Source organism: Myxocyprinus asiaticus, chromosome 26 (assembly GCF_019703515.2).
Source record: "Myxocyprinus asiaticus isolate MX2 ecotype Aquarium Trade chromosome 26, UBuf_Myxa_2, whole genome shotgun sequence".
In the NCBI taxonomy this organism is placed as follows: domain Eukaryota; kingdom Metazoa; phylum Chordata; class Actinopteri; order Cypriniformes; family Catostomidae; genus Myxocyprinus; species Myxocyprinus asiaticus.
Window position 1 is genome coordinate 30,241,381 of NC_059369.1, and position 255,742 is coordinate 30,497,122.

The 255,742-nt window shown below is 39.5% G+C and overlaps 4 protein-coding genes across 6 annotated transcripts; 2 read left to right on the forward strand and 2 right to left on the reverse strand.

Annotated features, from left to right (window-relative positions):
- Nucleotides 1–18,764: 18,764 nt before the first annotated feature.
- Nucleotides 18,765–187,903, forward strand: LOC127417324 (galactosylgalactosylxylosylprotein 3-beta-glucuronosyltransferase 1-like). 3 transcript variants are annotated; one of them, XM_051657268.1, is made up of 8 exons: nucleotides 18,765–19,211; nucleotides 103,477–103,713; nucleotides 153,562–153,679; nucleotides 154,707–154,849; nucleotides 161,020–161,528; nucleotides 173,677–173,973; nucleotides 181,875–181,978; nucleotides 182,141–187,903. In XM_051657268.1, the coding sequence occupies exons 4-7, from the start codon at nucleotides 154,738–154,740 to the stop codon at nucleotides 181,959–181,961; spliced, it is 1,005 nt and encodes a 334-aa protein (XP_051513228.1). In that variant the 5' UTR covers nucleotides 18,765–19,211; nucleotides 103,477–103,713; nucleotides 153,562–153,679; nucleotides 154,707–154,737; the 3' UTR covers nucleotides 181,962–181,978; nucleotides 182,141–187,903. The 3 variants fall into 3 exon arrangements, with proteins under 3 accessions (XP_051513228.1, XP_051513227.1, XP_051513229.1); XM_051657267.1 differs by having other exon boundaries at nucleotides 103,499–103,713; XM_051657269.1 differs by lacking the exon at nucleotides 103,477–103,713.
- Nucleotides 187,904–190,850: 2,947 nt separating this feature from the next.
- LOC127417322 (2-oxoisovalerate dehydrogenase subunit alpha, mitochondrial-like) lies at nucleotides 190,851–198,145 on the reverse strand. The gene is made up of 8 exons (XM_051657263.1): nucleotides 198,011–198,145; nucleotides 194,051–194,227; nucleotides 193,822–193,908; nucleotides 193,626–193,734; nucleotides 192,927–193,088; nucleotides 192,624–192,830; nucleotides 192,408–192,549; nucleotides 190,851–191,942 (listed from the first exon to the last, which is right to left on the reverse strand). The coding sequence occupies exons 1-8, from the start codon at nucleotides 198,119–198,121 to the stop codon at nucleotides 191,600–191,602; spliced, it is 1,338 nt and encodes a 445-aa protein (XP_051513223.1). The 5' UTR covers nucleotides 198,122–198,145; the 3' UTR covers nucleotides 190,851–191,599.
- A 5,231-nt stretch (nucleotides 198,146–203,376) lies between these two features.
- exosc5 (exosome component 5) lies at nucleotides 203,377–206,860 on the forward strand. The gene is made up of 6 exons (XM_051656631.1): nucleotides 203,377–203,781; nucleotides 203,926–204,039; nucleotides 205,871–205,992; nucleotides 206,275–206,415; nucleotides 206,528–206,617; nucleotides 206,746–206,860. Exons 1-6 carry the CDS (start codon nucleotides 203,685–203,687, stop codon nucleotides 206,839–206,841), a joined length of 660 nt encoding a protein of 219 aa, XP_051512591.1. The 5' UTR covers nucleotides 203,377–203,684; the 3' UTR covers nucleotides 206,842–206,860.
- Nucleotides 206,861–208,294: 1,434 nt separating this feature from the next.
- Nucleotides 208,295–232,169, reverse strand: tmem91 (transmembrane protein 91). The gene is made up of 4 exons (XM_051657435.1): nucleotides 231,625–232,169; nucleotides 218,744–220,304; nucleotides 214,444–214,590; nucleotides 208,295–210,793 (listed from the first exon to the last, which is right to left on the reverse strand). Exons 2-4 carry the CDS (start codon nucleotides 219,158–219,160, stop codon nucleotides 210,638–210,640), a joined length of 720 nt encoding a protein of 239 aa, XP_051513395.1. The 5' UTR covers nucleotides 219,161–220,304; nucleotides 231,625–232,169; the 3' UTR covers nucleotides 208,295–210,637.
- Nucleotides 232,170–255,742: the final 23,573 nt, after the last annotated feature.

Sequence of the window (255,742 nt, forward strand, 5' to 3'; positions counted from 1 at the left end):
CATTAATACTGTTGAATACTTCAGGAATTAAATGATAACCCCCTCTGTCTGTCAAAAATTTATACAATTTGTTGTGCTCAATTATATTGATTGGCCTGGAACATATTCAAGGCCATTCTAAAGACATTTCTGAGAGACAGAATGGACTATAATTGTTGCTAGCACCATGATATTGTCAAGAACCAGGTTGTTTTATGGTTAGATTCTCATTTTATGCTTTCCACATGCTTTCAATACTGCCCAGAAACCTCTAACATTCTAAAGCTTCAAGAGTCTTTCACAAATCATCTACACAAAAATGAAATTCTTTTTAAACATTTTCTATTTTAATTTGTCATTTTTGTCAGTAAACTAAATGTACTTGCCACTTAGTATTACCCATAATCTCAAAATTGAGACTGTGGCTTAGCCAGCAACCATCAGGATTCAGCCATCAAAGATAAGAGAGTTATTATTCATCCTCTGGGAAGCTTTCCTCTATACAGCTGTTAATAAACTTCGGACTTAAGGCAAACAATAATAAACTAACAGATGAGCCACTTCTAATGAAGATTAAATCAAATTGAGCACATAATATATCTTTGTTGAATGGGAAAAATACAATAAAGGATTAAAGGCAATGACGCTCATGTTGCAGTAATGGCTACTTGTTCACCAGAGAGATACATTTGGCATCCCTTTTACAATAGTGTTAGTTTGTAACTGCTACTCCCTGTATTTGAAACATACAAGAAGGATCTAGTTGCTGAAAAAGCCAATCAATAAACCATATACTTCTATTCACAACATACAATATTCAGTTCAGATACTGAGCTATTGTTTCAATCCTCATAGAACAGGTTTACTGCAGCTATTCAATATCATGCTAAAGTTTTCCTCCCTCCAGACCCTCTAATGCTTACCTACTACAACAATACAAAACAGCAACTTAGGATTGTCAGAAAAGTCTCATTCCAACAATGTTTCAAGTCAAGTAGCCTCATAAGAGCTAAAAAAATAAGACAACAATTTAATCTCCATCTGTAAATGTCCTTACTGTTTTTCCAAAACGCTGAATGTGAATACAAATGAATGTGTCATACATTAAACTGTGAAATCATATGTCAGCTCTTTATTATGAAAGGGGCTCAGAATGCAACCTTGTATATTACCATTTCACAAACATAGTTTTTTTTCTTCTATTGTTTGTGAAATATTGAATACTAATATCAGTGGAAATCATTGCCCTTGTTAGCTGCCTAAATGCAATTCAGATACATAATTTAAGGAGAGGATGACCTATTGTGTGACATATTTTTGGTACTGAAGAGTTAACCAAGTACGTTTCATGAAATGAAAAAGTAAATAGTGATGATGCATGTTACTAAAGGTATCTAATGTTTCTAGCACCAAAGACCCCATGGTAAAAATTTAAGAGGCATTTTGGCAAATTTAATTGTTAATGAATTCAATAAAAGTAAACAATGTACAAGGTGTGGAAATTATTCCAGTATATATTTTCTACCATCTGGATGATCTTGACAGCTTTTGTACCATTGACTGAAGAGGCAAAAATCAACCTTAAACGAGAAGCCTCACTATAGCTGTAATGTCAGCCTGATCTCATTAATATACATAGCTATTTGTATGTTAATATTTCTAACATTTAAATGTACATGTTTGTACGTTTGGATAGACACTAAAATGATATGGACGTTTGAAAGCATCTAAAATGTAAACATTTTTACGTCTTTACAGCTTTAGAAATGTAAAATATTGACAAATCCATTACAAATATATTTGAGTACACGAATCGATTATAAATATATTTGTAAATTTTTACTGTTTTATAGATATTTTAGATCCCTTAACCCTACCCCAACCTCTAAACATAACCACATTTCAACAATATAAAAACATGTAACAAGTAGATTAATGTACAGTAGTAATATTTTTGTGTAAAATATATTCATTTCTATATATTTTACAGCTGCTAATCCCACACCTACTCCTAAACCTAACCATAACCATTTATTAAGCATATAAAACATGTAACAGGTAGATTAATGTACAGTAGCATATATCTATAAAACAGTAAAAATGTACAAATTTATTTATAATCGATTCATGTACTTAAATATATTTGTAATGGATTTGTCAATATTTTATGTTTCTAAAGCTGTAAATACGTAAAAATGTTTACATTTTAGATGCTTTCAAACATCCATATTGTACGTTTTAGTGTCTATCCAAACGTACAAATATGTACATTTAAATGTTACAAATAGCTACGTATAAATAGCTACGTAAATTAATGAGATCAGGCTGACATTACAGCTATAGTGAGGCTTCTCGTTTAAGGTTGATTTTTGCTTCTTCAGTCAATTTTTTTATTTTGATGAAACCAATGCATGTTGACAGTTACAACGGGCGTGACGGTGCTGCGGTGGATGGAGACGGACATTGCTGAATAAAAGGCTTGAATTTGGGTCTGTTCTTCACAGAAAGCAGTCTGCAGAATTGGAGTATAACTAACAAATGTATGGATTAATTTTATTATTATTTTATGGTTTTATGGTTATTTTATTATTATTTTGTGGTTTATTTAGTTTTTTGGCATATTCTGAAAACTCCTTTAGTGTCCCATGGCAAACAAAAATAAAATTAAATGCTTAATAAATGATTAAACGATTACAGAGTTTTTATTCATTTTAACATTTTAAAGTTTAGTCTTGGTTAAAGGGATATAATCCTTTAAAATGTTGTACAGGACAGCAGAAATCACACAGAACTGAATAAAACCAATAAAATGTCATAGTATAATATGAACTGCATTAAATAAATGTGATGGCATTTAACTAATCTCAGTGATTATACATTAAATGTAATTAAATGATTAAATCTATGAATTATTCGATATTAATCCATTCAAACAGTACACGTAAACATTTGTATGTTTCTATAAGTGTTAATACATAAAATGATGATGTTTAGATGCTGTCAGTACATCAGTATTGTACGTTTCGGTGTCTATGCAAATGTATGAGAATGTACGTTTGCTAGAACCAAACTTTACGTAAGAATACATACGAATTCTCATGAGATCACATTGGTGGGTGTATCATGATGTGGGTTTGCCTGGAAGTCTTGTAATTACTGTGGAACAAATAAATTCAGGATTATTCCATACATTTTGCAAGATAAATACTGAGAGTGCTTTAGTATATTAAAAAAAAAAATAATAATAATAATAATAATAATAAAATAATAATAATAATAATAATAATAATAATAATAATAATAATATTTTAGATTTATGCATTTTAATTTTATAACAAATTTCCATCAAAATATATTGAGTAATGTTTAATAATAATAAAACAATTACATTTTATTAATTAAATTTGATAAAACATTAGACAATTCAATTAGATGGAATTTTGTTATGAAAATAAAATGTGTAAATTTCAAAAATAGGTGTACTTGTAAGCTAAGTTTTAAAAGAATAAATGTTTTTGTTTAAGTTTTATGAATAGTTTTATTACTGTTCTGTTACCAGTCACTACACATAAAGGTTTATAAAAATTGATTTTTGGATCAGTGTGTTCAGAAAATATATGTATGAAATAGTACATTATGTGTAATAAAAAGGAATAGTTCACCAAACATGAAAATTCTCTCATCCTTTACTCACCCTCATGTTGTTACAAACCCATATGACTTTATTTCTTCCATGGAACACAAAAGGAGATGTTAGGTCGAATGATAGAACATTTCAGTATACAGAAAAAAGTGAATGGTAACAGACTTTCAGTCCCTAATATTCATGCCTAACATCTTTTGTGTTCCATCAAAGAGAGAATGTCAAATGGGTTTGAAACAGCGTAATGGGTGAATAAGTAATGACAGAATTGTAATTTTTGGGTGAACTATCTCTTGAAATAAGCATCTTTGTACTTCAGCTCAAAACATGCTTTTATTTATGCAGGGCTACAGCAGATTATTCTGAAGGATTCTCTCACCAAGTGTCTCTCATCATTGTGTTTCTGATCACTAAGTGAGCTGTGGATTAGATCCTAGTGGCTGCTCTGACATATTATTGTTTTTCCCTCTGGATTAAGATATTATTAATTGTTCCCCCACTAATGCTGTCCTTGCCATCCTGTTTTATACTTCTGGAGTGTGATTAAAGAAGTGTTATGTGTAAATCAGATGTTTATTGTAATTGTCATACTGCTATGTTGCTTGGAACCGCACCCAAGACTTTCACCCACCGTTGCACTTGTGTATATGGTTGAGTGGCAATAAAGGGATTTGATTTGATTTGAAGTTGTCGTGCTTTATGGTTACCTCTGCAATCACAGAGTCAGCCTCTATACTAGTGTTGTGCTACACAGTGAAGTCCTTTTGATGGTTCTTATTGTCTTGTTGAAGTTGTCTCAGCCTGAGATGGCATGCCCACAGACCTTCTACAGACTTCTTGATGCATTTTGTACTCAAAAATGGCAAAGAGTTGGCTGAAATCAATTGTTTGGCTGCAACACGTTTTCCTGAAGTCAGGATGTAGAGGTTTTTATCAAGCCACCAAATCAAAGTTATGTACAAGATACCATCTTGCTACAATGAGAGTTTCAAAGAAAGAACAAATGGTTGGAATTTCCAATATGTCATGGCTCATGACACCAACTATTGTGGCATCAAATATTTGAGAAATGTTCAAAAGTTTGAGTTAGTTATTAACAAGTTAACAAAATATCCTTAAGTAAAACGATATATTCTCCTGTTTTCAAAGATTGCACTGTGATCACACCATATATTTGGTGAGAGTAGGTCGAAAGTTCTGCTGCTAAAATTGGTCTGTGCTCAATGAAATTAGAACCTCTGCCCCCAGTGGCCAAAGCTGGAAGTGTTGTTTGTTAGTAGTTTGGCAGAATTGGGTTGATTTCAGGGAACATGAATATTTGGAAGCAGCATGTTGATTTTCCGTTTGATCATGTTGCAACCTTTTACTGAGTCTGCTCCATAATTATTTGAACGATCTACTACTTTGTTGTTGCACATTGGTCTGTTATTGTGGTAGCATCGATTTCCATTTCACCCACCTCACCTAATTCAACTAATTTAATAGCCAAATTCAAAGTGGACTCCCCACTGTCAGTATGCAGATCTTGTTGCAATTTGCAGCTGTGTACAGCCAGTAACTGCCTATAGTTTTTTTTGTTTAATATTTCCAATAAGCAGTAACACAGCAATTTCATACCATTTCACCGTTTACAAGTTATTTCACATGCTATTGATCGTCACGTATCTCCTTGAGCTGTGTTAGACAGTGAAGGTCCATTGAAAAGATATTGTCTCCTTAATAATGAAGAGCTTAAGCCCAAGGCCAAAGACACTGATTAACCATCACATGGGCCATTACTGGCTCTCGTACCTGTCCATGCATCAACCCAACAACTCATAATCATCACAAACTGGCTCCTTCATCAGTCACTCTTGACACAGGATCCATTCTAATGGGCCCTGAATCCCATCATACATTGACTGGGTTTTAACTCTATCAATGCTCACCTGTATGTGTTTACACATGCCTTCAGCAAATATATCATGTTTGGATTGCTGCAGTAATGGTGTGAATTATTTCATAGCTCACCTTTATGGTGCTTTTCTGAATTGGCATAAAACTGCAATTGTAATATTGTGTAAATTATCATATGTATTGCTCACATCTATGTGTATGGAATCACCTCTGTTTCACATAAATTAAAGATGAATTGCGTTATTTCTTCACTAGTAGCACCACAAAATGTAATTGGAAAAACAATGATTGTTTTCCAACAGGTTCTCTGAACACTCCCCTTGTCTGACATTGGTCAGACAAAAACAGATAGACCTGCCACAATCTCACGACATTGGTTAAGCAAAAGTTGTTAAAGGGAAATCAACCTATGAATGGCTTACTTATAGTTGTCACTGCATATTAAGCTGGGATAGGAGAACGTATTTAAAAATAAATAAATAAATAAATAAATGCTTCACTTTACATAATATAAAGCACTTTTTTAGTCAAAATCCTTCAAGGAGTTGTCTATGCCCATTGTGATAGAGAGATCAGACATGACCATGTCTTCCAGCATCCATACACAGCCAGAAAAGGTTTTGTGTATTGATGTTCTGGATGTGCCACAGTCCCGAGTTCCTAGTGAAATCAATGCACAGCTTCTATAAAAAGAATGACACAAGTCAAATGATAAACAGATCAGTACTCCTACTTGCAAGAAATGTTTTCTCACAAAACCTTCATAACCTTTTGAGGATGTCAAAACATCATTAAACTCTTTACATGTTCACAAATACAGTTGAATTCAGAAGTTACATACACTTAGGTTGAAGTCCTTAAAACTCATTTTTTTTAACCACTCCACAGATTTAATATTAGCAAACTATAGTTTTGGGAAGTCATTTAGGACATCTACTTTGTGCATGACGCAAGTAATTTTTCCAACAATTGTTTACAGACAGATTGTTTCACTTTTAATTGACTAAATCACAATTCCAGTGGGTCAGAAGTTTACATACATTAAGTTTACTGTGCCTTTAAGCAGCTTGATGTCAAGCCTTTAGACAATTAGCCAATTAGCTTCTGATAGGAGGGGTACTGAATTGGAGGTGTACCTGTGAATGTATTGTAAGGTCTACCTTCAAATTCAGTGCCTCTTTGCTTGACATCGTGCGAAAATCAAAAGAAATCATCCAAGACCTCAGAAAAAAAATTGTGGACCTCCACAAGTCTGGTTCATCCTTGGGAGAAATTTCCAAATGACTGAAGGTACCACATTCATCTGTACAAACTATAGTACAAAAATATAAACACTATGGGACCACGCAGCCATCATGCTGCTCAGGAAGGAGGTGCATTCTGTCTCCTAGAGATGAATGTAGTTCGGTGCGAAAAGTGCAACTCAATCCCAGAACAACAGCAAAAGACCTTGTGAAGATGCTGGAGGAAACAGGTAGACAAATATCTATATCCACAGTAAAATGAGTTCTATATCGACATAACCTGAAAGGCTGCTTAGCAAGGAAGATAACACTGCTCCAAAACCACCATAAAAAAGCCAGACTACAGTTTGCAAGTGCACATGGGGACAAAGATCTTACTTTTTGGAGAAATTTCCTCTGGTCTAATGAAACAAAAATTGAACTGTTTGGCCATAATGACCATCATTATATCTGGAGGAAAAAGAGTGAGGCTTGCAAGCTGAAGAACACCATCCCAACCGTGAAGCATGGGGTGGTAGCATCATGTTGTGGGGGTGGTTTGCTGCAGGAGGGACTGGTGCACTTCACAAAGATGGCATTTTGAAGCAACATCTCAAGACATCAGTCAGGAAGTTAAAGCTCAGTCACAAATGGGTCTTCCAAATGGACAATGACCCCAAGCATACCTCCAAAGTTGTGGCAAAATGGCTTAAGGACAACAAAGTCAAGGTATTGGAGTGGCCATCACAAAGCCCTGACCTCATTCCAATTGCAATTGTGGGCAGAACTGAAAAGTGTGTGCAAGCAAGGAGGCCTAAAACCTGACTCAGTTACACCAGTTCTGTATGGAAGAATGGGCCAAAATTCCAGCAACTTATTGTGAGAATCTTGTGGAAGGCTACCCAAAATGTTTGACCCAAGTTAAACAATTTAAAGGCAATGCTACCAAATACTAACAAAGTGTATTTAAACTTCTGACCCACTAGAAATGTGATGAAAGAAATAAAAGCTGAAATAAATCATTCTCTCTACTATTATTCTGACATTTCACATTCTTAAAATAATGATCCTAACTGACCTAAGACAGGGAATCTTTTCTACGATTAAATGTCAGGAATTGTGAAAAAGTTGAGTTTAAATGTATTTGGTTAAGGTTTATGTACATTTCTGACTTCAACTGTGCCTGTGTTATATACACTGGTGGCCAAAAGTTTGGAATAATGTACAGATTTTGCTCTTATGGAAAGAAATCAGTACTTTAATTCACCAAAGTGGCATTCAACTGATCACAATGTATAGTCAGGATATTAATAATGTGAAAAATGACAATTACAATTTGAAAAAAAATAAAAATAAAATTCAGAACTTCTTAATATGCTTCAAATAGATCTCATCAAAAAATCCTCCACATGCAGCAATGACAGCTTTGCAGATCCTTGGCATTCTAGCTGTCAGTTTGTCCAGATACTCAGGTGACATTTCACCCCACTCTTCCTGTAGCACTTGCCATAGATGTGGCTGTCATGTCGGGCACTTCTCACGCACCTCACAGTCTAGCTGATCCCACAAAAGCTCAATGGGGTTAAGATCCATAACACTCTTTTCTAATTATCTGTTGTCTAATGTTTGTGTTTCTTTGCCCACTCTAACCTTTTCATTTTGTTTTTCTGTTTCAAAAGTGGCTTTTTCTTTGCACTTCTCCCCATAATGCCTGCACCACTGAGTCTTCTTTTTATTGTTGCACATGAAACGTCATGGTTACTTTTGTAACCTCTGTTCCCTGATGGAGGGAACGAAACATTGTGTCAATGTAGTGACACTGGGGTCACTCTTGGGAGCCCCAAACACCTCTGCTTTTTTGAAAAAAGGCCAAAGAGAATTGGCGAGTGGAATTTGCATGCCGCTCCCCCGGACATATGGGTATAAAAGGAGCTGGTATGCAACCACTCATTCAGGTTTTGAGCTGAGGAGCCGAGACCAGGTCCCGGCCATTTCAGCGGGTAGTTCAGCATTGTGGCAAGAGGGACACAATGACTCATTCCCTCCATCAGGGAACGGAGGTTACGAAAGTAACCATGACATTCCCTATCTGTCACTCACTCGACGTTGTGTCAATGTAGTGACACTAGGGGTCCCTATACAAAACGCCACAACTATCTGAACTGCGTTACATGAACTGGCGGTGTGTGACGGGCAGACCACTGTGTGCCTCGTAGCCAGCGCACCAGGCCTTCACGTAAACTCCCCCAATGCTCTTATTAGCATCAAATGGTCCATTAGGAACAAGTCGGCTGCCCAACTATAGGGACAGGCTAGCCCAGCCGAGGGCTCTTTCCCTCTCTTTTCTCCCCAAAAAGAGTGGAATTTGTTAACTGACTGGGAGCCATAAGTGTCTGCATCAGGGGGTGTCCCTCCCAAGGGGAAGACACCGCGGAGACCACACCCCGCACAAAAAGTGTGTATTCTGAGTAGAATAGGTCCTACCCAAAGGGGGAGGAGTTTCTACAGAGCATGGTGACTGGGGGCAGAGGGGCCTCTGCCTAAGGAAGACAGCAGTTTGCCATCAGGGAAACAATTTTGCGGAAGATATCTCATGGGGTAGCCTTCGGGGAACCAGCACATGTAGAGCACCTTCCTCAGTACAGGGTCTCATTAGCGCACGTACTGGAAACTCAACTGCCAGAGGGCTAAGGAGGAAAGTCATCCAGGGATCACGTCTTCACCTCAAGGGAGGGGAAAGGCGCTATGCACAAGCATTACACCCGGCCAGTTTGTCCTGGAACTTACCTGCTTGTGCCTGCCAACACACGGGACGAGTCTGGCTCAACCCGGAGATTGTAGAACCTCGCAAAGGTGTTGGGTGTTGCCCAGCCCACTGCTCTGTAGATGTCTGCCAAAGAGGCACCACTGGCCAGGGCCCAGGAGGCCACCACACTCCTGGTGGAGTGGGCTTGTAACCCCGCAGGGGGTGGCACGTCCTGAGCCTGATATGCCAGTGGGCGATCCTCTGTTTGGAGACAGCACTTCCTTTCCACTGTCCACTAAAGTGGACAAAGAGCTGCTCGGAGCTTCTAAGGCTCTGCGTGCGATCCAAATAGATGCGTAAAGCTCGCACCAGACACAGCAATGCCAAGGCTGGGTCTGCCTTCTCCTGGGGAAGCGTTTGCAGGTTCACCACCTGATCCCTAAAAGGGGTCGTGGGAACCTTGGGCACATAGCCCGGTCGGGGTCTCAGGATCACGTGAGAGTAACCCGGACCGAACTCCAGGCACGATTCGCTGACAGAGAACGCCCGCAGGTCCCCTACCCTTTTGATGGAAGTGAGCGCAGTCAGGAGTGCAGTCTTCAAAGAGAGTGCCTTAAGCTCAGCTGACTCCAAGGGCTCAAAGGGAGATCCCTGTAGACCCCGAAGGACTACAGAGAGGTCCCACAAGGGGATGAGGGATTCAAGCTCCTAGCTCCTCTCAGGAACCCGATGATCAAGTCATGCTTTACCAAATACTTAACATTTACTGCATCGTGATGAGCCGAAATAGCGGCTACATACACCTTCAGGGTGGAAGGGGACAGCCGCAACTCCAGCCTCTCCTGCAGGAAGGAAAGCACTGATCCAACTGTGCATCTCTGGGGGTCTTCATGTCGGGAAGAACACCACTTAGCGAACAGATGCCACTTCAAGGCATACAGGCGCCTCATAGAGGGAGCTCTAGCCTGAGTGATCGTGGTCTTCCGCGTCCCATCCAGGGGCCAGACGTAGAGATTCCAGAGGTCTGGTCGCGGGTGCCAGATGGAGCCCTGTCCCTGAGAAAGAAGGTCCTTCCTCAGGGGAATTTGCCGGGGGGGGGGGGCTGTCGCGAGGAGCATGAAATCCGAGAACCACGTCTGGGTGGGCCAGCAGTGTGCTACTAGGATGATCTGCTCCTCATCCTCCCTGACCTTGCACAGGGTCTGTGCAAGTAGGCTCACTGGGGGAAACTATTTGCATAGTCCAGGGGGCCAGCTGTGTGCCAGCACATCTATACCAAGGGGTGCCTCGGTCAGGGCGTTCCAAAGTGGGCAGTGGGAGGATTCCCGGAAAGTAAACAGGTCTACCTGTGCTCGACCGAATCGACTCCAAATCAGCTGGACCACCTGAGGGTGGAGTCTCCACTCTCCCCTGAGGGTAACCTGACGTGACATTGTGTCCACTGCGGTGTTGAGGTCGCCCGGGATGTGAGTGGCTCGTAGTGACTTGAGGTGCTGCTGACTCCAGAGGAGGAGACGGTGGGCGAGTTGTGACATGCAATGGGAGCATAGACCGCCTTGGCGGATATCGACCGCAACCAGGAATAACACACAAATGGAAAGGCATCTTTAAAATGACGTTCCGTGTGTGTGCCGCTCTTTTTGTGAATGAAAATATACTCTTTTAGAATATACTCTCTTATTTTCGCTCTGCCGAAGCACCCAGGGGCGTTCTCTGCACTCCACGGGTGCAGAGGGGGAGAAGCCGCTGAAATGCGCCGTAAATCCAGTAGTTTTGAGGTGCGTCTTTTGGGGGAATTGAATTCAGCGCACTGAATACAACCGCTCGGCTCCGAAGAGAAAATCTGAATACCAGCTCCTTTTATACCTGTATGTCTGGGGAATGGCATGCAAATTCCACTCGCCAATTCTCATTGGCCTTTTTAAAAAAAGCAGAGGTGTTTGGGGCTCCCAAGAGTGAACCCCAGTGTCACTACATCGACACAATGTCGAGTGAGTGACAGATAAGGAACTGGGGTTGAGCGGGTAGGATTCAATGAAGCTGTCAGCTGAGGACATGTGAGGCGTCTATTTCTCAAACTAGATACTCTGATGTACTTATCCTCTTGTTTAGTTGAATATCTGGCCTGCCACGTCTCTTTCTGTCCTAGTTAGAGCCAGTTGTCCTTTGTCTTTGAAGACTGTAGTGTTCACCTTTGTATGAAATCTTCAGTTTTTTTGGCAATTTCAAGCATTGTATAGCCTTCATTCCTCAAAACAATGATTGACTGACGAGTTTCTAGGGAAAGCTGTTTCTTTTTTTGCCATTTTTGACCTAATATTGACCTTTAGACATGCCAGACTGTTGCATAATGTGGCAACTCAAAAACAAACACAAAGACAATGTTAAGCTTCATTTAACGAACCAAATAGCTTTCAATTGTGTTTGATATAATGGCAATTGATATTATAGTACCAAATTAGCAATTTAGCATGATTACTCAAAGATAAGTTGTTGGAGTAATGGCTGCTGGAAATGGGGCCTGTCTAGATTTGATCAAAAACTACTTTTTTCAAATAGTGATGGTGCTGTTTTTTACATCAGTAATGTCCTGACTATACTTTGTAATCAGTTGAATGCCACTTTGGTGAATTAAAGTACCAATTTCCTTCCAAAACAGCTAAATCTGTACATTATTCCAAACTTTTGGCTGCCAGTGTAAATTAAATTTATTTTTATACACATTATGTCTTTCAATCAACACATTTTTGTATTATTGTTATTCATTTTGACTAATGCTTCACTTTTATTTTTCAGAAATGATTTACAGTGATGTTTAAGGAAGTGTCTCAGCAGCCTTGATTCCCACATGTCCTGACTCACACTGGGATGGTCTAAAAGTCATTACAGTGTCATCCACAAAATACTACATAACACCCTTCAGATTAATGTAACATGCAACTGCTTTCTCTGAGCGCATGCTTCAGCAGGTTTTTCATCTTTTCCACTATCATCACCTTCTCTCTCTGTGGTTCTTAGTACTTCTGTCTGTTCTCAGAAACTTCTATATAGTCTATTCATGAAAGTTATTATTTTTGGATGCTTTTCAGCCACAATACAAGGAAGAAAGGGGTAAGCTTAAAGGAGCTGTTCACCCAAAAATGATTCTCTCATCATTATTTTTATGTCGTTTCAAACTCGTATGACTTTCATACAATTAAAGTGAATGGTGACCAGATTTTCAAGATCCAAAAAGGAGATAAAGGCAGCATAAAAGTAATCCATATGACTCCAGTGATTTAGTCCATGTCCTCTGAAACGATCAAATTTATTTGGGGTGAGAACAGACCAAAATACATCAGCGAGCTCCTTGCGAGCATGATTTCAAGCTCGATTACCAATTCTGGCACCATCTAGTGCTCTGCGCATGCATCAAGCACTAGGAAGTGTAATAGAGCTTGAAATCATGAGCGTGCCTGAAGAAACTGAAATGGCAAGATGTACAGTGAAAAGGAGTTACATTTTGGTCTGTTCTCACCCAGAACTCATTGTATTGCTTAAAAAGTAATGGATCAAACCACTGGAGTCATATGGATTACTTTTATGATGCTTTTATGTCCGTTTTGGAGCCTGAAAATTTGGTCACCATTCCATTGCATTGTATGGACAAAGGGACATCATATTTCCATCAAAATATCTTAATTTGTGTCTTGCAGAATAAAGAAAGTCGTACGACTTTGAGATGACATAAGGGTGAGTAAATGATGAGAGAATTATCTTTTTTGGGCAAACTATTACTTTAATATTGAGGAGACTGGGACAAGTTGTCACAAAATTGACTCTAGTGAATATTTCTCAGGGTTTATTTTTGACAGTCAATTTCTGTATATATTCATACTTTGAAGTCTTTGCTACAAAAAAAGGAGGCTATTAAACATTTCCACTGTTATTGCCCGGTAAAAGGATATTTTGGTGACAGCATGCCCTAAGAGCAATTAATGAAGTTTGGAACAATTATGAGACACAAAACAATTCATTAAACAGCAATAATATTAAGGTAACATATAAACATATAAAACCACAATTTTGGCCCACAACAAATATTGCAATTAATAAATTGTATAAAAATTATTATATATTAATTAATTAATTAATTCTAAATAATTATTATTATAACATTTAAAATATGAGACAACTTGCCCTAATAAAAATGTGACAGTTTGCCTCAATCTGACATATGGAAAATACCCTTGTCCTGAGAACACAGGTCAGCCTTTTGGTTAAATTAATTATATAGCTGACCTTTGTCTGAATCCAGTGTGGTTTTATTGTGTTCATTTGTTTACCCAACAGCTATAGCAAAATGATTATTTCAGAATTTTGATTTTGATAAAATGATTCACAAAGACTAGATTAGATTTAGAACTAGGTGGTTCAAATCAACACACAGAACCACTGCTAGAGAGAACACGCAATTGGTAATTGGACTTTTTACTCAAAATCTTATAGTTACTTAGATTCACCTTGAGACTACTTCCCAGTGTGACTATAGCCTTGTGTCATTAAATAATAGAGAAAGGTCATCAAGCATAAAAGGCGAAGGTCATACAAAATAAAATATAAAAAATGGAAAAATTGTCAGTGTCTAATTTGTAAACTTTTTTTGTATTTTGAATGATAACTGGTTCCCTCCCTACAGCTGACTGACTTCAGTGCCTGTTGACATTAATCCTCTGTGTCACACTTAAATAATTTATCTTCTTCTGGGTGAGGCTACACAAACACCGACTTGTCTTATGCTCTCATGCTGTCAGCAGGTGGTGCACCACAAACTAATGTTTATTTAAAATGTCTCACCATCATATTACACCAATAGCTCTGAATGTTCTCTCACCATCAGACTGGACCATCACTTTAGGTGGGGATTTATAACTCTTTCTGTCTCTTTCTCTTTCTCTCTGTGCATATTTATCGAGACAACATCAAGCAATCCTGCAAAGTCTGGACATTTGTGTCCCTTGGCTTAGCACACAGATTTTCTCTGCATTTGAAATGTGCGACGAAGTCAGTAATTGACGTTACTGCCTGTTAAAACACATTCTTATTTGAGGGAGGGGCTGTTAAATCATTCACTTAGTAGGATTAACTGGCACAAATGTATTGACATAAAATCAAATGTATTAATGACATACATTCCCATGCGTTCTGATACCATCAGCTATAAAACACTGGATGGTTGATGTGGCTTCAAAGCTAAGCAGTGGACAGATTAATTTATAAATGATTAATTACTTTGAGCTTGAATGACTTTGCCTATACATTATTCATCAGGAGCCCATATAAATCTGTTGTTTCCAACACAATACAAAGGACTCTGACAGGGCAGAGTTAGAGGTGACACAAGGATGCATATTTAATCATGTACTCCAGTCTCCAGATTGCAGAGAGATCCATCTGTTCAATATACATGTAGTGATTCCAATGGCCATATGTCCGAATGTTTAATATTCTCACACAATTCCAGAATATTGCTAGGCTTTTTGGAAATGAACCCAGATGGAAAATTTCTATGGAGAATTTTTTTCTGAAGGCTGATGGGTGGAAATACAACAGTCACACTAGAGCTATGTTCCAAAAACTAGTGAGCTGCCTCATTGTAAGAAAGGACCTCTTATAAAACAAATGGTGATGGGACTTGTGTCAAAAGTAAATTTCTTCACGTCTTTTGTAAGTCAGCATAAGCCACATAAGCATGTCAATTCTTACAAATTTCAAATGTATTAAAAATTTCCGCTCAGATTTAACATAATTTCAACTTTGTACCTATTGCCGCCGACCTTCTGAAGCATCAGCTAATGATTACCAGACAATTCAGATTAATTATATTTCCATCAGCAGTGCCAGTGCTAAAAGCAAAACAAGACGCGCTTTTCATATGGAGTTCAACGAGGTGCTAGATTCCCTGAAACAAACCATGTGCATTCCATATTCAAAGTGAAAAGACAGCCTGATGACAATAAATATTGTGGAGGATAAAGGTTTAAGAGATTTATTGCACACTGGAATGAATATTAGTTCTATCAATCAGTCAACATCCCACTTAGACTTTGGTAATTGTTTAATGTTACTTGAATTGGTGCTATTTTAGTGAATTTCTGTCTTTGCACTGTGGAGTTTGGGAAATTTTAATAAAGCATTATTGTTACATATTGTTTTGTTCTAACAAGAAGGAAATAAATGCATTTTACAGGAACTAAGTATATATAAAGTCTAATTTCAACACTTTACAAATCTGAGATTAATCGTGATTAACTATGAAAAATCATAAGATTAATCGTGATTAACTATGAAAAATCATGAGATTAATCATGATTAAAAATGTGAATCTGCTGACAGCACAATAAATAATACATTAGATTTCTCAACAAACCTAATCGTATGCTTTCATAACAATCATGAGCCTCATGGAATAATTTATTAGAGTTCTGAATTATATTTTGCATGCTTTTGAAGCTTGAAAAGGTAGTCACCATAAACTGCCATTGTATGACATCACTGAGCACAAAATTGTTTCACAAAAATGTTGAAAATGAAAGAAAGCTATATGGGGTTATAACAACACAGGGGTGAGTAAACGCTGACTGAATTTTCATTTTGGGGTGAACTATCCCTTTAAGTGACTGACCAACCTTTTTTTTGCCCCCTGAAGATTCTAAACAGAGACTATTTATTTAGGAGAGACAGGCCACTTCTATTCAAATGAAAGGGAGAAGTTGGAATGGCCAATCAAGAAGCTCTAGCGCCCAACGGTCAACGGGTGTATAAAGGAAGTCCCGCCTTACAGGCCAAAGAGCCAATCACCTTTTAGATGCAGACATCACCTGTCAGTCAACTCGAGAATGCGCATGCGCATTAGCTATACATGCGCATTAGCTAAACAAGGGAGAATTGCGCTTTTTAGCGTAATATGAGGTAAAGAAGCACAATTTATGATAGCAGTGTTGTCAGATTTTACTGCTGATTTGAAATATGTAATTTAAACGTAAGCTTGGCAAACAGTTTTTGAGATTTCAGTGTTCCCCCATTCAAGTAGATAGGAGCTGCACTGGCATGACTGGAAATAGCGTCCCAGGAGCGTTCCAAAGATGGCTGACAGTGGACTGACTTGCTAGAAAGACTTTGTTCTAAACCAATCATAAAAATTCCTTTTCGGTGTTTAAAACTATTGTAATACCATATAGGTGATATACTGTATTTAAATGAATGTTAAATAAATATATTAGAGAGAATTAATGATAATCATAATATAACAATTATAATTGGATAATCCAGTAGTAAAGACTTTCTTTGAAGAGCAAGGAGACCTGGGTTCAAATCCACACATAACATATGTTGTTTTATTGGTCAGCTAACATAAACCTAACTCATAAATATTGCAACAATAAAGTTGAAAAGAGAAAAAAAGAGAAACTGCAGAACCAGCAATAAAAATATTCATTGTAAATATTACTCGCTAGTTCAAGTGAGTAAACTTTCATCAATCAAGTCCTTTAATCCGGTACTTCCTGCTGGCTGTTCAGAATCAGATCTAGACTATGTTCACACAGTCAGTGTTTGGGATTGACAACCGCATTTACTTAGAGTCTTGAAACGTCCTGTTCATACAACAGCTTACAGTAGCAGTTTGAATAATGTCTGTATGAATGAACAACTAAGTCACAACCGTATTCTAACAGCTGTAACCATTTACAGTGACTGAAGTAAATATCAAAGATGGCGACATCCATAACACCGCGGAACGCCTTATCACAATTGGCGCCGGGTTATTAAATAAATAAATCCAACTGAGGTACGAGTTCATCCATCAGATCATAATTAACAGACAGGAGTTTTGAATGTTTTTAACCCGTGTGCAGAGCGCAGTTTTTGTGTCGCGCGGCTCATGTTCCTGAGCAGCCGGTGGAAAACAGTGGCTAAATCTTTGGATTGTACAGCTCAATTCTCTGTCTCCGTGAGTCAACAAAACCCCACATAAAACACACGAGATGCGCTCCTGTGCAGTGCAGTGTGGCTCTCACTGTACATGACTTAACTAACAACTAGCTGTCCAATACGGTTCCGTTCACACAGCACAGTGTTGCCGAGAATGCGGTTGTGAGACCTGAAAATTTGCGGGTGTCAGTTTGATTATAGAATGCGGTTGTCACTCTCATAAATAACCGTACTGTGTGTGAACGTAACCGTATTAAAACACTCAAAACAGGACTTAAAACCGCATTCTGCTGCTGTTTGAACGTGACCCGAGAGATGTCAGATTCATGAATGAATCACTCTTTTGAGTCAGTCCTTATAGTAAATTTGTCAAATGGATTAGCAAAACGATCTGAATCGGTTCACTTTTTGGTTCGGTTGAATCAGTTCAGTGTGAATTATTTGGACAGTTCACTCATGCACTGACATCGTTTGCAGTGGTTTCTCTTGTTTTATAATTAAATCAAATTGCAACAGACTGTTATAAGATTTTATTTTATATTTATAAATAATATGAAGTAGCTTAAATGGAGCAAGCTACTTGTGACATGAAGCTTGATGTTACTAGTTACATTTCAGTGTAGCTTTCAGCTAAGTTTTTTTTCTCTGTAGCTTAGCTAGCTACATTTATGAGTAGCTTGCACAATCTGATTATGTCCCATGTTTTTTAATCTGTTAAATCATTTAAAATGGAAAATGTGACTAGTTAGTGTGCAGTGAAAAAAAGACAACATATTTGGCCAAAATAAGGTGTCATAAGTTGCATAATTAAGATGTCTACCTTTTGAAATAGCCTTCGCTATGCTACCTAAATGTGCAACTCATTAGGTTTTTGAAAAAATCATTGGACTGTAAAATTCAGAAATACATTTGTGTGTACTTCATTATTGCTATGCATAGAATAACAGCAACAAACACTATCTCTTAATGAATAAATGTATACAGTAATACTGCAGATAGTCCTCTTTCTCAGTATAATGCACCACAATAAGAGGAAATGTTCAGAAAGAAAACACGAATACATGTGCACATACAGTACACACACACACACATGCCGGCATTAATATCCACTCATTCTCTCCTCCACACCTCTTTCTACCCCTCTTGCCCCCTCTCAATCTCATCTCTCCCTCTATTTCTCTCATAGCCCACCCTGCTCTGAGCCATAATGGTACATGCCATTAGTGAGCACATCTTAAGCTGGGGGGGGGGGGCAGGGGGGTCCTCTGCCTGTGCGAAGAGGCTACGCTGAAGCCACATAAACACATTCACAGATGTGTCTCCATGCGTACTGACAGCCTGACTGAGCCACGGCTGCCACACTGAACGGAGAGAGAGAAATCAAGGCAGAGACGGAGAGCAACCACCAAGCAAATTATCACACCATTACTGCTGAGTCTTGCCCACATCCCTCTCTCTCTTGGATTGTGGGCTTGAGTGAAAGGGAAGAGCATCTGATTGGGGAGAGAAGAAAACATGGTAAATCTACCGGCAGACTCGTCCCCAAGGCTTCTAATTACCCCCCATGTCTCCACTTTGATGCCAAGCCTGAATCTGGAAGCCACGGCATAAACAAACAGAGGGATGCACTCAATAATTTGACCATAAAACAAAAAAGAAAAAGAGACAAAAGAATAAGAGAAGGAGAGAGAGGATTTTTTTAATGAATGAAGCATCCAACAGCAGGAGGTGGAAATAGCTGTGTCTACATAAGGTAAGACAAATCTTCTTTGGCTCATATGTTACAGGCACATAATGCACAACACAGAGGCAAAAATTTGTGGAGACGACCAATCAGTCACTGTAGGCTGAGACTGCTGTTTCTACCCTGCGTGGAAGATTGAGTGATAGTTTGTGTGGATGAGCCCTGGAGAACAAGCCATGCATACGTTAAGATGTACATGGAGATGAGGTTTTGACAGAGACCTGAGGCTAGCCTGAAGAAAAGATCACTCATAATCCTGACTGAGCTCAAAGAGTGGTGTCGGCTCGGCAGACTCAGGCACCAGCTGGGAACCTTGGGTAACAGTCGTGTTTATATCTGAGTCAATGCACAGAGTGCATCTGTTGTGGTTCTATGTAATCTCTTGACAATAATGGAGCAGAGACTCAGAATGTAGCAAAAATGTCTAAACAGTATAACAGACACAGTAAAAGTGTTAGTTTAGTATGCATGCAATATCTGCACTGCAAGGATAAGGTGCATATCTCTCATAATAGAAGAATTAAGAATGCTTATGCCAGGACAGTTCACTGCTAAGGTTACGCTGCACTGCTAGTCATAATCTACACCTGGGTATTAGTGTTCAGTCATTAAAGGCTTAGTTTAGAGCCCCTCCCCCCACCTGACCCAGTGTCAACGCACACCGAAAACACGCCCGGGAACAAAGTGTGGGGTAAGCGTGAGTTAGACATGATGCTAATTAGAAAGAGAAAGATTTAACGAATCTCAGTAACACCAGCACTCTGTCCACTCTCTTTTATAGTGTAAAACACAAATCTGCCAGCTGTGGAGGCAATAACAGCCATAGCTAAATATTTAAATCATTACATAAGAGCAGAAACGGTGCCGCTCCAGGGTAAGACTATGAAGCTATTAGGAGAGATGTGTAGCAGCAATATCATCGGAAAATACATCTCTGAGGCTTCAATTACCCTGAATCTGGGATGTAGTCCCACATAAACAAATTGGCATTAGAACAGAATAGGAAAGTCTTACGGCAAAGTTTAGTTAAAATGTGACTTGTTATGACAGAGGATATGAATGAAGTTTTTACAGAAACAAGTAAACAACTGTGAGATGAGCCATTGATGGGAGTCGAAATTAATCTCATTATCTCATTTGTTTTCTCTTCCCAGTATAAAAATTTTGTACCCTGCAATTGTTACCGTAGGGATCTATTTCTACTTGATCTAACCATTAAAAATGACTTGATTTGACTGTTGATGTAACCTGATGTGGACAGGTTAATTTAGTCATGTTGAATAAAATTTTTGGCTTGAAATAGCCAGTTAATTTAGATATTACCACATGAAGCACATTTTTTAGGTTACCTGCTGAAACCTTTTTTTTTTTTTTTTTTCAAATAATGAAAGCATTCAGTATCATTACCTAGAGAAAACACCTTAATTCAAGATAAAATGGCATTTTCAACCCATTTTACTTTAATTTTTTCTAGTGAAACAGGATTTTCAACAAGATGTAATGTAGGGTTTTAAGGGGGCTTTTTAACTGAAATGTAAAGGATTAAGTTAAAGTTGACCCTTGACAGCATCTTGACATATCCAATTGGTAACACTTCTATTTTTAAATCTATTGTTATTTGATATTTTTGACATAATTAAATTTTATTACAGAACATTAACCAGCATTCAGTTACTGCTTCAACTATTGGCATGGTTTTAAAAAAGCCTGCAACAGTAGCCTTAAACAGTGCTTAAATAGGTATTTGGCTATTGGTTAACATAGCAAAACCAACAGCACATATAGCCTAGTTGACGTGAGTAGAAGAAAGCCATTTCAGAGGCGGAGCAAGTTATTAGAATTCGATGAAAGATTACGAAGACAAACATGTTTTTCCCCCTTTAGAATGACATGCACTGATAAATTGTGCACAATAAGACCAGTAATATATATTAAAAAAATAAAGAGGGTCTATTTTGTCATACTGACTTTAAAATATTGTCTCCTTATTTGCAGTTAGCTTGATTTATATTATATTATATTATATTATATTATATTATATTATATTATATTACCAGGTGCTGTTAAGCTCTCGTGGGAAACAGTGTGCGATATGGCTGCTCTCAACCCACTCATATATTTTTAGCCTCCACTCTGCTTTGTAGTGTCAGCGCATAGCACTGATAGCTTGTATTTTACCTTCAACAATATTTAAGAGTCACAAACAGAATATTCATACTGTATATGCAGTACAGTAAGCAATGAAATAACTGAATGACTTGCCATAACTTATGATAACTTAAAGGAATATTTCGGGTTCAGTATAAGTTAAGCTCAATCGGCAGCATTGTGGCATAGTGTTGATTGCCACAAAAATTTACTTTCACTTGCAGCTTGTTTTCTTAAAAAAAAGCAAAAATCTGGGCTACATTGAGGCACTTACAATGGAAGTGAATGGGGGCCAATTTTAACATTAAAATACTCACTGTTTCAAAAGTATAGCCTCAAGACATAAACAATATGTGTGTTAACATGATTTTACTAACCTTTTCTGTGTAAAGTTACAGCCACTTTTACAACTTTGTTGCCATAATGATGTAATGTCAACAAACCTTAAAACCCTAAAATGACTGTAAAAATTAAGATTTCAACAACTTTACAGTTCAAATAATACATGGGTTTTAATAGAATAATTAATGAATGTGCTTTTATAAAATTATAAGCTTCACATTTCTGCTTTTAAACCCTCCAAAAATTGGCCACATTCACTTCCATTGTAAGTGTCGCACTGGAACACAGATTTCTGCTTCAGCTGCTCAGACAAAGCAGTGAAGTTTCAGAGATTTTGGGTTAAGTAGGTTTCTGAGACATTTTGAAGTCCTCTGGGTAAAATGCACAGTGTTTTTGTAGTAAAAATGTCTGATGTTGGCATTTGAAAACACACAAAGAAAGGGATGCTAGCAGCACTCTTGCCCTCCATCACACACACTCATAGACACACACACTGATTCAAACTGCAACTACTGTGTCACATTTCTCTCCTTTTTTGCACGAAAAACCCACATTCACACTGTATGTGCCACATAGGCTATTAGTTTGCAGGTGGAGTCTTGGGCCTCTAAAGACTGTAAAGTGATTCACAAGGCCATCTGAATCTCCATGCCATGAATATTAACCAGCACAATTGTTCCCTGTGTGACGCTACTATGGATGCATTATTCATTCATTCCAGCGTTGCCACAGAGTTCCACACTGCTATGGTGAGATCAACTTTGTACCAGCTCACAGTGCCCAGAGTTGAGCGCTAACACCCATAGCTCTCTCTCAGTGGCCAACTAATGAACAGCTGAGAAACAGAATAAGAAAGAAGGAAGAAAGGAAAAGGCAGGAAAACAGATTGCCAGGCCTCAGGCTGGGCTATTATTCTGCCTTCTTGAATTCTGCACCGCAGGGCTTTGAGCTTGCGTTTGGCTGCTGTCTCTAGCCCACTTTAGTTGTGCAGTCATAGACACATGTACACACGCACGTACACAAACACACTCCCATTCCAGAACCATAACACCCCCAGGGACAGCAGCTGTTACCCCCGGAAGAGCTTGTCTCATAGCAGCAGAAGGGGTACGAAGCTAAAGTGAGGGTGCCAGGCCATATTTCCTCAGCGGGGTCTCACGTGGCCGCCCACCTTCCATTTGTCAAACAACTCCATTCATTCATGTATTGCTTACCTATTTCTTAATGATGTCTGGCAGCTGTACAATTACTGCATAATCCTACTATGCTGATTCCTTTTTCTCCTCTGTTTCTTATTCTAGTGAGGTGGCGGTAATTAACTTTATGTGTTTATAGTAATTAAAATAAAAAATGTGGCAAAACTGAGTATGGTCCCAAAAAAATGCATTTGTGCATGGAACTACTTTCTTACGTGACGATCAGAATCTGCAGTTGCTAGTTCAAACCAAATGATGCGTCCAAGCCTCTCAGAAACATAATTTCAGAACAAGTATCACTGATTGGGCTGTTTCTAACAAGTTATTGGAGAAACAAGGATGTGTGTGTGTGTGTGTTCATCTGTGTGTGTGTGTGTGTGTGTGTGTGAGTGAGAGAGAGAGAGAAAGAGAGAGAGAGAGAGAGCATGTGTGATTACCTGAGTTTGTTGTGACTCTCAAATAGAGATGCTGTAGTGTGTTAGTCAGTTTTCTGAAGATAATGTCATTTTGGTCATTTGCATCCTATTTTCTCTGTAGAAAAATAGCCATCTGAGCAGGGATATTCCTCCCTATTTCGCGGTGGCCGGTGCGCTATAGGAAACCGCAATCTCCACCGCCATTTTGAACAGTATGTCCTCTCTAATGTGGAAGCTCTGGTAAGAGATAAACATCTTGAGTTTGTGGAATTAATCAGTTTGTTGTGTCTTTTAGCTGTGATGAGCCTTAATGCTGAAGTTGTTAGTTTAAAGCTGTTTAAAGCTATTTCCCAGATTTAGTAGTGTAGTAGTTATCCAAGCGATCATGGAGTGCAGATGAATGAAAATACTGAAAGACTGACAGCGCTGACTAAATGCACGTCACCTCAACTGGCACTATTACACACAAAAATGGTCTTTTGTCACCTCCTGCTGGCTAAAATCTGCAATGTCACAAAAATAAATGTAAAGAGACACATCTAGCTCTTTACACATCTGCACTGCTCTTAAACTTTAGTTTAGAACAGTACGAACACAAGCGGAGTGATACAAACAGTGAAGCGTCTGAGTGCTGATGTTCTGTGACATCAGTACTTTTTGAACTTCTCTCGTCCAATCAGATTTCGAGGACTGGAACTAACTGTTGTATATTGTAATTTATGATGACACTGTAATTTATGATGACACAGTGTTAATGGGTAGAATGCAGACACAAGAATTATGGTAAGAGGCATATCTTACTTTGGGCAGATGCATGAATGGCTTTTGGCTGCAGATGGCAAACGAGTGAAGCAGCATATCAAACAACAGAGCGAATGGGCACTTCAGATCATTTGAGTAGATTTGATTCCTTTTGTAGACTAATTAAACTAAAATATTAGCATCCCCATTTATCTCAATGGCAGTTGCTCGGTTAGCACAGGACCTTTCAGAAGTACGCGATCTGAAAGCTGTCATGTTTGGACATGGCGCTGAGTTCCGACATCATGTGTCACGTGACTGATTATTCAAGTCATGCTGTTAAGAGACCTCCACAAACAATCTGTTACCAGTAAAGCATATGCTATAATATAATTTTTAAAAAACTTCTGATTTATATGTTGCTTGGAAATAAAATGTATTTAGTCAGAATACACAGTTATTTTGAATGGCTGTCAAAGGCAAAACATGGTGTAGTTTAGGGGCTATCAGGGTAATTCTAACCAGCCAATTCATGACTCCCTGTTGTGCACATGTATGAATGTGTATATTATTAATTTCCCGTTATCATAAAATGACTGACAAGCATTCTTGACTCCTCTCTGAAGCACATGGATTGCAGGACTCAACTAAGAACCACACTTTCATACAAACCTCACATGAGTTTGTTGAAAGATAAAGGGAAAAGCCATCATGGTGGTGAGAGCCATGTAACACAAGCAACATGACTTTTCTTTTCCCAGTCTGCCATCACTGTTGAATGCCACTTGCTACTGTTCCAATTAGTCTGCCTTATATTTCCACCATATAATGATTAAAAAATATTGAATTTTAAGGTGTGAAATTTTTGTTCCACTTGCGTCATTAAACATAATTGAAAGAAAAATACTTTTTAAAACATTTCACAAATACTTCCCACATCTGCCAATGGTTGGACAAGCAAATAGTCCCACCCCAAACTCACGCCATTGGTTGAGCAATGTCTTGATGCACAACAGAGCCAGAGTGTTTACACTTTGAGGAGCAATCAACTTACAAATGGCTTACTAATATTTGTCTCTGCATATTACATTGTCCATAATATTTTAACAATGAAATAAAACTCCCTTGAGCTTTTCCGAGGGCTAGTTATTTTACTGAATGAAGGAAAGGTTCAGGGGACAAATCATGTCCACTCTCACTCACAAACAGCTAAAAAGTCTGAACCATCTAAATGTTCATAAAGACATCCTTTGCTTTACAGAAGCCAAAACTGCCTTCTTGATAAAATGTAAAAAGAGAACCAAGGGGATAAAAAGTAAATGACCTTTAAAAACAATAAAGTCTCCCTTTAGTAAATCTAATTCTGCTAAGTAGCTGTCCACCATGCCTGTCCTCTGAAACAGAAGTGGTAATACATAATGACCCCTCCCCTCCTGTGCTGTTCTGTCTGGAAAAGTCCCACCACAGCTGCTGCTGCGCCCATGATTGGAGCAATGTGAAATATCTGAGACTAATCAGATTTTATAATCCTGTAGACTCACTATATAGTGACCAAGACTGTTTCATCTAGACAGCAAGTGCATTCATATTTAATTTTAGTCTTCAATCACATCCCTCTTACAGTATGAAACAGGATTGACACAGCAGAGTGTCTGGCCTTAATGATTTCTCTTGCTGTTTCACTTTGGGATGAGGGATGGGGAAACAGCATATTGGGTAAATGTAGTTATAGCTGACACACACTTAGTAAAGTGTTCTGTATGTAGACATAAAGTCACATAAAACACTTTTCAAGCAGAACATTTCACAGAGGTTTTCTGGGTTTCTTTGAAATAAATATTTGTTCAAAATGAAGACAAATTAAGTATTTTAGTGTTTGAGGAACATGTCCTTTGTTAATGGAAAAAAAATTACCCTTGTGGTTATTCTGCTAGGACACCTGCGTGTACTTGAGGGGAACAAAAAATGACATTGGGATCAGTTGGTTTAAAGTCGTTACAAAAATAGCTACGAAAAGTGAAGTTTTGGGTTCAGACAATTGTGACTTAAGTGTCCAAAAGTGTCCAAATATTTCTATGGCATTTGTATACACTGAAAAAATGTTAACCTACAAAATGTGCCTCGGTCTAGCAACATCTAAATTAACTAGTTTTATTCAAGTACAAATATTATTTAACATTTCTGAATAACCTGAATATATTTGGTTTCACCAACAAAACTGATTTTAAGGGTTAGATCAAGTATAAATAGCTCCTTAAGGTTACTAATTTTTACAGAATGATTTGTACTTTTGCATTTCATTGCATGTAAATACAATTGTATTTCACTGATAATAATAATAATAAAATCACTAAATATATCTAATGACTGATTAAAATGTATTCTGGAAATATTTTTGTCATTATAATTGCGAGATCTGTTCACCTAATTGACTTAATGCTCATTTTAAAATTTGCATTGATTTGATTAATCATGTTAGGTCTTTATGATAGGAGTGCCATCAGTAATGCTCTCTAGTCAACATTTGTTCTATTATCTATAATGTGACAAATTAGCCTTTAACAACAGTATTCATAACTGTGCAGCAGCATGGCTTGAACTCCAGAAAGAGGTTTTGTGTTTGTCATCAGGTTGCCTTTTGTAGTAATTCCTCTAATGAACTGCCAGTTAATGTAGTTACAGATTGCCTTTCTAAAGCTATTGTCTGCTGTCAACTTGTTGTAATGTTTTTCTAACTTGCCGTTAGGAACTATTGCTCACCTTTTGTGTAATTATCTGGTCAGGACATCACATAAGATCATATCAATGTCAACAAGCATGCTGGGTAGCATCTGATGCAAGACACTGGGCTGCTCTCAGCCTACCTCTGAGTTTTGTTTTTGCTGACCTGTGATGGACCTCACTTGCTTTGACCCTGTATGTATGTGACAGATAGACTGATGAAACCAGATAGGTTTTAGTATATTAATGGATTAACAAGATGTGGCAGAGTTCACTTTAATTATCAGTTTAAAAAAATTGATTTAGTCAACCTCAGCATACTTGGTCTTGAATTAAATCAGTCTGCTTTAGAACTTTGAGGTAGGGACTCAATTACCATATGAGCTACTCAAATGTGAATAGTAAAAAACAAAAACAAAAAATCAAAACAGGATATACCCTATCCATTAGCTTGAAATGAATAACTCATGGGCAAAGCTGCTGGCCCCTGAATGATCTGATTGTGGTCGCTCTGTTATTTTACTGCGGTAAAAAGCCAGTATGTAATTGAGCACAAAGATGCCTCTAATAATACCCATGACAAAGACATAAAAGATCAAAGTTTAATGCTCAAATAATGAAAATTTGAGCATTAAACTGAAATTTTAATTATGGGTAGTGTGACTTTTTGATGAGCCAGTTCAGACATAGAAAAATGGATATTGTGTAGACCTGCTGCGCTGTAGCTGTCTACCTCTCAGGTCAATCAAGGTGAAATTTACAACATTAGCGCTGTGTACAGACGTCCTGAAATATTATGCTCTGAGCTAGAGGGCTTGCTGTATGTAGCGTGGAGGAGGGCGGGGCCAGGCCGGAATGATGCACGCCCGGACCCCAATCACCTTGATGAGGTGAGCGAGGGATAAAGGTGACCGGAGACGACAGTTTGAGAGAGAAAGAGCTTCATGAAGCTGTCCTACATGTTTGGTTGTGTTTTGGCTTTTGCTTTAATTCACTATTAAATTATGAGTTGCACCTTCAAGCCGGTTTTCACCTCCTCCTTTCCCTTATAACTCCTTTACATTGTGGCTGAAACCCGGGAGGGCGGAGGGATGCCCGTCGTAGAGTCCTCGACACTGCCGTCCACCCAGGGGAGCACCGCTGCCATCCACCGGGGGACAGAGTACCCCAATCGCCTGGATGCGGGGAACGGCCGCCGTCCACGAGGCGAGGAGGGACCGGACTCCCCGACTGCCTGGAGCGATGGAGCCGCTGCCAGGGGTGGAGGAGTGCCCTGCCGGCCGCCAGAAACACAGAGGGGTTGAGGGAAGACTGCCGTCCGCGAGAGGAGGAGGGAATCAACTCCTGACCGCTTGGAGCAGTAGGGCCGCTGCCAGAGGCGGAGGAGTGTCCCCACATGCTGCCAGAAACTCGGAGGTGCGTTCTGTCCACTGGGGGTTGGAGGTTTGACTCCGGTCTGCCCGGGGAGGAGTGGCTGTCATCCGCCTGACAGGGTGGAGGAGTGATCAAGGACCACGCGACGGCGCATCAGAGAACTGATGAGTGAGTTTCTTTTTTCTCTCTCTCCTCTCTCTCTCATGCTGTCGCTCCATGTTGGCCTTTCCCTCGCCTGTTTTTTTTTTCTTTTTTTCTCCTGTCCCAATCACATTGATGAGGCGAGCGAGGGATAAAGGCGACCGGAAACGACAGTTCAAGAGAGACAGAGAGTTTCAGGCAGCTGTCCTGCATGTTTGGTTGTTATTTGGCTTTTGCTTTAATTCACTATTAAATTATAAGTTGCACCTTCAAGCCGGTTCTTGCCTCCTCCTTTCCCTTATAACCCCTTTACACTGTACCACATACATTCATTTTCAGATGAACTGAGACTCACTGTCATTGACTCTTAAAGTGCAGTCCATCTCTGAAACTGGGAGACATGCTGTTGGCCACTTTCATTTACCTTTCAAACAGCAATTTAATATGCTACTTAGATGTATTCACAGAGGACCACTTTCTGCCATGGCTTGGTATTTCACATTGCCCTGAGAGGCTATTTGAATTTACACTGGTCTGTATGAATTGGCAGGGAAAGGCCAAGAAAATACTGCAAATAAGCTAATTTCAAGAGCTACTTGCACTAACTATATGTTATTACATGTAATTAAATTAACTTATGTATGGTTGTATCACAGTGAAAACTGTGGCCTAACAGGTCTTATCTCAATAGTTTCTTAAAGTACTCTATCTATCTATCTATCTATCTATCTATCTATCTATCTATCTATCTATCTATCTAGCTGTCTGTCTGTCTATCTGTCTATCTATTTAATTTTTTTTCAGTTATTGGGTAGATTATACTCAGATGCAGAATACATAGCATGTTACCAATTTCAGAGCATGTTGAAAGCAATGCCATGTTGGAAGTTAGTATAGTACATAGCATTAAAGCTGACAACTTTCCACAGCTGGCTATTGATTTTTTACCCACAGTGAGATTTAATGTCAGCACTTCCTAATGCTGCTTTTCAGTTTTGATTTGTCCAACTCTGTTTGACCTCTTACCAGTGATGTCCAGTCTCAAGGTGCTGAGATGAGGGGGCACATGTGCCTTTTGAAATGGCTATTGCAGCTTAATGAGTGTCGGAGAAATCCCATTAAGGTCCATCAGTTGCACAAATTATGTTTACAAAGAAGCATTGAACAGCTGCTCGTAATTTTTCTCCAGAGAAGTGAGCCCTTATTGCTGGGAGAATGAAGGGGTTTGAAAAGCATGTCAATGACCATGCGTACCATAAGGATAAAATCATTTATGTACTGAATCATATAACAATATTCTGACCACATGCCAATATACAGCTTTCTGTGGGATATATAGTTTAAAGTCCCCATGCACCTGCTTGATGTGCACAGTTTTCTTACCTGTGTTGACATACTGTGTTTCCTATTGAAACAGGAAGTTGGGGTGGGACATATAAAAGATCTAGCCCCTTTTTAAAAAATAACCAATACCCTTTATTTTACATCTTGATTTAGAGAGCATTTGTTTTGGACAAAATGTGCAGTATGAATCATTAATATTTTTGCTTTGTATTCCCATAAGAAAGAGACTATAAAATGGAAATGTTTATATCTGCTAAAAGTGAGTTTTGTCAGTGTTTAGAGTAAACTTGCATACAGATGGCCATAAAGCTAATAGACTTGGAATAAAAGCCATTTAAAATTCCCAATTTAGATTTTTTATTTGTCTTTAAAAGTGTCAGTCATGTACAGACTTTGTCACGAGCAATTGCACGTCACTGGATGTTCTTATAAAAATATTTTACAAGACTTGTTTGCTGAAAGACTCCATGTGGATTAATGATGGAGGGGTGTGCAGGCTTTGACACTGTTCAATTGTTCCATAAATGTTAAATGAGATAAACAGAAAACGAATCGATTTGTCTGCAGTTAAAACATGTCAGTGGGAATTCGGAGGTAAAAGCGCCTGATGTATCGACAACCTTGTGCAGTAGCGAACTAATCCACTCATGTCTTCGGTAGCACACTGTGCTCTTATTGACATGCTAATGTTATGTATTAAAGACAGTGTGCATCTCAGTTAGTACGGGGATTCCCTCTCTACACCCCGAGCTGGTCCAATGCTTTTTACACCACTGCAGTTATTCTAAATGAGCTATAAAGCTAAACTCGGACAAGAGGGAATTTAAAAAACAGGGATCCAGCACTTCTTACACTAACAAAGAGAATAGCAGATTTTCTTTTTCTTGCACCATATTCTATCTAGAGTATTTGTATTTAGGGAGAAAAAGTTAGCAAAGCTTGAAAACTGCTATTTGTTTCTTAGTCATCCTCCAATTGTGAGCAAACTGTGATCCTCATAGGTAATGAGTCTGGTGTGCCAACTATTTGCATAGCCAATTAAACCTTCCTGCCTTCAATAGGGGCACTTTAAGAGGATAATCAGGGTTGGATGGTTGGTTGAGACAGCATGGTGACAGGATGCCTGACTAATTTTGGACTATTGGCTGAATGAGAGTCAAACAAGTAGCTTGTAGGAACAGTAGCATGGATTTTAGATTAAGACATTAGCTGTGATGTCTATGCATTACCAGAGGGGGTGAGCTATTAAAAATATTTTTTGTAACAATGTGAATGTTGCAAGACTATTTTATATGGAGCTAAATTCATGACTAAAGTCTTTGAAGCATAAAACCATGGTGAATTTCTCTAATCCAAAAAATAAATGCATTGTATGATCAGTGCTTGCATTTAAATGCGTTGAATTTACAGTGCTTGCATTTTGGGAGGCCGAAATTTAACATGGTTGTATTTTTAAGCATTGAGAAACATTTCACAACTAATTTCATTATTAAAAATTAAAAAATTGTAGGGCTTTACTGGTTGTTTAGATCAGTGTTACTATCAGAAATAATTAATAATTATTTCTATAGTTATTAATTAATATTTAAATTAAATAATATAATCTAACTCATTAAAACCTCATATGGGGCTCCAGTAAATGTAGTGCGCTACATTTAGGAGCGGGTTTGGTTATTAGCAATAATTAATAATTATCAAAGATAATTAATAATTATTAAAATCAATAGTACATTGATTTGAATCAATGTTAGCTTTTTATAATCCTTTAAATCAACAATTATCAAAGATAATCGTTAATTATTAACATCGATGAAACATTGATTAAAATTAACACTAGCTTATTGATCCTTCAAATTCAACAATCATCAAAGATAATTATCGATTATCAAAAATCAATAGAATATTAATAAGGATTAATATTGCTGGGGCACCACCCTGGAATCAGAGACTAATAACCAGATAGTATAACAGTCCCAATATTAGATTGTTCTCTTAGGAAAATCGACATCCAAAGAATATCGATTTTTGAAAAAACAAAAACAAATGAAGGCTTGAATCCGAGCACTGACATCCCGTCAGCATTTGACACAGGTGTATGCAAAACAAACCAAAACACTTCTCTTTGAAATATAACAACGTTTATTTATGCAGTAATATCAATTAATAATCAATACAATGCAGTCAATAAACTTCCAACATCCAACTACAAACTAAACAGTGACATGATTAGATATGGTAACCTAAATAATCCTATAACACATGAGGAAGGTGTGTGTGAGAGAGAGAGAGTGTGTGTGTGTGTAAGGAGGGACACGCACAAAATGGCGGACGTGACTCTCGTGGAGAGTATGTCACGCGAGATTTCTGGCCAGAGAATATGGCCGCGAATGTGGGTGGAGAGAAACCGGTCAATGGTGTCTGCCAGTTTACCACGCGTCTCCGCTTGTACGAAAACTTAGGGACAAAGCTGAGCTTTATCACGAAGTTATCTACTAGCCAAAAATGTGTGCGAGAATGTTTGTGAGGGGTCGCGCGTGTGTGTGTGTGTGTGTGTGTGTGTGTGTGGTTAGTACGAGAGAGAGTGAATTAAGGTGACGGCACCAAAGCCGGTTTTGCGATCGTGGGAGAGAAAGCAGCTGTTAGTTTATCACTCAGAGATGCGGTGAACGGCTCGTAAACTGTCCCATGGCCTTTGATTCAACACAGCAGATCTCATTCATGATACCAGTACATTACAGTAATACCTTGAGTATTTTTATTAGCAATGAGCAGACTCGGCGGTCCGTAAACTGTACAAACAATAACCTTGATACACAAGAATAACACACTATAATATTCTATCTCTGCCCAGACGTAAACCTCTTACTTGAATCGCATGAGGATGCAGCTAGAATGTGTGTTCATCCGTCATTTGACTCCGATTCAGTTCCTCGAGGCTCGGGTGATGCCGTTTCCTCGCTCTGTCGTTGGGTGGTACGGCTGCTGATTCTCGGCGGGCTGGCAGAGATATCAGCGACGTCGACTTGATTGAAGATGGAAGAGAAATCTTTTCTCTTCACTTCTCCAGGCAAACGGATGAAGATGCGGATTGCTCGGCGGTCTCCTTCAGATCCGTTAGTGTTCAGTGGAACACAGAGTAATCTCAACTCGTCCAGCGAGATGGAGATTGTATGGCCACAGTTTCAAGTTGGATGTTACTTCCTTGTGCCACGAGGCTACACCTGAGAGCAGCGATGAGCTATGTCTACGCATGGCGAGAAAAGTTGCTGTAAGCAAATCCAGGAAGCATCTCAGAAATATTTCTACTCCTGATGACGTCATGGTTGAGGGGCGTTCTGTTGTGTGCCTCATTCAATAGGAGTTGAGAGTTCGATCCTTTAGTGAGCAAGGCTTCATGGGATTTGTAGTCTGTTTTGGACTCCCTTTGTTTGATTTTGGCGCAATTTATATCAGTAAGATTTATGACTTTGTATGTGGGCCTCAGTTAGGTTTTACAACTGTGTTAGGCCTGCCTTTGTCTTCTATCTGGATACATGAGGCCCAACAAAATAAATATTTACCTTCCAAAGTTCGTTTCCAAACTATTCAGTTCATTTGAAAATAACATCTAGATTTTTTGACAGGTAAAATTCAGCCCCTTCTATTTCTCTTAACAAAATTCACTTCCTCAAATTCAGTGGTTCAAATTCAGTTGGAAATTCAACCTTCCACATCCGGGAACTGCAGGAAAAGCAGCAGAGTACCAATTCACAATCTCAACCTGGTGCTATTCATTCTCACCAGTAGGTGGTGCAACGCAATCAGGTGTTAACTGCTGAAGACCAAAGCTACAGGTAGAGAGAACAGCCATGTATGTTTTTATAGTTTGTTTGAAAAGAAATGAGCAGAAACAAGAAAACAAGAAAATAAAATCAAATAATATATTACAATAAAAATAATAAATGAATGAATGAAAAATTAATTAGGCCTAAAACAATAAACAATAGGCCTACCTTTGTGCACGAGTTGGTACAAAGTGGCCACATTATATAGTATTAAATTCAGAAGGAATGATGTCAATGTTATACTGTATCTACGGGGAACTGTCTATCTTGGGGCGTCTTCCCACATTCCTTCTCTTTACAAATGCTCATCTTCCTCTCTGACACTGAAGGGCATTGTCACAAGCACATTGTTATGCATTGATGATCAGTTTGTGCGCAAAGCGCAGATCTCTGCTTAATCAGTTAATGTTTGTATATTTACCCTATGTTAGTGCTTCCACCACCCTATTGTGCACATGAAATAGGCCTGCCAACACCTCTTAATAAATTTATATAGTCTTCTCAGACCCTAAAAGCTTGCACCCCGATGGTCAACCCACAGATGATAAATGAAACATTGCAAATGCACATTTGATGAACAAAACAGTGATTGAGTAAAAACAGTAGATCATAGCATCCAGCACAAAAATAATTACAAAACTATGTATTTAATTATGTAGTAAATTAGTTTGATTATTTAAGAAAATAAATCTGAACATTTCTCAGTGAGCTAAATTACAAGTATTCATAAAGTTATGCACAAATTTATGAATGAGCGACACTGTATGGTCAGATATCAGCACTTCACAAGGACAGCAAAGAAGCACTTAAAAGTGTGTCATGCATTCATGTTAAGTGCAGGTTTGGGAAACGTACATGAAAAAGGAAAGAACGCATGTAGAGAATGCTCTTAAGAGCTAAGACCCATAGTTATCGGAAAAGCACGCATGCCTGTTTCTCATAACCAAGCCACATTTTATGACTAAATATTAAGCCTAATATATGGATATATTAATAGGCCTACCAGCTCCATTGATAAAAGTGTCATTTGTTTAGGCTAATAAATTCATTATAATGTAATAAGGGGCTAAATAGAAAAGAAATTTAGTGCTAAAAAATTTTACATTTGTGAATAGCAGGGGGCCTGGGAAGCTCAGTGGTAAAGATGCTGTTGACCATCCCTGGAGTTCGCTAGTTTGCTAGTTCAAATCCCAGGGTGTGCTGAGTGACTCCAGCCAGGTCTCCTAAGCAACCAAATTGGCCCAGTTGCTAGCGAGGGTAGAGTCACATGGGGTAACCTCCTTGTGGTCACTATAATGTGGTTCGTTCTCGGTGGGGCGTGTGGTGAATTGAGCACGGATGCCGCAGTGGATGGTGTGAAGCCTCCACATGTGCTAGGTCTCCATGGCAATGCGCTCAAAATGCCACGTGATAAGATGCACAGGTTGATGTTCTCAGATGCAGAGGCAACTGGGATTCATCCCCCACCACCCGGATTGAGGCGAATCATTACACGACCACAAGGACTTAAAAAGCACACTGGGAATTGGGCATTCCAAATTGGGTGAAAAGAAAAACATTTGTGAATGGCAATTGTTGTTAAAGTTACAAAAAAAAAAACATCACTTTTTTGTGCTTCAGTTCTTGAACACAGTTTTCCCTTGGCACACCCAAAGTCTTGTTTCTGGCTATGACTTTCCAATGATCCAAATATATACAAGTTATTAAACGTTCCTTATTCTCTGATAAACTGTGAAAATGAAAGATAAATTTAAGTTGCACTTATGACTTTTGAGTGGTTAAAAGCCTTGTTTAATTTACGAAGTTTTTACTTTACTACTTTGATGCTTTTTGGGAAACGCGCCGTAAAGATTCAGTACTACTTTAGTGATACTAACAGTTTTACTTAGTGCCTCGGGAAACCTAGCCATGGAGAAATAAGTGAAATGAGACAAAAAAGTTTCCAATTCGGGACTGGTCACCCTACTACATTATACGTAATGCCTACCTACATAGCAATCAGCTCTTCAGTCATCTGAGTTATGTAATAACCTGGACAATGTATCGGCAATCTTTTTATAAAAAATTTAAAAAGCCAATGCATTCCACATACTGGTCTGTGCTTCACTACAATGTAAATGCATCCACTCTGCGCAGTCCAATGTATCGCACTGTGCGCAGCTTTGCCACACCTTTTGATAGAGATTTTGATAGCTGACAGCTAAATAAAACAGGCTGTGTGTCTAAAAAGTAGGCTAAGAAATTTTGTGTGCAGATGCAAGGGATATCAATAGGCTATTTCTAAAACAGACAACTAATATTTCTCTGGCACACGTACGTAGGTTGCAGAACCCATGCCTACGCAGAAGAATGTTGGCACGAAGTCCTGTCTATAGACCCTTCCCTAACTATTACGGTTTGCGTCACAGACATTCCTTAGTCTGGTTGCTTAATGAGAGAGAGATAATATGTTGTTGCATTAAAAGTTAAGTTGCGGTTGATAATTATTCTGTTGCACGGCACTGAGGAACTGATGATGATGCAGGTTGACCAATCAGTGGAAAGGTGCGTTTCATGCCCACCCACATGTGCAAATCAAATATGTATCTATTTTCTACCCATGAACAATTTTGAAAAACAAACTATCAAAATATACACGGCTGTTCTCTCTACCTGTAGCTTTGGTCTTCAGCAGTCAACACCCAACTGCATTGCACCACCTACTGGTAAGAACGAATAGCACAAAACTGGGATTGTACATTGGTACTCTACTGCTTTTCCTGCAGTTCCCAGATGTGGAAGTTTGAATTTCTAACCGCGAATTTTGTTAAGCGAAATAGAACGGGCTGAATTTTACCTGTTGAAAAATTTAGATGGTATTTTCAAATGAACTGAATATTTTGGAAATGAACTTTGGAAGGTGAATATATATTTTTTTATTTTTTAATAATGAAATTAGTTGTGAAATGTTTCCAAATGAAATATTCAATGTTTAAATTACAACCATGTTAAATTTCAGCCTCCCAAAATGCAAGCACTGTAATTGCAATGCATTTATATGCAAGCACTATTAATACAATGCATTTATTTTTTCTATTAGAGCAATTCACCATGCTTTTATGCTTCAAAGACTTTAGTCATGAATTTAGCTCCATAGTTTTAGCAGTCATATTCATATCAGTCAGTATTAAAGTCACCTAAAAAATTACAAGTAATCAGATTAAACAAGAGAAGCTAAAATGATCCAAATAAAAGGACTGCACTCAATTCTAATATTATTTTGTTCTGATTCAACACACAATGGTTTTCAAAAGATGTAAAAAGTATTAAGTAAGAATTTGCAGATCTCATCAGGGTAGAATCAATAACCGTACACAAAGGACTTTATATCAGCGTTACCTATTTGGGTTATTACACTCATTTAGAGTGATGTTGGTCACTGGATCCATAGCAGCATCAGAAAATTTTATAAGAAGCATCTCACTCTGGAGTGTTACTTGATTCTGAGAGTGATGTGCCATAAGGTATTGACCTGTTAGCTAAGTGTTTGATTTCCTATATTTCCGCCAAAGGGGGTCCAGCTTCAATGTTTGTCATCCAAGCACCTCCCTTTGGGGTTGATTCAGTGCCCTTTTTGTGTGCCTTGATGCATACCCCGTTTTTGCGCCACTGGTAGTGAGTGAATAAGATGCAGTTTATTTGTGCTGAAATACCATGCACAAAAGTGACACAGCTGTTTAGTGAATTCACCTGTAACAGTATAGAAATGGGCAAGGAGGAGGTGGGAACCGGATGAAGCATCAAAGTAATATTTTAATGAAAACTTAAACAAAAAACACAAACATAAACACTCACACGGCAGTTGCATGTGGCTCTCTCTCTCAAACTGCCGCATCCGGCTCAGCCTTAACCCTCGTCTCGACTGATTAGCCTGATTGGGGGCCGGCCGTGCGCACTCACGGCCCGGCCCCACCCTCCTTCTCGTCACATCACCACTGAGTGATTACAAAATGAATTTGGTCCTGATGAAAGTTGGTTCTGGTTGATCAAACTCGTTCTCATCAGCCACAGTGTCAGCTGTCAAAGAAAAGCTGCTTTATGCTTTATGCTACCTTTGAAATGTGACATTTTGTTGTGACATTGTGATATTTTGGATTTGCATTAAATCTTGAAAATCATGGCTAGTTTCTAATGACATTCACCTTATCGGACAGGGCAGTTTTATCCTTTAGATAAGCTTTAAGGGAATTGACATTAGGGGCTTATTTTGTGTGGAACTGGCAGCCATTAGAGAGTGTGTAATTGATCGGTGTGTGGCCATTTCTCTCTCACCCTCTCTGTACACAAGTGAAGTGGATCGTCACCTCTTAGGCAGGTGTTAGCTAGAGATGTGAAAGAAAAGAGTAATGGTGTAAGCAATACTTTCTCATTTACAATCATTTACACTACTCAATATTAGAGAGCTAAAGAAAACATTTATTTATTTATTTTTGGTAGGATTTGAACACCTATGAGCTGGCCAATGGTATATGTAGGGCCCTATGATTTCCGAGATGATGAAAACATGGACGGAATCGAAAAATCCAGTCATAAAAATGGAATTAATTATAAGATGCAGAATGTTACAGAAAATTGTCATATTTGGGATAAAATGAATCCATTAATGCACATTTAATCAAAGTAAAATGGTGATACGCCAAGTATAATGAATAAACCACAAAAGGCTGAGGTGTAAATAAAAAAATATACAGTCTGCATGTGGTGCGTGCTTCAAAATGTGTGAAGTCCTGTTGTACTGAAAAAAAAAAGTTCATCAATGCTTTCATTAAAATAGTGATTTCATTGTGCAGCAATGTATTTCATAGAAAAAAGTTGTGTTTTGGAATGTGCTGCGAGGATTTTAAAGCACTTCATTTGATAAAAATAATGCAATGGTTTGTTGAAAAGTAATTGTTGTTCCCTATCTGTCACTCACTCGACATTGTGTCGATGTAGTGACACAAGGGGTCACTCTTGGGAGCCCGAGACACCTCTGGTCTTTGATAAAAGGCCAATGAAAATTGGCGAGTGGTATTTGCATGCAACTCCCCTGGACATATGGGTATAAAAGTAGCTGGTATGCAACCACTCATTCAGATTTTCTCTTCGGAGCCGAACGGTCATGCTCATTGAGCTGAATTCTACTGTTCATTCACCTCTGCTGGATATGACGCCGCATTTCAGAGGCTTCTCCCTCCTCTGCACTGGTGCACTGCAGAGAATGCCCCTGGGCGCTTCGGCAGAAAACAAGAGAGTATATTTTCTGAAAGAGCTTTTTTCCTCTAAAAGAGTATATATTTCTCTAAAAGAGGGGCACACACGGAACGTCTTTTTAAATACGCGTCTTTTTAAAGATGCCTTTCCGATTGTGTGTTATGCCTGGTTGCGGTCGTTATCTCTCAACTTCGGATGGTCATGATCGCTGTCTTTCGTGTCTGGGCGCGACCCACACGGAGGCAGCGTTTGTGGATGGTTCATGTTCTCATTGCAAGAACATGACCATGGCAACGTTGCGGTCGCGGCTTGCTTTCGTAAGAAAGCAAGCCACCCCAGCGGCTCCCCGCCTCGGTCCTTCTACCTACAGGTATGAGGCCAGCGCGGCTAGCACTGGTGGCGATTTGGGGACCCCAATGGGATCGTCTCCGCCGGCGGACCTCCCATTCCCCAGCACGCTTGTCTGCCCCAGTTGGGCTTCCGGATGAGTTTGCCGGCTCGTCTCATGGCGAGTCTGGCTTCTTGTTCGGAACCCGCGAAGATGATGAGCTCTCAAGCGCAGCATCGGAGAGCGGGCTTGTCCAGTCGGACGCAGAAGCCTCAGCTGGGCTTCCCCCCTCGGGGACGACTGCCCAGTCACAGGCCGATGCCTAAATGATGGACATGCTTTCCCGGGCGGGAACCCTCCACTCTCCCCTGAATCCTCACGGCTTGATGATTGGTTCCTCGGCTTGCGGCGCCACTCAAAGCAGCCACGCCCCGCTCCAGTGCCATTCTTCCCAGAAGTGCACGAGGAGCTGACGAAATCGTGGGAGGCAACTTTTACTGCCTGGCCCCAATTCTGCAGTTCCCCCGCTCTCACTACCCTTGATGGTGGGGCGGCCAGGTGCTATACGGCAATTCCCCCAGTGGATAAGGCGCTCGCAGTGCACCTATGCCCACAGAGCGCCGCCACCTGGCGCGGATGCCCTAAGCTCCCGTCCAAGCCCTGTAGGCTCACGTCGTCCCTGACGGCTAAAGCCTACAGCGCTGCTGGACAAGCCGCCTCTGCCCTGCATGCCATGGCTCTCCTGCAGGTCCACCAAGCCAAGGCATTGAAAGAACTGCACAAGGGTAGTTCTGCCTCCAGATTTGATGCAGGAACTGTGCTCGGTGACCGACCTCGCTCTCCGAGTGACGAAGGTCATGGCGCGGTCTCTCGGGCGGACGATGGCCACACTAGTGGTCAAGGAGCGCCACTTTTGGCTCAACCTGGTCGAGATGGGCGAGGCCGACAAGACACGGTTCCTTGCTGCCCCCATTTCCCAGGCTGGCCTATTTGGTGACATCGTTGAGGACTTTGCCCAGCAGTTCTTGGTGGTGAAGCAGCAGACGGAGGCAATCCTGCACATCCTGCTCCGGCACGGCTCAAGATCCCGCACCCCATCTGCTCGTCGCCAAGGGCGTCCCCCTGCGGTGACTGCACCGGCTGCGCCGCAGCCCGCCCCTTCGACCCGGCCCCGGCATATGGAGCCCACCGCAGGAAGCAGACACCACCCGTCTCACAGATGGCCCCTGAGACGGGCGACCCAGAGATGAAGGAACCCACTCACCTGGAGCTGGTAAAAAGACCACTCCATCCCCCGGTGGAGGGCCAGGCAGAAAGTCTTTTGTTGCATTTTTGTTTGATTTTGCCGCAAACCCAAGTGGCTGCGGTACCCAACAGTACAGCAAAAGAGCGGCTTCCTTCCTCCCTGGGTCACATACCTGGTGTGCACGATCATCACCACGACTACCGTCCATGGGTTTTTTCATGCAGGATTGGCGCTCCAGCGGTGGACTTTCCTCCCCCATCCCAGGCTGTTCCGGGGATGGTCACAAGGAGCCAGGTAAGTGCTTGATGTCCCTAGACTCAGCACGGTCATGACATGGTGTGGCACCTCGAGCTCCGCCCCACCGCGAGGCCCCACCTGCCGGTACGTCCGATGATATTGTCCCCTTGGTCCCCCTTGTGCAGAACTTGGACGCATGGCTTGCGCTTTCCAATCTGTCACAATGGCTGATCCGGACCGTCAGACTCGACTACGTGATTCAGTTCGCCAGGCACCTGACCAGGTTCAGCAGTATTCACTTCACCTTGGTCAAGAGCGAAAACACTGCTACCTTGCGTGCGGAGATCGCTACCCTCCTATGGAAGGGTGCGATAGAACCTGTCCCTCCAGCCGAGATGAAGAAGGGGTTTTAAAGCCCCTACTCTATCATACCGAAAAAAGGCGGTGGGTTGCGGCCAATCTTGGACCTGCAAGTACTGAACATGGCCTTACACAGACTCCCATTCAAAATGCTGACGCAAAAACGCATTCTGGCGAGCGTCCAGCATCAAGATTGGTTCGCGGCGGTAGACCTGAAGGATGCGTACGTCCACGTCTCGATCCTTCCTTGACACAGACCCTTCCTGCAGTTTGCATTCGAGTGTCAGGCGTATCAGTACAAAGTCCTCCCTTTTGGCCTGTCCCTGTCTCCTCGCATCTTCACGAAGGTCGCAGAGGCTGCCCTTGCCCCGTTAAGGGAGGTGGGCATTCACATTCTCAACTATCTCGACGAATGGCTAATCCTAGCTCACTCTCGAGACATGTTGTGCGCACACAGGGACCTGGTGCTCTCACACCTCAGCCGACTAGGGCTTCGGGTCAACTGGGAAAAGAGCAAGCTCCTCCTGGTTCAGAGCATCTCTTTTCCCGGTTTGGAGTTGGACTCAGTCTCCTTGACGGCGCCCCTTACGAACGAGCTTGCCCAGTCAGTGCTGGCCTGTTTGAAGGCATTCAAACAGAAAACAGCTGTTCCACTGAAACTTTTTCAGAGGCTCTTGGGGAACATGATATCCTCAGGGGTGGCCACCCCGCTCGGGTTGATGCATATGAGGCTGCTTCAGTACTGGCTCCAGACTCGAGTCCTGAGATGAGCATGGCACCACGGGACACATTGCGTGGTCATCACGCCGGTCTGTCACCGTTTTTTCAGCCATTGGACCGACCTCTCGTTTCTACGGGCAGGTGTTCCTCTAAAACTGGTCTCCAGATGCGTCGTGGTCACGACAGATGCCTCCAAAACAGGCTGGGGTGCTGTTTGCAACAGGTACACAGCCGCCGGCCTGTGGATGGGCCCACAACTGCATTGGCACATCAACTGCCTCGAGTTGTTGGCAATTCTGCTCGCCCTGTGGAGGTTTTGGAAGGTAGCAGCGTTTTCGCTCTTGACCAAGGTGAAGTGAATACTGCTGAACCTGGGCGGGTGCCTGGCAAACTGAATCACGTAGTCAAGTCTGACGGTCCGGATCAGATCCAGGGCAAGCACGTGTTAGTTCGGACAGACAACACGGCAATGGTAGCATATGTCAGACCCTGTGCAAGGTCAGGGAGGATGAGGAGCAGGTCATCCTGGTAGCAATCTACTGGCCCACCCAGATGTGGTTCTCGGACCTCACACTCCTCGCGACAGCCCCCCCTGGCAAATTCCCCTGAGGAAGGACCTTCTTTCTCAGGGACGGGGCACCCTCTGGCACCCGCGACCAGACCTCTACCAGACCTGTGGTGGTTGACATGATCACTCAGGCTAGGGCCCCCTCTATGAGGTGTCTGTATGCCTTTAAGTGTCGTCTGTTCACTAAGTGGTGTTCTTCCCGATGGGAAGACCCCAGAGATGCGCAGTCGGATCAGTGCTTTCCCTCCTGCAGGAGAGGTTGGAAGGGAGGCTGTCCCCTTCCACCTTGAAGGTGTATGTTGCCGTCATAGCAGCACACCATGACGCAGTCGACGGTAAGTCCTTAGGGAAGCACAACCTGATAATCAGGTTCCTAAGAGGTGCCAGGAGGCTGAATCCCTCCAGACGTGCCTCGTTCCCTCATGGGACCTCTCTGTAGTTCTTCAGGGTCTATAGAGAGCCCACTTTGAGCCTTTGCAGTCAGCCGAGCTTAAGGCACTCTCCTTGAAGACTTCCCTCCTGACTGCGCTCACTTCCATCAAGAGGGTAGGAGACCTGCAAGCGTTCTCTGTCAGTGAAACGTGCCTGGTGTTTGATCCAGGTTACTCTCACATGATCCTGAGACCCCGACCAGGCTATGTGCCCAAGGTTCCCACCACCCCTTTTAGGGACCAGGTGGTGAACCTGCAAGCGCTGCCCCAGGAGGAGGCAGACCCAGCCCTGTCGTTGCTGTGTCCGGTGCACGCTTTACGCATCTATTTGGATCACACGCAGAGCTTTAGGATCTCAGAGCAGCTCTTTGTCTGCTTTGGTGGACAGCAGAAAGGAAGCGCTGTCTCCAAGCAGAGGATCGCCCACTGGCTCATTGATGCCATAACTATGGCATATCATGCCCAGGACATGCCACCCCGGGTAGGGCTACGAGCCCATTCTACCAGGGGTGTAGCAGCTTCCTGGGCCCTGGCCAGAGGTGCCTCTCTAACAGACATTTGCAGAGCAGCAGGCTGGGCAACACCCAACACCTTTGCAAGGTTCTACAACCTTCGGGTGGAACCGGTTTCGTCCCAGGTAGTGGCACGCAATACAAGCGGATAAGCCCGGGATAGCCAGCCGGGTGTTTCGCTTGCACATAGCACCTTCCACCTCCTTTTGAGCTGAAGACATGCACCATTAGTTCCCAGTAGTGTTCACAAGTTTTGTTCCCTGGTTGACTTCCTCCGAGCCCTGTGGCAGTCGAGTATTCGGAAAGACTCGCCGCCGGCCCAGTACACATGCTAACTAAGAGTCCTGTTCTGGGGTAGGTGCTTCGCATGTGGCGGTTCCCTGTAAGGCTAACCCCATGCGATATATATCTTCCGCTAATTCGTTTCCCTATTGGCAAACTGCATCTTCCTTGGGCAGAGCCCCTCTGCCCCAGTCTCCATGTTTGTAGCAACTCCTCCCCCATTGGGCAGGATCTACCTTGAAAACTCTCCACATGGTTGGAAAGACCATGTGACGTATCCTTCCACTTAAATATCCCCCCATCTCTTTGGGTGAGGTGTGGTCTCCGTGGTGTCTTCCCCTTGGGAGGGACACCCCCTGACTAGACCTGGTGGCCCAGTCGGATAAACCCCCTTCTTTTTTAGAGAGTGGAAAAAAGAGAAGGGGAAAAGAGGCCACGACTGGGTTAAGCCTGTCTCTATCTCTTGGGTAGTCGACTTGTCCCCAAAAGGGCCGTTCGACACTCATTACTATGTTGGGAGAGGTTACGTGTCAACCTGGTGTGCTGGCTATGAGGCACACAGTAGTCTGCCCACCACACACCACCAGTTCACGTAACACAGTTCAGCCAATTGTGGCGTTTCGTATAGGGACCCCTAGTGTCACTACATCGACACAACGTCGAGTGAGTGACAGATAGGGAACGTCATGGTTACTTGTGTAACCTCCATTCCCTGATGGAGGGAACGAGACGATGTGTCCCTCCTGCCACAATGCTGAACTACCCGCTGAAATGGCCGGACCTTATATCGGCTCCTCAGCATAAAACCTGAATGAGTGGTTGCATACCAGCTCCTTTTATACCCGTATGTCCGGGGGAGTGGCATGCAAATACCACTCGCCAATTTTCATTGGCCTTTTATCAAAGACCAGAGGTGTCTCGGGTTCCCAAGAGTGACCCCTAGTGTCACTACATCAACACAACCTCTCGGTCCCTCCATCAGGGAACGGAGGTTACACAAGTAACCATGATGTTTTCATTTTATTTAAGTTAATTTGATTAGACAGTTTTTTTATGATAAAATGTAATTTAAAAAACTTGAAGCATCTGAATAAAATAGAGAAAATTATGAGTTTACTTCTGTTCCAATAGAGCGAACCTGGGAAGCAGGAGTCAAACCCTCATCCAGATTATAAAATCTAACAAATGTATGTGGAGAAGACCACGCTGCCGCCTTACATATGTCCTACATGGATGCACCTCTAGCCAAATTCCATGAGGATGCCATGCTTCTTGTAGAATGGGCTCAAATACCCGAAGGCGAAGGTAAACCACGCGCTTCATAAGCACTTAAAAATACATCAGTAAGCCAATAAAACAGCCTTTGCTTGGACACCGAAACACCTCTGTCACGGCCACCAAAGCACACAAACAACTGTTCTGACTAACGCCACTGGCTAGTACGGTCAACATAAACTCGCAGCACCCGAATTGGGCAAAGTATATGCAATCTTTCATGCTCCTCCGACTCAAATGAGGGAGGATAGAAAGCCTGAAAATTAATAGTCTGCGAGCAAAATGATGTAGAAACAACCTTGGGCAAATAGCCCAAATGAGGTCTTAACACCAGTCTTAACACTTTAAAGCCTGAGCCCAAAATTCTGAAAATTCCATTCTGTGCCAGAATATGATATTCATATCAATTTTCATATTACATTCATATTCATATAACATCACACACCTGAACTGTATATACCATATTGAAGAGAAGAACTAGGGCTTTCAAATGATATAAATATATGTATGATTATTTAAGGCTAATCATCCTTTATCAATAAGATTTCATACAAAAATCTTCTTCGGTCAACATACTTCATCAGACAACTGCAATTTCAACCATTTTAATTACAAGATGAGTGTATGAAATATACATAATTTTGTGGGCAATGTAGAATAGTAGACAGATTAGAAATATAATCTATTGTTTAAAAGTTATGACCATTCTAGTGATAAGTGGGAAAACAGAATAAAACAAACATTTAGAATGTTAAGATACATTTCACATTACCACTCCTCAAATACTCCTTTTGAGCACCTGTAATAATAAATTGAGATTGCATCTGAAATTGACACAAACACTGAAATATACATTTTATGTGTTCAATAAAACACACACTTTATTTAATTTGAACATTAGAATTACACACGAATTACACAGCAAAACATACAAAATCAAACTTTCGAACTATCTACAGTAAATACATTTTTAACAAAGATTGCAGGAATAGAATATACATAAATTCATAAATATTCAACAACTGCAATACCTGTGGAGAGAAAAGAGGGAGAAAAGAGGGGAGGGGGAGGACAACAACACCAGTAAACACAGCCCAACCAAGGCCTCTTCGCGAAACTGGTCACACTCAGCTGAGTGCCAAGACTGAAAACGGTTCCTATCGCGAACCAAGCAAAGTCTTTTGCCATTACATTCCGGCGCGCAACAAGCTACTTTAGTTTTATTTTCCAATAGCATAGCCAACATCTCTTAGAGGACTCTTCAAATTTAGGGACATGGTCTGTGTAGAGTGATGACGAAGGAGGGACTAAAGGCTTTAGTGTATGCAAGGGAAACTTGCGTGAATATCGATACATCCCAGCTGACGAGGTTTTCTCTGAAATCTATCTGGGTTAAGTTCACCAGTCTACACTCATCCCCTGGTGCCGCATGAATGTGTTGCCATTCCTTAAACAATATGAAACTATTGATGACATGTCTGTGAAGTGGAAAAAAGAGTCTTCCACCACTTCTGAGTTTTTTGTAGGACGTCGTAAGATTTTATCATTTGGTCTGACCTATCAACACCACCCATGTTTTTGTTATAATCGTTGATGACAGTGGGCTGGAGGGCTACTTCTTTTGTCCAGTCGCCATCATTTTTTACAAACCCAGTAATTTCGGTTGAGCCATTCGCATTGTGGAAATTGGAGAGGCATGAACTGCACGTGTGTCCTTCCACTGAATTACAAGTATATTCCCCTCAATCCTACACCACCTCATATCCCCATGAGCTGTCTTGCGTTCCCATCTTTTGATGTCTTTAAATTCTGCAGGAAACAGTTTACGATTCACCCTGCATGTCCCACAGGCATTAGTTCCCATTTCTAACAACTTAACCATAAGAGCTGGGGATGAGTAAAAGTTGTCAATCCAAACATTGTGGCCCTGGTCTTTTAATGGCTGCAGTAATGATTCAACTACTTTGGTGGCCAAGTCAGTGACATGCCCATCATGACTACCTGTGTAAGCATTAAAGTCGAGAGTATACCCAGAGTCTGATGTTGCAATTACATAATTTAAAACCCCACGAGTAGGCTTGCCCTTCATGTATTGTTTAAATCCTGACCGAGCTCATCTATTGCGAGATTTTGGTTAGGCTGAAAGAGCTGCAGGCATTTTTGTTTGAGGTGGTCCATAAGATAATGCAACTTATTAAGGCGATCCTGATTATCCTCTGCGGTAGGGTCTACAGCATGCAGAGCTGCTAAAAGAGCCTTGTAGCGGTCACGCAACATAAATCCCCTCGCCCACAAGCCCTGAAGTGACTTGGTTCCCCAGTGATGATGAGAATCAGGGAGAATTGAAAAACCCATGTAAATGAGCTACCCAAGAAATGTGTAAAATTATTTGGGGGTCACCTCCATCCAAGCTCCTTGGTAGCTGGAATATGACGGACAGTTTAGGACGAGCTCCCACCCCTGACAGTTTGTAAAGCTGCATATCTCAGCAACTACAGCCTGAGTAAAAAACAGCATGAAAAAGTCAATTTCTCGCAACATCATATTGGAGGTTGACCACACGGCTTGATGCACACTACCTAAGTCAATACCGAATGGACGGCTAGGCTTAAATAGGAGAGGTTTGGTGCCTGTGAATCGATGTCAGAGTTCGAGGGATAAGAAACAGAGTCAGGGGAGTGTTTACACTTTCTAGCTTACTTGGGACCTCTGCGAGAATGGCTAGCCATACCCAAAATAATAAGAGTAACAGTGTTAGTGTTACTGTGAGTTTCAGTCATATGAGAAATGGAAACAAACAATACATACACATTCATATATACCCAGTTGATGGTCTTGGCTGGGGATCAGGTTCCATCTCATCCTCCATCTCCTCGTGGTCTGGGTCTTCCTGCAGTAGCTCCTGGTCCAGCAGATCTTCCTCTGTGTGCTCATGCCCTCAAAAGCAGGGAGCTATAGTCTTTCCATCTCTACAACAGAAAAAAGTACACAATTGGTAGCCAGCAGTGTGTTCTTCACAAATTCGATCACTGAATACTCACCAAAGGCTTGCAGACTAACCAGAATGTCCAAATGCAGACAGCCCTCTCACATTTTCCTTGCGAACAGGAAGCTACACATAATCTAAAATCATGTCTGTGTGATGGATTGGTAAGGCTATCTGCTAAATTATAGAAAGATATCTACCATTTTTTTTATTACATGGGAAAATCAACAAGCTAGATAACTTATGTAACTAGCAGGCCAGTTTCCAGGCAGGTCTGTACAGCGTCAAAAAAAAAAAACAAAAAAAAAAGGTCTGAACAGCGTCTGCTCTCTGCCTCACATTACTTCAGGTGGATTTTTCACAAGCAATAACACTGGCAAAAAAAGTTATTGATTTTTAGCTAAAAATGTACATAGTATTGCTAGCTAATGTTTATTTAGCAAGTTTCACAGAAATTTGCTTAAAAATAGAGGCTAGCTGCCTGTCCGATGAACGCCGACGGTCATGTCATTTTTTCCAGAAATAACTAGCGTTACTCCTACAAATAAATGCTTTGTAACTAAAATGTTTTGACTTTCAATATTGACAACACATGTTAAATAACTTGTCTTACCTCAAAAGATCGCCTCAGTTTTCAATTTGAAGCAGTAAGTCCAACACTGGAGGTAATCTCCCAGGATATCCTCTCTGGCTCCACTCAGGCAAATGGAGGATGACGATGATGACGATACATTTATTATTCATGCCCAGTAACCCCTTAACCAATCATATGTGCTTTTAGCTTATATTGTCATGAGTATCTGGCAGTTTTCAGAATAAAATCGGTGATTGGACAGAGAAGATATTGAGACAGGAACCATGGGAATAATTGTTCCCAAATTTGAACGCTCCAGCTGGAAATGGTTAAACACCCTGGCGCAAAATCCATACATAAGGGATTGATCGACAGGGCATGCAAATCACCAACCCTTTTAAATGATGCCAATGCTGCTAGCAGGGCCGTTTTAAAAGTCAGAAACTTATAGTGACTGTTGCCAAGGGCTGAAACGGAGCACCCGAGAGCGCCTTTAATGCAACAGATAAATCCCATAAAGGAACGCGGATGTGACGAAAAGATCTAAGCCTGCATACCATGTGCATAAAACGAGAGACAAGAGATTGTCTACCGACAGAGACTCCATTGATAAGCGCATGCTCAGCTGCTACAGCAGCAACATAGACTTTAAGCGTTGCCGGGGCAACCCTGGCCCCGAAAAAAAATAAATAAATCTGGCACTGTACTGACAGGGCAGTGAACTGGATTTTCACCTCATGCTGTACACCAAGAAGCAAAAATACACCACTTGAACGTATAAAGCTTCCTAGATGATGGAGCTCTAGCATTCAGAATGGTATCAACCACAGCAGGGGATAACTCATCATTCAAAAGTGCGACCCCTTGAAGGGCCATACCCATAACTTCCACAAGTCCGGCCAGGGGTGCCAAATGCTGCCCCGAGCCTTAGACAATATGTCTGTTCTGACTGGAAAATTTCAAGACATTTCCTCCAGAAGAGAGACCAGACTCGAAAAGCATATTTGAGATGGCCAAAATAACAGAAGCCAAACCAAATTCTCCCGAACTCTCTGCAGAACTGTGTGCAGCAGACTGATCTGTGGGGATGCGTAAATTCACGTTGTTGGCCACTGATGCGGCAACGCATTGATGCCCAGCGGTGCCGGGGGCAAACAGGTCCACTTCCGCTCTGCCGAACCTTCTCCAGATTTGTTCCATAATCTGAGGATGGAATGTCCACTCTCCAGGCATCAAGCCCTGTCTGCACAGGAGATCCACCCCCAAATTCAACCGGCCCAGGACATGCACGGCTCGTAGAGAAAGCACATTGTCCCGTGCCCACAGAAGAATGTGACGTGCCAGTCTCAGCATGGCATGAGAATGCACACTTTCCTGGCAATTGTAAGACACCACCGTCATGTTGTCTGACTGGATGAGGACATGGCTGCCCATGAACATCTCCAGACAGTTTATCTGCCAATATTGCCGCTGGCCCATCCAAACCCCATAGGCTGGATGACCCTTGTATAAAGTGCACCAACCAGTGGAGCAGTGGAGCTGTCATTATATCTTTGCAGGGACACACCTCTCCCAACAGAATGCCCGACATCAAAAGGCAGCTCTGTTTCCATGGTAACAGAGTTTGGTAGCACCCACGCATCACTTTGAAGAGGTGGAACGCATGCGTCAGTGGTTGAAGTCCCTTTGTGGAGTTCACTCAGCACTGAAAAGGTCTCGCATGCAACATGGGGTAATGACAGCGGAAGCCACGATCATGAGCCCCAAAAGCCTGTGAAATGTTCTCGCAGGGAGAACACGTCCCACTCTAAACATCACTAGACACTAGTGAAATGACAGAACATGAACTGGAGACAGACGTGCCTGCATTGCTCGTGAATCCAGCTCCACCTCTAGAAACAGAGTTGTGTACAGGACACTCTTATCTAGGTTACACACAGCCCTAGATCAAATGGCCGTGAATGGCATCTGAAAGTACGACATTCTGCCGGAGTTGTTGACCATCGATCACTCTCACTTGGTCGAAGTCATGCTTGAGGGTTTCGTCTCGTGACTGCTCCAAAGGGAAATCCTCTTCTGGAAACCCCCTGAGAATAGGAGGGTCTGCAGCCTCTACCCCCCTCACGTCATCCTGATGTGGAACTGACAAAGGCGGCCCCGGCTCCGCCTCCCTTGCCAGAGCATCGCACATTTCACATCTCTTTGCTTTTTTGCAGGACCCATCCACACATATTCACTTTAATACATTTCTGAATTCAGGCCAATTAGTCCCCAAAATCAGTGGATGGGTGAGGCGGGAACTAACCGTGGCCTCCACTCTATGTTTTGTTCCCCTGAAATTTGATCACAAGGGTCACTACGGGGTAATTGTGAATATCCCCATGCACACACTTCACCCTCACCCTTTTGGTTGTGCCCAAAGCCTTGTGTTGAACCAAGCATTGGTGGATAGTGGTCTGATTACAACCAGTGTCCACCAAGACTTGGTATGTACTCCCCTGGACTCTTACCCTCTAGCCTGATCGGGGGCAGCCTGTGGAGCGTCGGGGTTCCGGACTACAGTTCCCAGCTCCATCACAGGACACTGATCCCAGAAGTGTTCCGGATCCCCGCAATGCCAGAAGGCCAGCCCAGGCGCTACGCCTGCACTCGAGGGGGTGGGTGCATCCGCCTGATGGGGAGAGTGGGAAGGCACTGAAGTCACCGGGAAAGGAATAAACTGGCGCAAGTGAGGAACCGGCTTCGGCGGCAGGTTTCCACGCCCCCGGGGTGCAAGTACAGGACCTGGAGAGAGGACAGAGTGAGAGGGGAGGAGGGAGTGAGAAGAGATGGGAGGAAGCACAGGGGGAGTAGAGAGAGAGAGAGAGCTCTTTTCTTGTAATATTTGGAAAAAAACACATTAAAATTGCTCTAAATTACGCTGTATAAAACAATGTGAGTCGCTTTTTAAATTCCATCCTGTGTTGCAACTCAAAAGGGAGAATAATAATGATCTTCGCTTCGACGTGAGTCATTGACACAACATGGGCTAGACGAGATCATGCACTGAAGAACAGAAAATCTGACTCGATGGCGCCAAAGCGAGTGCTTTTATGGAGCCTGTGATGTAGCTCCCTAGGGGCGTCGATTAAGCGCCACCAGCCAATAAATTGCCATGATTGTACAAGGGCTTCAGACCAAGTGACAATCAGGGTGTGTCCCAATGCCATTATGCAGCTCGAGTTCCTACGAATGGGAACTAAAAACCCTGGCATGATGTAAATGTTCCAAAGTTTGTTTCTTCTCCCATTAGTGATCCTGCATCATGCAATGAAAAGGAAATTTTTTAGATTGCTTCAGTCTGCGACTCCTGCCTCGGCTGAGCTCACCATTCTCCAAAGTCTACATACACACACACATGCACAAATACAGTTTTCCTCATCACGCTAACTCACTGAGAGAGACTGTCAAAACAAAGGCCAATTAAAGTCCTCCATCTGCACTGTACACACTCATCAGGTGATAAGCTTGAGTAACGTGGCATCTAGAAAGCCATTCATATGAAACCTGAAGTGTTGAGTGCATGCAGTTTTAGTGCAGCCGAACAGACTTTATTTGTATCCTGTAGATTAAGACTGACATTATTCATGTCAGATAATAATAAATGAATTTACAGTGTGGTTTCCGCCAGCTTGAACTTTCTGTAATTCAGCACATGGCTGATCCATTTGGTACAAAATCTATTGCAGATTGAATACAAGGAAATGCATTTATTCTCATATTCATTCCACAGTGAAATATGTGTGAAACATCATGATTTAAAAACCACAGCTTATAGATTGATTATATATTATTGAAGCATTTGCAATGAATAGACACCATAGATGAAATGAGCTTCTGTTTCCTGCAAGTACAGAGTCAAAGCATCAGTTACAGTTTGCATGAGCCACAGGATACCACAAAAAAATAAAAATGTTTGTGCATTTCATATTATGTCATAGAGCTGCATGTACAATAATTTGCTTTACAAGTTTTGGTAAATGTAATTGTGCAAATTCAATTGAATTTATGCCATTGTCATTTTGAGTTTTTTTTACTGTATGTTTTGCCTGAGAAGCAGGAACATAATCTGTTTAACCCTCAGAGACTCAAGCATTGATAATACATTTTTAAAATATTAATTATAAGCATAATTTGTTTTGGTAAGAATTTTGTGTGACTTAAGCGAACTGTGTCATTCAATATCCAAAACCACTGTTGTGATACAGTTCAGAGTGTCAGCTACTGTAACGTATGCTGGAACTGCTGACAATGACGAAGACGATGATGAGATGAAGAACCCAAGTGCAGTTTTTTAAATATAACCAATAAACCCTAACTACAAACGTGAAACATAAACATGAACTTGACTATGACTTGACTATAAACATACACATTCACATTCAATACTTGACAACTAGACAATGCAAACATGAGGGCTTAAATACAAGACATGGGAGAACATAAACCAATGAACAAACAGAACTCATAACAAGCTAATTAAACAATAAACCAATGAAAACATGACACATGAACATGGAGGGAAAACAGAAATCACATGACAAGGGAAACAGGAACACATGACATGAAACAGGAACTAGAATTTCAAAATAAAAGACATGAATCAACAGAATACACATGACAGCTACTGATATGTATAGTTTTCACCCAATTGTAATAAAAAATATATATATATTTTTGTATTTGATTCTATAAGCAAAATTTACACTGTAAAAAATTTAGATTTTGGAAAAGTTGATAAATAAATTTTGGCTCAATAAAAGGCATGCAAATAATTGCCCCAAAACAGAAATATGTGTTCAGTTAATCAAACTGAAAATTTGTTTTGGCTGAGCAAATCACATAATGCATAAAACGGACTAAGCATGGGCCAGAGAAAACGGCATTTGTATGTTGGAAATGGCGCATGAGGTTGGTGGAGACCGGTGCTGGGTGGAGAGCATGAGCAGTTCCGAAGTCTGAAGACACAAACGAACATTGTTCCCAAGAGAAGAGAAAGACCACCATCCTGAGTTTCATAAAATGAGCGGTAAGTATTGAGTACCTTGTTTGAGTTAACTGCAGTTCTCATTCTGTAACTTTAACATAAGACAGGTAGACCAGAGAAATCCTCTGACGAAAACATACGCAGGCCCACTGAATTTTCATGTGGTTCGCTCTCCACATTTCATCCTCTCAATAGTTTAATGGTAGCATTTTCATCTCTGAATTAATCCCATTGTCTTCTGACAGGAGTCTGTTATGAAATGTTTTCATTGAATATAAAAATGTACCCTCCAATAAACATTTCTGTCCTAGTTTTTTCAATTTGACGCAACATTTGTGGTCCAGTTTAAACTGTCTTTTTTTGTCTTTGATCTTCCAGTTTAGTGTATTCATCATAGATTTCTATGATGTTGATATGTAAGTGTAATTAGCTAGCAAAGTGGATTTACAGGTTGTAGGAGCTGTCAAAAGCTGTCATGAGTATTTTAAAGTGTTCAGGGGATGTCTTAACAACTGGAAGCAGAGCAGGGAGATTTTAAAACAAGAGTACTTCATTCATAAATCCATAAGATCCTACCTTCATGCTGTGGATGTACTGATGTGCCTCTGTGCTCATGAAAGACCAAGTCAAGAGACAAAACAAAGTCATTAAAAATATCTTTGTAAGACATCACTGACCATCTTCTCGTGTCATTCACCCATCGTGTTATAGTTTAGGTGAGTAGATTTTTTGAGTGTTAAAGGGTGTGGGGTTAAAGCACGAGGGAAAGGGTGCTACTATATTTATACACATACATACATGTAAAAGTGTATGTTTTATTTTATTCCATTAACAGGAATTTATATTACATTTAAGACTCTTAAAAATGTAGGGTGACATTAATTTTAGTACAACTGTAATTTTCTTTAATGTTATGAACTTGCATTTGTAATAATACGAGCTGTCACTGTTTCATGTCAACTACACATTTTAACACAAATTATTAAGTTGAAACCTAAAAATGAAGCAGAATTACACATATAACAATAAAACACTTGTATCATGAAAATGTGATCTGCCAGGTCCAATTTACCTCCGCTGGTGTCATAAAAAACTAACATTTAGAGTGACAGAATAAAACACCTCACTAACATTTTCGCGTAGTAAAGGGGTGGTGTAGACTCTCACCATCAACTCTTGATGAAAAATACTTTCTGTGCTCCCACACCTAATCCATTTTGATCGACTCTTCTCAGTAGCTTAATTACAAACAGGAAGTTAGATGACAAAATTTGGAAAAGTGGAGCGCTGAAAAGGGGCGGGGCTGAATAAGGTGAATAGGGATGGTTGGATCGTTACTGAAGAGTCGAGAGGATAGATTTTTTTATTTTTTTTACTTAAGATTTTATCACTTAGCATGAAAATGAACTCATGTCATAAACTTTGTAGTGAGAAAAAACAATCTATGGTAAGCAAATAGCAGTGATGGGCAGTAGCTTCGCTACAAATATCGAAGCTATTAGCTTAACTACATTTCTGAGTAGCGAGATGGTAGCTTCCCTAGTTTTTAAATCAAGTAGCTTTTCAGTAGCTAAGCTATATTTTTGAAAGGTAGCGGCATAAAGTTGACAAATGCTACACCGCTACATAATGCCTTGTACCCTGTGTTTTCTAATGGCAGTTTTGAATCAGAACTAAAGATGTCCGATCACAAATGAATCGCTCATTTGAGTCAGTTCTTTACAATGACTTGGTCACACGTGATAGGAAAGCAGTCTGAATCGGTTCGCGATTCAATCTGAATGACTCAGAAAGCTTGCGCTTGTGCTACTGAATCATTTGGCGTGCGCTCTCACTTGTCATAAGCTCATAGAATATTTTATAACACAGCAAATAAAGATAATGCTGGTTTCAGTGGATCTACAATCAATCAATGGAAACCAAACCTACAAATATATGAGAGGCCATCAAGACATATTTCAAAATGTACTCTCACACGCAATATCAAACTCTCTCACACGCACTACCAAACACTCTTGCACGCGCTATCAAACTCTCTCTCACGCACTACCAAACTTTCTCGCGCATGAACTATCAAACTCTCTCTCACACGCTATCAAATGCTCTTGCGCATGAACTATCAAACTCTCTCTCACGCGCTATCAAACCTCTTTCGCCTGAGAAGCTTTGGGTGTGTGGTTTGAGAGATAAAAAAAGTATGATTTTCATGGCTTCTGATTGGTTGAAAGCCTTCGTTTTTCCCAGTTCAAATACAGTCAGGCAGTCACATTACTGGCTTCGCTAACATAATAATTTTGTATTATAACCATTGTTTTTATAATGTTTCACTTTATCGTCGTTCTTGTTTTGGTTGTGGGGGTGTGGGGAAACGATGATGTTGCAGATTTTTTTGGGTTTGCTTTAATTTGCGTGCGAAGCATACAGAATGAAATGGGATTGGGACCAGACAGTATGGCTTTGGATAGACTACACAGGGAACTGCAAGATCACAGTTTCTTTTATTCTTTCAGAATTGATCAGTTAGAGGCAGTTAGTGGAGAGTCTATAAGAGCATTGGAGGAACTTTATTCATGTTTCTGTGCCAGCCTTACCACCTTACAAAATCAGCACAGTGTTCGAGAATATAGTCAATCCATTACTGTTTCCTGTGGAAATTTCGGTCATCCTCACTTTGATTTATCTCGTCAGCAAATTGCCCATTGCATATCACTTGGCATGAGCTGGCAGAGTATTGCATCATGTTTGGGAGTCAACAAGTGAACACTCTACCGACACAGATTACAGCTTGAGATCCCACCACAAGAATACTCAACGATGATGGATTGAATATGGTGGTTGCCGATATTCTTCATACTACCACAAATGCATGAGAACGGTACGTTATAGGAAGACTACGGTCACACCAGGTCCGAATACAGCATTGGTGTGTCAGACGATGTCTGCAACAGCTTGACCCAATTGGACGCTGCTTCAGATGCTGTCACGCAATTCGTCGACGTTTTTACAGTGTTCAAACCCCCAACGAATTATGGTAAGTGAAGCTTCGTGACATTAAAGGTGTCAAGCCATACTTTCATATTATTACTTTCTCTGAAGTCTGCTTAGCATCTAAGTGACCCTTTCAATGATTTCCCCCCACAATACATGTAAACTCAGAATAGTACGGTGCAACCCATCAAATATGTGTTCAATAAAATAAACATTTCACTTATAGCATTGGGAAGTCCAGTTCACAGGTGAATTGGTTTGTTCGGACAGAGAATGTATTGTAAATGATTAACTAGCTCAAAAACAATTCACTGGTACACTACAGTCCCAGCGCAAAAGTCACGTCTTTAAGTGAATAATTTAGTTAATTGCTGACGTTTTGTCAGTGTTTTCAACAGTTTTCACATTTAGTACAAATTTATATTTACCCTATTTGAGATCTCCATTGTTTTTGTGCAACTCAATACTGTTCTGAATCAGTGTGAATCACTGTGATCTTAGTCTTTTTAAATGTATAACATGCATCAAATAAGATCATGTTATTTGCAATCAGATCTGTTTCAAAGTAGAGAAAATCTGTTCCCCATCACTGAGATAATTTGTTTATACTTGTATACAAACCTAATTTGCAATTTTTTGTAGTTTTGGCTTCACCTGGGACTTGCAGACTAATTTTTTGTATTTATTTTTTTACAGGCATATTGACGGAAACCACAAGCTCGTGATATGGAGGATGGTTTTTCACGGATGTGTGGATGGTTTTAGTCGATCCATCATTTACTTGCGCTGTCTAAACAATAACCAAGCATCAAGTGTTTTAGAACTTTTCGTGAGGGTGTAGCTAATTTTGGCTTACCATCAAGAGTTCGTTGCGATAATGGTATGGAAAACACAGGGGTCACTCGATACATGGAGAGAAGGGGGCTTAACAGACATAGTGCCATCACTGGTCGCAGTGTGTACACAGTCAGAGAACTGGTGAGACTGTGTACAGAACTTAATCGTGTTGTGACATTTCATTTTAGTAATCTATTTACATTAATGGAAAACCATGGTGTTCTAGATTCCACTAATGAGTTTCATATGTTTTGCTTACACTAAATTTACTTGCCAAGGATTCAGAGTCGTTGCTGAGTTTAGAGCTCAATGGAACCACCATGACTTATATACACAAAGAGGACAGACACCCCTGCAACTGAGGCAGACAGGTGTTCTCAGTATGGTAGAATTTCCTAAAACTGCTGTTGATGTTGTTTTCCAAGTCAATTGAGACTTTGGAACAGATGATGATGGCCCTCTTCCTGTGTTGGAAACTAACAACAATATTGTTATTCCAGATAACAATTTCCATATAAATGACACAACTTCAAATTGGACTCAACAAACATTGAACCCTCTTCATGATGATGGTAACCATGGGATAAACATATTTTTACAACTTGTTGGTTTTCAACAGTCCTAGTAGGCTAGTCTTGTTAACAAAGTTTGAATTATGGGTTGTTAATAATGAAGTGGACGATTGTTAATCAGATTTCACATTTAATATTTTATGAACTATTGATTTGCAAAAGCTGAAATTCTTAACAGATGTTTAGTATAAAAAAAAAATATATATATATATATATACATATAAAACAGAAGATTCTAGCAGTCAGGTCAACTAAGAGTGCTAACCTGCACAACTTTCAATCACCTAGTTAATAAACCTCTACCTTACTTTAAGGTAGTTCATCCCAAAATTACAATTCTGTCATCACTGACACACCCTCATGTTCTAAACCTGTATAACTTTCCTCTGTGGAAAGAGATGTTAGGAAGTATGTTAGTCTTAAATCACCATTTACTTTAATTGCATCTTTTAAACTCTCGATTTATAAAGCAGAGTCAGACACGCTATGACACCTTGTGGAATGTTCAATGGTTGGTTTATGAACCAATAGGTAATAAAGACTTCATGCTGTGATGTGAGACATTTTATGTTCCATACTGCTTAACATCTTCAAAACAAAACAAAAAAGCTAATAAATAAAATTGTGAGAGAGTTTGATTGTACGTGTGAGAGAAAGTTTGATAGTGCGTGTGAGAGAGTATGATAGTGTGCATGTGAGAGAGTTTGATAGTGCGTGTATGAAAAGGTGGTTAGTGCATGTGAGAGAGTTTGATAGTGCGTGTATGAAAAGGTGGTTAGTGCATGTGAGAGAGTTTGATAGTGCGTGTTGAGAGAGTTTGATAGTGCGTGTGAGAGAGTATGATAGTGTGCATGTGAGAGAGTTTGATAGTGCGTGTATGAAAAGGTGGTTAGTGCATGTGAGAGAGTTTGATAGTGCGTGTGAAAGTTTGATAGTGCGTGTTGAGAGAGTTTGATAGTGCGTGTGAGAGAGTATGATAGTGTGCGTGTGAATGCTTTGATAGTGCGTGTGAGAGTAAAGTTTGAAATATGTCTTGAATGGCCTCTCATATAAATACATCCTATTGTTTGCCAGTGATGAAGAAAGTCTTTATTAAGTTCAACACGTGCAGCTTGTGAACAACTTCTGCAGGTAAAGACATTTTCCAACCAAAAGAGTATCAAAACACTTATTAGCCTACAGGAAAGTACAATGGCATTACCATGTTTTTTGGACATGTACCATTAACTGGGAGCACCATGTTAATACGTATATGTTATGGTATATGAATGTGGTAATATAGCAAAGTACCATGGTATTTTTTTTATTACCTCGAAGCACCATTTAAATACAATAGTATATGAATATGAGAATCATATATCAAATTACCATGTTAGTAACATGGTATGCTTAGAAGTACTTTGAAGCACCATGCAACTACAGAATGGTGCATAAATAGTTGTATATAAAAGTACCATGGTATTACCATCTGATACCATCAGAAATCACATTGATATTGCCCAGATGTGCTCTCTCTCTCTCTCTCTCTCTCTCTCTCTCTCTCTCACACACACACACACACACACACACACGTTAGTACGGCTATCCTTATGAGGACTCTCCATAGACATAATGATTTTTATACTGTACGAACTATAGATTCTATCCCCTAACCCTACCCCTCAACCTAACCCTCACAAAAAACGTTCTGCATTTTTACATTTTCAAAAAACATCGCTTAGTATGATTTTTTAAGCAATTTGAATTATGCAGACACTAGAAATGTCCTCATAAACCACATTTATAGCATAATACCCTTGTAATTACCAGTTTGTAACCAAATTTTTTTTCCTCATAAACAGTTACAGATGGCAGACTTCACAGCACAGGGAAGGTCCACTGCTCTTCGGGGTATTACCTTGAATTTGAAAGAGCAGGACTCTATTTCAAAGACCATTCAGGTAATTTATTTAATTAAAGTGTACAGTGATAAAAGCTGAAACCACTGAAATGCGCATTAAGTATGTTCCAAGTATCAGCCACAACATTAAAACCACCTGCCTAATATTGTGTAGGTCCCCCTCATGCCACCAAAACAGCACCAATCCGCATCTCAGAATGCTTCTCACCACAACTGTACAGAGTGGTTATCTGAGTTACCAAAGACTTTGTCAGTTCAAACCAGTCTGGCCATTCTCTGTTGACTACTCTCACCAACAAGACGTTTCCATCCGCAGAACTGCCCCTCACTGGATGTTTTTTGTTTTTGGCACCATTCTGAGTAAATTCTAGAGACTGTTGTGCAGGAAAATCATAGGAGATCCAACATGATCACACGGGAAGTCGGCATGATGTTTCCAAAAGTTCCGATACCCTAGGATCGGCAACAGTATGCCGAATCACTGACATGCCCTATCTCCCATTGGACATATTTGGAACGGTTCAACAACAAGTACTTTCCCTCGTGGCACGACTGTTAGTGTGCTGCATCAGTTGCATGGGAGACCACAGTTCAATCCCTATTCAAACTAAGAAGTCATCACGTTTGTATAAACATTCATGAGCATGATAAGGAGGTTGCATTTTTATCCCTAAGATTTTGTCTCTACTAATGGTTATGGTTAGATTTGGGTATTGGTTGGGGGGGTAGTTTAAATAAAATAAACATTTCTCTTCACTGTTTTACACACTGTTCAGCTGAAAACAATTATTTTTACAACTGGCTTCTGGTGACCTCTCCTGGATATAAATGGATGTCACACTTGTTTATATGCTCTGAAACACTTACCGCTTTAGCCACTGGAGGCAGTGTTTTCAAATTCAGTCAACATATACCGATTTCGGCTAAAGACAAATCTGTACACACTTGCCAAATTTTATGTGAGACCAGGCTGGGAGATCAGCAGTTACAGAAATACTCAAACCAGCCAGCCCATCTGGCACCAACAATCATGCCACGGTCCAAATCACTGAGATCACATTGTTCCCCATTCTGATGTTTGATGTGAACATTAACTAAAACACCTGACCCGTATATGCGTTATTTTATGCACTGCACTGCTGCCACATGATTGGTTGATTAGATAATAACATGGATGATTGTTGGTGCCAGACGGGCTGGTTTGAGTATTTCTGTAACTGCTGATCTCCTGGGATTTTCATGCACAACAGTCTCTAGAATTTACTCAGAATGGTGCCAAAAACAAAAAACATCCAGTAAGCGGAAGTTCTGTGGACAGAAATGCCTTGTTGATGAGAGAGGTCAACAGAGAATGGCCAGACTGGTTTGAACTAACAGAGTCTACGGTAACTCAGATAACCACTCTCTACAATTGTGGTGAGAAGAATAGCATCTCAGAATGCTATTCTGAGATACGGGTTGGCGCTGTTTTGGCGGCACGATAATTAGGCAGGTGGTTTTAATATTAGGCAGGTGGTTTTAACGTTGTGGCTGATCGGTGTGTGTGTGTGTATATATATATATATGTATATGTGTGTGTGTGTGTGTGTGTGTGTGTGTGTGTGTGTGTGTACTGTATTACTGAAGACTGGCTTTTCTGGCTTTATTCATTATATAGACTCAGTGTTGACATTGATTTTTTTTATGCATTCTACAGAGTACTGAGGCATGGGAAAACCACACAAGCAGCGCAAAAATGGCAATACTTGAAGTGGTGAACAACAACATTTCCATCAACATTAAGATCATTCCCCAATGTGGTCAATGTTGCAGTTGGAATAGAAGGTGGTTAAGGACAATTTGTGAGACTTTACCAATGCACCAATTCATTATTTTCTTTGGATAGAGGATAACAAGGACTTTCTTTTTTTTTTTTTTTTGGTCGTGGTTATTTTAAGTTTCATAATTATGCTGCAATTTCTTTGGTAATATGCACTGCCAGTAGTATAGCAAATATTTTTCCAATGTGTTTTCAGACGTTTATAATGTTTAAAGTGTATGGAGCAATTTGATGGACCTACCTCTCATAAGCTGCTCGTATGAGCCATCTTGAATGTATACAACATAATTGCAATAATTGTACACATTTTTTAATTCAAGTGTTTTTTCTCTTTCTATAATCTAAGGTGAATTATTGTCTCCAAACATTATTCGGTTGTGCATGTGATATGTTAATAAAGCATATGTTAAAGAGAGATTTTGTTTTTCATGGATTGAATTTTTATCATTGGTACAGTGAGAAATAAACAATTTGATATAAATAATATAAATGTTATGATTAGGTGAACCAAAACACTACTACTTCAACTCAACAAGATGTTTTGATAAAGTGAAGTTTTTCTATTGGCTCAACAGATAATTTCTGATTGAGCCAATGTTAAAAGACTGTTGTCGCAATATATTCAATTCACAGAACTGTCATTGAGCCAATTGAAAATTGTAGATGCAACAAGTCACTAAACAATTATAAGTTGGAGAGGTCTAAAAATGTTTACATTGTATGTTCAATGGCTTTTTCTCTTTTTTGGTCTAGGAATACCTTTTAAACAGCTTTCTGTTCACTCTTTGGAGAAAAATTGAACAACAATTTGTGTTTCTTGTTAATAAGTTGTCTTACTCCTCTGGCCTGATGGGTTTAAATGTTTTGAAAAACAAAGAAATCTGACATCTTTGTGAGAAGGTCGGTAAGACCAAGGAGTATATGAAGCTAACACAGTGAAAAAAAAGGGACTGCACAAAAACAAACTTAAGTCAATACACAGTACCCACAGTACACTTCTGGGGCCTGGGTTCCTGTGAGATTTTGATTCGGGAGTGCTTTGCCTGCCAATCTGACAAGATCCTAGGCAAGGGCGTGTAGGACATACTGAGCTGAGTCGAGACCTTGGCACAGTGCTGCTGATTGGCAATACTGATTTGTTCCTTCTGTTTCCACAGCAACGGCCATGCGTGGTTTGTCGTGCTGAACACATGTAGGATGGAGGGAAATATACATCATTCTGTATTTGTGCCATTTCGCCATCCATGTTGAGCAGCTACACTGCACAATCTAAAATATTGATGTCCTTATTTTTATCAAATATAAATCAGTCATGAAATTCGTTTTTTTGCACGCATGCATATTTGCCTTTAAAAACTGAAAAAGAAATAAATAAAAAAATTCACAGCAGTCATATGTTTTTCTTTTTCCCTTCACCCACGTTTTATTTCCTCCTTTCTTTATGAAGATCTCTTTAATCTCAATGTAAAATGTGTCTAAACTGCTGTGTGATTCTCCTGCTGTGTGAGTGCTGGTGAGAATTGAGCCAACAGAGTCAGATAACGTATTCTGACTCTGAGTATCACTCCCTCTCCTGAGACTGTGAGTCTGCAGCGATGCTTTTAATCAGAAACCTGTATGTGTCAGTGAAAGGTGAGGAAACAGATCTTCATCTTCATCAACATGTCTCACTGAGTTTCATTAGACACCATCTTGACATGAAGTCTCCAACATGAAAAGTGTCAGTTTCAAAGACAGCAATTTTAATGGGGGAAGACAGTTGAGCAAGATAATCCATTGACAAAACAAACTTTAAATACAATAGCAAGCTAGCACAGAAAAAAACAACAACAACAAAAAAAAAAAAAAACCACTAATAAACAAGCAAACCACCACTTTGAGGAGTGAATCAAGAGTAAATCAAATTAATTTATGAAGTGCATTTTTGATTATTATTATTTGTAATTTTAGTGGCAAGTTCATGTGTGAGTGATATTGATTTGATCTGATAAAGCTCTACACTCACTGAAAATAATAATAATAATTAAAAAAAACTTCAAAGCTGATCTCTGTTAATGAAGACGTGATGGATGAATTCAGCCACCTAAAATCAATTAATAGACTAAATCTCTCCTGCATGCATGCACACACTGCGTGGGCATTTTGACTAAATGTCACCTTTTGAGGGCCAAATTATTTATTTATTTTAAAATTGTTTTTTAAACTGGTGTCCTTCAGAATCAAAGCACATGCTTATGTTCTACTAAAAAGAGGCAAGCCTTATTTTTTCGGGCAACAGGAAGTGGTGTAATTTCAAAAATTTACATCATTTAAAAAAATAAAAAATCACTCCGGAACTATTAAAAGGGATTTCAGTCCCGTTTTCGGTTATGTTCTGCAAAATAATAATAATAATAATAATAATTTCATTTTCATTCCTTGAACCATTTTTTGTCCCTGCTTTCTTGGATGTCATCTTCAATACTTACTTTCGTCACTGCCACTATGGCTACAGGAGTTATTTATGGCTTGTGCGAGAAAAAGGACTTGACTTTGATTATTAGTCCATAAAGACAGTATTCTGCCAGTTTGTATGAACAGGTAATTCGAGAGTCACACCTATTAGTAAATACTGATGTAAATCCCTAAAACTGACTGTGTGAACACCACAGAGTGGTAAAGGAAAATATATTTGGGTACTGAGAATCAAAAGCATAAATTAACCGCTAAAATTCAAAGGTATGAATTTAAGCAAACTAAAGATGGCTTTTCAGCATAACACTCATTAGGTCACAGTTTAGCACAGTCTCTTTCTGATTGGTAGCTCTCTCTCTCTCTTCGTCTCTGGCGTGGGCCCTTTTTATCGTTCTCCCCAGTGCTTACTGCAATCAGAAACAGGTGTTAGACATTATATCGCTCAGGTGTGTGCACCCTTACCGCTTTCTCTCTCCGGACGAACGCTCAACCACGCCACCACCGCCACAATAAGCAATCACCTCCTTTCTTAGTGCAGTTTCTCTCAATAACTTTTCAAGTGAAACCACACCAAGGAGCTGAAAAACTACATTAAACTGTATAAATCAGATTCCATATAAGTCATTCGAACCACTTTAGAAATGAACCATGCTGCTTCAGAAAGTTCAGGCATGAACATTCTCTTTTCTATCTGAAAAGCTTTAATTTATTTTAGTTACTTTCAAGATTTCTGCATATATACCAATACTGATGTTCTAATTATTTTCTAGCTTGTTCAGTAGGTTGCTACACTGAAGCTTCACATTTGTTTTAGAAAAAGAATACATCAGAATTTAGTCTTGTTTTAGAAAAGTAAACAGGAAAAAAAAAAAAAAATGTGGGCCACCTAACACTACAAATCTGGGAGAGACCACCAAGTACCTCACATAATGATCCAATGATTTCAAGTCTCATGTAAACTTTTGAATAAACTTATTTTTCAGTGTATTGTTGTGCATGTAAAATGAAATTGATTAGACAAATGCTCATAGCTTAATCTAAATTAGCGAATTGTTCTCTAGCTAAGACAACACGCTCATGGTGAAATTGTAAAGATTCGTATGACTTTTTTAAATTTGGCAAATTCATATTTTATCGTATGACTTAACTCATATTAATTTGTACAACTTCACTGCACTTGACGTCACTGCAGCCAATGACGTCGCTCAACATTGTTTCCATCTAATACATGAAAATACTTGCTTCTGTCACACACAGCAGCTTCCTATCATGTTTACACACTCTACTGTTAGGTTAGGTTTAGATAAGGGGTTTGGGTAAGGGCATAATATTAATAAGCATGTCATTGACGCCTCACACGCGGAACTCATGCTTACTTCCGCATTACACATCCGGGCATTTGCACGTGATTTAATCGTGCAAATTCATATGAACGAAATCGTACGACATCATACGAAATAGCCAACTTGTAAAATATGTACAACTTTTCATGAGATCAGGTTGGCTAAGAAGTTGGACCGAGTGCAGTGATGTACAAATGTCAGTTACATTATTGAATTGAGACAACAGAAACACCTTTGGCATATTAGGCTACTATTACAGTAATACAGTTAATTCATTGTTTTGAGTATTTAATTCAGTGTTGGTGTTTTTTTGTAAATTATAATTATTTTCTTTTGTTTCTAAATTATTTATCATTATTTTAAAAAGATTAACATTCTTTTTATACGTTTTTATAAAGGTTTTATTTATTTTTTGTTTTATTTATTATAGTTTTTTATATATATATATATATATATATATATATATATATATATATATATATATAAGCCCATAGACTCGCAGACCATTAAGAATTCTACATGGATCACCACTGGTCAGATGATCTATAGCAAAAGGGTTTCTTCTTGTCATCCAAGCCTATAGGAGCCTGAATTCTGAACAAAAATAAATAAATAAATATAAATAACTTTTAAAAAAAGGCATCACCATTAGTGTCATGTTTCCTGTGGATAAGCCAATGAAAATCAGTTTATCACTTTCTGTCTGTACTTGGCCTCACTAGTCATACTGTTCTGGCATGCAAGCTTTATCCTCATTTACCATGTAAGAAGATTCAGGCATTACCATGGACTAGATGTGGATATACAGCTTGTGAGACCTGCTAAATATAACCACTTGAGACAGTTTTGCAGGATTTTCTGTCTATGGTTGGTTGTCCTAGAGGAGGAGGCACTCAGAAAGAGGTTAGCTGTGTGTGTTATCCAGAAAGCAGGAGGTTAAGCTGAGAATTAAGAGGTATAAAGCTGTTAAAATGAACAAATCGAGATGATCCCAGTGAATGTTGCGAGAAAAAGACAAATCTGATAAGACTTCCTGTCTGGTTGTCATAAGCGCAGCCATTAGCTTGTTGTTTACCAATAGCAGCTATTAGAGAAAGTACTGGACTTGAGAGGTGCATTAAACTTAAGGAATACAGACAGAATTCTGTCCATGCTGTATACAAGAATTAATTTTGGTCTCATAATCTGATAAGCAAAGTCTTAAGAGTGACGATATTTAGTATAACAACACAAGTATGCTTCACTGTTTGTCTGTGTTCGCCAGTCTGTGCATTGCTCAGCAGCGGCACACAGCAGTTCATTCTGCTTTGGCTTCATTTGGAGCTATTTTGTTAGCAAAGTACGGTAGACAAAATAACTGGCTATAGTGTCCAAAATGTTAGGAAATATTAACTCCTTGCTTGCTGATATTAAGTACAACAGCACTTTGGCTCATGTTATATTTCTTTATTATTTCTACAGCTGCATTTGTGTTATAGTACTATAAAATCATTTAACTGTAGCATTACTCTGGTTATTTCCATTTAAGAACATTTGCTCACTGAAAAATCACTGCTCATTAAAAAAAAAAAAAAAAAAAAAAGGCTCTTGCTCACATTTATTGGTAACAAGATTGAAATAAAAAAAAATGTATCTTCCAAGATAAGGGAGTTTCTCACTTCGGGATAAATCAGCCTTTAAACCCTGAGCAAATAGCCTGGAAGAAACAGTGTTTTGGGGTGTTTGTACAGGAAAATACATCAGCCCATCCATCTGGTTTGACTTCGGAATGGGTGAATAATTTGGGTGACAAATTACATATTGGATTCTTGTTCTCTGAACAGATTTATTGGTCTGTAGTATGTGAATGGACTATCTAAGGGCAGATGTACAGTAGTTGTGGGACACTGACATCACATTTATCTAAAAAAAAGAACACATAAAACACTTTTGTCCTCCATCTTTACCATTAAAAAAATCCACAAATCCATTGCCAATGGTGTACAACAAAGATTGCTTCTCCTTCATTCTACTATGGTAAAGTTCTTTTCTTTTCACTTTGCAGAAAGAGGTTAATCGAGAAAAAGATTGAGAAAATGGGAATGACCTTGCAGTAAAATGCACCAGTGTTGGTGCTCAAGTTACAGACTAAGACAATGACAAGGGAGGGTGTGATGGGGGGCGAGAAAGCAAGGGAGACATTGCAATCATTGATGTGTTGGTTTTTGGCACCAATGAGTGCCAGTAATGGGGATGGAGAGTCTATATAGAACACCTCAGTCTTCTGCCTGTGGAGGAGGGTTGCTTGGCTAATGTTAGAGTGCATTGCAATGTCAAGGCTACAGATACAGATGCAGATGACAGTGTAGCCCCATTTTTGCAAAGGACAAGATTGTGTTATGTTCAGATGGCAAAAAATACACATAGGCTACACATAGTAATGTTATATATATACACAAACACACACACACATATACATTATATATATATATATATATATATATATATATATATATATATATATATATATATATATATATAAACAAAAACATTTATTTATAACCTTATAAACAAAAAAAATTTTTTTAGACCAAATAGTTTTCCTAAAAATATATGTCCTCATTATCAAATTGTTTTTAATGTTTCCAGGAGTGTTGGTTATACATGTTTTTAAAACGTTACAGACATTACAGCTGATTTTCTGTAAAGCTGCTTTGGAACAAAGTGTATTGGGAAAAGCACAAATAAAAAAAAATATACAAATACAAATTGTTTGACTTGATTTAACTTATGTTACAATGCTTTTTCTACTTTGGCAGCAAAATCTCAATGTTCTCTCTTTGCACTGTCAAACAAACAAATGATAGCCAGTGTTGAGGCATTTTACCAATCAGAAATTAGCATAATTAATTCTGATACAAGTAATGGCCAATTACTGTCAACCTTGTTAAATTAAAATGTAGAATTATAAATTCTGAATCTATGTTCTGATTACCATTATCCCATGTCTGTCAAACATCATCTGCAGCCTGAAACATAACTTTTTTTTACCAGATGTAGTTATTTTGGCATTTCTCCCAAAGACAAACTCCACTGTGATCAGCGCCATATTGTTTTGTCACGTGACTCAGCATATCAAATGTTTAACCCTTTACTGAGAGTCCAGAGTGTTCTGAACAGAAATCAGTCAGTTTAATTTAAATTATGCATAGCGTATAGTGAAGACAAAACACAATGTCCACGCAGGAGGACGCTGGTTAAATATGTTAAATTAACAGCAATTGAACTGCATATTTTTGGGACCAGTTTTTTATTTTTTAAAACTAGTATTTTCATAATGCAACAAGTCAGAAGGTTCCCTGTGTAATTTACAAATTAGCTGAGAATTTCTTTCAACTGTAAACAAAATGGATATTATAACTGAAATACTGTATACTCAAATGAAACAGAATCTAAAAATATCAGAATCGAATGGAGAGCTTGTGAATCAGAATAAAAAAAAATCTGAAAAATCGATACACAGCCCTAAAAGTAACTTAATATGATTACTTCTAATTACTTTTGGATACCCTTAAGGCCACATGCAAATAAAGACAAGAGAAAAGCAATATCAGCTTGACGACTTTTACCTATATGTCTTCTGCACACCAGCTAAACAATGTTACTAGTAAAATGGCTCTGTTTTTTTCTTTCTCAAGAATTGAATATGATGGCAAAGTTTGTTACATTTTTTTCTGCAGTGGCCCTTGTAATGAAATGGGTTGGCAACTCTATCAATGGTTTGATCATTTGACCACAAGTGCACTGATTGGATCAAACCATTTACATAAGCACTGCGGGGGTGTTCAAATTCACAACACAAAAAAAAAAAAAAAAAAATGCTAATAAAACAGCAAAACAAGAATATAAACTTCTAAACAACATAGAATGATTCTTCTAAATCATAAAAGCTAAATGATAACGTAATCACAGCACAAATGAGCAGCATAAATAAGTATGACTTTTAAGCAAATTAATCCTACTTCCAGGTAACACAGACAATGGGTGATACATTTAAGGTGCTCCCATAGTGAGACCAGCACACTCAAACACAGAACAAAGGCCACGGTAAGACAAATGCTAAATCGTCATCATTCTTAATTCAAAATAAACTGAACATTGAGACAAAGTGTGTGTTGTGGTTATTTTGGAGTGATTGATTTAGTAGATGAATGTAGTGGAAACGGAATGTATTTATGGAGATGTGTTTTGTAATGTTTTCACTCGCGGCAGCACTGTCTATTTAATTGGTGCATACAACTAAACAAATGCATGTATCTAGGTGAGTGTGTGGGTATGAATGCATGCATGTATGAAACGGTGAATGTACGTGGGATGTAATGATAAACAGAGAGTGCAGACATTTTAAACTGAGAATCAATACATTTACAAACACATACCCCACCCCCCCCATGGGAGTTCTTCTTCATAGCGGTGGGACAAAAAGTCTGTAATTACATTGTTCTTTCCAGCCCTGTGACTTACAATAAACGTATAAGTCTGGAGAGACAGGTGCCACCGAGTATTACTGTCCCTCATTCAGTGTAGCCACTGCAAGGCACGATAGTCCATCTTCAGAACACATTCCTTGCCAGAGAGATAGTACTTTAAGGTGTTTAGTGCCCACTTGATAGCCAGACACTCCTTCTCCACTGTGGAGTATCTGGCATCACGGGGAACAGTTTACGTACTGGACCGGCTTTCTGTCCTCACCCTCACCCTGCAGCAACACTGTCACCAAACCTACTGCTGAGGCATCCGTCTGGATGGTGAAAGGCAGTTCAAAGTCTGGGCTTTGTAGGACAGGGCCTTGACACATGCTGTCCTTTAAGTCCTGGAAAGCCTGATCACAGTCAATAGTCCATACAACCTTGTTGGGCTTGACTTCCTGGTTAAATCAGTTAGTGCAGTGGCTCGGCTAGAACAGTTGGGGATAAAACGCTGAAACCACCCCACTTGACCCAGAAAAGAACGCACCCCCTTTTTAGTAGAGGGTGGTTGACAGTTACGGATGGCATCCACTCTGCTGACCTGAGGTTTGATTGTGCCACCACCCAGAATATATTGGAAGACGTCACCCAGGTGTCACTGATGCTCCTCCCAGGAAGAGCTGTAGATGAAAATGTCATCGCACCCCTCAGCACCTGGTCCATAAGGCACTGAAAGGTCGCCGCAGCCCCATGAAGGCCAAAGGGCATGACCCTAAAATGAAGCGTCCCCAAACAGTGCTTAAGAATTAAAGAGGTGTCCGGGATTCACCAGATACGGGGAACTGTTGTGGACAAAAAGGTGCAAATTATCACCTTTGAAAAAAGGGGAAAGGCGCAAAGCAAGCGGTACACCCAACCGGCCGCCTGGTCTACCTGCTGTTACCGCGTAACACTCGGGTCAAAACCGGGTCTATGCGTAGGTTATAAAACCTCACAAAGGTATTGGGTGTAGCCCAACCCACAGCTCTGCATATGTCTGCTAGAGAGGCCCCCCTTTCCAGAGCCCAGGAGGACGCAACACCTCTATTGGAGTGTGCCCGGTTCTCCCAAGGGGCACGGCAACTCCTGAGATTGGTATGCAAGAGAAATGGCATCCACAATCCAATGGGCTAGCCTCTGCTTGGAGACAGCTTTCCCCTTCTGCTTACCTCCAAAACAGACAAAGAGCTGCTCTGAGCATCTAAGGCTCTGTGTGCGGTCCAGATAGATTCGCAGGGCACAAACTGGACACAGCAACGACAAGGCCGGGTCTTCTTCCTCTGAAGGGAGCACTTGCAGGTTCACCACTTGGTCCCAAAAAGGAGTGGTGGGAACTTTGGGCATGTAACAAGGCCAGGGTCTTAAGATCACGTGAGAATGTGCCGGCCCGAACTCCAGGCATTCGCTGGTAACAGAGAGCACCTGCAGGTCCCCCACCCTCTTGATGGAAGTGAGTGCCACCAGGAGGGCCATCTTCAGAGACAAAGTGCTGAGCTTGGCCTGCTCCAGGGACTCAAAGGGGGCTCTCTGTAGGGCAGGTAGGACCACAGAGAGATCCCAAAAGGGAATCAGGGACAGTTTAGGAGGATTCAACCTCTTCGCGCCCTTGAGGAACCTGTTGATCAAGCCGTGCTGTCATGAGGGCCTCCTGTCCAGTGTGATGTGGTAAGCTGCTATGGCAGCCACGTACACTTTCAGGGTAGAGGGAGACAGCCGTCTCTCCAGCTCTTCCTGAAGGAAAGACAGCACAGACCCGACGGTGCATCTCTGTGGGTCTTCCCCACTGGAAGAACACCAGTTCACGAAGAGATGACACTTCAAGGCATACAGCCGCCTTGTAGAGGGGGCTCTGGTCTGAGTGATCATGCTTACCACCACTGTCCCATCCAGGAGCCAGATGTGGAGAGTCCAGAGGTCCGGCCGCGGGTGCTGGAGTGTGCCCTTCCCCTGAGTGAGAAGGTCCTGCCTCAGGGGAATGCGCCAGGGAGGTGCTACTACCAGGAGCATCAGATCCGATAATCAAGTCTGGTTGGGCCAGTACGGCGACTTGCTGCTCATCCTCCCTGACTTTGCACAGAGTCTGTGCAATGAGGCTCACTGGAGGAGACATATACTTGCGCTGCCCCCAAGGCCAGCTGTGTGCCAAGGCACCCTTGCTGAGGGGAGCCTTAGACAGGGAGTACCAAAGGGGGCAGTGAGAGAACTTTTGGGAGGTGAACAGGTCTACCTGTGCCTCCCCGAATCTCTCCCAAATCAGCTGGACTACATGGGGGATGAGTCCCCACTCCCCACGGAGCGTTACCTGCCATGAGAGCGCACCCGCTGCACGGTTGAGGACGCCTGGAAGGTGAGTGGCTCGCAGCGACTTCAATGTCTGCTGACTCCAGAGGAGGAGGTGGCGGGCGAGTTGTGACATGCGACGCAAGCGTACACCACCTTGGCAATTTATATACGCTATGGTCGCTGTGTTGTCGGTCCGGACCAACACATGCTTGCCCTGAATCAACGGCCGAAGCCTCCGCAGGGCAAGCAATACTGTCAGCAACTCTAAGCAGTTGATGCTCTGCCAAAGGAGTCAGGGCCCTGTCCAGAGCCCCGAGACTGCCTGCCCATTGCACATGGTGCCCCAGCCTGAGTTCGAGGCATCTGTCATGACCATGACATGCCTTGAGACCTGCTCTAGGGGAACACCTGCATGTAGAAATGCCATGTCCAACCAAGGGCTGAAAGTCTGATGGCACTGTGGCGTGACGGTCACATGCAGGGTGCCATGGTGCCATGCCCACCTCAGGACTCGAGTCTGTAGCCAGTGCTGAAGCGGTCTCATATGCATCAATCCAAGGGGGAGAACCGCTGCCTAAGATGGCATATGTCCCAGGAGCCTCTGAAATTGTTTCACTGGCACTGCTACCTTCTGGCTGAAGGTCTTCAGGCAGGTCAGCACTGACTGAGCATGTTTGGTCATAAAAAGTGCCTTGAGAGTGACCGAGTCCAACTCCATACCGAGAAAAGCGATGTTCTGCACAGGGGAGAGCTTGCTCTTCTCCCAGTTGACCTGAAGCCCGAGTCAGTCGAGGTGCTGAAGCACAAGGTCCCTGTGCACACACAATAGATCTCGCGAGTGTGCTAGGATTAGCCAGTCGTCGAGATAATTGAGAATGCGAATGCCCTTCTCCCTCAGCGGGGCCAGGGCAGCCTCTGCGACCTTGGTAAAGATGCAAGGGGACAGGGACAGACCAAAGGGGAGGACCTTGTACTGGTATGCTCGTCCTTCGAAGGCAAACCACAGAAAGGGTCTGTGTCGAGGAAGGATCGATACGTGAAAGTCCTGATGTCGTACTGAGGCCAGGATGCACTTCTGTGTTAACATCTTGAATGGAAGCCTGTGTAAGGCTTTGTTCAAAGCATGCAGATCCAAGATTAGGCGCAACCCTCCCCCTCTCTTGGGCATGATAAAATAAGGGCTGTAAAAGCCCTTGTGCAACTCGGCTACAGGGATGGGCTCTATTGCTCCCTTTGCCAGAAGGGTGGCAACCTCCGCCCCGAGGACTGAGACACCCTCGCCCCACACCATAGTGGAGAGGATGCCACTGAACCTGGGCAGGCGTCTGGTGAACTGGATCGCATAGCCGAGGCGAATCTTCCTGATGAGTTAAAGCGAGGGGCTGGAGAGTGCTAACCAGGCCTCCAGACACCACGCCAGCGGCACCTATGGGATGACTGGACTTACCATGCCCGCAACGGTGGCCGGTGACTGGGGCGGGTGAGCGACCCCAGAGACAGCACACTTACCTGTTCGCCGGCTGTCTCTCGATGGAGAACGAGGGAATGGGAGGTACTCGCTTTCACCTGATTGACCGGAAAGACTTCCATCGCCTGGCCGTCGCAAGTGCGCTGACCCAGGGAATGAGGAAACTGTGGTTTTACCGACCATGTGGGCGCCATGGCCCAGAGGGCACCTGGCAATATAATACTTACCATGCGCTGGCCCAGGGGCGATGGTGGGGCTGGAGAGTTCACACAGGCCATACCGGTCAGAATCAGTTGCATCATCCCCGGGTTGCCCGTGCCAGGGCCTCCTCGAAGCCCATCTGGGGTTCTTGGGGGCCGGCTGACGGGCAGGTGGAGCCAACTTCCCGCGGGAGGATCTTCTTCTCTGAGGCCAGCATACGGGCTCCGATGGTACGGGAGCCGGGCCCGGCACTGCAGGGGAATGGTTCTGGCGAGCAGCAGACAGGGCACGGGACTTCGGAGGCCTGAAGGCGGACGAGTCCGTCGAGAACTGATGGGCGAAATCCTCGATGGTGTTGCCAAAAAGCCCCCCTTGGTAGATGGGCACACCGAGAAAGCAGACTTTCTCGGTGTCACGCATCTCCACAAGGTTGAGCCACAGGTGCCGTTCTTGGACCACAAGAGTGGACATCGTCCGGCCCAGGGCGTGTGCCGTGACTTTCGCCACCCTTAAGGCGAGGTTGGTCGCAATTTGCAATTTCTGCATTAGCCCTGGGTCGGTTCTACCCTCGAGCAGATCTCCTCGAGCAGAGCCTTGGCCTGGTGGACTTGCAGGATGTGAGTCGCGCTCCGAGCCCAGAAACCAATCATCCAGCCGCGAACGCTCAGGGCAGGGTGGAGGGTTCCACTTCAGCCTGATATTCGCAGCCGCCCAGGCAAGCACGGCTGCCATCTCAGCGTCCGCCTCATCCTGTGCTCTACCGCCCATGGGCGGGAGCTCAGAAGATTCGTCCGCTTCCGATAGCAGAAGCCCACCCTCTGATGCTGCGACCGAAAGCTCATCCTCGTCGCAAATGACACATTAAATCCACCCTGATAGAATGAGTGTGCAGGGGGATGGGAGGTCCACGGGGGTTGAGCCGGTGAAAACGCTCCCATATCCACATCCAGATCGCCCGCGGTTCTTGCCGACCCAGCTGGCTAAGCATCAGCCAAGGTTGGAGCGGGTTGGGGAGCAGCCGCGATGGCTCCTTGCTTCATGCAGAAGGAAGTGAACCGCGACCGCAACGTTCTGATGGGCATGTTCTCGCAATGAGAACATAACCCTTCCACGAAAGCTGCCTCAGCGTGCTGGCACCCCAAGCACTCGAGACAGATTTCATGGCTGTCCGGAGGGGAGAGATAACGGCCACATCCAGTAGCGCAAACGCAGAAGGACATCTTTAAAAAGATGGCAAGTGTTTGTGCGAGCTCTTTTAGAAGGAAATATACTCTTTTGAATATACTCTTTTAGCACCCGTGGACTCAGCCGCCGAAGCACCCAGGGGAAGCACAACACTCGACCGTGCGAGGGTGACCGTTGGTATGCGGCGTAAAATCCAGCAGCGTAAGCGAAAGGTGAGAGGACGAACACAATACATGCATTTGGCTCCGAAGATAAAAAAAAATCTGAATGAGTGGTGCACGCCATCCCCTTTTATACCCGTATGTCCGGGGGCAGAGAGTGGCATGCACATTCCACTCACCAATTCTCATTGGCCTTTTCTATTTTAAGCAAAGGTGATTGGGGCTCTCAAGATGGAACCCCTAGTGTCACTACATCGACACAACATTGAGTGAGTGACAGACAGGGAACACTTGTGTCACCTTAGTGTTAAGGTACACTGGACCAGTATCTGGGTTCAGAGGAGTAGTAATGAAACTTGGAAAAAACAATAGCACACACAGACCATCAAATGTTTTGAACTGCTGGCTTGTATTAACAAAAGTGAGAAACTTTAAATGTCACATTACACATCAAGTTTAAAAAAAAAAAAAAAGAATTGGCATCCAAAAAAATAAATAAAAATAAAATAAAATTAGATGACCTTTTGACCTTATTTGCATTTTTACCCCCCTTTTTTTTCCTATAGGTTTTCTTCTATGCATGCTAATTTAACTAGTTTATTTCGCCTAGTTGGTTTATATTGATTTAGTTCAGATCTAATAAAATTCTATTGTATTGTTTTTGCCCTTCCTTACTCTCAGTGCTTTTCACTAAACAGTAATATTCAGAATGTTCCAAAATACCTTTTCTGTTTTAACACAAAAAATACAGCACCAAACTCAACATTCAAGACAATAAGGAAATGCACAAAAGTTACAATATTCACATCAAAGCTGATTTCACATCACAAAAAATCAGTAGTACACAACTCTGGCTACTGTCAGTTTTTTGTAATCAACTCAGTCCAATTGCTGTCTGCAGGATACAAAGTGGAACAGTCTTTACAGTCCTATCAGGATGGAAAATATCCAAGTAAAGTTGCCTTTTTTGCTGATGGCTGATTTGAAACTGTTTCTGTCCTCATTAGTGGTTACTTGGGTGGATCGCCATCTCGTTGAAATGAATTATCAGATGTTCAAAAAGACCTGTCCTGTTTTATAAAGAGTGCCATACACACAAGAGCAAAAATACATTAAAAATACAACACAATTTACCACAATTGACAAGATGAAATATTTGCTTGTAACATAAACTACTCTCCCAGTCTCTAACAACCATAGGGTTTTCTTACAATGGTGGCTGCAAATGTTGATTATCACAGCATATGTGGCTCTGAATAAAATGGTGGCTGCACATGTTGATTAACACAGCACATGTGGCTCTGGATAAGCATTCACATATAATTCACATCTCATCCTCACATAAATTAACTAAAACACTCACTTTTCATCAATAACATTTACAAAAATACATATTTTAAAGAAAAAACTATTTTATGAACTCACCAAATCCGTTTCTTTTGAATTCACAAACATGAATAAACTCCAAGTCAATCCCACAGGTGTATATGGAACGATTTCAAAACTATAGCACTCCAGAACAGCTTTAAGTTACTTTTTCAAACATTTAATCAAAGTTTTCTTCTTCACTCAACCGATCAATTCCAGCTTCTCCTCTCCGCTCATCTAGCGCTTTCTCTTATCTAATCGCATGTGCCCGATTCTTAAGGGCCTGTGTTCCTTTTTACCGCTCACATGTTTTATACATTTTAATTGCTTAATTTAGTATCCTAGAATGTTATGTTAAGGTTTATTTTTTATTTTAGAAACTTGAAGGTGCATATTTATATTTCTGACTGTTAGAATTTTAACTGGGTTACACCTGTATGAAACGGTGAGTGTACGTGGGATGTAATAATAAATGGACAGTGTAGACATTTTAAACTGAGAACATTTACAAACACATAGTCCAATGGCAGCAATAGGCATTTATCACACTTCCACGTTCGCAGAGTGGAAGCTTCGCTTAGTAGCATAAAACAACTTCCGCTGCAATCTATTTCAATGGTAGTGCCCACAGTGTGGAATTATTATTGCCTATTTTATGTACAATTCATCTCAAATACTTAATCTAAACAGACCTACCTCACTGTACAATCATTACTCGGGTAATGAAGTATAGAAAAACTGTCATGTTGTTTTATTATTTTAAACAGGATGTATGTGAGCAGGGACCACTTCACAGAGTATAAGTACATTTTTTATTAGAGGAATGCAAGAATATAATGCAAACAAGTGTACATTTACACATTAAAGAGCATTAGAACAAGACAAGTGTATACAGTAAGTCAAATAATAAATGTATATTCTGAGTAAAGATTCTACAGAGCATTTGCGATGATAATGATCCCATTGCTTTCATGTACTTACTTTATATAATCTCCATGTATGATATAAGATCCATTTAAAAAATTTCAAATAAAGAAACGTTTCCATCCCAGAGTCCGATTTCAGAAATTAACTGGTTAAATCATTGTAAACGTGGGGTTATATCCTTATGGTTTGAGTACGATGATTGAAGCGTCCACTCGCGAGTTACGACCAAATGCAACGTAAATAAAACATAAAGATGAAACTGTTCCAGTGTCTACAACTGTATTATATTCACAAACGGAAGATAGGCATGCTGCAATAGTGAAAACAACGACATTAAAACACTTAAACGCTGTCTCTTCGGACTTGAGTTGAGCACAATAATCCTCTGAGAGTAAGCTGAACAGCGCACGCAGCTCCTCGTGAACTGGGAAATCTATGCTCTTATAATTGCCTCGCACAGATACTATTACACATTAAAGTGCTAGATAACACATGGTGAAGTGCTGAGTTAATCCAAAGAAACTATTAAACGGCTTATATTTACTGCCAAGTGCATCCAAGTTGGCTTAATTTATTTAGAAAAACTGCGATCGTCCATAGACAGATTTATGGGTGGATGTTTGCTTATGCTACTATTCGGACCCGGATGTGACGACACGCGGGCTGTGATAAAAGCCTATGGCTGCCGAGAAGGAGCCTAATCCGTCCCGTCACATGACACTACAAGTGTTATGTTTCTCCCCTACAGTAGCTTGCCCATAGTCTCAATTGTAAAATTCTGCATCTATCTCTGGAAAGCTCCAATTTATCGTCTGATTTAGAGCTATTGGTTAATATACAGAGAATGATGAGAAGATTTCTGTTGGTCTGTGTCATTTCAGTGTCTCAGAATAATAATCTTGAACCATGTTGTGTGCACCAGAGAGCCTGATACATTTATGCCCCCTGCTACTAGTTCATAAAACAACCACCCAATGCCCTAAATTGCTGTCTGGGGCTGCGTACTGCATGACAAATAGCTTACCCTGCTTTTAGCTCAGTTCAATAAGGCCCAAATTGCCACTTACACGATCTTGCTATGACTATGGCAGATGCGGTTGAGGCAGACTGTGCAGCCTTGTGTCATGACAATTTGGGTCTCACATTTCAAGCAGGGTTAAAGGTAGTGAAAGAGCTAATTTTATAGACAGCTACAAATAAAACAAGTTTTAGATGCCATTATTAAATTGGGGTGCTCACTGTTTGTTTCTCTGTCAGTAGATGCCATCAGTTAGAAATAAATACCTAAAAATATATATATTTTTTTTACAGAGATTGTAAAAAAATACATGCTGTTCTCTGAAGAAAATGTATTCGGGGACAAGAAGCTACAAAAAATGGACTGTGCCATTAAAAGTGTGACATGTAGCATGAAAAGATGCAAATTATGAGTCATTAACAGTGATTCTACTTGGATTTCACCCTTTCCTCAAACAAAAGTAGAGCTCAAATGTTGACTCTGAACCCGTGCAACTGCATGCTGCCGAAGCAAACCTTCTTGAGTTAATTTACAAGCTCACAGCAGCATTATTTCTTAATCCTGGTTCAGTCAGCATGAAGACCTGAATGCTGACTGCACTTCTATAAGCACCTTGTCTCTTTAGATGATTAAAAAAAGCATTAACTAATAGAAATAATCTGTTAACCCACCATCATTTACATTAAAAAGTACACTAAAACCTATAAATATTACAGGATAAAGTAATAGCAAGAACCCCTTGTGTCCTGTGTTGCACCAAAAGAGAGTCTGCTTAGAGATTACAATAGAGCTTCACTGCATGCAGGCATTAAACTTTATGTTCATGGACAAAAGTGAGTGATGGGGATGAAAATGTTTATTCTGTTGTTTGTTACAGACACAACAGCAAAAAGTGTGTGAAAATGTGTTATGATATGGTATAATGATAACACATTATTAAAAGCCTGTCTGTAATACTTGGTTCTGATTTGTCAATCTCAGTATTTTGGTGTTAAATATTTGTATATAATGACTGCTAAATTGTAGAATTGACCTTTGACCAACCTAGCTGTGTTAGTTTTTTTGTTTTTTTGTTTTTTCTTTTGTTTTCCCTTTTTTTAATCCCTGAATTCAAGTACTGTGTATTGTTAATATTTTGATCATCCTATCATCAGTAGCTTTTAAAAATGGACTATAAATGAAAGTTTTATATGTTGATGTAAGTTGAAGAGGCTCTGAAATTCCAATTTGAAAGAGAAGCATACAAAACAAACCAGAGGATATCTTTCAGCAGCCTGAGACACCTTGAACAATCAATATTCCAATTTATCCTTGCGTTTCACATGGCTGCATGATTTTTTGGAGCTGAAGGGCATTACTGTGTGAAACTGACCCACAGGCTCCTGTAACAGCTACATCTTTGACCAAACTCATTTCTTTGTTTGTCTTAGTGTTGTGTATATTTTACGGTGAGTGATTTGCAAGTGGTGTTTGGTCGGGTGTTTGCATGTTATTGATCTTCTAAGCACTCAGGGTGCTGAAAGGAATAAATAATCGGTGCAAAATGATTGCCTCCTTGGCAAGTTCAACTTTGTTTGCAGAGACTCCCTAGTGTGCTTTTTTAACCACAATGTGTTAACTGTAGCATCAATTCACCAAAGCCAGCAAGACTGTATGGATTACATAATCTTTGAGGCATGCACACACAGAGTGGAGGTCTGTTTCATTCGCTCCTGAAAAAGTAAACATGAATACACATACACTGAAAATCTGTCAGGTCCTCACCACCACCCCCACACACACATAAATCTTTGTCAATGCAGATAAAATTCAAGCTGCTGTCTGACTGCAGTCACCTATGGACTACTGTATCTCCACCATGTTCTCTTGAATCTAATAAGACTGCAGAGCATGTCAGTCGAACTGCCTATCTTGAATGTGAGTTTTCTGTCTTGCGCACTGAGGGTGAAGGCCTTGCCATGGAGGAGTTAGCAAATGTAAAATAGACACAAAAAAAGGGCAGTTTATTAAAATGAAATTACATAAATGTGTCAACTTGTGTTGATTAAACGTCATGGTTACTTGTATAACCTCTGTTCTCTGATGGAGGGAACGAGACGTTGTGTCGATGTAGTGACACTAGGGGTCACTCTTGGAAGCCTGAGAGACCTCTGGTCTTTGATAAAAGGCCAATGAAAATTGGCGAGTGGTATTTGCATGCCACTCCCCCGGACATACGGGTATAAAAGGAGCTGGTATGCAACCACTCATTCAGGTTTTATGCTGAGGAGCCGATATAAGGTCCGGCCATTTCAGCGGGTAGTTCAGCGTTGTGGCAGGAGGGACACAACGTCTTGTTCCCTCCATCAGGGAATGGAGGTTACACAAGTAACCATGACGTTCGACATATGCCACAGTTATGTTGTCAATGAGCCAGTGGGCGATCCTCTGCTTGGAGACAGCGCTTCCTTTCCGCTCTGCACCAAAGCAGACAAAGAGCTGCTCAGAGATTCTAAAGCTCTGCGTGCGATCCAAATAGATGCGTAAAGCGCGCACCAGACACAGCGACGACAGGGCTGGGTCTGCCTCCTCCTGGGGCAGCGCTTGCAGGTTCACCACCTGGTCCCTAAAGGGGTGGTGGGAACCTTGGCACATAGCCCGGTCAGGGTCTCAGGATCATGTGAGAGTAACCCGGACCGAACTCCAGGCACGTTTTGCTGACAAAGAATGCTTGCAGGTCACCTACCCTCTTGATGGAAGTGAGTGCAGTCAGGAGGGCAGTCTTCAAGGAGATTGCCTTAAGCTCGGCTGACTGCAAAGGCTCATAGGGGGCTCTCTGTAGACCATGAAGAACTACAGAGAGGTCTGATGAGGGAACGAGGCACGGTCTTGAGGGATTCAGCCTCCTGGCGCCTCTTAGGAACCTGATAAACAGGTCATGCTTCCCTAAGGACTTACCGTCGACTGCGTCGTGGTGTGCTGCTATAGCGGCAACTTACACCTTCAAGGGGACAGCCTCCCTTCCAACCTCTCCTGCAGGAAGGAAAGCACTGATCCGACTGCGCATCTCTGGGGGTCTTCCCGACGGGAAGAACACCACTTAGCGAACAGACACCACTTACAGGCATATAGGCGCCTCGTAGAGGGGGCCCTAGCCTGAGTGATCGTGTCTACCACCGTCCAGGGGCCAGACATGGAGATTCCAGAGGTCTGGGCGCGGGTGCCAGATGGTGCCCCGTCCCTGAGAAAGAAGGTCCTTCCTCAGGAGAATTCGCCAGGGGGGAGCTGTCGCGAGGAGTGTGAGGTCCGAGCACCACGTCTGGGTGGGCCAGTAGGGTGCTACCAGGGCGACCTGCTCCTCATCCTCCCTGACCTTGCACAGGGTCTGTGCAAGCAGGCTCACTGGGGGAAATGCATATTTGCGCATGTCAGGGGGCCAGCTGTGTGCCAGCGTGTCTATGCTGACGGGGGCCTCAGTCAGGGCATACCAGAGCGGGCAGTGGGGAGGATTCTTGGGAGGTGAACAGGTGCACCTGTGCCTGTCAAATCGACTCCAAATCAGCTGGACCACCTGAAGGTGGATTCTCCACTCTCCCCTGAGGGTAATCTGTCATGACAGTGCGTCCGCTGTAGTGTTGAGGTTGCCCGGGATGTGAGTGGCTTGCAGCGACTTGAAGTGCTGCTGACTCCAGAGGAGGAGACGGCTGGCGAGTTGTGACATACAACGAGAGCGCAGACCGCCTTGGTGGTTGACATATGCTACCATTGTCATGTTGTCTGTCTGAACTAACACGTGCTTGCCCTGGATCAACGGCCGAAACCTCTGCAGGGCGAGCAGAATTGCCAACAACTCGAGGCAGTTGATGTGCCAATGCAGTCACAGACCCATCCAGCGCTCCAGCCCCTTTTGGAGGCGTCTGTCATGACCATGACGCGCCTGGAGACCAGTTCTAGAGGAACACCTGCCCGTAGAAACGAAAGGTCGGTCCAAGGGCTGAAAAGACGGTGACCACGCGACGTGTCCCGTGGCACCATGCCCATCTTGGGTTTCGAGTCTGGAACCAGTGCTGAAGTGGCCTCATATGCATCAACCCGAGCGGGGTGGCCACCGCCGAGGATGCCATATGCCCCAGGAGTCTCTGAAAAAGTTTCAGTGGAACCACTGTTTTCTGTTTGAACGCCTTCAAACAGGCCAGCACCGACTGGGCGCGCTCGTTCGTAAGGCGCGCTGTCAAGGAGACTGAGTCCAACTCCAAACCGAGAAAAGAGATGCTCTGAACCGGGAGGAGCTTACTCTTTTCCCAGTTGACCCGAAGCCCTAGTCGGCTGAGGTGTGAGAGCACTAGGTCCCTGTGTGTGCACAACATGTCTCGAGAATGAGCTAGGATTAGCCACTCGTCGAGATAGTTGAGAATGTGAATGCCCACCTCCCTTAACGGGGCAAGGGCAGCCTCTGCAACCTTCGTAAAGACGCGAGGAGACAGGGACAGGCCGAAAGGGAGGAATTTGTACTGATATGCCTGACTCTCGGACGCAAACCGCAGGAAGGGTCTGTGTCGAGGAAGGATTGAGATGTGGAAGTATGCATCCTTTGGGTTTATCGGCGCAAACCAATCTTGATGCCAGACACTCGCCAGAATGCGTTTTTGCGTCAGCATCTTGAACGGGAGTCTGTGTAAAGCCTAGTCCAGAACTCACAGGTCCAAGATTGGCCGCAACCCACCGCCTTTTTTCGATACGATGAAGTAGGGGCTGATAAACCCCTTCTTCATCTCGGCTGGAGGGACAGGTTCTATCGCGCCCTTCCGTAGGAGGTTAGCGATCTCCGCGCAAGGTAGCAGCATTTTCGTCCTTCATCAAGGTGAAGTGGACACCGCTGAACCTGGGTGGACGCCCGCCGAAGTGAATCGCATAGCCGAGTCAGACGGTCTGGACCAGCCCTAGCGACAGATTGGAAAGCGCAAGCCATACGTTCAAGTTCCGTACTAGGGGGACCAAAGGGACAATGTCATCGGATGTACCGGCAGGTGGGGCCTCGCGGCGGGGCGGAGCTCGAGGTGCCACACCACGTCATGGCCATGCTGAGTCTAAGGACATCGAAGCACTTACCTGGCTCCTTGTGACCACCCCTGGAACAGCCTGGGACGGGGGAGGAAGAGGCCTGTCCTCGTGACCCATGGAGACTGTCAAATCGGGGGCGGATTTGTGCCACAGCTGGGCGCTCAGGGGCGGGTGACCACCTCTGGAGCGCCAAACCTGCCAAATAGAGTGGTGGATGGTGGTCGTGATGACGGCCGTGCACACTGGATACGTGACCCAGGGAACAAGGAAACCGCTCTTGCTGAGCCCTTGAGTACTGCAGCCACTTGGGCATGCAGCGCAATTAAATGCAAAAGGTAACAAAAAGATGGAGAGATCTACTTACCAGCTCCAGAGCAGCGGGTTTCGTTGTCCCTGGGTTGCCCGTCTCAAGGGCGCTTTGAAGCCTTTCACAGGTTCTGGGCGGCCACGAGACGGGTGGCGTCTGCTTCCTGCGGTGGGCTCCACGCCGGGGCTGGGCCGAAGGGGCGGGCTGCGGCGGAGCCGGTGCAGTCACCACAGGGGGACGCCCTTGACAATGGATGAGTAGACGGGGTGCGTGATCTTGAGCTGCACCGGGGCAGGATATGCCGGCTAGCATCCGTCTACTGCTCCACCATCAAAAACTGCTGGGCAAATCCTCGACGGTGTTGCCGAATAGGCCCGCCTGGGAAATGGGGGCAGCAAGGAATCGTGTCTTGTCGGCCTCGCCCATCTCGACCAGGTTGAGCCAAAGGTGGCGCTCCGTGACCTCCATCACTCGGAGAGCGAGGTCGGTCGCCGAGCGCAGTTCCTGCATCAATCCCGGGGCGGAACTACCCTCATGCAGTTCCTTTAGCGCCTTGGCGGACTTGCAGGAGAGCCATGGTGTGCAGGGCGGAGGCGGCTTGTCCAGCGGCACCATAGGCCTTGGCTGTCAGAGACTACGTAAACCTACAGGCCTTGGACGGGGGCTTTGGACACCCACACCAGGTGGCGGCGCTCTGCGGGCATAGGTGCACCGCGAGCGCCTTTATCCACCGGGGGATTGCCGAATATCCCTTGGCCGCTCCACCATCGAGGGTAGTGAGGGCGGGGAAGCTGAAAAGATCGGGACCGGGCAGTAAAAAGTGCCTCTCGCGACCTTGTCAGCTCTTCATACACTTCCAGAAAGAAAGGAACGGGGGCGGGGCGTGGCTTTGAGTGGCGCCGCGAGCCCAGGAACCAATCACCGAGCCGCGAGGGTTCAGGGAAGAGCAGAGGGTTCCACTTTAGCCAACGCTCGCAGCTGCCCGGGAAAGCATGTCATCATCTCCGCGTCAGCCTGTGACTGGGCAATCGTCCCCGAAGGGAGGAGCCCAGCTGAGGCTTCCGACTGGACAAGCTCGCTCTCCAATGCTGCGCTCGAGAGCTCATCACTTTCGCGGGCTCCGAATAAGAGGTCGAACTCGCCGTGAGACAAGCCGGCAGACTCATCCGGAAGCCCGATCGGGGCAGACAAGCATGCTGGGGAATGGGAGGTCTGTGGGGGGATACCCGGCGGAGGCGGTCCCATTGGGGTCCCCAAATCACCCCCAGCCGCGAGCCACGACCGTAACGTTGCCATGGACATATCCTCGCAATGACCATCCACGAACGCTGTCTCCACGTGAGCAGTGCCCAGACACGAAAGACAGTGATCATGACCGTCAGAAGGCAAGAGATAACGAGCGCAACCAGGAATAACACACAATCGGAAAAGCATCTTTAGAAAGACGCGTCTTTAAAAAGACATTCCGTGTGTGCCGCTCTTTTAGAGAAATATACTCTTTTAGAGAAATATACTCTTTTATTTCTGCCGAAGTGCCCAGGGGCATTCTCTGCAGCGCATCAGTGCAGAGGGGGGAGAAGCCACTGAAATGCGCCGTCAGATCCAGCAGAGGTGAATGAACAGTAGTATTCAGCTCAATGAGCATGACCGTTTGGCTCTGTAGAGAAAATCTGAATGAGTGGTTGCATACCAGCTCCTTTTATACCCGTATGTCTGGGGGAGTGGCATACAAATACCACTCGCCAATTTTCATTGGCCTTTTATCAAAGACCAGAGGTGTCTCGGGCTCCCAAGAGTGACCCCTAGTGTCACTACATCGACACAACGTCGAGTGAGTGACAGATAGGTAACTGGCTTTAACATATTTTAACATAATCTCAGTTAACATGTTAACTTTGACAGACCTGTTTTTAAACAGATTCCAGAAAATTCCCTCTGTCTGCTATTGGCTGTACAAACAGATAGTCCCGCTTAAAACTCACTCTTTTGTTTAAGCCAGTGTTGCAGTGTTGCCATGTTGGGCTTGACGGGCTGTTCCAACAAACAGAGGAATTTTTTGATAGCGTTACATAGCCACAGTGTTTTGGCACACTTTTTTGGCAAAATCAGCCTACAAATGGCTTACTTACAGTTGGCTATGCATATTACAGTGAAAAACAAAATAAAAAAAAAATACAGAAAAAAATTACATATATCAGTTTTAAAGTAAATATACCAGAAAAGCTAAAACTAACAATAACAGAGTGAAAACTACCGAAAGCTAAATGTAACAGACCTTAAACACAGAAGTGGCACATTTGAATTCGATGTGAATGAAAATGATGCTTTATTTATTTATTTATTTTGTTGTGATGCTTTATTTAAATCTGAATAAAGAAATGTAGGTGGTTGGTGAGAGTACATCTGTAGTATAAGAATATGCATGAATGTATGCACACAGACAGACATACTGAGGAGGCAAGACAAAGAGATGTAAAGATACAGTAGGGAGCAAAAAAAAAAAAAAAAAAATGCCTATAGCAGAAGTAAAACAACCTAGTTTACATGACTGAAACGTTTAACCAGAGAACTCTCTAACATCTCTCAGGAGAGAGAACTGCTGTAGTTTTAGACTACAGAACATGAGACATTCCTTGATGACTGTGTGTCTCTTGTAAAGATCAGAGCAACACACTCTGAGGTTGCTAGTATAATGCACTGAGCAGCATCTCCAATATATACTGGTTCCATTTCAAACATACATAATTAGTTGAAGTACCCAATGGCACAATACCGAAACCTTCTCAGCTGTCATAAGCTCCTCTCTGCTGACTGCAGAAGTGGAACATCACAGAGGCGAGAAGAAAAGAACAAAGTGACAGGGATGCTCTTATTTCCCAGGGTCCTTTAGGGAGCAGATGCAGGCAATCTCATTTAGTGTTAAACATGAGACATGCCTCTTCTCTCTCTCTCTCTCTCTCTCTCTCTCTCTCTCTCTCTCTCTCTCTCCATTTCATTCTCTCTTTATCTCTTGCTTACACACAAACTTGTTGCCTCTCTTTGTGGTGTTTGATTATATAGGCTGTGCATGAGTTGTACAGAGCTTCTACCACTCACCAAATATATGTGGACTGAGTGGTAATTTCAAGGACAATTTTGACAGCGTGGAGTGGGACTGTGGCAGAAATGTGATTGGACCCCAGATGCCTCTGTTTGGAGATGGCAGGATATGAAGCGTGCAAAATGCATGCACCTTTTGAGAGAGTTAGAGAAAAGGAAAGAGTGGGGTTGGAGGGAGAAAATTTCCACAGGTGCATTTCTGGAATTAGGTGTGGATCAAATTATGAGCTTTTGGATAAGTATTTTCATTCAAAAAATAGCATCTTGAATTGTCAGAACTAATATTTTTTCGTGATGTAATTAGCATCAATATGCAGATTTATTTTCCCATTTCTCTATATAAATGCAAAAATCTACATAAGAATTAAAATATGGTGAGAATGAAGTTGAGTATTGTACTCAAAGAGAATTCATTTTCAAATATACACCATCTACTGGCCAGAGGTGAGTAGAGTAGCCAAAAACTTTACTCAAGTAAAAGTACAATTACTTAAAAAAAAAAATACTCAAGTAGAAGTAAAAGTAAAAATGTTAAAAATTACTAGAAAGTATCCAATAAAAAGAATACTCAAGTAGTGAGTAACTAGTTACCAGGGTTGGGGAGTAACGGAATACATGTAATGAGATTACGTATTTAAAATACAAAATATAAGTAACTGTATTCCACTACAGTAACAATTTAAATCATTGGTATTTAGAATACAGTTACATTCAAAAAGTATTTTGATTACTGAAGAGATTACTTTGCATTTTATTGTCATTTGTTTCATTTCATATTTAGTCCTTTCAGATGGAAAACATTTATACATATAAATGATGCGATCCAAAGTGCATTTGAACAGTGGTGAAACACTTTCTTATGATGTGTTACATTCATACGAGCAGACAGAGAAGTAAGTCTGAAGTAAGTTTGGAGCAGAAGAAATAGAAATAAACCTTGTGAAAATTGTCAGATTTACACTAAGCTAAAATGCTATTTCTAGCCATTTTACATGCACGTTACCCAGCACGATCATATTTTTTTATCAAGAAAATTCACATTGGATCATAATTTCTTTTTTTCTTGTAAGACCTTTGATATCAGGGCAAAAATCGTATTCTTGATAATAATTTTTTTTATTGTTTCCTTTAAAAATATCTAAAAATCCTTAAAACAAGATCAATTTGATTGATCTTTTTTTTAGAAACAACACAGCAAAAGATATTTCGGTTTTTCAGAGAATGTATTTTTAACATGTACATTTTGTTTTACTGTACTGGCAGAGTTTTATAGTCAATACAAGTGAAAAAAATCTACCAGTGCTGAAGAAGTAATCCAAAGTATTTAGAATACGTTACTGACCTTGAGAAATCTAACAGAATATGTTACAAATTACATTTTACAGCATGTATTCTGTAATCTGTAGTGGAATATATTTCAAAAGTAACCCTCCCAACCCTACTAGTTACTTTCACATATAACGTAATGGATGTTTACTCTCCTATATTCCAGTACATGATACACATTAAACATGCATTACAGAATGATTATTATTATTATTATTATTATTATTATTAATAAAACTATTATTCATATTATTGTTAATAATTGAAATTGTCATAATTCACCACCATGCTGTTCCAAACCAACATGAATTATTTCTTCCATGCATCAAATTAAAGGGAAAGTTCACCAAAAAGAAATTTAATGCTTTCCTTTTCTCACCCTCATGTCATCCAAGATGTCTATGACTTTCTTTCTTCTGCAGAACACAAATGAAGATTTGTAGAAGAATATCTTAGCTCTGTTGGTCCATACAATGCAAGTGAATGGTGACCAGAACTTTGAAGCTCCAAAAAGCACATAGAGGCAGAATAAAGGTAATTCATATGACAGATTTTCAGAAGCAATATAATAGATGTAGGTGAGAAACAGATAAATATCTATAACTTTATAATATATAAAGTCCTTTTTTACAATAAATTATCCTCCCTTCCCAGTAGGTGGCGATATGCACAAAGAACTGAATCACCAGAAACACAAGAAGGAGAATGTGAAAGTGGATATTTATTAGTAAAAAAGGATTTAAATATTGATCTGTTTCTCACCCACACTTATCAGATCCTTTCTGAAGACATAGATTGAGCCAGTGTCATTTGAATTCCTTTAATGCTGCCTTTATGTGCTTTCAGAGCTTCAAAGTTTTGTTCACCATTCACTTGCATTCTATGAACCAACAGAGCTGAGATATTCTTCTAAAAACTTTTGTGTTCCACAGCAGAAGAAAAAAAAAAACACATCTGGGATGGAATTAGGGTGAGTAAATGATGCAAGAATTTTCAATTTTGGGGAAATTATTCCTTTAAGGATATGTTCGACAGAATGCTAACCTTAATCATCTTTTACTTTCACTGCATGTTTTTTTCCCCCTCCATAATTTGAAAGGGAATGGTGACTGAGACTGTCCATCCCTAACATTCTGTCTAACATCTTTTGGGTTTGGAAGAACATGAGGGCAGGGAAATGATGACAGAATATTAATTAAAGGTGAACTATCACTTTAAGGACACTTTGCAGATTTGGACGTATCTGTCAATTAGAAGAAAAGTTTGGAAACCTTTTTCTAGTAATTATTATGGTGAAAAATGTAAACAATGTCACACAGTCCCAAATTATATATAATGTTTAATTATACACTGAAGCAAGATCATGCTTTATTCATGCCTTCTGTCGTTATTTCACAGCTTTTTACATCCTGCGTGAATTTAGTTCAGTGTAGCTCCAGCATTGTCAGTGTTGAAAGAATCTATATAATTAGTTCTGTACACTAAGGGTAAATTGCGCCTTTTCTCTGTGTTTGGAAGCTTGTTGTCCATAAGACAAAGCCGCCCAAATCTGTTAAACGCAGATATGCTCACAATCGCAATAGGCAGGGCAAAACATTTGCACTTAACGCGGATGTTTACAAGGATTTATACTGTAGGCACTGATTTGTCGAAGCGCTGATATAAAAATGTAAACTTAGAAACTGAGCCCATAGTTACAGATTCACGCTGAAAAGAAATGAGTATCACCATGACACAGACAAGCCAACATTATTACAATCTCTAAAACCTAACCTCATTGTGTTTTCTTAAGTTGGAGCTGCAGTTTTAATCTTGAAATATGTCCTTGGCTTGGTGTAAAATTAAGGTATTGTGTGGAGTGAAGAAATGTTTGTTTTGCGCGCTTGCTGCTGTAGTGTTGAATCGAGTGACAGCATGCAGCTGTGAAGTTCTGCTGTCGTAAGAGTCCCATTAAAAAATCTCTTAAATAAATTACGCATTTATTAACAATTATTAATTTAAAACCAGTAATGTAACGACAGGAGTGCTACCCGTTGTAACGAAGTAAAAGTAAAAATAATAATCAGAAATTTACTTGAGTAAGAGTGAAAAGTATACCCGACCATAAAACATACACATAAAGTAAATTTTTTCCAAAAAGTTATCAAGTAAATGTAACAGAGTAAATGTAGCATGTTACTACCCACCTCTGCAACTGGCTATTGTAATGCTATCTTTCTGTGTTGAATTTTTATTTTTCCTTTTGCTACATTAAAATGCTTTCTCATATCTTAGCCTATTATGCAAAGCCATTTTTAGGTTGATTTCCACAGAAAAATGCAAACACTTTGGCTCTGTGGTGCTATTAAAACATTACTTGGTTTGTTTGAGCATCCTGAACAGCCTAACTCAGCAACACTGACTGATGTACTGGCTGCCAGTGGTTGCTCATGTTAAGTTCAAGGTATGTACACCCCCCTATCTACACTCACTACCTCAGGTCTACATGCCCTCCAGAACTTTGCATTCTCTCATGCCTCTTAGTGCCATCTCAAAGAAGCAAAAAAAAATCACTGTCCAGGACTTTCACTTCAACTGTTCCTCGCTGGTGGATTGACCTGCCAAACTCCACCCGAGCAGCTGGTTCTCTAACATCATTAAAAAGAAGTCTCTCGTCCTCCTTGCTATGGGTTGTTCTCTAAACAATTTTGAAACTTGTATTACAGCACAACATCAGTGTTACTAGTGCCTCCCTAAGATGATTCACTACTGTTGTTCTCCTCATTTGTAAGTCGCTTTGAAAAAAAGCATCTGCTAAATGAATAAATGTAAATGAAAACCAATGGTGTACAAATTGGGTGGGACTATCTGTTTGGCTGACCAAAAGCAGCTAGTGGAGTGTTTTGGAAACCTGTTGGAAAACAGTCTGTATATTTGCAATTCCATTTAGTGCTTTTAGAAATCTACACACTTCAGATTTAATAGATACGTTAATGCTATGGTATGATCAAAAGAGACTAAGTGAAACACTTATAATTTCCAGCATATTATTATGGCCATAATCAACTGAGTATCATGGTCCCCCCTTGTCCCCATGTGGGTGTAATTATGCTGACATGCAGACAGTGGCAGGCAAAATGATTTTCACTCCCTGCATAATGAACAGTAGCTCTTTAACCATCCAGTCAGGTCACTGAGGGAGCCACACACAATTTCGATCCGCATTCAATTCAATTGCTGGAGCATGCTAATGGGATTTCTCATTGTTTGGTTGACTGCACCACTAGTAGTTCTTATTTGCAAGAAGCCACCTTATAACCACAGTGTATAGTATGAAAATGTTATGCATGACACTTCCTATGTTGTGTTATGACCTATGTTATATTGACCTGAATAGATCAAATTGTCAGCATTATAAATTATTGGAATATAAGATTAATTCATGAGTGGCAATTATATGGAATTATTTCCCGTTCAGTGGTCTTAAAGTCTTGTTAGTCAGTACTACCTTGACATGAATCTGAATTCCTGAACTCTAATAGGCACCACCACCCCAAAACACCACCGTGCAATATATACAGTGCATGACAATTGAGTGTTTGTTCAGCTGTAACTTTATGGAGCGGGAGAGACAACTTTCATGATATTTTTGGAATATCTAGAGCACATTCAAGCGCAAGATATTAGTGAGTGTACAGTACTGTAGGTGTGCATGGGTAGGTGGAATAACTGCCCTTATCTATTTTTCAACTCTGAGTTTGTTTGAATGAGCAGAAACAGGCTATTTTAGGGATTTACATAAAATATAAAGAACTTCACAAGTGAGAGGGGTATTATAACACCATCATGTTTCATGCATTAACATCCTTGAACATATATGAAATAGAACATTGATATACTGTACATAGACCTATCCTACTGACTATGGGCGCCTACACACTCTGACAGAACATTTGGCCATTATTTGGTTAAATTCATTTTTATTTGTAAAGCGCTTTTTACAATACACATAGTTTCCTAGTCAGCTTTACACATAGAAAAATAAAAGAAAAAAAGGTCAAATTAATGTTGAGGTTGTGGAAAGTGCTTTTTTATCTTGAAATCTAGCAGGAACATGAAAACACGAAAACAAAAGTGACTTTCCGAAAGCAACTGGACCTTGCTTTCTGAAATTCTCATTGGGTGCCTACTTCAGAATATGTTGCAGCATAACTCATAATGGAGCATCACTTTCACAATCCCTTGCAGTCCATGTGACGTACCATTCCCATAGAAACCAATTGATTTGCAGTGTTTTCTGATGCAGCGTAAACATGTAGATGCCCTTAAACTGGACATCTTGGCTAGTGTAAATTAAACTGTAAGCCATAAACACCATAATTTCCCATCAGTCCCTTCTCAGTGGCACCTCATCAAAAATCAATCTAAGCAAGGCACCGTGGGTGTGTGGGTGCACTCTGGGAATGTTTGATGGTGATCCCTGGGTGATGAGGGTGATGACCGCTGCTATTGGTATTCGGGCAGTGTAGTGCCTGGGGCAGAACACAAGGAGAGAGGCAGGGTAAACAGAGCTGCTGTGAGTAGCTTGTCAAGGCTGAAAATGAACTGGTGCTCCCCTTTTGCTTGAATTAATTGAATCCTTGCTGCCATTAAAGGGACTGGGAGAGCTGAGTGACAGCTACCGCTATCCGCTGTGCTGACGGTGACAATATCTCACTTTGATGTCTGGTACTTATTGAGGAAGGGCTGGAGTTAAATATGAGGGCTATTTCTTTAGATAGCTCCTTAACAGCTACTATTCACTGCAAAATGAGTATCATCCTTCTAAGAATACAAAACTGCAAGATAGAATATAGCCCATATATGAAAGAAATATCACACATGAGATCACTTTAACATTTTAATTTTGTCTCCGAGACAGTAATGAGATTAAAGGATCAAATTAAAACTTTGGCTGAAGTCACCTGCTTATCTTGTGTTTCTCCTGAGAAAAAGCCCCTAGTAATCTCATGTGTCTCCTGTGGTTGCCAGAAATTCTAAGTAAAAATTACATTGACCATGTTTCAGGCATTACAGGATTTAATTTTGGTGCCTGTATATCATGCAGTAAAAAAATAAAATAAAAAAATAACAATTATATACAAACTTACAGGAAATTAACAAAGCCATTAACAGGTGGTAAAACAAAAGGCGACATGATGACTTAAATTTCATCATGAGTGGCCCTTTCAGAAGCAGTGGACAGAAAATATGTTTAAATATGAAATAAACAATAACTAAACCAGTGGTTCCTAACTGGTTTTGTTTCAGGACCCAGATTTTATATTGGACACCAAGAGGCGGACCAACATAATACTAAAATTGTTACAGTAATCATATAAAAGTAAACAAAAGTGTCCTTCAAATCAAACATTAAAATGTATTAATCTTCCCATAAACTGCATAGACCCAGAAATATGCAAAACTATTAACATTGCATAGGCTGAATATGAAAATTAACAATTTTGTAAATTGTCTGTAACCCTATCAGAAAAGATCCATCTAGTCTCATAGAATGAACGTTACATTTTTGCAAACTGAGTTTTACATGCCGAGTTTCGCTGCAGTTTTCTGGTGAAATTAACAATAGAGGAGCTACAACAACTGTGCTTTTTATTAACTTTCACAGTACAACGGCTGATAATTACTTTATAAACACTTATTTTTCACTCTATTAGTCACATTCTGCTAAGTTATGATATCGAAACACTTTTACTCTAACGCATTATTTGAAAAATTATAATTTTAACGCTTGCATTACAGATCCACCAACATTTATGCACTTATTTCAACATGATTAGCTTGCATGGCTTACCTGATAGAGTGTTGGACTCAGTGTTTTTATAGTAAACAAAAACTAACTAAAACCATTTTCGTTAACTAAAAAAAAGAAGAAAAAAGAAAGAAAAAACCCTGAAATTATTTGAGAAGAAATAACAACTAAAAAAAACTCAAACTAAACTAAAATACATTTTCTTAACTCCAAAACTAACTAAAATAAAAATACAAATAAAAATGATCTCGAATTCATTTCAGTTTTAGTTTAGTTTTAGTTTTGGGCAAAGTAGGACACTTTTGGAAATTGTAAATTTCTTGGCACTTTTAATCATGATCCAAACACACATAACCTGAAATTATACCTTTGAATCAAGCTTAGGATGTCTTCTACCTTAGACAAAAGCAAAAATGAAGAAATTCTTAATACTGAGAAGTAGAACTTTTGATGCCCCTATTTTGACCAAATCCCAGAGGAAAAATTATTTATGTATTTAGAATACATTTTTTATATTTTGTAACACTTTTACATAATAAATCATTATGTAACATTTACAAACATTACACCTCAAATTTCTGTTATTTTCTTTACCATTGCATTTCCCACCGGTGGCCATGAAATGAGCGCTGCCACACATCCACATGTAAAAATCATCAATTTAAAACTGAGATAAAAATAAAAATTTAAAATAAATAAATAAAAAGAGAGATTTTGCTAAAAAATGACAATTCTCTTATTATTTACTCACCTTCATGCCATCCCAGATGTGTTTGACTTTCTTTCTTCTGCTGAACACAAACAAAGATATTATAAGAATATCTCAGCTCTGTAGGTCCATACAATGGTCCAAAACTTTGAAGCTCTAAAAGGCAACAAAGTAATCCTTAAGTGGTTTAATTCATGTCTTCTGAAGAAATCTAGTCAGTTTTGGGTGAGAACAGACAAAAATGTAACTCCTTTTTCACTCTAAATCTAGCAATTGCAGTCTACAGGAAAGATCACAAATAAGAATGCTGATGTCAAGATTTACAGGGGCAGTGGTTAAGGCTCTGGGTTACTGATCAGAAGGTCGGGGGTTCAAGCCCCAGCACTGCCAAGATGCCACTGTTGGGCCCTTGAGCAAGGCCCTTGACCCTATCTGCTCCAGGGGTGCTGTATCATGGCTGACTCTGCACTCTGACCCCAGCTTAGCTGGGATATGTGAAAAAAAAGAATTTCACTGTATATGTGCAAATGAATAATGTGTGATAAATAAATAAAAATTATTAAAAAAAATAATTAATTATACAGTAAAAAAGGATGCTACCTTTATGTGCTTTTTGGAGCTTCAAAGTTTTGCACCATGATGACTTGCATTGTATAGAACTACAGAGCTGAGGTATTCTTCTAAAAATCTTACTTTGTGTTCTGCTGAAAAGAGAAAGTCAGGCACATCTGGGAAGGCATGAGGGTGAGTAAATGATGAGAGAATTTTCCTTTTTGGGTGAACTATCCCTTTAATTGTTTACTTCCCAAAGATTAGTTAAGAAATGATTTATAATCATCTAAGGAATATCACATGGATACAATGGGGATCAATGGGGATTCACCCTGTGTTATAAAATTTGCAACATTTACAATCCAAATTAAACACGATAATACAAATAGATAGAGGTATCAACAAGACTGCCCTGAGAAATGTAATGATGTTAGACATTTTTAAATGATACCAGTAAATGCTTCTGCTTTGGCAGCCATGAAAAATACTAAAACTAAAATAACTAAAACTAAAATAAAACGAAACTGAAACTGAGAAAATGAAAACTAAACTAAAACTAAGAGACAAACTGTGAAAACTAGTGAAAACTAAAACTAATTTGGAATGACAGATACATATAAAATAGAAATAAAAACTAAATTAAAAATCCAAAACTATAATAACACTGGTTGGACTCTGGACTCGGGAGACTGTGTTTTTAGTCCCAGCCAAGCAGACAAGTTGACACGTGAGACAAAGTACCATAGAATCGACATGAAATGATATGGATGCTTAAGAAAATTTTAGGACACTATCGGTTTGGTTTAGGTGTTGGTTTAGGGCAAGGATGTCTGTTTTGGTTACCTCTCATTTTCTTTCAGGACACTACTGGTTTCTTTTAGGTTAAAGTTTTAGATTAGGGAGGTATGTTGTACTTAATAAAACCTCCATCTAACATTCGCATTAAAAACCTTGTTTAAATACGACACAATTTGCTAACCTTTGGTGTCCCTCGCTGGACATTTCACTGGGAAACTGCAGCCAAACTTGTAATAAAGCATGTAATTTTGTTTTGCAAAAATGTTGCCATGGTCACGTAATTTTCATGAGACAAGGCTGAAAGATCTGCTACCCATTTTTGGGTCAGTACCCAACAGTTGAGAACCACGGAACTAAGCAACATAAAATGTAACATAAAACACCCCAGTGCACATAACTGACAAAAATAAGAAGAAACATGAATATTTCAGTAAAACATAATCAAAGGACACAAGGACTTCTGTGAATGCCCAATTATTGTTTTTCATTGCAATTTTAACAATAGTTTACATGCTTAATTTGGATTTATTTTTTGTTAATAATAGCACATTCAAACATTTGCTTGACCTTCATGAGCAAAAAGATCATCTTATTTCAGCAGTGTTGTATTACAGTAATTGATATACTTATGTCCTTCCAAATATCCTTGAGAAGTTTATGGTGAGAACCTGCCTTCCTGTCCACCTTTATTACTTGGCTGGTATCCCACATGGATCGGCATATCTGTTTACACAGGATGAGGGGGTGTGATTCAAACCCACTAGCTAAAAAAAAGTAATGCATTCTGAAACCCACGAACCAGGCGAGTGAGTGTTGTTAAACCTCACAGGTGTGCCAGAACTCAAAACCTAGACCAAGAGTTCTGCAAATACCCAGATATGGCTGTTATCAGCATGCTTGCAGCTGGCAGGTTTTAGTGGAACCCTCTCTCTTTCTCTGCGGAATGTTTCAAAGGGGCTTTTCCTTCAAGGGAAGCTTGATCTTTCAACTTTGCCTCAGCGATTCAACTGTGTCCAAAGTCCATAAATAGGCCCCCTTGCTGTGGGTTAGGTCATATGTAGGGGAAAGAACACAAGACAGCATGGCACACAGACATATCAGCATTTGTATTACTAGTCAGACCTATTGAATCCAGTGGTGAAGCTATCTTTGTATTCTTTCAAAGTTTGGACACCTGTGTCCTCAGGATTTCCACTGTTACTGCGTCAAGTATTGAAAATCTCCTCAGGTGGTGCTCACTGCTCTTCAAATATGTGTTTTCTATCACACGTCCCCATGTTTCAATTTCACAGTGCATAAGGTGAATGCTCCTCATCCTCTGAGCAATCAGATACCATCTCGAAATAAAATACATTTCTGTGCACAGTAGAAGTGGATGAGAGTCCTCTTGGGTAGGAGCCATTATTGTCCACTTCTTTCTATTGTTTCATGGCTTTGTGAAGAAGAGAAATTGGTATCATCATGACCAGCGGTTAAGATTATACTAAAATAGAAGCAGATTAACTGGGGGATGTAGCCGATTGCCTACTGGTAGGACGTGCCTCCCTTCTCCTCATAGATCTCCATCAAGCGTTCACTCTCTTGACACCTCTCCTCAGGTGGGTGGGCATAGGTTGGGAAGTAGGTAGCAGAGGTTAACTCATTGTCATGGCAACTAGACTGGTAAGCATTATTTTTCTCTTCATATTTGCTAAGGCAAGGAATGTGTTCAACATTCCTCAACAACAAAGGGGAGAATGAACAGACACTTAACAGGTAGAAGACTAACTAGAAAAGAATATTTGAAAATAGAGTTGTTAACTTCACACTGATGTCATGATATCTAGTTCTTGCCACACAAGTGACATATAATCATCCTGATGTTGTTCCAAACCCATATGTCTTTCTTTCTTGGAAAACAAAAGGAAATGTTAGGCAGTATGTTAGTCTCAGTCATCTTTATTCCATACAATGAAAGTCAATAGTGACTGAGACTGTCATTCTGCTTAATATCTCTTTTTGTGTTCCTATGAAAAAAGGTTTGGAATAACATAAGGGTAAGGGTAAACTATCACTTTAACTGCTTTGAATCACATTGTGATTAGCTTTTTTAAATCAGCTTGAGTATTATTAACAATTATTATTATTGCTATTATTATTTCAGACCAAGTGATCGAGTGATTATTACAGTATGTTGAAATGAGAGTGTAAGGCCTTTTTGGAAAGAGTTTTAAAACTTTATACAAAACAGTTGTGAACTTGGCCAGAATTGAACTATTGATGAATTACTAAAAAATAAAAAGAAGCATTTACCTTGTGTGGGTTTGCCTGAATTATTTATAACATGAGATTAAGATGGGTGATGCATTCTCTGGCATTACAAAACCTACCAATTTTCCTGTAAATGACAGATGCCTTCTTGCAAACCAGGACCCAGCCATTATCGAAAGCATCACTTTACCACACACATCAAACATTTAGCAGACAGTCTATTGTCATTGCACTGCATCTTTGCTTTTTCCACCCACTGTGTTAAAGCTCGCAACATGCAATTTTGACATCAGCATTCCGAATGTGTCTGACGACAGAAATGTTTGAAGGAGCCATTATCAGAGTTAATTGACACCCATGATTTGTAGATGCAATGAAACTTGATACCAGACTGAATCAATGCAATGTTTAACTGCAGCATTTCAAATATTTATTCAGAGCTCCATTATAAAAACATACACTGAAATATATAAAAATATGGTTTCTCCTCAGAGAGCAAGCAAGCACTACCTTAGAATTTAAGTTATACCTGTGAGATCCAAGGAAATATGGATTTTCTTTCCCTATAAAATATTCTGTTTCTCTCCAGTCACTCCTATCCCTCCTACCAGACTTCAGGCTTCCACTAAATATCCTCCATAAAGGAGTAGTTTCCATGGAGACAAACACCGACTGTAAAAGACATGTGCATTTCAGAGATGCAGATGTTTGCAGTGGTCCGACAGCAATAGAGTTTCATTGGGATATTAAAGATATAGTTCACCCAAAAAAGAAAATTGTACCCTCATTTACTCACCCTCATGTTGTTCCAAACCTGTATGACTTACTTTCTTCATACGGTCATATGGGTTTGAACATCATGAGAGTGAGTAAATTAGACTTTCTGTAAGGTTGACTTTTTTTTTTTTTTTTTAAGCTACTCTACCACTGGATTAATGGTGCAGTTGATGTGGTGAGGAACGTTGATTGTAGGGGGAAGTGGGGAGCTCACTGACAACATGGCAACAGATAGAAAGCAATGGACTGTTGATTCATCATCCCCTGTGTCTGTGGGCTGGCGCACTTGATCAATACTAATCCCCTCATCCGTCACAGGTCACATCCAGCTGTACATCCCTTACTGTCAGCACATGAGTGCACATGAAGTGACTCTCAGAGGACACTAGTTTAACAGTCCTCTGGGATATGATTACATAAAAACCATATAAGCATCAACAATTGCTAAAAAAAAAAAAAAAAAAAAGTACACAGCCCATACATTGATGGAGAAAGGAAGAGTATTTTGCTCATCTGCTATACAGTACATCTCTAAATTGTCAGGTCAGGTCGGATGTTCAGCAGATGCCATTGAGAGAGTTAGGATTTAGAAAATATGTGAATCTGCTCTTTGTAAGATGTTTATGCGTGTACAAAACTTTCTGGATAATTTGCTCAAGTTTTACATAGAATGGATGTGAATCTACTCTTTTTAAGTTTTTTATCAGATGTTACACATAAGTAGAATGCAACACTTTCCAGACAAGTGCATCTGATTCACATAGAATGTATGGAAAATCTGCTCCTTTTAAGATCTGTATCCAAAGTTTAACATGAGGACTACATTCATATAGATTGTACGTGAATCTGCTCTTTTTTTTTAGATGTTTATCAGTTGTTTGTGCACAATAAGAATGAGATGCTTTCCAGACTACAGGTGCATCTCAATAAATTAGAATGTCATGGAAAAGTTCATTTATTTCAGTAATTCAACACAAATTGTGAAACTCGTGTATTAAATAAATTCAGTGCACACAGACTGAAGTAGTTTAAGTCTTTGGTTCTTTTAATTGTGATGATTTTGCTCACATTTAACAAAAACCCACCAATTCACTATCTCAAAAAATTAGAATACATCATAAGACCAATAAAAAAAAACATTTTTAGTGAATTGTTGGCCTTCTGGAAAGTATGTTCATTTACTGTATATGTACTCAATACTTGGTAGGGGCTCCTTTTGCTTTAATTACTGCCTCAATTCGGTGTGGCATGGAGGTGATCAGTTTGTGGCACTGCTGAGGTGGTATGGAAGCCCAGGTTTCTTTGACAGTGGCCTTCAGCTCATCTGCATTTTTTGGTCTCTTGTTTCTCATTTTCCTCTTGACAATACCCCATAGATTCTCTATGGGGTTCAGGTCTGGGGAGTTTGCTGGCCAGTCAAGCACACCAACACCATGGTCATTTAACCAACTTTTGGTGCTTTTGGCAGTGTGGGCAGGTGCCAAATCCTGCTGGAAAATGAAATCAGCATCTTTAAAAAGCTGGTCAGCAGAAGGAAGCATGAAGTGCTCCAGAATTTCTTGGTAAACGGGTGCAGTGACTTTGGTTTTCAAAAAACACAATGGACCAACACCAGCAGATGACATTGCACCCCAAATCATCACAGACTGTGGAAACTTAACACTGGACTTCAAGCAACTTGGGCTATGAGCTTCTCCACCCTTCCTCCAGACTCTAGGACCTTGGTTTCCAAATGAAATACAAAACTTGCTCTCATCTGAAAAGAGGACTTTGGACCACTGGGCAACAGTCCAGTTTTTCTTCTCCTTAGCCCAGGTAAGACGCCTCTGATGTTGTCTGTGGTTCAGGAGTGGCTTAACAAGAGGAATACGACAACTGTAGCCAAATTTCTTGACATGTCTGTGTGTGGTTGATGCCTTGACCCCAGCCTCAGTCCATTCCTTGTGAAGTTCACCCAAAATCTTGAATCGATTTTGCTTGACAATCCTCATAAGGCTGCGGTTCTCTCGGTTGGTTGTGCATCTTTTTCTTCCACACTTTTTCCTTCCACTCAACTTTCTGTTTACATGCTTGGATACAGCACTCTGTGAACAGCCAGCTTCTTTGGCAATGAATGTTTGTGGCTTACCCTCCTTGTGAAAGGTGTCAATGATTGTCTTCTGGACAACTGTCAGATCAGCAGTCTTCCCCATGATTGTGTAGCCTAGTGAACCAAACTGAGAGACCATTTTGAAGGCTCAGGAAACCTTTGCAGGTGTTTTGAGTTGATTAGCTGATTGGCATGTCACCATATTCTAATTTTTTGAGATAGTGAATTGGTGGGTTTTTGTTAAATGTGAGCCAAAATCATCACAATTAAAAGAACCAAAGACTTAAACTACTTCAGTCTGTGTGCATTGAATTTATTTAATACACGAGTTTCACAATTTGAGTTGAATTACTGAAATAAATGAACTTTTCCACGACATTCTAATTTATTGAGATGCACCTGTATGTAGACCAGTTTCACAAAGAATGCACAGTATGTTAATCTGCTCTTTTTAAGATCATAATCAGATGATCCACACTATAATTAGAATGCAACACTTTCCTGATGATGTGCTCCTGATTCACTTAGAATGTTTGTGAATATGCTCTATTTAAGATGTTAATCAGATGTTAAAACACAATAGTTAGAATGCTATGCTTTCCTGATGATGCACTCAAATTTTTATAAAATGTATAGAAATCTGCTCTTTTTAAAACATTTATCAGATGTTTTTACACAATGCTATGCAACACTTTCCTGATGTGCTCCAGATGTTGTGCAAATTGTGAATCTGCTCTTATTTTTAAGATGTGTGTTTTTTTTTTTTTTAGATGTTTATGTATAATACATGGAACACTACACTTCCCAAACACAGTTATGTTCTCCAAATTCACATAGAATGTATCTGAATCTGAAAGTTTATCAGATGTTTGTACAATAATTAGGACACAGTTTTCCTGACAATGTGTTCCAAGTTCATATAGAATGCATGTAAATCTTCAACTGTCAATATGTTTATCAGATGTTTATACAAAATTATAAGGACAAAACACTTTCCAAATAATGTGCTCCAGATGATTCCAGACAAAGTGTTCCAGACGTTTTAGAGACGTATGAGTGCTTACTGGGAAATATATGTAAAATGATAGCTGTCACAAATGACATATATTTCAAATATATTTGGATGAATATACCAGCTTAAACTACTCATTTACTTTTTTAATTCGTTTTTAGTTCCATTATTAGAATGTGATTTTGCCTATTACACTGAATTAATATACAGCTCAAGGCCAGAAGCATATAACTTTCTTTACTGACACAGAAGACACTTTCTCCTTCATTAATAATGAATACAAATAGACAGCATTAAATAAGATGTCAGAATAGCAGGGACTCAGCCTCCAACAAAAAGTATAGGCGACAGAAGGTGGAAAAATCTAAATCAAAGTTGGTTCCCTTAAAGCTGGTTTAGAAGAAACTCTATCCATAATGCAGGTTTGTGTCAAAACTATTTAAGTGTAAAAACCATCTATAACAGTTTCTGCAGGTTCTAGCAAACTTCTGACCTAGGCATAACAATTTTGCAGAAACTGTGTGCCAGCACAATGAAAACCAGTTTACAAAGCACATGCACTGTACATTCTCACCTTCTCATGGTTATCTTGTGCAAGTGTTAAATTGCCATATTAATAATAAAATAAATATCTACCAATAACAGTTCATTTATAAGAACTGCAGTTGTATGATTTACTGTACATCTTAAATAGTGCATAGTCATTTATTTTTTAAAGCAAATGCTGTATCTGACTTAAATTCATTTAGCTCTTTGTAGTGTAACAGCAAAAGAAAAAGAAAAAAATACATATCTGATCCAAACCACATTTGTATATGGTTTGAATTCTAATTAAAATATTTGGGAATGGTTTTCAAGTATATTTTTTCTTGCCTTTTGTTTGGGGGGGCATATGTAATGTCATACACAATGCACATTAGTGTCTGCATATCTTTTCTAACCCTAACCACTTAAAGTGAACTGTAGGGCATTCATTATATAGTGTATGATGTGGTTTCAAACAGAACACATGCATGAATATATAAAATACAATAATGCATCAGACACTTATGTTGTCATTGTATGATATGACATGAGCAAAATTTCCAGCTTTCTGTCATTTCTTTCCACACTGACAGCTATTCTCAATTGTTGTAGAAGAAAGTCTCTTGGCATCATGCTGATGCTTAAGCCATTACTATGACAACCAATGTAGATATATGGGATACTGTGTAAATCTGAACAAACAGTTCTCATTTCATCACTTGCAAAATGCCAATGCGGTGTCAGTCCTAAAGATTATATTTGAAAAACAAATCGGAATCAGGTGCAGTGTGAACAAAGCCACGCGCAACATTTTGTTCACCCTAATGTTAATACATTCAGTATTCCCACCATTTATTACCTCCATTAATGAATGACGCCCGCTCAAATCCTGCCCTCCCCTTGTTCCCATTGTCAATGCACGCCTTTGTCCGAGAATGAGAATGAGCCTCTCTCTCTCTCACAGATGACCCCTCTTGTCTCCACAGCCACATGCTGAGGACGTGACAGCCCACGTGGTCTGGATGCCAGCAGCTGCCTCTCAGAGCCTCTGACAGCCCCTGACAATCTGAGAAACACATCCCCATCCTCCGATTCCACGCTCTCAACCCCCCCAGTTGGCCTGGGACTTGTGAGGATTATTGAGTCTCTGGATTACTAAAGTGTCCACTTTGGCCGGAGGAGAAAGGGCACACTATTACTTGTGAGTATCCCCAGCTGCTACGAGCCTCCATTCTGCCTTGCAATTACAATCATTTTGCCCTTTTGTTCTTACTTTGTGGAAAACAAAATGCAGAGAAGAGCAAATGAAATGCTTCATCAAATATTATTGACTTATTCCACAAAATGACTTTAATTATTGGCAGAGCAAAAATGAACTAAAATAGAGCCTTAAAGGGATAGTTCACTCCAAAATGAAAATTCTAGAATAACATCATCAGACCTCATTCACTGTCATTGCATCTTTTTCTCCAAACAATGAATGTCAATAGTGACTGGGGCTGTCATTCTGCCTCAAATCTCCTTTTGATGTTCCACAAAATAAAGAAAGTCATACAGGTTTGGAACATGAGTGTGAGGAAACGATGATAGAATTTTCCATTTTTGGGTGAAATATCACTTTAAGTTTTTATATCCGAAATGGTCTCAAGGCTAAACTAGAGGGTATTTACAGTATACTTCATGCATCTTGAAAGAACAGATTGCTATATGATTGTGTATGCACATTCCATTTATGCTTTGCCATGTAAATATGTCTCTGCAAAACTCACCAATCTACTATTCCTTTACTAAGGATTGCTGTCTGTCTCAAAGGCATCTCGGGGGGCATTTACACTTGGCCTTTTCATGATCTGTTAGTTTTCCATTCAGTAAAAATTCATGAAGTGACCAATAATAAAAATCCTCCAAGACTCAGGCAGACTGAAACCGATGTACAGTATGTGACATGGAAGAACTGATGTTCAAAACAGATGTCATGCTACTGTTTTGGCCACAAAATGCCTAGAGTGGGATTAAGGCATTTTAATGTTTCAGTTAGTGGCTATGTGAGCCATATACAGTTTGTCAGCCTACTATAACTTATTTTGCAGTAAATTATTGAAATGAATGTACAACACGGTTGTGGGTAGTTTCAGTGTTTGCTATGGTTCGACTCGCCACTCTAGCCTGCTGGAGATTTCCAGGCAGTGAGAATGGATTTCGAAGCTTGACAGATGTAGGGAAAGTATACCAGATGTAATAATTGGTGTTATGCATGTTCATTGTAAAACTTGTATTTTGCAAATACAAATGGTTGTGGAAAAATACTGAAAAGTACTGAGGAAGGAAAGGTTGTTCAAATGTGCATATTAATTTATCTTTAAATGTAAATTTTCACTTTAAAGAGGCTCTTTAAAATGTTTGTGTCATTTGGGATACATTGACGTTTATGTGAAAGATCAATAATTCTGTGTATTTGAAGTTTTTATGCTTTTTTCTGTTAGAAGATGGAGTAATTTAAAGCATTTTAAGCATTTGTTTATAGCTTGCCTGTGGTCTAAAGCCAAGTCCATTAGTTTTGAAGACCATTCACGTGTTTATTTGACATTTGTAATGTAATGGTAATTTGTTAAATGGGAAGGTGTTTTCATCATTGTTGTGGTCAAAACTTGGCAGCTCTTCTAATGGAAACAAGAAAAGCAGAAACAGCAACAACCCTGAAATCAGTCACAGTAAAACATACAGTAATACATTACAGTCTCGTTTCTTAAAAGGACGGATGGCTAATCAGCCCGATCAATCTGGGAGTCCAGCTGTCATGCACCTCGCATTTGCTTGTGAGTGTCTAGCATCACTAAATGAGTCTCAGAGAGAAGTCTAGCAGCTTTAGAAAAGACAGGCACATAATGGCTGTCACAAACACACACAGCAACATATAAAGGTGGGCATACACCCCTCTGATAGCACCAGGGGGTTGCGGATGTGATGAATTGAATGGAAAGACTGTCCTTTCCAGCACAGCAGTGTTTCAGAGGCACATCCTGCCCCTGCAGTGTTTGTGCTAGAGAGTACAGCTTAACAGACCCAGGCTGATCAGCAGTACTTGGACTTAGTGATGTCCAGTTCGTGAACGAATCGTTCTTTTGAACCGATTCTTTTTAGTGAACGAGTTGAACTAGTTTACCAAATCGGACTGAATCGTTTGAAACAGTTCACGTCTCGAGTCAACACTGATCTACAGGTTACTCTATCTTAACCTGTCTCTCAGATGCGCCTGACACTCCGAATCGAAATGAGCTGATAACTAGGAGTAATATGATCCTAGAACTGGTGATATCTGCTTTTTTCACCTCTTCTTTGCAATGAACCACTCCAACCAGTTCACAAATCGGACTGAACGCTCGGGTTGCAGCAGTTCTCGAGTCAAGAGTACAATGAGTCCCTCGTAACAGTTCTCGAGTCAACAGTACACTGAACTGAGAATCACCTCTTTCGGAGGTGTCCGACATACTGAGAACCAATGAGCTGCTGACATTGAGCATGTGTGTGATTAAGAAGCATAAAGTATGTTTCAGGTGTATTTTGCTGAACAACAGAGAGTGTGACAAATAAAACATACTGGAAATATGTTTCTGACTTGATTGTATTACCATTTCATCAACGTATGAAGATGATCCAGTCTACGCAGCAGTTCTCGAGTCAACAGTACACTGATCCGAGGACAGCAGATCTTGAGTCAACAGTACATTGAGTCATTCACAGCAGTTCTCGGGTCAACAGTACACTGATCCGAGGACAGTAGCTCTCGCTTCAGCAGTACATTGAGTCGATCACAGCAGTTCTCGGGTCAACAGTACGCTGATCCGAGGACAGCAGTTCTCGAGTCAACAGTACACTGATCCGAGGACAGTAGCTCTCGCTTCAGCAGTACATTGAGTCGATCACAGCAGTTCTCGGGTCAACAGTACGCTGATCCGAGGACAGCAGTTCTCGAGTCAACAGTACACTGATCCGAGGACAGCAGCTCTTGCGTCAGCAGTACGTTGAGTCGAACACAGCAGTTTGCGAGTCACCAGTACACTGAACTGAGAATCACCTCTTTCAGACATAATACTGAGAACTGCTGATCAGGGAGCAGCTGATGAGCATGCGTGAACCGAGGACTTGAATGAGGGGGCAAAACGTTTCAGTCAAGAGATGTAAACAAATTTTACTATTGAATATTGTGCACACAGATTATATCTGAAGTTGTGATGAGCTGGATCATGGTTTCTGTAAAAAAGTTGATTAAAACTAGTTTAATCACTTTTTATGCTTTAAACATGTGTAGAACATCCACGTTTGTATATCAGTGTCAGTACTGGGTGCTTTATGTGCAAAACTTTAATGTAGGATGTAAGATCACTGAATGAAACACTGATGACAATAAACACCCTTATTATATTAACTTATATATAATCAATTAACTTCATTAAATAAAATGTTATAATCAGCAATATGTCCTTACATATGGCTTTACTGAATGTGTTTGTGTGTGTATTCTACAACGCCAGCGTATTAGCATTATATATAGTGACATCATTACATGATGACGTAAATTAACTGTTGAATCATTTTTTTTTTTAACCAGTTCATTGAAACGAACCGTCCGAAAGAACCGGTTTGCGGAAAAGAATCGGATTTCCCATCACTACTTGGAGTTAAATACCAGCAGAGGTCTAGCAGCTGTTGTGCCTCCTCCTACCTTTGAACTCAGCACCATAGTACCGTCTTATGAATATACTTTGTCTTTGCAAGCATGCCCTACCTCTCAGAATGCTTAAGTAGCAGTCATAAGCACATAAGAAATTCATAGAATAGCAGTATAGGCAATTTAAAATGAGATAAACACAGTCGATAGAAGCTGAGAGATATTAACGGTAATGGGTTTAATTACGTGGCTAGTTTGGGTTTTGTAGACACAATAAAGCCTAGTATGATTTGAAATTCGTCTGCCTGGTTTGTGTGTTAAAATGCTCTCCCTGTGCCAATTCATTTGTTAACCCTTTCCCTGTATGGTCGCTCATGATTTTCTAAACACAGATTTTTATAGCTATTCAATCATAAAAAGACCAACTATAAATGCCCTACATGACGTGTTCGAGACGGATAACAGTCCAATCACACAGACACAACTCGGCCAAGTGTAAATCATCTACAGTGCATCCGGAAAGTATTCACAGCGCTTCACTTTTTCCACATTTTGTTATGTTACAGCCTTATTCCAAAATGGATTAAATTCATTATTTTCCTCAATTCTACAAACAATACCCCATAATGACAACATGAAAGAAGTTTGTTTGAAATCTTTGCACATTTATTACAAAAAAAAACAAAAAAAAAAAAAAAACACATGTACATAAGTATTCACAGCCTTTGCTCAATACTTTGTTGAACCACCTTTGGCACCAATTACAGCCTCAAGTCTTATCGAGTATGATGCTACAATCTTGGCACACCTATTTTTGGGCAGTTTCTCCCATTCTTCTTTGCAGGACCTCTCAAGCTCCATCAGGTTGGATGGAGAGTGTCGGTGCACAGACATTTTCAGATCTCTCCAGAGATGTTCAATCGGGTTCAAGTCTGGGCTCTGGCTGGGCCACTCAAGGACATTCAGAGTTGTCCCGTAGCCACTCCTTTGTTATCTTGGATGTGTGCTTAGGGTCGTTGTCCTGTTGGAAGATGAACCTTCGCCCCATTCTGAGGTCCAGAGCACTCTGGAGCAGGTTTTCATCAAGGATGTCTCTGTACATTGCTGCATTCATCTTTACCTCGATCCTGACTAGTCTCCCAGTTCCTGCTGCTGAAAAACATCCCCACAGCATGATGCTGCCACCACCATGCTTCACTGTAGGGATGGTATTGGCCAGGTGATGAGCAGTGCCTGGTTTCCTCCAGACATGACGCTTGCCATTCAGGCCAAAGAGTTCAATCTTTGTTTCTCATGGTCTGAGAGTCCTTCAGATGCCTTTTGGCAAACTCCAGGCAGGCTGTCATGTGCCTTTTACTGAGGAGTGGCTTCCGTCTGGCCACTCTTCCATACAGGCCTGATTGGAGGAGTGCTGCAGAGATGGTTGTTCTTCTGGAAGGTTCTCCTCTCTCCACAGAGAAATGCTGGAGCTCTGCCAGAGTGACCATCGGGTTCTTGGTCACCTCCCTGACTAAGGGCCTTCTCTCCCGATCGCTCAGTTTGGCCAGGCGGCCAGCTCTAGGAAGAATCCTAGTGGTTCCAAACTTCTTCCATTTACGGATGGAGGCCACTGTGCTCATTGGGACCTTCAATGCTGCAGACATTTTTCTGTATGCTTCCCCAGATCTGTGCCTCGATACAATCCTGTCTCAGAGGTCTACAGACAATTCCTTGGACTTCATGGCTTGGTTTGTGCTCTGACATGCACTGTTAACTGTGGGACCTTATATAGACAGGTATGTGCCTTTCCAAATCATGTCCAATCAACTGAATTTACCACAGGTGGACTCCAATCAAGTTGCAGAAACATCTCAAGGATGATCAGGGGAAACAGGATGCACCTGTGCTCAATTTTGAGTGTCATGGCAAAGGCTGTGAATACTTATGTACATGTGATTTTCTTTCATTTTTTTATTTTTTAATAAATTTGCAAAGACTTCAAACAAACTTCTTTCATGTTGTCATTATGGGGTATTGTTTGTAGAATTTTGAGGAAAATAATTAATTTAATCCATTTTGGAATAAGGCTGTAACATAACAAAATGTGGAAAAAGTGAAGCGCTGTGAATACTTTCCGGATGCACTGTAGCTGTTCAGGCTACATACATAAACTTTACATTTCAGGTATAAATACAAGGATATTTCACACACACAAAAAATTCAGTTCTGTCATAATTTACTCCCCCCATGTTGTTCCAAACCAATATGACTTTCTTTATTACTTGAAATCCAAAAACAGACATTAAGGATCAGACACACATTTTCACTGAACAAGCCAATTGCTTGTCAGACAAACCCTTAGCTGTTTTTTTTTTTTTTAAAGCATGTCTGCTCTCACAACATAATGGATACCACACAACTATGATGTATTCTTCTGCAAAGCCAAAAGAAGCTCTTTTAATAGACTGTTTTTATCTATTCATTAAGAAATCAGCAGGAAACATTCCAACATGAAATATGATGTAAACTTTGTGCCTGGGACTGATTAGATATCATCAGAAAATCCCCATATCTTGCATGTCTCATCACGCATGTGTTCAATTATAGCTTACTGCGATACTACAGAGAGTCTGTGTGGGTGTGGGTTAGAGATGTATGTATTTCAGTTAAACGCACAATTACATCCATGAATGTCCAACACTGGCTGAGACAAAACCATTGCCTCGTGGGTTGTTTGCGTGTATGTTCAAGGAGGCTATGGGTATTTAGCTGTGACACGGTTTTCTTAGCATTTGCATGGTTGGGAATAATGCAAGAAAATGAGCCATAGCATGTTTAGTAAATCCACACTTAATCTTTTCCTCGTTTCTGTGTGTTTTCATTCTGCTCTTTGAAGTAATCCCATCATTTTCAGTGTTGAGCATTTACTGCAAGTAGCCTACTTCCATATACTACCTACATGCTCCTAGCCTGTTTGCACACATTTGCTAAGCTATGCAAAAAAACAATTCTAACTCAAGAAGCTATCCACAGTTTTCCTGAGCAACCACTGGACATCACCATTATGATTCTAATTGCCTGTTTTCTGTTTCTGGTCTTGAGACGCAATGTAAAAATTACCAAAACGAGCAATCCAGATGGAGAACAGTAACCATTTAAGTTTTTTGGAGTAAAAATTAATTTCAAGCTCAAGTTGTGCTGTTGTTAGCTGTCATAACAATACAAATTAGTTAATAGCCCCAAAATTGTTGGGTTACCTTTACTGGTAAATGTACCACATGTGCTGTTCACACATACCATCAATGTGGAAATTTATGGTACAACTTCTCATTAAGGGAAATTGCCAGAGCAAAATTTACCAGTATTTTCAAAAAGGCTGTGTTCATGCACAAACTCTAACCTGAAAAAGTTTCTCATTAAGGGAAATTGCCAGAGCAAAATTTACCAGTATTTTCAAAAAGCCTGTGTTCATGCACAAACTCTAACCTGAAAAATGCAGTACATTTTCTGGAAAAGGCTGTATGCGTGAAAGAGGCTAATATGATATCAACATAACTAACCTCGGACCATAGCTTCATGTCATCTACACTCTCAGTTGAGGCACTGTCAATAAAAAACTGTCATCTCGACTCTGTGAAGTATCGGCACTTTACAGCCACGTTTTTTGAGAAAGTTTACAAATGTATTAATAACACCTTAAACATTACATTTCCTGTATATACGCCGAATATACGCCGATGCAAGTGAAAACATTGGAGAACGGAATTGAAAACAGTCGAATCGTGGAACACTTATGCATTCAGGAAAAAGGTGGAAATATACATAGAAATGAATGCATAACAAATGTGTGTGAAAGTAAGAAGGGAGATATGTAAGGGATAATGTACAGTCAGTTGGTTGTTATCACACTATAAACCCCGACAGTGTGATCAGGACCCCGATGGGAAGCGGAGGGGTTTTATATCACTCTGAAGGGGTTTATCTTGTGATAACAACCGGCTGGCTGTACAGTATCCCACTCATTACACGGCTACTAACCAAATAAATAAATACATGGACATAAATATTGATTTGTTTTGAAATTATGTAATTTGAGAAGAAAGAAACCATTGAACAGCTGAAGTCAACTTCAGGTTTTCATCGGAGTTCTGTTGGTGTTTATTTTGTGAAAATGACCGTCTGACTCCTCATTATTCAGCCTATTACAAGACTACTTGCCAAATAAACAAATAAATGGACATGAAACATTGCTTTGAGTTGAAATTATTTTATTAGCTTACTTGTCGAGATCGCACAGTGATCCAAGAAGAAGTAGAGACGGTTTGCATAACCCCAATGATAATGTGGATGTGCGGTTGTTACAGAGCAATATCAGACCACTGGATGGTGCCATTGACCAATCAGAATCAAGTATTCCAGAGAGCTGTGTAATAAAAATGGAAAATAAATTATGAAGAGGCTGAGGACATGAGTGTACAAGACATGTTTGCCTTGAACTATGTTAAAATGCCATGAAATGTTAGGGGTCAATTTGGATCGGTTTCTACCAATTTTCTGTGATTGACTAAATTCAGCATGGGCTTTGTGAGAGAGGCTCTGACTGAAATTTAACAAGCTCATGAAGCCAATTTAAACTGTGTCATCAAGGAATGCTAATTAGCATTTCCCTTAATAAGGGAATTGGAGGCTCTCCAAAAAAAAAAAAAAAAAAAAAAATAGTGGTGGAGAAGTTATGATAGGCCTCAGGGTGAACCGAGGGTGGAGAACCTCAGCTGCTGATACAAATAATTCCAGAATTCCACAAGCCTCTATGGGGATTTGGAAGATGGATGCCAAACGTTTTAGCAGTTGGAAGCCCTGAGGCAGTACACCAGCACCTCCCTAATGTAATATGGTAGTTCTGATTTCCAACAACAGCAAAAAAAAAAAAAAAAATTACTGAAAAAATTAAGGTTTATATAATGCTCACAATCTTCTACATGCCTATGGTTGCAATATATTTGGAATTTTTTTTTATATGTACACTAGCCCTGAACAGTTAAGTACAAAATGTAAACTAGCGCTGTGTTGTATAATGTCTATTTGTACATGCATGTGGTCTTGTGAATTCAGAACCAAAAAACATGGTAATTCATATGTGAGCTCAAGGAATTTTTATTGGAAGTAAAAAAATTGGAACACTGCTAAGTCAGGGATGAAATTTAATGTTACATAGGGCAAGAGAAATCAACCTTTTCTATTCAATCTGTCCCTCATGTATTTTATCCCTTTCTCAAATCAAACAGTCAGTCTTAAGCCCTATTCGGACGACAATTGATTCTCAGGATGACGTCTGTAAAAGTACATTTTCATGGCTCCTCTGTGATAAAACTCATGCGTTCGGATTACAATTAAATCACGGGGGACGAGCGAGACAATCTGTCAATCACATGATTACAGTTGAGCTTGTTATATGTAAAATTCATCAATCCATAAACTGTGTCCTCTGTATTTGCATTTAAATATGTTTGGAATTACTCTTAAGTGAAAATAAAAATTTTAAAGCATAAGGGAACCTCACTGCAAAGCCCTGTGGTCATACAGTGTACATTTTCAAATACGGCACAAGCCAAAATTCTTGCGAAGAGCAGTTAAACGAATGAAGAAACTGTAGGGTCAAGACTGTAGGGTTTATCAACGCAAGCCAAATAAATCTGTCAATGGGGGTACACATGTTTTGTCACCTGTATCACTTCAGCTGCGTGTTTCTTCTAAGTGCAAACAAGGAGAGATAGAAGCCACACATATCAAGGACAGTAAAGATAGCTAAAATTAAATTTGAGGAGCTGTGTTTAAAATGGTTTTCTTATGCTTGATAAATCAAAATGACAGAAATCATTTGGAATTATCTGTCAGTGTTTAAAAAGTGGCAGTGGAAATTAAACCTTTTAAATGCAATTTTTCTGGGACTATAAGTTGTCCCGTATAAACGAGTAGTCATGCAAGCCCTATGTACTGTATAAATGTATATAGTACAAGTTTCTATATTAAAATGTTATATATATTAAAATTTTATTAGATTGCTGCCATAATAAAGGACCATTTCAATCTCAATCTGGCTCTCGTTTTTCTTTCCCATCTACTTAAAAGTTCCCACTCACTGTGGAGCAGCGAAGTTATTTTATTATTGTGAATTATTTCAAAAAATTTCTGTAACACATTCCTCCCATTTTCACAGTTGTCCATTACCACTAGAGTTGTTACCAGAGAATCTTTTATATATTAGAAAACAACCTCCACAGCTCTACAATAGGAGAGAGTATAACGGCAAAGTCTTTCTAGCAAGTCAGTCCACTGTCGGCCATCTTTGGAATGCTCTCGGGAGGTTATTTCCAGTCATGTCAGTGTAGCTCCTATCTACTTGAATGGAGAAAGACCAAAATCTCAAATACGGTTGGTCAAGATTATGATCAAAGAATATATTTTATATATTTATAGCAATTAAATCGGACAATACTGGTATCATGAATTATGATTCTTTACCTCATATTACGCTAAAAAACTCAAATGTTCCGGCTTGTATAGCTAATGCACATGTCCGTTCTAGAGTTGATTGACAGGTAATGTCTGTATCTAAAAGGTGATTGGCCCTTTTAACTGTAAGGCTGGACTTCCTTTCTACATCCGTTGCCTGAACGGTCAACTAGCATGTTACGACAGTACAGTCACCGTTTGCAGATAGCATACAAATGAATGTGGAGAGCCGTAAACTGACACCTACCTATCGCAAAATTGTCTGTCACTTCTCTTATAAAACGTCAATTTATCGTAGTAAACTCCACACATTGTTCATTCCAAAAGGATTGTTTAGTATAAAATATGTTTAAGATTAGCAGGAAAGGCTGACAATTAATTAAGTGATGAGCTGTTTCCTCACAAAAGTAGATTATTCAGCACACTGAGGCATCTCCTCCATAGATATCCATTCAAAAAGAACGACCTCTTGTCTCCTCGGCAGTGTACCGCCATAGAATGTCTATGGGAGCACCGCGTTATGCTATTTTAGACTAAGCTTGTAGGCTCCCCTATTAGAAGGGTTTTGGCTGCTATCGTGCGCAGCGCAAACATATGGCACATAGCAGTGGTCAAAAAACAACATTTGGAATATAAACTCAAAGATGTGGATTCGGACGGTAATTAAATTACCACACGACCTTGGTGCTTGTCAAAAAACAGTAAGTAATTTGGCCGGGAAGTTTATCATGGGAGATGGGAGAAAAACAAAGACATTTTGGATGCGGACGGCAATAAAATCACTGACTACCCCCTGTAAATGCTGGAATTACCTCACGTCCCCATGTAAAATAATTGCCATCTGAATAGGGCTTTAGATGACAGTATTACAAGTGAGAGAAGCATTAACCTTTTTGCCTTTGTGTATGGTTTTGTAGATCAAGTGGTACAAAAGCTATAGCCATTTGAATAATAGACTAGATTGATTCCTTGAATTGTATTTTATTTAATCGTGGAGTCTGGGCCATTATTTGTGATAATCAGTGTTGGGTGTAATGCATTACTAAGTAATTGATTACTGTAATTGAATTACTTTTTCATTGAAAAAGTAAAGTAAGGGATTACTCTTAATTTTTAGTCATTTAATTACAGTTACTTCTGATGTAATTGTGTTAAATACTTTATAGACTATAGAACAATTCTATATAAAACAATAGTGAATTTAACATTGAAAATTAACGTCTAATGTTAAAATATATTTTTTCTAATTTAACGCTGCCCCCTTAAATTCTTTGGCCAGTTCATGAATAATTTGTTCGATTTTATATAATTTATTTAAAAGAATTAAAAGAACAGTTTCATGTCTATCCTTATATTTTTCATCTGGTCGAGGTTGATAAGGGTTTTAGAAAGTAATTAGTAGTAAGTAATGCAATTACTTTTCAGACAGAGTAATTAGTAGAGTAATCTTATTACACGGTAGAAGATGTAATTAGTAGTTAGTTATTAATTACTTTTTTAGAGTAACTTACCCAACACTGGTCATAATGAATGTGTTTTGCTGGACTTAAGCTGTTCTGTTCCACAAAACCCTAAAGGCGGATTTACACTGTCCAGTCAAGCATACCCCTCTCATCTTAGCCCGGACAGACAAGATGACTTCAATTAAGACTTGTGATACTCTATGCTTAAAGGAATCGTTTGCCCAAAAATAAAAATTCTGTCATTATTTATTCACTTTAAATATACTCTAAAACTTACAACCGAAACAATGACAGTTCATAATGACCATTTCTGCCAAGCTCAACTACCATAAACCACCATACCACGTTTATGGTAATAATGTAAATAAAGACAGAATTTTCATTTTTAGGAATACTATTCTTTAAGAATAAACCGTCCTCTGAATAACAGCAGGAGGCACTAATTTAAGACCTTTGAGTGAATACACAGCTGATTACAACCACCTCCATGGCATCTTTGACCTCCACAACTTGTTAAAATGAGTCCTCTACAGACACATTGGTCTCCTCAATAGATGAATTGAAGCCATTTCCAATCACTCTACAGCATCTCTATAGAGATTTATTAGAGCTTGTGTTTTCCACCCTTTTACCATTTAATAGTTTGGTCTGAGGTTAGCCTTGCCTGTCTCCCAACCTTAGCTGATAATGGTACTGTATAACCTCCATTAATGCTGTGTTTGCTCTTTACCACAACTAATAGAGACAAACATATATAGTACAAATATGACCTGAGGAAAAGAAACTAAAATATGTAACAAAATCAATTTAGAACCATATTACTGTATATATAATAAAATATGCAATATGAAAAAATGATAAAACAATAACTAGATTTTTAATTTTGCTGAAGAAAATGTGAATTCCCATGCAAAACTTGCTGTCACAATGCTAGGATATCCTAGATTATTGCTGTGCTGTTTTTATGTGGTGGCTAGGTGGTTGCCAACTGTCCCAAGGCAAAAGAGCCCACCCTCAAGTCTCTATGATATTCTGGTCTCTAGATTTAACTCCTTAAATGTTAGTGTGGGATTTTTTAATCTGTTTATCATCCGGCAGACAGAAATCATAAGGCCTGTATGGCGACGTGAGCAAGAGACAGTCACAGGGGGTGAGGCGTCAGGCCTCAGAGAGGCGTTTATTGGAAATAATAATAATAAACATAAAATGTTCATCAAGGGAAATAAAGTGTCCATGGGGGAATTGGTGTCCAAAATAAAGGGGATTCTGGCTCCCTCGTGGTGCACTGGGGCTATGTGAAGGCAGGGAGTGCAGAGAGGGCAAGGTCCGAGTATAATGGACGGGTTCCAGCATCAGCAACACGCTCCCCTCGTGGCTCCGAGGCACGTGGTGTGGCGTCTTCACTCTTCCCTGGGCCTTGTCGTTGAGGGGAATAGCGTGTTCTCCAATCTCCGACGTCGCATCTAACAGCGCCTGCACACTAGAGTTAACGCTGTGTCAGAGAACGCTGCGAATGCATTGATTTCAATGAGGATGGTGCATCGGAAGGATGGAGAGGGAAAACACAGGGGTTTCTGATAGTGAAGCTTCATCATGCAACCAAAAGTTGACAACATTTCAACTTTTGCTGCAACGCACTCTATGTAGGCATTCGTTGACCAATGGGAATCTCGGAGAGGCGGGACTAGTTGCGCTGTGAAATGGAAAAAAAACATGACTGACAAACTCGTACATGTGGTGTTGTCATTCCATGTCCTCTAATATCTTTCTCTGTCTGGCTAAAAAGATAGTAATTGTGGAGAGAGAGCCTGGAGAAGAGATTCAACGTTTACTGGTACTTTGTCAAAAATATACATTTTAAATGGCATCTCTATCTGGGGGCCTGGGTAGCTCAGTGAGTAAAGACGCTGACTACCACCCCTGGAGTTCACGAGTTTGAATCCCAGGGCGTGCTAAGTGACTCCAGCCAGGTCTCCAAAGCAACCAAATTGGCCCGGTTGCTAGGGAGGGTAGAGTTACATGGGGTAACCTCCTCGTGGTCGCTATAATGTGCTTCACTCTCGGTGGGGCATGTGGTAAGTTGTGGGTGGATGGCGTGAAGCCTCCACATGTGCTAGTTCTCCGTGGTAATGCGCTCAACAAGCCATGTGATAAGATGCATGGATTGACGGTCCCGGACACGGAGACAACTGAGATTTGTCCTCCACCACCCGGATTGAGGCGAGTCACTGCGCCATCATGAGGACTTAGAGTGAATTGGGAATTGGGCATTCCAAATTGGGGAGAAAAAGGGGAGAGAAAAAAAGGGCATCTCTATCCATGACCACATCTTCCCTGTGTGGTACACACATTCCAAATGGACCTTTTGCATTCCAATGCTTCAAACGCTCCGTCAAATCTTTCCCTAGTGTGTAAGTGTCATAATTCATGCCAGGGGTTCACGGGTGCGGGTTCGGCGACACAGCTAATTCATGCTGGACACTTCACGCTCCGTTCCTGGAGCTGCGAGGACGCAAGTGTGTGCACACAAGGAGATGGAAGCTGGCTTCCCAAGGAGAGGCATGCTCTGCGTTTTAATGGCAGCAGTGACGAGGCTTAATGTCTATAGAACAAACACTCTAAAATTGAGGGTTAGGGTTAGATCAAATGCCTAAGCAAGCACCAGTAATAATAGGCCTAAATAAGCATAAAAACACATAGAGTATGATGCTTCTCAATCATTTCACCTGTCTCTTTTTTCCTTCCTTGTGTTCATCTTCCCTTTTTCTCACAGCAGGCTTTTTTCTGCATCTGTTTCTGTGATTCACTCTGGCATTGTATCATGTCTTTCATCATCACTCTCTGCTTGTTCATTGCCAGAGTTGGTAAATGATGACACTGGTAGTGTTGCTACAGAGAGTTAAGAAGCCAGTCAGGTGTCAGGTTTCTTTGCAATGTCACTCCTTTGGCTGTGAACCACTGACACCGTACCTCTGCAGCTGCCGATACCCAACATCTCTGTGTGTCAGCAGTTCTTTCCTTCTGTAGTATTAATCTGGTGCTGAGCACATTAAAATGTGACACTGGCATAAGCACTCTGTGCATTGCTGACTGTAAAATGCCCGAAAATATTAGATGAGAAGAGAAAATCCTATCAGGTCAAAAGGAGAGTCTGCTTTATAAAATATCCTTGTTCAAGGACAAAATCTCTGGGGTTGCCATCGTACACCACATCCATTATTAACTGAGCCATGGATTATTTTCGATTTATCACACTCTAAAGATTCCTCCAGCTATTTCAAATGTCAAAGCACATTCACATGGAAATTATGAAGAAGAAGAAAAACAATGATGAACAAGTGATAAAATTCACACTGGGGTTCAAAAGTTTGAGACCACATAGAAATAAACTTAAGAAATAAAGAAAGAAAGTTTTTTGGAATTTAACAAATCTGAAACAAAGGATTGTTATGAAATATTTAAGATTCTGAGCTTTTTCTTGGTCACTAATCAAAAAAACTTTGTGACATTGACCATGTTAAAAAAAGACAGATTTCCTTGTTTTCATTGAAGCACACAAAATGCTCTTCGGAGCATTCTTAAATCATGCTGGAATAAAAACATGGATCATTAGGTTTTGCACAAACTTGTAAAGTCCATGTCAGCTTGATTACATGCTGTCATTAAAGCAAAAAGGGGACATACCAAATTCTAAGAAGTTCTAAAATTCATGGTAATTCAATAATTTGAATTGTCACTGAGATTATTATGCTGATAATATGATTTGTAATAAATAATAAAAAATAAAAAAATGCAAGTCTGCTCTCAAACTTTTGGACCAGGCAGTATATTTTTATGTACATTTGTGTTACAAGTGCTTATTCTCTGGTTGCTCTAAGTCATATATTTCAAAGAAATCATACTGTAATACAGGGACAGTTTTACTTCTGTTTTTACTTCTAAGATGTGATACTTAGTTTTATGGAACGTAATGATGTGGAAATGGATTTGCTGTCCCAAGTTGATGTAATGATGGCATGCCTCCATCAGATAGTGTCTTTGTTCATCATATCTATAGTATATATGCAGTAGTGCAAAATAATGTGCAAGAGTATAAAAGAGGGTTTTAACGATGCTTTGGCAAGATGCATCATATTGAAAGGACTATTCTAAACCCATATACCAGTGAACAAGAACTCTTCCCATTCATTTCACAGACAGAGAAAAATCCTTTCTGTAGTTGCTGTTTTCTGGCATCCCAAAGTCCACGTGGTATATGTCCATTCACAGTGGTTAACATGAATATTTTTGGGCATTCTTATGAAATGTATTGCTACAGTTGCCTATGTATCCTTAACAATTAATTCAACAGAGTTGGTGCTAATGGCTGTATGCTTTAATTCTTAATTTAATTTAATGTAGCTCATTTAGGAAGGCATTATAAATCACTGTGTTCCTGTGGCATTCACAGGCACACCTATGGTTCAAAGCTTGTGATAGCAAGCTAAAGGCAAAATAACTCACATCATCAGTCTGAGTAATTTTGCAATTAAGAGAGCAACAGAATTGTATTGATGTTTGCATAGAAAATCGCATAGAGCACCATAAGGTGTGTTGTGGTATAAATTACAGTATTTAAATAGTGTGTAAAGGTCCCGGGATTCCTCTGCTTGATACTGACAAATGACGAGACATCAGGAAATGTGTTCCTACCTCTCCTTAACATAGTAAATGCATTATATTTATCTGTTATTTACTGAAATGTATCCCACACAAATACGTAATTGACTAGAGAGTGTGAAACTATTTCCAGTTCTCCAAGGCCATGTAACTTATCTTGGAATGACAAGAGACTCATGGTCATGTTCTAGCAAATCTCAGTGTTTAGTTCTCAAATATCTATTTTAAATATTACTGACTTTTACCCTTACAAAAATAGACTAATCTTCATTGCAGAACATGTGTACTCTGTTCAGGTTTATCTGGAATTTTCCCATGCAATGCTGTCAAGAATGGATTCTGGTCCTGCAAGGCCCTGGAGAGCCTTTATTCTCTATTAACCAGCCTCTTTATTCTCTGCTTTTGAAGTTAAAAAATTTTAACACTTGGGCACATTGAATAAGCCAGTAAGAATGCCAGTAAATGTGTTTATATGCAGTGCGAAATCGGGGTAATGGGCAAAAATCTATGTGTGCCGATCACTTTTAGCTTGAACCGTTTTTGATCTTACCCCAATAAAGGAAAACTGTTTAAGGTATTTACATGACCATACATTGTCGGCTTATTAAACATAATCATTGTAAGATCGTACATGTAAGCACACTCATTGTGTCAACAGTCACTGGCACACATTCAAGTGCTGTTCATCTGCCTAATGCAATTTCACATTTGCATTAGCTTGTTTTCAATTGTTGGGCCTTAGCTGGCATCTTAGCTTGAGGCCCCTGGCATTCAGGGGCCCTAGCTCCATTAGCATGATTGACTATCCATCCATGAGTGCTGTATTCCTGAATAAGCTGCTTTAGAATCAGAAGAGTATGTCAGCTTATTACAGTATGCTATTATGAATGGTACTAAAAGGAGTAATGTTATTAAGACAACTGCCCTAGTTTTAGTTAAGAACACACACCTTCTGTATCCACTCACTCATTAAAACCTACACCAATTTGTCTCCATCTGGGGAATAAAAAGCTTAGAAAAAACTTTTCAACCTCAGGTGATTTCCCTATGGTTTAATTATCAATGATCAAATTCTGAATTCTGAATTTCTTTTCCTGCATGTCCATGTATATTTTCGGAAGCTATGACTCATAAGATCCCTTGAGCGAGGATTCCTCAAAATCTGCCTCATTAAAAGGGCTTCACTGCTTTCTCCTAGTCTGATTAACTTTGAGTTAGCAACTTAAGGTGCTGTGATCAGTGATACACTATATGGCCAAAAGTTTGTGGACACCATATGTGCTTGATGAACATTTGATTTCAAAACCTTCAATTTCCCCCTTTGCTGTAATAACAGCTTCCACTCTTTTGGGAAGGCTTTCCACTGTACTGTATGTAGTAACATGGCTGCAGGGATTTGCTCTCTTTCAGACACAAGGCTATCAGTGAGGTCAGGAACTGATGTTGATCGATGGGGCCTGACTTACAGTTGCTGTTCCAGTTCACCCCAAAAGTGAACAGTGGGGTTCAGGCCTGGGCTTTGTGCAGGCCAGTCAATTTCTTCCACGCCAGACACAGTAAGCCGTTTCTTTATGGACCTCACGTTGTTCACAGGGGCATTGTCATGCTGGAACAGAAAAGGGCTATCCTCAAACAGTTGCCACAAATTTGGAAGCACACAAAGCCCAAGCCATTACATAAAGAAACATTAACATTTTTCTTTACTGGATTTAATGGAGTAACCAAATTCGTTAATTAGAAGGGGGTGTCCACAAACTTTTGGCCATATATTGTATGAAGAATAGTGCTGGAAGGCTAATAACAGCATCCAGAGAAGAGTTTAGATCACTAGACAGTTGCTTGTTAAGGAAAAATGTAGCGGGTTGTACTGTAATGACCCTTGACCATATGATGAATGAAATAATTCAAAGTTGTTAGTATATTAATGTGGTCAGGAAGATGGCCCACATCACTGTAGGAAGTATGGGATCACACAACTGTATTTGCTAATGCAAACCGTAGAGGGTTCATGTTTGCCTGAGATTTCAGTCTTCAAAGGATAAGATCTGGGTGTATTAATATTGTAGCTATTTAAAGCATCAGAACCAGAGCTTGTGTCAAAATCAAGGCGAAATGAAAAGCAGGTGTAATGGGATTATTTGCATACTTTATTACTTTCTCTTAAACAGCTGTAAATCAAGGGTAAATAAATTTTTTTCTGTCTCTAATGCCTTCAATCAGTATTCTTTAATCATTATCTTCAAATGACTGATCTTTTCCAAAAAAAAAAACATAATACATTGAAAATGGAGTGAAGACATTTTCTTGTGACTTTTATCTAGGTTTTGGACTACAAAAATCTACAGAATTCTCATTTGAAATTCTGGCCAATTTAAACAGAGTTTGAATTTAGTCTATTTAGTGTATAAGTGTAAATAACAACCAAAAGTATCTTCTTTGCAATAAGTGCAAAAAATGAACAATGCTATTTGCACCCCGGTGCAAATAGTGGCAGATACTATTATATATTTATATATAATAGTATATAATAGTATATATATATATGGTTACTATAATATTACTATAGTAAAACATGGTAAATTTTAATTTTTTCTCTCAACTCCTTCGACCTTCGAAATCAACCTTTATTTATTTTTATGTATTATTATAAGTAATATTAAAGAAAATATTAAGAGTGGAGACAGGAAACAGGATGGGAAAAAGTGGGACAAAAGGCAGAATCGAACCCCGATCGTCTGCATGGGAAAATATTATATCTACAGCGTTTTTACACATCTGGCCACTGGAGCAGCGCTTGTTGGTGCGGTTTGTCTTCAGTCTCTAAGTTTTAACCAAACTATAGCATTTGAGTGCAAATAGCTGTGCTGTGCGGCACCTACAGTAAATAGTCACTCCGTTAAATTTATATTTGTCTAATTTGCAAAGACAAATTAGTGAATATTTTATGGTACAGTATATGGCAATAATTGAAACCATTCACCTTTTTCTTAAATAATCCATCTCTACACTTTTTTCTGAATTACAGGTCCAATATCAAGACAGAATAAAATACTGAATTTATTCTCTAATGAATCTATGTTTTTTAATACAACTCTCTGTGTGAAGACAACTTCCTGTTCTGTCAGAATCATTTAATGTCTTTGTTCCAGAGATTCATATTTTGTGTTATGTTTTGGTACATTAACAGCAAAAACAAAATGGTTATAATAAAATGAAGAGTTCTTCTTTTTCCCAAATTCAGATTGCATGAGAAGCAGCCGATGCCATTGTAAAATGACAGCATACCACAGCCTACAGTTAGCATAATGAACTGTTTTACTTGGCGAAATATCTGTATGCAGATAATTGTTAATAATATATTTTTGAAAAACTGTGTTTGCATTGTGCCTAAGAACACCCCTTACCTGTGGTAAAATCATGAGCATGACCATTCGTAGCAGGAAACCTAAAAGTGTGCCTCAATGTGCTTCAACATCTAAATAATTTTAGTCAACATTTTTATTTAATCTGTTAAATCAACCTGAAAAATTAGTTTAAACCAGTGAAAGTAATGTTTATGGGTAAGATGAAGTGGAAATAGAAGTTACAATTGCAGGTTAACACTTTTTATTGTATTGCTTTAATAAACACTAGGTCGATTAAAGAGGCACAGCGTTTTCATTAATATCCTAGATCAATACAGGTGCCTTCTTAACTAATCCAACCACAAGATAGCACATTGCTCTGAGCACCAATGCCAGTTGCTTATCTTTGGCCTCAGCCTGAATTTTGTGCCTGGCCATTCAGATTACAATCTGCAAACTGAAAAATAAATGAAATAGTGGAAGGAGGACAGGTCTTAGTGCTGCTTCTCAATGTGACATGGCCAGCCTGAGGCTAGCCTTTGAATCTCCCGTCAGTGCTGAGCTAGTATGCCGAAGACAGGACTCTCACCATCAGTCAGATTTATCTCTGTGCAAATGGCTCAAACCTACTTCAATTACCCTTACTGAAAAAAATACTCCCCTCTAAATCAAAGTGGGAATAGCATTCCCCTTTATCTCCTTCTGGCTGATTAGATTATTTAACAACACTAAGCGGAACAAAACATAGAGCTGATGCATAAAAATGAAGAGATATAAATCTGTGTACATAGCGCTTACAATGTCCAAGACTTATGTTTAAATGTAAGAACTTCACTGGTCATGTGTAGAAAACACACAGAGACAATTAGGCTATTTTCACACAGGCTTTTTTTTTTTTTTTTTTTTTTTTTGGCAAATCTGACTCAAATCTATTTAGGTTTTTGTAGTCTGAACAGGACAAAAACATAAAAAAACCTGATTTTTACAAGCCTGATCCAAACCACATTGGTAGGCGGTTTTGAATGTCTCAGTCTGAACAGTCAGATCGGATTTCATGTGTTTTTTTTTTTTTGTTTGTTTGTTTTTTTTTTTTTTTGGTCATTCGTTGTGTGCAACGGGTTGTTTCGTCAGGTGTTGCAATGAGAGGACATGTAGGCTACTGCATTCCAAATGGCAAAAATGTTGTCTTCACAGGACATTTCAAAAGGGAACACAATAATGATGGCCATGCTGTAGGACCATTACAAAATAATTTTCAACAAAAAGAAATGACTTAAAAAGTGAGTTCAGGATGACCATTATATTAAAGGGGTCATGAACTGAGAAATCAAAATTCCCTTGATCTTTTGACATATAAGAGGTCATTGTACTATAAAAACATCCTGTAAGTTTCAGAACTCAAAACTTTCTTGTTAGTCTAAAAACAGCTTATATTGAAGCCAATCTGACAAAACGACAGGATGTGGAATGTGCCACTTTTACGTAATAGTGTGGCTAAACACCGCCTCCGCAGAAGATCAATGCCTGCTTCTACATCACTGCCTGTTTAGCCCCACCCACCGATTCACGCATGTAGTAGGTAAATAACGAGAGAGGCAAACGCAGGTCTACGCAGAAAAGAAACGATAAAGATGGCTCCGAAGACAACAAGACGTGGTGCATTGCCAAGTTGTGGAAAAACACAGTCTTTGCATTGCCTTCCTTCTGATCCCAACATTAGGAAACAATGGATGAACTTTATTTTTAATGAAGTTCCAGACCACGTCAGTAAGAACTTGGTCCTTTGTTCACTTCATTTTACCACGGATTCGTTTACAAACAAGGCACAATTCGACGCAGGATTTTCAGAAAGATTGAAAATAAAAGACGATGCTGTGCCGACTATATTGGATCTGACAGTAATGTCGCACTGTTTTTATTACGTGGTCACTATTGCTTTGTCTGCTATTACAGATCGTTTGATATGTACTGAGTATTTATGCGTTTTTAATCTAAATCACAGCAGCGTCCATCTATGAAGGATGTAGGATTTTTAAATATGCAAAACTGTTAGCCAATCATACCAGTGGGCATTTACATCTGAGTCTACAATCCGCCACTCCTATTCAAACGTGTGTTACTATGAGGGGGGTCAAAACAGGACAGAAAATAGCCTATTATTTCTAAATTATGATGTTTTTTTATGTAAAAATCTTGATAACATTATAAGTGGACCTCAGAGAACAGTGCAAAAAAAAAAAAAAAAAAGGCAGTTCATGACCCCTTTAAACCTTTCAGCCCTCCGACAGTGGAAGGTGAAGTCTATGAGGGGAACAGATGATCTCTTCTGAGTGGAACGCACACAAAAGTTGTGTACTGTATATGTTACAGGGCATTCAAAGCAGTGCAAACCTCTTATAAAATAATACAGACATTACTCACCTAAAGAGGTATGCTATGAGGTGCGGTAACACACACCAGCTGCGGGCCACCACAGCGCGATGAGGTTGAATGTCTTACATGAATACAATGATGTTTCAGCATTTTGAGCGCTTCAATACAGGACGGGGGTCCTCTTCAAAAGTCTCGCTGTCTGACCCATTCATGCTTCTAAATGAGACACAAAGCCATCAATACGGGACATTTTGCCACATGATTAAATACAGGACAAAATGCATCTGATCTGTATGGGGAAAAAATACGGGACATCTGGCAAAAAGGGGGCAGATGAAAATCCTGGCAGCAATAAACATCGCATATGCCACCTCTCCCGTTTTTTAAGCCGTTTTCTGTGAAGAATGTGTTAATATTTGGATGCTTTCATGAAAACATCCATTGATAAACACTCACACATGGTGAACATATGCAAGTTTGCATCGTTACTATGACAACAAATGTAGACATGCTAGCAAAAGCGATTGCAGTCTGAACAGCAAAAAATCTGATCTGTCCACATATAACCTACAGTTTGAACAGTCAGTCTAAAAAATCAGATTTGAGAACAAATCTGATTTTTCTTGCACTGTGAACAAAGCCTTACATACTTAATTATCTCAATTGCAGTGACAGATAAATAGACAGACTGATAGACTCAGCTGTTACTTTAAAGGTGCACTCATGTCATCTTGGACTTACAGTGACACCTAGTGGTGTGGATGCAGCATCATTCAAAATCAATAGTTTTCAGTTACAGATGCCATTGTAGAAATTCACTATTCACAATCAGCTGTGATTCATTGAATCCAAAAGTAAAAGTGTCAAATAACAAGATGGTTACTGAGATTAAGCGAGTAGTATTCAGCTGGTCATGTGATTCTAAAATGGCGGCCCCATGAGGGCGCCCCCGGCCCCATGTAGAATAAAAAAGCATTTAATAGGTTACTGATATGACTAGAGTCCTCATCTCATGTGAGTGGTCATGATTCTATACATATGTTTCAAAATTCATTTCTTTGGGAGTAAAACGTTTTAAATGGGGAAAAAATTACTGAGTTCACCTTTAAGAAGCTATTTCAACCTGATCTAACCGTTAAAATTAGTTTTTCAACACACTCCTGGTGAAATCGTAAATATTCGTACTACCTTTCTAAATTTGGCAAATTCGTGTTTATTTGTACAACTTTCACTACAGCCAATGACATCACTCAACATCGTTTCCATCTAATATGCCAAAATACTTGCTTCTGTCACACCTAGCAGCTTCCTATTTGTTTACACAGTACTGGTAGGTTAGGTTTAGATAAGGGCATAATATTAATAAGTATGTCCTTGACGCCTCACACGCGGAACTCGCCCTTACTTCCACATTACACATCTGGGCATTTGCACGTGATCTAATCTTACAAATTCATACAAATGAAATCGTATGACTCATATGAAATAGCCAACTCGTAAAATATGTACATCTTTTCATGAGATAGGGTTGGTTTTGTCGGTGTAACCTGATGTATTCAGGTCGATTTGGTGATGCTATATAATATTTTTGACTTGAGCCAAACCAGTTTGTTTAGATGTTGCCTCATGAATCACATTTTTTAAGTTAACATTTATATTCCATGTATGTTTGTGGTCTCAGAGGTCTTCTCAAAAGAATGTTTGCACTTCCTGTGATCTCAAAGTTGCCCTTAAAGTTGTGTTTACACTTCCTTTTACTCATCTCCTTTAGCACCATGGCAAATACTAGATTGGAAACGTCATGGTTACTGGTGTAACCTCCGTTCCCTGATGGAGGGAACGAAACGTTGGTGTCGATGTAGTGACACTAGGGGTCACTCTTGGGAGCCCGAGACACCTCTGATCTTTGATAAAAGGCCAATGAAAATTGGCGAGTGGTATTTGCATGCCACTCCCTCGGATATACGGGTATAAAAGGAGCTGGTATGCAACCACTCATTCAGGTTTTACGCTGAGGAGCCGATATAAGGTCTGGCCATTTCAGCGGGTAGTTCAGCGTTGTGGCAGGAGGGACCAACATCTCGTTCCCTTCATCAGGGAACTGAGGTTACACCAGTAACCATGACGTTCCCTATCTGTCACTCACTCGACGTTGGTGTCAATGTAGTGACACTAGGGGTCCCTATACAAAACGCCACAAGGCTGAACTGTGTTATGTGAACTGGTGGTGTGTGGTGGGCAGACTTGCTGTGTGCCTCATAGCCAGCACACCAGGTCGACACGTAACCTCCCCCAACACAGTTATGAGTGTCGAACGGCCCTTTTTGGGGACAAGTCGACTACCCAAAGATAGAGACAGGCTTAACCCAGTCGTGGCCTCTTTTCCCCTTCTCTTTTTCCACTCCCTAAAAAAGGAGGGAGATTATCTGACTGGGCCGCCAGGTCTAGTCGGGGGGTGTCCCTCCCAAGGGGAGGACACCGCGGAGACCACACCTCGCCCCAAGAGAGGGGGGGATATTTAAGTGGAAGAATACGTCACATGGTCTTTCCAACTATGTGGAGAGTCTTCAAGGTAGATCCTGCTCAATGGGGGAGGAGTTACTACAAACATGGAGACTGGGGCAGAGGGGCTCCTCCCAAGGAAGATGCAGTTTGCCAGCAGGGAAACGAATTAGCGGAAGATATAGATCGCAAGGGGTTAGCCTTACAGGGAACCGCCACATGCGGAGCACCTACCCCAGAACCGGGCTCTTAGTTAGCGCGTGTACTGGGCCGGCAGCGAGTCTCTCCGAAAACTCGACTGCCACAGGGCTCGGAGGAAGTCAACCAGGGAACAAATTTTGTGAACACTACTGGGAATTAACGGCGCATGTCTTCAGCTCAAAAGGAGGTGGAAGGCGCTATGTGCAAGCGATACACCTGGCCGGCTATCCCGGGCTTATCCGCTTGTGTTGTGTGCCACTACCTGGGACGAAACCAGTTCCACCCGGAGATTGTAGAACCTTGCAAAGGTGTTGGGTGTTGCCCAGCCTGCTGCTCTGCAAATGTCTGTTAGAGAGGCACCTCTGGCCAAGGCACAAGAAGCCGCTACACCACAGGTAGAATGGGCTCGTAGCCCTACCAGGGGCGGCATGTTTTGGGCGAGATATGCCATAGTTATGGCATCAACAAGCCAGTGGGCGATCCTCTGCTTGGAGACAGCGCTTCCTTTCCGCTCTGCACCAAAAGCAGACAAAGAGCTGCTCAGAGATTCTAAAACTTTGCGTTCGATCCAAATAGATGCGTAAAGCGCACACCGGACACAGCGACGATAGGGCTGGGTCTGCCTCCTCCTGAGGAAGCACTTGCAGGTTCACCACCTAGTCCCTAAAGGGGTGGTGGGAACCCGGGGCACATAGCCCGGTCAGGGTCTCAGGATCACGTGAGAGTAACCTGGACCGAACTCCAGGCACGTTTCGCTGACAGAGAACGCTTGCAGGTCACCTACCCTCTTGATGGAAGTGAGCGCAGTCAGGAGGGCAATCTTCAAGGAGAGTGCCTTAAGCTCGGCTGACTGCAAAGGTTCAGAGGGGGCTCTCTGTAGACCCTGAAGAACTACAGAGGTCCGATGAGGGAACGAGGCATGGCCTGGAGGGATTCAGCCTCCTGGTGCCTCTTAGGAACCTGATGATCAGGTCGTGCTTCCCTAAGGACTTACCGTCGACTGTGTCGTGGTGTGCTGCTATGGCAGCAACGTACACCTTCAAGGTGGAAGGGGACAGCCTCCCTTCCAACCTCTCTTGCAGGAAGGAAAGCACTGATCTGACTGCACATCTCTGGGGGTCTTCCCAACGGGAAGAACACCACTTAGCGAACAGACGCCACTTAAAGGCATACAGGTGCCTCGTAGAGGGAGCCCTAGCCTGAGTGATCATGTCTACCATCGCAGGTGGGAGATAGCTTAGGTCTTCCGCGTCCCATCCAGGGGCCAGACATGGAGATTCCAGAGTCTGGGCGCGGGTGCTGGATGGTGCCCCTTCCCTGAGAAAGAAGGTCCTTCCTCAGGGGAATTTGCCAGGGGGGGCTGTCACGAGGAGCGTGAGGTCCGAGCACCACATCTGGGTGGGCCAGTAGGGTGCTACCAGGATGATCTGCTCCTCATCCTCTCTGACCTTGCACAGGGTCTGTGCAAGCAGGCTTACTGGGGGAAATGCATATTTGCGAATGCCAGGGGGCCAGCTGTGTGCCAGCTCGTCTATGCCGAGGGAGGCCTCGGTCAGGGCATACCAGAGCGGGCAGTGGGGAGGATTCTTGGGAGGCGAACAGGTGCACCTGTGCCTGTCGAATCGACTCCAAATCAGCTGGACCACCTGAAGGTGGAGTCTCCACTCTCCCCTGAGGGTAACCTGTTGTGACGGCGCATCCGCCGTAGTGTTGAGGTTGCCCGGGATGTGAGTGGCTTGCAGCGACTTGAGGTGCTGCTGACTCCAGAGGAGGAGATGGCGGGCGAGTTGTGACATACAACGAGAGCGCAAACCACCTTGGCGGTTAACATATGCTACCGTTGTCGTGTTGTCTGTCTGAACTAACACGTGCTTGCCCTGGATCAACGGCTGAAACCTCCGCAGGGCGAGCAGAATTGCCAACAACTCGAGGCAGTTGATGTGCCAATGCAGTCACGGACCCGTCCAGAGGCCGGCGGCTGCGTGCCCATTGCAAACGGCACCCCAGCCCATTTTGGAGGTGTCTGTCATGACCACGACGTGCCTGGGGGCCAGTTCTAGAGGAACACCTGCCCGTAGGAATGAGAGGTCGGTCCAAGGGCTGAAAAGACAGTGACAGAGCAACGTGATGGCCACGTGGTGTGTTCCGTGGCGCCATGGCCATCTCGGGACTCGAGTCTGGAGCCAGTGCTGAAGCGGCCTCAAATGCATCAACCCGAGCGGGGTGGCCACCGCCGAGGATGCCATATGCCCCAGGAGCCTCTGAAGAAGTTTCAGTGGAACTGCTGTTCCCTGTTTGAACGCCTTCAAACAGGTCAGCACCAACTGGGCGTGCTCATTCGTAAGGCGCGCTGTCAAGGAGACTAAGTCCAACTCCAAACCGAGAAAAGAGATGCTCTAAACCTGGAGGAGCTTGCTCTTTTCCCAGTTGACCCAAAGCCCTAGTCGGCTGAGGTGTGAGAGCACCAGGTCCCTGTGTGCGCACAACACGTCTCAAGAGTGAGTTAGGATTAGCCAGTCGTCGAGATAGTTGAGAACGCAAATGCCCACCTCCCTTAACGGGGCAAGGGCAGCCTCGTGACCTGCATAAAGACGCGAGGAGACAGGGACAGGCCGAAAGGGAGGACTTTGTACTGATACGCCTGACCCTCGAACGCGAACCACAGGAAGGGTCTGTGTCGAGGAAGGATCGAGGCGTGGAAGTACGCATCCTTCAGGTCTACCGCCGCGAACCAATCTTGATGCCGGACGCTCCCCAGAATGCGTTTTCGCATCAGCATCTTGAACGGGAGTCTGTGTAAAGCCTAGTTCAGAACAACCCACCGCCTTTTTTCGGTACGATGAAGTAGGGGCTGAAAAAACCCCTTCTTCATCCCGGCTGGAGGGACAGGTTCTATCGCGCCCTTCCGTAGGAGGGTAGCTATCTCCACGCAAAGTAGCAGCGTTTTCATCTTTCACCAAGGTGAAGTGGACACCGCTGAACCTGGGCGGATGCCCGGCGAAGTGAATCACGCAGCCGAGTCGGACGGTCCGGACCAGCCCTTGTGACGGATTGGAAAGCGCAAGCCATGCGTCCAAGTTCCGCGCAAGGGGGACCAAAGGGACAATGTCATCGGATGTACCGGCAGGTGGGGCCTTGTGGCGGAGCGGAGCTCGAGGTGCCACACCACAACACTAAGTGCTTCGAGTCTAAGGACATCGAAGCACTTACCTGGCTCCTTTTGACCACCCCCGGAACAGCCTGGGACGGTGGAGGAAGAGGCCTGTCCTCGTGACCCGTGGAGACTGTCACATCGGGGTGGATTTGTGCCACAGCTGGGTGCTCAGGGGCGGGAGACCGCCGCTGGAGTGCCAAACCTGCCAAACCTGCCAAACCTGCCAAATGGAGTGGTGGATGGTGGTCGTGATGACGGCCGTACACACCGGATACGTGACCCAGGGAACAAGGAAACCACTCTTGCTGAGCTCTTGAGTACTGCATCCACTTGGGCATGCAGCACAAAATGCAAAAGGTAACAAAAAGATGAAGATCTGCTTACCAGCTCCAGAGCAGCGGGTTTCGTTGTCCCTGGGTCGCCCGTCTCAAGGGCGCTTTGAAGCCATTCACGGGTTCTGGGCAGCCGCGAGACGGGTGGCATCTGCTTCCTGCGGTGGGTTCCACGCCAGGGCCGGGCTGAAGGGGCGGGCTGCGGCGGAGCCGGTGCAGTCACCGCAGGGGGACGCCCTTGGCGATGAGTAGACGGGGTGCAGGATCTTGAGCCGCGCCAGGGCAGGATATGCCGGCTAGCATCCATCTACTGCTCTACCATCAAGAACTGCTTGGCAAAGTCCTCGACGGTGTCGCCAAATAGGCCCGCCTGGGAAATGGGGGCAGCAAGGAATCATGTCTTGTCGGCTTCACACATCTCGACCAGGTTGAGCCAAAGGTGGCACTCCTGGACCACTAGTGTGGCCATCGTCCGCCCGAGAGACCGCACCGTGACCTCCGTCGCTCGGAGAGCAAGGTCGGTCGCCGAGTGCAGTTCCTGCATCAATCCCAGGGCGGAACTACCCTCGTGCAGTTCCTTTAGCGCCTTGGCGGACTTGCAGGAGAGCCATGGCGTGCAGGGCGGAGGCGGCTTGTCGAGCGGCACCGTAGGCCTTAGCCGTCAGAGACGATGTAAACCTACAGGCCTTGGACGGGGGCTTTGGGCACTCGCGCCAGGTGGCGGCGCTGCGGGCATAGGTGCACCACGAGCGCCTTTATCCACCGGGGGATTGCCAAATAGCCCTTGGCCATCGAGGGTAGTGAGGGCGGGGAAGCTGAAAAGATCGGGACCGGGCAGTAAAAAGTGCCTCCCGTGACCTTGTCAGCTCTTCATGCACTTCCGGGAAGAAAGGAACGGGGGGGCGGGGCGTGGCTTTGAGCGGCGCCGCGAGCCCAGGAACCAATCACCGAGCCGCGAGGGTTCAGGGAAGAGCGGTGAAATCCACTCTAACCGACGCTCGTGGCTGCCCGGGAAATTATGTCGTCATCTCCGCATCAGCCAGTGACTGGGCAATCGACCCCAAAGGGAGGAGCCCAGCTGAGGCTTCTGACTGGATGAGCCCGCTCTCCAATGCTGCGCTCGAGAGCTCATCACTTTCATGGGCTCCGAATAAGAGGTCGAACTCGCCGTGAGACGAGCCGGCGGACTCACCCGGAAGCCCGATCGGGGCAGATGAGCGTGCTGGGGAATGGGAGTTCCGCGGGGGGATACCCGGCGGGGGCGGTCCCATTGGGGTCCCCAAATCACCCCCAGTGCTAGCCGCGCTGGCCTCATACCCGTGGGTAAAAGGACCGAGGCGGGAGCCTCTGGGGTGGCTCGCTTTCTTACGAAGGCGAGCCGCGACCGCAACGTTGCCATGGACATATTCTCGCAATAAGAACATGACCATCCACGAACGCTGTCTCCGTGTGAGCAGTGCCCAGACACGAAAGACAGTGATCGTGACCGTTAGAAGGCGAGAGATAACGAGCACAACCAGGAATAACACACAATCGGAAAAGCATCTTTAAAAAGACGCGTCTTTAAAAAGATGTTCCGTATGTGCGCTCTTTTAGAGAAATATATACTCTTTTAGAGGTGAAAAATGCTCTTTCAGAAAATATACTCTCTAGTTTTTCTGCCGAAGCGCCCAGGGGCGTTCTCTGCAGTGCACCAGTGCAGAGGGGGGAGAAGCCGCTGAAATGCACCGTCAGATCCAGCAGAGGTGAATGAACAGTAGTATTCAGCTCAATGAGCATGACCGTTCGGCTCCGAAGAGAAAATCTGAATGAGTGGTTGCATACCAGCTCCTTTTATACCCGTATGTCCGGGGGAGTGGCATGCAAATACCACTCGCCAATTTTCATTGGCCTTTTATCAAAGACCAGAGGTGTCTCGGGCTCCCAAGAGTGACCCCTAGCGTCACTACATCGACACCAACGTCGAGTGAGTGACAGATAGGGAAGTAAATATCTGCTGCAGTATGAATACAAACATAAGAATAGTTTTAAAAATGTTTTGCAATCCTCATAAATGAAACAAGACAGAACCAGATCCATCTCAAGACTCATAATCATCACTTCTTATTAGAAATACCTTTTATCATAAAGCCCCCTTGTAAAATCAAAAACACCAGATGATCACATTGTCCATTTTTAGTGCAGTGACTGCTTGTGTCAAGATTCCATTTTTACTGTTCATCTTAGCTGAGATCACCAGGTAAATTGGCTTTATAAATATCAATAATGAACCATCAGGCCACCTTTATAGCAGCGTTCCAAGTCATTACTGCGACACATATAAAGCTATGGCCAGCGGTCAAGAAATTAGTGAATACATAAACAGGGACAGAAAATGAGCCGGATGGAGCTTTAATACGTTCAACTTTATTCCATGCTCTCAGGTCTGGGGTGCATTCCAATTAGCTCATTCTGAGGAGAAGCAAGAGAAATATCAGCATTTGAGAAAATATGCTTTATCAATTCCATCTTTCATTACCCAGATTACAAATCCCCAGGCCACGGAACTCCAGATTATTTTATAAGTAATGCACAGTTCACCAGAATCCCCACATAAACTTAGAGGGAGGTTGACTGAGGTGAGCGACCCCAGCATCTGTGTCAGTCCAGAGACAATTTGGCAGGTTCTCTTCATGACGGGGATGGTAATCATCTACCTGCAGGCTTTCTATTCACAGCTTGTTAAGTGGGGTTGATGTATTACACTGTCAGGGCCACCCAGTCAGACAGTGATTGGTGCTGCTGTCTGTGATTCAGACTGTGTTATTAAGCTCGACCTGTTCGTTTGGTTATTTTTACAAATATGGTACATTTTGGTGTCCTATGACTTTTTTATTTATATATAAAGTATTAGAGGCACAAATCCCATGTTTTTTGTTATGGCAGCTTTTATCTAACATTAAATTAACCAAGCATGAAAGATATATAGTTGGTTCTGTGAAATACAATGTCATAAATTTGACTTAATCTGAGTTGATATTTAATTCAGTAGTAAAAAAAATATTTTAAAATATTAAATCACTTTACTTACCGGAGATGCTTTGTTCACAATCCTGTTATGACAAGATTTTCCCCATACTAAAAATATATATATATATATATATATATATATAAAAATCTACAGTATGGTAGGATGACAAGTAAATAATCAAATTTCATGTTATCATTGATGTGATGACTGCATCAATGCACCAACAACGATTCAACCTTGAAACCCAAGTAACAGTTACAAAAATTATAAACTAGCATTTTGTCACAAACTATTTAGCCCCTACAAGTGATAGCTTAATTTAGGTTATAATTGCCACCCTGTTACTTGCAATCCTGTTTCCCATTCTTCTTTTATTATTTAAAGCAATCATGACATGAGGAATCAAATTTTCTTTGATCTTGAGACACTGTATAAGAGGTCATTGCACTATAAAAACATACTGTAAGTTTCATAACTCAAAACTTCCTTCTCTCTGCAAACAGAGCATTTGTTGAAACCAAGCTGCCAAAACGACTCATTCTCTACTTCCTCCATATTGTGATGTCACACTGTGAAAGACATTTGCATCTGACATCTCCACAACATCAAATCAAAGCCTACTTTATCTTATCATTTCCATGGCCCCTCCCAGTAGTGGTGAACAATGAGATGGCAAGGAGAGAGCAGGTCAGTCAAGAGCAGAGAGCCAGTCATAACAGTGAGCATTTACTGTCAAGTCTTAAAGGAGAAGTAACAAAAACCGAGCGTTTCTGACAGAGGGTCAGAATGAGGGTGGAAAATTATCATGTTTTACCAATATATTACTATATAATATATTAGTGTTGTCACAGTACCAAAATTTCAGTTGTCGGTACCAGAGAATATAAGTGGAGTGGAGCGAGCGTGGAGCGTTGAGCTGAGCAGTGATAATTCCACCTGAGCGGAGAGCACATTTTTGAAGACTCCGATCCACTCTCTCAGGCCGCTCAGTGCCACTTGCTCAACCCAGAATGCACTTCATGATATGCTGGTTTGGGAATCTGCAAAATAACCAGTAGGCCTGAGGTTATGGAGCTCTAACATTGTCTTAGTGAAGTTATAACCTATATAAGTATATGACCTTATCACCTAAATAAATGCAAAGTATAAATCAAAATTAAGAAGGAGGAAATCGAAAAGGACTGTGGAGTGACCATGAGAATTAGCAAATATTCCTTTTGGAGTCGTACGCGTCACATTGCCAGAGAGCACGAGGATGTGCTATGCAATGGTAGTGCAGCAAAAGGTGAGCTAGTAGTCTACACTACTATTCGATAATAAATTAATAGATAAATAATATATCTTGTTGTTATGCTATCATGTCAGTGCAGCTGCCTATAATGCAGTTCTGCAGGGTTGTGAACATTTGAGCACCTTCAATTGAATATGTAAGCTTAATAATACTGTATATTGGTAAAGCATTTTTCCTTGAATCCCGGCGAACACACAAAAAATCCCTGCATCAAAACCAATAAACATGTATGATCTTGCAGATCAGTGTGTTCTAATTCGCAGGCGGAGCATTCTGCTTTCATACCTCCATTGTACAATTGATCATTTGATTGCTAAAGATTTCTACTCTCGCATAGTGAATTTCATAGCGGAATTCTCTCACTTAATCAACCGCCTGTTGCTTTCGATTTCTGCTTTGGGATAAAGTGGCACATAACTGCTGGTCAGTTTCAGGCAAATCCACACCTTAACGATAAGTGAAATGTAAAAAAAAATGACTCTAGATTATGGTTGCAGAAAACATCTTCGACATCACTTGCTGCATTCATGCGCATAGAAAAAATATAAATGATTGTACATTAGGAAAACGAAGGCAGTGTAATTTGTGAATTAAATAATTTTTTTTTGTTTTAGGATCATTAAACATGATTTCATCTAATATATATATTGGACAAAATCTCACTTTATGCAGGACAAATATGTTTTATTTGTTAAATCCATGGTTAAACCTTGCTGTACATATAAAGAGTGCATGCACAAGACATGATCGTTTGATGCATATAAAGTCCAGATTCACTTTATAATGCTTTAAAAATACCAAGGAAAAACAATGGGGGCACATGGTATCTACTAATATAATTATTATATAAATAACCACAGTCCTTTAGATTGCATTTGATAACATATACAATTGTAGGGAATATTAATAAAGCAATAAAGAAAGAGAAAAACATTCACTGCTGTTTTTCTGGATAACTTAATACACCCTTTAAAACTGAACACAAAATTAGGATGATAAATTGCTCATTTTAATTTACAGACAGTCTGATAGCATTAAATCAGAAACCTGTTAATGTATCAAATCTACAGTATAATCTTTCTGTGGAGACAACTGAAAAACAATTATGAATTTAACTTTTACCTGCAATATTTTTCCTGGTATCAGTCCATGTTTTCATTATTGCCATAAACGACTCGAACAAACTTTAAAGTTGAAAAGATTGTAGTTTTCTGGGTTGGTTGTATCACTCGGGTCCAGTTTAAACTGAAAAGCGCAAATTTGCACATATGCGAGTTTCCGTGCCAACGCACATATGTTTTTTCACTTGTAGAGGCATGTTTGATGACTTGTTTAAAGTAAATAAAGGCAATTTAGAACTGGAATTTTTTAAGGCATTATTTGAAGATGTATAATGACATGTGCTAACAGAGGAATATTTGACTGATTACAAATGATAAGGAAGGTCTGGTAGAACCAGTCCGAAATAAACAGCGATATTTTATATACTAAAACACAACAATACAATCACATAATTTCAGATGTGTACATTACTGATCATTTGATAATTGAATAAATGTTGCCCTATAGTCTATATTTCACCCAGAGGGGCACCTCAGCCCATGTGGGCAAAGAGGCAGTTGCTTTGGCCACTGTAGCTACCACCTGTGTACGTGTTTGGAACCAAGTATACTACAGAGAGATTTAATGTAGGAGCGGATTTGAGCGAATGCTTTTTTACCGGTGAGCGTGAGCAGTACTTGAGCGGAGTATCTGCTTGGGCCATGAGCGGCTGAGCGGAGCACACACACATGGGGCGGGTTATTGAGCGGAGTGTCACACCGCTCCGCTTCGCTCACATGCTCTGGTCGGTACCGATACCAGTGAAATAGGGTGACCAGATTCCTGCTTGTGGAAAACGGGACAGCCCCCTCCCAGCAAAAATTAAATTGGAGTATCCTTACATAGGCGCAGATCAATGCGAAGTAGAGGGTGCATCCGTATCTGTAACTGTTGTCACCTTGTACTTTTCGCTGGCAGCAATTTTTCTCAGCATGTGTTTGTCTTTCAAGAGTTTATTGTAAAATGCAGAGCAGTCAGTCCAAAATTAAGACGTACGAAAAGCAATGCCTTCATGACTGTTACAATGAGTCGAGATTTATCCAGTGTCCATGCTGTGTTCATTAATGAGAACACACGCTCCACAGATGCAGATGTTCCAGGCAGGCATAAAACAATGAGCGTAATCCACCGATGCTGAATAAAAGTTTCTCACTGCACAAAAGAAATCATCTGCTCACATGTCACCAGCTTCAACCAGGGAATCCAACTGCTTTTTAATGTCAAAGGGTATGAATGATTCCTCCAGACTGGCCTGCAAGACTTTTCTCTGCTCATGAATGTGCAAACTATGGTGGTGCACAGCAGAATGATAAGCAAAAAGTCCTTCACTTGCATGCACCTTGTCAGATTCGGAACATTGCTTCACCAAAAAAATCACTAATACTTGGTGTGGCACACTTACTTTTAGCAGCATCCACATGCTTTTTTGTAAGAATATGCTTGGTGATGTCGGTGTGGCCTCCATGGACAATGGAAAAGTGAGCTCCACAAATCTCACACCTCACTTTACATGTGACCTATTTTTGAAGATCCTCATTAAATGTGCATGCATGCTTCCTTGACATTTTTCCAGCCGCAATTTCATCTGTGTGCTCTTTCAAACTAACTCTTTGGCTGTGTCTCCTTTAGAAGGATGCATCATCCGGAGGTCGCATTTGTCGGCCACATATGTCATCGAGGCTGTCTTATTTCAGTAAAGCGAGTAGGACACTTCGAATGCAGCCTTCAAATGCGACCTTCTTTCACAGGAATTCGGAGGATGCATGAGGTGTATCCATCGTGGGCACTCACAACCCACAATTCTTTGCTTCAGCGGAAATGTCTAAAAAAATATAACGCCAATTTGCCTGTAAATATGATGTTCAAACGCAAGTAATGTTAATTCCCAAGTTGAAGTACCTCGGTAGATGGGTGCAGCGTATATAATATGTATAATTATATTAATATATAATTCAAATAAAGTATTAGACTAAAAGTACACCTGTAAAATCTATTTTATTTTCTCTTTACATCATTATAACTCTCCTAAAATTTACCTCATACATTCCCTTCTAAAGGGACTTTGTTCCCGTCTCACTCAAAGCACTCGTGCTTGTTAAAGAGTGGCGTGCTGTCATAGCAACCATGTTACGTTATGTTTCCGTTTGTCCTATGAAGGCCGTCTCATTTAAATGAGGCTTGTTTAAAGGAGGACGCTCGGTATACTGCAGCCTTCAAAGGACGCGTCCTACCTAGCACGCAGCCTTCGAAACGAGACACAGCCTTCGATCAGTTCACTAACTGGACATCTGCTGATAGGGGATTGTGGTTGGATAGTTTAATCCAATCATGTACTTCAAATAACATGGTGTGATTTTATTGGTTTTACAAGCTGTATCCTTGGCTACCTTTGATTAGAATATTCATGTGACTGAGAAAGCCACATAGGTGATAGAGAAATTTTAGGAGAGGGGAAATACGGGACAATACAAGATTTTTTCAGAATAAGTCGGGACTCTAGAAAAAGCGCTTAAAAAAGGGACTGTCCCGGGAAAAACGGGACATCTGGCCACCCTGTCTCGACACCAATTTCAATACCACAGCAAAAATATGCTAATATGATAATGTGCTAACACACCAGTTTATTTATTTTTATTTATTTCATAATTATTTTAATAATTATAGTTTAATTCCAGAACTTTCCAGAATTTTTTTTAAAGTTTAATTTCATCATCAAAATGGTGTCTAATCAATAAATTCTTAAAACATTTAACAAGTGAAAATATAACTTTTCAACATGTCATTGCATTTTTTTTCACCAAGCTTTTATTCAACAGTGTCTTGCTTGTGATATTTTGATTAATTATTATTATTATTATTATTATTATTATTATTATTATTATTACAGTGAATATTACAAATTTACTATACAGTTGTCATATATTTTTATTCAATTTCTTCAATTTCAGGAATCTAGATTTTATTTTGTATCTTTTATTATGACCTGTGTTTTTTGCCGGAACTTCACTTTTCCAGATAAAGAGTTTGCAGGCACGGTGTGATCACTGAAGACTTTTAAGTCATGTCTGAAATCTCATCTCTTTACACTGGCCTTTGAGTCTGATGAATAAAATGTAGGACACACTTTTGAAGTGTTTGTATTTTAGATAACTGGTGTTTGTGTATGTGGTAATTTTGAAATGTTATGTTTTAAACTTTATTACTGTGAAGCACTTTGGTCAACTCTGTTGTTTTAAATGTGATATAAATAAAGCTGAGCTGAGATTAAAAAGCAGATGCTGTGATTTTAATTAAGAATATATAGTCTACATGTAATACGCATTTTACCCTGGATTGGTGCTCTGCTCTGTCAACTCATACAACGTGAATGATTCTCAATGTCTGGAGATTTTAGTGGATGAGCAGTTGGTTTTATTTATAGTACGCAGCTCGTCCACAGTAACACTGCAGCCTTCAGCGGTTTAATAAATCACACTAGGACATGTTATGAATTTAATTTGATTAACTGTCCATTTCAGTGTACAAGGAGTAACAGAGCTCATGTTCAAAATAAGCATGTGAGCATTTTAAAGCTGTTGTGTGTCAGTCATACTGGTACCGGATAAAATCGGTGCTCGGTACTACCGGTACTGCAGAAACACTGGTATCGTTATATATTTTTTATTTTAGTATCGACTTGGTACCAAAGTACCGGTACTTTTAACAACACTATAATATATAGAATATATGTAATATATATAATATAATATACAGTATATATTTTATGTTTTTGTGCAAAAAAACAACAACTTTCGGCTACTATATTATAAGTGAACCTCAACGAACATAAATATATGCATACAGTATATATAAAAAGGCAGGTCATGACATCTTTAATGACAGAAGTAAAATGAAAAAAATTATACAAATCAAGGTTTTAAACTATATTTTATTAACAGTGTTGGAAAAATTGCTTTATATAAAATGAACAGAAAATCAAAACAGCTAATATATTTAGTTTGGTGTACTTAGGTGAACAATCAACATTTTCTGAGGATTAAGCACCTTGTCTAACTGACCATTTGTTTAAACAAGAAAATAAATACTTTCTTTACAAACTATTTGGAGTTTAAGGCTTTGATACCCTATTTGTGTCTTTTGCTTAACTGTTGCTGATACTCTCATTCATTCAGGAAATGACAGAGACGGTTTGTGTTGTTGGCCTGTTCTCTCTCATTCTCTTCTTTGGTCACACCACTGCCCTGACCCTGATTAAAACATTCAGCATACACATAGTCAGCTTGGTATCTGCATGCAGAGTGCCTGTGCCATTTCTAGGGAGCAGCATTATTTCAGTAAAATGAGTCTGTTAGATTGCTTAAGGGTCCTGCACTGCACAGTCGTCTAAAGATGTAGACTCAGCATTAGGGCTGCAGCGGTATACCGGTTTCACAATGTACCACGGTATGAAAATTGATGGTTTTCATACCATGTACATTTGCTTATCTACGGTATTGAAAGAAAAAAATGCAACCAGACAGAGAATCTCAACTGCATGTGCACATCTCCTTTCCTCCTCGACTGCCTGTCAGACTCATCAACTTACCCCCCCACACACATGCAGCAGAGAAAATGTCAGAGAGAAGTGAGGCGAGGGGGGTCTGACATAAGTGAGTGTGAGTGTGTGTGTGAGTTAAAGCAGTGTTTGTCAACTGGTGGGTTGCAGGTCTATTCGGACTGGGTCGCGGACAGCAGGGAAAGAACAATGCCATGGTTCTCCCATTGAAGATATTTTGGCGTCCGCCCAAGTGATAGCCTGTTTAGGACTGCTAAGGCAGATTTAATGATAATCTTGCAATCAGCTAAATGCTTCTCATTTGCACTTTCGCACTATTGTAACGGAACCAGCTCGCGATCATGATCTACTCTTCTCTCTGGCGCGCGTATGCAACAACCTGGATTCCCTCAATATTGTGGAGCGCAGACCTCAAAACTGATGTGACCAATTTCAATTCTAGTGAGACTTTCCTAGTTTAAAGCATTACGGAGGAAGTCAAGGTAAACCTTTCAAACAGTAGGCAGCCCGACATGCCAAACAGCACTGAGGAGGAAAAGAGCAACACTGTGTTATGCGCTAATTTTTTTTTCCATTATGCATCATCACCTTTACAAAATTGTTTCACGATTTTACATGAGTAAAAGTAACTGTTATATTTTGACAAAATGTTATAGTTTCATATGAAATAATCTAAAGGTAGAATCTATTAGACCTCATTTTATATCAACAGTGGCAGTTGTAATTAAAGTTTCAATATGTGTTTCTGTAACATAAGGAAGGAAGTCATGAGAGCTGAATCTAGGTGCAGCGAAATAGTATTTAATAAAGGAAACAAAGTACAGATTAACGGGGTAAACACAGGAACAAAAGAAACATCCACGATGGGAAAACACAGGAACAGAGAAAACATCTACGATGGGAATGGGTCAATGAACAGGAGGTCAAAACACATAACAACTGACAAAGAACAAGCAAACAACAGGGCATTATATACACAAAGACTAATGAGTTAATGAAACACAGGTGAGGACAATCAAGGACAGCTGGCAGTGATGAGGGCAGGGAGTTATGGGAAATGTAGTCTGGGACGAACAGATGACAGGGGAGAAACACAAGGCAAACAACAGTGAATCATGACAGAACCCCCCCTCTAATGGGCGGCTCTTGAAGCCCAAGGAAGGCTAGTCAGGGAGGCAAGGCCAAGATGGAGCCGGAGACCAAGGATACCAGAGCAGAACAGGCGGAAGGCCGGGAGACCAGGGAAACCAGAGTAGATCGGGTGGACGCCGAGAGACCAAGGAGACCAGTGCAGATCAGGCGGGTAACCATGAGACCAGGGAGACCAGAGCAGATCGGGTGGACAGCTGAGAGACCAAGGAGACCAGAGCAGATTGGGTGGACAGCCGAGAGACCAAGGAGACCAGTGCAGATCAGGCAGACAGCCATGACACAAGGCACACCAGAGCAGATTGGGTGGATGGATGAGAGACCAAGGAGACCAGAGAAGATCAGGCAGACGGCCAGGAGACCAAGAAGACCAGAGCAGATCAGGTGGATGGCCAGGAGACTCAGAAGACCAGAGCAGATCAGGTAGAAGGCCATGAGACCAGGGAGACCAGAGCAGATTGGGTGGACAGCCGAGAAACCAAGGAGACCAGAGTATATCAGGCGGACTGCCAGGAGACCAAGAATACCAGAGCGGATCAGGTGGACAACCAGGAGACCCAGAAGACTACCTCTGGGTAGGGACTGGATCAGGAGGCCTGGTTGGCAGCCACAGGGCTGAAACAGGATCAGGAGGCCTGGGTGGTGACCACAGGCTAGAGACTGGATCCGTGGAAGACTCAGAGGGTGGAACCGTGGAAGGCAAAGCTGTAGTAGGCTCGGGGGGCAAAGCCATGGCAGGCAGAGCCATGGGAGGCTCGAGGGGCGAAGCCGTGGCAGGATCGAGGGGCGATGCCGTGGAAGGCAGAGCCATGGGAGACTCAAGTGGCGAAGCCGTAGAAGGCGGAACCGTGGCAGACTCGAGGGATGAATCCATAGAAGGCGGAGCTGTGGCAGGTTCGAGGGGCGAAGCCTTAGAAGGCGGAGCCATGGGAGGCTCGAGGGGTGGAGCCGTGGAAGGCAGAGCCATGGGAGGCTCGAGAGGCGAAGCCATGGAAGGCGGAGCCATGGCAAGTTCGAGGGGCGATGGTGATATTCTGGGAAAGAGTCTGATAGGTTTAACCAGAATTTACTGGCTCTCTTTTGAATGTCAGTCAAAAGAGGGAATCTGCCCAATTCTGCCCTACAGCCCAGGTTAGAAGCACTTATGTTTCAAGATGGCGCTGCAGATGGCTGCTTCGGTGTGGAGCTCTCTAGCATTTTTGTTACTTTTGTTTGTTTGTCATGTTTTTTGTCACTCTTTCCTGATCAGTTTCACTAGGGATGAACTGCTGAATATTTGGCAGAGCATATATGATCATTTTTTGCAGGTGTTTGATTATTCAGACATTTTATTAGACACCTTAGTTGGAGGCACAGCAGTGCTCAACATGCTCAACATGCGATCCAAAAGACGCACATGAGGGAAGAGAGCTGGCATGCTTGTGAAGCTTCGTCAACACGGATTTAGGACTCCGCTGCTGAGTATTCATTTGGCGAATATCCACTCCCACGCCAACAAAATGGATGAACTGCTTCTGCTCACTCAAACAAATAAAGACTTTTCTAACTCTGCTGCTCTGTGTTTCACGGAAACTTGGCTGAATGAAGCAATCCCGGACAGTGCATTACATCTGCCGGGCTTTCAGCTGTTCAGAGCGGATCGCATTGCGGAATCATCGGGGAAAACGAGAGGCAGTGGAACATGCTTTTACATCAACGAAAGTTGGTGTACAGATGTAACAGCATTAAAGAAGATGTGCAGTCCTAATTTAGAAGCACTCTTCCTCAACTGTAAGCCTTTCTACTCGCCTTCAGACTCGAGTTCTACTCACCTGAAGACTCAAGTTTTTCTTGTTTATGCTGTTGAATGTGTACATCCCGCCACAAGCATGCATGAACGCAGGAGCAACAATACCTGGACTCACTTATTTTTATTCGGGGAGATTTTAATAAAGTTAACCTCACCTGTGAACTTACAAAATACAAACAACACATCACATGCCCCACCAGAGAAAGAAATATATTGGACCATTGCTACACAACTGTAAAGTATGCATATTGTTCTGTCCCACGTGCAGCTTTAGGACTCTCTGATCACTGTCTGGTTCATCTTCTCCCGACCTACAAGCAGAAACTAAAATCAGTTAAGCCTGTAGTAAAGACTGTAAAGGGATGGACCAATGAAGCAGAGCTGGAACTACAAGCCTGCTTTGACTGCACTGATTGGAGTGTTTTTGAGACTGCAGCCACAGACCTAGATGAGCTCACAGTTACTGTGACATCATATATCAGTTTCTGTGAGGATATGTGCATCCCTACTAAGACATTTTTATCATTCAATAACGATAAACCATGGTTTACAGTAAATTCTAGAGACTGTTGTGCGTGAAAATCCCAGGAGATCAGCAGTTACAGAAATATTCAAACCAGCCCATCTGGCACCAACAATCATCCATGCGATTATCTAATCAGCCAATCGTGTGGCAGCAGTGCAGTGCATAAAATAATTTAGATACGGGTCAGGAGCTTCAGTTAATGTTCACATCAACCATCAGAATGGGGGAAAATGTGATCTCAGTGATTTGGACCGTGGTATGATTGTTGGTGCCAGATGGGCTGGTTTGAATATTTCTGTAACTGCTGATCTCCTGGGGTTTTCACTCGCAACACTCTCTAGAATTGACTCAGAATGGTGCAAAAAACAAAAAATATCCAGTGAGGGAATTTTCTGTGGATGGAAATGCCTTGTGGATGAGAAAGGTCAACAGAGAATGGCCAGACTGGTTCAAATTGACAAAGTCTACGGTAACTCTGATAACTGCTCTGTACAATTGTGGTGAGAAGAATAGCAACTCAGAATGGTATTCTGAGATGCGGGTTGGTGCTGTTTTGGTGGCACGATGGGGACCTACACAATATTAGGCAGGTGGCTTTAAGGTTGTGCCTAATCGGTGTATATGATCAGTTGTTCTCTGTTTTGGCATGAATCCAGTTTGACAGTTGTGTAAAGTCTTGTTTTCTTGGAGATATTGGGTTAATCTGTAATTTATAATGCAACAGAATAGTTTGCCAAGATTGCTCACTGAAATGCCCCTGTAGTTGTTTGGGTTAAATTTGTCACCTTGTTTGAAGATTGGAGTGATTTGATTTGATTTCCAATTATCAGGAAAGTGTCCTGATTTTAAGAGCAAATTGAATCATTTGAGAATGGCCTCATTCAGTTTGGGCTGCCATGTTTCAACATCTCATTGCATATTCCATCTGAGCTGCAAGATTTTTTCAGTGATATGGGGTAGAGGTCTTCACGGGACCAAATATTTGTGCCCGAATCCAAAGAGACCTGGAAATGTACTACCCAAACCCGAACTGGACACTTCTATTATTTGAAAGCTTGGACCCGTACCCATGCAGAACCGAGAAATGCCAGACCCAGACCCGAACCGGATCTGTCTATTATTTGAAAGCTGGGACACAGACCCGGCTGGGAGACACAGACTTGATCGACACCGATTTCACAGCGGATTGCTATTAACAAGTTAATTTAAAAGTTGTGATAACAAAACTTTGTGTCTTACCTAATGTAACGTTAGTAGTCTTCTCCCCTGTCCCTGGCTGTGATGCATATAATCCATCCTCTTTGCCAAGAAAGTTGGTTAAATACATCCAGGTGTGATTCCTCTCTTGCTGATTGAAACAGCATAGCTAATCCACTCATTATTTCAGCTTCAAAAGTCCACTTGCTGTCACGGTGACTGATGACATATGCGACTTGTTTAGAATCAGCTTTGCAGTTTTTTTTGTATCTTGCATAAGATTACTCCGACTGTTTGCCCTTTTGAACTATAATAACGATTGCTCGTTCATTGCCACGACTGCTAACATTAGCATTGCTATTTTGCTATCGTGTGCCTTAACTCTGCTCTGCCTCTGATGTCACTCAGCTCGTTGTGGCTCCTCTCCGTTTTCACCTTATTTCCTGCCCTCACTTTCTCATCCTAATTTTACAATGTTGCAACTTAGTTACAACACACACACAGCACCATCATCATCAGCGCTGTCTGATCACAGCCGGGTGTTCTCGGATCGACTCGGGTATTACACATAAAGTTAAACAGACCCGGGACCCGCAGCAATAGAATGGGACCCGACCCGGACCCAGCTGACCATATAAAATGTGAATCTGTATCCGTATGGGTCCCGGGTCTGGTCTTGGGTCTTCAGGTTGGGGTGTACCCTTGAAGACCTCTAATATGGGGTTGTCCAAATGGTTTAATTGACCCTTTATTGTGCATTCCAGATTATATAGTTGGGAATTCAGAATTGTTTGGGTGGGGTTTTGTTCATTTTGTTTATAAAGGTTTCCAAAATGTTTTGTCCATGTGTTTGGGTCACAGATGGGAATTTGTTCTTCTTTGTTGGACTTATTTAAATTGTTCCATAATTCCCAGATTTAATTTTGATTAACTGCTTCTTCTATTTTGTTGAGCCTTGTTGTAATATGTTCGGCTCTTTTGCTTTTTAGCAGTGACCCGTACTTTTTAAGCATTAGTTGATAGATGGTACGTGTTAGTTGATTTGCGGGGTCTCTGTGTTTTTTATTTGATAAAAATCATAGTTCTTTTCTTAACATTTGACATTTTTTATCAAACCAGTCAGCTTTTGTGATTTCCTTTTTTCTCCTGTTCAGTTTTATTTTATTCAATGATTTGCTGGCAACTGTGAAAACATTTTTTAGTCAATTGTTTTGTTGCCAAATTGATGCTTTTCTAGTCTTTCCCAATTGTGGATTGGAGAAATGCATCCATCTTGTTCTCAGCATAAATTCTGTTGAGTTCAGCTTCATACTGGTCTGGACTGTCTTCTCCAGAAGAATCTGGTTGGGAGGGAATATATTTTAGACTTCTGCTTTGAAGATGGTAGACAACTGGCTGACTTGTTCAGACTAAAGACAATGTGACAGTGGTCTGTGAGAGGTAGTTGTGGCATCACTGTGAAGTAATTGATCTTGCTTTGGTCTAGATCTGTGATGGCATAGTCCACTTTGCTACTACCTAAAGAGAGCAGTAGGTAAATCGACCCAGAGAATCACCCTTTGTTCTGCCATTCACTATGTAGATACCTAGGCTTTTACAGAGCTGCAGAACTTGTTTTCCATTTCTATTTATTGTGTTGTCATAGTTCTGATGTGGTTTAGTGGAATGCTTATTTTGATTTATATTTGTGTTGTATCCAGTTCTTTCCCGGTTCTTGCATTCAGATCCCCCATTATCAGGACTGAGCCAAGAGACTGAAACTGAATGATCTCAGATTGTAATGCGGAGAAGATCTCCTCATTATAATAAAGCAGAGGTGGACAAAGTGCACAACTCCATTGCTTGAGTGAAAGTACAGATACTACTTGTCAAATATTACTCCATTACAAGTGAAAGTTGTAAAGACAGATGTTTACTTAAGTAAAAGTACAGAAGTACTTGGTTTTAAAAGTACTTAAGTATCAAAAGTAAATTTCCTTTTTTATGTCAATGCATTGTTTTATTATTGTTGCATTGTTGTATGTAATACTTACAATACCTTTTGCCTCTGAAGCAACCTACTGAATACACAAGCTTGCCCTATTTTAATCGAAGACAGTGTTTATATGCGAACTGTAACCTTTTATCCCAGTACTTCTGTGATAATTTGAATATTTGTAATGCAGAAAGAAATAATGATACTGTGTGGTAGAAAAGACTGTTTATGAAGATGTTTCATACCTATATATGATAACTGCTCTCTCTGGCTCAGCGGCAGCACCAACGCAGATCTGAATATTTCCGGTATGATTTTTGTCAAAGGTTTAATAGACAGGCGAATCATTATCATTTAGGAAAGAGATCGTGTGGGTGTTTGAATCGAGATCGCGATCTTTTATGATTTAATCGTGCAGCTCTACACATAACTATAGTAATTATGCAAGGTAACAACAACAACAACAACAACAAAAAAATATAAAAGTTACAAGATATTAACTTATTTAACTCTTAAGCTCATTTACATTTGAAATCATGCTTTTGTATGCTAACTAAAGTCATTGTCGAACCTTACCTATGCGTTAGCGGTGTATCCACAAGGCTATGGCAACTTGACAGGCAAATCCATACTTCATACTGAAACTTTAGCTCTAAAGCACAGATAATTTTAAGCTTTCACAAGAAATTAAAAGATGACATATCTCAATATGCTTCGGCAGGTTGGACGGCGAGTTTTTGAAGGCTGTGATATGGTTTGTTTTAGGCAAACATAGCAAACATTTCAAACGAAACGAATCTTTATTTTCAGAAAACTGGAAAATATTTTCTAAGTATGGCCATGGGTGCGCGCACTGCGCTGAGGAACCACCATCTTCCATTTTGCCAACTGATCAGTGTTCAAAAAATGCTGGGAAATCATTGAACTTCACGACACGTGACCCGTGATTATTGATAGGCTGTCTGTCACCTACAAAAAAAAAACAATCATGTTTTAGAGAAGAAAACAAATCATCCACTGATTTTCAAAGCTGCTACATAGTAACGACTTTCTACTTGAGGACCTTGATAGAAATGTAGTGGAGTGAAAAGTACGATATTTGTCTTTCAAATGTAGTGAAGTTAAAGTCACAAGTTTCCAGAAAAAATAATACTCAAGTAAAGTACAGATACTCAAAAAGTGTACTTAAGTATAGTACTCAAGTAAATGTATTTCGTTACTGTCCACCTCTGTAATAGGGTGACTCATGTGGGGGGATGTAGGTGGCACACAGGTAAGTATCCTCATCTGTTCAAATTAGTTCCTTTTTTATTTTAATCCAAATATGTGTTCTCCTTTTTTTAACAGGCTGAATATAATGGAAAAGATGTTCTCTAAACCAAACAATAATTCCTCCTGAATCTCTTCCATTTTTAACATGAGGGTGTTTCACTGATGGTATATGTAATTCTCTGTAGTTGTTTAGGTTTAGAATCTAATCGACTCCATGTCTCAAGTAATATTATGATATCTGAACTATATACAATATTTACAAAATCAGGGTTCTTGCTTTTTTTCTCCAAAAGCAACAGAAAACATTCCCTGAATGTTGTAGCTTGTGATTTTAAGTGATGACATTGTGATTTTTACCAGAAATAAGAATGTATGATTCCTTACCCAGTCATGTTATGAAATATTCCAAATTAAATGAAGTACCTTAGAATATCAACTGCATAACAAAAAGAGAATATACAGTAAAATGAAATGAAAAATGAAATAGAGCTCTTAAATTAAGCACTTGTTAATCAACTAATACATTTTCACATAGAAGTTTCAACATTTTTTTTATCTGGCTGAGGTCGCTTGTGTCTGCACTACCTCTTCCTGTCACAAAAGTAGTGTAGCTGTCTGTCTGTCTGCCGGCATGCTGTCTCACCCTCTCCTCACAGTCAGGGGGTGTGTTCTCAGAGCTTTTCAGTGTTACATCGTTGATCGTTTTAGCAAATATTCTCATGCCCTCTCGATGAATGTGAAGATGGTCATAAAGGTGCTTATTGAATAGAACCTTTATTGTCATTGTACATGTACAATGAAATCCGATCAGTGCAACATTAAATAAAGTGCAATAGGTATATAAATATATAAATATAAAAGAGCCTCTAAAAGTATCTTTAAAAAATATATAAAAAGATTCTAAAGGAAATGAAAACACATTATACCACACATACACAACAGTTCACAGCACGATACATCTCCTTAATATTCAAGTAGTGTTTAGTGCTGCTATTGCTTTTGGACAAAAACTATTTTTTAATCTATTTGTTCATGTTTTCATTGACCTGAAACGTCTGTCCGAGGGCAGCAGTTCAAACAGTAAATGTCCGGGGTGAGATGGATCTTTAAGTATATTCTGGGCTTTTTTGAGGCAGCGGGAACTATAAAGATCTTCCAGGGAGGGGAGAGGGCAGCCAATAATCTTCTGGGCGTTGGTGATGACCCTCTGGAGCGCTTTCCTCTCTGTTTCTGTGCAGCTGGCAAACCACACACAGATACAATAAGTCAGTATGCTCTCTATGGAGCAGTGGTAGAAGGACAGAAGCACTTTTTGGGTGAGGTGGTTCTTCCTAAGGATCCTTAGGAAGTAAAGTCTCTGCTGTACCTTCTTTACCAGAACTGTGGTGTTAGTGCTCCAGGTTAGGTCCTCCTCTATGTGCACGCCCATGAGTGCACACACATCAGCTATCTCTGCATTAATTGCATTGATGATGTTTTGTGGAATGTCTCTGTGAGGCAGCAGTGTAGAGATGATGACTTTGGCACTAGGGTAGATTCCTCTTGCTGATTTCACCACGTTGATGAGAGCTTTGGCAACATCCACTCTCAGTGTTGTCTCAGTGTGCAGTATAATGTGTGATGTGTGATGTTGTTCCCAAAACATGCTCTCTCAGCAGCTTCAAAGCAGAGTGAGAGGTAGGACACCAGAGTTTCCTTACAGTTCTCCTGGGGAACAGTTGTTTCTGGTCCAGGTGGTTGCTGTTAGAGTCACAGAGGATGATGATGTTGTGTTGTCTCTTCTGTTCTCTGTTGGATGTTGTTGTGGTCTGTGGATATCTCTGTCTGGTTCTGATGTCTTTTCTCTTGGAGTTCTGAGAAGCTTGAGAGACCTGAAAAACCTGATGGGTTGCAGGGGATGGAGTGGTGTGTTTGTGTGTTGACACACTGCTAGTGTTGTGTTGTTTTTCTGATATATTCAGGAGGAGAGGTGTTGAGTGTTTCTGTGCTGGTACAATGTTGCTGTTGTTCTGTGGTTGCGATGTGTTCAGTGTTTGTGTGTAGCTGTTGTCTTATCTCCTCCAGTTGTTTCTCCAGCATATTGCTGTGTTGATCTCTCTTGATCAGCTCCAATCTCAACTTTCTCGGCTCCTCTCGTAGCTCCTGGTTGTTTTCCTCCAGCTGTCTGACAGCAGAGCATAGCTGTTGAAGTTGTTGCGTGCTGAGGTGGCTGGTCTGGTTTTGGAGCTGACAGAGGTTGTTGGAAGTTTCCTCTTTAAACAGGAAGTAGTCCTGCTACAGCTCAGTGATGTTATCTCTCAAGGCCTTGATCATTGGAGATGCAGGTGAGACAGGGTGTCTGTGTTCTACAGGGGTGCTCGAGCTGAGGGCTTAGTTTGTGACTATTGTGGAGCAGGACTCCACACTGCTCTTCATCTCAGGATCTATTTTTAACTCCCGAACCTCCATTTTAAAGTTCATGAAATTCTTCTGGAATTCATCAAGGCTGGGTTCTGACCCCTGGACCATGACTGTACCATTGTGGTACAAGTTTATAGTCAGCTTTATCTCTTTTTCACCTTCCAGAGTGATTTGTCTACCTTTAAACACGCCACCTTTTCTGCTGCAGTTCATGGCAGTGTAGAGAGTGCTGTGCCAGTGTGGCGAGGGCACGGTTGAGCATCCGTCCCTGGAGAGGGGAAGCGGTAAGGATTCATCCCTGGGTGATAATTAAGTCTAGCAGCTGTTTCTTTTTGCAGTAATCCAGGGAGAGCGATAAGATGAGCCCATGCCAGAGTCAGAGGAGAGAGAGAGTGATGCACAGGAATGCGACGCATTAGAGTGTTTATTGACATTAAAGAGTGTTATTTCTTGTAAATAAAAGAGTGTGAAGATACCTTAACCATGCTTCCTCATTCCCATACTGACCAGTCCTGATACAGCCAGGCTGATGGTTGATCAGTGAAGAAGAGCAGGTTACACCGAACTTTGTTGGGTTCTGGTCTACTGTAGTCAGACAGCAGCATCTCTGGGTTCTCTCTCAGGATTATCTCTTTCATCTTCTTCTTATCTTTGATTGATAAAATTTCTTCTGGATGTATTATCTCCAGCTCCTCTTCATTTTTGAAAGATGCTACTGCCTTAGGCAGGCGCAAGCTGTGATCAACAGTGTTAACCGCCATGGAGTGTTAGCTTGGCTAGCCGTTAGTTTGATGTATTGAATATATGTCATTCTTTTTTTCTTTTTTTTCTTTTTTTGTCTTACCTTAAAAATCTTCTACCTCTTTTGTTCGTAGTTTAGTTTCCAATCATTTAAGTGTTTGAGTAATAAAAACATACATTCTCTGGCAAAAATTTAAGTTACAGCAGGAGCTGAAATTTTTTGCTGCCAACTGCCATCGGAACTCTCTCTCTCTCTCTTTCTCTCTATTGTTCTCTTCTTCAACTTATCTGCCTCCAGAGAAGCTAAAAATACAGTCGCTACTGCAGTCAAACAGCATCTGTGCTACAGCCTACACACACAGACAGGCTTGGTTCAAGGCACAGCATCATCATGCCCAGCTTTCATATGTGTGTCTGGATACTGGATGAGTTTCAATGATAATAGTTTCATAACAGAATTATTATTCTCTTAGGAAGAGGTTTGGCACAGAGAGCAGCTGACAGCTAATTAATCTGTTCTTGTATAGCAAATATTACCACTGAGATTAAGGGAGAGTAAGAGGAAATAAATGCAAAAAGATTAATTTATCATCATGAATTGCTTTACCAGGTACAGTATTAATATTGTGATCTGGGGCCAAGGAACATGTTTTACTGTGATAGTTGAATAGGAGGAGGAAGAAGAACATCAAAGTAACTGTCTTATAAACTAAACCTTTAAACTAAACTTTGTGTGTGTGTGTGTGTGTGTGTGTGTGTGTGTGTGTGTGTGTGTGTGTGTGTGTGTGTATTCGGAATGGCTTGTATGTCTTTTGTCAGGTTTTTAAATGCAATTTTGGTACTGTATGTTTTAGATAGTTTGGAGTGCAGCATGGGATGCTCTGGGAGCCAGCAGCGCGGTGGATGACCTCCAGCATGCGGCCGTCACAGCTGGATCTCACGCTTGTGACCATCCGCCGTGTGTGACCAAGGGTGAGGAGATCATATGTGCGCACGCACTCACACACCATTTCGTCTATAACACACATAAAGAGTGCTGCATGTTATATTATTCAAAATTTTTTTTAAAGATTTGTGCTCCCCCCTTTTGTTTTTATGTCTACATTGCAAAAATCTGTATTTCTGTGTTGTTGTCCAGTAAAAATATTGAAACATTGTTACAATAAGATACATTTACTTGAGATAAAAAATGCATAAAATATCTTTAATAATTAATCAAAATAAATACATAAAGTTTACTTACCCTATTGGCAGATTGTCTCTTCTTGTTTTAAGCATAAATATAACACAATTGAGTGTGGTTTTTGTTTAAAACAACTGAAAACTATTTGCCAATGAGGTAAGAAAAGTTAACTTATTCTTAATAAATTAATTCTCAACTCTACTTTTCATCTTGCATCATTTTGATTCTTAAGTAAATTAAAAAAGTTACCTAACCTAATAAAATGTATCCTGCTTTAAGGATGTTAAGATTTGTTGTGGGAAACAAGAGAAAAAATACTGATTGAAAAGAATGTTCACATATTTTTCCTGGAAAACAAGACATAAATACAGCCTAAATACTAAATACTGATAGAAATGATTTTTTTTTTTTTTTTTAATTGTATTTAATTTAATTTTATTTTATTTTATTATTTTATTTTGTAGTGTAGTATATGTTCATCTGTGATCCGTCTGTAATGTTTTGGCATTTACTGTAAATTTGGAGTTTATATTTGGAGGAACCCTTAAAAAAGAGACATGGGACCCATTAGGTCCTTCTTTGGTTAGATAAAAGTGTTAAATTAAGTAATGTCACAAGGGATCTGAGACAAACAGCCTATATTGGATTATCATTTTACTTGATGATATGAAGCTGAAGTCTAATACAAAGTGATCTTTTTGATAACATTTTACATTCATTCTCAAGAGGCCACACACTGTCACTTATCAGGCTCTCACATATCCTCTCATTTACATACTCTCTCTTTTTCTGTCTCTGTTTAATTCCCACTCTTAGGTAATGACCAGGCATAGCACCAACCCTGGAGATGCCGAAGAGAAGAGATATTCTTGCCATCGTGTTGATTGTGTTACCATGGACCCTCCTCATCACTGTGTGGCACCAAAGTGCAATTGCACCTCTGCTTGCCATCCGAAAGGGTAAAAACAGTATTTATATACACTGATATAAAGTTCTGTTGTCAATGCCAATTAAAAAAAAAATATATATTTCAAAATGTTTAATCACTCAAAAAAAAAAAAAAAAAGACAAAAAAAAAAGACAAAAATCTGCACGAAGTCTAAAGGGGTTTGCAAACCAGATGCAGCATGTGGATGTCATACAGCATCTTAAAATTCAAAATAGAGACTTAAAAAGAAATATTGGTCACACTTTATATTAGGTGGCCTTAACTACTATGTACTAACATTAAATACATACAAGACTATGTATTTACTGTGTAACTACATGCTGTTCTGCAAACTTCCCACATTTGCTGCTACTGAGGTTGAGGTATGGGTAGGTTTAGGAGTAAGGGTAGGGTTAGGGTTAGGATTGGGGGTTAGAGTTGGGTTTTGGGGTAAGGGTTGGGTTAGGGGTTAAGTTAACAGTGTAACTAAAAATGTAATTAAATGCAGGTACTTTAAATGTATTAACAATGCAACAACATGTATGTACATGATAAGTAGATTGTATCAAATGGTTAAGTACATAGTAGTTAAGGCCACCTAATATAAAGTGGGTCTAAAATATTAATGATTAATATTTTGGACCCACTTTATATTAGGTGGCCTTAACTACTATGTACTTAACCATTGATACATAAATAATAAGGATTTATTATTCCACCTAAAATGTTCATCTTTACTGGAGAAAGTATAATGGTAAAATCATCCATCTTAAATCTCATCTGGAGCTGACTTTAGACTTGAACTTGCGCATACAGAACGCTGCGTTTTATGTACAATACTTTATTGTCCTACCTGTGACATGAAGCGGCATGGCACTTCTCATCGGGTGTGTAACCCCCTTAAAGGACTCTCAGATAAACTCAGATTTATTGATTTACCTGTGTCTTATAAGAACTCCTTTCTCTTATACAAATACAGTTCTGTTTCAAGTAAATTTGCATATTATTCCTCTCACTGAAAATTATCTATTAAACAGTGTTAAAGAGGTGCTAAACAAGAAGTTTTTCCCCGAAACACGAATACAAATTAGTTTTCTCTCCAAAAAAACATGCTTTTTATATTAGTCTCTCAACTTAGTGCACTTTCATTTCACATGACCCAGTTTAAAAATTCACCATACATACACTGTATATACTGCAGATAAAAACTTCCACTTTCCTCCACTTAGCTAGCTGAGTGCATGGGCCTCATTTCAAGAATTCAAATGACTCCAATGAAATTATCCAGCAGATTTCAAGAGGTCCTCATTCATTCGAAAGATAAATTGCAAAAGATTTTTTCAATAAAACCCTCACTGTGGTGAATTTCTGGTGGCTTTAAGTCAAAATTACCAGTTAGCATATCTACACAGTTTATTTTAGCACCCACATTGAAACACTTATGTAAGTGATGATTCACACACATGACAAGCTGTACACATAAATTGTTATTTAAGGGTTTATGGGGGCAAAGCCTACAATGTTATACTTCACAAAGATCCATCAGTCTCTGGCCACCTCTAGCTCCTCCTACGTGGAGCAACACCACCAACACTTGATGACCCATGTATTTGCACATCAACAGCGTTGGGAGGGTTACTTTTGAAATATTCCACTACAGATTACAGAATACATGCTGTAAAATGTAATTTGTAACATATTCCGTTAGATTACTCAAGGTCAGTAACGTATTCTAAATACTTTGGATTACTTCTTCAGCACAGGTAGATTTTTTCACTTGTTTTGACTATAAAAACTCTGCCAGTTCAGTAATCAAAATACACATGTTAAAAATACATTCTCTGAAAAACCTAAATATCTTATGCAGTGTTGTTTCTAAAACAAGATCAATCAAACTGATCTTGTTTTAAGGATTTTTTAGATATTTTTACAGGAAACAAGACTGATCATCAAGAATAAGATTTTTGCCCTAGGAAGGACTTACTAGAAAAAAAGAAATAATGATCCAACGTGAATTTTCTTGATAAAAAAAAATATGATCGTGCCTGGTAACATGTAAAATGGCTAGAAATAGCATTTTAGCTTAGTGTAAAGCTGACAATTTTCACAAGGTTTATTTCTATTTCTTGTGCTCCAAACTTACTTCAAACTTACTTCTCTGTCTGCTCGTATAAATGTAACACATCATAAGAAAGTTTTTCACCGCTATTCAAATGCACTTTGGATTTAAATGCATTATTTATATGTATACATTTTTCCATCTGAAAGGACTAAATATTAAATGAAACAAATGACAATAAAATGCAAAGTAATCTCTTCAGTAATCAAAATACTTTTTGAATGTAACTGTATTCTAAATACCAATGATTTAAATTGTAACTGTAGTGGAATACAGTTACTTATATTTTGTATTTTAAATATGTAATCCCATTACAGGTATTCTGTTACTCCCCAACCCTGCACATCAATACCATCAGTTATTGGAGATTTAGATATTTATATTCATAGAACCTTTCATGAAGCGATTAACATGGGTCTGTATGATGCATAGGAGGTAGAGAACATCTGGACTGTTAATAGAGAATGCTAATCTACGTAGTGCTAAAATGTATAAAGTGAGAGCAGGTTACTAATTGAACAGTGATAAAAATCTGAAATGTGAGGTGCCACCATCATTTTGTGACAAGTGCAAATATTCTGAAAAGAAGATATTTGGTAATACTCCATAACCATTCTTAGCAAAAGCTTTCTTGTATGCTCTATTAAAAATACCCCATGAAATGGTTTGACAAGCACATTGGTTTGCTATTTACTGGTACTATTGCTAGTCAATGGGAGGTGGTATTAGAGCAGTGTTTCCCTTTAATTAGGGGGGCCTAATTAAAATACTCAGTGGGAATAAGTTTTCTTTCATGGTTTCTTTCTTTTTATCAGGATCTTGTTGATTAAAATACAGTCATCTAAAGACAAACAAAACCTTTTTCTACAATCAGAGAGCATTAGAAAAGATTTTACACAGAAGGAAAGTTCCATTGTATCCATAGTTTTAACTGTGGTATTTGCAATAATATAATAGTAACCAAAAGTAAAAGTAAAACCATGATTAGCAGTAACCATAAAACAAATTATGGCGCCATTTTTCATAAGACAAACACATCCAGAAATTCAATTGTATTCCCTCACTTCCCCGATATATTGATATAAGTTCATGGTAAATATTTTTTTTTTATATATCTGTGATGTGTGGACTGAAAGCCTTATCATTTCTGTCTGTTCATTGTGCAGATTTCTCCTTTATTCCTTTTCAATGCTGTTTAGAATTTTGGGGCCATTTAATAGGATTTTAAATAGTTTAATCATTGACACATTATGGGTTTTTATAGAGGTTTTAAACAAATAATCATGCCGAATCCGTGACCCAGCCCGCGATTCTCGCAGCGCTGTTTATAATGATCTGCATGACTGAGAGCTCAAGACCGGTCCACATGTAAACACACGTGCTCTGCACTGATCTGTGCATTGAGCTGCGCTGATTGATCCAGGTAGAGCTGTTTCCTTTCACGTTTGGAACGTTTGCCATTTGATAATTCTCATACGCAACAAAAAACAACAGCACACAGTCAGATAGTTGGCCGAATTTGTAGTTGCACTAGTGCTACCTCTTGCAAAGTTTAATTACACTATTTGGAAAAATATTTAGTCGCAGTCTGGAGCCCTGATCTATTTTGTGCAATCTGATCATTTTCCATGGCACACCTGACAATCTTTTACGGCACACTAGTGTGCCGCGGCACAGTGGTTGGGAAACACTGTATTAGAGGGAGTAGACATGCTCATTCTTGAAAGCACTTAAAGGGATAGTTCACCCAAAGTATAGTTCACCCTTTAATTGGACAAAAATGAGGACATACCTCTGAGTGCAAGATTCATTAAAATTGTCTTCACTTTTCGTGGAAGAGAAGAACTGTACTCTTTAGATGCACACATCTGCTAAAAGTTAATTTTGTGAAGTTTTAGAAGTACACTAGCACGTAGATGGCCTCAAAGCTATCAAACATGAACTAAAAGCCACAAAACACCAATTTTGATTTCATGGGGTCTTTAATCATGCAGCTCTGGAAAAAAATTAAGAGACCACTCCAAATATTTCTTAAATCAGCATCTCTACATGTATGGCAGCCATTCCATTCCAGTGTCTGTTGAATTCCAACACAAGCATACTTCATTCTACTTAATGAGGTACTGATTAGGGGCTCACCTGAACCTAATTTTATTTAACAAGGAAAAGTATAAAAACCACTGCTGTGGTCATCGCTATCCTCTTGCAATAGGACCAGCTGGATGACAAAAACAGTGCTAGTAGTACTTCAAAAGTAATTGGAATTAAAAAAATAACTATTGATCATGCCAAAAGAGTTGAAAAGAAAAGTGGCGGTTCATAAGAACAAGGTCAAGCAGCAGACATTGTGGACAACAAAGCTACAGACGACTCTCCACTACCAGGATGACCGGCAACTCATTCGAATGTCACTCAACAACCATAGGATGACTAAGTGACCTACAAAAAGAATGGCAAACAGCAGCTGGGGTGAAGTGCACGGCAAGGACGGTTCGAAACAGGCTCCTAGTGGCAGAGCTGAAGTTGTGCAAAGCTAGAAAAAAGCCCTTCATTAATGAGAATCAAAGAAGAGCCAGGCTGAGGTTTGCAAAAGGCCATAAGGAATGGACCATAGAAGACTAGAGTAAGGTCATCTTCTCTGATGAGTCCAGTATTCAGCTTTGCCCAACACCTGGTCGTCTAATGGTTGGACGAAGACCTGGAGAGGCCTACAAGCCACAGTGTCTCGCACCCACTGTGAAATTTGGTGGAGGATCGGAGATGATCTGGGGTGCTTCAGAAAGGCTGGAGTCGGGCAGATTCGTCTTTGTGAAGGATACATGAATCAAGCCACGAACAAGGTTATCCTGGAAGAAAACTTGCTTCCTTGTGCTTTTACAATGTTCCCCAACTCTGAGGATTGTTTTTTTCCAGCAGGACAATGCTCCATGCTACACAGCCAGGTCAATCAAGGTATGGATGGAGGAGCACCAGATCAAGACCCTGTCATGGCCAGACCTGAACCCCATTGAAAACCTCTGGAATATGATCAAGAGGAAGATGGATGGTCACAAGCCATCAAACAAAGCCTTGCTGCTTGAATTTTTGCACCAGGAGTGGCATAAAGTCACCCAACAGCGATGTGAAAGACTGGTGGAGAGTATGCCAAGACGCATGAAAGCTGTAATTGGAAATCTGGGTTATTCCACCAAATATTGAATTCTGAACTCTTCCTAAGTTAAAACATCAGTATTGTGTTTAAAAATGAATATGTACTTGTCTTCTTTGCATTATTCGAGGTCTGAAAACATGGCATCATTTTTTTGACCAGTTGTAATTTTATGTAAATAAATGCTCTAAATGACTATTTTTATTTGGAATTTGGGAGAAATGTTGTCAGTAGTTTATAGAATAAAACAAAAAAATTCATTTTACTCAAACACATACTTATAAATAGAAAATCCAGAGAAACCGATAATGTTGCAGTGGTCTCTTAATTTTTTCCAGAGCTGTAGATTTAAAGGGATAGTTCTGTCATAATTTACTCACAACTCATGTTGTTTCAAACTTGTATTACTTTTTCTGTGGAACACAAAAGGGAATGTTTGGCAGAACAGAGTTTACCTCTGTTACAATTCACTTTCATTGCATTTTTCTTTTCCATACAATGAAAGTGAATGGTGATTGAAGCAAACATTCTGCCTAACATCTCCTTTTGTGTTCCTCAGAAGAAAGAAATTTGGGTTTGGGACAAGATGAGAGTGAGTTAATGATGACAGAATTTAATTTTTTTTTTTTTTTTTAATTATTTTTAACTATCCCTTTAAGGATTAAAATGTAGATCAAGGAGAAGTCAACTTGTGCATTATGGGTTTGAATAAGTGCCATCTACCCCTATGGAGTATTATGATCTTATGGTTCCTGCTCTCACCCTCTTCAGTCTGTCACCATCTAGTAAAAGAGATCTTAATCAAACCAGAGCGACTAACCATCCACCGACAATGGCTAGCAGGTACTCCTCTAAGGTTTGTGGCATGTGTCAGACATAATAAGAGCAGCCCTGGGGTGTACTAATGTCATAATTCTCTTTCTCTGACCTGCAGATGTCGGGACAGAGACCAGACATGAGACCGGTGCAGCCATGGACTCAAAGGAATACTGCTCACAAGACAAGGACATAGTGGAGGTGGTCCGTACGGAGTATGTGTACACAAGACCTCCACCCTGGTCTGATGTATTGCCCACCATCCATATCATCACCCCGACATATAGCCGTCCAGTTCAGAAGGCCGAGCTTACACGATTGGCCAACACCTTCCTTCATGTGCCCAACCTTCACTGGATCCTGGTGGAGGACTCTCAGAGAAGAACCCCTCTAGTCACAAGTTTGCTGAGGGAGACGGGGCTTAACTACACACACCTCAATGTGGAAACCCCACGGAACTATAAGCTGCGAGGGGACATGAGAGATCCCCGGATTCCTCGAGGAACCATGCAGAGGAACCTGGCTCTCAGATGGCTACGGGAGACCTTCAACTCCAACAGCAGCCAGTTGGGAATTGTCTACTTTGCAGATGATGATAATACATACAGCTTAGAGCTCTTTGAGGAGGTGAGTTAAGACAGGATTCATAAATTTGTGAACTGTAGCATCAATTAATGGGTGTTGTTAAGTGACTGCACTTCCAAGGACTCTGCGTTGATTAAATAATACGCTTTATCTGAGTACTTCTACTGCATGACCATCTGTCTTAGTATATTATCTTCCCATCCATTACCGACTGCAACTCCTTTATAGCAGGTTAAAATACTGTATATGTGTGTTTAATATTCTATTCATTACATAGATGTAGTTGGTATGAAATACTTTTGAAAAGTTTGACATGTCCTGCAGTTACATGCTATGCTCTATCTACAACTATTTAAACAGCATTTTGCTAATTATATTGATGCATGCAGATTTGATAATCTCATATTATCATGTGAAATATTAGTCTTTTTACAAATTAATTTGTCACACAGCATGACCATTTAAAATGAATTAGTAAAGGTAAAAAGATGATTCAAAATGGTGAAAACAGAAATGGTGACCAGTTCAAAAATGTATTCCTGGCAAAAGTAAGATTTAAACAAATGGTTTAAATTAGATTTATTTAAAGACGCTTAACTTTGCTATGAATAAACTTCAATGCAAAAACAAATGCAGTTGCTTTACCGTTTTAAAATCAATTTTGATTAAATTTAAGAATTTTGTTTACTTAGTTTTAAAAGTTTATAGTCATTCATTTTAATTACATATTTCTAATTTATTCTGAACTCTTTATATGTACACTATTTAAAGGTGCACTCAGTAAATTATTCCATGTCATCTTGGACTTAAAGTGACACCTAGTGGTGTGGATGCAGCATCATTCAAAATCAATAGTTTTCAGTTACAGATGCCATTGTAGAAATTTACTATTCACAATCAGCCATGATTCATTTAATCCAAGGGTGAAAGTGTCCAATAACAAGATGGTTACGTGTGATTCTAAAATGGCAATCCCCATGAGGGCGCCCCAGCCCCATGTAGATAAAACAGCTTACTAAGTAAAAGGTTACTGATATGACTAGAGTCCTCACCTTATGTGAGTGCTCATGATTTTATACATATGTTACAAAATTACACAATTCATTTATTTAGGAGTAAAACTTCTTTAATGAGGAAAAAAATGCTGAGTGCACCTTTAAAGATTGCTTAATTTAAAGTGATGGATATTGTTAAAATATATTATCTTAAAAACAGGCAGAAATATTTTTGAGGACCTAAGATATAAACTTTCCATTATACTGTATATATTAATATATATCATATAAATATACAATGTAATATATTATAAAAATACATTTTTAACCTAAATTCTTGAAGTTTGTAAAGGAAATAATATCCATGAACAAATGCATCAAATTCCCATGGACTTTCCTACATTGGCAACACTTAACATAGAGTATAATGCATTAGGCTACTTTACCACATGAGAGGTGATCAATGCCTGTGGTTTCGAATCTTGTAGTGCTGAAGGTAGGTGTTAATACATGTCAGGACTGTCTTACCTTTGTCTTTAGATCACCCAGAATGCTCTGTCCTTATGAAACCCCCTTTATAATAGATTCCCTCAATCTGAGATGCTGTTCTGACCAAGATAATTGATAGTGGCAAAAAAGATGATCAAGAAAATACTTTTGAAACATTAGCAACAGCAGGAAGAAAGGCTATAATTAGGGTTGAACAAAAGCTGCCACTTCTGTTGATATGTGGCTCATGCATTTTAAAAGATTAACATGCTTGCTTTCAACTGCATGCTCCAAATGGACACTGCACAATGATTTTGCCATTCCATTGACTTTAAATATATTAATTCTAAGGGAAACTGCATCATAGCTTATATATAATGTATTAAAATGCATTTGCGCTGAGAAAAGTTTGTTGAAACCTAGCTCCCTGTCAAACTTAAGAATCACAGAGGTACATAGCCTCAAATCAGTGACCCACAATGAGACAGCATCATCATCATCATCATCATCATCACAGATGAAGCTGTAATACCTTTTATCTTTGGAAATAACAAATATTGTAGGGTAATATTTCATGAAAAATTTATCTGGCCTTGTTTAAAACAACAGTCCCTGCCAGGATGAATTAATTATTAAGCTTATATTAAAAACAATTAAGTAGGCACTCTGAATGACAAGCCTTATTTACAGATGCTGTTTATTTTTACCCCCTCTTCTCCTGCGTTTCACCTTCACTGTTGTCTGGCTGTTAGTGCTCAGTTCTGAGCTTAAAGGGACAGTTCACCCAAATATCTGAATTATTTTAGCATTTAATCACCCTCACATTATTCCAAATTCATATGACTTTCTCACAAAAGAAGATTTTAGGCAGAATGTCAGCCTTTAAAATCTCCATGTGTGTTCCACGCAAGAAAGAAAGTCATAAAGGTTTGGAACAACATGAGGCCGAGTGTTCATTTTTGGGTGAACTGTCCCTTTGAGGACCGTAAGGTACTTTCCTCTGACTGTTCTCATCACCTTCATGACTTTTTTGACTTGAAAGAATCATTTCAAAATCCACTATACTGAAAAGTAAGTTGAACATGTCTAGCTTCTCCCCTTTGTCTCCTTTGTTTCACGCTGAATTCTGAACTGAAGAAGCTCAGATGAGAGGCAAAAGGCAGAAAACAGTCATTTATTACTCTAAACTAGGGCAGCCTGGCTTTGGCAGCCCTCCCCTTTGACAGCTTGTTTAGGAAAGATTAATTTCATCCTGAATCTGCAATGAGCATGCATCCTTTTTAAGAGTTATGTTTTCCAATTGCAGCAGTTTTTGTTTCCACCACGAGGTAGGGGAGGTGTGCCTCCTTTAATGAAAAATGGCAGCGGCACAATATGACATTAGTGTCACGTATGAACATGGAGAGGGATGCAGTTTGAACCCAAATGCAGAGTTTAATGAAGAATCACCGACAATATATATATATATATATATATATATATATATATATATATATATATATATATATATATATATGTATATATATATAGAACTAGAAAGACAATAGGTACAAGGATAAATACAACAATGAGACAAATGTACATGCTAATATAGATGAGACTAGACCATGAATGATGAAACACAGGGAATATATACAGACATGGGAAATTACAACACAAGGAACAGCTGGGAACACTGATAGGAAACAGGTGAATGTGATGATGATGATGCCTGCTGGGAATTGTAGTGTGGGGACAAACTACAACATAAGTCTATGAAAGTGTAAAATTAAGAGTCCGTGAAAATGAAGGGATGGTGACATGAAGGGATGGTGACAGAATCCCCCCTCCACCCCCTTAAATGGGTGGCTTCTGAAGCCCAAAAACAGATAGTTGTAAGGCCAAGGCGGAGCTGGCGGATGATCAGGAGGCCAGGGAGGAGCCTGCAGATGATCAGGTGGCCAGGGAGGAGCCTCCAGCAAGGGAGAGGGGTCCGGCAATTTGGAAGACAGCTCCAGGAAAGGTACGGGGTCCGGCGGTTTGGGAGGTGGCTCCAGGAAGGCAACTGGCTGAGGATCAGGACACCAGGATGGAACTGGCAGGGGTTCAGGGGCAGAGCTGCTTGTGGTGAAGACCTAGGGGGTGGTGCCACAGTTGGTTCAGGGAGCTGAGTCTCAGGAGGTGGAGCAGGTGGAGTTGGGACTTGAGACTCAGAAGGTGTAGCCGGAGGAGTATCACAAGAGGCAGACAGAGTCTTGGGAGTAGGAGCGGACAGAACTGCTGGAGGAGGAGTCTCTGGAGGAGTAGGCGGAGTCATGGAAGACTCTAGCAGTGACTGGGAAATGGCATCCGTAGCCGTGGGCACTGGCAGTGACTGGGGAATGGCCTCCGTGGCCGTGAGCACAGGCAGTGATAGGGGAACGACCTCCGTAGTCATAAGCACAGGCAACGATAGTGGAACAACCTCCGTGGCCGTGAACACTGGCAAGGACATGGGAACAGCCTTGGTGGCCGTGGGCACTGGCAGTGACAGGGGAATAGCTTCCGTGGTCATGAGCACAGGCAGTGATTGGGGAACGGCCTTCGTGGCCGTGGGCACTGGCAGTGACAGGGGAATGACCTTTGTGGTCATGAGCACAGGCAGTGACTGGTGAACGACCTCTGTGGTCATGAGCACAGGCAGTGACAGGGAAAGACCTCTGTGGCCGTGAGCACTGGCAGCGATTGGGGGGTAGGAGCCCTTTTTCTCCTCGTCCTTTTCCGGATGGCCGTGAGCACTGCTGTGGGAGGCTCGGAAGGCGGAGCCGTGGGAGGCTCGGAAGGCGGAGCCGTGGGAGGCTCAATGAAGGAAGGCGGAGCCGTGGGAGGCTCAATGAAGGAAGGCAGAGCTGTGGGAGGCTCAATGAAGGAAGGCAGAGGCGTGGGAGGCTTGAGGGGCTAAGCCATGGGAGGCTCAATGAAGGAAGGTGGAGCCATGGGAGGCTCGATGAAGGAGATCTCCGGGACCACCAAGGCTGGGTAAAAAGTGGTCTCCATTGAAGGAAACTCGGAGACCACTGGAACCAGAGTAGCCCCCCCCCCCCCCCCCCAAAAAAAAAAAATTCCTCTAGGGCTGGAGCAGGCATGAAAGCTGATTATGGGATGGACGAGGCTTGCAACGATAGCTCTCGGATGGTCGAGGCTTCAAACGCTTTCTCTGGGACGGACACGGCTTCAAATGCTGGCTCTGAGATGGACGAAGGGCGAAGTCAATGTACTGTTGGAGGTCCCATACAATTCTTCCAGATGGCATTAGAGAATTAATTGGTTCTTCCAACCCAGCCCAAAAACAGTCCTTAAGTGCCACATCATTAAAATTCACCTTATACGCCAGAGCACAAAAGTCCATAACATATTCTTCAATTGTACAATCTCCCTGGTCGAGGCAAAGTAGTTCCTCTGCTGGGTTCATCTTTGGGTCTAGTCTTCTGTCATGCATGAACATGGAGAGGGATGCAGTTTGAACCCAAATGCAGAGTTTAATGAAGAATCACTGACAATATAATATAACAGTATTGAAAGAGTTCCCATCTATGTTGGGCACTTATTGGCTGCTTTTCTTTATTATTTGGTCAAAGTCATCAATTTCAAAAACTTTTTTTTTTTATAACAGTTCAGTCAGCGAAACCATCCTTTACATTTCGCTGAGTCTTAATCAGTTTATTTATATAATTTACAAACTGAGTGAGATAAAGAAACACTGTGCTTCTCCATCGACAGTCCTTTTGTAGTTCTTTGTAAAAAGCTTTTCTCCGATACGGTGGGTGATGCATTATGTGTATAAAGACAACTGCTTCACTGGCCAGCTCTAGCCTTCACTATTCATTAGGCAGTTTCCTTTTATGATGGGCACCACTTGCACTGTACGACACACAAAGGATTTGGACGGAGGTGGGTAGGGAGTGTTTGAACCAGGAAGATTAAAGGAGTATCTGTCTCTCCCTTGCTCACTCACTTGTTTTGTGTCTCTCATTGTCTCTCTTCTGGTCTTTGATCACCTCCCATGACCTGATCAGGATGAATCCTGTTGTTGAGATCTGTTTGTTTCTGTGTCCGTGTCACCACGCTGTCCAAAACATGATCTACTGTCCTGAGGTGTATAATCAGGCCTGTGCTTTTGAACAGCACACTATGAACAGCAGGTCATACTGGCTTGGCTGTGAGATCTTTGTGGCATTCAGTACCCTTAAACAACATAACCAGTTGTCTTCAACCATTTTAAGGCCAACAACCCTTGATGGGTAGAGAGACGGAGCAGGGACCACCTGCTTCCTGTTTTATTGTATAAAACTGAGTGTTTAAGTCTGGACTATAATAACATTCATATAGTCCAAATTATTGTATTAATGTACTTAATTTTTATGCTTACATTGTAAACCTATAAAAATGATAATTAAAGGAATAGTTCACCCAAAATGAAAATTCAGTTAATATTTTTTCACCCTGATCTCGCTCCAGTCCAAACCCACAGGACATTCTTTCTTCCATGGAACACATTAGGGGAATTTTTGAAAAGTCATCAAAGGGTTTATTCACCAGAATGTTAGTTCATTGTAACTCCGGTCTGTCAAGCTTGAAAAAGGACAAAAACATCAGCATTAAAAAGCTACAATTTGATGTTATCAGTGTAGCTGTCTGCTATATTTGGTTTAAGCATTTTACTGTATTAATGTGATTTTATTTGAGAATTAACAATGACTTAAATTTTGTTTTGCATGAAGTGAATCAATCATTTTAGAATCTTGGAATATAGTGTTGTATCTATAACTTGTACTTTTTTATGGTGTTTTATTGTCCTTTTTTGAGCTTGACAGACAAGAGTCATTACAACATGGCAAAAAAAGCCTGTGAAGACTTTTTTTTTAATTCATCTTTTGTGTTCCATGTAAAAAAGATAGTAAAATGGGTTTGGAGCGATCTTAGTGTGAGTAAATGATGACAGAGTTTTAATTTTTGGTTTATTATCCCTTTAATGATGTACAGAGTCCAGGGTGTAAAGTAATTGAGTAAAGATATTTAAGTATTATACTTAAGTATTATTTTTTGGGATTTGTGTTTTACTTTAGTGCAATTTAAATAGAATACTTGTACTTCTACTTACATTTCCAATTAATTTTTTTTTTACTCCTTACAATTTTATTTAAACTTGAAAAGTGCTCACTACATTTCTGCAGATCACTTTCTTTCGTCTTACTGGACTGAAGCCGCCCTTTTATTGCATCCGACAAATGACAGATTGACAAATGGACAAGTGTCGCACTGCGGCTGTGTGGAGTTCTGACCATTATTTCGGATCTGATTAGAGCTTCGGATACGTTGCAGTATTTGTGTGACTAGACCGTATGTGACTGCCCAACTAAATGTGATGTATTCATTCAAAACTATGAGCAAGAAGTGAGAAACTCTGACGGTTTTTGTACTAAACTTTATTCTAAATGCCTGATACTTCACAGATTGGACAGTTATGAAGTCAAAAATGATCATTCACTTTGCAAATATATATATATATATATATATATATATATATATATATATATATATATATATATATATATATATATATATATAAACAAAAGGATTTTGTAATTAAATGTGTACATCTTATTTTTACACTTGCCTTCATATTTAAATCATATCTATGAATTTTTACTTATTTGCTGAATTATTATTGTTGTTGTTGTTGTTAGGCAACTATTAATTTTAATAATAACTATAAAACCAGCAATGATTATGATAATAATAATGATAATAAATATAATGGAATTAGAGTAAATATTAATTATGAATTTTACTGAATTCATCCATCTGCCCAACAGCAAGGTTTGGTAGCAAACCTCAGAATACAATTCACAAACCAACAAAATTACTAAATTTCTTCAGGCTTTTTCTTATTTTTTTATTTATTTATTTTTATCTTTCTTTATGTCTCAAGAGGCTGGGTGCTCAATTTGACTGTGACAATGTTTTTGCAAAAAAAAAATGTAAAAAAATTATGTGGTTCATTACACATCTCAGGGCAGTTCCGAAGTGAAATGTCCACTGTGTGGCTCTAAAAGCGAGTGAAATGTTCTCACGAACAGATGAAGTTTTAAGGTTAATGTTCTATCGAGATTTAAATCAACAAAACCAACCTCCCTACCCTTAACCTTAAACCTAAACTTAACCGAAAGTGTCAGAAAAAGCAAGTGTTAGATGAAAAACACAATTTCTGAAGCAATCACGTAATTTTGTGATGCTTCTATGACACTTTGGACTCACGCGTCGACTCGTATTCTCTTTAGGACTCGTACCCCGGTCCTTTGTATCGCATAGGCAACACTCTATCAGTTGAGCTTCCGTGCAATTTAATCACACTTAAGCAAGCTTGTAAATGTAGTTGGTTATGTAATGCAAACATTAAAATTAGTCATGCGCTATAGTAAAAGTGTTTATATGTCATAAGATATCATTGTGTGAGGAACAGAGCGAAAAGTAAGTGTTTATGAACTGATAATCCTCCGTTTTACTCGTGATTTGAGTGAAAGGGGATACAAATAATTGTTGTTTTAGTGCCTCTAGTGTTCATTCCACCAGGAAATTGCTGTGTTACACACAACAGGCCACATAAGAATAATTTTGCAAAATGTAGTTATTGTAACATGATTCTTTGACCAGGTTGCGAATGCCACTGGGGGAGAAATATGACAGTCGTCAGAGACAGTAAAAAGACGACTTTCAAACCAATCGAATTTAACAACATCCTCTCTCACACAATCTCCTCTCTTGATTTCATAGGAAAAAAAGTTACTTTTTACTTTTTTAATACGTATAATTTAATGTGAATACTTTTTTACTTTCGCTCAAGTATGTTTTTGACTAAATACTTGGACTTTTAATTGAGTAAAATTTTCACTCAGTATCCATACTTTCACTTAAATCTAATTTCTGAGTACTTTTTACACCCCTGACAGAGTCATATGCTTACATTTAAATCTTACTTAATACATTAAGTAAACATTAAAATACATTTCAAATACACAATACATTTTTTTAAAAAGAAAAACGTAAATTACACATTAAAAAAACATTAATATGGGAGGGACAATGAAACATGTCAAGTCATTTTAATTTGTAAAGCACTTTTCACAATGCACATGGTTTAAAGCAACTTTACCAAAGGTCATGCCTTAATATCTCAATGTCCCCAGTGAACAGCTTCTTAGAAATTTATTTATATCTTTTATAGGGATAGTTCATACAAAAATTATTATTTACTCACCCTGATGCCATCCCAGATGTGCAAGACTTTCTTTCTTCAGCATTACATAAACTACGATTTTTAGAAAATATCTCAACTCTATAGGACCGTACAATGCAAGTGAATGGTGATCAGACCTTTGTAGCTCCAAAAATCACATAAAGGAAACATAAAAGTAATTCATATGACTCCAGTATTTAAAGCCATATCTTCAGAAGAAATATACTGTAATAGGTGTGGGTGAGAAACAGAACAATATTTAAGTCAATTTTTACTCTAAACCTTTCACTTTTAGATAGGGCTGGGCGATATATTGAATATTAATGATATAATCGAGATACTTTTGCTGATGATGTAAAATTGACCATATTGTGAATATCGCAATGATTTTAATATGCTTTCATTTGGCCATTAAGTTTCATAAAGAGCGCATCAGTAGACTAATTTCACGATCCTTGCACGCTGCACAATTAATCAAAATTACATCAACATAGCGAGTTGGTCATATGTGATTATTAATCCACAAAAGGCTGTGATTTAAAGACAGATAAACATGGTCTGTGTGTGATTCAGAACAAACCGGTGACGCGCTGATCTGTGTGCATGGGCATGGTGGCGCTCTCAGATCAGTTACGTGCATTGTGAAGTCAAAGTAATGCAGGTTCAAGCATTCACGCATTTCCAAACATTAGTAACCACTACAAGATATTATACAAATCTACAAACACGGGCACCATACAACAGAAAAGGAGATTACAGCATTTCAGGAATGTGGAACATCTGTAAACTGTCAAATACACATTGCTTTTTCTGTCAGCTCTATCAGCTCTATCAGCTCCCTAGCTCACTATGTCATGAATCAGTATATTGTGAACACAGATTCGGGCACTGGCAAGGTTGTTTATCCACTGAAAATTGGGACTCTTAAGACTCAATCACCCACGAAACATTAACAAGCTTGCTCACTGAAGCTCAGCTGTTAATAATCAGCACCATCGCTGTATAAATGACACCATCATTCATTTTTGTTGAAGAATATCAAACGTATATTGTTATTATAACATAAATGGCATAAACAAAGATATAAAAATATAAAGGAGTGTATATTAAACCTTCTTTTAAGAACTTAAATATTTAAAAGATTGTTTAACTTTCATTGCAATTATGAATGAAAGACATTACAAACAACATCTCTTTTAAAGACAAAATAAGGCTTGGACTTCATAGTTTTACACTTGTGCTCATCATCTAACAACTTGAGACTTCAGAAGACATGAGGACGTTACCAGTAAGGGAGCATAATGAGCAACGATGCTCCCTGGTTTTTACAGTGCATTGTGGGATTTTTTAGGGAGCAAACATTTTAGTGCACTGGAATGATTTTGCGATTGAGACAGCCTTAAAAATGCCCGACTCCCTGATCAATGTCCTGACTTAATTGAGACGCACCATGTGTCGAAATAAAAGCTCCTTGTGAAGTTTAAGTAAATACGTCAGCACTTTCGTGTGACAAAATAAAAGCCCCAGGTGGAGGTGAATTAAAAAGGACAGAAATATATTACTTTTGTATAACGCAAATTTAATAATCAGAATAATAATGATACTTCAGCATTATATTATAAAAATTAAACTCAATTGTCCCACAGTAATAATTAAGTATTATGCGATGTACAACTGGGGTTTCAAAAATAAGTCAGTGAAGTAGCTTTGCACACCCAGTTCATTCACAAAAATGTATTAGTAAAAACATTTGAAGGTAAATAATGCTTTTTATTAAGCTACTATGTATCATTGTATATTATATATATATATATATATATATATATATATATATATATATATATATATATATATATATATATATATATATATATATATATATATATATATATATATATATATATATATATATATATATATTATACACTACCGGTCAAAAGTATTGGAACACTTGACTGAAATGTTTCTCATGATCTTAAAAATCTTTGAAATTAGTTTTGTAAACAAAAATATAATTGTGCCACCATATCAATTTATTTCATTATAAAGCTAAAATGTAATTAAACATTTATTTTTTATTTTTTTATTAATTGATGACTTGGACCAAATAATAAAGAAAAGCAGCCAATAAGTGCCCAACATAGATGGGAACTCCTTCAATACTGTTTAAAAAGCATCCCAGGGTGATACATCAAGAAGTTGGTTGAGAAAATGTCAAGAGTACATCTGCAAATTATAGGCAAAGGGTGACTACTTTGAAGATGCTTAAATATAACACAGTTTTGATTTATTTTGTATTTTGTTTAGTCAAAACATAATTCCCATAGTTCCATTTATGTTATTCCATAGTTTTGATGAATTTACTATTATTCTAAAATGTGAAGAAAAAAATATATGTAATAAAGAATGAGTAAGTGTTTCAAAACTTTTGACCGGTAGTGTATGTATGTGTATGTGTGTGATATATATATATATATATATATATATATATATATATATATATATATATATATATATATATATATATATATCAAGTACATATCAATGAAAATGATTGAATTTAATTCTCCCGTGTGTTTATTTAATGAAAAACGAATTATGATATTTTAATTTAATGTCTTTAAAATATTGAATCTACTTGGCTGCAATGGCTGTTTGGATGAAGTGATGGTTCCTCTGAAAAAATACAAATAAAAAAACACACACACACACACACACACACACACACACACACACACACACACTTTTGAGCCATTTTAGAGCAAATACATAATTATTGAGATATATACTGAATATTGTCAATTTGCTAAAAAATATAGAGATATAATTTATTAAGACATATCACCCAGCCCTACTTTTAGATGTGAAAGTGAAACTAAACAGGCACCACATGTGACTTTCAGATGTAAAAGTGAAAGTGGAGATTTAGAGTAAAAAAAAGGACTTAAATTTGTCTGTTTCTCACCCACACCTATTATATTGCTTCTGAAGATATGGATTTAACCACTGGAGTCTTATGGATAACTTCTACTGTATGTATCCTTTATGTGATATTTGGAGCTACAAAGGTCTGTTCACCATTCACTTGTATTGTATGGACCTACAGTGTTGAGATATTCTTCTAAAAATATTTGTTTGTGTTCTGCTGAAGAAAGAATGTCATACACATCTGGGATGGCATGAGGGTAAGTAAGAATTTTTATTTTTGGGTGAACTATCCCTTTTAGCCCCCCAGTCAGCAAGCCAAAAGAGACTGTGACAAGGAAAAAACTCCATAAGATGTTAGTGAGTAGAGGGAAACTTCTTAAGATGTTTAGTTAGTGGAGAGAAAAAGCCTTGAGAGGAACCAAACTCAGCTAGGGGAAATGCCCTGTATGACAGTCCCCTGACTTAAACTAACAGTTGAAGTTGAACTAAAATCTCTCTTTCCCTGTCTCTCTCATTTTGCCAGATGCGCTCGACCCGCAAGGTATCTGTGTGGCCTGTAGCGTTTGTTGGAGGTCTACGGTATGAATCTCCGAAGGTCAATGCAGCAGGGAAAGTGTATGGCTGGAAAACAGTGTTCGACCCTCACCGGCCCTTTGCCATTGACATGGCAGGTTTTGCCATTAACCTGCATCTCATTCTGTTCAAGCCTCAGGCCTACTTTAAGTTGCGGGGGGTGAAGGGAGGCTACCAGGAGAGCAGCTTACTCAGAGAGCTGGTCACTCTCAATGACCTTGAACCAAAAGCTGCCAACTGCACTAAGGTGAGGAAACATTCACAAATGTGAAGGGTGAATGTGTGTTTTCAGCATAATGATAAAAAATATGTTAATACCATGTATATGCATGTGCACTCCCACCCAGCTGAGTTCCTCTCTACTAAAGGCTCTTTACCTTGATTATTAATGCATTTACTCATAAAGGTAAAGCATGTCATTTCTGAGCCCCTCGCTTCACCAAACAGAATTGCAAATGAAACTGCTTAATAAGGACTTTAAGACATTACAGCATAATGTTCTGCAAAGCTGCTTTGAAACTATAGTATGTGTGTTGTGAAACACACTATACTAATAAAAATGGCTTGTCTTGACTTGATAGGAGAAAGTATTTTAACACTGGAAAAATTGCACTCAGTTGCTCTCAATACCCTTTTCATGACTATTCACTTTATGTTGTTTCATAGAGTCTCATTTGCATTTCTGTACTTGCTTGTACTTTTCTGAGCAATTCTGGTACTTTGGTTGCAACGCTCTCTTTAAAAAAGTTTAACTCCTTCAGAAATGAATTATTTTGAAATATGTATAAAATCATGAACACACAAAAAAGATGAAGACTTTAGTCATTTCAGTACCTGTTAATAATGGTCTAAATCTTGGAGAGGGTCCCCTCATGGGGGCTGCCACGCTTAGATCACATGACCAGCTGAATACTACTCGTTTAATTTCAGTAACTTCATCCTGTTATTGGACACTTTCACTCAAGGATTAAAGTAATCATGGCTGACTGTGAACAGTGAATTTCTACAATGTCATTGGAAACTGAAAACTATTGGTTTGAATGATGCTGCTGTTCACTGTCTGTGAACAAAAAGCTTTTATTTTTAAGAGCATATGTGTATAGCCCTCATGTTGTTTCTGGAAAAGATTCTGTATTATTCCATGAACATGATTCTGTATTATTCCACCAGAGCAACTCAACTGACAGGAGCAGTATAAAAGATGAGCTGGACACTGTTTATTCCTCTGGATGTAAACAAGAATCTTTAGAAATTTTCCAGGTGGCAGATAATTATTATTATTATTATTATTATTATTATTATTATTATTATTCTTTTTTCTTTTTTTTTTCTGATTAGTTAATCTTAATTGCATGAATAGGTAGATTAAAATATATTGCACACCGTCTGTTTATCCACTGGAATACCAAGAGACTCATTTAGACACCCATATGATGGAAACATTGTGTGATAGCTACAGCGAATGCATATTTTAGCACTTCAGATTTTTACCCAGAGATGCTCTCATGTCGAAATGTTCTGTGCTACATGAGGAGCACCATGCTAAATTTGGAGAGAAATTGTGGATGGTACTCTGTTGCTGAGGAGGAAATTTATATTTGTGTGTGTGTGTGTGTGTGTGTGTGTGTGTGTGTGTGTGTGTGTGTGTGTGTGTGTATGTGTGTGTGTGTGGTTTACGGGGACATTTTTTTAGGTTACAAACTGGTAATCACAAGGGTATAATGCTATAAATGCGGTTTATGAGGACATTTCTAGTGTCCCCATAATTCAAATCGCTTAAAAAACATACTATATTTTTTCTTTTTTTTTTTTTTTTTGAAAATGTAAAAATGCAGAACGTTTTTTGTGAGGGTTAGGGGATATAATCTATTCTATATTTCATACTGTATAAAAATCATTATGTCTATGGAGAGTCCTCCAGTGTGTCTGTGTCTGTGTGTGTGTGTGTGTGTGTGTGTGTGTGTGTGTGTGTGTGTGTGTGTGTGTGTGTGTGTGTGTGTGTGTGTGTGTGTGTGTACATGTTTATACTACATTGCGGGGACCAAATGTCCCCACAAGGATAGTAAAACCTGAGATCACCTACACTGTGGGGACCAGCCAGCGATCCCCACGAGGGAAATGGCTTATTAAACATACTAAACGATGTTTTTTTGAAAATGTAAAAATGCAAAAAGGTTTCTGTGAGGGTTAGGTTTAGGGGTAGGGGTAGGGTTAGGGTTAGGGGATAGAAATTATTGTTAGATATGTATAAAATCCAAAAGATGCATGGAAGTCTATGGAGAATCCCCACAATGATATAAAAACATAGTATGAGTGTGTTTGTGTGTGTGTGTGTGTGTGTGTGTGTGTGTGTGTGCATACTGTATACAGAGGTGTATATTAACGAAGTACAAATACTTAATTACTGTAGCCTACTTAAATACAGTTTTTCAATATTTGTACTTGAGTATAAATATTTCTTTGGACTTTTACTTTTACTTCGATACATTCTGAAGAGAAAATTAATACTTTCTCCAGACCCTTTCATTACTTTTGGGACTGAGCACTGCAAAAAATAACAAGCTGTAAGTGCAAAAATGCATGCAGATCGGCGAAAGTGATGTCTGATTCGTGAAAGAATAATTTGAGTCGAATCTTTTAAATTTGATTCATTTGAACCGATGAGGAATTAAGGAATTAATTTGATAAGTTTAGGCTTAAACATTATGAAAGCTGTGAAATAATTAAGTTGTTATCAGTCTCCCACCTTTCGAGGAAACCTGTTCATATAAAAGTCGATCAAACGCATTTAACCAAGGTGCGATGTGTATTAATAATTACCAGCACTCATAAAAATGTCTAACAATATTTATTTTATAAACAAGGGTGTTCTGGGTTGTTGCTAAAGTGTTCTCTTTGCTTGTTAGCACATTGATGCTGCAGGATGTGTTTACTAGGGTGTTCTGTGTGGTTGCCGGGGCATGTTATGCAGTTGTCAAGGTGATCTGCTGTGTGTTTTAGAGCATTGCTATAGTATGTGGTTGCCAGGTTGTTACTATGCTGTTGCTAAGTTGTTTTCTGTGTTTGTAGCACATTGCTCTGTAGTTGCTAGGCTGTTTAGGTGGTTGCCAGGCTGTTGCTATGTTAGGGTGACCAGACATCCCCGTTTTCCATTGACAGTTCCAGTTTTTGGTGGTCTGTCCCCGGCTGGAGCTGTCCCTGGAAATGTTCCTGTTTTTCCCGAGAATTCAAAACAGCCCGCATAGTGAATTATTGTGCCCTTCAAGTGGACTCATAAATATTGTAATTACAAGTTCCAAGCACGAGTGACCCAGCGAAGTCGGAAGTTCAAGTGGGAAACTCGGAATTCTAGATGATACCAAAGTTGCAGAGATGGGAGGAGTCCTTAACTTTCAACATGGCGGAGGAGAGTACAGTTTCTGTAGTGAATGAAAGGTTTTGTTCATTTTTCTAAATACTGCTCATTTTTAGCACTTGCCGTTTTGGTCATATTCATTTATGTATATCAGCAAAAATGTTATGCATGTTTTACATTTTTAAACCGTGAATATAGCTTGTATTTGACCAAAATTCCATCATCGTCAGCAGGCTGAGTGAAATGTATTATGGTGTCAAAATAAAAGTTCCTAAACAAATATGAATGAATGAACCTGGAGTCATCCATGTTTCCTGTTCTTTCTGACAACAAAATACGTGAACACATAATACTCGTAATTACCACTTCAGAAGTGGGAAAATTCCGATAGCACATGAAGGCAGCATTTATTACATGGCGAGAAACTTAGCCTGAGCAGCAAATCCTACCATGTGCTGTTTATTTTGACCAACAGAGGGGGCTGCTCGCTATAGCAGCATCAATTAATTCGTCTTCCTTCACTGATTATTTGGTCAGGCCAGTTTTGCTCTTAAGAACTGGACCAGGCAATTGAAGAGAATTATCATCATTGTTATAAACTTCAAGGTAAGGAACATACAAGCTATTTAAGTTATAAAGTTATATTGTTATGTATTTTACAACAGGTTCAGAATTTGGCACGGAATTGTATTTAAAGTTTGGCCTTCATAATGTGGGAATTCCTGCACAGACCACACAAACTATAACATGCTGGTGAAAAGTAGTCAAATTAATCCCTGCAGATGAACATATAAAATCAACAATTTTATCTTTGTATTGGACTGTAAAACCAATCAGTGTGATAATCTCTCAGCATGATCAGTGTAATATTCACACACTAAAGGAAGCACTTTCTCACATATTTGCTCATAACATATACCCAAAATAAATTTCAAAGAAGAATATGACATTAATAACATGGAAAAATAAATAACAATATAATAAAATACCTGCAAAGAAATGTACAGTTAGTCAGTACATTACAGCATAAATTACATTGCGCCTTGCTGGGAAACAAGTGACTGAAACGGAGCACCATAATGCATAAGACTTGATCAAAATAAAAGGTAGTAATTGAGAAAAACAGGTCCATATGAGATATGCAAACAGTTAGGTAAAATAGTATTAAGATAATAATAATAATAATAATAATGATAATAATAATTAGACCACTAAAAATGATAAACTTTATCTCCGTGTTTGAATTTTATTGAGACAAAGGCTGCAATTCAATAAAGCATGATACACAACACCGTAAAAGATTTCTCCATGATTTGTTAACTTTGTTTTTTTCCAAATTAACTTGGATCCACTAATGTGTTCAGATAACATAAGAATTTGTGTTTTTATTAAGTAAACTATTGGCACAATGGCAATACAATGATATAATTAATAATTACTAAACTAATTGTTTTTATTCAAATTGTTATTTATTTATTTTATTATCAAATTTTATTTTAAATGAACTAAATTTTAAGGCAACCAGGTTACTTACTTTTTTATGGTAAACCAAAATAATTTCTTACAGTGCATAGTTCAGCACATTATCACATTCACCATGGTCAAAATACATAAAATCCGATTTTTCCCCTTTTTTAATAAGTAACATGAAATTTCAATGACCTATTGACCACTGAACTTGAAATGTCCCCATTTTTCATTTCAGAAATCTGGTCACCTTATGCTATGCTGTTGTTAAGTTGTTTCAACTGTGTTTTTAGCACATTGCTATGCAGTTGCCAGGGTGTTCTGGGTGGTTGCTTACTGGCCCAAATGAAAAGAGCCCACTTCACAAGTCTCTATTCTGGTCACTAAATATGACTCGGCTCCCTCCTTCAGTGTTACAATTTATTATATATATATATATATATATATATATATACTTTTTTTTTTTTCTTTTTGAATCATATGTCTAATCCAAATATGTTTAACACACAGCCACTATAAAGACGATTTCAGTTATGTTGTGGTTTAAGCTGATTTCAAGTCCTCCTGGGAAGTTCACACTTACAAGTTCAGAAGTTGTAATTTTTATGAAATGAGCGTTCAAGTGATTTTAGTTCGCAATCTTTCATTTTTTTCACTTTCTGAAAAAGCAGGAAGCTTTTTCAGCACCATGCAATGACATGTACATGTATTCACATACACACTGCATATTAGGTGTGTCTTATTTGATCATTCTTGTGTCGCCGCAGTGTATACTGATGGAAAATGTTAATTTTGTCGCACAAGACTGTCTGCCACCTAATATAAACTAGCTAAATGAGTCTTATTTTCTGGCAAGCTTTATTCTTCATCAATAGGACAAACAATACATTAAATCTAAAATGTAGTCACTAATTTGCATTTTTCTTGCCATTCTTCTTAAATTGACATGCCCCCATCTCAGAAAATCGGCACTCCAAGACAATCTCACTGGATTTATGACTTTGTGATGGTGTTCATGTACACTAATCTCATAAATAAGATCATTCTGACGTGAATTTAACATTTCATTAAAGGGATAGTTCACTTAAAAATGAAAATTATCTCATCATTTTTACACCCTCATCACATCCCAGATGTATGATTTCTTTGTTCTGCAGAACACACACAAAACATTTTTTTAGAAGAATATCTCTGTTCTGTAGGTCCTTTCAGTGTAAGTGAGTAGAAGCCAGACATTTGAAGTTCTTATGCATTTAAGGGTGCATAAAAGTAATCCATAAGACTCCAGTGGTTTAATCAATGTCTTCTGAAGCAATCCAGTTGGTTTGGGGTGAGAACAGACCAAAATATATAACTCCTTTTTCACTGTACATCTTGACAGCAGTCTCCTTGATGATCATGATTTCAAGCTTGATTACACTTCCTATAGCGGTGTCTAGCTCTCTGTATATGTGACAAGCACTAGGAAGTGTAATCGAGCTTGAAATCATGATCGTGCCTTAAGACTACAATGGCAACATGTACAGGGAAAAAGGAGTTATATGTTTGTCTGTTCTCACCCTAAACCAACTGTATCTCTTCAGAAGACATTGATTAAACTACTGCAATTGAATGGATTACTTTGATGTTGCCTTTATCTCCTTTTTGGAGCTTCAAAGTTCTGGCCACCTTTCACTTGCATTGTAAGGACCTACAGAGCTGACATATTCTTCTAAAAATCTTTGTTTGTGTTCAGCAGAAGAAAAAAAGTCATTCACATCTGGGATGGCATGAGAGTTAGTAAATTATGAGCACCACCAATCAAATAAGCTGCAATGAGTTTAATTAGCTGTTCCATAATTTATGCGATTTACTTGTACTTTTGATACTTAAGTAAATTTAAAATCAGTTAATTGAATACTTTTTTTATTTTTCTCTTGAGCTACTTTAACTTTTACTTGAGTCAGTTTTCATTAAGGTATCTTTACTTTTACTTAAGTATGACGAATGCATAATTTATACAACACTGACTGTAAAGGAGTGGGAGTACAAACTACAGAACCATGAATACTGAAAATAAGACTTTCCTGAGAGAGCAGGTTTAACAGTTGTGAGAAGTTATAAACAGTTTTGAATTCTGAAATCTCCACAGAAACAAATGGGAAGAACTCTGGGGCAAACTTATTACACAGTTGCACCACATTTGCACATATATTCTGTATATACAAACACACAGCATATACATGTATTCTATTTACATGTATTTGCATTGATTTGAAAACACGCACATAACCGGTACTGTCTCTTTAAGAATACCAGCAGTTCAGTGAGTGTCTGTTTTGGCATAGCAGATATTAACAAGTGTAGAGACCAATGACCTTATTATCACATCCGTGATTAGAATTAAATATTTCTTTTTTTTTTTTTCTTTTTTTTTATCAACAACTGACTGTAAAGAACAGAAAGTGTATTAAAAGAGAAATTTAATGACAAATGGATTGCATGGATCTTGTATTTGGACAAATGTTACACAAAATGAGTCAAAACAAACTTTTACTCTCAACACACAATAAAAGGATCTCGTTGCTTAACTTTTTCACCACTATACTACTGGGAAGTGAAATATGAAAACATTTACCAGCCAGTTGCTAATGGCAGATATTTTTATTGGCATAGCGCTAAAATTGGTCACAAATGTAAGTGATTTACTTGCATTGTAGAGTGACTGGAATTAAAGGGGTCATGGCATGTCTTTTTTTATAAATAAAAAAAAAAAAAACAGTCATACTGTATATTTGTAAAACATTATCTTTTCCACTCTCATTCTGGCTCTATCAGAAATGTTCTGTTTTGGTGCTGTTTCTCCTTTAAGACTTGACAGTAAACAGCAGCTGTTATGATTGGCTCTCTGCTCTTTACAGTCCTGCTCTCTTCTTGCCATCTCACTTCTCACAACTATTGGGCGGGGCTACAGAAGTAATAAGGTAAAGTAAGCATTGATGTGTTGTTATAGAGGCGGTCAGATGCAAATGTCTACCACACTGTGCAGGAAGTAGACAACAAGTCATTTTGGCTGTTTCGTTTTTGCAGTGAGGAGGAAGTTTTGAGTTTTGAAACTTACAGTATGTAATATGTCAAAAGATCAAGGAAAATTTGATTCCTCATGTTATGTCTACCTTTAAGTAGATGATTGGTCTTGGGATTCAAGAATTGATATTGAGATTGTACAAATTAAGATCACGTTGCATAGGGAAATGTATTTTTACCCAGCCCTATTCTCGTTTCCCCCCTCATTGTGTTCATCTCTCTACTCTAAATAAACCAGAATTTCTATTTTCTTTTTGTAGATTCTAGTGTGGCACACACGGACAGAAAAACCCGTCCTGGTGAATGAAGGCAAGAAAGGTTTCACAGACCCAAATGTGGAGATCTGACATCTGCTTCAACAACGGTAATGGAGAAAGCAATATGTGCAGACTTAATCATCTCAGTGTCAATGAGGGACATAGAAGGACATGAAACTGTATGTTTAAAATGCATCTGGCCCTGCTAAGTGACTGTGAACTGTGGCTCTGTACTGATGTATTACTGAACAGTCCTCTTTGTTTTTCAGGGTTGTTTGCAACAAGACCCAAAAATAGATGGTAGAGAGATAAAACCACCTTCAAGTTTTTTAACAATTCGGAATGCTTTTTCCTGTAAACCACAATTAAACAAGCTCAACAATATGGACCTCTCATTCTAAAGCACAGATAATTTTTTTGAAAAGGCAATATGATCAGTATTTTGTGAGAACAAACATCTAACCCAGAAGGCGCTTGCCATATAGAGACAGAATGGATATGGTGGCATATTTTGATAGTGGTACTATCAAACACATCTCATCAAGGGAACAACAAAACCTAGACCAAACTGAGAAATAGAACTTCTCCTTTCCAGGATTTTAGAAACTCTGCATTAAGCAGAGACATGAATAATGGTTGCAACAGTCTCATGGAAAGATTTATTGGGCTGAGCCAGCACTGACAAGAGTGCATGGTCAACAGTTTAAGAGACATCCATGTTCCTTTGCATCTAACAGACTTATAATTAAACATAAAGAAGGGAATGTCTTCTTTTTTACATAATGTGTATTTTTAAGTTGATGTTTTTGTTGTTTACATCACTGTCTTGCTAGCACAGCACTACTGTTATGCAGAGTTTTGCCTCAATTTCAATTCAGTGTCACTCAATTCTATAACACACTACAATGGTAATAAACCAGTAATTCCAGGGCTAGCTGCTATACTGGATTTAGGAATTATAAAGTTGTAACATTCTCCTCATAACTGAGACTTAAATGGTATGAATAGCACTTGAACTTTGTCCATTGTTCCTGTGTGGACACATTGTAAATATAACTTAAAGATGAACAATCATAGACTTCAAAATAAAGTGTTCTAGCATTCAACTGAACAAGCAACGTAACAACTGTATTTGTACTTCAGTGTAAAGTAGGATGAAACCATAGTTTACTACAACATCCATATTCAACACATATAATACTTTCATGTTCAGAGGTCTTATTTAAAGAAGATAAAGTAATTTGGGCAGGTTCTGTATTTTCAGAATGTTAGCATCTTCACAATATATCAAAGTATATTCAGTATTAAATGGGCTAGCCATAGTGAGCAACGCAGAGCTTGCCTCAGTAAATATTGAGCTGTATCATTTGTCAGAACGAAGCTATGGGCTTTGACTCTGCAGAGGGGATTTGTCTTGAAGAGATGTTGCTTTAATGAAGCTAATACTGAGACGCCCGGGAATCTGCAGCCAATACAAAATGTGTGGTTTCAAAAGGCAAGGCTATTTTCCAATATAAAATTGAAGGAGCATGTGAATATTCTGGGTGTCTTGCGGGACACCACTGAAATAGCATGTGCAAAAATCTTGACCTGTACTAATATTGTGACAAATCTGGCCTGAATAGAATTAAACTAAATTAGTCTGTAAAATATTCTCAAATGACTCATCAGATTAAATTTGTGCTTTTCAAAGAAGCAGCAATTCATTATTTGCAATTCATGCAAAAACTTATGTCAGAAAGAAAGAAAAGAAAGAAAGAAAGAAATACATCCAGCTGTTCAACGCATGCATCAAACTTTTGTACTCCCTACTGACACTCTGATTTGGAAAATACATTTATGGGTAGATGTCAGTTTTGCTGCATAAATTGTAGCTTTTCATAAACGGCTTGTAAAAATAGGGTCAAGCACAAATTGTTCATTTTTCTGACATATTAGATAGAAGTTCTCCTGAAGTTTTTTTGTTATAGGAAATTCATTTTCATTGTTGTCACCCAACCTAGTGTCATAGAAGGAACGTTACTGTCTATAACTACATTTTTGCAAACTGACTTTTACATGCCACATTCTACGTTTCGCTGCAGTTTCCTGGTGAAATAAACACTAGAGACGCTACAACAACAGTGCGTTTTATTCACTTTCACACAAATTACGACTACAATGGCTGACTATGACTTCATAAACACTTATTTTTCACTCAGTTGTTCACACCCTGCTATGTTATTATATCAAAACATTTTCACTCAAATGCATCATTTGAAAAACTATACATTTTAAAGCTTGTATTAAAGACACCTACATTCACACACTTTTTCCAATGTGATTAGCTTTGGTGTAGCTCACCTGATTGAGCGTTGGACTTCTGACTCGCAATCTGTGGTTCGAGACCAATCAAGCATGCAAGCTGACACGTGAGATAGAAGCAACACAAAATGATGTGGTTGCCTCAGAAAATGTGCTTTTCATTTCTTATTTTGTTTTTGGACACTGTCGGTTAAGTTTAAGCATTGGTTTGGGGCAGTGGTTCTCAATTTGTTTGGTTCATGCCCCACTTTGAAACAAGAAAAACTAATTGATTTAATTTAAATTATGTACGTTTGTCACTAGGTTGTTCTGTTATTTTGAAAACTTTCTGTTACATAAATACATAAAAATAAATAATTATGCCTGTGTAATTTCAAAACATAAATAATAATAATAATAATAATGAATAAAAAGTGATACTGCTGCAGGAGCAACCCCTGGGCATGAACACATTGCAAATTGCACATGTTGTCAGCCAAAGACTATTGTTTATTTCATGAGACAAAGTTTTCTTCCTTTAGGGGGCGCTTGGCCACTCAGAAAACCGAATTCTCCATTCATTCGCATTGAACTATCAGAAAGTTTTATATCTCAGTGGAGACATTTTTACACTAGATAGTTATTTTTAATAAAAACTGATAATTGCAAGCATTCAAACATGTGAATGGAGATAAGCCTCAGCAGTCTCTATAAAAGTATTTTTTAAATCCTTTATATTAAACGACTGTGATTGGCCCATCCTGGCCAGCGCTAAAAAAAAAAGTATTACATGACAGTGCTGTCTATGCACTGTTTCGGCTGCGGACAGGAGCTCTGTACAATAATTTAAACTTGATTAATTATACTAACAAACTTTAATTACCAGTGAAATAAAAATGGCTCTTTCCGCCATCATATACTCACCCTCGTCGTTCAAAACCAGTATGACTTTTTTCATCCATGAAACACAAGATTGAGGGATGAGAGGATCGTGATTGTGGCAGTCCAAGCTCCAAAAGCATACATCAAAGCACCTTAAAGTAGTCCATAACACTCATGCCTTAGATCTAAATTCCTCTGAAGCCATATGATAGTGTTGTGAGAGGAACAGACCGAAATTTAAGAGTTACTTCACCTCTTCACCCATTTGAAATTGGCGCGCATGCCAGAACAGCTTGTTTACATAAGCGTTTCGAGCTCACCTGACACCATGAACGCTTTGGGCTGTTGAGAGCTGCGTGGTAGGACACGCTGCGGTGCCAGTCGAAAGTTTAAACAAGGCAGGAGAAAAGGCAGAGGAAAATAATTTTCACACATTGTTTCTTGTGTTCATTGTCAGTCTTTTTGTTGAATGTGTGAAAGTGAAAGAGATTTGACAACGGGCCAGCTTCTGTGCCTCCCTTACAATACCTCTGCCCCACCCCCACCCACGGGGCGCACCCCACACTTTGAGAACCACTGGTTTAAGGTAAGGATGTTCGCCTATTTCGCCTGTTCGCGTTATTTTAGATCACTACTGATTAGGTTTAGGTAGTATTTTTAGGTTAGGGAGGTATGTTTTACTCATTAAAACCTCCATCTAATATTCACCTTAGAACCTCATCTGATTATGACATAATTTTACTAGCTTTTGGCGCCCTCCTCCGGACATTTCACTGAGAAACTGCAGCCAAACCTGTAATGAAGCACATAATTTAGTTTTTGCAAAAATGTTGCCATGGTCACGTAATGTTAATGAGACCAGGTTGAGTCACCTGAACTTTCCATTGTCCTTGTAGCTTGGACGGTAGAACATGGTACTCTCAATGCCAAGATTGTGGGTTTGATTCCGAGGAAATACATCCAGATCAAATGTACTTTGAATGCACTGTAAATCACTTTGAAGAAAAGAATAAATGTTAATGTAATGGATATCAAAGAATAGCAGTGAGATTTCAAAGGGTTAGTAATTCTTGTACTGTCACTTTAACAACCCATAATTAGTTCATCAATCAGTCGCGAGAGGCTCAGGGTGCATAGCACATGTTTAATGGAATAAAACTTTCCTAACTTTGAGGACACAACATCCTCCTCGTGGGATGTGATGGATTATTGCTCTAGGACGTTTAGGCAAAATGACTCCTCATTTCTTTGTAATTTCTGAAGTTTGTGAGAATCAAAGACTTCATTGAACACACACATAACACACTGCTCTGAGCTCTTATCTGCGGCTGACAAAGTACCACATCCCTACTGAGTTTCAAAAGCCTCTCGAGCTCATGGAGGCCTTCAGAGCAAGCAGACAATACATGTAAAGACTAATGAAGGACAGGAGAGGAGTGAGGCAGACATCGTTAAACTAAAAGACTTATTGTTGAAGCACTTTTAGTTTTTTCAAATCACATCTTCCTTTTTTGTGCAATTAGCAAGCACTGTCTATTAAAAGATGAAAACCATAGAAAGATGAGGACATTATTCTAGTGTTTTTCGACTGTCTTGAAATGTAGCTGTTTTTCATTCTGCGGGAGAGAGACACTTGTTATGGCATTAATTTGATTCACTTGTTGCCAGCATTTCATTAGTTAAAGGTCATGGGGTCAACTTCCTCACCAGGTTTGATATACTATAATGCAGGAGTCTGGGAAAACCTTGCCCAACCTTTATTTCCACATGTCTACATTCTCCTCTAGAGCAAATAAGTGCATGCATGCCAACACTGAATGAAGATTATCTTGTCACCTGTTAGATGCTTAAACACTAATGCAGAGATTTTCTGCCTATTTTGCCTTGAAATACTTTGCTTTAGTACAAGAACTATTGTTAGCTGGGGCAAAGCAAAGCATAAAGGTGACACATGAACATGTGAAATTAAAAATTATGGTTAAAAAATGCCTTGTTTTCCACAGCTGCATCTGATGTGTGTCAGATGCTGCCACAAACACCTATTTAATGTATTGTTAAAGAAAAAAAACAACTGTTGTAAAAGGTTTTGTATTTATTATATATTGATATACAGTATTTATGTATTTATTTACATGACAGTCTTTTCTTCTGAAAGTGAACTTCTGAAACTCCACTCAAATAGAAAATGCATGCATCTGTTCTTTCTTTCTTGCTTGCTTGCTTTCTTTCTTGCTTTCTTTCTTCCTTTCTTTCCACCTTTCCACAAAAGGCTGTCTGAGCTCACAAACAGCACAGACTGTTGTTTTGTCATATTGCCACTGATCTGGGATTTGATTGATGGACTAAGATACAACAAACCATGCAGCTCATTAGAAAAATATGTGTGACCCACGGCACAAGAATCCCTATATTAAGGACATCTTTCCTGATTTAGAGATCCACAACTTTTGTTCCAAACCACATTAACACAATCATCAGAAATCATGCCAGTCTGTTTGGTCATCTATTTCTAAAAGTGATCAGATTTTCCACATTGCCCAAATTTACTGAAATTAGTATCTTTGCCTACACAGCCACCTTCATCTCCTCTCTTACTTGCAAGATGAAACATTTCTGCACGTTACTCTTGTAAATGTTCTTTTTTGCTCCACGGATCACCTCAGAAGGAACGAGAATATAAATGTCAGAAAATAATAAATGTGTTAGGAAAAACAGAATGTGTTTTGATTAATTAGATAGCATGTTTCCTTCATTTTTTTCGGAATGAATGTGACATTTCCATTTCACATATAATATCTTAAATAATAAAATGTGATTACACTTTGCAATAAGGTTGTATACATTAACATTTGACAATGCAATAGTTAACATTATCTAATCATGAACAATACTTTTAAAGAATACATTAATCTTGGTTTAATACTAATTCTATTACATTTTTAACAGTAAAGGTTGTATGTTAACATTCATTAATGAATTATAAACTAACTTGAACTAACAAAGATCAATGGTATAGTTATAAATGATCATGAACCAATAATAAATGTTGTAAAAAAGTATTATCCTTTATTGGTTCAGGATATTTACAGAATTACATAATGTACAGAACCATAAAGTGTTACCCCAAAGGTTTAAGTTGGATTGCCTTTGTCTGATATAATGACCTCTGATTTTCCAGGATGTGCATTTAAATTTGGTACAGTCCTCCAACATTATTTTGTCACTTTCAAAAAAAAAAAACATTTTCAGAGATTTCACTTAAAAACTGAATGTAATTTTTTCTTGTTGGAAGCATATTTTATTCTTTTACAATTTCATTTAATATTATATTAGTATTCAGTATTTCACAATACAGAGCAGATGATTGTATTTTACATAAGTTAAAAATATTGACAGCAAAAATCCTGTAATGCTTGAACAGTCCTTGAGAACTTTTCAAAATACAGTGTGACTATAAAAAGACCTTGGAGCGCAGCTGCTGCAGCAGACATTTTAACTGCTGGAACATGTCACTCCCTTGTTTATACATTTCTAACATGTGTCAGTGCTACTTTTTAGAAGATAACGATGAGTTACGCATGTTTTAACATGCCACCCACCAGACTTCAAATCATTACGCACGCCTCTGAACAGACATATCCAATGTAGGCACATGAATGTTGTGTAAACAGCAGCAGAGACATGCCATGTGATAGTAAAAGCTTGTTCGCACATAGAGTTACGGGTACTTGGGGTTGCTAGTCATGATCTGTTTATAATGTAAATAGTTTGGGGTTAAGAAGGATTTTAATAATGGTAGTTTAAAAAAATAAAAATGAAAGATTTGGCCATTACCCTCATGTCGTTCCAAACATGTAAGACTTTTTGAGGAATATCCTGGCCATTCTTTACCCATATAATGAAAGTGAACAAGAACTGGAGTTGTCAAGCTCCAAAATAAAAAAATAAAAAAATAAAATAAAAAAATGAAAAAAGTCCTCATTCACTTTCATTTTATGAAAATAGAGTGGCCAAGATATTCTTCAAAAATTCAACTGATTCTGAACTGATATCATGTTTTACACTTTTGTGTTGCATCTACACTGTTTGAAGCACCTACTGCCAAGCAACAGCAGAACTCAAGTACCTGTTTGTCCTACATGTGTTGATGGCCAATGATCTGTTGCATCACATAACAGCAGGCAGCTGACAGTCTCAAACAGTCAGGCCCAAGCTGTTATGACAGATTTTTGTCAAATCTGCCATTCTGTTCCTGTTTGTATTCTCATATTTATGCCGATCAGACCCATCACTGTGGCATATTCCATGATTTGAATATTGTGTGATGATCCGTAACAGTATTCATCCACTATTCCAAATTATTTGAGATGGATTTACTCAGACAAAAAAAATAAAAAATAAAAAATAAAATAAAATAAATAATAATAATAATAATATTTCAGAGAACTACTATTCTGTACTGTACCCCAATTATTCTACCCCCAAGCCAGGAAATGCACACTGCCAAGAATATATTATCTAATCATATACACTATATTATATCGGCTAGGTGATCATAATATGAGATTATATGGTGCCTGGTTCAGCTTAGACATCAGGCCTAATTGAAGAAAGGAAATCCATTTTTGGACATTTACTGGGAAACATGGATAGAGATAAGTACATCTTTTACATAAAAGTACTGACCGAAATAGTTTTACTGTTAGGTGAAACTTAGTTGGCCGTAGAAAGGTCAGTGATTGTGTGATGCATTGAGGGATTAAGGACCTCACTGGAAAAATTATGAACAAATTGCCTAAAAAGGACTCTGGCAGCCTTGACCTTTCTGTGAGTGTAATTGGTGGGAGAGTTTAATATTACAGAGAATTTAACATACAAACAGTATCAAGGATTAAAATGTAATGATTGCTCCCCCTACAGGATACAAATAGCACATACTCGACATGACTCGTGAAGAATCAAAGGTAAGGACCTAAACTAAGCACAATATTTTATCTTTAGCTTTTAAGGGTCACATGGTTTCTGGGACAGTGGAAAAAGCTTTCAAAAGAAAGAAACAAAAATGAAGCCCATTTTCAGAATCATTTTAAAATTGTTTGCATTGATATATATATTACAGTGAGAATTTCATTGGAATAGGAATAGCAAAGAATTCAAATTAAAAGTCCGGAGGCATCACAGTGACAAGCATATGTGGAGAAATGTGCTTAATTGACATTAATGTCACAATGCAAGAAAAAAATGTTTCTAAATGATCCTAAAATGGGCTTTGTTTCCTTTATGCATCTAACTTATTGTCTTTTTTCGAATTTGGGCTGAAATATGACCTGGACGTTTTCACGAAATTCACCCAATATTGTAATTGCGAGATAAAAGCAGCATTAATCTTTAACGTAATCATGTACTTGTCATTAACGCACTTTCAATGACCATTGCTCTTTGTCAATTATCACTTTCACCTTAATATTTAATCAATATTAAGAGAAAATATGTAAAAACCATCAAATGGGCAAGTGCCTTCTTCACATTTGCCACCAACAAAGGGAACATTCTTCAGAAAGAAAAAAAGACTGACCTTAAGTTTACTTCCCCACTTCTAACAATCTGCTTTAAAGCCAATGGTTCTCTCAGCACTCATTTATAATGAAACACTCTGCAACACACTGAACATTATTAGCCTGCATAACGCTTCAATCACCAACAGTTATTCCATATTTAAAACCCTCTGTGGTATCCATTAAAACAGGCCCCATGATTATAAAACATTTTATTAGCTATGGTTATGTACAATACGCACTTCACTGAAATGAGTGATTACATTTTATGAGCATTTTTATTGTTTAAAATACAATTTACAAATGCCTAAAGCTAATCTAAATCAATCTCAAACAACAATCATCATGTCATGTAACAGTTGAGTGAGTTTCACACAGAAACAGTTTGTTCAGTTCATTATTAACAACCAGAAAATTACAGATAAATGGAAAGTCTTCATCATCTAGGGGGGAAATCATTACATCAGGACATAAAACATTTCTAGCCCCAGGTCATTTCAACACTACAGTATTATGTTGCATTTAGTTTCTACAGCTCAGTTTGGCATGGAAAATCTGAGGGTAAAAATACACACAAAAATTAACATTTTATAACCATATGTTTAATCATCACTGATTCTTTATATTTGTGAATATCTGAAAAACCTGTGATGATCAATGAGAGTGTTCTAAAGGCCTACGATCCAAAAATGTAATGCAATGTTCTTCAGAGTGCCATAAGATTAATGAAAGATCACATGGGATTTAGATCAACACAAGAAACCGTGGTGACTGGATTTATAACAAATATATATCAATATCCTTGGAATATTGGAACAACATGAGTGTGAGTAAATGAAGACACAGTTTTCATTATGTGTGAACTATCTGTTTAATGTCTGTGCTTTCTAATGCAACAAAAAAAAATGTGAAACAGACAACAAAAAGTACAAATCACACAAACTGATACGTGCAAGACAATTGTGTCCACTGCCCCGGTGTCTCCTTCTTCCTTTGAAAACACAGGGCTTATTTCTCATAGAGATCCAGTGGGTATTGCTCTTTATATTGCTGGACGTGCCTCCACATGGCATCTTTCTGTTTGGCTAGAAGAGGAGTGATCTCATTGTAGACGTCAGTGAACAGCAGGTTGGGGTTGGGTTTCAGGCGCCTCTCGGCTTTCTCAAAGGCCTCCATGACGAGTTTGCGGGACTGCTTCCTCCAGGCCCTCTCCTCATCCTCCTCCCACCAGCCACGAGCGGTCATGTAGTGTCTCAGTCGAGAGATGGGATGGTCCTGCTTGTCCCAGTAGTTCACCTCGTCAACAGAGCGGTATGCAGAGCTGTCATCACTGGTGCTGTGATGACCGATCCTGGAGGGTGAAAACAATATAAAAGTTAATCTCCACATATTTCACAATGTATGGGAAATAATGCCCATTTTAGGGATAGTTCACCCAAACATGTAAATTCTGTCATCATTTACTCACCCTCATGTTGATTCTAAAACCGTATGACTTGTTAGGCAGAATGTTAGCCTCAGTCACCATTCACTTTCATTGCATCTTTTTTTCCATACGATAAAAGTAAATGGTGACTGAGGCTGTCATTCTGCCTAATATCTTCTTTTGTGTTTTTCACAGGAGAAAGACAGTCATACGGGTTTGGAACAACATGAGGGTGAGAACTTTCCCTTTAAAATGTGCACAAAATAAGTATGCATTGCTTATGCGCTGCTTACATACATTAAGAATTAGGTTTGTTACGTTTCATCTTATCATATTTCATTCTGCATTCATCTACTTTGAATTATGTGACTGAAGTGAGGATGTAGGTACCTGTAGGTCATTGCTTCAATTAGGAAGGGCTGGTTTTCAGCCACCGCTCTGCGCCGTGCCTCCTTTGTGGCATTGTACACAGCGAACACGTCGTTTCCATCCACACGGATCGACATCAGTCCATATCCTGGACCTCGAGCAGCTACAAAACAAACATACAAGACAAATGAAACACTGACACTCACAAAAGAGTCTCTAATGGATAGACTTACTTACCAATACCATCCCCTCTGTACTGCTCATTGGTCGGTGTGGAGATAGCGTAACCGTTGTTGCGGCAGAAGAATATGAGAGGACATTCAAGAGTGGCGGAGAAGTTAAATCCAGCATGAGCATCACCCTCACTAGATGCCCCCTCTCCAAAGTAACAGATCACAGCTCGGTTTGAGTTCTCCCTCTTCACAGCATATGCCGTCCCTGCCGCTGCAGCAGGAATAACAGATTAAAAGACATACGTCAACACATGTCCTCCAAACATCAAGAATGTAAGTCTGTATAATAGGCATGTTAACTTCTCACCTTGGGGAATTTGAGTGGCAAGTGGTGAGGAGATGGTGACAAAATTGAGATCTTTGCAGCCATAGTGAACTGGCATCTGCCGACCCTTGCCAAGGTCATCAGCATTGGCGTAGCACTGTGCCATAAACAGATCCAAAGGGAAGCCTCTGTACATCAACACACCTAAAGCAGAAAAACAATGAAGGTGATACAAATGAAACAGAAGGCTTATTGTTGTAGAATTGTTGCGTTTAATAAATTCAGAACTAAACTGATCTGCAACGTTCCTCTCTAGTTATCAGAAAATGCAACATTGCTGATTAATAGACCTTATTCACGCTAGCGCCATATTTGATTTTTGATGGGAATGACAATGAGGCTGTGAGGGACAGACTTACAGTCTATTCAATGAGCTTTACTGCAGTTAAAATTGTTTTTGGATCGTTCCGTTGAAGAAATTTAAAAAAATATCTTTCCAAGAAATTTCAGTGGACTAAAAACTCCAGACAACACAAGCTGTGGAAAATTAGATGTGATCTAGGAGCTTTTTGATAGCTTAATACAGTGCATGTCATTGAAGAGACGGTAAGTCTATCCCTCACAGCCTCGTTTTCATTCCCGTCAAAAATCGGAGATGGTGCTACTGTGAATAAGGTCAATAGCAAAAGTGAGAAAGTCAGTTCTGTTTCTATTGTAACTCTAGCTTCTAAACAAACTCACCAGCTTCCCGGTATTGGCCGAAGACCAAATCATTAGGGTCGAGAGCCGCAGCACTTCCAATATGTGTGCCCTCCTCACCATAATTGGTCATGTAGAATGAGATACGGCCCTTGAAAGCAAAAACACACAGATTTAAGCATTAAAACCATCAGATATTATTCCATTCTAGGCACATTTCAATTAAAACAGTGCTTACCTGCCTCTGGGACTCGTAAAGAATACGATCCATTGTGTTGAGTAGTGTCATCTTTTGATAGAAATTCAAAACCATCTCTTTTGGAAGCTAAAATACATTTAAAACATATTTAAAGACAAATAATTTTGTGAAAGGGCAGGACTTTGATTAAAATTGTTAATTCTTTAATCACACCAAAGATAATCAACTACATAAAAGATCAGTCATGTGCTCAAATAAAACTCCATACCTGAGGATCTTCTGAAGGATTAATGATCTGGCCCTGTCTGTCCATCACCCTATAGACAGGAATTCCTGAGATCACATTGGGCTGGATAAACTCAAGGTGATCAATAAACTCTGCCGAGGCCCCTGGAAACTGGGGCTTCTCCACTGAAGAATCAAACGGCTGCTGCCGAAGAGCTCCCTGTAGCGAGGAACCAGTAAATCAGGGATTAAAACAGTGAGTGAGGCAGTTCTTTACAGCAGCATTTAATGACAGTCAGATACAGGAAGACAAAAATACAACAGCTGCGTTTCAAAAACTCATAGCTCACTAGGTTTTAAACAGCCAGGATGTCAAAGTTCAAATCAGGATGTCCATAGAAGGTTCCCTCCAGTCTCATCTATATATCATTTATTTTCCCTTTGTTTTGGTTTGTGCTTTACTGATACCCTGAGGGACATTGAGCCATTGCAGTATTAAACAAAAAAGGTTGAACTACAAATAAAATAAATGAGTGCAAAGTGAGATAAAAGCATAAATAAAAAATAGGTATAAAATGCTGTACAGTGTGTAATAAGTTAAATGAGACTGCAAAAACAGCTACCTTCCTATTTTAATGTGCATACTGCATATGGTTGTGCAAAATAAGTAAATATAAGAATACTGTTAAAGAATAAATAAGTACATGTGCATTGCTCAAAGCTGTGTTAGAATGAATGAAACACTTGTGTGCATGTATGAACAGATATGATAAATAATGTATATACTGCATTAATTTATTGACAATAGGTAATGATTCGGAAGAAAAACCATTGTGCGGAATAGAAACATTAGCTCAAGACTGTTGTTCTATAGGCCTAAATCCTGAAGCAAGTAGATTCATGACCAGGAAATCAGGATGCGCGTGAGACTCTTGGATGTCTTTGAGAGCTCATAAATTTGTGCTCGCTTCAAATGCTACATCATCTAAAGCTGTCAAGGGAAAAGCGTGAAGAAATTTAAATGACACAGCTGCTGGGATTAGAACTGTACTTTCTTCCCCACACCCACCTAAAACAGCCAATCGGCTCTAAGTGCAAATCAACAGCCCCTCTAAAGGTTGAACAGCCACAACCATACACAACTGACTATCAGAAGAATATTTATAGATTATAACAAACATTGGATTAATAAATTGTGTATATTATGTTTCGATTATTAGATTAAATACATCTAACACAATTAATCCATTCAATGTAGTTTGTTTCTAGGTCATTTCAGGAATGTGTGTTCCTTAACCGAAACTGGTGACCTATAGAAATCTGTGACTAGAGGTTGCTGTTCATCAAACGTTGACGCACATTCACGTTTTTGTGTGTGTGTTTACCATTGTGATGGTTAAGTATAAAGTATATTTCTAAAAGTATAATAATTATTATTATCAGTATTATTATTACGATTATTAATACTAATATTTAAATTTTTTCACAAAATTGATGTCTAAAATCCACTGATTTATCTCTAAAAAGCATTTTAATGTTAAAGTCTTTAATGTTCTCCACATTCATTCTGGTAAGTTCTTCTGTTTTATTCCCTAAAAAGCATTTTGGTCTGATGTAAATATCTACAGAGATACAGCAGTGTCACCAAATCTGACAAGGCAACATTAGAGGTTACGGAGATTTTCTCCCCAATTTGGCATGCCCATTTCCCAATGTGCTCTAGGTCCTCGTGGTGGCGTAGTGACTCACCTCAATCCGGGTGGCAGAGGATAAATCTCAGTTGCCTCCACGTCTGAGATAGTCAATCTGCATACGTACAACACGTCGACCATTGAGGCGGATGGGCTACAGCAGCAGAAGACCACTTCAGGTACCACAACTGTCAGCTAAGAACAAGAAACAGAGGCTGCAGTGGGCACAGGCTCACCAAAACTGGACAGTAGACGACTGGAAAAACATCACCTGGTCTGACAAATCTGGATTTCTGCTGAGGTACACAAATGGTATGCCCACTGCAGCCTCAGTTTTCTGTTCTTGGCTGACAGATGTGGAACCCAACATGGTCCTCTGCTGTTGTAACCCATTCGCCTCAAGGTTCAACATGTTGTGCATTCTATGATGCTATTCTGCTTACTACAATTACACAAAGGGGTTATCTGAGTTACCGTAGCCTTTCGGTCAGCTCGAACCAGTCTGGCCATTCTCCATTGACCTCTCTCATCAACAAGGTGTTTCCATCCGCAGAACTGCTGCTCACTGGATGTTTTTTGTTTTTCGCACCATTCTCTATACACTCTAGAGACTGTTGCACGTGAAAAATCCCAGTCTGGCACTAACGGTTGAAATCACTGAGATAAAATTTAACATCAAGGTTCACCACTATTTATTAAAACTTTAATTTCTGCTTAATTTTATATCATTCTATTTCTATAAATAATCTACTCAATTTGTTTTTTTCCTTTATGAATAAAGTTCACAAAACCTTTACAACATCTTACACAGTCATCACATCTGAGTAACCTTTATTGTCAATTGCATGTGAAAACATTATATGTCAGTCTGCCATTAAGTTCCTTCATAAAGTGATTGAAATGAACGGTCACACTAAAAAAGAGCCACCACAAACAGTGAATACTGTATGTTACTGCCTTGTCAGATTTGGTGACCCTGCTGTATGTCTGTAGTTGTTCACATCAGACCAAAATGCTATTAAAAGTACAGAAGAGAGAAGTTCAGACATCACCAGAGTGAATTTGAAGATACTTATATTTAATATTAAATACTGTTGACCCTGCTGTATCTTTGTAGATATTTACATCAGAACAAAATGCTTTTTAGGTAATAAAACGGATGAGTTTGAATTTGAAGAACATTAAAATGCTTTTTAGAGATAAATTAGTGGAGTCAATCAATTGTGTAAAAATGATTACAATTTTTTTATATATATTTAATTATTAATAATACTGATAATAATAATTATTACAATTTTAGAAATATACTTTATACTTAAATATCCAACACAATGGTAAACACACACACACACACACACACACACAAAATAAAATGCACAAATACCACTGGACTACACACCGTTTTATTTATGTATTTGATGCATAAATAACATTCACAATGGCAAAACACAAACAGAAAAAATACAATCATGAGAAAAGAGCACGGACAGCTTGTCTAATAAGGATATTTCTTCAAGTAAATGAACCCGATTTTACAGCTTCACTCAATCAACGCAACTGACCTTTTCACAGACTGTGATGACGCATTTCCGCTTATTTAGCAGCGTAAATCTCGCCATTTTTTTTTTTTTATTTTTTTTTTTTTATTATTATACATGTTTTAAATATTGAGAGTAAATGTATAACATTATGCTTGTTATATTACTCTGAAATTACCACAGCTGCGGGGGGGTTTCGAATACAGCTGTGGAGAGAGTGACAGTAAATGTTGCTTCTTCTCCCATCTGACTTGCTTAATCAACCGCTCTCTATTTATTTCCTCTTCTGGAAAGTAATTCAAAAGTAATAGTGGATTTTTTTCTTTTGGTCATGGAGCAAATGGGTAAGTGAAAATAATATTTGCTGTGGTCTCCCATTCACCGCTGTCGAAGTTTACCCTTTTTCGGAGTGTGAAAAAGGTCTATTGTTAACACTCTCCAGGCGCGCTCATGATATCGTGCACGTGCGCCACGCGAATTCTCGCGCCAACCATGATTAACAGCGACCTCTAGTCACAGATTTATCTCTGTCACCAATTTCTGCACAACACCGACTAACAGTCAGACTGACAACGTAAACATTAGCTTTAGCATTACTTCAAGGAGTACCATAACTTTAAGACTTGATATTACTTTTGGAGTTTCGTTATGCTATTAGTATAAAAGCCACGCAGGTCAAATTACACCAAATGTTTTGAGGATCACGCAGCAACTTTTCCACACCAGACAGTCCGTTTGTTAAGTAGCTGTAACTATGGAACGTTTAAAACTTACATTGACGCGGAATGCCCTTCGCTGGAGGAACGTTGTTGCTTTTAAAGCTGTATTTCGAATTGCATGAAGCCTAATTCCGTGTAATATCCTCACACTTCTAGCAGCCGCCATCTTTACGTCAGTGTGCAACTCGAGTCTTTCTCATCACTAAAGACAGTAGGGGTAAATCCTCCACCGTGTATGGCAAGCTGTTTTGACATTTATTCCTTAAAACTTACTATTATCTATTTTCATGTTACTAGTACTTATTTTTTAGTGACTAGTAACTATTCCATGAGATGCTAGTACTTTTTCATTAGGTACTGATACTTATTCATTAGATACTAGTTCTTATTCATTAGATAATAATATTTATTCATTAGATACTAGTACTTATTCCGAATGTTACTAGTAAGATTTTTTATTTTTCTAGTAAGGTTTTTAATTCTACTCTACAGCTGCCATACTGACTAGTCATTGCATTGGACTGGTAAAAAAAAAAAAAAAACTTGTTGCTAGTAAGATACAAAATATTACTAGTAACAATAGGAAAAGACACTAGTGTCTAATAAATAGGCACTAGTATCTAATAAATAAGCACTAGTAACTATCGGAATACGTACTAGTCAGAAGTGAAGAGTTCATATCAAAAGCAGAATAAGGACTAGTATCTGAAATTTGGAGGTATCTCAAACAACAAACAAGGAACTAGTTTGAATGGGGATGTCTTCATTCAAATTGATCATTACATAAACATGAGAACCTTTCAGCTATTAACATATTTGTGGTATTTAACATGGATTTACCTAATCTATATTACCATATAGATCTAAATGGATCGTTTTAATATGATTATAGCGAACCTGCTCTAGGAATGTTAGCATAGCATCAAGGAAAACAAAGAAAGAGAAATGAGTTGAATTGGCTGTTTGTTGCATCAGTTATATCATGTAAGATATAGTACCCCACTGGAATGAAGGGGAAAACTCTTTTGATTTTGAAGTTATTATATCATTAAATGAATCATCAAATTCAACTTTTACCCATCTCTGAACAGAGAATGGGGAGACACTTCAAAATAAGGGTCCCTATATTAGTGCAGGGTAAAGGGGTGCACTCAAACAAAAATATATAAACACAACGTGGCATATAAAAGACAACTATTAAAGGTCTAAAACTAATCTTTCCCAATGGGTCTTTTAAATAAAATGTGCTATATAATTTTTTTTAATAAATTCCATTACATATTTTCATGGTTAAGTTTGCAGTAATTATCAAGTGATATTGTGGGATTTCTGATTATGTACTAAATAGAATTCCCAAAACAAAAGCAAACTATGCTGCAAATAAGCCCTCCCTGCATTTGAAATCACATTTGTAAAAATAAAAACAACATTTGTGTTCATATAGCATTGAATGAAACAATATAAAATGCCAGATCATAATGTAACAGTGTGGGTACATAACAAATTGTACACTAACCACTGTTAGTGTAATTATTATAATACTAATTATTATTATTATTTCTATTGTGGAGTAACTATTTGCACTAGGTGTAAATAGCAGCTGCCACACAGCATTTCTATTTACACTCAAGTAGTCTGGTGGAAACAGAAATTGAAGACAAATTGTGCCCCCAAATGCTGTCTTAATTGCAAAGTGTGTGTAAAAATGGTGAAGATTTGTTTATTTTTAATTTTTTTGCCATGTAAACCTTTAAAAAAAAAAAAAAAGTACAAGGGAATACATTATCATAATGCACTAACAGCCTTATACCACACATTTTACATGTCTGGATCACTTATGCATCAAATACAGACAGAAGAAGAGATGTCTTGCCAGCTTTACAACTATATTTTTAGAGAAATCAAAGAATTATCAAAAAAAGTTTCAAATCAATGTTGTATGACGCAGAAGTCCCAGGTTGGATTCCCCACTTTTCCCCATACTGTTTCCTGTCTGTACTCTTCATATTTCCTTTAATGCAAAATATAAATATAAATGATTATTGCCTCGCAGTGATTTGGTCACGGTGAAGGTCGGGGAGTTGAGAGGAAGGCAGGGGCAGACTGGCCATAGGGAGAACCGGGACTTTTCCTGCTGGGCCGGCTGCGAAACGGGGTCGAATCTTATTACTGCTTGCACTTACCTAATTTGACAAAATCTGCACAAATGCCTTTAGACAGCTGCACCTGGTTTTGGCTTTACATTATTCTGAGGTAAATTTGTCTCCCCTGCCTGAGGTGGAGGGAGCAGAGCGAGAGAGAGAATTATGCAAATATCCACTAATTATAAAAATACAAAAACCGGCAATTAAATTCTGGAAACATCTAAAGCTCAGTGACCCCCACTCATACCATTATAAAGCCCTGCACCAATATCTATTAACCCTCATCACATTGAAGACCTGGACCAGAACACCAGAATACTGTTAAACTAATTAGATACAGCCAAATTACAGCACAAATAAAACTAAATTATATCACTTATTGGAAAACTCAAACGCAAAAACAGAGTAAAATGCAATGCTATCTGGCCCTAAAAAGAGAATACACCATGGCAGAATATCTGTAAACAGTGACAGATAAAAAACTGGGAGCCACCTTGACAAGGTTCAGACTCAGTGGACACAGCCTCATTATAGAAAAAGGCAGCCACAGGAAAACATGGCTACCACAGGAAGAGAGGTTGTGTCCACACTGTGATCAAAACACAAACATCGAGACAGAGCTACATTTCCAAACAAAACACACAAAATACACAGACAACCATTAACAAGTGATGAAAAACTGCTCTTCTTATTAGAAGAACACAAGGATTGCTGCGTGATAGCTTCACAACATGTGTCTGTCTGCCACAGAACGAGAGACAGTGAGTGAACTGACTTGACTCTGTGTTTCAATTATATTGTACTATGGCTCTTTCTTATTGTTTTTTTTTTTTTTTTTTTTTTACTTTTTCTTTTATGTGCAACTTAATTTTTATTATTTAACATTAATATTTTTACCTTATATGTCAAGTTTACATTGTATATCGTGTCTTTTTTATATTATGTACATTGTTTTGTCATGTCTTTGTTTTGCACCATTTTATTTATATGCAGCTTAGCTGTAAACACTTTGGCAATACAGATGTACAAATATTTGTCATGCCAAGAAAGCACCTTAAAACTGAAACTGAGAGAGAGAGAAAAGAGCCAAGATTACTGTTCATTAAAGTATCTACCAATACAAAACTGAATTTATAATAGAATAGAACCAAGAATTGTTTTACTTGCAGTTGTATAGGCCTACTTCATTATAGACTGAGCACAACAAGCACTGACTGAATGCATATAAGTCAAAGAAGTGCTGACGCATATAGGCAGATTTGTTTTCCTCCTAGGAATGATCCGAGGCCAGACAGAGTGCAAATAATTATCGATTTATAAGTGAAAAAAGACAAGATTATGAAAACAGAAAGAAGCATTCTCCTCAGAAAAATATGTTGGTTCCGTGCCTATATAGTCATAGTAGTTTGCTGTAATTAGTTTGTTGCTGTAATCATTATATAAAGTATAATTTACTGTAATTCACTGCACATATTCTTTAAAGAAAAGTGTCATCATGGATTAAAAAATAAGACAATATACAATAGAAATATAAAGCAACTGACTACAATTGCCTCTTATAATTTAATCAGCCAGGTACTATATTACTGAAATATGTGTGGGATATATAGAAAAAAAACATGACACCCTTTTTCATTTGATTTATTTATTTCATCATGCTGCTTAGCAGTTCTGTAATGTCTATGCCATTAATTGTCTATACAGCAACGTTGATGTTTCAGTTTTCTACCACTAGGTCTCAGTATGCACACTGGGTGTAAAGTGATCTCTTTTAAGAAAGAGAGTTGCATTTATATTCAACATACTATTTGCATAGTATACAAGTGTGCTCTAGAAATAGTACTAGTACCTATCAAGTTTGGGATATCTGTGGGATAAATAATTACTAATCATTACAATTAAGTACTAGTACTTATAGTAAAGATAGTAACATTTAAATAGATACTAGTCACTATTAGAATAAATACTAGTATTTAATGAATAACTACTAGTATCTATTGAATAAGAACTAGTGCCTAATTAATAAGTATTAGTAAATAATGAATAAGTACTAGTATCTAATGGAATAGTTAATAAGTACTAGTAACATAAAAATAGATACTAGTAAGTTTTAAGGAATAAATGTCAAAATGGCTTGCCATACACCGTGCGCCCCTTAATGGATATCAGCACACAACACAAGCATATGTGTTAAATTGTACCAGAGAGTATTTAACAGAGACTGGACACTTCTATTAAAATGAATAGGAGAAATTGGAACGGCCAACCAAGAAGCTCTAGCTTCCTAGTAGAAAGGAAGTCCCGCCTTACATGTAAAAGAGCCAATCACCTTTTAGAGACAGACATCGCCTGTCAATCATCTCGAAAACACGCTTGCGCATTAGCTATACAAGCCGGGAAAATTGCGGGTTTTAGCGTAATCTGAGACAAAGCACAATTTATGATACCAGCGTTTTTACTGTTGATTTGAAATATGTTCTTTAATCGTACTGCTGACCAACCGTTTTTGAGGTTTCTGTGTTCCCCCATTCAAGTAGATAGGAGCTGCACTGTCATGACTGGATATAACCTCCCGAGAGCGTTCCAAAAATGGCCGCCAGTGGACAGACTTGCTAGAGAGACTTTGGCTGTACGTTTATGTGATAAAATGCTATTTGAACCATCAGTTATATTTTCTTGAGAATGACTGTGTGTAACTGTGCTTTCACACTGGCAGTTTAGTTCGAAACACAGCACGGTTCGCATGAAAAATTGGTAATGTGAAAGCTGTCATGCGGACCGGGGAGCGCACCGCGGTACCGAACCCGAGACTACCTGTAAGAGGTGGTCTGAGTTCGGTTGCAATGGAACTGTAGCGCGATTCGCGTTAATGTGAAAGCGACTCGGGTGCGCAATCGTTCAGCAAGTAAAGTATCCTGCGCATGCGTTTTAGCCGATGACGACATCTATCTATCTATACACCTTATAAATACTATATATAAATACTATTATAAATATAGGGTATAATAGGAGATGGCAGTGGCCATAACTTCACCTTGGACACGAGCGTGAGTAAGCGTGCAGTGTAAACAAAGTTGCGAATGAATTCCTTGCAATCAGCTGTCTCCTCAAAAAACGCCGTTTGCAAGCAGCAGCGAGCCGTCTTCCCCTGGACATCTGATGAGTTACACCATGAAGCGCACATATACGCAGTTGTGGTTCACCCTGCTGTGCATAATGGCACCAAAAAAAAACAAAACGTATGATGAGTCGCGTTGCGTTCTCCATGCGTGTTTGAGATGACGTATGATGAACGCAAATGGACCGGGGTTCGATAGAATCAAGTGAGTGTGAAACCAGACCAAAGCTGCGGGGGGACACCGGGAACAATCGCACTCGGAATCGGACCGCAGTAAACGTGCCCAGTGTGAAAGCCCCCTAAAAGTCAGATGGCGTTCCAGGTATTGCTGTGCAGTGACATGGTCATTGCGGTACCCTTGCCACTAGAGGGGGTACGTGTTCAATAATATATGCTATGACGTCATTCTGATGCGCTCAAAACAATGACGCAAATTAGCGCGACAAGTAGATTGTGCATGAGGTACCATGATGGAGTTAGATCAAAGTTGTCCAGTTTTAAGAGAGTATGGGAGTGAGCAGTGTTTGTTGTCCAGACCTGATGGATCATCCACGTTTGTTCAAGGTATCTGCATCAGAGGCTTTGTACATGTTTGTCTCTTTTCAGAGAGATTGGAATGGCTGTCTGTGAAGACAAATAATGTCCAGCAATCCAGCAGTTTTTTCTTTTTTTTTTTCTTTCTACTAATTATTGTACCTATATTTATAGGTGATACTAATATCTTGGCTGGAATATATGGGCCAGCTGAGGTTAAAGTCAGCAAGGAAATCTATGACCGGGCTACCGTGGAGGTTCTGATCCAACCCAAAATGGGGCTTCCAAGTATGTAATAAAATAATCAGCTCGTATGAAGCCTTATAATGTTGACAGTATTCCTACAATTATATTTATAATATTTAGTGTTTGTATATGCGTTCACTAAAGCAAGAATAACCCAAATGTAGCGTTTTTATCATTGAAAAAACGCTTTCCCCTCATTCATGCTAGCGCCATCTTTGATGTTTAATGGGAATGACAACGAGGCTGTGAGGGACAGACTTACAGTCTCTTCAATGGCACGAACGGTATAAAGCTGGAGTTCTTTGTATACTGAATGTTCTTGGACAGATATTTTATCAATGTTTTGTCTGCAGAACGATCCAAAAACACTTTAAACTGCAGTACAGTCCATTGAGGAGACTGTAAGTCTGTCTCTCACAGCCTAGTTGTCATTCCCATTAAAAATCAAAGATGGCGCTAGCGTGAATAAGGGCCTGCAGGTGCTCTAACAGCCTGTAAGCTGTCAAGAGATGTATTAGTTCTCAGCTTGCTATTCTCATTCATGCCTTTTTAACATTATTATTGCGAGAGTGTGGACTATAGGTCTTGGATTTAATTTTAAACTGTGTTGTTATGTGTTGCATACTCTGTCCTGACTTTTTAAATTGTTTACGTGACATTTTAATAATGAACATCAGGGACAAGCCTTGTTAAATGACATGAATGGCTCACAGTGATTGACTTTTAAAGGGATAGTTCACCCAAAAATGAAAAGTATCTCATCATTTACTCACCCTCTTGCCATCCCAGATGTGTATGACTTTCTTTCTTCTGCAAAACACAAATTAAGATTGTTAGAATATCTCAGCTCTATAGGTCTGTACAATGCTAATGAGTGGTGGCCAGAACCTCCAAAACAGAATCGATAAAAATGATAGCAAGTCAGCATAAAAGTAATACATACAACTCCAGTGGTTAAATCCATATCTTCTGAAGCAATTTGATAGGTTTGAATCAGAAACGGATCAATATTCAAGTCCTTTTTTACTATAAACCTTTATTTTCACTTCCACATTCTTCTTTTGTTTTTTTGCGATTTGCATTCTTCGTGCATATCGTCACCTACTGGTCGAGGCTGGTCAAAGGTGGAGATTTATAATAAAAAGGACTTAAATATTGATCTCTTTCTCACCCATACCTATTATATTGCTTCTGAGGCTATGGGTTTAACCACTGGAGTCAAATGGATTACTTTTATTCACTTTATTCACTTCGCATTGTATGGACCTACAGAGCTGAGATATTCTTATAAAAATCTTCATTTGTGTTCTGCTTAAGAAAAAAAGTCCTACACATCTGGGATGGCATGAGGTTGAGTAAATGATACGAGAATTTTCATTTTTGGGTGAAGCATCCCTTTAATATCTCTCTGCTCAGGGGAATTCCTAAAGTCATCTTTAGTGTAAAATCATGGCCAAAATAATTTTTTAGAAAATGACTGGTTAAAGGGCCTGGCAATGAATCCTAAAACTGTACAATTCAGGAAACATGACATTGTACCAGAATTGTATTTAAGCCATGTGTCTGTGTTCTTTAGAACAACATAAATTATTTGTAAAGCTTTAACCAACAAATGTTTTAAGTTGGTTAAAGGTGTGAATAATTAATTGCACAGACTGTTAATGTGATTAATTATCATGTCCGCTGTTAGGAGAGCTATATTTCATTTCAGTAATTACATTCTTTAGACAACCCATTTGTCAGCAGACACTAATGCAAAAGTGTCCTTCAGCTTGGATCTGTATTGCCAGTTCTCACCATAAGATGGCAGGGTGGTACAGACACATTTTATTCATAAATATTTCCACAAACTCCTCATGTCATGTTCCATTAGGTGTCCGAGAGCGTGCAAGAGAGCAGTGTGTGCGTGAGACATGCGAGGCAGCTCTTCTATTAACACTTCACCCTCGCTCTTCTCTCACACTCATCCTACAGGTCATACATGATGATGGTTCTGTATCCTTAATATCTGCAAAAGGCAAAAGAGTTTTCAGTACCTGGCGTACTTGTGTCTGAATAGTAAACCTAACATATTGTGACATCAGCTCAAGGCAGTCTATTTCCCATGTTAGACTGCAGTCTTCGTGTATTGTTAATGGTTTGGCTATTTCTGGTTTTGCATCATTATGGAGCGACAACTTGCCACAATATGAACGTACGTTAAAGTTGAATGTTAACTAACACTTTGTGTCACTGAATTGAATTGTCCAGAAATTTGAGTCCTTATCTAACTCTCAGCTGTTGTCGTGCTGTCTGAATGCTGCCTGTATGGCTCTAATGGATGCAGGGCTGCCCATGAGCCACCTTTTCTGTAGTGTGACCTGTGCCATTAGCAAAGAGGGCCAGATCATCACTGATCCCACAGCTCGACAAGAGAAGGTACATTACACTTCTTGTTTCCTATGAGAATAAACACACGAAACTGATGCGAACCATTCATCATAAGTTAGCTGTTGATCTGTGTCCTTAACCTGAGTGTTTTCTTTTTCAGGAAAGTAGAGCGTTGTTAACATTTGCTATTGATAGCATTGAGCGCAATGTTTTGATGTCATCAACTACAGGCTCTTTTTCAGTCCAAGAGGTGAGTTAATATGGAATAAAGAATATGGTACATTCTTCATGTGATTCGTTGCTGTGTTTGTGGTAATGATACTTGTGTGTGTGTTCCATAACATGCTAAATTAACAAGTGTATTTTCCTTCTACACAGCTGCAGCAGTGCATAGCAATCAGTCAAAAGGCTTCTGAACAAATCTTCCAGTTTTATAGGGATTCTGTTAAACGCCGATACTCAAAGGTACAATAAACACACTTTAGGATTTTTATTTTGAGTGTGCGTTGTCATTTCTTTGCCTATATTTAATACTACAGTAAATGTTGAAGTTATTAGAGCTAAAGTTGTTTTTTAGAATTTTGTGACTCCAATCAATTATTATATGCATAATGTCTTATGACCATGCCTACATGGTTTCAAGCTTTATTTTTAGTCTGAGAGCAGTTGCTTTCATCAGTTAAAGATTACATTTTCTAGCTTCTACTGTGTTCATTTGCATCATGTTTATGTTTTGTATAGTTACAGTCCAAGTGTCTTTTTATGCCCTACTGATAACAAAATGTTTTAGAGATGCAGTCTAAATTCCCAGCTGTTTTAATATCTTTCCTTATTAATAGTTTAATGTCTGCAATTCCTCTCAGGAGAGAGTCGTGATTTAAAATGGACAATAAAGCTGCTCTTTTCTGATTAACACAAAGTACATGTTTGAAATTAAAAGAGGAATTTCAGACCATTGCCTCGGGAACCGTAGTTATCAAAATGGAAATTAAAAGAATAGAGGTTTCCATTAGTTATTGAGAAAATTACATCGTACATTAACATGTATTACCGTTAATTGCTGTTCAGCAGAGATTTGCTTGATCTAGCATTTAGTTCCTCTAGAGATGAGCATTGTAATGAGAATCATTAAAGTATGTATTCTCATGCCACAACATTTAATGCAACAACAATCAGTGTAGGGGAGTAACGGAATACATAAAACGGGATTATGTATTTAAAATACAAAATATAAGTAACTATAAATATAAATGATGTGATCCAAAGTGCATTTGAACAGCGGTGAAACACTTGCTTATGATGTGTTACATTCATACGAGCAGACGGAGAAGTAAGTCTGAAGTAAGTTTGGAACTGAAGAAATGGAAATAAACCTTGTGTAAATTGTCAGCTTTACGCTAAGCTAAAATGCTATTTCTAGCCATTTTACATGCACGTTACCAGGCATGATCATATTTTTTATCAAGAAAATTCACGTTGGATCATAATTTCTTTTTTCTAGTAAGTCCTTTGATATTAGGGCAAAAATCATATTCTTGTTAAAAAAAAAAATCTTTCTTGTTTTCCTGTAAAAATATCTAAAAATCTTTAAAACAAGATCAATTTGATTTATCTTGATTTAGAAACAACACTGCATAAGATATTTAGGTTTTTCAGAGAATGCATTTTTAACATATGTATTTTGTCTTACTGTACTGGCAGAGTTTTTATAGTCAAAACAAGTGAAAAAATCTACCAGTGCTGAAGAAGTAATCCAAAGTATTTAGAATACGTTACTGACCTTGAGTAATCTAACCGAATACGTTACAAATTACATTTTACAGCATGTATTCTGTAATCTGTAGTGGAATACATTTAAAAAGTAACCCTCCCAACCCTGACAACAATTCAATCACAAATATTCCAAAAGGCAAAACAAAGCAAAATCTTCAGTCAAGTGTATTTATTAGCTCATAACCGGAATCTGCAAAATTTACATACATTTTCACAACAATAATGAAAGGAAGAATAAAATAATGAAAGGAGAAGGGACATCTGTTCTTCTCAGATTTGTCTGCTCCATGTTACTGTACTGAGAATAAACTGCATGAAAACTGTAGCACTTTGACGAGTGTAGCCATTTGTGGTGCTGCTCTAACATGCCGATACCACATAAGCAATGATAATTTACTGGAGGGGCCTGTGCTATAGCTCCTCTCTTCTGTACGATGGGGCAGGTTGTTGTAGAAGTAACATAATTGCCTACTATGATATGACCCAATTTTTAACTGCAGGGAGCTCGGAGGACACCTGCCAAGGCAGTTTAGGTTGACTGCTGTTTTGTGGCTTTAATCTTTTGCAATAGGGCACATTTCAACCTTTAAGTCAACTACTGTTGTTTTCTGGTAACATTACTGTGCATTTGACATTTGAATGTGGACTATTTCAATGAAATTCTTGCATTTGATATTGACTGGTCTACCACAAAACCTGCTCTATCCTGTTTAGAGAATCCTTCCGTTTGTGGGTTGTGTATACTGGTTGATTTTGTCATGTATATAGATGTATTAATTATGTCCATTTCACCAATCAACTGAATAGGTATAACGTAATTAGTTGTAATCTAATTATAATATTGACGTAAAAGTAAGTTTACATTTTAAATTCTTGTAAGCAGTTTACAGTTGCTGACTTTAATTCCATAACTTGGGTTACATATAAAATAATGATTTTATAAAGTAATATAAAATTGTATTATATAATAGTAGTAAAATAGTAATGTTATATATGATACTATTTTATAAGAAATAAAATACTGACATGAAATAAATGTAAACATGATTTGTTTGAAAAGGGTTTTAGAAAGTAACTTCAGAGTATTGAAGCGATGTGTTTACGTTTTCCATGAAGTAATAATTAATCCGATAATTTTAGAGAAGTAATAAGTAATCTGTGGTTGATTACTTTTAGTCATTGATCCAACACTGCCAGTCAAATTAATTATCAAACTGATTTTCCGATTATATCTCTGTTGTGTACTGCTACAAAAAGCAGCAGACTTGCTGTAGTTTTGAGCCTCCTATATCCCAAAATACCCTTTTACCCAAGTGGATAACCTCAAGTGCATGCCCCCAATCACACAAATGCAGCTTCATGTCAATGACTGCCTTGGCAGGCAATTACTCTTTAGTTTTTAGTTTACAGGATCTTTCACATCAGGCAAGAGGACATATACAAAACATACATGTTATATGCTAGTAGTTCAGTATGAATATAAATTGACTCGCACAGAATTTAAAAAGAGCCATGTGAGGTGTTTAATTTCTCAAAATGTTTTTGTTAGTAGATGGAAAAATGGAGACTTTACATTTATTAAGCCAGGAATATGTCTTGCAAGAGAGGCTTCTCTTAATGGCATGACTCATAGTGAAAGCTGCAGTGCGTATGTGTGCTCAGCCCCCATTACATATGAATGTTTATGCACATACCCAAAACAGTAATAACTGTATGTTTGTCTGTGCATGCTTTTTTTCTGTGTGTTTATGAAGTTCACTACATCTTACCAACATAATGATCTTGGAAAACAAGTTTAATTGTTTTCAAACTCAATTTCTGAAGTCACTTACTGTGGTATATTCGGTTTGATTTGGTATTTAACAGGCAGCCTTAGAGCTGTGGTAGAAACTGACCCGGTTTGTTCAGAGTCATATGTCTCAGAGGGCATGTTCTGCTGATTTGCAGCCAAGTCCATTGTGATCTGATCTAGCTCTAATTGTCAAGTCTGCTTCAAACAAACCCTTAGGCATCAGTCACTTATTAGGTCTTTTAGTCTTTTAACTTCCCTTCCTATACAGAAGCACCAAGACAGAGCACAAGTCTCACTTTCTTTTTTGTGTGCTATAATCATCATCAGTGACATAATTATTTAATTTAATTTACCCAAAGTCAAAGATTTCAGCTAAAAATGTCAGCATAAAGATTGCCATTACCGTTGCCATGTCTCCAAATATTGTAACCCGACCTGATTTTTTTAAATAACTCATGAACACTATTCTGGGCTGCATCTCCACCTTTGGTTCTAAACATATCTGAACATTCTAAATGAGGCTAAGACCCTTTAATATGACCACAAACTTACAGAAAATGTAAGAAAGGTGCAGTTTTGGCTGAATGAATGCACTTATTACAGGTGTAGATGAGTGTGATGTAAGGAGCACAGTTTGTGTGATTAGGATCCAGGTGATTTCTTTGTTGCTCAGAGAAATGAGTGAGTATAATGATGCCTTAGACTTTAAAGTGGTTTCCCAGACAAATAGGAGATCAGGGCAGCGATGGCACAGATGTAAGTGATGATGCCAAAAATGATTGAAAGGACTGAGAGCCACAGAGCCTGTCGAGATGCAGCAATGGCACCCTGGAAATCTCCTTGCGCTGATGCTTTGTTCGTCTGGATCAGAGAGAACAGAAGGGCACACAGTCACATGAAGGTAAACAGTGCCATCAATCACTGTGAATTATAAACATCTTTCTACCCTCTCTAGGTTGTTTACCATATGACTATAGCTATTGTGTTAATAGTTTTCTTTGGGATCGGTCAAATGTGCCTGTATTTTTTGGTCTTTTATTCATTACTGTATTCTCCCTTCATCTTTGATTCCCTAATTTTAGACAACACCTCATGCTCTATTGGAAATCAATCACAAGAGGCCTCTCATTATGACACTAATTAAAGCTTGAATGAAATCCATTGATCAGAGTTGTCATTTAGCTGTGCTTGTTATGTTGCTATGTTTCTGCAGTTCATTGAAAAGGTGCAATCAGATTTGTAATCTCACTCAAATGAAACATTTTAATTAAGCAATATCACATGAGCAATCATGTTATTGAAGGTCAACTGCTGAAGTTAATATCAAGTCAATTTCATTAGACACATTTACAGCCACAATCAGGCCAGCCATATTGTTTATTTTTGCTATGCCAATAAAAGGTAGTTCCAAATTAAGCCAAAAAAGGACCAAATGTTGCATGTCGTCGCGCAACAAAGACTTACATGCTGTCTGGAATGCCGTGAACACAGAAACGAGGACTGATAAAAACAGAGAAGCTTCCCAGTGCTGTTACACTAAATATCAGCACTCTTGGAACACCACTTGTCCAATCAAATTAAAGGACCAGGGGCTTTTGTGGAAGATTGTGCTTATATGCAGGTGATTCCTTACCCACCCTGTCTCCTCCCCAAAATAACCACATATGGAGTGTACAATGCCTGTTTTTACTATGCATATCCTCACCTTCATACAATTACCATATGCATTTCACCATCCAGACACGCTGCGTTTAATGGTTAGGTCGGGATGAAGTGGAGCAGGCAGCACATTTGATGCGCATTTTATGTGCATTGCTGTACCTGTTTGCAGCTGTACAATACTGTTTCCGATGAGATAGTTCTCTCCAATGATCTGTTCGACAACTGAATGTGGCCAGCAGTGCCTGTCTTATAGCTACTGTCTGTTTTACCGAGCCATTTAACGTCAGTCAGAGTCAAGTGCGCATCGCATTACAGATAATCTTTATTCAAATGCTGTACTTATCTCAGTACATGATTGTAATAGAACAGAAAATATCTCAAATTAAGAAATCTTCACTGTCATTTTTAGTTAGGCCTACTCTGTATGTTCCTTCTCTGTGATGACACGGGAAAGTTCTCCAAACGCAGCGCATCCCAAACCAATATTTCCCTTTTACAGCTTATATTTGAATGCCTTTTCAGTTAGTTACATAAAAATAATATAGGCGACTATTGGCTTGATAACGATTACTTCTGTTTCAAGTGCTTAACTACATACTTTTTTATGCTAAATATAAATTAAATGAAAATCAGAGTTTATAATCAGTCTGTTCAGTTCATTATTTGTCCAGCTGGAGTCACCAATTCACACTTACTAGTAAAAGAGTGTGTACGCACAGTCAAGAGTGTCCGGACGGTGCGCAAATATTAAGATTTTTTATAAATCCCGATATGTTCGTGGGAAATTGCTTGCGCACATTTCAATGCCCATTTTGTGCGTACGCAATGTTTATACATCAAGCCCCAGAAGTAGCTGTAGTATCATTTTAAGTTTGTTGCCTCCATTGATTTCACAATAGTACCTACTTTTCCATATATCACCCCACTTGGTAACTGCTAGATGCACTGTACTTCACACAGAACTGAGAGCCCTGACTTGAATGATGTCTGCCACATTGATTCACTGGTGGCATAATCCTGCAAATCTCACTGTAATCCTGCCTAAACCCTCAGGTGGAATTCCATAATGTCCACACTCAGTCCCAAGAGCACTTGCATTGAGGTTTACTGTGAATCTCTGCCAGTTTCAGTCCATCTGTAGTCTGACTATTCACTATGAACAATATGTAGTAGCAATATTTATGAGCTATGTTTATATGTATTTTTGTAAGATTGTCTCTCCTGTAAACAACTCGTATATCATGGTTTGTGAGAGCTTTGCTTTATTTGATACAGAACAAATGACTTCTGTCTTGATACTTCAGCCTCAGAAAGATACAAAATTGATTAGGGGGGAATAATTGTAGATTAAACTACATAAGAATGGTTGATAATCTCATTGTATATAGTAAAATGTATTGACAGAGACTGGATGTGAGGAGAAAAGGGAAAGGAATGTTATTATCAGGCACTATGGAGCAATGCTGCAGTCCCCTATGTAATAGACTTCGTAGTGTATGATTTATGTTTTGGGTTCTCATTCTTCCTGTCCTTTTTCTTGTCCTCTTGCAATAGTTGACATTCCAATCTGTTTCCCCCTATGTCCCATCTGCTATTTTTATAATATTTAATTGAAGGAAGGACAAGTTGACATCAGAATTATTCATGGATCCTTTTATTCTAAAAGGATTAATCATATTGTACATCAGACTGAAAGATTCTAATTGGATTACGGCATCTGAATAGTCAATATACATGTATCTGGGTGAGAAAAAAAAAGAAAAAAGATTTCCTTCATGACAATGATAAGATAATTCACTGTGGTTTCACAGGAAAAACTAGATTTACATTTCCTGAAGGAAAAACAAGAATTGTTAAAGTGTTAGGTACATTTAGGTTTAGGGTCTGTGTAAATAAAATACTGCAACAGAGCCGCTTTACCATTTCCATGAGTGCGAGTCTTATTTTCAGTTGGCTGTGTACAATAATCACATAGTCACTGTGCAGTGTTAAAACAGCTATAAATGGTTAACTATATACAAGAAAGGCAAGACCAATCACAATGCAGTATGCAAATAGATATAAGAAAGGAGACTCAATATGCAAATATGATGGCATCGCTGTCGGATGCATCATACTGAACATTCTATCAGTGGGAGGTTGACTTACACTGATGAGAACTTTAATCTTACATTACTTAAAGTATAGCTTACAAAAAACAAATAGTTAGCACACCTAAGACTAAAATTATCTGAAAAACATTTGGGTCACACTTTATAATAAAGTTCAGTTTGTTAACAGACAACAACATTAGTTTACATGAACTAACAATGAACAATTGTATTTTTAATAACTAACATTAAGATTAATAAATGCTGTAAAAATATACTGTCCACAGTTTGTTCATGATACCTAATGCATTACCTAATGTTAACGAATGGAACCTTACTGTAAAGTGTTAACAACGTTTGAACGGAGTCTAGTGGTTCAGGCTGAATTATTTGCAGAATTGAATACTTAGTAACCATAAGTATAAAATTCTGCAATTAATTCAGCCTGAACCGCTTCGGTATTAGAACAAACCCCAATCTAGATTATTGAGGAATATCAATACAGTGCTGCATTACAAGCACTGCAACTTTGGGTTCTTTTGATCTTAGTGAATTATTAGTAATCACATACAGTACATTTTAACTAGCACAATTCATTCTCACTGTAGATACGAGTTGTTTCCTTGCTGTTGTCTCGCTATCTTTTGTTCCAACACCTCCTTTTTGACTATAACCATAATAACATGTGATAGAGTGAGTGATAATCATTAATAAATAATGTGAAAAAATATAAGTGAAAAGAATGAATTTACCTATTACCTTTTGGGAAAGATAGAATGCAGCGAAACCCAGAGGCCAGAAACAGCACAACATAGAGAAGAATGCAAGTCCAAGGTAATCCTGTGGAATCATGATGGGAAAGTTGCTCTCACTGTCTGTATCACTGAAGTCATCACTGGAGGATTCCTATGGGCAGAGATCACAATCATTAAACTCTACAGCAGTGTAAAAGTCCAGAGAGGATAGACTAAGTGGGTGGTAATGAGTATCTGTAAAATATTTTTGTGCAATGCCAATAAAAATGAATTGACATTCATGCAAGGCAATCATTTCCTAACCCAGACCACAATATTTTTCACTGTGCACAATGTATAGCATTTAATACGTAATGTAATAACACTATTATTAATTATACATTCTCAATACAATTTGTCCTAGTAATGTCTAATCATATTTTGAAAGGAATTCAGATGAGGTAAGAAAATACAGCATCCTGCATTAAATGTACTTTTCATCCAGGCTTTCTGAAATTGCATAATCCAACTTAAAATATGAGTTTCAGTGGCATGACTGAGTCTATAATTACTCTGTCAATTTAGAAAAATACATGTGAACATCAGCATTGCTTTATCTTTTTACCTTACAAAAGGCAATGACTTTGCACTTTCTTTTACTACACATATAAATGTATATGTTGCAGGATTTGCCTGTTCCTGTAAGATAATGTGACTGAATGAGGTTATGCTAAATGCGCAGTACTTGTGTTGCCTACAGGCAAATTCTGACTCATGTTCTTTCAAAAACAGGCTGTTTCCCTACGACTGTGTCTGACAATTCTGCCTATTTTAGTCTCTCTAAAAACATAGTATTTATGCCTTTATGTATTTTTACAGCACTGCCTGGCATTCTACACCAAAGGGATTCATAAGCATGGATTATAAAATGTATGAAAAAAGGAGAAATTTAATAATTTCAACATAAAAGCAAAAACAAGATTTAAACAGAATGGAGACATTTGTGGCAAACAATGCAGTAGTAAATATTCTGGTTCCTGTCTAATGCACTTTATGGTCATAGTGAATCAAAGCTCTCAGGGTGTTTTAAATTATAAACATTACAGGCCCCTGAAAATGATATAAAGCCTCATGAATACTTTAGAGTAGCCTTCCAATCATGTTACCATGTCTCGTGTCACATTTTAGTTTCCTTCTGGTATTTAAATAGTAGAATATTTTATTAATGCTGTGTCATAGTAGAGCAGGGCTTGACAAAACAATATATTCACATGCTCTGGTCATGCTGGTCTCAGAGTAGTCTCTCTTCTTTGTTAGTTCTGCCTATGCTTAGAACAGGTTTTTAAATATTTCAATGGCAGCAGTTTTACACTTGACCTCCTGATGAAAAGCCCTGATGGCATGACAGCATGTGTAATCAGTGCTGACAGAGAGAACCTCAAGCACTCTTTCAAAGGGACTGGGCGTTTCTGCTATGTGACAAGCTGCTTTTGAGAATGCTTTTGGGCACTGATGTAGAATGTTAAGTGTAGGTTTTGTTTGGGCCTCTTTATTTGACTGCATGTGGTGGTGCAAAGTAAATCAGGATCCTACATATTGTCAGATTTTCTGACAGACATAAATGGTCTTGATGTATTGTATTTCAGCTTTAGAGCTATCGCAGGTAAAGAAACAGCCAGATACCTTAATATATTAAACCTATCAATCAAAATGATTACAGGGGAAAACTGAATATGTTATTTGGATCTTTGCTTGACCACACCAGATCTTATTTGCTGGTGTATGAAATAGGGGTTGGCATGGAGCTCATCAGCACAGTGGCATTATTATTCACACACCAGTGGCCACAGAGCTTTCAATAATTGCGCTGAGTTTGAAGGCCACTCTCCACGCTCCGCAACCCCCTACTATTCATGCCTTTTGATTTTTCAATTTAAAAGCTCATTCACCTTTCCCTGACTGTACTGCATATGAATTCCACTTTTGTGCTGCAATATCCTGAGCATTAGTGAAAATACAGAGCTTAACTGCAGGTTCTCTGTTTTTCAGATGCAGGAAAGGGATGAGGATTTTAGACTGTAAAGGAACACCTGTGATAACATGTAAATGTTAATAAGAGTGACTTGGCACTAACTCAGTTCCCACTTCTCTTCAGGAGTTTAAATAAGGTGAATACAGGCAAAGCTGGACACTTTTTGTCATTGTGATGTATGGCAATTCCACTTTACCCGTATTCACCCTCAAAGGTGGGTAGTAACGAACTACATTTACTCCGTTACATTTACTTGAGTAACTTTTTGGAAATAATTTTACTTTTAGAGTAGGTTTAAAAGTGGGTACTTTTTTACTCTCACTCATGTAAATTTGCAATGCCTTCATTTAACACCAAGACAAGCAGATATTTCAAGATTAAAATTGCAGCTCCAACTTAAGGCAGCACGCTGAGGTAAGTTTTGGCTCTAATGATAACGCTGGCTTTTCTGTGACATGGTGATGGTCATTTTCAGGGTGATTCTGTAGATATGGGCTCTTGTGACATCCATTTTTAAGTTTACATTTTTAAATCTGCAGCAATATATCAGTACGCTTTGTCCTGCATCCCACATGTCATAAGCAGTATTTACGCAATTAATCAGCGCCCTCGCAGGTGTACTGAAAACTATCGCAGCTACTTCAGGCTGATTAACTGTAAACATCCATGTTAAATGTAAATGCCTTTTGCTCTGCCGATCACGTTATTGACAACTGGAGTGCGAACAGATATCATTTCTGCACGTGGTGCCCTACGAAGGCTGCGTACTCTGCGTTTATGGAGCGGTGGTACTGAGTTCAGAACTAATGACCTAAATTTTTTCGAACTGAAAATTGTAACTACACTGAACTAACAACTAAAAGCAGAAAGTAGGATTAATAAAACATGATCTTGCTTTGGTTTATATTTCCCTGTGCTGACATTGTTCACGTTTTCACTGTAATAATTACTAGAAAGGATTCCAAACCTCTCTTCTTATTGACAAATTCATCCAGATCTGACAAGAGCCCTTAAAGGTATAGTTCACCCAAAAATGAAAATTATCTTATCATTTACTCACCCTTATCCCATCCCAGATATGTATGACTTCCTTTCTTCTGCAGAACACAAATTAAGATTTTTAGAAGAATTTCTCTGCTCTTTTGGTCCATATTTTAAAGCTGAAAAAAAAAAAATCACAGTCAGCATAAAAGTAATCCATAAGAATCCAGTGGTTAAATCCATATCTTCAGAAGCAATATGATAGGTGTGGATGAGAAACAGATCACTTTCACATTCTTCTTCTTGTGTTTTTGGTGATTCTTCTCTGCATATTGCACGCTGCTGGGCTGGGAGAAGAACGTCTAGCAAAAAATGACTTAAATATTGATCTGTTTCTCACCCACACCTATCATATCACTTCTGAAGATATGGATTTAACCACTGGAGTCATATGGATTACTTATATGGTGCTTGCATTTGCTTTTTGGAGCATAGAAATTTTGGCACCCATTCACTTGCATAGTATGGACCTACAGAGCTGAAATATTTGTCTAAAAATCTTAATTTGTGTCTGCAGAAGAAAAGAAGTCATACACATCTGGGATGGCATGAGTGTGAGTAAATGATGAGAGAACTGATAAAATTCTGAAAGTATAGCTCAGCCATAAAAAAAGTAACGTAACGAGTTACTCACTACTTGAGTACTCTTTTAATTGGTTACTTTCTTACTCTTATCAAGTAATTATTTATGTTAGCACTTTTACTTCTAATTTATTATTTTTTTTAAAGTAATTGTACTTTTACTTGAGTACAGTTTTTGGCTACTCTACCCACCTCTGTTCACCCGACATCAAAAAAGAGGAAATGAAGAGGTAAAAGGAAATAAAAAAGCAGCTATTATCAGCACTGGTGGCATTCTGGCAAGACAGATTTGAGAGGAAACTACAGGTTGAATGCATTTGTAGGTATAGGGGATATTGCATTTCACAAGGGCTATATCTTCGTAATAAAAAGGTTTTAAATCAAAAGTCCAACATAAATGTATGTTTTCTAGCAGTGGTTTTGTACATTGGTTTCAAACAGTTATGTAGTTCAAAACCCTTTTTAATCATTCATGTTGATTCTACCCTCCAAACTGAAATATTAATTTCATCATATAATTGTTTATATATAAAATGTGACTATATATACATTTGTTCCTACACAAAATGACTTTCAAAAATAAATCAACCCAAAAAGTATATACTGGTGTAAAAAGTATGACAACTACCCCCAGTATATCCTATATTTTATTCTGAAGGAAAAGCCTTACCTCAAAGTCTGGCAGAAGGTCATCCCCATCTTCCATGCTGTAGGACACACTGTGGACATCTCTCATCTCTGCCAGTAACTTCCTTTGCAATGGTGATCCGGGGCCAATGTCAACAAAGGTGGTCTCCAGATACTCCTTACTGCGGATGCCCAGGGAGTCAGCAGCAGCCCAAATAGTAGTTGGAGGGTAAAGAGACTCTAGAGAGCTAGGCAATGAACATGGGTCCAGTAGCTGCTGCTGTTGAAAATCTGTAGAACTGCAATAATTCCTCCACTCCTGTGGTGCCAAATTTTTGTCCTCCTCATTTCTCGCCAATATGCCTTTGAACAGTCCACCACCATCACTGGTGCCTGTTACAGATGTGTTCTTGGGGCTGTCACCCAACAGCGGATGTTCGAGTTCATCCAGACTCTCCATTTTCTGAGGTGTCTAGAAGTGACAACATCAACTGAGGCTTTTCCACAGATCTATACAACAGTTCCACTCTTAAAAATATGTAATTTGTGCAAAAGCAGGGGCATGGTAATTCATCTCACACTGTATACTTTTGCTGATTCTCTCTGCAACACAAGATCCTAGTATAAATCACAGATACAAGCATAAATCTAAGCGGGGAAAATATAGTCACCACACTAACTCATGCTCCATTTAATTCTCTCCTCCATTTCTTTTGAGGCTTTGCTGGGAGAGTACTTATTTTAGTCTATGTGCATAGAGCTCTTGCATATTCCATTTCTTCACATGTCAGAAGCTATTTGTTTCTTAACTTGATGACTGAATGCAGGATCCATGTAGCACAGTATACATGATTGGATGTATCTCAGCCCAAAAATATGCTAATGTACTTCACTTTGCACGAAAAAGATGGAAGTCAATTCTGATGATGGAACACCTTGTTCAGTAACAGACTGTAGACAGGTTTTGAAATGGTGGAGATTTTTAACTGTAAACTTCCCTTCTATTCTCACTCAGCTTATCTATACAAATGAGTGGCCTAAAATTATTTTAATAGAATCTAAATTTGTTGTTTAGAGGACTGTAAAAATAGGTGAGATATTGATAGGCCAAAGCTGACAGCAATGTTTTTCTGAAGTGCTAAATTCTTTGATGGAAGTGTCAGTATACGTATAAAGAAATCCCTTAAAAGACAGGTGGTTGAAAGAAAGATCTGCTTTATCGACTGTGCAGGAAGCAAATATATAAATATGTACTCTTTTTTTTTTCTTCCTTTTTTTAGTCTCCCAATGTGTTTTCAGAGTTGCAGTGTAAATTGGACTTCAGACGTCCACAAAAATAGAATCCTCAAGAGTGCTGCTTCTGTTCAGCAAGTGCACAAGAAACCCATTCCGTTTGTAGCCGAAGAGAAATATCTTGATAGAGAAATCAGTGTTAGGTATTGATTTATGGCAGGGTCTGCATGTGCTAGCTGAGACCAAAGTGCTCTGGGACCTGTATTTTTAATGCGCTGTGCTCTCCCAGCCGTCCCCTGTCAGAACAGGCGAGAAGTCTCTCAGAGTCGTGTTCGGCGCCTCTCACCTCTCTTTGTGTCACTTGGACTGTTCTGCCGAAAGAAGAGAACAGAAATATGGTTAAGCTTCAATGCACACAGAAAAGCTCTCGATAAGTGATCCCCAAGTGTCTGCACTTTATAAGGCCAGTCTGGTGTAATGCTTGAGTGGCAAGGCAGGACTTGCCAATGAATGGACACTAATGAACTAGACATCTGCTTCTGAACACTTCTGAGCGATCTATTCCAGGAGCACATCTGTCTCAAAGGCAAATTTCATCAGTGAGAGGACAGAAGCTTGTTGGTTTGAAAATATGATCTGAAGTGAGAAGGCAGTGGCCTGAGTTCCCTTTAAAAATGTTATATGGGCATGACAGTTCAAAAGCAAATTAAAAAACGTTCCTCTTGCTGCACACCCTTTGGCAGATCTTGTTGACCATGATTTTTTTTGCACATCATCTAGTCTACTTACTCTCTTTGCATACAAATCTCTGTGGCCCTCACCTTAAAACACCTAATCTGCCTCAGTACTACCAGTCTATTGCCAAAGAGAAATTACATAGAGACATTAACAGTTAGTTGTCCTCTTTCTATGATATGCCTTCTAGCTTGTGTTTATGTTTATTTTGTCACTAAGTCTCATAGGATATGAGTCATCTTGATGCTGTATTCATAACTTTTCTTTCCAACAGAAGCCTCTAGTTTTCTTAAAACTTAATAATCTGTGTTCTGCCACTGTAATAAATGTATTGTTGGTAACCTGAAAAACTGTGCTTTGTGTGGCACATCTATATTAACTGGTTTTATTTAAAGGAATATTCCGGGTTCAATACAAGTTAAGCTCAATCGACAGCATTTGTGGCATAATATTGATTATCAGAAAAATTTATTTTGTCTCGTTCCTCCTTTTCTTAAAAAAAAAAAAAAAAAAAAAAGCAAAAATCTGGGTTCCAGTGAGGCTCTTATAATGGAAGTGATAGGGGGCAAATTATTGAACATTAAAATACTCACTGTTTCAAAAGCATAACCTGACAAAAAGGGTATGTGTTTAAACATGATTTTAGTGTGATAACTACTAACCTTTTCTGTGTAAAGATATAGCCAATTTTACAACTTCATTAGCATGACGATGTAATGTCAACAAACCCCAAAACAACTGTAAAATTACGAATTAAACAACTTTACAGCTGAAATAATACACAAGTTTTAACAGAAAAATTATTTCAAGTGCTTTTATAAAAATTATAAGCTTCACATTTCTGTGTTTTAACCCTCCAAAAATTGGCCACATTCACTTCCATTGTCCCCATTCACTTCCATTGTAAGTGCCTCATTGTAACCTGGATATTTGCGTTTTTTTTTTTTTTTTTTTTTTAAGAAAAGGAGGGACAAGTCGAAATACATTTTTGTGTTTGTCAACATTATGCCATATGCTGTCGATTGAGCTTAACTTGTATTCCAAGTTAATGCGACAAAGCCACCTTTATGAATTTGAACTTTGAATTTGAGTCTGATTATGTATTTCTGCTTTGATTTTGCGGTGTAAATCTAGAAATGTTCTTTAATTTTTTTGATGTCCATTATTTAATGTATTTGATATCACTGTACTTTGTTATTTTATACTTGAATTAATAAAAATAAAAAATAAAAAATCAGCAAAGTAGTCAATGCTGCTGCGATGGGAGTTTCAAATGCACTGTAAAAAATTGCTTGGGTGTTAGAAATACTGTATGATTTAATATAATTTAATCTTTAGTTTACACCAACAAAAGTAATTCTTAAGATTTAGATGAAGAAGAAATAGATCCTTTTGGTACAGCTGCACAATTTTCAGTGCAGGTGCCGCTGAGGGAGTAGGAGATGGGATTTGTCAGTGAGTCGACATGATTTGGCGATCAGATACCAGAAGTATCGGAAACAACATGCCGACCTCCATGTGACTATGTTGGTAAATTTGGCACGTTCCTCTCTTCTGACTGTTGTAGTCCATTTCTCTATATTTTTTCTCTTTTGGAAAGTTGTGATAGTTATGGTCGATTTTTCTTTTGCTGTTGGAACAAAAGAGAACACTGCAATAACATTTGTTATGATCTCCCAATAATTTCTATACCCTGCAATTACTTCCACATTCCAAACCCAGAAATGTCCAATGTTTCTTTCTCATCAGTTATATGTGGCTATCGATAGACTAAATTGAAGCGATGACTAGAAATGATGAGGGGAACCAGATTGGGACATAATCAAAGCCAAACCTGCATCCCTTCATGGACTCACCAAAGCTCAATGGGTTTAACCCCAAGGCCGCAGCTCCAATAAATTATATTATAAATATTATGATGAATTAGGAATTGTATTTGCTGTGTTCAAATATAAAGGTATTTAAATTTGGTAATTTGACATTTGTTTAAAATTTATAGTCTCAGATGGCTTTTCTCTTGCTGTAGACCTTATTTTATTAGTCATATTGGGCTGGAGAGTCTCGGTGGGTGTAAATGAAAGCAATTCGGCTCTATCAGAATCTGAAAGAAAAGTGCTGTCACATCTCCCAGGGGCCCCTCTGTCAGTTAATCAGCCCCTGAAAAACCAGTGTGACAGCTTCGGAATGATAGCCATCTGCAAGCAGGTGAGTGTCTGTCTCTCGTTACTAACCTTGTGCTGTACTCTACATGCCTGTCTGCACTAGTCTAGCACACCTGAAATAATCACTGTCAATGGCATTGCGTAGTCATAAGAGATTTACCTGAGGCATAGGTGATTCTTTTGTAAATAAGTATGTTTTGTAATTTAGTATGTAAATGGATTTAGGTTTAGTATGCATGTTGCAGCCTCGAAGCTAGTAAATAATGGACTGTAAAAACTGCATTGGTAAAAGGATTCCGCTTAGTTGATTATATACAAGAGCACTGCATTAGAAAATTTAATTTAGATTTTAACGATTTCCTTAAGGCAATCATTTTCCATCTGCAGAGCATGTGGGTGTGAATATGCTGATCTTTTTAAGCGTACTGCAGAGCCTTTACATACATATCCTCATTAGTGCAATATATTTTATGTAACTTTTATCAAATGTTCCTCACAATTTTTCCCCATTTGTTACAGCTTGTGCAATGCTGCTTTGAAAGTAAAGCTGAGAAATTTAAATGGAAGGTACAGTTGCCTACTCATTTGATATATGGACGATATATGGACTAGACTGATGCATATTGTGGTGCAGCACTCTTGTGTAGATCTGCTAAAACAATAGTGAGCTTGATACTGAAAGGGAGTGCTGAAGCCTGCATTGCTGTATTTAATTTAACTTTGCTCTGCTATCCTGTCCAAGTTTACTTTCAAATAACTTTCTTCCTTCTTCATTTCTTTGTTTACCCCCCTTTAATGTCTTTCTCCTCCTCCACTGTTGTAGTGTATAGTCTGACTGGAGTGCAGACAGACTGCCAGGGTGATAATTCAGGAGAGGTTCCCTGCTCTACCACAGTGATTCTCTGAACATGTTGGACACTTGGGAGAGGACCACAAACATAGACACAGACCTAAATCCACACACATTCAATACAGCTGACAAATGCTGAATACAGAGGTAGAAAGGCTTCAACTCTAGTCCAAATCTAATGTTTGCATGACATGCCATCAAATAAGAAGTCTTTATTTGGTACATTTTTGAAGGCAACATAAATGGTTCAGTGGTAAGTGGAAAGAATAAAATGGTGTCTGATGGAGAGGTTAAAAGAAGTAAATTAATTCATAATTTATTTATTTTTTTTTTAACCTCTGATTCTATTTATTCCTGGAAATAAGCATTGTAGTCACTAAATATTTGCTTATCTAAAGCTCACTTGAATCTGATCATTGGATAAGATGTTATGGTGCAGCCTGTCTAAAATATGTCTGAAACCTGTTTCTTTAGAAATTACCTTCTTACAAAAACACTAGTTGTTAAAGGAATAGTTCACCAAAAATTTGTAAATTATGCCATCATTTACTCACCCAAAAAATGTTAAGTGTCGCACTGATTTATTGCTCCAATTGTTTTGGAGCGATAAATCTGTGTGTGGACACTTACAATTTTTTATTGATTATTGCATTGTGTCATGCACCTGTGCCCAACTTAGGTTGGATGTTCATACCTTTTTTCTTCATTTATCATTTACTCACCCTCATGCCATTCCAAAGCCCATATGACTTTCTTCGGTGAAACATAAAGAGAGATGGAAAGGGTTTGGAGCAATATGAGGGTGAGTAAATTATGTCAGAATTTACATTTTTGAATGGACTATCCCTTTAAGTCACTGACTGATTTGGCAGCAAGGCAGCTGCCTTCAGTGTTGGACACAACCAATATGTCAATAGCTCTTAAGCCCCTCACACACTCACACACACACACACACACATACACATGTTGGTGCAGCTATCCTTATGAGGACTCTACATAGACATATTTATTTTTATACTGTACGCAGTGTTGGGGAGTAACGGAATACATGTAACAGGATTACATATTTAAAATACAAAATATAAGTAACTGTATTCCACTACAGTTTCAATTTAAATCATTGGTAATTATAATACAGTTACATTCAAAAAGTATTTTGATTACTGAAGAGATTACTTTGCATTTTATTTAATTTATTTTTGTATTTATTTTACATGCACGTTACCAGGCACGATCATATTTTTTTATCAAGAAAATTCGCGTTGAATCATAATTTCTTTTTTTCTAGTAAGACATTTGATATTTGGGTAAAAATCTTATTCTTGATAATAATTTTTGTATTGTTTTCCTGAAAAAATATCAAAAAATCCTTAAAACAAGATCAATTTGATTGACCTTGTTTTAGAAACAACACTGCATAGATAGGTTTTTCAGAGAATGTATTTTTAACGTGTATTTTGTCTTACTGTACTGGCAGAGTTTTTATAGTCAAAACAAGTGAAAAAATCTACCAGTGCTGAAGAAGTAATCCAAAGTATTTCGAATACGTTACTGACCTTGAGTAATCTAATGGAATACGTTACAAATTACATTTTACAGCATGTATTCTGTAATCTGTAGATACATTTCAAAAGTAACCCTCCCAACCCTGACTGTACGAACTATAGGTTCTACCCCCTAACCCTAACTCTACCCCTAAACCTAACCCTCACAAAAAACTTTCTGCATTTTTCCATTTTCAAAAAAACATTGTTTAGTATGTTTTTTAAGTGATTTGAATTATGGGGACACTAGAAATGTCCTCATAAACCACATTAATAGCACAATACCCTTGTAATTACCAGTTTGTGACCTAAAAAAATGTCCTCATAAACCACCCAAACCCTATGATGGCTTGCTTCCAAGAGAGATGCACTCAGCTTTATTACTATCCCCCCAACTCCATCCAGTCACTATAAAGGACTGCAGTCAGCAGCATTACAAGACTGCCTCACTTTCTGAATTCTGCCTCACACATAAAACACCCAGTCAGTTGGACAGAGCTCAACAAGGACAGCACAGCAAATCAGCAGCAGCGCTTTTATAGAGAACCGCTTCCCTTTTCCTCTCTTCTTTTTATTCTATAACGCTTGTGCACGTTTGCTACTTTATCCTCTTTCTGACCTTTATGACTGACCTCTGTCATTTCTTTGATTCCTTTACCCAGTTCAGCATTATAGCAGCTTAACTTAATCTCAGAGTCCCAATATAAATGTGCTTCCAAAGAAAAGGGATCTGGTATCAGAGTGAATATGTATAATGATGATACTGTATGTGCAATTTGGGTGCACACTGTAAAAACTGTTTTGTAAGGTTAATTTAAAATGTACTTTGTGTGGTAATATCTACATTAACTGGAGTTATTCAATTAAAAAATGTTTTTAATCTGAATTAATTTACCTGAAAAATCAGGTTACATCAATGAATGTAACTGAAATAGATCCAAGAGGTAAAACTTGCAGGTTACCACCAGTGTATCTAGCAACATTTGTCATTAATGACACTGGGTGTCCCCTCAAAGGGACAGTGTCTTTACTGTAATGTCTTAACTTTATTTATTAATATATATTAATAATAAAAATTAATTAACCCATGGACCATTTGAAAGGTTATATTGAATATTCAATATTCAATTTCTGAAAGCTGCACTATAAAAAGTGGTAACTTGCGCTTCTTAACATAGGGAGCTATTTCTACCTGATCTAATCTTTTTTTTTTTTTTTTTTGGTCAACCTAAAGTATTCAAGTTTATTTAGTGATGTTAAATCATATGTTTGACTTATATATACTGTATATAATTTAATATACTGGTTAATATAAAGGTTATAATATACTGGAATATATCTAGTTAATTTAAACTTTAACACATGCATTTTACATTTTTAGGTTGCAGTTTTATGTTATAGCAATAGTATTAGCCAAAATTTGGAGTAAAAGTACTTTTTCGAGATAATTTACAGTAGCTCAGAGAGGAAATCAGTTGTTAAAGCTGAAGTGTGTAATTTATGTGCCTCTAGCATCGCCAAACGAAATTGCAGGAATAGTGACAGCTTTGAAAAACTCTCCCCGTCTTCCATTCATTTTTTACATTTATTTGCAAATATATTTATTTGTTTATTTTTAATATTGGCAGACTTCGTCCTCCATATTCCATACCTTTAAATTGCTTACTTATAGCTATCTCTGCATACCACACTGGGATAGAAGAAAGTATCATTTTAACCATGGACTATAACTGAAATTGTTTTATGTGCAGATGAACAGAAACTGTATTTTTTCTTTCCAGCTCTAGCATTCTGCTGCCTCCTTTCCAAATGGTAACCAGTTAGAACTAAATAAATGAACGGATAATAACTGTCTTTTAAAATGACAGTACTCTGTGCTATGGATGGGTGATATACCAGTTGAAGTGTTTCCAGATCTCACAAGAGAAACAAGTTACCTGTTTTGGAAAAACAAGCTCAAAATTAGGGACTTGCCTCTCCCAAAATAAGTAAAAATCAGCGATAAAATATTTTCCCATGTGGGATAATTTTCAGGATAGAAATCATAACAAGTTTATTATACAGTGGCCTATACAAAGTAACATCTTTTCAATAAATCGATTCTTAATTCTAAATTTATCCCCAAAAACATTTCAAATATTCATTTGGCCACCTAAAATCAATTAATAGCCTAACTCTCTCTCTCCTGCATTCACTCACACACTACGTGGGTGCGTTTGGACTAAACATCTCCTTTAGCTGGCTGAATGATTTAAAAAAAAAAATAATTACATTGGTTTTTAAACTGGAGGTGTCCTTCAGAATCAAAGCACATCCATATGTTCTATTAAAAAGAGAGGAGTCTCATTTTTTTGGGCAACAAGAAGTGGTGTAATTCCGAATGTTGGTTAATGTTTGTTTATAAACGCATTATTGCTCATTGTTTGTTCATGTTACTTCATAATGCATTAACTAATGTTAACTTAAACAACCTTATTGTAAAGTGATACAAAAATTATTCATATACCATGGTATTTACATATTATTCCCAAATATTTCAAAGAATATTATGGTATTACCATGTTATATGCCCATATAATAAAATTACTATCATTCTTTTTGTCATTGTCCCCCATGGTCTTTCCGTGTCTCTCATTCTTCCTCAATATTTCTCTCTCAGCCTCTCCTCCATTTTTCACTGTCATTTCATCTTCTCTCCCCCACACACACTCTCTATCTCTCATTCTCTCCCTTGGGTTGGCAAGAGCAGTCACTGTTTCAGAGGAGCCATTTGTACATATCTTAGCTGGGTGATTTCCCTCATCCCTCAGGTCCCATTGTGTCCCACACCAGCTGTTATAGAGAAAGAGTGAGACAGACAGGGTTGTTGGGGAAATGCCCTTCCACAGACCCAAGTTTTGGAAAATGTGTGTTTGTGATGTATGTTTGTCTGTGAGGCATGAACACTGTGTGTCTGTGTGTGAGTCTTCCTCATTATATGTAATCTGATTACAATGGGACATCTCATTATTCTTTTTGGTCCACTAGGGTGAAGAAAAGGGCACTAGGGCTTGACAGATCTATATTGGTGACGATTAATGAAAAGAGTTTTTCTTTTTCTAATTGCAAGGTTTTTTGTTTTTTTTACTGCATTGCATTTCTTGTGTTTCAGTCTGATTTCTAGTTGTGTGTCTGATATCTCTGTGCACATTGCTCAGTTTATAGTAATCGTTCTTAACTGGTGGGTTGTGAATGAAAAATGGGTCATAAGTCTGTTCTAATAGGGTCGCGGACAGCAGGGGTAAATGCATCCAACTGTATAGTTAGGATAGCAAAATAATACACTGATAAACTTTTAAAAGGTCTGGAAAAAAGCTTCCCATATGTTTTGTTACTGATGTCAAAGACCCGTTTACAACTGGTATCAAGATGCATTTTGGGCAATCCGATTACAAGTGGTCTGCGCTAAATACAGGTGAAAACTAGGTGCAAACTTTTTGTGATCGAATCACAAAAACCACATATGGAGGTAGTCAAAAATGCATTTGACCACATTGCATTTGAGGTGTAAATGCTAATCCGTCCTAAAAGCGTCCCAGACAGCAGTGAAGCGATACTCCACACCTGTTAATCAACCGCTGTGCTAAAACAAGAGGTTAACATTTGCCGGTTACGTGCTGCTTTAAAGTCATCATGAAATGAAATCCGATGCTGCCCTATGCGACCGCCTAGTTTACTTATGTATTATAAACAATTTTGGTGCTGTTTTGAGCCGCCACTTGTCCACAGTGCAATCTGGGTGGTATAGCAAAACCAGCTGAGAACCACTGGTTTACAGTTTCAAAGACAAGTGGCTCTTATAAGTGATCTCTTTGAGAATGATTCAACCCATGAATATCTGCTCAATCTATTGGCTCAGTCCTCCATTGCATTCTCGTTTGGTCTGAGAAGGATCTTTTTTTCATCTCGTCTGTGCTTGTTAACCAAGACAGCTACAAAACATGATAGTTGTGCTGTGTATAGTGAGCAAAATACGATCGATCGGAAATGCTGTCATTTGGTGTATTATGACACTTTTTCCTTTATGTGGTAAAATATAAATTGAGCCATATGAACTACACAAGCAACTTTCTATTGAAAAGGCACTGAAGCATTTTTTTAATTAACAAGCCTGGGAAAGTGCATCAAGGAACAAAACACGCCTCTGGGCTTTTTGCTCAGGTTGGATGCACTATGTGAACATATTTCAGGTCTGTCTTAGAAGAAAGGATGAAAGAGCTTTCAGTGTCCTGACCTCTTCTTGGCCCTCTCCTCCTTCATCTGAGTCAGAGAGACCATTGTAGAGCACATACACACACTAGTTCTGTTCCAAAACATTGTGAGCTGCCTTGCAGCCCATTGCCTACACAGGCAGCTGCCTTCTACAGCCGGTCGCACTCACTTTGTCTGTCATCTTGGATTTACTCTTTTTTTTTCACTGAGCTCATCATTGCAATGCATTCTTGGATTGTCTTCTCTGTAAAGGATACATGTGATGCTTCCTTATAATTTGGTTAAAGTGAGATATTATGGGAGGCAGCATAATTAAGTTGCTTACCTTTTGGAACATCCTTTGCATCGGGAGCACACCTATGATGTCTTAAAACGTTGCCTACATAGACAGCTTACTACTGTAGGTTTTAAAACAGAGCTACTGAGCACCCATCCCACTGATACGCATCACATACAATATTTAACAAAAATAAGAATATAAGAAAAAATGTCTTTGCAGTAATAACACCAAAACAGCAGACTCAAATATGACGACTTGTCTATCACTTTGCAGCAACACGGAAGCTCAGATAAGGCGTCTCTGTGTGCACATTTAATCAAATTAGAATTCCTAACACATGTCAGACATAATCACCGGCTAATTGTTTATTACTCATGCTAAGTAAATGTTTATCTCGCCAGTGTGCAGCAGGCAGGGGAATATGGCAGCACAATGTGACAGCACAGTGCTGATAAACAAGAAGAGCTGTCGTATATGTGCGTGCATGCGTGTGTGAGCGTCTGTCTCTTCAGGACTGTTTAGATTAGTAGTGAGATTCTGTTTTGTGCATAAGGGTGCACTGAAATTTTAAGCCTAATAACGCACAAGACCATATGTCATGAAGTAATCTCCTTTTTATTGCAATCTGAAAGCATGGTTTTTAGAGAATTATTTCAAAGAATCGTATTCTTTGTTCAGCTATAATGGTCTGTCTGCATGTGGGTGAATTTACCAGTGTCAAAAGTAATTGCTTTTTTCTGTTTTCTTATATATACAGATATATATGTGTGTGTGTGTGTGTGTGTGTGTGTGTGTGCATATATATATATATATATATATATATATATATATATATATATATATATATATATATGAAATATATTTACTTGAATATATTCATGCAATTACCTGGGATCATCCAGTATACTACATGAATCATGATATAGGTAAAACTGTATTGCAGATACAGTCACTAAGAATATAAATGTCTCTCCCTAATGGGAGCTGCTGCAGTTCCCCTTAACATTAGCAGAAAGTGCGTCCTTGACAAAGCCAGCCTATTTACTGCTGAGCAACAACATCCTCGTGTCAGTGAGTGAAGTCAGTAATAATGGAAAAGCTTGCGTGTTGTGATTGCCCGAAATAGCATTACATGCCATGCAAGTAAAGGCACAGGAGAGTTTGGCTGAGTGGGTTTTCAGAAGGATTTGAGATTGAATTTGTCCAACACAACCATCAGCTGTCCATGGAAATCAAAAGGATTGTTTGAAATCTTGTGTCATGTATTCTGGGCAGCACGTTGAGGTCAGAGGCAAAGGTCCATATAACAGCACAGCAAAATTGAAAAATGTCCCACACATCTGTTCGCTCTGGATGTGATATGAAAATATTATATACCCAGGCACAGAGGAATGCAGACAATGTGAGATAACATCTACACCGAGGCCGCTTATAAAGAAACTGTATACCCTGAATACACAGTATCGTTATGAATTAACCATGATACCATAATGAAAACCATAATATATATATATAAAAAAAAATAATAATAATAATTTAAAAACAAAGCAATAAACTGCTACAAAATATACACTGAACATACCAACAGCTATGTATGTACATACTGGTGTAATTTCAGCATAAACAAGTGCAAAAACAGGGATGTCCATGCATAATAAACCAATAAACTGATATAAAATATACACTAAACATACCAATAGCACTGTAAGTACTCTGTTTAATGTATAAACATGGGCTAAAATGGGATTCCCATGCATGACAACACAATTATAGATTTTTGTCATTGTACATCACACTTTATTTATGAATCATTACATAAAACAAGTTTAAAAAGCATTTTCTATCACTAAAAATTAAAGCAGAACCTACCTCTTTCATTTGATGCTGAACTCTTCAGTGCTGTCCGCGGAGTGTGTGGGTAGGTTTGTGTGTGTGTGTGTGTGTGTCCAGTGTTCCCCAGCACTGCTGAACTCAGACCGAAGGAGATACTGAGTGAAGCAAAACAGAGGAATCCAGCGGCCCAGTTTGAACTGTCCAAAGCTTCAGTAATACTTGTACCAGCACCAAGAAGTATCCTCCATACCACAGTACAGTATATGTGTATGAGTGTGTATGTGACATAGAAAAAGTGAGATGGGATGGAATGGATACTGTGAGATTATGAGTGTGTGTGGTTCTTGCCTCCCACGTTCAATGTTTTAGAAATCCGGGCTCCTGCAAGAGTGTGTAGACACACAGCTGTACACACTGCTCCTGGTGCTTACACACACACTCTCTCTCACTTCACACTCACTCTGCTAAAGAGTGAGTAGTTGCTCTTTTAATCCTGTTAATGCTGGTATTTATACCACCAATGCTCTTCTAAGTCCCACTGGCGAGACTTTCAAAGTACAACAGCGAAGAGGCTCCTTGCATCTCCCTCTCCTCTTCCCTCGCCACATCTCTCCCTCCTCCACTATATTTTGCTCTACACTCCACCCCCTCTTTACCCCCACTCTCCTCAGCTCTTCTCGGTATAGCATAATCACAGGGTCCTAGAGCCTGACAGTATAATTGTGTACAATGCATCCCTGCTAAAGAATATCCATCAATATGTTGCAAGCTCTCTCTCTCTCTCTCTCTCTCTCTCTCTCCATCCTGGCTGCCTTTCTTGCTCTCTTTGCCTGAGGGTGTTTCAGAACTATTGGCATGTTGGCATGAGGTTGTTTTGCAAGTATGTGGAGTGTTGTTCTCGATCAAGCTACAGCTGAGCCACACTGCCACTGAGACCTCCTCTCAACGTATGTCAGTCTTAAAGAAAGAGATGTAACGGAAGATAAAGACAACATATAACAAAGAAACAGTTTACAAATAACCTGAAAAGGCTTTCGCGACCAATGTTGTAACACATGTTAGGTATAAGGGAACTAAATGTAACAGTTCAACCAACAAATACTGAAAAAACCTAATGGTCAATCACAATTTTCTTTCTGTATTGTGGCATATTTTTGAGTGAAAACATTTGAATGAATTGATTGGACACATGAAAGACTTGACTGGATCATGCAGTAGTCTCTATTTGACAGATAGTTGGAGAGGACGGGTTGAAAAACAAGAGGGATTGGTGACGTCAGCCGAAAAGGAAAGCTGCTTCCAAGGCGGAGCAAGCTATTACATTTAGACAAAATATTGCGAAGACATGCACTGCTGAATCGTGCACAATAAGACCAGGAATGTGTGTTAAAAAAGTACACTTGTTTTATTCAAATCAATAATATTATTTGACATCACTGAATCAAGCTGACCACATTAGTTTATAACAACAAAACTATTTTCTTGGCTAAAATCAGGTAGAAATAGCTCCATAAGGTAACCACTTTTTACAATATAAAAAGCTGGAAGTGTTGTTGACTAGTTTCCAGGTGAAAAGTCCACAGTGGCACCCTAAGCAAGTTGTATTTTTAGCAGTAAATTATTTAATACAGTGAAGAGTAATGCATATTTTATGTGGAGTTAAAATGTAATTTAGAGGGAAAATGCAACCTCCCATTCACACTCACTATTGTTAATGTGAATGCAGTTACTTCCTGGTTTCTATGAGAACAGAAGCTGTCTCCGAGGCTGCTCGCACCTCATGCTATCAGCAGCACCACAGGAAAAGGTAAAGACATCTGAATGGATGCAAAAATGTCTGATGAAAGGCAACACTTGTCAGTAATTTGGCACAACAGGGTTGATTTAGCTAAGCGTGTCGATTTCCCCCGTTTTCATGTTGGTTCATGATGACTTTAAGTAAACAGCATTGTACTGTTATTCTTGTGGGTTCCATCCAGACAGAATTGTTGAATTCATGGCAGTAAGCCCTTCATGTCATTTTCTACCCTCTGACCCAATTCTAGCCACTGTTTTTGTGGAATTTAGATTCCCGTTCAGTACAGAGAAAGAAAAAGCAGGAGAAAAACATTCTGTGCTGTCCTGGATTTTAAAATTAATACAACAGACTTCAGGGGACCCAGCCTGGGATAAACCCGAGTACAGGGGATGGACATTAGTAATCAATAAAAATCCTCAAAGCTTATGCAGCCTGTTGCATGAGGTGTTTTCTCTCTCTCTCTCTCTCTCTCTTTAACACACACACACACACTCCTCTGTTGGAGTCTTTCATGTGGTGTTGTTGTTGGGAATAGGTCAGTGAGCACAGTGAGTCTGATGCTTCATTTGTCTTGTGCTCTCAGGGCGACAGCTGTTTGGGTGAGTGTATGGTCAGCATCAATCATTTTTCCACTTGCTCACTGCATCCATGGTGACAACAGAAACAGCATTACCTCACAAATCAGAAGCAGAAGAGGGCAAGGTTGGACAGAGGTTCTGATAACTGGGGGACAACAAAAGAATTAGGGTGTGGCTACATGCAAATATACATGCATTTGTGCATTTGTTTGAGAAAGACAAAGCAAGTCTAAAGCCGGGTACACACATGCAGCGACAAAGCACTAGATCTCATTCATTTTCATCAAGAGCCTCTGGCGACTAGATGTGGTCATGTCCAGTGACTTGAGAAAGTTGAGAAAAGTTTAACTTTATGCAAACGAGGAGCGACTCTCAGGAGCGACCACCAATATGAGTGAAAAGGATGTCAGTGGAGCTCAAGTCACATCACGTTATGTGGCAACTGTTTCTCACCCAAAGCAATCGTATCGTTTTAGAAGATATTAATTTAACCACTGGAGTATGGATTACTTTGACTATGATTGTCTGTGCTTTTTGGAGCTTTAAAGTGCTGATCACCATCCACTTGCATTATATGTACCTACAGAGCTGAGATATTCTTCTAAAACTCTTGATTTGTGTTCTGCTGAAGAAAGACAGTCACATACAGTACATCTGGGATGGCATGAGGGTGAGTAAATGATCAGAGAATTTTAATTTTTGGGTGAACTAACCCTTTAATGTAAGATATTTATGGACTAACCGATTAAACTAGATCCCAGTTCAGGATTCTTATCATGCAAAGCTGCAAAGTCCAAAAAGCACAGTGAACTCCACACCATCCTGTAGTGAAAGGTCATTGTTATGACATATGCAAAAGCTTCCTGACCTAACACAACAACCAGCAGCATCTGAGGAGGTCGAGGACATTCATTCAGGTGATTAAAAGAGTAATCCATATGGATAATCAGTGACCTTTTTATAAGCAAGAGGACAAATGGGAAACAGAGAGGATCAGATTAATTGACCTCACTGCCACATGTAGTCAGTCGTATACACACTCACACACAAACACACAGCCTGCATATAGTGAAATATATGTCACTGGCATATGTGAGTGCGCATGCTGTTTATTCGGGTACACAGAGAACAGACAGCCTGAAATAATCCCTAGTGACAGCAGAGAGAGCTCACACACCTGAAAGCATGCAGACAAATGAGCTCAGCTCTCAGCTCCACTCCTGCTTATTACATTTGGACACACACACCAATAGGGAAGGTAAGCATGCACGCATGCACACGGTGAATGGCTTTTAAAAAAAAAAAATTGTAATGTTTTTTTTTTTTTCTTTTTGGAAATCATGTGCAGGTAAACAATGAAATATGAATATGATTTCTGTTGCCAGAGCCCACCTTGTACCTCTGTCACACCTGCCAATTGAGAAAATTTACCAGCCATAAATACTTGTAATAGGTGATAAAATAGTATTTTGCATATATATCCTGTGCATGACAATAGGAACATTAAGATTATTTAGTGCAATTGGTCGGAAAGAAATATTTATAGGTGGTAAATTTTCACAATTAAATTTACATACAGTTTGTGTATACATATATATATATATATATATATATATATATATATATATATATATATATATATGTGTGTGTGTGTGTGTGTGTGTGTGTGTGTGTGTGTGTGTGTTTGTCTCATTAATGGATATTATTTAATAAAAGTAAATATTTGTCACTGACTGTAAACCTCCCTGCCCTGGGTGCCAAAATGTTTGCATGATGTAAAACACACCTGCATCTCGACGAAATGGGAGTTGAAGATTTCTGCACGAGTTTCCAAGTTAGAAGTCCGACATAATGTGTCATTCCCAGTTGAAAGGTGGAAATTCCGACTCTCTGAGTTGAATGGAACGCTTCATGAATCATCACAGAAACAACAATATGGACCATCGCGGCTTTCCCCACAGGAGCGTACATTTGGGCAGTGGACTCAACATGCTGCAAGTGTTTCAAACAGCTAGACAAAGCACAGCTAAATGGAACAGAATGCAGCATCTTCAAAACTGAACTTCAACTTAACACTCATATTAAAAACACAGTGGTTATGGCATATCCTGTTAAGCCAACTGCGATTTGAAAATAGACGGTTCAGACCGTCACAAAAAAAAACTGGTGCACGCTTACTAAGATAACTACGGTAACCTGAAGGAAGAACAGACAGACGTACATTGTGCACATTTTTTCATTGAGTTGGGCAGCGAATCTTCACATACTGACAAAATATGATGCATTATATTTTGATTATGCAATCTTTTGTACATTTTGTAACAGATTATTTTATAACAGCCTATAATACTCGACGAGTACTCGAGTAATGAGTACTCGAGTTGACAAAATGACCAAAATGCCCATCCCTACTAATATGCAGTGTGTATGTAAGGAATAATTAGATTAAAATGTTTACATGATTTGGGCAAACCTCTTCAATCCTGTTTACATGCTACTTGCCATTACTCTGATTATCCGCTGAGAAATGTGATGTTTTAATGCTTTTTTTGTAAATAAATATTTATTACAAAAAGTATCTTGTTGAAAATAGGTATATTTAAATACAGCTTGGAATAAGGAAAATTTGTCAGTCAGTTTGTGAGTCTTTTTGAACGTTTTATTAAAATAAATAGTATAATAACATACAGTGCCGGTCCTCCCTATGGACAAACTAAGCAAGTTGCTTAGGTCCCCCGATCCGCCAGGGGCCCCCCACACTGTCAAATACATTGTAAGTAGTGTTACGACATACTGACGGGGGTCCCCAAAAGTCTAGGTCTGGCTCTGATAACATAAGTAATCAGTTTCTACTGCACTGGATGCGCTGTCTGTTTTGATTCACTAAAAAGAATGGGTTCATAAGATTCATTTTGTTTGTGAATCGGAATACATGCACTGGATGATGATGTTTTCCACTTGTGAGGACGAACCCATTTGAAAGACGCAATTTTTGGGGGGTATATGGTCTTTTTTATCTCACCAACATTCAATTCAGACTGCAACCAGACATTCACAACTCGGGAAAATATGTTTTATTTTGCTGAGAGGCTATAGATTCTGCAGTTGAGGAGCACCACTGCTGGAAAACAGTGCAAGAAACTGCTGTTTCGCCTGAAGCCGAGAAGTAAGAGCAGCTTCTGTTTCAAGATGTTTTTCAACCTGTGTTTGAGCGTGAAGGGGCGGTCACACTAGGTATTGAGCAAGCAAACATTTTGTTGTACAATGCAACAGACCAGGATATAATGTCACGCGGGATAATAAGTAAATAATAGGTCACAAAAAGCAAATAATATTATATTACATTTTTTTAAAATAGTTTGTCTACTCACTTTCCTGCAACAATAAATCTCGCAACTTTTAAATAATTATAATTTGAATTGAGCCTAGAGGTCAGTGTGTAACGTTTCAGTCTCCTATTGGTTGCACGTCCTCTTGTCGTGCAAATTCACAGTTCAGAGTTCACCAAGCTTGAACTTTGCTTAGCAGCGTAGTACGAAATTTCTTCACATGAGGTTGCGTTTCCACTCTGCTGCATTCAGATGCATATGAATGTGAGTGAATGGAGTGCGAAGTGTAGTGTGACCACCCCATAACATCATCCGTCTGCAGAACTGGCAGAAAAGTTGGTTAAATGTAAAAGGTAAATGCGTTTGATTGACTTTTATATGAACAGGTTTCCTGGAAAGGGGTAAGACTGATAACACATAACTTCATCATTATTTCACAGCTTTCATAACGTTTAAGCCTAAACTTATCAAATTAATTCAATAAAAAACAAATGTAAACTTACATGAGCAGTTTTTTTATCTTCCCAAGTGGAGACAGATGACGCAACACATGTTATCTGGTGCACGCTTCACTTGTGATTTTGATTCAGATTCGTGATTTGCAAAACGAATCATTCAGAACTCTTTTTGATCAGTTCAAAGGAATCAAATTTAAAAGATTCAACTCAAATGATTATTTTACGAATCAGACATCGCTATCGCCGATCTGCATGCATTTTTGTACTTTTTACGGTGTTCAGTCGCAAAAGTAACGAAAGGGTCTGGAGAAACTTATCGGAGTAAAAGTATTAATTTTCTCTTCAAATTATAGTGAAGTAAAAGTCCAAAGAAATATTTGTACTCAAGTAAAGTACAAATATTGAAAAACTGTCCTTAAGTACAGTAACTAAGTATTTGTACTTTGTTACAATACACCACTGAGTAATAATGCCATTTCAAAACATGTGAAGCATTCACAAAAGCCGATGCTGTATGAAAATGAACATGCTCTAAAAGTTTCTAATGAGCTTTCAGCACATGTACACATGCACCTGTTAGCGCAATGATGCTACAGTATATGTAATTCATCTCGCTCCATTTCTTGCCAATAAAGTTAAAAGAGCACATAAACAAATTATGCCAAGGCTTTTTCAAACAGATGATCCTAAGCAGCCGATGGGTGGAGAAGCCTCTGGGACAGGACAGCAGCACTGTGCTTTTGCAAGTGGTTTCTGATCATAACATTGCTGTTTTAGTAAAAACTTTAGTTTCACTTAACTATTAGGACAACCATTAACTGCACACATTGTCCGGGAAATTTCAAAGACATCTTACAACATTTAAAGAGCAAGAATCTAACCGAATGACATACTAACCAGCAGTGACCGGCTACACACAAAACGGCAACCAACCAGACTTCCGATAGCCAATGGGAAATTCCACCCACCCAGCAAAATACAGTGGACTCGCTGAAAATATGGTGGATACCGACAGAGTAAAGGCTGACCTTTTACCTGCTCAATTAATCTATCACATGTCCAGTGGCACTCACAGTATTTACAATAAATTTAAGACAGAACACAGTATTACAGGTGGTGTGCTGCACCAGCTCATCATAACCGCTTGTGAGTGTAAATCATCTTCCCTCAGTCAGCCCACATTGCAGTTTCAGAGTAGCTCCAGTTAATGACTTGTCACATTACAATCCTCTTAAGGAGGCTGAGCACAATCCGGCTCGTTTCCCAGATTTTCTGACGCTGTTGTCTAGTGTTACACCCACACATACACAAACAGTGGCCTCAGCAGTGCAAAGACCATCCAACCTCAACAAGCTCATTACCGAATCAGCAGCTGAACCAACTTACTCAACACATACTCGTCCCTACAGCTCAACATATCTATTTTTCGAACTGCTAAAGTGACAAAATGGCACAGCACTGCCACAGAGTGTGATCTTATTCCACAGAAAGATGTTATCAGACACAAATCTGACCTAACAGAGCCTTTCACCCCACTGTCTGAAATCCCCCGATGACTTTCTCCTGCCTCGAGAGGGATATTGCTACGTAATGTTGTAAAATTGACAGAGAATCAATGTATTTTTCTTTTTATCTATTTTTACTTTGCTGAATTTTATGTAAGCTGGTGAGTCAGAACAAGCAGAACTAACTGGTGAGTCATTTGCATTGTTTCTCTCTCTCTCTCTCTCTCTCTTTCTGTGTTTTAATGGCTGTTTTGGTTAATAGCATCTTTAGTGGACTCTCTGACACAGGGCTTTGTTAGCAGAAATAGCAACCCCATGAACATTTAAAGGGGTAGTTCCTCTCAAAATAAAAAAATGTGTCATCATTCACTCACACATATGACAAAAAACTTACTTTCTTGCTAAGTTGGAACACACATGGAGATATATAGAAGAATGTCCAAGCTGCTGTTTTTGATTTAAAAAAGTAGATAGGGACCAGAGACAGCCTTAATGTAATAATTCGCCCAAAAACGAGAAAAAGTTCTAGCAAAAAAAAAGAAAAAGGACTTAAATATTGATCTGTTTCTCACCCACACCTATCATATAATTTCTGAAGATATGTATTAAAACAATGGAGTTGTATGGATTACTTTTTTGCTGCTTTTATGTGCTTTTTTGGAGCATCAACATTTTGGCACCCATTCACTTGCATTGTATGAACCTACAGAGCTGAAATATTCTTCTAAAAATCTTCATTTGTAATCTGCAGAAGAAAGAAAGTCATACGCATCGGGGTTGGCATGAGGGTGAGTAAATGATGAGAGAATACAGGTGCTGGTCATATAATTAGAATATCAAAAAGTTGATTTATTTCACTAATTCCATTCAAAAAGTGAAACTTGTATATTATATTCATTCATTACACACAGACTGATATATTTCAAATATTTATTTCTTTTAATTTTGATGATTATAACTGACAACTAAGGAAAATCCCAAATTCAGTATCTCAGAAAATTAGAATATTACTTAAGACCAATACAAAGAAAGGATTTTTAGAAATCTTGGCCAACTGAAAAGTATGAGCATGTACAGCACTCAATACTTAGTTGGGGCTCCTTTTGCCTGAATTACTGCAGCAATGCGGCGTGGCATGGAGTCGATCAGTCTGTGGCACTGCTCAGGTGTTATGAGAGCCCAGGTTGCTCTGATAGTAGCCTTCAGCTCTTCTGCATTGTTGGGTCTGGCATATCGCATCTTCCTCTTCACAATACCCCATAGATTTTCTATGGGGTTAAGGTCAGGCGAGTTTGCTGGCCAATTAAGAACAGGGATACCATGGTTCTTAAACCAGATACTGGTTGCTTTGGCACTGTGTGCAGGTGCCAAGTCCTGTTGGAAAATGAAATCTGCATCTCCATAAAGTTGGTCAGCAGCAGGAAGCATGAAGTGCTCTAAAACTTCCTGGTATACGGCTGCGTTGACCTTGGACCTCAGAAAACACAGTGGACCAACACCAGCAGATGACATGGCACCCCAAACCATCACTGACTGTGGAAACTTTACACTGGACCTCAAGCAACGTGGATTGTGTGCCTCTCCTCTCTTCCTCCAGACTCTGGGACCCTGATTTCCAAAGGAAATGCAAAATTTACTTTCATCAGAGAACATAACTTTGGACCACTCAGCAGCAGTCCAGTCCTTTTTGTCTTTAGCCCAGGCGAGACGCTTCAGATGCTGTCTGTTGTTCAAGAGCGGCTTGACACAAGGAATGCGACAGCCGAAACCCATGTCTTGCATACGTCTGTGCGTAGTGGTTCTCCCCCACATTTTTGAATGGGTTTTGTTTCACAGTCCTCTCCAGGGTGCGGTTATCCCTATTGCTTGTACACTTTTTTCTACCACATCTTTTCCTTCCCTTCGCCTCTCTATTAATGTGCTTGGACACAGAGCTCTGTGAACAGCCTGCCTCTTTTGCAATGACCTTTTGTGTCTTGCCCTCCTTGTGCAACGTGTCAATGGTCGTCTTTTGGACAACTGTCAAGTCAGCAGTCTTCCCCATGATTGTGTAGCGTACAGAACTAGACTGAGAGACCATTTAAAGGCCTTTGCAGGTGTTTTGAGTTAATTAGCTGATTAGAGTGTGGCACCAGGTGTCTTCAATATTGAACCTTTTCACAATATTCTAATTTTCTGAGATACTGAATTTGGGATTTTCCTTAGTTGTCAGTTATAATCATCAAAATTAAAAGAAATAAACGTTTGAAATATATCAGTCTGTGTGTAATGAATGAATATAATATACAAGTTTCACTTTTTGAATGGAATTAGTGAAATAAATCAACTTTTTGATGATATTCTAATTATATGACCAGCACCTGTATATTATTTTGGGGTGAACTAACCCTTCAAGGCCTTTGCACACCAAACGCGAAACTTCGTCGTGATTTTTCACCGCGATTAACATTTTGAATCGAAACAATGGATTCCTAACTAGCCATTCTCACCTGGAGCGAACATTAGCACCGAATCGCACGCTGACAAAGCGACACTTGAGAAAAAGCAACTGACAATGCCCTGACCAGTAAAATATGAGCTTTGGATCACGTGTCATGAGATGCTGCTGTTACGAAAACCAGTGCAACAGGTGTCGCTAAAGCACAGAAAGTTGTGACCACTGGCATTAAACACATAGGAAACTTGAGGAAGATATCCTGATCCTGCAGTGAGGATGTGTAGTTAATTTGCATCAAATGCCTTAAAAAAACTAATGCCTCAAATGGGTTCTCTCAACATGTGAATAAAATTACTGTATCACTGTCTTGCATCCCCTTTAAAAAAAACTTAAATGCATTCCATATTGCTGAATTGTTTGCCATTGCATTTAATCTTACGTGAGTCCTCTAATATCTCTAATATGACAAATGTCGCTCGCAGCATATTTTCCTTTGTATCACCTTTTTTAATAAACAACTTTACGGATTGTAAGTGTTTTTCTTTGCCAAAAGTTGGTTAAAAATCTTGCTTAATGTTAATTTCAAAATATGCTAATACATTTCTGAAATCAAAAGGTGTATTTGTTAACATTAGTTAATGCACTATGAACTAACAAACTAACAATAAACAATTGTATTTTTTATTAACAAACATTAACAAAGATTAATAAATGCTATAAAAAAGAAAAAAAAAATATATATATATATATATATATATATATATATTTTTTTTTAAGCAATATCACACGAGCAAGAGTGCGATATTGCCCTACATCAGCACTGCTGTGATTCGGCCACAGGCTGAGTGCTGTAGGTAATCACAGCAGTGCTGATTTAGGGCCATATAGTATGATTGCGAGTTGTAACATGTTATCAGAGAAACAAGGGTGTGTGTGTGTGCGCGCGCGTGTGTGTGTGTGTATGTGTGAGAGAGAGAGAGAGAGAGAGAGAGATGGAGCGTGTACAATCAACTGTTGATGATGCTGTAGTCTGTTAGTCAGCTTTCTGAAGATAATATCATTTTGGTGAAATGCATCCTATTTTCTCAGTGGAAAAATAGCCGTCCAGGCGGAGGTATTCCTCTCTATTTCGCGGTAGCCATTGCGCAAGAATCTTTCACTATAGAAACTGCAATGTCCTTCGCCATTTTGTCCTCTCCAATGTGGAAAGTCTGTTGTGTCTCTCAGCTGTGATGAGCCTTAATGCTGAAGTTGTTAGTTTAAAGACTATTTCCTGGCTTTAGTAGTGTAGTAGTAATACGAGCAATCACAGAGCGTTGTTGAATATAAACACTCACTTCACATCACCAACTGGCTCATCTTACACACAAAAATAGTCTTTTGCCTCCACCTGCTGGCTAAAATATGTAATGTCACAAAATTAAATGTAAAGAGACAGATGGCTTTTACAAAATCTGCACTGCTCTTACACTTTAGTTTAGATTGGCACAAACACAAGTGGAGTGATACACACAATGGTGTGAGACCATCAGTACTCATGGAACGTCTCTCATCCAGTCAGATTCGAGGACCGGAACTAACTGTTGTATATTGTGGAAGCGAGGGCGTGGTCAAGCGTTCATCCGGAGAGAGAGAAAGCGGTAAGGGCTCTTGCACCTGAGCTAGATTATGTTTAACACCTGTCTCTGATTCCAGTGAGCATGGGGAGAGCGGCATATAAGCAACCACGCCACCAGCAGTGGAGAGAGAGAGTCTGGCACAAGGAAGGCCACGATGCTCCTGAAGCTGTTGCGTTTAATCTGTTGTGTTTGTGAAGCTGATGTGTTAAAGTGACTACGTGCCTTTGAAGCTGATATATAATATCAGTATATATATTTGTCCATTTTTTGTTTATGATACTTAATGCATTATGCATTAAATAATGTTACTGAATGGAACATTTTTGTAAAGTGTTACCCTTTAATTTTCCCTTTAAGCATTTCCTTAGAAATCTTTCCAGTGGTTTCAGTAACAGAATGAGTATGTGCTGTTTTCAAAGACCCCAAAAAAACTATAATAGCTGCATATTTCCAGAGTAGCTTTTGTTTCTCAGTTATCCGACGGCTATATTTTTATGTTTCTGTGGTGAATTTTGCTTTAATCTTCACTTTCAAAGGGAATCAAGTGAGGTAGGCCTGTGGATTGATTGTGCCAGTGACTTTGAGCTGAGAGAGAAGTAGTTCAGTCATCCTCTCAGAGTGAAAACCCAGCCTATAACTGCTGACGTGTGTGTGTGTGTGTGTGTGTGTGTGTGTGTGTGTGTGTGTGTGTATGTGTGTGTGTGTGTGTGTGTGTGTCTGTGTGTGGTGAGGAGGGGGGTCTTGGGGATTGAGCAGCACTGTGGCTGCAGGCTGTACATCAGTGTTGATGAGATGCTGCCTTTGTGCAATTTTCTGTTATGTGTGGTGTTACATGCCAAGTATCAGCAGTCATCAGAATCACTTATCTTTCCTAGAATGTTCCAGCTCTGTTCTGTACCTCAGGAGACATGAATTATTTATCTCAGGGAGATGGGGTAGAGAAAAAAAATTGGTTGAAAGGATAATCAGAATGGAGAGATGGGATAAAAAAAAGAGGAAATCCCACTAAAATCCCACTGCCTATCCAAATTGTTCAATCCCTCTCTATGTTTCAATCCATCCAATTCTCTCCTGTGCTTTACCTCCCTCTGTGAAGCTCTGATGATGTGTGGCCAAGAGCAGGACTCATTTTGTGAGTGATCAAAAAGCAACTGACAAACACACAAGTATACAGACCTGCAAAATAAATATTCTCAATATTCAATAACACCTCAGACACGTTCAGTCTAAGTAAGATTCCTTTTGTTAGGTGTCTCATCCATGAAATATTTAATTAAAGCATTCTAACGGTCTATATTTAGTCAGGCTTCAGCTAAACCAATCAATTTATGGTAAGTCTAAGTTTGGCTGGCAGCCATTTACATTTAGGGGTAGCGGGCAATGTGCCAGCAAATTTATTCCCATCAGTATGATAAAAGAAAAATGTGAGTGATGCTCAATCATGAAACGTCGCCACCACAACGCTACTGTTGTGAGTGGTTGCCAGGATATTCCCTTGTGGGCTGCTAAGGCGTTCTGAGTGGTTTTAGCTTATTGCTACGTGGGTGATCTCATTAATGTTTGTAGAAATTTTTACATAATGTTTTCACATATTTTTGTATGTTTGGATAGACACTGAAATGTACAATCTCAACATATTAATTACTTCACTTTTAAGTTAAATTCTATTTAGTTTTTCTTCTGAGTGACTTCAAAATAATGTCTCTTTTTCCTCTGGGTATATTGTCGCACATAATACACTCAACACCAAACTTTTCTCTCTTACAATGACTCATCAGGGGGTGCACACCCTTCAGCTTTCACTGAAATGTATACAGATGTATATATTTACATAATTAATGTTTTAATGTATTCTTCAGAAATAAAGTACTTTTAAGTAAAGGAATACTTCTCTCAAAAATGATAATTATCTTATGTACTCTACCTTTTGCCTTCTCAATCCCGTATGACTTTCTTCACAAGCGAAGATATTTTGATGTAGATTTGATGTGAAAAAATCAATGGGATCCAAACTTTCAATATCCAAAAGGACAAAAAGGTAATACTTAAATATGACGTCAAATCATGGACAAAAATAGGCAAGCACAGAAACACAGCGCGCAAGTGAATTATAGTAGGGTGAGCACAGTAACAAAGCTTGCAAGTAAAATGGAAAGCTGCAGAAATCGCAAATCCCAAACTCGAGAGGAAAAAAATATGTTGTGCACATCAGTCAACACTCTGCAAGCAGACGAACATCTGGCAAGTCCCTCACATGCAGAACTGAACACGTGACCTTCACACGCGCAAGTTGTGTTCTACACGCTCACGAGTCATTTGAGTTTTGACAGTCGGGGCGGGGCTCAAAACTTTGTGTGAACAAATTATATTGGCTGCCGACCTTCTCTGGAACTCCTGTTTTGATTGGCGGCTGTCCATCTCTGGAATTCCTGTTTTGATTGGCTGCTGGCCTTCTCTGGAACCCCTGTTTTGATTGGCTGCTGGCCATCTCTGGAACTCCTGTTTTGATTGGCTGCTGGCCATCTCTGGAATTCCTGTTTTGATTGGCTGCTGGCCATCTCTGGAACACCTGTTTTGATTGGCTGCTGGCCATCTCTGGAACTCTTGTTTTGATTGGCTGCTGGCCTTCTCTGGAACTCCTGTTTTGATTGGCTGCTGGCCTTCTCTGGAACTACTGTTTTGATTGGCTGCTGGCCATCTCTGGGAAGGAGGCACCTCAGAGTTTAAGAGAAAGCGGGATGATGCAGACACTGAAGAGTATAATATAACCAAATTCCAACATATTTGGAATTTGTACAACAGCTGTAAGGTTCTTTATTCAATGGAGCACTGCCTATCAATTAATTCATGGCTTGTAACACGATCGCTAACTTTAGTTATCTAGATGTGCTAGCTATGTAGTAAGCACATTGGTGGCTTTTGTGTCCCTCATTAACATGTATAAAAAATGATTTTAATGATGAATAGCTGATATCAGCTTTTACAATGTGTTGTTAAAGGCAGTTTTTCTTACATATGAACAAAAATACGGTAACCTTATTTTATTTTAAGATTTTTTAATCGTCTTTATGAGGATGTCATTTTGATCGAAAAAAACACAAACATGGGAATAAAGGCTACTATTTATTGTAGTGAAGGACTAATTGTTTTCTATTTTAAAGTTTTTAACTCTTTTTTACATCTTTGAACATTCTTCAGTACAGAATAACTGTACGAATGAAGCTCATTGCTGTGTAATTCTGCTTAGTTTACTGTTATGTTTTTGCACATGAATTTAACAGTTTTGAAAACTGTATATTAATGTGTGCAAAAATAGCTATATATTCACAGAGTTTTGCTAATGGTTGCATTAGAGTAAGAATAGATTTCATGAATTTATGATAGATCTTGACTGCATGTTGTATCAAAGCAAAGACAAGATCCACCATTTAGTCCACAGACTTTTGTGTTGACTAAACTATTTAGTTAGGTCTGCTGGAACACTTCTCATATTCTACAACTCTAAAATTAAGTGAATGGCATCTACACTAATATTGTTCCATTTATTTCCTTGTCTTGTTTGATAAACAGTCATTCTTGATAATACGTGGTCCAGCAGTCTGTTATTTGTGGAGGCTTTTTTTACCACTAATCGTTTCCAGTTCTAATCCGCCCCAGTATATCTTTTTATTTTAATAAACCAAGATTGCATCTGTATGTCAGTGGACATACAATATATCATGATTTAGGACACATTTGTTTGTATTTTGCTTTGTGATGGAACTGGACAACAGCGCGACCTGCGGTCTACATGCATGCACGATTCAGAACAACTGTCAATGTCACTGATAACAGCCACGACGGGCACTCATCATAACATTCAAAATAATGCATTCCAGCGCCTGACGCTACTCATATTAACACACGAACAAAATAGAAATGCCTGCTCAAGAACTGGCAAAGTTTCTTCTGCATAAGACACTTACCTGATGATAGCTATTTCAAAAAGTGGTAAGGACTTAACTTAATTGGCCTGGACAAAAAGTGGTAGGTACATGTCCCACCCGTCCCACCTATAAATGAGGCCTATGACTGCATCATTTCGGTCTTAGGATCATTAGGATGGACTAAACTGCTTTTGCCAGTGCAAAATAGCAAGTAACACTTTACTGACCACTGCTTGCATCACTTCATTCTCTTAAATAGGAAAACATAGAGAATAAACTACCGCTAAGAAAAGCCTTTACCAGTCAAACAGCAAAAGACACTTATGGATGGACTTCAACGACACTTAATCATTAATCTTACAGTTCAATCAATATCCTTTAGTTTTAAACATCGCCAAAAATCTATTCAGTTTACTCAATTGTATTACACATTGCTAACTGATATTGGCATTAGATTCAAGCTGTATAGCCACAGGGGAACTGGTTCTCACAGCTGAGCCTGGTTTCTTCCACGTTGTTTTCCTCCATTACCTAACATATGCAGTTTTTGTTTCCTCCCACAGTTGATTTGTGGCTTGCTTACTGGTAGCCAAAGACAAAAACATTAAGGCATTATTTCAATGAAATTTTCAATGATACTGTTCAATGGGGACTTTTAAGTTATTAGTATGTATTAGTTAAGTAGTTGCAGTCTGATTTTCTGTAAAGCTGCTTTGAAACGATGTGTATTGTGAAAAGCTCTGTACAAGTAAAAAAATGTCTTGACTGTCTGTATGAAGACTTTTGAAAATGTTTTATTAGTATTAAGAAATGTGACAAAATGGTTGGAAAAAACTAAAACCACAGAATATTTCACAATATACTGTATGTGCTATGACATTACCCTCAATGTTTGAGGGAATATATATTAGAGCCCAACCGATATGGGATTTTTGAGACTGTTACCGATTTTAGTGAGGATTCACAGATTACCGATATGGTGGCTGATATAGTTAATTTTTGAGCTAGAATGAAAACAGACCTTTTCTATGTGGAATGTGCACTGATTTTGCCCCGATATGACTATGCAAAGGTACTCAGAAGGCTGCTTTCTTAAACAAATATTTTTATCAAAGAATATTTGATATTATTATTATACATTGTCAACAAATTCTAGAAATGAACACTGAAAAAAATAAAGAATAAATAAAAATACAATAAATAGCTAAATAAGCATCAGTACTGTATGTTCAGTATCAGTCAGTTGCTGACCATTTAAATAAAGAATAAATAAAAATACAATAAATAGCTAAATAAGCATCAGTACTGTATGTTCAGTATCAGTCAGTTGCTGACCATTTAAATAAAGAATAAATAAAAATAAAATAAATAGCTAAATAATCATCAGTACTGTTTAGTATCAGTCAAATGCAGACCATTTAAATAAAGACTAAATAAAACTAAAATAAATAGCTAAATAAACATCAGTACTGTTTAGTATCAGTCAAATGCTGACTATTTTAATACTGCCGTGTCAAGAGATAAACAGCGGCAGCGGTGTTACACCATGTTCTGCTATACAAGTTCAGGGGAAACTTTCAACGGTGGAAAACCAGACTTTTAAATATTACATTTTATAAATGCAACAACTGGAATTGTTCGGTTGAAAGGGGTACCAAACTGTGAATCCTGAACAAAACAGTTTGGTGAATACATGTTTACTCATTAGCTTCCACTCAGCTGACAACAATGAAAGTAGCTACGTGATTAGCTAGTTAGCTATAAGCTCGCTGTCATGGAGAGTAAATGACGGACATTGTTTATTTTACTTTCCAGCATTGTGTCTCACCAACTAGGTAACAACGTAGCGTGAAATCAACACCCAAAAGACACAATCCACCACTGCACTGTTGTCTGCTGAGCTGCAAAAAGATGCTTTGATGTTTACCTTTCAATCTGCTACATTACTGACTGCACTGACAAACTATAGCTGGCTAACATAACAAACAGATGTGATAAACATGAGTGACATGGTTGTCAAGGACAGGGTTAACGTTATATTAGTTATATAAAATGATGGGGTTATTGTTTATTAACTTTCCAGTATATATTTCACAAACTAGTTAGCAACTTACCAACACACAGCTCAACTCCGCCCTGTCTGCAGAGCCACTGGCTGCTCAGAGTCAGCTCTGTAAACAATGGAGTCGGAGCACGCTCTGCTGGACAAACTATGCTATGACACCAATTCTAAAGCATTGTTTTCTTCATTATATGTTCTGAAAATAGTTTTCATATCAGCGCATATCAGTATGCCGATACCGATATATTGGTGAAAGGCTAATATCGGCAGATAATATCAGTCAGGCACTAATATATATTCAAATAGTCTTTCACAAAACCATGTATGAAACCTGTCATTGTCATGATACGTTAGGTTCTTTAAAAAAATGCTTGGTAGATTAATTTTCATATAACATCCCTGATCTAAATGGAAACACCACAGTGTCCTATATTGTCAGTTTCTACGCAAATGCTGTATAACTTGAGGTAAAATGAGATACAGTTTAGAATATATTATATATATTAGCTAATTTTAACGGAACACTCCCCATACACACAACACATACAGTATGTTGCCTGATCAATATGCACAACATACTAACTACTGTGTTACTGCAGGACTTGTGGGCAGATCTTTGCAGTCAGTATTACCAAGGGGCAACATATCCTGGAGGGCAAAACATTAAAATTGAAAATAAAAGCATTATTTTTGGGGAAAATATGAACATTTATTTTTTGAATCACATATAATACTAATGTGTTGAAACAGCAATACATTTTCTGATGTGTATTTCTGGTCTTGCCCTTTTTAGGGTTAATAACATCAACAGATGGTTACTACCTTCTATTTAAACTACACTGTAAAAAAAAAAAAAAAAAAAAACGGTAAAATGTCCGGCAGCAAAAGTTGCCAAACAGTTACCATAAAATTACAGTAAAATACTATACTTAATTCAACAATGAATTACTGTAAAATTACAGCTTTTCCCTGTATATATTCTTTGTAATTTTTCGGCCAAATTGTTAGAAAACATCTCTAAAATGTAATAAAATAAAGGAAATACTGCATAAATACAATTGAAGCCCACAATTTGAAGGTTGCTATCTTTTAAATAACAGCAGAATTATGTTGTTTCATAGAATTATTCAATCAATCTACAACATGCGCCTGTCAAATTACAAATTTTTAAAAGTAAATTAAAGAAAAATTCTTTAAATTAACAGACACTTTACTGTTTTTTAAATCTTATTTAAAAATTTTCAATAGAGGTAATCTGTCAATAAATGTTCATAACTTATAAATTTTCAGTGGATAACCGTTAAATATTGGTTGACCTGCCTACAAACTATTACGATGTACTGTTTATCCATGAGATTGTCATGGTTACTTGTGTAACCTCCGTTCCCTGATGGAGGGAACGAGACGTTGTGTCGATGTAGTGACACTAGGGGTCACTCTTGGGAGCCCGAGACACCTCTGGTCTTTGACAAAAGGCCAATGAAAATTGGCGAGTGGTATTTGCATGCCATTCCCCCGGACATACGGGTATAAAAGGAGCTGGTATGCAACCACTCATTTAGGTTTTATGCTGAGGAGCCGATATAAGGTCCAGCCATTTCAGCAGGTAGTTCAGCGTTGTGGCAGGAGGGACACAACGTCTCGTTCCCTCCATCAGGGAACGGAGGTTACACAAGTAACCATGACGTTCCCTATCTGTCACTCACTCGACGTTGTGTCGATGTAGTGACACTAGGGGTCCCTATACGAAACGCCACAATTGGCTGAATTGTGTTACGTCAACTGGTGGTGTGTGGTGGGCAGACTACTGTGTGCCTCATTGCCAGCACACCAGGTCAACACGTAACCTCCCCCAACATAGTTATGAGTGTCAAACGGCCCTTTTTGGGGACAAGTCGACTACCCAAGAGATAGAGACAGGCTTAAACCAGTCGTGGCCTCTTTTCCCCTTCTTTTTTTCCATTCCCTAAAAAAGAAGGGGGATTATATGACTGGGCCACCAGATCTAGTTGGGGGGTGTCCCTCCCAAGGGGAAGACACAGCGGAGACCACACCTCGCCCAAAGAGAGGGGGGGATATTTAATGGAAGGATATGTCACATGGTCTTTCCAAACATGTGGAGAGTCTTCAAGGTAGATCCTGCCCAATGGGGGAGGAGTTACTACAAACATGGAGACTGGGGCAGAGGGGCTCTGCCCAAGGAAGATGCAGTTTGCCAACAGGGAAACGAATTAGCGGAAGATATATATCGCATGGGGTTAGCCTTACAGGGAACCACCACATGCGGAGCACCTACCCCAGAACAGGGCACTTAGTTAGCACGTGTACTGGGCCGGCAGCGAATCTCGGAGGAAGTCAACCAGGGAACAAACTTGTGAACACTACTGGAAATTAATGGCGCATGTCTTCAGCTCAAAAGGAGGTGGAAGGCGCTATGTGCAAGTGATACACCCGGCCGGCTATCCCGGGCTTATCCGCTTGTGTTGCGTGCCACTACCTGGGATGAAACCGGTTCCACCCGGAGGTTGTAGAAGCTTGCACAGGTGTTGGGTGTTGCCCAGCCAGGGCCCAGGGAGCCGCTACACCCCTGGTAGAATGGGCTCGTAGCCCTACCGGGGGCAGCATGTCCTGGGCAACATATGCCATATTTTTATTTTGTTATGGCGTCAATGAGCCAGTGGGCAATCCTCTGCTTGGAGACAGTGCTTCCTTTCCGCTGTGCACCAAAGCAGACAAAGAGCTGCTCAGAGATTCTAAAGCTCTGTGTGCGATCCAAATAGGTGCGTAAAGCGTGCACCAGACAAAGCGACGACAGGGCTGACCCTGAAGAACTACAGAGAGGTCCGATGAGGGAACGAGGCGCGGTCTGGAGGGATTCAGCCTCCTGGCGCCTCTTAGGAACCTGATGATCAGGTTGTGCTTCCCTAAGGACTTACCGTCGACTGTGTCGTGGTGTGCTGCTATGGCAGCAACGTACACCTTCAAGGTGGAAGGGGACAGCCTCCCTTCCAACCTCTCCTGCAGGAAGGAAAGCACTGATCCGACTGCGCATCTCTGGGGGTCTTCCCGACGGGAAGAACACCACTTAGCAAACAGATGCCACTTAAAGGCATACAGGCGCCTCGTAGAGGGGGCCCTAGCCTGAGTGATCATGTCTACCACCAAGGGGGCCAGTTGTGTGCCAGCGCATTTATGCCGAGGGGGGCCTCGGTCAGGGTGTACCAGAGCGGGCAGTGGGGAGGATTCTTGGGAGGCAAACAGGTGTACCTTTGCCTGTCGAATCGACTCCAAATCAGCTGGACCACCTGAGGGTGGAGACTCCACTCTCCCCTGAGGGTAACCTGTCATGACAGTGCATCCGCTGTAGTGTTGAGGTTGCCCGGGATGTGAGTGGCTTGCAGCGACTTGAAGTGCTGCTGACTCCAGAGGAGGAGATGGCGGGCGAGTTGTGACACACAATGAGAGCACAGACCACCTTGGCGGTTGACATATGCTACCGTTGTCGTGTTGTCTGCCTGAACTAACACGTGCTTGACCTGGATCAAAGGCCGAAACCTCCGCAAGGTGAGCAGAATTGCCAACAACTTGAGGCAGTTGATGTGTCAATGCAGTTGCGGACCTGTCCAGAGGCCAGCGGCTGTGTGCCCATTGCAAACAGCGCCCCAGCCCATTTTGGAGGCATCTGCCGTGACCACGACGCCCCGGGAGACCAGTTCTAGAGGAACGTCTGCCCGTAGAAACGAGAGGTCAGTCCAAGGGCTGAAAAGACGGTGACAGACCGGCGTGATGACCACGCGATATGTCCCGTGGCGCCATGCCCATCTCGGGACTCGAGTCTGGAGCCAGTGCTGAAGCGGCCTCATATGCATCAACCCGAGCAGGGTGGCCACCGCCGAGGATGCCATATGCCCAGGAGCCTCTGAAAAAGTTTCAGTGGAACCGCTGTTCCCTGTTTGAACAGGCCAGCACTGACTGGGCGCGCTCGTTCGTAAGGCGCGCCATCAAGGAGACTGAGTCCAACTCCAAACCAAGAAAAGAGATGCTCTGAACTGGGAGGAGCTTGCTCTTTTTTTCCAGTTGACCCGAAGCCCTAGTCGGCTGAGATGTGAGAGCACCAGGTCCCTGTGTGCGCACAACACGTCTCAAGAGTGAGTTAGGATTAGCCAGTCGTCGAGATAGTTGAGAACGCAAATGCCCACCTCCCTTAATGGGGCAAGGGCAGCCTCGCGACCTTCGTAAAGACGCGAGGAGACAGGGACAGGCCGAAAGGGAGGACTTTGTACTGATACGCCTGACTCTCGGACGCAAACTGCAGGAAGGGTCTGTGTCGAGGAAGGATCGAGACGTGGAAGTACGCATCCTACAGGTCTACCGCTGCGAACCAATCTTGATGCCGGACGCTCGCCAGAATGCGTTTTTGCGTCAGCATCTTGAACGGGAGTCTGTGTAAAGCCTAGTTTAGTACTCACAGTTCCAAGATTGGCCGCAACCCACCACCTTTTTTTTTCAGTACTATGAAGTAGGGGCTGTAAAACCTCTTCTTCATCTCGGCTGGAAGGACAGGTTCTATCGCGCCCTTCCGTAGGAGGGTAGCGATCTCCGTGCAAGGTAGCAGCGTTTTTGTCCTTCACCAAGGTGAAGTGGACACCGCTGAACCTGGGCGGACGCCCAGCAAAGTGAATCGTGTAGCCGAGTCAGACGGTCTGGACCAGCCATCGCGACGGATTGGAAAGCGCAAGCCACGCATCCAAGTTCCGCGCAGGGGGACCAAAGGGACAACGTCATCGGATGTACTGGCAGGTGGGGTCTCGCGGCGGGGCGTAGCTCGAGGTGCCACACCACCATCACAGCAACACCATTAACGCCTATTTTAAAATCGTCGCACGCATGGCCCCGCCCACTGGTGTTCACTTGGCTCGTAAACAGAGACAGAGAGAAGCTTTGTTACTGTGCTCACCCTACTGTAATTCGCTTGTGCGCTGTGTTTCTGCACTTGCGTATTTTTGTCCATGATTTGTGTCATACTTAAAGCCCAAAGTATACTTCGGTAAGATGTGAACACTGAGCGTCTGCATACAGGATGCATGACGCAAATCTTGCCATCAGCAGAGTGCTTGAGCATTGAACGTGCGCTGCCCGGTTTTTATAACTGTGCATCTTTGGACGTGCAGAATGCACATGTGCCTAGATTTATTTGCACTAATTAGTGAGTCCAGAAGGTGGTAACACTCACATTTGAGCCATTGTTTTCATGAAGAAGCGCTAGAAGAAGATGGGTCAGAAGATCCCTCCACTTGTATAACTCCAGTTTGAAGTAATATAAAGACATGGGTCTAAACTCCTGTAGAGAAATAGTCCAGCGTGTCATAGCAGTCGTTGTGAGCATGCACCAATGGAATGTGTATGCACACACAGTCGTATGGAGTATACTTTGACAGGCTCGCGTTCGACTGTACGCAGACGCTGAGTGTTCGTGTCAAAATCTAAGTATACTTTGGGCTTAAAGGGGTCATGTCATGAGCAATAACATTTTCCTTGATATTTTGACATATAACAGGTCATTCTACTATAAAAACATACTTCCAGAACTCTAAACTTAATCCCCAATGCAATAAAAGCATTATTGAAAACAAGCTGCCAAAACGACCCATTCTCTACATCCACGACAACCCTGCGTCACTTTGGGTACTCATTAATTCAAGACGGCCTCTACAGCAACACCATCAACGCCTATTTTAAAGTCATCGCACTTATGGCCCCACCCACTGGTGTTCACTTGGCTCATAGACAGAAACACAGAGAAGGTCAAAAGGCCTACTGTCTGTGGCTTAACTACTCCTGAACACGAAAAGGGACCCATCTGGACTATTATGAATTATTTTTGTTTAAAACGTACTGCACAGACGTCTTTGACTGTTGTCATCTCCCCGGCATGCTTTTAAAAGATGCAGTGTCAAGTTTCAACTCTGAAGAGAAGATGTGTTTCATCAGCTGCTGTGGCTCCTGTTGTTTTTTTGCTTAAACTGCTCAACAAACTGTTTTTTCGCCTATCAGCGCTATTTTTAATTGTTGGTGTATGTAAACACGCACTAGATGGATGTCTTTGAGGCTGTCTACACGGGGAGTGTCCGTTGACGCGACGGCTTGAGGCTGTCTACACCGAGCGCGCCGACACAAACTTTCTGAAACATTTCTTTGTGTTGTTGGCAGTAGTAGCGCCAGTGTAAAATAGAACGGGACACCTGTTTGTTTACTGTTGGAGTGACGCACCGCAACGGACGCTTCAATGGTAAACAGCATCATTGAATATACCGTCCGGTGTAGGAAGAGTGTGTGTTAACAGTTGTGCTTGAGATGAATAGTGTAATATATTCGGATGCAATGTGTTGGATGTGCGTTTTGTGTAAACCGTGAAATGTACATTTCTAATGTTTTTATGCTT

Bases quoted from the DNA above. Each gene is read 5' to 3' on its own strand.
- LOC127417322 (XM_051657263.1), bottom strand. From the start codon at position 198,121: ATGGCGGCTGCTAGAAGTGTGAGGATATTACACGGAATTAGGCTTCAT. The intron at 193,735-193,821 runs GTAAGCACTGTT...TTTGCTTTCAAG, and splicing joins TTTACGAGTCCCAGAGGCAG to GGCCGTATCTCATTCTACAT. The intron at 192,831-192,926 runs GTGAGAAGTTAA...TTCCTGCTGCAG, and splicing joins TGCCACTCAAATTCCCCAAG to CGGCAGGGACGGCATATGCT.
- LOC127417324 (XM_051657268.1), top strand. From the start codon at position 154,738: ATGCCGAAGAGAAGAGATATTCTTGCCATCGTGTTGATTGTGTTACCA. The intron at 154,850-161,019 runs GTAAAAACAGTA...TCTGACCTGCAG, and splicing joins TCTGCTTGCCATCCGAAAGG to ATGTCGGGACAGAGACCAGA. The intron at 173,974-181,874 runs GTGAGGAAACAT...TTCTTTTTGTAG, and splicing joins AAGCTGCCAACTGCACTAAG to ATTCTAGTGTGGCACACACG.
- exosc5 (XM_051656631.1), top strand. From the start codon at position 203,685: ATGATGGAGTTAGATCAAAGTTGTCCAGTTTTAAGAGAGTATGGGAGT. The intron at 205,993-206,274 runs GTATCCTTAATA...TCTAACTCTCAG, and splicing joins TCATACATGATGATGGTTCT to CTGTTGTCGTGCTGTCTGAA. The intron at 206,416-206,527 runs GTACATTACACT...TTTCTTTTTCAG, and splicing joins CCACAGCTCGACAAGAGAAG to GAAAGTAGAGCGTTGTTAAC.
- tmem91 (XM_051657435.1), bottom strand. From the start codon at position 219,160: ATGGAGAGTCTGGATGAACTCGAACATCCGCTGTTGGGTGACAGCCCC. The intron at 214,591-218,743 runs GTAAGGCTTTTC...CTCTGCCCATAG, and splicing joins ACCTTCTGCCAGACTTTGAG to GAATCCTCCAGTGATGACTT. The intron at 210,794-214,443 runs GTAATAGGTAAA...TCTCTGATCCAG, and splicing joins CATTCTATCTTTCCCAAAAG to ACGAACAAAGCATCAGCGCA.